This window comes from Xiphias gladius, chromosome 17, assembly GCF_016859285.1.
Source record: "Xiphias gladius isolate SHS-SW01 ecotype Sanya breed wild chromosome 17, ASM1685928v1, whole genome shotgun sequence".
Taxonomy (NCBI): Eukaryota; Metazoa; Chordata; class Actinopteri; order Istiophoriformes; family Xiphiidae; genus Xiphias; species Xiphias gladius.
The window spans coordinates 14,542,757-14,822,339 of record NC_053416.1 but is presented as its reverse complement, the minus strand read 5'-3'; the positions used below and the strand labels follow the sequence as shown (position 1 = coordinate 14,822,339).

Sequence of the window (279,583 nt, the reverse complement as noted above, 5' to 3'; positions counted from 1 at the left end):
TGTTGAGAATATTCACCTGGGTCTGCTGCCTTTGCCACTAACTCTTGTCTCACATCACCGTTTGACAAGCTCATTTTGGTCGGGCCGGGGAGTAGCTAAGTGCTTTTGCAGCACCTACAGAATATAGCAGTTTAAAGGTTTTTTTGTGTTGCGGTTGCAGTTTTTTATTTTGTTTTGTTTTGTTTTGTTTTTTTGATGTTGCTTGCTAGGGTAAAATTGATTAAGGCAATGAATCAAATTTGTAAAATATGTAATTGATTTGTTTTAGTAATTACAGGGACACAGGGCTGTAGTGGAGGGTAACGGCACGTAAATACCCTTTACTCACCTCTCAAATTCTGACATTGCATTTGCACTTAAATAAGGCTACCAGCATTATTTTAACCATATAGAGCTTGTTGCTGCTTCGCAGTAATGTAGCTTCATAGTTCAAGTTAGGAAACACCATAGTTTATTCCCACGGTACCGTGCCATTATGTTTTTAACAATTACTGTAACACTGCTTCATGCACTGTCAGATTTTTAAAAATGGATATTCCTGAGAGTGGTTGAAAGGATGATGTTTGAAATGAAGAAAGTAAAGGGCTATTTTTTTATCTATGAGTGAAGCTGCTATATTTTTTATGTTATGTGGCTTTAAGTTCGAACAAATTCCACAGATGTCTTTTTTATGAGATAGTGACTGATAGGGCCATCTTCCCATCCATAGAGCAATAGAGTAACTGAGGTCAGGGTTTACCTAACCTCTTCTTAACAACTACATTCCTGGGTACACACCGCTGAACACAGTTCACCTTTGTGCAGGCCACACTGTGTGCAAGACTCTCTTACTAAAAATGACTCAGTCCACAACTCACAGCATTAACAACCCTCCTCCTCTTTTTCCTCCATTTCCATCCCATAGCAAGATGATTATCTATCCTGAATAATGTGATGATGACAGAGAGAAACACTAGTATTTTAAAGGCTTTGTGTTTGTTTTCAGCCCCTCATCCTGGAAGGAATCTTTTTCTTCTGTGCTTTGTTTTCTCAATTTTTGTATGGTCACAGAGAAAGAAAGTATGACTGGATGCAACATTGTGCACAATACTCATCAAAAACTTTGAGTCATTTTCGAGAGCCACCCCTTCTTGGATAGGATGATTTTTCTCTCTCCTCACACACCCTTTCTTTTTATCATCTCTTCCTCATCCATCTTGTCTCCGGCTCTCAAGCTTCCTGTGGCCCACCAGCAGCAGCAGTTTGCATTGCCACAAACAGAGAGCAGGCAGGAGAAACCCAGTATGACAGATAGATAGGCAGATAACAATGCTGCAACACCACACTAATTGGCCTGGGGCTCACAGGGAGAGTCTAGTTTTCAGCCGCCTGGTATTTTGGGATGTGAGAGCAGAAGGTGGGTAGGTGGGAGAGGTAGGGGAGGCAAGGGAGGGGGGGGGGGGGGCAGAGGCAAGGAGTGTCAGTTTTGATTATGGATGAGTTGTGAGATAAGCTGAGTTAGGACATGTTTTTGTGGGATGTAATGAATCGTCTGTGTATATGAGTGAGTGTATGGTCATGTGCGTGTGTTTGTGTGTTTTTATGATTGTGGGTTGTGTCTGCAGACATGCCTTGCATGCATATCTGCTATACAAAGCTCTAATCAGAGGAGATGGATGATGTTTTAGTACATTTGTATTTTATGGGCGATCAAACAGGGTACTTATAAAGTATGCTAACGCAACAACATTTACCACTGAAAGCATTTCATTAACAGACACACAACTGTCTTTGATGATATTTCTATAAGCCCTTATGTTAAAACCAGGCTTGGATGTTTCATTAAGAACTGAGGAATTTACAAATTCTTTTGTCTTTGACACCTGCAAAAGCCTCAGAAAAAAGGGACTACACACCCACTCTCAGCATGAATAAGAAGTACTGTACATTCTGAAAACACCATACCATACGATATCTGTATCGGCTTATACTTACTTCACATAATGTAATCCAATACTTTTAAACTTTCTTGTTGGTCCTATTAGCTGTTCAGAAAACAAACTGCCTCATTAATCATAAGCTGAAGACAAGACTGACCTTTTTGACTTAAAGTGGTCCACTCGGCAGCTGTATCAGAAATTGTACATTTAATCATAATAAACAAGAGCTGGGACTTACGCCTGCGATCTCAAGACTGAAAGTGCACCAGTGGGCTGGGACTTGCACCAATAGACTGCTCTTTCTCACAAAGGAGCTTGTGGTTTTCACATTTCTCATTCAGAGATAAGTCTTTTATATATTACTCTATACCCTACTCGGGCCTTTTGTTTATGCTTGAGAGTCTGTCAGGGATCAGGGTGTGTGAGTGGACTTGACAGTGGGTTCTTAAAGTTCTGCTGCAAAAAGAAAAAGACGTAACTACAAAATTTGTATTTACTGTATGTCTGTCAGGGCATGCTGTAACAATGACATCACTTCCTACTTCTTAATTATCCCTGGAAATACTACTGTAGAAAACCTATTGATGCTATCGACACATTGCAACTTGAGTAGCTGCTATTCCCAGCCTCCTTTTTTGATTTACATTGAATGGCTTCCCTGTTTCTGTTTCCGCTGTCCAACTTTTCCATTGTTTTGCATGTACTACCAAATATTCCAAAGTAGTAAACACAACTGAATTTAAATTTACATCTTTGAAGAGTTCTTACTTCCTCTTTCTTGCTTGTCTGTTATTTTAATGTTAAAACCCCAAAAATTAACAATAATACAGGTGGAATACTTCCAGATTGAGATTGAGGAGGACAGAGCCTTCAGCAGGTGATCATTTCATTAAAAAAAACATGTAGGCTTCTTACAGGCTTCACATATTCACATTTTCTTATTAGTCTTTCATAAACTAGAAATTGAAAATGTTTTCAGTTTCACAATTTGATTCCTTCCATTTTCTAATTTCAAAATACATAAAAACACAAATGTTGAAATATACACACACACACACATCCACAATCATATTGTAGACAGATTAATTAAAAGATGCCAGAGGGAAAATGGATTTGTGTGAACTGAGTGCAGACTGCAGAAAAGTTAGTTTTAGAATTTTAATGGACTCACAGCATGTACAGTATGTGTATGTTTGTCCGCTTACACGCATGTTTTTTTTTTAAATATATGTTTAATGCATTTCAGCATCGAACACTTAAACAGAAGCAGAAGCCAGCTGTCTTAAGACTTTATTACAATGTTGTATTTTAACCTTTCCAACTAAACAATGTGCCACTGCACCGCAAGAATCTAAAGCATGTTGCCAACTGTTCATTTTTCCTACAGATGGCCTTGACCATATTAAGTCCTACCTGCCAAAACTGACCATATCTTGTGACAGTTTAGAATCTTCACTATTCTTCTTGGGGAAAAAACTGTCTTTTCAAAGGTGGCATTCTGAAAGGTCACTATTTTCACATCACGATATGGCTTTGAAATTATACTGAGATTTATCTTAATTTCAAGAGAGATGCAATTTACATGCAAGTTTTTTAATTCAAAGTTGGGGACCGTATCAAAAATTATTAGTGTAGAGAGGTACATAACATAGTAATAATTAAAACACAAAAGCTGCACTTTACCATTTACAAAGGACATCAGTTCTGTCTCTGTTTCTGATGGTTATTAATGCATGCATTGGTGGGGCAAGTCGGAAGTCCTACTAAGATATTAAGGTTTAAATTGAGATACACAGTTTTACAAGTTGTACCAGTCTAACACTATGATATTATTCTGACATGTCGTGTGGAGGATGTTGTAGTTTTTGTGTAAGTCAAGAGGGGGTTCAAAGAAAACATTAATAACCCTGTGGAGGGATTTGCTTTTCTACAAAGTGAAACATAAAGTTCAGCCCCCTTCACAGGCCCAATAAATTCTGTAGAGTCCCTAATTGGTCAGTGTTAAATAATGGTCTACAGACCATCCGTTGCTGCAAAGCCTTTGATTTTGTTAAAAGATGTTTTAGTGGAGAACTGTGTTGTCATATAGTGCCAGTTCTTTATTTGTGTTCATTCCATTGATCGACACATCTCTACGTATCTCAAATGCCATCAAGATTTCAAACAATGTCAAGGTTTGAGAGGAAAGATGGAAAAGACTAGAGGCGGAGTTCATTTGAGTGAGTAGTATCTATTTCTCCCTTTAGAAGTCTTCCAGGGTCCTTTTGTGAAGTTTGAGCCAATCAATAACCTGTCATGTAGAAGCCTTTTCACTTTTTGGTCAGTCCACCCACTGCTGCTCAACTCAGTCTAGCTCTGTCCTTGTTTTCAGCCTTTCTCTCAAATTTGTTTCATTACCTTGACTCTATTGAGTGGGCCTGCCAACTCAAAGAAACATTGTCCCCTCTTACGCTGCTCAGACTCTTAATAAAAGAAGGGTCATAGTATCAGAGATGCTCAGCAAATTGGGTGCTGGAAAAACCACACATTACAAAGTTTGAAGTTACTCCTGTAACCAAAGCAAACCTTTACTCTGCCTCTCTCAAGTTTGGCCCTTCCTAGTGACATTTGCTGCACTGCTGGCTTTTGTGTATGTGAACTGAAGATATTTTGTCACTTTAAAATTGATTGTCATAGCTGTAAAAGGACTGATTGTTTACAGCTAATCAAAATCTTAAAGGTCTTAATCTTAATCTTAAAGGTTTTTTGGGAAAACTGAGGTACTATCTGAAAATATGAGTTAATTTTAAGAATTTATGTTCATAGCATTTTTAGTAAAAAATTTTCAAAAATGTACTTATAGCCTCACATAAACATCAAAACTGAATTGTGGTTTTAATTAACACAAAAAAAGATTTTCGGTTTATGACTAAAACAAAAATAGTGCATAAGTTAAACAAAAGTCCATGTAAATTTAGCTACATTTTCACTTTTTTTCTATGTTCAAATAAGTTCTACTTTTAGGTCGTAGCTTTATAAGTTCTGCATTTATAATAATATTCATTCATGCTGGTTCAGGTAATATTGTGTGTAACTTAAGCTACAGAGTTAAAATGTAAAGAAAATCTTCTGTGAACATTGTGCAATGGCTGTCAGCTCTGACCAACTCATGTGTGCACACAACTTGAGGTGAATAGTAAGTAATATTAAAGCCTTGCTATTGCTTTTAATCCTTTTATAAGGCATTTGGCTTTTCAAAATGGGGAACTTTAAAATGATGCGGATATGCAGTGGTTCAGAATGGGTTTCTGACTTCTATTGTACATTTAGACATAAACTATTACATGCGTAACAGAGTTTATGGTTAATAACGTCAATTAATAAAAGCCACACTTGTTGTTGTTTCCAAATGCATCTAGTCAAGGGTCATAGAAATGATTGCCCTTTTTTAAAGCTGATTTTGATTTATTTAGTGTAAATTTATTTTCCTCCCACCTCCAGTCATCTCTCAATCTGAACCAACAAGGTAAAAGCCCCAGTTTACCCTCAGGACCGGAAACGCCCCTCTGCTCAGGTAATCATCGCTTGTCAATCATCCATCACTCAGAGCCTGTCAGTACATGCTCATGGCATCACATCATTTAGATGATTGATGACCAGTTGGGTTAAAAAAAAAATAGTGGTCTTACAATTTATTTCTAACAAATACTGCAGATTTCCACATGCACATTCATGCACACACGCACATACACACTCACGCATGAATATAAACTACAGTATATGTATCCTACTATTGCACACCACTGCAACACTTAGCCATTAATTAAACCTGTGTATCGACAGTTGTCTTATCCTTGACATGAGGACATAGAAGGATGGGAACAAGAATAGTGTTCGGATAAGAATATTCTGCTGAGAGGGTCTTGTCTCTAATCAGCAAACACAAGAAAATGTTCTCCCAAGCAGAACGACGGTCAGCAAAGGCACTCATCTTGAGCCCCACCCTCTCTTCATTTCATCAGAAGAACTGTGTGCCTAAAGATTCCTCTCTCTTTTCCCATTACTCTCCTAAACTCAAGTTTTCTTCTTTCTGTGGTTTCTCTTTAGAGTATCTGTTCGTTTGTCTCTTTACTTTTCTCAGTGAGTTCCTGTTTACCCTGTATGACTTTTAGTGTGCTCCCTAATGTTGTCCAGTACTCGGTTTGACAAGCACTCAAGCTCACTGTTAGACCCTACTTCACTACAGCCTGGACATCGGATAGAAAGTTTAAAAATAAAGGAGTACATGACATGTTGAATCACTCAGAGCAACACAGTACATTAGTGACAGCCACAGCAGAGACAGCAAATATACCAGTCCCAATCATAAAGGGCTCATTTATTATGTTCTATAAAAATTTTCAGTAGTATCCAGGTAATTAAATATCTGCAAAATCAAGGTAATCAATTACTTTTATGCATACAACTAATTTTAATACTATCATGGTATATATATTTATACCATGATCTATCAGTTTGCACCGGATATACCATGATAGAATTGAAATGAGTTGGATGCATAAAAGTATTTGATTACCTTGATTTTGCAGATATTTAATTCCCTGGCCCAAAAACATTATTTTAAACATTTAATCAAAAAAAAAGTTCAAGTTCAATTTTTCTTCCTTAAACCATTATTTTAATCATTGCAGTTATTATAGTTCAAACTAACTGAGCCATTGTTGTAGACTGACATCGGTGTAGGCTAACAGGTTACACAGATATTAGTACTGTGTGGTGTAGACAGTTTTTTATCACCCATTAATATGACACAGTTGAACGCCAAGCACAGTCGATGGGCAAAAGCCAACCATGCTGTTGGTTCTTGGGAGGCTGCCAATAGGAACAGTGCAGCATGGTAGCAAGGTCAACTAATTTTAAAAGAGCTCACTCCTCAGCACATGGCAGAGTCCGATGCCCAGTGGCTTCACTCTGGTGTGGTTGTAATGATACTTTACATTTATGTAATTGCTAAAGCATATATTCACTTACCGTACACTAATAGCTACACTTTCTACATGATACACATTTATGAAAGCCTGTCAATACGCACTGCATAAAAACATCCATTACCCAAATACACATGCACCTATCCCTATAAAAGGTGAGTGTTAAGCCAGGCACGTTCCTTCATCGACCCACGCAAAATGTCTGAAAGCACATTGACCGCGGTAGCCCAGTGGGACTGCACAGTCAATACAAACCAACAGGGGTGATGATTGATTGATCCCCTGCTACCATACTCTCCTCTGTCCCATCATGCTCACCTTCCGTGCTCCACCTTCCCTGTCCGTGCAGTCTCTGCGGATTTGTTCAGACCTAGTATCTTCTGTGCAAATGTATCCAAACTTGATCAAGATGCAGTAGACCAGCATTGCAGTTCACACGCCACATTGGAAAGCTTCTCAGAACACGACCACACTAAGCCAGCTAAATCTGAAAACTCACCTTTTTTCAAAGTCACTCTGTTTTGACTTTCAACCCACATTAAGCCAGCATTTTTCACATCCAAACCTTAAGTTTTTCAAAAACACTCTCCACACTGGATGAATACAGCCTCAAGCTTTAGTATGGACAGGAAAACTTTTTGGAAATGACCTAACAAAACAATGTGTTGTCACTAACTTTCTCTGTGATCACAATTTTACATGTCAGTTAGCCGGTTACACAATACAGGTTTTTTCATTAAACAGTGATCTGATCGTTGTGTTAGTATAGCAGTGCGAACAGAAAAATTATATATGTAAATGATAACAACTACCTTGTTAGTTAATCGATAGTAAAACATAGTATAGGCGATTATGGAGAGCAGGATGGGACGGAACAGAGGTGTGACTGGCTGAGACAGCTGAGCTAAGTAACAGGAAAAAGCAGAGACTTTGATTTTCTCCTGTTGTCTTGGCATGTCAGTGTGGATACAGATCTCTGCAAAAACAAACCTCAAAAAATTATAGTGGGGACAAAAATTTCCACACAGAACAGATTTAGCTGATTTAGAGCAGATATAATCCAACTTGTGAGACATCTTTAAGATTTTACTTCCCTGTTTGAATTTACGTTTAACTGTGCAAGCTGCTAAGCAGAAAAAAACGCACACAGTTGTATCTGACCATACTTTTATAGAAAAAGGTTGCAGTGGTTAATTGATACCTTTCCTCTGATACCAACCTCAAAAATTGTGAGATTTTTGAGCGATTTGGCATTTTTTTTAATACACACGGCAAATTTAGTAAGCTGTCTTTCAGTCAGATCAGGGATGCGTTTTTGCTTACACTGCATGAGTGGTCACACATGTCCCTGACTACCTTGAATTTTGATTGGGTGGTCCAATCCAAGTGTCCCCACAGTACAGTTTGCATTTACAGTCATTGGGCATCATCTAATTTTGCCAGGTGTCTACAGGGCAAATTTAAAATCCCTGATCTCATTGTCAACCTGGGAGCAACAGCTGCACATGGAGGATTCCGTCCTTATTTATAGTGTATTGATGAAATAATAAATTAGTGTAAGTGTAGATTATTCAACATCTCCCGTTCGAGTACCAACGACTCATGTGCAGTTTGCACCTGGTTATTTATTATTTTATCTTTGGGGGAGACAATGAGGTGTACGTCTTTGACTGGATCTGAGGTAGCAATTGTAGTTCATGGTGAACTACCATCTGGACCTTTTATCGGGGTACATATTTTAATGAGCCAAACACAGAACGAGAGACAGGAAGCGAGGTCAGCTTTAAACACAGTGATTAGCAGTTCAAAGAAAACAACTGGGGTTTCATCTACCTCTCCTCCTCTTGGCCGTCCCTCCCCTTTACACTCAGGTCCTCTCATCTTCAAACAATCCGGGTGGAGGGTGGAGGGTGAGGAATGGCCTCTCCTGGGTCAACCCACAGGGAGCATTGATGGCTGGCCCCTCGCTGGGCAGTGATTAAATCAAGGCCCTAGTGGGAGGCCTTCTGCTGGGGCAGCAGTGGGCTTCTACCCTCGGTGAGCTTGGATGTGTCCCTTAGAGGAGATGTTACAAAGTCAAAGCCTATTATTTGTTCTCACAGGACACTATTTTTTCCTAGCATGGGCCAAATACATCACTCAGAGATGCCACATACCCGCCCAGAATCTCAAGTTGTCATATTTAACCTGCTGGGTATCGAAAATAAGTTCTGGCTGGATTATTATGCTCTTGACTGATATACATCACATAGCCCTTGGCCTTCTAGAACAAAAGACACTGTGTAAAAGTGACAGGAATCACAAAAAGGCAATCTCAAGTTGAAGGGCTGGCATGAAAACTCTTCAGTTAATATTCACTTGTTGTACACACACAGACCATATCTGATTAAGAAATTTTAATCTCATTTTTACATACATTTTTAACGCAGAACCTTAGAAATTATGAGAAATCTTCAACCTTAAAGGTGTGATTTGAGCACCATACTTTGGGATTGAAACTGAGGAGCTGGTGAGAAAATCTGGGTCAGGTTTAAATGAGCTGTCCCTCTATAGCTCTTACTGAAGTACCTATGAGCAATCCCCAGCTGTTCCAATGGAGCCGCTCAGTGGCAAACAGCAGAATGCGGTGACCCCTTGGCAACTCCCTGGTGGGAATCTATGTATATAATTGTATGAATGTGACACAGTATGGTGTTGAAAAACAGCATGCATGCTCAACCAAAGGCCCTTGTATTCATAAAGACTCAAAAAGTTAAATGCTAAGAAAATTGTAACATGTAAACTTTTGAAAGATTGTATCTCCCTCCTGCAGAGCAAAAGCGAGTGATTGCTGTGCCCCAGCTCCTGCTCCTGTAAGCCTGAAAGAAAGAAGGGGGAATGCACTCAGGGAGAGTTATTCTTATGTAATTACTCTGAAATCAAGGGGGAAAAAAGTGTTTTTGTCTTTCGTATAAACTTTTGTGAGATTCAAACTCCCTTCTGCAGAGTAGTAGCGAGTGATTGCTGGGGCTGCCCTGTTCCTGATGGGTTGACAGAGAGAGGGGAGAAATGCATTCAGGGAGAGTCATCCTTTATCTTTATGTAATTACTCTGAAATCAAGGTGCTGAAATATCTTTACTCGGGCTGACCGAAGAGAAAAACCCCTGAAGGACTGTCTGAAACATACGCTGCCTAGAAAATGAAGATACGGAGAGGAGAGGCAAATGGGAGAAAGAAATATGAAATGAAGAGATGGGGAAGGGGGGGAGTCAATACAAGGTCAAGTAATTTTAAAAGAGATGGTCTAAAGAGCAGTCAGATACAATGATTAATCAGCAGACAGTGATGAAGAATGGAGTGGAAACGTATAGAGAAAGAGTGTGTGTACCTGTGTACATTGTGTGAGCTAAACTAAAGTCAAATAGTTATTCTAAACTGCATTGAAATCAGTCAGATTTTCTGTGTCAGAATGATTTGTGCTATTTCACGTACTGTAGAATGTCAATCACGGAACCAAACTGAATTGAAATATATTGTCTGTAATTACCAAAACTTTAGAGCACTGTTTGGCCAGGGCCGGGTGGGAACGTGAGCTGTTCAAAGTGTGTCTGTTTCTGAATGTTTGCAATTGTGTACAGTGACATACTTATTACTTTAAATTATACTAAAATGTTGTTGAAATTCCTCCTGGAATTAGCTCCCCTTTCATCTTCTAAACATCGGCATTGAAAATTCTCTCACACAAGAATCTTCTCACCCTCCCTTTCTGCCAAATGAGAAATTTAGTTAACACATCCAGCACTAATCTCAGGGCCATTATGAGCATTGCAGGGATGAAAGAAGAGCAAAGGAGCAGATGAAAAGCAGGGAGGGCTTTCGCTTCTTCTCTGCTGTGGTGTCTGCTGATGAGGGAGTTTTGAGTATGTTGGAGTTGATCATTAAGGAGAAATTATCTCCTCTTCCGCATGCACTTTAAGACAGCAGTTTGTGAGGAGCATCTCTTAGTGCACACATTTTTCTAATACAGTTTGCATCACTTTTATAAGCTATACGTGCACTCAGGCGTGTGTGACTATGGCTGGAAATGAATATTTAAGCAATGAGCCGCAGGTGTAGGAGCTGCAGCCATTTCTTGAGTCTTCTTGAGCACATCATTTATTTAACAGTTTGAGGCTTCAAAGTGGGATTAAACATCATAATTTTTTCTCTGTGTTCTCTCTAATCAGGCACATCATCTCCTTCATCCTCCTTCCTCAACTTTAGCCTCGATCTGCTTCGCTTACAGGTGCTGTGGGGAACTTCTCACTGCAGAGCTTCTGTTTCTCCCCTGTCAGGAGTTAGATCCAGATCAGGCTGTGCTAGTTTTGTTAAATCCTCAATACGAGTCCAATGCCTTCTCACAAACACACCCGGGAGGGGAGGAGCTGTCAGAAGAGGGACAGTCTTTGAGATACAGTACATGTATGCAAAGTTGTGTGTGTGTGTGTGTGTGTGTGTGTGTGTGTGTGTGTGTGTGTGTGTGTGTGTGTGTGTGTGTGTGTGTGTGTGTGTGTGTGTGTGTGTGTAAGCGTACATATGAGTGAAAGTCCTGAGAGAGTTTCCTTGCCTGGACAGGTTGCGTAACTATAGCTAAGTCTCCCGGTGATTAGGCTTTGATGTTACCTTGAGCGATAGAAGGAGGGCTGGAGGAGAGGAAAGGTGATGTTGCTGACACAGTAGTTTGAGACAACTTTCTTTCTCATACTTTTTTTTTTTTTTTTAAACTTTGCCACTTTTCTATCTGCGCTCCTAAAACTCGGCACAAAAATCAACTGCTTTGCTTGGAAGATGGGAAGAGTATAAACTGAAAACGGGGGAGGCAGCCGAAGGGAAGGGCGGAAGGGAGCTGAAAAGAGGCGTGAAACGGGTAATGTCAAATTTATTTCTAATGCATGACGGAGGTACATGGAGGTCACTGCAGTATTCACAAGCACAGGATAACACCTAAGACAAAAACACTTACCTGCATCATAATCAACTCAGATCATCAAAACACACAGTGAGCTCTGCTATGTGACAGAGAAGGCAGAAGCGGAATATACAGATACTCCCTCTGAAATTAACCATCTTGCACAAGCACAAAAAACACATAAACTAGTATAAAAGAATGGATGGTATTATTCATTGATCAAAACAACTATTCTTTGCCGTCTCACTAGAAATAACTGTGGAATCAGAAAGTCCACCCATGTGTTTCAAATGTGCGTTCTTGTTTGTCTGAGCTCTTGGGTCCATTTGTGTCCAAATAGCTGGTGTCCCTGGTAACAGAGGCAGTGAGTTACTTGATATCATCTTAGCAGTTGAGGGGTAAGGAAGTCCATTATGCCCTGGCGCATGCGTTCGTTATTCTTCTTCTCCTGGAGGAGATATAATGTACTCTGCTAGCACAAAGCACACAGAGTCTAAACAGAAATTACCTCAGTGAATCCTGATCCCCTGTTAGAGATAGATATAATTAGTTATCCACAGTAGTCATGTTTTGCAGGCTTGTACATGTGTGCTTGTATCACAACATTAATCTTCTGCCTTCAAAGGACGCTATTACCTGAGAGCACCGGGACATATCAAGAGCTCCAAAATTAGATAGCTAAATAAAACTGACTCCCTCTATTATGAAACATGATTGCATTTATTAAAGGAAAAGCACATGGTTTTATGATTCATGTAGAGATGTGTTTTAAGGGATGAAATGTTTGTTTTAAAAACTGATGAATTTTGACATTTTAATTTTATCTAAACTAATATACAGAGCCTTGCATTAATGGAAGTCGTCAATAAGAGGTGGAAGGTGTAGCTCCTCTTGTCCTTCCATTACTGAGCCTCTTTTTTATTCTCATTCCATCTTCATTACCTCTTGACACACACACACTGTGTATTTAATAGGCCAGGTTATTCAACCCTAATGTTTGTTCCATCAGTGCAAATGAAACCCTGGCTATTATAACTTTTGCTTCTACAGTTCAGGCTGAAGCAATTTAAAGGGGCATCACTTAAGGAAAAAAGACATACTCTGCTCCCTTTTACCACAAAGTCACAGAAACAGGATGACTCCATGCCTCCATCCACCGAGAACGAGAGGTCACTGAACGGTTTGGTGAGTATGAAAATGATGTGAATCATATGCTATGGACTTTGCAGATGCCAGATCTCAACCCAACAGCGCTCTCCGCCACCATCATCAAAACACCAAATAAAGGACTGTCTTCTGGCAGAAGGGTGTTCCTCCCTCCAGTAGAATTCCAGGGACTTGTAGAATCAATGCCAAGGCGCATTGAAGCTGTTCTGGCTCGTGGTGGCCCAACACCTTACTAAGACACTTTATGTTGGGTTTTTCCTTTCATTTCTCTCCCGTCTGTATGTCTCACACAAATCAGATTGTTTTTCTTTTACAAATAATCACCTGAAATGGTGACACAGCAGTAGCTTCCTCTTAGCAATGAGAGGGGTGATTTGATGAGCCTTATGAACCTTTGAGTAGCAGTATTGATGTCATCTATATTCATGCTGGCTTGTTTCAGATACATTCACTGGATCAGGAAATGTCATTGTATTTCATTAGCATTTATACATGAGTGAACTGTGAGAACACTTTGGCCACAAATAAGACACAGCTTTTCACTTACAAGGGGCTATAGTGCCCCCAAGTGATTCGTAGATGAATTTCAAGCTTCTTCTCGGTTGTAGCACTAAACAACAATCGATCCATGTTTTTGTGTCTCATTTTAATTCTGAGAAATCTCCTGTGGTGCCAAGACTAGAACACTCTTGACTCTACAGCCTAGTTTTAGCTGATGAGGTCACCATTCTTGACCATCCAGCACTTTAAACACCATCAGGTCAACAGAGCACAAGTACTAATGGATTCTGAATGTCCGAATTAGGAAATGGTGGCCATTTAGACTAAAGTACAAATCGGGACCTGGAACAACACATTCATACCCCTGTCACTGATACGTTGCTGGGTTTGCAGAATAAACATCCAAAGTTCCTGCTGCACATTGTACTGAAGTGAAAGTGTGCAATTTTAAATAAATGCTCTCGATTATCAAAAGTAAGCAACATCTTGACCTCATATTCAATGAGGTTATAAACAGCAATTGCTTTTCTGTTTTGGAGAAATTGTACTAGTTTATAGGTCAATGTACAGTAAGAAGACAGGCCATCTTTATGAAACATGAATTAATATACTCACAAGGATATACAGCTACATTTCCAAATGAGTTTTTTCTTTCACAAGAACATACAATACAGACTTTCCTTCTTCTTTCAATTGACACTAATGCTTCATTTCAAGCATGTGCATTTTGAAACAGGTATCTGAAGTAAAAAAGATTAAACAAAAACTTATTATTAATAAAATAAACTATATTAATATAGTAAACTATATTTATATAGTAAACTATATTTACTTGATTTATGTTACATGATTCTTTAAACAGAAAATTATCAAGTCAGTCATCCACACCACGACAGTTTTATCATTAGCAATTGATAGTTTGTAGGATAATTCTAACTGCATCACAATAGGATTAGAATAATTTTTCTGCTCTGCTAAGTCTGCTCCTCAATAATGAATGAGTATTGTTATGGGGAAAAATGGCTCTGGGACTTTAAAGCTGAAATGCTGCCATTAATGGGAAGATATTTATCTCCAATTATCATTTTAATGGCAAGGGGTCATCTTGACGTTAATTAATCACAACATATCACTCGAGCTTCATCTGTGGTGACACTTTAATTTCAGCAGTTATTATCACTACCACAGCGTCGACTACATTCTGTCAAGTAATGGCTCTGTAATGACCCTCACTAACTGCGGCTCACATGTCTGGCATTTATTAAAGGAACTGAGCACAGTAGAAGTCCAGAATACATATTATCTGTTCCTGTTAGGGGTGACATATGCTCCTCTCACCTCCTCCATTTTCCATCATGTGTATAACATGCAAACATACATGCTGTGGCAGTCAGGTGCAATTTAAGAGGTATGCATTTGGATCTTTAATCTTCGCCAGACTATTTTTCAAAAAGCTGCCGTCAGGTAAGATAGTAAGGGAAAGAAACGGCCCAGAGATAATGAGGGGTGAATTAAAGTTAGCTAAAATAAAAGGAGATCATTTGAGAGGAGAGAATTTCTGAGAAAAGAGTTGTGGGAAGGTATATGATTGTGTATCTGTATTTCAATTTGTCTACCTTTCAGCCTCTCTATACTCTGAAATGAACTTTAAGGTGAATAAGTACTAAAAATTCAAACTCAGTGGTCAACAAGCCACTAACTCCAAAACATACATCATGATTTGACTTGTGAGTTGTGCACAATAGGTCTTTTTGAGAGCTGACGTTTGGATTTTGACTCATAGTATGAAAAGCACAGATGTTAACATTAATTATGGCTCTGCTGTATTTCCAGTAAGCCATGAAAGTGTGAATGATACAAGGACCCAGAAATTTGCTCATTCACACCTGTGCTTTTCCTACCATGACATGTAAAAATGTCTGATGTCAAAATTTATGAGTGCAATCTTTGATTTCAGTTGTTAATACATCTGTTGCCAAACAGACAATCACTCTGTTGCTCTACAAACTACGAACAGGGCCAATCAGAAAAACTAGAAGGTCTAGTGTTACGCTACACCATATGCAAAAATGCTTAAGACTGTTGTATGGATATTTATGATAGATGTCAAGAGTCATTCAGTCCATAGTGTCACGTGCAGTGCAAAGTTGGCACAGCCCTGGAGATATCTGTCGTGGCAATCTGATGTTAAAAAATAGGACATGCTGTATAGCCTGTCATGGCAGGCGTCAATAACAAACACAAATACCCTGTGGTTGAATGCGTTGCAGTGCGACTGCATTACTGGAAACTGCCATATTTGGTTGATTTGAAAATGGCTGTCAAAGTCAACCCCAAATGTTCAGTAATTCGTTTGACCTTGTGTACAGTTATGAGGGTTCATAAAAATATAGTTATGGCAGTGTTATGAGTTGTCACAATGATTGCAATTGCTCTGACTCAAATGCAGACTCAGGACACAGCGGATAGGTTAAAGGCAATTTCAGTGGTCAGGCTTACATTTGGCAGCAAGCAGGTGAGAATAATCGGGCAAAGAAACCACAGAAGACTTGCAATGTGGGCAGGAAATGAATAATTTCCTCACTGTAATCTCCAATAAAGTACTTGTTAACAACATTAAGATATATTCAAGGCTTTATTAAGAAATAATGATGGTTAATTGCACTAGCCAATGTTACCATGAGCATAAAGTACTCTCTTTGGCCTCAAGTAGTGTGGTACATTTGTATGTAAATTTATAAATGAAACAAGAAACCAAATAATAAACACAAGCATACAGAAAACATGATTGTTATATTTATACTATACGCTTTGGAAAACACCTAATAAACAGAAATATCTGACAAACGAGCAGATTTTCCTAATAGGCTATATATGTATGTATATAGGCTATTCTATATACACAACAAATAATATAACAATTCACGTAGATAATTCTATATCTTTCTCTGGTTGTGTTTTTCTATTTTTTATTTATATATTTATTGTTTTAAAAAAACAATTGTTGTGTGCAAGACTAGTGCGCGTCTATTCTAGTACTGACCAGTAGAGGGCAGTAATATGCCGGTGAAGCATATACTCAGCTAGTGATTTTGAAGACGAAAAAGAAACGGAATCTCTGATAGAAAATGGCCGACTGGAAGTGTGAGGATAATTTCTTTTGGCCCCAACTACAGTTTTAAGGTGTCCTACGACTGAGCATGCACTATTGCATTTAACAGAGAAGCATAATGTTTAAAAAGGCGAAACGAGCTAATTTTCGACGGAGGAATGAGTCCGACGAGGACGAGCAGGAGGAGAGTCAGCAGCCCCCGCTGGCGCCGACATCGTTCGGGCCTATTGTGGAGGAAATCCCGTTTATGGAGACTTCCAACAACAGCACCACCGTAGTACCTAGCAGCACGGATAACTATCATAGCAACGGCTTTCAGGCTAACCTTAACAGTGTAAGACCTGTCAAGAGAGAAAAGAAAGGCAAGGATACAGCTACGGTGCCAGGGCCCACGAAAGCCAGCTTGCTGAGTTTCAACGATGAAGAAGGTAACATGGTAAACCAGTGCTAAGTCAGCTAGCTAGTTAACCTTAGCTGAAGAAAACGTGTTGTCCTGACAGGTTTAGGTATGTTTCCGCTGAGGATACGGAAATCGTATTTACAACTCCATAAACATTATAGATAAGTATTTTTCCCTAACCGGGAATCATTCCAATGACCACCAACTTAACCTGGACGATGTGCCTGGTTAACCCAACTTTCCGCTTTCATGACTTGTTTGTAAACAGAAGGATCCGAGGTGTTCAGAGTGAAGAAATCCAATCACAGTAAGAAGATTGTGAAACAGCTGAAGAAAGAATACAAGGAGGATTTGGAGAGGTCTGGATATGTCAAGCAGGAAATCAAATCAGGTGGGATAGCACACTGTTCATGCGATGTACACCACCTGTCATCTCTGCTGTCATATTGCTAACCAGTATGATAGTACCTTAGCCTGCCTAGCTGACTTTGCAGCCGCATCATTTTGGTTTTGCTAAAAAATTATTTAAACTGTGACAGTGTGCCCTATCAAAATACTCAGAACATTAAGGGTAAAATGTCATATGTTGTTGTACCACAAGATGGGGGTGGGTCTCTGAGGACAGGAGATCATCATTTTACATTTGTGTTAATGCTAATGTCACTGAGGAAAAAGGTTTTGGATTATACTTTTATAATCCTATTCCATTACCATCCATAGGAAAGATGGTATATCAGAAATACCAATCAGTATTTTTAGTTCCCAAAGTAAATCTACTTTATAAGATTCATTTTCAGAGGTTGGTGACATATGATAGAATTATCTGCATATATACTGGCAGTAATGTATGTTGAGGTCTGTGCATGGTATCAACACATGTTCACAGAGGCTTGCCATGTTTAATACTTACACACACTCCTTGAGCTCTGATTAAATAATGAAACTGGCAAAAATCTGATGTCACTCAAAGGCTTTACTTTTCAGTGCTCACTCCAGATGACCAAAATATGAACTACTTGAAATACCCATAAGATTCCATCTATACCAATGCTATTTGGGTATCTGAATGGGCTAGCGGTTTCAGAGACTGTCCTGTAGGAAGAAGCATAATATCAGTCACCACATAGTTAGTATCAGTTAGATGGCTATAATGTAAATGTAATGTAAGTCTGTTAGATCCGTTATCCTCTTGACTCATCTGTTTCTGCATCCTGTTTTCCTAGATGCACCACCTCAGCCTGCAGTTGCCATCAAAGAGGAAGTCACTAGCAGAGCAGGTAGTGAGCACGGGGAGGAAGAAATGGAGGTGGACAGTGCTGATGAGCAGGACGAAGAGGCGAGGAGTCAATGTGGCCAGGCAAATAGTCAAGTGTCCAAGAGCAACAACACCGGAGCAACTTTCAACACACTTTCTTCCCTCGGAAGCCTAAGACCAGGTATCATACACACTATCAAATTTAACTGCTTGTCCAGTGTTTCAACTATTATCACTGGCACTACTGGTCTAACACTCGTATGAGCACTTTTTTAAACAATGGTCCCACTCTTGGTCTTGTTGATAACTTTGTACTTTTCCAGTATGTTATATGGCAGGAAATACCTGTGAGTTTAACATTTTTTAAACTGTATTCTGCTACAAGTCTTAGAATTTCCTGAGTGACTTTTTGGTATTTATACACACAACTACAAAGCTACTTAGATCAAGACCTGTTTCTCTCTTACTCTAGGGGAGATCCCCGATGCGGCATTCATCCATGCTGCCAGAAAGCGGCGGCAACTGGCTAGAGAACTGGGGGGTGAAACTCCACTGGTAGAGACAGAGTCTCCTAAGAAACGTCTGGTACGAGAAGACCAAGATGCCAGCGATGATGAAGATGAGGAAGAGAAGAGGATCCGCTTCAGCGGAGTCAGGAACAAAAGCCAGAGACAAAAGATAGCCGAGGAAATAGGTACCGTACAACTATGGTGCTCTGACAATCCATTGATTATATAATACTGTTTTATATCAGTTGTCTCTAAGACATGAACATCACTTCACTCGTACAGGCATCGGGGGTAGTGATGACGAGGCACTGGATGCAGGTCAGGATGAAGAGGTGAGCCGCTGGGAGCAGGAGCAGATTAGGAAAGGAATCAGCATACCCCAGGTAAGATGTACTAAATCTTTTAACAGCTGTTAAATATTTTTGCTCTCATCTAAGAGTCCTGACAAACGATGCTGTGTGCTTTTTTTTTTTTTTTTTTCCCCCAAATTTTCTTAGTGTTTCATCCTGTGGTGCTGTTGTTATATTACTTTATAAAAAGCCGGCATTTAAATCTGGCAGATTTTTTAAAATTATTATTATTATGAGCTGTAGTTCTGAAACGGTTAGTCAGTCAAAGAGTCAGTTGACAGAAGGTCACCAACAATTTTGACAACTCGTTAAATGATTTCTCAAGCAAAAACAACAAACTTTTGCTGGTTCAAGCTTCTCAAAAGTGAAGATTAGCTGCCCCTTGAAGTTGTGATGGGCATTTTTCATAATTTTCCGAAATTTTATAGACTAAACAATTAATTTAAAAAAATTTGCTAGTATAATTGATAATGCAAATAACCAGTAGTCGCAGGCCTAATGAATTGGTTGTATACAGCAGCAGGTCTATGAGTTGTAGTAGTAAAAGCATTATTTGTTTGCCTTGTTCCTAATGACTAGGTCCAGAGCAACCAGCCAGAGGACAATACAGTGTACTACCAGAACAGCTACGAGAGCCAGCCCTATGGCTCTTCCTACAGCATGCCTTTCACCTACAGTACTGTGGCCCCACAGACTGGCAAGCCAACTGGCCGAGCAGACAATGGCTCTCTTCACTACGGGGCCTCTATTAGTGATCTAAACCCGGTATCCATTGATCTGGTAAAGAAACGCCTGCAGGATAGGTAGGTTCAGTGGAAATCTGCAGCAACATCTAATATCAGTCTTCAGCTCAGCTGCTGCCATCTCTGTGTGCTGTGGTCCTGAAGACCCAGCAAAGCTGTCCACAGATCTGAGGCCCAGAGGGAATGTGGGGGTCTAGAGGGGGGTTACATTAGTCCCCCTAATTACAACTCCTGTTCAGCTAGGAGCACATTATTTTGGCTCATTGTCTCCTGTTTATCAGTTTTCATGATGTGTTCATTTGATGGGTGTACTCTAAAGCAAATTTCTGCCTACTGTATGTAAAATTAGACTAGCTCTGTTTTTCCTCAACTTTGTCTAAGTCATTCTTTCTTACTGTCTTTTCCTGTATGTCATGTGTCTGTAGACTCAGCCAAATGCATGCAGGCCACAACGCAAACGCCAAGCACTACAAACAGATTGAAGAAGACTTAGCTGCCTCTGAGAGCACCATACAGCAGCTGGAGGGCTCATCCAGTGACAATGCAGATCAATATAAATTCTTGCAAGAAATGCGAGGGTATGTTGGAGACTTGCTTGAGTGTTTCAGTGAAAAGGTAAGGGAGAATTTATCTTCTGTCTGATTAGCTGTTTTCTGTTTTGTGTCTGTGTGATCTCTGACCACTTTATATGGAGTTTAAAGAGATTTAATCCAATAAAAATTCTGTATTGTGAAGCATTATTTGACATAAAAAGCCCTTTTACTATTGTTCTGATGTAGTAAATGAAATTTTTTTTAGGAACTATTATTGTCACTAGGTAACAGTGCTGACAAGCCAGTATGACTAGAAAAATTAGTTACTTGGAGCGCTCTCCGTGTATTTCCCAGCTGCTTCACAACTGCTCTCATTTTAGTCTAACTTTAGTATAACTTTGATCTATTATTTCAGTGGCAGACTTTTGTAAATGGCTTTTGTATAGAAAGAAAATACTCTTTGTTAATAATGAATCACATTATTTAACATTTTTCAGTTTCTTAAACAGAATTGATTTATACTCCTCTTTACGTCAGTAATATTATCGGAAGATGAACTGGTGCTTTAAGAGAACTCACTATAGTGGTGTAGCTAAGTATATACACAAGGGTCAGGTCTGTAAAAGAGGATGAGCCCGGTTTGTTGAAGCATTATTAAATGAATTCTCTGTCCATGTTTTTTTTTTTTTTTTACTCCTATAGCTACTTACTAAACGCATGTCTAAACAGAATAACTTAGTCTTGATCCCGCAGCAGCAGAGCAGCAACAACATGGAACAAAGAGAGGACCGGCCTGCTAGCTGCCAACATGTTTCCTCAACCATACTAATGTCCGTTTTAACCCTATTAGGTGACTCTGAGTGCACAGAACATTGTGATGGAAACGGGATATTAACCAACCATTATCAGCATGACTTAGTATGGAGTTCATTATTACAGCGTAAACACCGTGACTGGAACTGTATATTGTCAGAGTTGGGTAAAAACTTTTCAACTCCAATTTTGTGACTTTTAATGCATTAACGTGACAAGGTGTTTAATTAGGCCTTTAACTTGGGTTGTCAATATATTCAGCTGAGATCATTGGCTGCTCATAAGTCCATAGTGTTCAAGCTTTACTTCAAGGAAAAAGACATTTTAGAGATACCAGGTTTTCACCCAACACTAGTGATATTTTGGTTCCAGTATTTTATTGTCCATCATGCTCGAGCAAGACATCCCTGTGACTCGGAACCCCACTTTTGTTTGGGTCAGAGGTCACAGAAGGCATCATATCTTTCAGGTGCCTGCTGTCCTGGAGCTGGAGGCTGCCATGCACCAGTTACTAAGGCAACGGGCCTCACGACTTGTCCAGAGAAGACAGGATGATATTAAAGATGAATCGTCGGAGTTTGCAAGCCTTTCAAGTCAGTCCATCTTGAAGGTTTTTATGATTTATTTGAACGGCCTCGTTAATTTTCTGTGTGTGTGTGTGTGTGTGTGTGTACACGTGTGTATGTGCGCGCGCTGTTCACATTCTTGTTTCCCGCTACCCCCGTTATGTTTCACCCCATTAGTGTGATTAAGGCTAATTGAGGTGAGATTTTGAGTGAGTGAGCATGTATGTACATATGGGAGATGTTTTATTGGAGGAGCTGTTTTGGCTACTCTTTAATGGCTGAGTCTCACAGTCAGCTGGGTGCTTGTAACTCAGCGCAAGCAATGAGTCACTAAGTAAAGATGAAAAAAACATTAGTGACTTGTCATCTGTTACTTTCACTGTAACATGTAGGAAGTTGCATACAGGTAAGTGACTAGAAAATGAATGATACCAAAATTATTTGTAACAAATATGATGCCTTATCGGTTTGAACTTGTTTCATTTGTTTAAAACAGTCCTTTTGCCTATCACCTACCTATCGCATCTAATTTATTTTTGAGCCTTTGGAATTTTCCAAATTTGAATACTCTTAATGTTGAGTGTCCAGAGAGGTTTAGTGCCCAGAATAAGAAATAGGTTATGGCTTGTCTCTGTTCTTCATTACTGGTTCTAAAGTGGCCCCTGTCTCTTGCAGATAAAGCTGTCATGGCTCCTAATTTAGACTCATTCGGTCGAGACCGTGCAGCATACCAAGAGCACAGTCGTCAGAGGAGGATAGCAGAAAGAGAAGCACGACGGTATGAAGCTCATTTGTAATCAAAGACATGTTTCAAGGATTTGTAGGCTGAATTTTTTTTGGACATGTTTCCAAGCTAATGGTACAAGCTCGATGGTTCCTGTAGACTGTGGTTTTGTGCTTGCCTGAGACCAGGAAATGCCAAAAACTCACATCTGAGCTTAGCTTTCTGTGCTTTTATTCACAAAAATACAGCCCTGATTGTAGGTCAGATTGTAAAGAGTAGGTTTGCCATGCAAGAGCTGGATGCAGTCACTCACATATAAAATAATTTGTCCTTTGTTTATTTTTGTCTGCCTTCGTGCTTGTGGGTGGGTGCAGAACTCGGCGGCGACAAGCTAGAGAGCAGAATGGAAAGAGGGCAGAGCACAAAGAAGGCTTATCATCTGATGACGAGGAAACATCTACCGACATCACCAGCTTCAACATGGAGAGAGGTTCATCATAAAATTGCTGCCAAAATTACAGTATCGACCATATTGAGGAGAATTTGTACATGTGTAGATTAGAAGTGATTTTAACACAGACATAACACACATCAGACATTCTGTGGCTCTTGCCTAACTAAAGTCTTTCATCCCGTCTAGATCGTATCATCCGGGAATGTAAGAAAGTATTTGAGGACGTAGTGGAGGACTTTCATTCTCTTGACTGCATCAAATCCCATTTTGAAGTGTGGAGGAGAGAATATTCTGACTGCTACAGAGATGCTTACATTGGCCTCTGTCTGCCCAAACTCTTTAACCCTTTGGTCCGACTGCAGCTGATTACGTGGAACCCTCTCGAGGTACGACATGTATGTGCATTTTCAATGTAACATTTTCCTTTTTGAAACGGGAGGGGGAAATTCTGATATCTATTTTATCTTTTTTTATCTGTGCAGGCACAGTGTGCAAACTTCGAGTACATGCTCTGGTTTGAGTCGCTGTTGTTTTACGGCTTCGAGGAGCACTGCGCGTTGCAGAGGGGAGATGGGGATATCAGTTTGCTGCCTGCCATTGTGGAGAAGGTCATCCTCTCCAAACTGACAGGTTGTGAAACCCACACAGCAGCACCTAGCATACTAAAAAGATTGCCTTGGCATAACAATGCAGGCCAGTACAAGATATGTGTATTTATGTATTGGTTGCTGTGTGTGCCAGTGTTGACAGAGCAAGTGTGGGACCCACTTTCGAGCAGTCAAACATCCAGGCTGGTGGGCTTTATTCACAGACTAATGAAAGGTTACCCCACTGTGCTGCATGGGGACAACAGATACACACAGGTACTGTCCACTCTCTTATGACCTACCTACACATAATGTACTTCATCTGCAAAAATACGATACTATTTTGGATCTTGTGGTAGAATTATTTTCATCTTGACTTCCTTTTTTTTCTCTGTCAGGAGCTGTTAAAAACTATTGTCTTAAGGATCAGGCGGACTCTGGATGAAGATGTCTTCCTTCCACTCTACCCCAAAAAGTATGTAACAGAATTGTTAACATTGGAGGTAGTCCAGTTTTCTTTTTTTTTTTCTTCAGTCTGTATGATGACTTTTTGAACTGATTTGATGTGTGTGTTTTTGCTTCTATTTAGTGTGTTGGAGAACAAGAATAGCGGCCCATACTTATTCTACCAAAGGCAGTTTTGGTCATGTGTGAAGGTTTGTGCACACTCACAGTTCTCTTCTGTATCTAATCTGAATGATTAAAGGAGGAAACCAAGAAAATTCTTAGGGTTGCATATTGAGATGCAGTAACACACATCTGTTTGATGGAGGGGTATATGTTGAGATAAAAGAGATATAAACACTTCAGAAAACTCTCAGGATGGATTTACCTTGCCTATATTAACTCGCTTGCCACTCCTCAGTTGACCTGGGACAGGTACTCATAATCCATGACTGTACGTGTGTGCATGTACTTGATGTAGTTTGTGTAGTAAGCACTGATAGCAACATTTACAGCTAATACAACTACTTGGATATTGACAGTGCATGCTGTTGTTATGTTCTTGTTCCCTCTTGGCGTAGCTGCTCGGCAACATCCTGCAGTGGGAAGGTATCTTATCCAGTTCCTGTATGAGGGACCTGGCTTTGGACAGCACTCTCAATAGATACATCCTCTCTGCGCTTCAGACCACAGATACAGGGGAGGACAATGTTCAGAAGTGCCAGAAGGTAGGAGGTGCACGCCATTGTCTTCCAATTTCATGCTTCCTGTGTAAGCACACACAGAAGTGCTTACACGGGAGCTTGATCAGATTAACTGATTAGTTTTGAATTAAAGATATTAATCAGTTTATCTGTTGATGAACTTATTTTAAAATTAATGGGGGGAAAATCTAAGATTAGTTTGCTTGTTCTATCTTATAAATGAGTTCACAGTGCAAGGGTAGATCTCATGGAAATTAAGGCCAAAGGCAGAGGAGTCGTTCATTTTATTGTTAGCTCGGAAAGGAGTCAATGCATACAAGTTTCTTTTAATAAACTTCACATCTTTGGATATGAATGTAGTCAGTTTGTCATATTTCAGTCTATGTAGAGAGGGATGGGTTGACTTTCCACTTGGTGTGCATTTTCCTGTGTTAACAAAATATAACGGCAAAAGTGCACATCCTGTTACATACCATTCTCACATGACAACCCAGGTGACATGAGAGCAAGTCATGGGAAAAGAGATGAAGGAGCCACGACAAGCCCATTGTCATGTGTCCACCTCACGTTTACATCTTTACAACAATATGAATACCGTACATTTTGTTCAGAACACCCCGCTGAAAGAGAGCAACATTATTATGAGCAGGTACAGAGGAAACATTTAATTGGACAGAGGGGCCCCTCTTGTCAGCTGTTTTGACTCCATGGTCTGCTGCAGTACATAGTACTTAGAAAGTGACACTGTGCGTCCCCTTTTTTAGCAATTACTCAGTTTCTGTACTTATTCCCTTAACTAGGCCCCCGGCATGGAGAGTGGATATTGAGGGAGACTCTTGTTTAATTAAAATTTGAAATGGTCACGCATATTGTCAAGAGTGTGGGTTGCCCTAATAAAATGGCACTCAGGCACATTTCAGGTATTTGATACCTGATTCCATCCATTGAGTCAACAGTTTCATTTTTTTGGCTTTCATGAGAACCATTTTAACTCCAGATATTATGCTTTCTGGTATTTCAAGATATACACCATCAGTGCACTGAATGGTGCAATTCTATGTGGACTCTTCTTAAAAGGTTCACAGGTTTAGTCTGAGATAAGAGAAAATTCTGATTTGTACTCAAACTCCACTTTTCACAAACCCAAACTGCAATTACACATCTTTGTGTAGATTTCAAAATTATTCCAGAGACATCTTACTGTATTTACATGATGTGGCAGCCATGTTTAAAGATAGATATGGCTTCTTTTTTTTCTTTTTTTTAAGGCCACCTGAGCAATGGGAACTGGCTCTTCTCCTAGATATGAAAGATTGATGAGAGGTGTTGGTATTTTATAATAAAATCCTCTTAGCCCGGGTCAATGTGATCAACTGCTCTCCACTTCCTTGTGGCTTTTTACAGCTGGCAGCCTAAACTTGACCAACACACCTGCTCAGATTGTCAGCTTTGTCCATTCGTGACTCACTTAACAGGTTGACATGTGTTGACACTGTTATCCTTTAACTCTTCCTTGTACCTTTTTCAGGTGGTGGAGTGTTTGCCAGTGCAGTGGTTCTCTGGACTGAAGGGCCAGCAGACGTTGCCTCAGTTGGAGCCATTCTGTCGCTTCCTCACCCACCTGGCAAACTCACTGCACCGCGGCAGTGTGGGTGGGTCTGATGTGGAGCGGCGCACTGCCAAGTAAGAAGCTCTACTAGGTTCTACAGCTTTAGAGGGTTTGTCAGATTGGGGATTTTGAATTCATTTATAGATCAATGTGCTGGAATACCATTGAAGGTGCATTGAGTAGGATGAAAATTCTGTTAAAACAATTTACCGAGTAGTGTAATTTTTTTGCTATCGCTACATAGCCAACATTAGCATTAATAGCTGTTTACATACCAGTCTAGAAGAAACATTGTGAGTTCAGCATCAAACTTCATTCCTTTGCGCACTGTTTCTTCATCCTCTCATGTTGGACTGAGGGCAGACTGGACACTGCTGTGACTCACGATTGCAAAGTGTTATTACGAGACATGACAGGCCGAGATTAGCTGGTTAGTATGCTAATTTCAGTAGAACAAAAGAAGTGATAGAAATAGTAGAAAAACAAGAGTAAACATTGGCGTTGCTTTCCACCGCTGGAGACATCTCTTGGCAAGTAAAGGAATGACGTTTGATGCTGAACTCTCAATCTTTCGTCTAGACCGGTAAGTAAACAGCTGTTAATGCTAACATTGGCTATATAGCGATAGCAAAAACTTACAAATAGCACCTTTTTAAAAGACACGTTTGATCAGTACCTTCAAGCTGTGTTGCAATGCTTTTGGTAAGTGTTGATACTGCTTCTAATACAGCCCATATCTGCCAACAGGGAACAAGTCAAAGAGGTTGTGAGGATGTTGGGCCACATGAACGCCCTGGACCACATCATCACTGTGGCAGCAGAACATGGCATTAAAGACATCAAACCACTTTTGGAAGCCAAGTCATAGGAGACATGACAACAGCAACTTTTCATTTATCTTCTGTTGTATTCAACACATTCGAAGCCATTGGTTCACTGACTTGGATTCCTGGAGAAAGTGTGTGTAAATGGATTTAAAATAAAACTCAGCAGTTGTTACCATCTCTGAAAATAGAAGGTACAAAAATCTTGTAAATATTGTGAATAATGTATAGAATGGTGTGCTCATACCTATCAACACAAGACTGATGCTAAAATGAGGCCTTTTATCGTCAGCTCAAAGCAATTACTTGGCTATACTACATGCTGGCAATATTTTAAATGCATAATTTATTAGGAGTAAACATTTGACATGGATTATTGTTTGAAAAAAATCAAAATTTTCAGTTGACACTATATTAAACCTGGCAGTCTGTAAAAACCTCTTCACCCCCTGTATTTCTCACAAATACTTTTCTGTATGTACCAAAAGAACTTTGTAGTTGGCCAAAAGGTAGAAGCTGCAGACAGGCGAAGAGCGACAACCAACTTGCTGGTCGTCCTTTGATCCACTTGATCCTGCAGTACACCTGTCACCTACAGACTGCCCTGATGACCATACCAGAGCTGAGAGCTTTGTAATCACATTTGTAAGACTTTTGTTTTAGCATTCTGTTTGCCTGTGAATAAAATGTTCATTTGAAAGATTGATGTAAAGCTTTGTTTTACATTTCAGCTGACAAATGTGGCTAATGAGATTGTGATATCTCAATGGCACCGTCCACAATTATTTCCAATGTGCTCCAATTTAAAAATCCTTTTTTAAGTTTCCAATCACTCCTCCATAGACTAGAATAGAACCGCTATCCCTGATTTGAAAGCACGCTGTGAATCCACAGTCCTGAGTTCTTTTGTTATTGCTTTTTCAGCCTACAGCCACTTATGGCAGTTGATGACTAAGTGCAGTTGTAGGCTATTGGCCATTGCACAACTGTAACAGCGATGAGCAGGCGGGACCGCTCGTTTGCCTCTCGTGTCCCCTCCTCCATTTGAACGCGCTCAACACAGCAACCCGAAATCTCAAATTCTTCCTTACCACCTGTAAAGAGAGAGACATATCACTGTGCCGACCCCCCGTGTGTCGACGACGTTTGCTTTTTCATCAATTTTCAGTTCTTTTTTTTTATTTATTTTTTTGACCTCTCAAGGAAACCTACTGCCTCTGATCACTGCCTTATGCGCTCCCGCAGGGCTTACAAGGTAAAGAGCCACTAACACAACGTTGCATTATGCTACGTAGCCACATTCATGCAAATGGTTAAGCGTTGTGCGAGGACTAACTCTCTGATGTCAGTACCCCAGGTTAGGCGGTTTTCAGGTCACACGCCTCAGTTCCAATGCTGTAGGGAAAAAGCGTTTCCGTGCGTAAAGTTGAGCGGGTGCCTGGATACACGTAACTAAAAGGGACCCATGCTGAAAACCACATGCTCGTCTCGCATGGACCCCATTTTGACCGCTTTATAGTAAGCACTGCCGTTTCCTGCAAGCGCGCCTATGTGTGCGACTCCAGACGACTCAGAAACACCGCAACTGAATTGCACGATTTCCCTTTCCTGCAACTTGCCCCCTCAGTACTTCACAGTTGAGTTGGGCGAGTCTACATTCAGGGGCTACTTAGAATGCATTGTCTGTAACCGTGATCATGTAATACGAGAGGGGTGATTCCTGGAGTATGTTAAGGCTGGATTTGACTGTGCCAGGAGCAGCAGTGTAGCCTGTCCAAAGAGGCGCTGCGATGCATGTGAGGAGGGTGGCAGCTGTGAGATTTGGACTAGGGATGCGACTGACCCGGACTCTTAAAGTGGTCTGAACGTGGTGTTGGGGGAGGTATTTTGGAATGGAGTGAAAGCGGCAAGTGGCCCCACAGAGCACACACTCACAAGCAAGGCAAGCGGCAAATCAGAAGTGGTGGAATAAGTACACACACTTAGGCATGAAACCCTTGAGAAAATCGTCAGTTCAGGCAGGAGCGAGAGGCGCATCTGAAGAACCCCCTTCAGCGGTAAATTACTGATGTAAGGTCTAAGCATATGAGCAAGTCAACTTGGAAAGATCAAAAAATGTAGTCATTTGTTTCAGTGAAACACAGAATCAACATGAACAGAGTAAAACATAAAACTGATACACTGGATTTGGGTACGACCCAACCTGTCTCAGCCTAATGGATTCTCACTCTCTCTCAGAGTTTGGCATTTGAGAAAAACTGCTAGAACTTACAATGTAAGTGACATCCTATTAATATTGTTTTGCAAAAGCACGATTTTTTTTTTTAAAAAGTGTGACAAAAAGATTTAAAAACTGCAAAATGATTCAAGAGCTGCATTTTCATATTCTAAATTAAACCGTGTTTTACGAACGACTCAGTAGAAAGAGGTGACCTTTTAGATCTTGATGGCAACAGTTCAGACCTGTTCTAGTTGGTCTAACTTTAGCCAGTCTGAAAGTGGGTCACTCGCGGGCAAATTGCTGAGCACAGGGTTCGATGTAGCCTACGTATAAAAATGCCCAGAGGGCTGTGTGTGATTGGAAGCCTTCCAGGTTCACTGAGACTCTGGGGATGGCTTCAGCGTCCGAGGGCTTCATATTTCTTCCAGGCTAAATGTTCGGTTGCCTGTATGCTCAGTAACATAACCATAAACTTGTACTATCTCTGATCATTGTGTAGCTTTTGTTTATACTCAAAGTTAAGATGCAAAAAGTTGCAGTTGGTGGTTTTTGAGTTTGACGAGTCAAATCAGTGTGCAAAATGTAAGTGACTGTAGCTGCTGTAAAAGAAGCAGTGTGTACAAAACTTGGATCTTGGGCTTATTACAGATTTGGGTAATAGTAATACACACACACACACACACACACAATGCATATTCATGATTACAAAGGTGATTAGTTGCTGGAATAGAAACAGATTGATATCCTGAGAATGAACTTTTTCTTCAGTGGACAGTGATGCCCCGAACCAGCTTTTTAATTGTCAAACCTACAACTAACTAGAACTTTGAACTATCACGATAAAACACACACACATATCAGCATAACAATGAACACAAATATGGTGTGTTGAAATGCACAATTTTATTGGTGCTTGTAGTTCTCTTCTACTGCAAGAAAAATGGAAATATTCGGTTAGGGGTATAAGGTATGGCGAAAAACCCTGATCATAAAAAAACAATCATAAACCATAACCAAATCTATTTTTTTATTATAGGTTAAAAAGTTTGAAAACTGGATATCTAAAATACTCTGATTGACACAATGTCTTCTGAATATCCTGGATGTCTTAGATCTTCAGCGAATGCCGACCGTTAGTCCGCCCAAATTATCAACAAATAATCAGAAAAGGCACTCCAGTGTGAATAAGAGATATCAGTAAATTTGGCCTTCTTTCATACACTTGTAGGTCCCCAAACTGTTTGCTTGAAAATTAAAAGGACTCTAGTGTTTTAGCATCATTGTCCTATCTTTGTCTAAAAACAGTTTATACGGGCTGGGTCCTGACCTAAGAAAGCTAACCATCTCTAGTAGTTGAACTGGGTGGAGGCAAAGGGTCAATCTTTTGTTTCCTAAAATATGCGATTATTTCTTCTGGCTTGTGTCAGAGAGGAGGATGAGAGCAGGATTGTTGTCTGTCCAAACAGGTAGAGGGCACTAAGTCATTTGTCCCAAATCCTTAGTCTTGCTCTAGGTTTGACTACAAATAATTATGTTTTTATGGTCAAAACTTGACTGCCAGTATGATGATGATAATTATAATAATTATAATGCTTAGATGTTCTTTCTTTGATTGTGGATACTCTTCAATTAGGAAACATTATGACCGGGCCACGTTTGTTGAGTGTTACTACCACCGCATTACTCATGTTTGTTGTTGTTCCTCATCCACAGGGGGGGTGCAGCGAAATAACTTTGCCTGCTCCTGACGGACCGACTGACCGACTGACTAACAGACACACATTACTGAAATTATTATTGAAATCCGCGCAACAAGTAATCAGATAGCGGTAATGTTGACTGTTCATAGGATAAGAATGCTTTCGTGTCCACCTAGCAGAGTCGGATGGCATCATGTGCACACAAAGATGTGTGGGATGGAAACAAATGGGAAATGTCAACAAGCAGCAGCCAGCACTCCACTGTTGCATGCTGTTCTTTCTCCTTAGTTAACCCACCTGCTAACTCAATAAGCTAGCCAACCATAGTGTGTGTATGCATGTGGGCAGTTGTTGAGCTGAACGACTCCGACATAGTAAGTAGTCCATTGCTGTGGAGAAGAAAACATAGAAGAACATACACTATAATTTTCCATTCCCCGAACAGCGTGCAGTGCAATTCAGTGAAAAGGATTAAAAGTTGCTTGTGTGCATTATAATATATGTATATGTGCACCTGAAGATACTGTCCAGGCTTAGGGATCTAGGCTTGAGTTTGGGTTTGCATTTTTAATTTCTATATTCTCACTGACTATCATTCCTAAAGCAGCGTAAGGTACTGTTGTGTCAGTGAAGTAAAAACCATTGTGTCATCTTACCATTGTCCAATTTGCCTTTCCATGACCTTTGCTATCAGGTATGTCAAGAACAAATGCTGAAGAAAAAGAAACATCAGCACAGTCAAGAATAGTTTGACTGTGGCAACAAGAGTGTGTGTTTATTTAAGCTTTCCCATTTTACAGAGTGTCTTACAGGGCACCCGTCAAGGCAAGTCTCTGTTGACCTGCTGAAATACTCTATATCCCTGCTACTTTTGTATTTTGTTTTTAGGGAATGCACTCCATCAGATTGCTGCCATATAAATCCAGTAATTGTGTAGTAGTATTGAAAAGGACTCCCGGTGTAAATGTCAAGCACCGCATATTAATAGCCTACTCTCATTGGTTCTGAAGGATCACACCCCCTTTCCGGTTCATCCACTCCCTCTTCTTTCTTCACATCTCATCTACTGTACTCAATCATGTCATTTTTAAACTCACAGAAGGTCGTGTCTGCGTGTCAGTGTGCGTACACTGAGATAAGAAGAGAGCCTGCTTTTCTAAAGCTAGAAGGGTTTTGTAACTTTAACTGTTACACTTTTGAACCTTTGGTATATATTCCTCTGGTTTCCCTGTGTAAATAATCTCATTACGTTGAATTCAAGTTGAACATGCATGTATGAATGTATGTGCTTGTGTGCATGAGTGACACCAAACTAAAGGCTTATCTGGATGCAGCCACCAGTTACTGCCACTTGTAAGAGCTTACTATGGTACATTTCTGTTACAGAGAGCTTTTGTAGATAAACTGGGTTACTGTGACTGTTTGCATTTGTGCAACTGCAGCTCCGTGATTACATAAGAGTTCAAGAGCATCTAGAGTTATTACTGTAAAAATGCATTCATTAGGGTTTCCACGGCCATCCAGCTACTGCTACGATTTGGCCCAGCTTGTGTGTGCATGTGTGTGCCTCTTGGAATAGCCAAGCCATGTGATTCCTCCAGATTCTATTTCAGAACGGCGGCCGTCGAACACTCTGCACTCTTCACAGCAGCCTGAAGAATAGTTGACAAATTCGTCGTTCAGTCCCTGCGTCTGTCATCATTCGCTCAAGCTTTCTGCTCAGATCAACAGGTGAATTGATCTGTAGGTGGTTTCAAGTGAGTACTTCATTTATATTCTTAGTCCACCTTGTGGGAGCAGCTTATTGCCATTTTGACACTAACCTGCAGCATTGACATTGCATGCAACATTAACAGAGCTTCACCGAGGAGGTTATGTGATCACCTGTGTCTTTCGTTTGTTGGTTTGTTTGTTTGTTTGTTTGTTTGTCAGTCAGCAGGATTAGGCAAAAAGTACTGGACCGGTTTGCACTGAACTTGGTGGAGGGACGGGGCATGGGCCAGGGAGGAACCCATTAAATTTGAGGCAGATCTGCATCATTTACTATGAATTTCAGTTCATTTCCTCTGAAGTCTGGAGTATGTTGTTTGACATTGGCCTTGGCGGGGATCTGCACTCTACTGAATAATTTTCTAGCTTCATTATGCTTTCTGTTTCAAACACAGGAGGTTGTTTGGAATTATCAGATTTCCTTCCATTTAAGGTTTCATCATTTTTTCTGATTGACCGTATTAACAGAAGATGGTTTTGATTCAGCAATTACATAACCTGTGTACCCAGGGCAGGGTTCATATAGGCTACTTTCTTTTGTGTTTGTGTGTGTGTGTATGTCTTCACTCCTGGAAGCGCTTTATGATTACCTTTGGGTATTTGAATAGTATTTTCATTCTAAGCTTTTATTAAATAACTTCCCGGATATTACAATAATTTGGCAAACGAGTCGCTGTCATAATCGGCTATTTATTTATCTGTGTTGAATCATAATATGGGCATGGGCTCAGCAATCTTACTGCTGCTGGATAAGACCAGTAATTTAATGGATTATTTGAGGAGGAGGTGTTTTATTACAGTTTTTTGTTAACAGATGACTGAGAACTTTTCTTTAAATTTTCTCAGGCACTGGTTTCACTGTATGTCTGCACTTCTTTATCATGCATCTACATTTGCTTAGTTTGTTAAATGTAGTTTAGTAGTTTAGTTTGCAGTTTAATGTAGTTGTTTATGTAATGTTTAAATACAACGCAGATCAATTTTATTTGGAACTTTATTTGGTTGTGATAATCCCCTAGAGGCATCCGTACATCCATGAATTCCCTGGGCTAGGCAGCAATTTGACTTTCATGTCAGTATAATATACCATATACAGTATGTAATTAGACAACTAAAAAAAACTGCACTAACAAGTATAATCTTGTATGAGATCTGTATTAAGAGAAAAATGATAATGTTGTAGGCTCCTAAGGTGGGCAGTACCACAATGGTACACAATAAGGGAGCCCTACACCAAGGAAAAGTGAGGGGTGTGCCCCTCACTTTTCAGAATCATATTTCTGTCCCACCCACTTTTACAATGTGTATATATATTGTTTATGTAGTACAATATATTTTATGTGGTTTATTTGTTGTTCCAAAATTTTGTCCTGATTCAAAATTGCAAAGAAGCCAGACGAACAATGTCCTGATGTCCACTACGAAGGACATATCATAAAAAATATACAATGGACAATAGACTTGTTTTTTCTAAAAATTGCTAAAATACCCAAAATGTAATTTTTCCAGGTCTCAGGACGCCAAGGGATATCGAATGCTTTAAATGTACTTGATGGCTTTCAGGGACACTTCTCCCACTACAAATTTAAGCTTCATTAATATGAGTATATTAACTCGCCATCGTACAACATGTATAACTCAATTATACTTTTATCAAATGTGGTCTAATAGGCCAGGTTGGAAAGTTGAACTGTATTTGAGCCTGAATGTTCTCTGTAAAGAAAAAAAGCTTGTCACTTTAGCTTACCCTTATGTGGAAGTTTCCATGAGGTGTGACATGACTGTTGCACTCTCCACATGACCTTTCTAGGTGTATGTCCTCATGTCAATGGGTTTTGGAGAGATGCCATTATCTAGAAATGGGTCACGGTGTTATGCTGCTGCATGCCGTTCACTCAATTCCCAGTCTTTCTTCCATGGGACATACCACAGGACTTCTGCCAGACTGCCACAACTTAATTTACATTGTTTACACCCCCCCCTTTTTTTCCCCCTTTCCATTCCTCCATCTAACCTTCATATTTTTTTCTCCTTCCTAATATCAAGTATTACCTCTCAGTATGTGAGCTCACCACTGGGGCATGTGTATGAGATGTTGGACAGACTACTGACCCAGAGAATCTTCTCAGTAACCACTTAGGAAAGACGTCTTACAGCTGTTTTTTTTGTCTCCGGAGAGTTTGATTTGAAACGGCTCATTCCTTCCCATTTTTTTAAGTTTTCTATGACCACCTACGATCCCATTTTAATATGAGTCTGTGTATGAATGTAGTTAAGTCAAAAAGTAACGTGCTTCCAAAGAGAAATGTGTTCTGGCTGACTCTTTGACATTAAGGCTGACTTCACCAATTTTACACATGAAGTCCTGTGTACTCGGCACAAGGAGTACAACTTGGCCTGTGAAAACAGTTGTATCATGTCTTCTGTGGTTCTAAAGGAACTTTCTAAAGCTCTGGAAAATAAATATGATGACATCAGAGGGGGTTTTTTTTCAGATTCGGCTTGGGATTTAAAAATTTAACAGAAAGCCTGTGTTACAAACTGGAGGTGAGGGGTTTAAAAGAAGTTGGCATGTAGAAGCAGGGAGGATGTAATGAAAGATTGTCATGAGTTGCATTTTGGGAATTGTAGGATCCAACAGTTTTTGAGCTTGACCCATACGAGGGACGAAAGGTCAGGTAGTCCTAGCCTATGCTGCTTCAAAATTGACCATTCATTGTTATAATCTTTCACTAGTGAGCCCCCCCCTCAACTGTATGGAAGTGCAATAATACGCCCTTCAATTTCAGATTAAAGATTTAAATCCGATCCCATTTTTGATTATCAAAGAATAATAATAATAAGAGCGAGTGTTTGTCACAGTTCAGATTTTTCTTCCATCTATTTTCTTCCATAGGTATTTCATTTGCTGTCCATTAATTCTGTTTACTTTGAGCACAGAAAATAATGGTGGATTATCCTTGTTTGTTCTGTATGACTCCAAGCTAAGGTAAATAGTAGCAGTCTTGGTAGGTTTTCTTTCTTCTGCTATGTGTATGAGTAATCCAATCTGGTGAGGCTCCACGGCATGAATCAAGTGTTTCTGTGCCATGAATTTTGATTCTCTTTGTCTTGAACAGTCTGTTCAAGGGCTATACCTCCTCGCCTGTGAGTTGCATTGTGTTATGTAACGTGTCGGCAACGTATCCAGCAATAAGAGGGATTATCCCTATAGGCCCCAGGTTTTTTGGCAGTCACACATTTTGGATTTGGGTTGCATTATGTAACATCCCAGAAAACAGCGTTCTACTTACAACACGTTTGTCAAGCACAAGTGAACCCCTTTACCCGATCTGTAACACTTGACCACTGTATGGCCAGTGATTATTGATGTAACCGCAAATGTAGCTTCTATATACAGTACTTTCACAGAAACACCTGACGTGCTACTGTACCACTGGATTGAGCATCATACAGGTTTCTTTTAGTATATATTTTTGTTCAATTAATCTTTGGTTTTTTAGTAAACCAGTCAAAGACAGAGATGATAATGAAAAATAAATTTGCACAGATACTAAAGCTGTCCATTCAACTACAGGTGCGAGAAACTTACTTCTTTTAATTACTGTCTTATCTATTTTGTTTGCCTCCCATTAGGGTGTATGTGACCTCTCCCCCTCTCCCCTGTGACCTCTGAATCCCGGTCGACCTTCTCCCCCTCCCCTCCCTCACTTGAGGCCAGACTGTAATCCATGGCGCTCGGGACGCTTCTGCGTTTCGGGAAGCAGTTGCTGAGGGTGAAGGTGGTGAACTGTAACACGGAGGACTCCCGTCTGTCCCGATGTCTCAGCACGTTTGACCTGGTGGCCCTTGGCGTGGGCAGCACGCTGGGCGCTGGCGTCTACGTGCTAGCTGGGGCTGTTGCACGAGAGAATTCGGGTAAGTTAACATTACTGTTTAGATTAAAAGATGTCTTCTGAGACAATTCATCTAAACATGTGAACCCCCCCCTCCCCACACAGGTCCTGCTATTGTCTTGTCCTTCCTGATAGCAGCCTTAGCCTCAGTGTTGGCTGGTCTGTGCTACGCTGAGTTTGGAGCTCGTGTTCCCAAGACAGGCTCAGCTTATCTTTACTCCTATGTGACTGTAGGGGAGCTCTGGGCTTTCATCACTGGATGGAACCTCATCCTCTCCTATATCATTGGTAAACTATGCAGCATTCCTTCTATGTTGTCTCCTTTTTTGGCACATTCTAGTTATAAGTCCTAGATTAGATTTACAGGATATTTGAAGAACATCAAGTACCGTAGCTCAGTGACAAAACAGGGAAAGGACACCGAGAGATACCCTTCTGTTGCCCTCTCTCAATCGCAGGTACCTCCAGTGTGGCCCGTGCATGGAGCGCCACCTTCGACGAGCTGGTAGGGAAGCACATAGAGCAGTTTTGCAGGGAGTACATGTCTATGGATGCACCGGGTGTATTGGCAGAATACCCTGACATGTTCGCTGTTCTCATCATAATCACCCTCACAGGTAAGAAGACCTCTCTCTTTCTGCTTGTTTCTCTCGCTGGTGTTATCACTTTTGTTTCACATTTAGCATATTTTATCTTTGCTATTAAGCAGCGTCTCACCCTTGGATTTTTACCACTGTAACTGCTGACATTGCTGCTGGGGCAGATATTCACCATAGATACTCAGTTAGCCAATATGAGTGCAAAACTTGTGTAACGAGGTTAATTTATGGATGTGTCTTATACTTATGTGTCTCTTCCTCCAAATACATTGTCATTTTCTTTTTCCTTCCTTTGTCTTCTCTGTTTTCTAAGGTCTGTTGGCATTTGGGGTCAAAGAGTCAGCGACGGTGAACAAGGTTTTTACATGTGTCAACGTCCTAGTCCTGTTGTTCATGGTTGTCTCTGGGCTGGTCAAGGGTACTTTGAAGAACTGGCAGCTAGACCCTGAAAAGATCCTGCATGCCCATAATACCAGTAACTCCAGCCTCAAGTAAGAATGTAGACATACACACTCACTCCTTTCACATATCAAAGATGTTGTGAAACATCCTGTTATGTTGGATATTACATTTTTCAGCATAAAGGGTCTCAGTTACTCAGGATAATCCACAGACCTCACTGAAAACTACTTTCTTATTTTGTAATTTTTGTTAACTGACCCTTTAAAACAACAAATTCATCCAACACAGGTAGATTTTTTTGCTGGTTTTATTCATACCGTACTTCTCCCGTCCAGTCTGACAGACGTCCTGCCGACCAAAGAGAGTTTAGGAGTGGGCGGCTTCATGCCATTTGGACTCACAGGCGTCCTGTCAGGAGCTGCTACCTGTTTCTATGCCTTCGTCGGATTTGACTGCATCGCCACCACAGGTCAGTGCTGCATGAAACCAGAAAACACTCTGTTGGCCTTTTCTCCTCTTGTTCCACCACTCAAAACCTTTCCACTGCCTCGTGAGTATGTTTCAGTTCCAGGGGGGTGGTGTAACTGGATCTGGAGTTGGGACCATTTCAATCCTAAGCTTGTCTAAAAATCCAGGAGTATTACATAAGAGGGGCAGGGCAGACAGGAAAGATGCAGTTTAGTGCTTTTGGCCCAGTTTTGCTCTTGGCAGAATGCCAAGCACTGTGACGCAGGTTAGGGGCATAAATCAGGTTTGAGATTTGAGGAGAAGATGTTAACAAGTTTTGTTGTGCAGATCTACACCTGTTAATAGGTGTGTGTCTTTGTGCATGTAGTTCTATGTAAAGGCTTCAAGGTCCCTGGGTTGTAAAGCAAAAGGAAGAATTTACAAAATTTCTTCCAGCTTCCCTGCTCTCCGGCCCACCAGCTTTCCCCACCCCTCTTTTTCCTGAATTCTAATTCGCTAGCGCGAAGTTAACCCTGAATGATTGCTTGAGTTTGGCTTGTGGGGGCATGTCTGTCACACACAAACACTCACACAACCTTAAGCCATTATATCATCTGTGTGTGTGTGTGTGTGTGTGTGTGTGTGTGTGTGTGTGTGTGTGTGTGTGTGTGTGTGTGTGTGTGTGTGTGTGTGTGTGTGCGTGTGTGTGTGTGTGTGTTCTGGCTACTTAAAGTTAAGTTGTCATGAAGCCATTATCCCTTCCCCCACCCACAAACACATACGCAGCCACACATACATGCATACAACCGCTACCACTGTTATGCTTGTGACCACTGACCTTCCAATAATCTGGGCCAATCAGGAGCTGTCACCTGTCATGAATAGTGTTGAAGGAGAGGATCCAGAAGGTGTTATACACGCTCCATCACCACGATGTGATTTCACTGCAGAACAGGACCAGAGTGTTTGCTTTAGGAGTGCTGTTGCATAATCGCCCACAGCGGAATAGTTGGGTGTTTCAGTCTTGTGGGTGCTCAGGGAAAATGAGGTCCTTGTTCAATTTATTGCAAAATACCGTGCTGAATGTTTCTTAAATACATCGGTTTGCCAAGTGTTCAACATTTCCTGGAATTCTGTCAGTGCAGCCATAAAGGAGTGGATGCTGTGTACAATTCAGAATCCGCTCAATCCTTGCATTAAAATACGAATAGTATTTAGCTGAAGTAATAACAGTTGCACACATCACAGCTGAAGAAAGTTAAATTGAGTCTCCTCCAAAATAAATGAACTATCCCAGTCAAACTATTTATGGGGTCATTTGACAATTTAGTACACAGTTCAGTTTATTTTAAGATGTTATTCTCAATGCAACCAAATCAATTTTACTAATCTGTGATGCTGGAAACAGTTTATGATTGTGACCTAGCTGATCATGACAAATTGTCATTATACACATTTGATAGGGAGATGAAGTTCTAAATTATGTTACAGCTACCTGCTTTATTATAGTACCGTGCAGTGCAGTCATCTGTCTTGCAGTTCAAATAGGCAGGACCTTTATTCTTTCAAAAATTAAATACAAGCCAAAAAAGTTTTAAAGACAAATGTTAGCACCTGGAGAAGTAATCAATGAGTAAAATGGTACGTATTGATCCTATAACCGTGTCTTTCTACACCCTAGGTGAAGAGGTGAAGAACCCCCAGAGAGCCATCCCTATCGGCATCGTATCCTCGCTGCTCATCTGCTTCGTAGCATACTTTGGCGTTTCTGCCGCCCTCACCCTCATGATGCCCTACTACCTGCTGGATAGCAAGAGCCCTCTGCCCGTAGCGTTTAATTATGTGGGCTGGGGAGGAGCCAAATATGCTGTAGCTGTAGGCTCTCTTTGTGCTCTGTCCACTAGGTAAGCAGTTACAAACACCTGCACTGGTTTGCCGATAGTTTTAAATGCTCATGTACTCTAGTTCTCTCTCTCTCTCCGTGAGTGTATATTTAACTTCAGGGGGCATTTGATCCCTTAACTAAAAATAAGAGCACTGCTAGAATATATTGTACCATCAGTGTACGTATGTGATTATGTAACACTGACTAATGTCACCAAAAGACACCACAAGTTGCATTTTTACTAATAATTGGTTCTTAATGGTTATATAATGGTGGTATTATTGTACATACATACTTTATTTTTTCTACATGAGTATTGTTTTGATCTCTAATTATAATGCATGATTATGAATGACTGTATATACATTCTTAATTTTAAAATGTGTGCATAGTATATTAAACATGTTCCTGAATGTCACTACTATTCTTACCCTATATGTCATGCACAGTACATACGGTATTATGCTGTGTAAATGTAATATATGTATACTGTGTGGTCTTCTTTGTATATGTGAGCTGGTGTCTTTGTTCATGTATGTTTCACGGCATTCTCGTGGGTGTAAGTGTGGATACTATATATCCTGGTCTTCCCCCCTGGTAGCCTGCTGGGTGCTATGTTCCCTATGCCCCGTGTGATCTGGGCTATGGCCGACGATGGGCTGCTTTTCAAGTTCATGGCTGAGATCAGCCCCCGCACCAAAACCCCGCTAATCGCAACCCTCACCTCGGGCATAGGGGCAGGTGAGACACTAACACGCATGTTTTAAACAGCATCCATGTACACTGGGGCTTCTTTTCATGCTGCAGCGCTGAACCGCACTGGGTTGCAAATGTTCTGGCTTGCCAGTTGCGTACTCTGTCCTAAAAGTGTGTATTGAAGAAACCTGCCAGAAAGCAGCAGCTAAAGCATAAAAAGGGCATCACTAACTACTGTGTGTAATCCTGTCTTACATGACTAGGTCTTTTTTTTTGTTAGCTGAGACAGTCCAGGTTATTGTATCTCTACTTTGGCATTCATCTAACATGGGTCAGTGACTGTACTTTTTTTTTTCTAACGAACCTTAGGAGACTTGAGGAATAGTTTCTATTCGCATCCTAGTGGTGTAAGGATGAATATCAGCATCAAACTAAACTGCATGGTGAAGTGACCTAAGATTTTACATTGGAACGGAGAGTAACAGCATGTGAAGCACCACGTTTGCTATTTGAGGGATAGAAATTTTGCATGCTGGCATCAGAATATCCTTGGACCAACATCATGTCCCTGCTGCTCTACAGTGCAGCAGGTCTGGTATCCCGTTGCACATTCTCCTGCCCCAAATCCCTTAACTCCTATTTTACCAACTATGTTCGTCTCCTTTCACTAGTTCTTCCCCTCTCCCCCCTACTGACCTCTTTCAATTCTTCCTTTCCTCTTCTTCTACTACCCTACACCAACTGTCACCCCAATCTGATGTTTTTTTCCCCACACCACCCCAGTCTGTTGGGTTCCATGTTCCCCCTACCCCGTATCATCTTTGCCATGGCTCGGGATGGGCTGCTGTTCTCCTTCCTGGCCCGTGTCAGCGAGAGGAAAGCCCCCATAACGTCCACTGTGACCGCCGGGGTTATGTCTGGTAAGGTGAACAGGGAATATGGAATAAGGAGGGATAAGGAAAGCAGGGAGAGAAGGGTGCATACTTGAGAGGGAATGAGAGAGGGAGAGAGGGTGAGGGAGAGGAAGATGGTATGAGATGATGTGGAAGTTGAATAAAAGGAAGTCAGGAGTACAACTTGTATTCTGAGGTGAGGCCTCTGTTAGCAAACAGCCGTAGCTGCTAATTAGAGGGTCACCAACTTCCTGCTGCCACATATGTTTGTATCTTTAAAACATGATGGATTTTTTTTCTATTACTCAATTGTTTTTGTATCAGAGGTTCTTACGGTCAAACAGATACTTTCATCTCCCTCTCTCTCTCTCCTCTTTCTTGCTCTTTGTAGCAATCATGGCCTTTCTGTTCGACCTGAAGGACCTGGTGGACCTGATGTCAATAGGGACTCTGCTGGCCTACACATTAGTGGCTGCCTGTGTCTTGGTGCTCAGGTCAGTGGGGAGTCATAAGTATATAGAGACTAGCCCGGGGCACTTGGAGATTAATTTCCACGTCTGGTCACCAACTTCCTGCTGCCACATATGTTTGTATCTGTTTTTAGCAACCAGTGAAGCTGGTTATCACTGCATTACCACTGGGACTAGCAGCTAGTTTTAAGCAGTGTGAATACAGAGTGAAGTTGCAATGGTAAATCAGCTCAGTGCGTGTGTTTGATTGTGTCAGGTACCAGCCGGAGCAACCCAGTCTGGTGTATCAGATGGCCAGTACCCAGGAGGAAGTGGAACTGAGCGACGGCATCAGTGTCCCCAGCATGGGCATCCTGGCTGGTGTGGAGGAAAGGTTTAGCTTCAAGACCCTGCTGTTCCCAGACAACCCTGAGCCATCCACATTGTCAGGCTTCACCGTCAACATCTGCGCCTCTCTCATGGGTAGGTGATCCGGACTTACTGTCATATGATGATAAAATACAAAAAAACCTGAATAAAATTGGGAGAGTTTGTGTGTTAGAACTTCGGAGTCTTTATTTTCTTTGAATCCAGATGAAGATTTAATAGATTAATTTCTTGGGGGTGAAATTTCATGGCACTTGTGCGGAGTTAAGCATTAAATAATCTAAAAATGAATGTCCCTCTGCAGGAATGTTGATCCTGGCGTTCAGTGTACTGGCAGTGCAGGGAGGCGCTGCTGTGTGGAACGTCGCAGCCCTTAGCGTCATCTTCATCGTGTGTCTCCTCCTCACCTTTATCATCTGGAGACAGCCTGAGAGCAAGACCAAACTCTCTTTCAAGGTTTGATTCCAGAAACTCACTCTGTGTAGAATCGTATGGATTTAAAAGTGGTAGTTTTGAGCACTAGTGTTCCAACACTACCTCTGGTCCTTATGCTTAATGTTTTTTATGTCTCAACCCAAACCACCATGTTTCCTTTCTTTGATATTTGACTCGTTAGGTTCCAATGCTGCCCTTCATTCCAGTGATCAGCATGTTTGTCAATGTCTACCTGATGATGCAGTTGGACAGAGGCACTTGGATACGCTTTTCAGTCTGGATGGCTATAGGTAGTTATACTCTGTTACCGTCCATCATACCTTGTCTTCCCAGAGTTTATACTGACATACTCGTTGCAGAAATTGCACTCACGACTACAGGGGAAATATTTTTTTTGCCATGACACCTCTCACTTGAGCGTCTCTGGTTTAAGGATGGTTGGTTTCCCTGCTCACGCACTTCACTGCAGATGCTCTCAGACGTATTGCACAAAACTGGCACTTAACTTGCTTTAGTTGCTTGAAATAGGCAGTGCCACACGTGACCATTCTGTCTGGCCTATTGTGTCATCGGTTTGTAGTTGCAAGCAAGAACTGATGTGAAATATGGTTTTGGCGTGACATACAGCAAAGAATCTGACATGGAGTTTTGTGTGTAGCCTGCCAAAACGAAACATGGATGATGTTAAAAATTGTTATTTTTATGCTCTAAAATGTTGCCAGTAGTTTCTCACATTAAAAAGCTGACTCTCAATTTAAAAAAATAAAAAATAAAAGAGCTAAATAGATAGCTTATCTCAGGCTAACTTTGGTTGTCTGGGAGTTTATTTTCACTCTGCTGGCATGAGCATGAGCTGGCTAGACAACCGACTGGAAGTCTCAAAAACAACCTAAAAACATCATTCAATTTTACAGTGACTATATTACACAAACACTGATGCTATTCCTTACTCTGCTTTTTCAGGTTTTGTGATCTACTTCGCCTATGGTATTCATCACAGTGCTGAGGCCGCTACAGCCCGCTCATCTCCAGACACAGAGATGATCGGCTTCAAGCAAGACCACGAATCAGAAGCCATGTCACCAGAAAAGGAGGCCTTCATTCACAATGGAATCAGTGCCAGGGAAGAGGACGATGGAGATTTGTAGGACGCATTACAACGTGCTGCGTACACTTTAACCTGGCCTGACGCCAGTCTGTTTGTGTAAGAGCCTCTCTGACAGGACAACTCCCAGTCCCTCACTGGTAGTACCCCTTGTTGGGAAAAGTAATGATAAATACCTTTGACCTACAGTAAAATACAAAGACCTGCGATGTTCCCCTTCAACTGCTGGCTAGAACACAGACAACCGGTTATAATACTCATGCAAAAACAGAACTTCTATAGCCATAATTGACATATTCTGTTATTTCAGTATTGTGATATAAGCTTGTTACCCCTTGTTTTTGGCCGGGAGGTTTAACTGCTTGTTATCGCTTGGCTGTCTGAAGGAGGAGGTTCATGTTGGAGACATGAAACATGTCACTATTTCAGGGAGGTTCAAAGATATTGGGAAACCATAGCATGTGTTTCTCTTCATGTTCGGTCATAGTAACTTCTTTGGAGAGCGTCTGGGTTACATTGCTGGCAGCAGGACTATGTGCACATGTGGTTACAGCTATCGTCTAGGTGCCAGAAAGTCCTGCAGGGATACATTTTTTGCCCTTTTTTCGGTTAAAACAAAACAACTACTGTATATATCCACATAATTCTGAAAGTCAGATAACACACATCAGTATTAAATACAGATTGGTACTGATAGCTGCATCTTCTTAAACTTGATCAACTCTAATGTAACTGATGTTGAAAAGCTGCCCTAACAGTCCAGTCCTGTCAAGTGGGAGCTTTCACATTAAGCGCTGCAGCACACTTGGCTTGTCAATTATGTAATTACCCTTGCCCACCAGCCGAAAACGGTGGTCAGGCCAGTGGCTGCACATATAATTTAAACTTTCACAGTGTCCAAGTTTTAGTCTAAACCGTACCGTATTGTGATTATACGGTATGGTTTAGTGCTGGCATCTGTCCTAGCAAGAAGCAGTCATAAACAATCATACACCATGGATCTGGCTTCAAATTATGATGCAGAAATGGCTGTATAACCAACATATCCTGTTGGAAAGTTCCTTAATCTGAGATACAGAGATTCAGAGGATGTGATTCGGTCTTAAGCCTAACAGCCACATTATTAAATTAACTAGTAGTAGTTTGTTAAGCGATACCTGATTTTACATGCTCTTCACCATAATAATGACAGTTGTTAAAATACACTCTTTGATTTGGGATATTTAATACCCTGGGTTAAAAAATATGGAACCTGATTTGTACATCAGGTGCGGACATTTGCAGTTTCTAAATGCCAATTAATGTCATGTAACAATATAGAGTAGTGGATTTTCACAGTGCTGGCTGCTGTGTCTGTTTGCATCTGTAGCTTGCAACACTTAGTCTTTTCAAAAAAGAATACAGCCCAACTTTATTTTTTCTTAAAATGTTCAATTTGGATTCATGTATTTGTTCTCAATTTATTTTACACCTTTTCTCGTGTTAATTAATGTCTTTTTATTACCCCCTTCCTAAAAATGTTTTTTTCCAGTGTGTCTTTCAGATTATAAATCTGATTGAACATAATATTTACAATTACAATTACAAAGTAAAAGCCTATGAAGAATTTGATCAGGTGGAATTTCACCACACATGTAAATTTATTTACATCATTTTTTGTTGTTGCTGTGGCTGTCATTAAAATACCCCATGCTTTTAGGTATGTTTTCTCTTTTCACAAACTTAAAAGAGTACTCCACCGATTTAGCGTTGTTGGACTCATGATGGACATTTTTTTTAAAAAGGATCAAAATCACTGCAGCAGAACCATCTTTTTTTATCCCACTCACTCTTTTTCCTTTCCAAATCCGTGTGCTTACATTACCCACACTGCAAATCAACCACAAACAGTCCAATTGGAGATTCAGGTGTGTTATGCTAGTAGCGGAAAATGTAGTCTCAAGCCGCTTGCCTCAAGCAGAGAGGGATGAGGAGCAGGCTACAGAGGTGTGGTAAGCTCACTTCTTTCTAACTCCACACCCCCAGATATTTTCAACTTTCAAACTTGAAGTCTTCAGACCCAACCGACACTGACTCAAGTGACATCACTGGAGGACATTTAGACTACTCAGCTCAACACTTATCATATCATCAACACTTCAACAGCGTTCTCATCAGTTTTAACCCTACAGTGCATTCACTATGGTTTTGGGAGTCCTTTACAACAAAGTACGTGTGTAATCATGTGTGTGTGTATATATATATATATATATATATATATATACTCATTTATATATACATGTTTTGTATATTTCTTAGAGTAAATTATTTGTAGATACGAGAAAAGGCTTTTTGTTATTTTGAAAGCCTAATGATTTTTGTGCATACGTAGGATCATCTGTCTTCAGGTTGGTTGGCTGTTTTTTGTGTCTAACTTTGTGTTCCCTTTACTGTGTTTACATGATCAGTGCAACTGAAACTTCGTAAACCTTGTAAACTGTGGCTGACCTAAGCAATAATGCCTTATTAACAAAAAAGTGCAGTTATAAATCAAGAAATATAGGATATTGGCATGAATGTGGCAGAAACAAGTGCTTTGGGGTCATAGTGGGCTGCCTGTAATGCAGGACTTCATAGTAGAAGTATAATAATAATCTGTGGCACCACACTACTACGACAAGTATTACTTTAACCAACCATATATGACTAACTCTTTCAGGGGTTTTGGTCATTTGTGTACTCAACAAAATAATATACCTTGCTGAATTGATACACTAAGCATTACTCTTACTGAAATCCAGTTATATCTACTTATTTGGCAATTCTTTAATTTCAGAAACATGCAGTCTCACAAATAGTCAAATAAAGTTAAAATTCACTTTTCCTATAATTGTATTTGTTTCAAAGTAATTTAACTAACTTTTTTCTCTCCATGACATTAACATTTAATTTTCTTTTGAATCAATACAAAGGGATTCATGTGCCTCTTTTGGCAAAATCAGTACTTGTTCCTACATGTTATGCCAAACTTTTCAGAAATAAATACTATGTATATACACATACAGCATATAAACTGATAAAAGAGGAATCTTCTTTCCTTTTAACATGTGTCACATTATTATGCTTTTGATGTTTCAAATCCATTACCAGTGTTGATGAGCGGCAACTTCATGTTTATGTTTTTTTTGCTGTGATTACATCACTTCCTCAGACATTTTCTTTTTGTTCTTTTTGTTGCCCCGTTTTTTTGCTTGGTCATGGTTGGCTTCCAGTGTGTTTAAAATTGTGTACTTTTTGGTTTTTATTTGAAAAAGCACAAAAAACAGTCTACTTGTTGGGGTCACACCAAGGAGTCAGTCATCATCAGTCGTTTCTTATTTGTTTATTCATCGCTGTATTTCATGTCAACATGTCTGACATGATAAATGTGCCTTGCGGTGAGCATGGAAGTGTGTTCTTGGCCTTGCAAAAACTTTGGCTTTTTATTGAGCTTTCAACCGCATCCCACAGCAACCTCCTTCAGCAGTTGTCAGTGTATCATTTACAACATCTAGACTTACTGTAGGCTAGGTGATGAAAACTATGTGGATCTAGGTGGACCTTGATTTACATTTTGTTTTTGTTTTTTTTGTCAAGATGCATTCTGGTGTTGTGTATATTTTCAGTGACACACCCGTAGCCTATTAGTAGGTCAGCATGAAAAGGCGTCCAGGTCTCGGTTAAAATGTTAAACAACTGTCTGACATGTGACTGTTCCTAACGAAGCAGAAGAAGACATATATTGCGTCTTTACTATATACATTTCACACTGAAAGCCAGTGTGTGTGGGGGGGATCTGAAATGTCTTTATTTTGGCGCCATCTGCTGGTAGATTAAAGCACCCAGGGAGAGTGAGAAGCAACTCATGGATTATTTTATTTCTCTACAAACAAGAATTTATGCCCAATCACACAAAAAAACCCTACACACAGAAACTTTAATACCAGCTTCAGCATTCATGCTAAATAGTAGGCACTTACTCCTATAAGGTAAGATTTGCTATATTGTTTTTGCCTGTGTCCGTGTCTGTGTGCCTTTTTGTTAAAAGTCTGTATGTTTCATGCATAAATCCTGTAAATAAAACGACCTTTTCAAAATCCACCTGGTCGATATTAATGGTGAAATCCAGTGACTTCATGGCGTGGAGAGACTTCCCATCACCCTTCTCCCATAATCCAGCAGAGAGCGCAAATGTGTTGAAAGAGAAAAGGCCCGGCGCCTGAGCATACGTAGGATGCTCTGCGAGGTGTGAGTTGCAGCATCAGTACCACACCTCCTCCTCCTCCTCCTCCTCCTGTCCGCAGCATCTCTCTCTCTCTCTCTCTCTCTCACCCTGCACTGTTTCTGCCACTCGAAGAGGAGAGAGAGAGAGAGAGAGAGAGAGGATAGGCACGCTTGTGTTTTGTTTTGCAACTCCTGCATTTGACCGACATTCTCCAATGAATCAACACCAGAGAAACCTGAAGGTAAGTCACACAAGTGAAAACACACTGCGGGTATTTTATAATAATAATAATAATTATTATTATTATTATTATTATTATTATTATTATTATTGTTTTGGCCACGATGCTTCGGAGGCCATCGTCGGTTTCCTGAAGAAGTGTCGCACGTATTTTGCCTGTAGAATCCGGGTCTTGCTGCCGACTCGCTTCGCTCAGGGTTCTCGGCTAAAGATGGATCTGATCGTGTTGTGCTTTTGCAGGGCCACGCAGTGCGGTTTCGTGGGGGAATGCTTGAGATTTCACAGCTTGTTTCTGCGGACGAACGAATGACCGCGACGTGGAACTTGAGCCGCGCAGATCGGACCGTGAGTGGAGCAGCGGACTAAAGGTGAACCCCCGTGCAGCCTGGCTTGGAGGGAGCGCGGGGTCAGACAGGGAGGAGCAGGTTCCCGTGATGGATGGAGCAGGTCCAGTCTCAGCGGTTGATGCTAATGATCAGCTATAGATTATGTAGGCTTTAGACCTGACTTCTGCTGTGATCCACTGAACTGTTTGAAGGAATTCGTATTCATTCAGTAAAGAATGCCAGATTTTGTACTATATTCATTTCTGGCATCATGTGAAAAGAAACAAAAGTGGAAACAAATATTCCCCGTCCTTAACAATTGAAAAGAGGCCAATTGTTTTATAGTTGTGCTATAGTGCTTCTACACTGACTCAGACTTTAAACATTTAATAAAAGTGGTTTTTGAAAGAGTAGGAGCAGTAAACGAAGAATGTGAGGCTGAAATAAAGATACGCTTTGATCAAACCTTCGAGGGAACCTTTTCCAGGATTTACCACAGGTAGTGGTTTCATTTCGTAATATGCTTCACTTCTACTTCTGTCTCTTTCAAGGCATGAATGACGCTGTTGCCCCCATAAAGACCCCACGTCTTCTTTAACATGTTATAACTACATCTGTGCAAAGCCTGAGCAGCCTTAGTCAAACGCATATCAGTAATATTTGTCTGTGCTTAAGTTACTTTTGCAACAATATCCATGTCCTCACCCTCACCTTTTAGGCTACTTAGAGCAGTGAGGGGAGAAGAACGACAGGAAAGGACGGATCAAATAATGGAGAGCAGACGAGGGCATGTCTTTCACACTCAGCTGTCTCTTGTCCTGATTGATTGGTGTCTGACGATCGAGTTGTCCTTGAGACCTTGGTTGGCTCAGTTTTCCTGTCGCTCTTGGTGCGTACCAGTTCTTTTGTTTACTGATTAAATTATTGCATTTGTTTCCGGTATTTCCAGCTTTGCGACTCTGCCAGAGTTAACATGGCTTAACATGTGGCTGCGCTGCCCTAATATATGTGGATTATAGGATGCTACCCTGAGAAGTCGTAGCCTACATATTATGGGTGGGAAGTGTGGTTTTAAGTGTCTATTGGAATTGTCTGCTGCCATTATTGATCCAAATATCAGAGATTTCCCACATCTATGGATATTCCAGTACATTTTGCTATATCTTGCCAATCCCTTCTGATCATGTTAATGTGGAGGCTGACTTTGTATCAAAGCAGGGCAGCAGAGCCCGTGGCCTTGGCTTGTAACTGTACTCTGCTGTGGCTGCTGTTCTAGATGCTGATGCATGTGTGATTGATTCATTACATCTGACCTCTGCAATGTCTGAACTGCAATCAATTCAGCAAATCTCTGCCAGGAAAACCACTCTTAGCAGAGTGTGTGACTCTTTCTGTGTGTGTGTGTGTGTGTGTGTGTGTGTGTGTGTGTGTGTGTGTGTGTGTGTGTGTGTGTGTGTGTGTGTGTGTGTGTGTGTGTGTGTGTGCGTGTGTTTCTGCAGGTAAGACAGTTAGTCACAAAGCCCTTGAGTGTAGCGCACCGGTGCGACCTTCAAGGTCATTTTATAGGACAGAACAGAGGAGAAGACGGAGGAGGGAGGGAGAAAATAGAGATGATAAGAGTAGTGAAGGAGAGAGGGATGGAAAAGTGTGTCAGCATGCCTCTCAGTGATGTGCTTTATTTGCAAGTTTGTCTTATTCTTTAAACATGTTTTACATTTTTTCACTCTTGTTTGGACAAAAGTGTTTAGCTAATGGATATGGCAGTGGTTTTTATGTTATAGAATACGAATGTGTATGTGAACGTCGAAAAAGAGTGAATGTAAAAGGAGTTAAATAAAGAGAGTGTGACAGAAAGAGGAAGAGGCAACGGTTATTTTAATAATAGTTATATAATAATGATTGTTGTGATCACTCATCACTCATAATTAAACAATTAGGATGCTCCGCTCTGTTCAATATGAGGAGGTGAAAGCCTAAGTGTGTGCGAGTGCATGCATGCGTGTGTGTGTGTGTGTGTGTGTGTGTGTGTGTGTGTGTGTGTGTGTGTGTGTGTGTGTGTGTGTGTGTGTGTGTGTGTGTGTGTGAATTCAGTGTGAATGAAGTGTCAACACTCACGCAAAACGCGCACTCTTAAATTCACACTGCCTGCCTTTGTCTGGAAGGTGGCAATGAGCTTGTTGTAGCTCCTCCCTTGCAGTCACAGGCAGGACAGCAGAGGGTGAACGGAAAGGCACGCCTCCACCGATGATACACACAACGACGCACACACAAACTTCCCTGTCCCGGGGGGGGAGTCCACATGAGAGAGCCTTTTTCACTTGTGTGTGTGTGTGCGTTTTTCCATTTGCTTAATTTGTGCAGTCAGTTCAAGGGAAGAGCTACAGAATTATCTGGTTTTTTTAATGTATTTTGTGTGCTAGGTCATTTTAATCACATTAGTCAGCAAGCTACTGCCTTTATTAAGCAAATAAATGCAACTCTATGAATGAGCGTAAACCGTGCAAGTCTGAGCAGCAGTGTTTTTATGAGGACAGAACTGTAAGAGGTACAGTTCATTTGAATGTAAAAAGCCACAGAAACATTCAGTAAGTCGACATCGTTCATTTTTTATGATACATCTCCACACTGTATATCCACATTCTTTTTGAGGCTTGTTCGTGTTCTCAAAAATAAACTTAAATGTAGCAGTATATGTAAATCCTTAAACTGAGCTACATTCCTCCCTAATTTCCCTCCCCCATGCCCCTTCATCAAGTGTATGAAAACAGTCCTTCTTACAGCCAGTTCAAATCATTACCCTTTTTTTTTTTTTTTTTGTGCACCATCACCACCCCAAAACCCTCAGCTCACACTATTCTCTTCTCACCTTTCACTGATCCTTCACTAGTTCTCCCTCCCCCACACCCCTGGGGTTTGCCACTTGCACATTACACATGCAGACACACACACTTACACATTACAATACAAACTAGAGTTCCCCACATCCCCATTCCTATCCACCCCCTCTTCGCTCTCTGCAGCATCATTTGCGTCCATTATCATTATGTTCCTAAAATAAACAGAAGTGACTCAGTCGGTCTAAGTTGCACTCAGCCTTTCTTTGTCTGGCCTGTCTCATCTTGCCAGCTTTATGTCTGACTCTGTATGGTTGTGTTTGTTTGTGCGAGCATGTGGCAACTTCCTCGCGGTCCCGCCGAGAATTCCACTATCATTGCCTTCTTTGTCTGCCACAGCTTTGTATTTGAAGTGAACTGCTGTCATCTCCTCTCCTCTTTGTCCCCTCATACAGTTTCGCCCACCAGCCAAGCAAGAGTTAATATTTTTCTCTGCGACAGGAGCGAGGGTAGTGGGCGGAGGGGCTCTACTAATAACAATGCGGTGCTACCAGCAACCAGCGTGGACAGACACCCTTTTTTCGCCTCTCCTCCACGCCACCCCTGTCTGGATTTATGTTAGTCTGTGTTTTAGCTGCAGGTTACAGTTAAGCAATAAACACAAGTCTCACATCTTCTTCCTTCTCCTAATTCTCTCCTCCAGGCTGTAGTAGTCAGTTTATTTATAATCATGCTAATCTCCCTACCAGTTCCTCTTTGTTTTTTGTTCCCAAATTCTCTCATTCCAGTGTCCATTCAATATCTCTTCTCATTTCCTGCACATTCGTCTTCCCTTTCTCCACCTCAATTACAATCCATCCTCACAGGCTGCACAACACAGCATAACCAGACAGTGAAGCAGGACCATGTCTGATTTAGTGGAGATTCAGTCCCTATTCTGGCTAAAAAAAAAAAATAAATAAAAATAAAAATAGTTAAGGAAATGGTGAATTTCATCACTAAGTGTGTTTTTGTGCGACAGACCTCTATTTTGCAAGCCCTGTGAGGAGCTCTCTCTTTGTCTCTGCTCCTGCTGCAGTGATAGTCACTGCTTGAGTGTGTATAGTTGTGTGTGTAGGTGGTACTCATGTTTCTTCGCGTGCAACTTTGCATGCACTTGCGTATGTAAGTGCATGGTTGAAGCTCACGTTTAATTTGGAAGGTGACACTTTTAGTGGTTGTGAATGTTTTTGTGATCATCCATTTCCTTGTTTTAGTACAGCATGTCACCTTTTCAGCTGTGTGGGTAAACAAAGAGACAAACCTTGTGTGTGAAGGCGTTGATGGACGGATGTGCGTGTGTGAACCTGTACTTGTGTTTGGCCATTTTTCATTTTGCTTCGACTAATAAATCCTATTATTGGCATATTGCAGTTTTCCGAGGATTTCACCACAGGTAGCAAACACCGCCTGCCTGCGCAATAAGGAAATAAATCATCTTTTTATTGCAGATAATCTGATTTTCTCATTTTCCTTATTCAGTTAGGTATGACCACCCACTCTGACCCAAGATCCTGCAGAAATCCTGTTACAGTTCCCACTGCGACACGGAGTGACTCCCCATGGGGTACAAAAAGGCATCCGACTGTGTGTATGTGGGAGTGGAGTGGGAGAGAGGGGCCAAGGGTGAGAGAGATTTAGAGATTATTTGGGCAGATGTCGTTTGCTGATGTGCCATCTATAATGATGAAAATGGGATTGATCACCTCACCCAGCCCTCATTAACTCTGTATTATCAAGGTGCTGGAGGGAACGAAGGGAGGGAGAAGAGAGGAGGAAGAGATGGAGACAGATATGAAAAGATTCTTTTGAAAAGGGATGAAACAGATGGGAATCACTGAAGGGACAAAGTTTAACTGAATTAAAGTGTAAGCTATGTTGTGAGGCATTCAGAGAAGCAAAGACTGTTGATAAGGAGCTGGTCTGTTGTTGTTTTTTGATGCACAACTATACAGGAAATCAGACTGGAGGATACCATTTCTGGATATCTCCCTGTTCTCCTTCACTGTTCTGTGTGATGGTAACCTCTCTGCTGTGCATAGTGAGTTAGTGCTCGTTTCACGCATACAAACACTTAGCCACAGTTTAGTGAATCATCGCTTGTGAAATTCTGTCTACAGGGTGTCTATTGTGTCCTCTGTGAAAATGGGGCGTTTAGCTGATTTCACTGCTATTTCTGTCTGCGTTGTGTTGCTGACAGAGATGGGTGGAGAAGGGATGGATGACTAAAAGCTTAGCTTATTTCTGAATAGACTTTCTCACTAAGCTTTATCCTGCTGGATCATTGTATGTGAATGGAATAAAAAGTAAAAGGCAGGAGGAATACGTTTGAATTTTTTTCGAAATGGACAAGGGGGTGATTTTTTGTGTGTGCAGCATTTGCCAGTGTATTTTCAAAGGTTCAGAAGTCTTAAATGTATTCACATGTCTGTAGAGGGTGGATGTTCACAAGTTCACACTCAAACACTTGCATGAGACACACATTTCAACCACGGTCGCTTTGTCCATTTGCTCCCTCCATCTCTTTTGCTTCTACTTCAATGTGCTGGAATTCACATCTGTGCAGAAATAAGTGTGTATATATGGATGATAGAAAGAATGAGAGATTGGACGGGAGGTACAAGTGTGTGTGTGTGTGTGTGTGTGTGTGTGTGTGTGTGTGTGTGTGTGTGTGTGTGTGTGTGTGTGTGTGTGTGTGTGTGTGTGTGTGTGTGTGTGTGTGTGTTTGTGTGTGTGTCATTGAGGTTCCCCTGGGACCCCAGAGCTATAAAACCTGTCTGCTCTCCAGTTGGGGGAGGAGAGGAATAAAGCCAAAGTGCCAAAGACAAATGGCTTCTGTAATAGCCACGTGTGCTGCTGGACCAACAACAAAGACGCTGAGGGAAGGCGTGTGTGCATGTGTTGATGTGTGTGTCTGTGCAGGTGAGCGTCTTTGTGTTGTGACATGTGTACATATGTTTCTGAAAATGCAAACCAACACACCAACCCTTTCTACGGGGCTCTGAAAAGAAACATATCTAAGCCTCTGTGGCAGTTTCTTTTGAATTAGCAATTTTTTTTCTTCTGAAATAAAATTCTGTGCAGGACTTAATGTTAATCCACTGAATGAAAATAAGATTCACAATCCCCTCAGCGACAACTGTGAACCCCTCTCATATTTTGAGTCTCCATCGTGAAAATCTAAAGGACAGTACCAAATGTATTGGGATGGGGAGGGGGTTTGAATCTCTTCATATTATAAATACTTTCTTTGGACCTTCCCCTTGACTTAAAAAAAATGCATCTCAAAATACTATCCCCTTGGCAAACATAACAAAATGTCAAATGTCCTGCCACTCCAGTTGTGAATAAAGAGCTGCTAAATAAACAGTTATTACAGCCACAAAATGACTGAACCTGGCACTTTCAAAACAAAAGCCGTCTTTGCGTGGTGTAACTATTTGATTTTTAAAACATTTTTTAAACCAAATCTCAAAAGGAAGAACTTTTCTGGAATGCAAAAAACCTAAATGAGCCTCCTCTACTCTGCTTAAAAATTCAGACTACTATACAAACCCTTCCCCTTCTTTGATCCCATCTCCTCCCCTAATAATTTTCATTCAGTCCCTAAGAGAAAGAAACAAGGATATGACAGTCCACGTATACCTCTTAGATTCTAGACTAACTGCTTTCATGAGATTTACTACCTTCAGAAGAGAAATTTATATAATAGAAATATATGTTCCCAATTTCATCAATTGGAGCAATTCAGCACTCAATAGAATTATATATGGTACAGGGGTTATTACTAATTACTTAATTTGCTCTCTCAGGCTTATATCAGTAAGACACTTCAGAAACGGGCACTAAATTTTGTACTATAGAAGTTCAGATGATGTATTCCCTTCCATCAGCCTAATGAGAAAGCTTTAGCCCTCCTGCAACAACTCTCGTCCTTTCCGCATCCATCTGCATGTGTCATCTCTCCCACCTCATATGTGTGTCTCAGACTTTCACCCACACAGACTGATTCCTGCTCACATTAAGGGAAAAAAAAATGAGGATGATGAAGGCCTCTCTCTTTTCCAATTCTACTCCACTCAAGGTTTTTATTTATCCCTCCTTTTTCAGGAAGTCCGTCATCATGTCATGTTCTTAGCGCATAATTTCCCACCTTCTGCAAAGAGCTTTCTGTGGTTAAATGCAGCACCTGATAGGTTAAGAGCCCAGTGAAAAACTTAAATACAAGTCCTTGACTGAATTTGATCACTGCTGCGATATCATCTAATCCTGCCCCGTGCTCTCATCATTTCAGTGACTTGTCTATCTACCCACTTGCAGGGATGTGAGGGCTCCTGGATGAGTAGTCTGTAGCTGGTGGGAGAAAAACACTTGGCTTCCACTCAGCTATTTCTAGTACCGTGTGTATTCCGTGTGCATTGTGTGCACAGGTGGCCACATATATATTTATCCATGGTTGTGCATGGGTGCGATTCACGTGCGGAAGTGATGCCCAGCAGAATGTATGCATGAGCTGTAAATGTAAAAGCATAAGGCTGACCTTCAGAAATATGTTCTCTCCTTCTAACACTGACTTTTTTCGCTGATGGAAGATGCAGGGGTCAAGACGTACATTTTCCATTTCACAGGGATATGGCATTGCCATGACAACCGAAAACAGCTCCTGCTCTTTTTCCCAGAGGGGTTCAGACTGAGTGGTTACCTCAGCTAGTGGGTCTCACCATCAGCTGAAACAAGACCAGCTTCTTTACATATTCCAGCCCAGATCACCTCCACATGCATATATGCTGGAATATTATTGGTCTTGTCCTCTCTGGTATGCTCGCATCAAAAAAAGTCAAAATCAGTACCACTTTTGTATTACTATTGTATTTGCTTGGAGCACTATTGACAACAGCGCGTACCCAACCCATATCATAAAACCAAACATGATCCCTGTGTACTTATATGCAGTGTTTCCTCTCCATTGAAAATATTTTCCCACTTTTGTTACACTTGTATTAGCACAATTCATATTCCAGGCAAAAGGGAACATCAACTCAGCTCTTCACCAACACTTCTTCATCTCCTCATTCCCATGTTATCCTCTTTTCTTTTGACATCTGAGTAGTCGCCACCATAAGGCAGTGCAATGGAAGGGAGGGCCTGTCAAGGTTTTTTTTCTCAAACACGTCTCCCAAAGCGTCCCAAGATACACCTAATTTTTTATGCTTTTTATCATCACAAGTCTTTTTACTCACAGAATCAGACAGGCTCTTCCACTCTGCGTCTCATTATGTTTAGTGTCAGGTTCAAACATCCTAAAGCCGTACTACCAGCGTACTCTTTACCGTTTTTCTCTGAGACCCGCCTTCACGCGTTCTCTAACAGTCTACCACAGTGTTTTCCTTTCATTCCTTTTTAATGAAAATAACACTCACCAAACCGTAGTCCTCCTCTTGGATTCCCGTCAACCCTTAGACTCCAACTGGCAAGCTGAAGCCCAGTCCCGGAAAGGGTCTTTTTAGGCCGAGCTTCTAAGCACGGCCTGCCGTGGCCACGGTCTTAACTGGTGTTCCGCTCCGCCCGCAGGAGTCCTCGGGTGTGTTGGGATCCGGCTCGAAGGACCAAGTAAATGTCAGGTTCAAACAACCTAAAACAGATATAAACACAGTAATGAGGCAGGACACAGAGTGGTGAGGTTATATACTTGCAAGGAGAACGGACAGAGAGTGCTCAGTTACAGTCTCCAACCCGCTCTGAGTTTCTCAGCCGTCTACCTCGCTCTTTTATTTCCATAGGGTGGTTCTTTGTCACATAATCATATGTCGGCATAGCTGCACAATCTCATTTTAGAAGCAGGGTGCCTCCTGCTTGTCTCAGAGACAGAACAATCTATCTTGTCTTGATTTGGGGAGTAGCTGCTTCGCAGCTGCAGATACTCCCGTGCGCATAGCTTTCAAGGGTGCAGATAACAACAGATAATGAGCAAAGCATGGGATAATTTATGTACATTCTTCTAACATTTAGGGTTTTCCAGATTGGTTTTGTCTGTGTCACTGTGAGGTGATGTGCAGCTTATTCTGGTTCAGCCACTGTGACCAAGCTTAGCGCTCAGCCGCCCAAGACTGCTGCCATCAGCACAAGCTCCAGCGCTACATCAGTGCCGTAATCAATCTGCCACCACGTCCTCTCAGAGAATTCTCTCACTCTCTAATACACGCTCTCTGTCTCCCGCTCTCCCCCGCCTATCCCTCTCCTTCCATGCGTCTTTGAAATTCATCTGTGTGTTTTATAATTAGCTAATTATTTGATTGTGTACACCAGTTAAGGATAAATATTAGCAGTGCACACAAAGCTAGAGTGCAGCAGACAATGTGTGGATTATCGTACATGTTGTTTGTCTGCTTGTCTACCAAAATGGATTTTCCCTCTGTCTCTCAACAATCCCAAGCAGAATTTTACCAGTATAGTAAAGAAATGCTTATTTTGACCAGTATCTGAATATATGATAAAAGTTCTGATATTTGAAGTTTCATAATTGCAATGCTTAAATAAAATAACCTTTTTTAACCGTATTCAGCTCACATAGTTCTCAAAAGAGTATGTTCTTTTAAAAGACTCTTCAGGAAAGTGTGATAATATCTCCAAATTATTTTTGGGATGACCTTCAGGAATACAAATCATATCCTTGAATGTTTCCCATCCCAGTGCATTTGGACAAAATGTAGCTCTACACCAGCAATGGAGCAGCATCAGATGTGCCACAGGCAGTGGGAGCTGCCGTCTTCTCTGAGTTCACCGTTATCTCTGCCACGGGACACATGGAGAAGGCATCTGCTAATGAGAACGGACTCCCTCGCTGCACATACTGTATAATTAGAGGGTGGGAGTTCTATTTGAACTGTGGAAGCTACTCAAATATTCAGTGTGATGGTTTGAGGACACATATTTGACTACATAATTACCATCTCGGTCCAAATATACAATATTCACCACATTGACAGATACTACATTTGCCAGTTTTAATGCAATATGATTGAAATATAACTTCAGTCTAAATGAGCTTTGTGTAGGATGTTTACTTTCACAAAAAAGTAAACAAAAGATACTCTCCTTGCTGAGCAGACAAAAGTGAGTCCATTATTATTCTTTGGTTTTAATGCCTCTGGCTCAAGAGAGAAGCAGAATTTCCTCACAGAGCTCTCGCATAATTATGGAGAGACTGAAATGTAGAGAGACACCTGGAAGTCTTTCCTCTGAGGGCAAAAACATGACTTTTTTGTAGCCGTCTTGCATTGACGTGGTGTGACAAAACCTCTCCGACATTCTTCCTCCCTGCCATCTGCTCATCATTTGCCTGTGCATGTTTAAGTAGCACCGCATACAGTCGGTTACTTTGAAACTCAGAGTGGCATAACAGTTTTAATCTCAGTTTCCTGTACATCCTGCAGAATGTTGCTTTTAAATGAAGCAAGCTGTGCTGCTGTGCACAATCTAATCGTGGCATTGGCTTAACCAACCATATGGCATGTTGAGAGAAGAGTGTTAACTCTCCTGTAGTGATCAGACATACAGTAATGATATATCCCTCCAGACTGGTGTTTCTACTCTTCACCTACAACAACACCCGCATATAATTTCATGTTTTTCATATGAAGTACATGCATGGACTTGAGCATTTTAGAGACACTTTTTGCTTGTGTTGTATATAGATATAAAATTGTTGGAACATACGTATATTGCAGATTTTTTCACCCTGTTCTCATTCTACATTCTATTTTTCAATGTCTCTTGAGGAAAAAAGCTCATTACAAAACACTTCACACCCTTCCCTTTCTTCCTCCTGTCTTCCCTGTCTTCATCAGCCAATCCCATGGTGATTACTTTACTTAACATGCAAACAGTCTGTACTCTGAGCTGTCCTCTTCCTCTCTCTTCACTTACCTCTTTTCTTCCTGCCCTCCAGTGAACATCCGTCATCATTTGATAATTGCATTCCTATTTTCGATGTTTTACTTCTCTAGCTGGTTACAATATGAACAGTATTACTCCTGGAGTGTATTTAGCTACCAATCACAACACATGTTATGCTTAAATTAACATGACTTAATGTGAAATGTTTTGATTCAGCAGGTGTTTGTAAAAAAAAAAAAAAAAAAAAATGCGTTTAAAATAGAAACAAGGTAGTTCCAAGACTGACTGACACTTCCTGTCATGCCTCGAGTGTTTTTTTGTCTTATGGGTAGCTAGTTCTGATTCCTTTCAAATGACCACCCACTGATATGAGTCACACAATCATGTCAGGTACACACAGCTGATTTCAAAAACTGCTGCTACCCAGACCAGACTAATCATAGTCCCTAAAGTCGCTCTGTGGGGGAAAATACAGAATGGGTTCTACAAAAAAGTGGCTGTATTTCAGGCGTGTTTGTTGCTCTTTCTTACAGTATCCTTTGTTCTCTTTTTTTTCAGATTGAAAAGGCTACCATTTCCCTCAGGAGCTATCAAAGACAGCTTTGTTAACTCACAGTAAATATAAGATGAGTAGCGAGCTGAAGTGAAAAAGATTTCATGAGATGACATTTTGTCCCTGGAATACTCAGCTGAAGGGCCATCATCACACAGACCCTGAAGAGGAGAGACAGCGAGGGAAGAAACATTTGTAACTCCATAGATGGCCTCAGCACCCTGCAGGTGTCTTTGAGCGAATTAGTCAAAAGAATTGGTCCGCTATGAGCATCCCAACTAGTTTCCAAGGACTGAGGGTCAATGTTGACAGTGGAGACAAGATTGGAAACAAAACCCAGATACAGTTCCCGAAGTCTGGGGACGATAATGCCAATCCATTAGCTTCAATTGGTGATCGAGAAGGAAGAGGACTGATAGAGGACACAGGGTACAGCACAAGTTCCATTCCTCCGTTGGTCTCTCAGAGTGAATCCCCTGACAAGTTAGTGATCTGGGGCTCTCAGGAGCAATGCATGGAGCCTGAGCTCAGAGAGTTTGAGCTTCTGGAGTGTCCAGAGATACATACATTCTTGGGAAACAGGGATCAGGAGGAGGAGAATGAGGAAGAAGATGATGGAGGAAGTATGAGAGACGGAAAAGATGAGGGTCCCATGTCCATATCCTCCAGTTCAACTGCCAGCTCTGCTTCAATCGTAGTGGGGAGAAATGACAATGACGGAAACAAAATGGAGAGCAGAATGCAGGCGGGCAAAGAGGCCCAGAAAAGGATTGCCTGTCACAGCACTGAAGAGCTAGACACATGTGTGACAGGCTCAATAGAAAAAAGGGACATAAGGTCAGGCAGGGAAAGGCGGAAGGGAGGTCTGAAGGAGTCCAAGTCTGAGACAAATGTGTTTGTCTCCAGTTTGTCAGCTGTTTCACTCAGCAGGAGCTTGTCGAGTGCCCTGGAAAGTAGCGGACAAGTGCAGTCTCCCATCTCTCTGTCCAACTCCAAGATCCAACCTTACCCAAATGCCAACAACACTACCTCAGCCGGAACCAGGAGAAGGGAAGTCCCTGTAGATGCCAGCCAGAACTCCACATCAACGCATCCTCAGGAAAAACACGACCGTCTTCAATTCTGCAGCCAGGATCAGAGACAGAAGGAGGGAAGCCATCATAGAAATGGATTGTCCTCTGATGTCGGGCTGGGCCAAAGGAGGAAGGCTGGATTTGAGGAGAGGGTTCTGCCACCACGACGGCAACAGCTTGTCAGACCCCTCTGTCAGACAGAGATGGGAAGAGCAAGGAGCTTAGCAGAGCCCAATGCTCATCAAGCTGAAATAGGGCAGCCCACTTCCCCCAACCACACTCCAGATTCATACAGTAATGGGTCAAACATAAAGTTTACAAAATCATCTTTACGTGAACCATCCGATTTCTCCCACCTCTACAACACATCTTTAGTCTCCCAGCCCAGAGAGCCCAACCAGGCAGCCCAGAGGGAGGCTCCACCTGTGGAAAAACAGCCAGCTACAGCCCCAAGGCGTAGTTCCAGTCCCCCCAACCCTTCCACTCTAGAGAAGAGACCCCAGACTCAGCTAACGTACAGAAGGAATTGCTCCAGTCCCAACAGGACCGGGGTTGAATCCAGGTCATCTACCCCTCCCAACTCCCCTCTCAGGACACCCCAGGGCTCACCCTCCATGTACCTCGTTTCCAGGAATGTCTCTGGAGTGGTTAGACACATCCCGTCAGGATGCAACCCTGCTGTAACAACGTCGGCTCAGGGCTATGGCAACAGTTGCTTGAGAGCACCAGTCAAAACTAATATAAGCACAAGCGGAATCCCCAAAGCGCCTCTTAACAACCAGCAGAGCTCCCCACACTCTAGCCACAACTCCAGCCCTAAAGAGAGCTCCCCATCACCTAAACTCAAACCTAAAGGAGTTCGCCCTAAAATAATTACGTATGTCCGAAAGAATCCTCAGTTTAAGCCCCAGGCTGCTGACGGGCCTTATCAGGTGTCCTCTCTACCATCCAGGCTCTCAGCATACACACACGGACAAACACCCACTTCCTTCAAAGGCACCCCTAAAGACCCCTCCAAACCTGAGGCGGAAAGCAGAGGAGCCCCAGTACTCATTGCCTCCAATCTGCTCTATGACAAGTACCGCCAAGAGATGCAGACCAGCATCTTCCCTTCAGGTGTGCTGAGCAGGAGTATCAGGCCCCCTGGACACACAAACACTGTCCCCCCTGCACACACACACAGCCATACAGCACCACCGAAACTGGGCAGCAAAGCAGACAACTTCTACGGGGCACCATCAGAGGTGAGTATTTTATACCGTCTTTACTATGGGTATTTAAATTTCAATAGAGCTTCATTAGAGCAATGAAGCTTGCATTCTGATTTCTGTCGAAGTGTGGTAATGTGCTCGTTGTCATTCAACAATGGGTTTCTATTCACAATTGCAGTACATTCACACAGTGAAAAAGCAACAGAGATAGAATTGAATTATGATGGTTTATCAATTAGCAGCAGAGAATTACTGTATGATATATAGTATGTCATATACTGTACCTTAAGTACAAAGACAAAGTTCTTCTATTCATTTTTCTTGAGTCTGCATGTCAATTTCCCTAGCTGGTATCCAGGACTTCTCTCCTGCATTAAACCATGTATAATTGATCACAGATATTCTGCATTTTATCCCCACTCTCACGAGAGCTACTCATTACTGCTTTAAAACCATTCCTTATTGATTCTAATTAAATAGCTTCATTTGGCATTCATATTCATACGGGGTCCAGCGTCAGCATGTGGAAATAAATTGTTAATGCGTGCTGAAGTGCAAAGCCCAAGGGAACAAGACAGTCTTCAACGCCTCATATGACACTGCACGTACTGTATGTTAGCATTTTGCCCCATACACAGAGTAATGCCATTAAGAGATGACACTTACTCTTGAATTACGCTGCTGATGTTAAAATGTTTAACATTGCTATCATGGATCTCAGTCTCCCTGCAGGTCTGCGTTACATTTCCTGTTTATTACTTCTGCTCACAGCATTTAAAACAGTCATGCAAGCCAAATGTTTAAATTCTTGTTATTAGATACTATCTATTGCACATGAGCAGTCATATCATATCGTAATCCAGTGTTTTGTTCATACTGAATGTTTGATAACAAAGGGTTTTAAGTCTCAATGGAAACATTCAAAGATTTAGAATATACTTAGGTTGTTTACTATTGGATTGCAGGGTGCAGCAAATGTTTTGTTTCCCAGTGTGTGCTCAATTGCGCAGACAAAATAAACAAAAGTAAACATGTCCTGCAAGCGAGACTTTTATCAGTAAACACATTAGCATGTAAGTGAATACCAGCAGAAAATCCCGATAGGAGCACAAAGACTTTCTGCAGTATGACACACAATATTACATCGATGAAAGATTACAGGTGTTTTACAGATTATTTCAAAACACATGCATGTATCAAAACAGTAACAAAGGTTCAATTTGTTGAATGCTCACAGTACTATCATGATCCGCTTTCAAGTATGACCCTTCTCTTGAAACACTATAACTTAATGATTTCGATTTCTAGGTGGGAAGATCTGCCGGTTTTAAAGGGACTTCTGCCGAGGACGCGCTGCAGCCCCGGACGGCTGCTCAGGCTGGAGGCAGCGGCAGTCTCCTGCGCTCTGGCAGAGGTCTGCGTCTGGGCCTGGGAGCTGTCACACGGACAGCTGCAGGCACAGCCAAGGGCAGAGGATCTGGTCAAGGTCACAGGTCAATGCCGGTCTTCAGCCAGCCAGTCCAACCTGTCAGCCCAGCCACCAGTCAGAAAAACCAAGATAACACAGGTAAATAAAACATTTCCTCCCAGCACGTTTTTGAGCTGATTTATGTGTCCTCACACTAAACAGCTAGAATGCCAGATGCCAGACAGTCTCGTTTGAGCTACAGCATGTGTGAGATTTTATTTCAGCAACCAGGACTTTGAAACACTAGAGAGCTACCTTATCTTTCTTCTACTTTGCAGCAACGAGTATTTGTGGGACCGTTTCCCCCTAAAATTGGCCCAAGATGAAGGCAGCTCATTAAAATGCGTTCTCTGGGATTAATTTCAGCTGATGTGATTGGAGGGCTTTAAGAAATACCCCGAGGGGACTTCTTCTGCTCCAGAAGGCTACCATCTACAAAATAAAAACAAATGAATAAATAAATGAATAAAAGCTTGCTCACACTTCCCTCTTCGCAAACAGCAAATTTTCGAAGTCAGATAATTCACAAACCATCTCTGACTGCTGAAGTCAGATTTGCATTACAGCTCAACCGTCGCTGGAATATAGAAGTATGAAATTTGATTATCCCACCTGCAGTCTGCTGGAAGGCTATGCCACTTATCACCTCCATGCATATTTGATCTGCTCTCTCCCTGAGCACGATACAGCGGACACACAGGAAAAATACAGAGAGACATACGGGTGCATACGTACACTCACAGATACACACGCACATAACCCAAAACTGCACATGCAGAATTGATCAGCATTGTGTTATGATGTACCAGGCGTCCTCATCATAATCTCTATTAATACATACAGTATGCATGGTGTCTCAGTGCTGCTCAGCCCTCTGGGAACTACAGGCTTTGAAGTGAAAAGCAATCAACGCCTAAGTAACGTCAGTATCTTCCTGCTTGAATCATCTCTCATCCCTGCTGTACCCTTCCCTACACACTCTGCATGGATAAACAGCAGTTCCAATATACTGTATATTCAGTATGTAGCATTGCTCAGCGTTGTGTGTGTCAGTTTCTGTCCCTGTGTATATAGGCTATGCAACTGAGGGATTTCCTGTTGTTGTTGTTGTTGTTTTTGTTGTTTCATCTATATCTTGGAGAAATCTGATACACAACCTTTAACAATGTGCCAATAAGCACTTTATTTTTCCTTTGTTCTCTTCATCACTGTGAATTGCAACTATTTATTCTTTTGTGAAGGGAAATCTCTCCATCTTGCATTTGCACATTATAATAATTATTTTGTATAGCTATTGAATAGCTGTCCAATGACTGCAACTACTCACATAATTAATACGTAGGTTTTAAACTCTGTATTGTTATGATAATAAGGATCATCCACTTATACGACAGGCCATTTGAGTTGAAGCTACTGTAACTCCTGCATGTTGAGGCTCTCATCTTCCTTTCTTCACAGCAGTGCAGCCCTGTGCCTTGCTCTAGTAGTGCTGCAGAAATTGCAATGCACTCAGCTGTCACATTTAATAACCTGCAATTTAACGCTTTGTGGAGGAAATCCATGCAGGTTTTCTCACCTTGGGTTGTAATTAAAATCGGTAGGTCATTATAGTGCTTATTCCGGCTGCCTGTCGCATTGACTTTTCTGAGCCATATTTACATAATTCATCTCAAATTAGGATGGTCTTTCTTTCAGTTAAAGCCAATAGATGAATATATTTTATTTTCTAAGTGGTTGTTAAGAGACTGAAAGTAGTGTTTCAGACCTAGGACCAAAGTGAAATGGTTCTCTTTGAGTCTTTGATATGGCTGAAGGGAGAAACTGCAAGCCCAGGAAAACACCAAGGCCTTTATGATTTGAAGTGCATTCCCCAAGTTCACATTTTCATGAATTTAAGTCCTGTTTTTGTACTTTTTGAGAGCAACTGTATCAGGCAGAGTGCATTTTGCAGGGGGAATTTTTGGAGTAAGAAAGTGACAAATACAAGAGAAAGGCTGAAGAAAGAGATAAAAAACAAATAAAAGTTATTGCAGGGCTAAAAGAATAGAATCCAGTGAAAACATAGAAAGAGAGAAGGACAGTCAAGGTTATCTCATAAGTTTGACCTCTTTCCTGTTTCCTTTTAGGTTGTTAAGAATGATGTGGATTTTTTTTTTCATTTAGAGGGAGCCCTGGTCCATAACATACAGCCTAATGTGGATATTTGCCAGGCTCACTTCTCCCCCTCGTCTCTCAGAGGGGATGAATGGAGTGGGGGGCAGGATGGAAATGAAGACATTTATCTTTAATGATCCTGACCTTCTCACTCAAGAGGAGCAAGCTCCAATCTAATAGCAGATCACATGGCACACAGGCAGAAATTGAGGAGGGAGGAAAGAAGTGATAGGTATGAACAGCGGCACTGATGACACTGGAGGGGAGGTACACTGGAGACTTTTCTCCCTCTTTTTGTCCAATTTTATCTCTCTCTACCAACAGAGCTTGTATTCTCACTCTCAAAGTTTTTTTTTTTTGCTCTTGCTAGATGCGTTGGTTACCCTGTAGGATGCACTAGAGCACACAGCTGTGGCAAATGGAGAGGATAGGAGGGCTGCCTACCTTATCTCTGCAGCCAGCAGGGGATAATGCTCTTCTTCTGCCCAGGATCTAGGCCCTTTGCTGCAGTCTGGGGTAGCCAAAATAGGGCTTCTATCCAAGGCTTGGGGATTTTCCCCCTGCCCCAGCCTTGGTTGTTCATGCCTGCACATTTCGTCTGTTTTGCTGTTGGAAATGATAGATTAGCGAGAGGGAGGATTTCGCCCCATTGCTCACTTACAGAAGCTGCCACTATGGAGCTATTATTACTTTTTTTATCCTCCTTTTTCTCTTTTATTCCCTGTCTTTTCCTTCTCTTCCTCTATAAAGATGTTTTCTCTCTTCATTTTCTTCACTCTTATAATAATATAAACTTTCATTTTATCTTTCTTTTCTGGTTTAATGTCTGGAAACCTGCATGCTAGGGCCATGGCTTTCAGAACGACAGTAATACCTATAATAATGAGAAATTACCGATAATGTAATGAACCGTAAATACAAACCAACTAGAAACATGATGTATGTATTGGAAAGATATATCACCCATGTCCTAAATTGTGGGTGTCATGTCGAATTTCATAACAGCATTGGCATTAGAGAAACTGCTGGCCGCCAGCCCAGGCCGCTAGCCTGGCCAGAGCCAAAAGCAGCTGTTAGCAGGTTGTTGTGTATATGGTTATTATATTTGCTTGCTGTAGCAGTCGGAGACATAACACAGACAACTTCTCGGGGCCCACTGAGAGCTTAGTCAACACAGGATGAGGAATGATCCACAGGAGAAATAAAGATCATGGCTTAATCTCCTGCGTCTATTTTGCTGGTATGTGAGCGGTGGTTAATGAGTTTACAGTAGTCGCTCAAACACACACACACACGCACACACGCACACACAATCTTATTTCCCATACTTGTTGTATTGTCCATTCAGCACACACATGCTGCAGCTCAAACAAAAGGACCATAAATGCTGCTAATTACCAGATAAGATGAAATTCGGGGAATGATGAGTTTCTTTCCTTTTCCCATTATTTATCAGTTCAACTTAGGACACTCCATTAAGATTTGATGGTATAGATGCTACCCCTTCAACAACTTTCTGTAAAATATTATCAAATAATACATTTTTACAAAGAAAACAATTCTTCATTTTGTACTTTTCTAGCAGATGACCAGGTCTTCACCGAGCATCCTCCTGCTCCTCCTCCTACTTCAGCGACAGCAGCAGCCCAGCCCCAGGCCACGGCTTCCAGGTCTCTGCTCCCCAAAGCGAGCCAGTCAGGCCTGCGCCCCCCAGGTTTCAGCTCCAGCCGTCTGCCCGCAGGCCGCCTGGCAGCCTTTGGCTTCGTCAGGAGCTCCAGCGTGTCCTCCGTCTCCTCGTCTCACTCTGCTGACAGCACACAGAGTGACCCCAACAGGACAGCTCACCGTGAGTCCACTCATTACAAATCTGTTGACACCAGTGCTACCGTGTGTGAGGTCTGATTCCTACTGTTATGCCGTATTTCTTTTCGACAACATACTCTTATTTATCAGTTAACTTAAATGGTTCCTTCAAAAACACCTACTTCACCATATTGTTTTTACTGCCTTCTTCTATGTATCTCCCTCATGAATATAGTTTGCATAAACAGCCCCCGCCCACATTCATTATGTTTCAGTTTGCTTACTGAACTCCACCTCGCTTAAAATGTATTATTCAGTCTGTGTTTTCATACACGAGCTCCATGTGATCAACAAGGGTAGAGCTGAAGTTTTATAAAGCACGTGAGGACACAATATGAGGGCAATAGATATTGCTAGTACAATTGTCTAATTGTCAATTTTGTTGTTATTATGATTTGACAAGTTTCGATGCATTTCACTTTCACTGTGGGCTCAATCATTAATTTGTTTGTGCATTTGTCACACATGATTGACCCAATCAGGGGCACTAATATTAGTTAATTAAAATCATTATCATTAAGGCTAGAGGTCAGAACATTGTGACATTGTTACTAATTAATTTGCTCCAGGATGCTTCTTAAACTTCATGGGTGACGACATGGTGCGAAGCTGCTGTGATATTACAGACCAGTAGGCAGGATGACTGTCAATTTGGGAGTAGAAAATATCATATGAATTTCCACAGTTTACTGCAACAGTGATAATTCCTTCATTCACATACTGAATAGGGCACATTGTGTCAGGAAATGTCCCCATTTAACAGCTCAGCTTGTAACCCCTTTTTGTTTTTTAATCTTAAAATGCATTTAAAAATAATAGAGCACATGACGTCATTCCCCAGACTCATCAGTAATTTAACAGGATCGTAACTAGGTCTGTGCTGCAGATTCAGTCAGCATTAGCAGAGATAACAGTTTACGGACTGAACAATGCAGATAGTTTTCATTTTCACAGTCATGGCGTGCTGGATGTGTACTTACAGCTGTGATTTCAGCGCTGCTTGTCAGGCTGCTTGGTTAGTTGGCTGAATTTGTGGTGGCTGCGTGTTTTTTTAATGTGACCTACATAGGGAATGCCTGCTCTTCCTCTCCCAGTTACAGATGACGTATGCACCTGTACTCTCATGCACGTCAGGCCCCCTGTTATGTCATCATTCCTTTCCCTTGTTCCCCTCTTTTGTACTCGTACTTTTTTCGTCTCCAATTGGTTGAAAATGAGTACAAACTGTGTGGTAACATCGGGGAGGCACATTTTCAGCTACTGTGAAGCAGGGAGAAGAGGAATCCCTCGGGTCTCCCGAGCAGAACTTGTTTATTTGAAAAGTAAAATGTTCGTTGCAGTGATAGTGTGCAGCAACTGCGAGATGCAAAACTCCTATTCTTCTCATCTTTCTCGTGTTCTTATCCTTTTTCTTCTTTTTCAGGTTTTCTTTTTTCCCTTTGTTCTCATACATGAACGGAATCAGTTTCACATGGTGACAAGAGTTTCCACCACGCTGGATTTTCCAGCAACTTGTTCTGAACAAGTTTTGACCTTCTCCTCAATTTTAAACCCCTACGCCCTAACTTCAGTAAATCTTAAACTACAGCAGTCGATTGCTCAAAGTGATACTTCCCCCCAGCATCTACAGTCTGTGAAGTGAAAATGTAAAAAGACCAGGGTGTGGCAGAATAGCAATGAGCAAATAAACCTACTTTCCATGGCACTTGGGTGCTTGTATGCCTCCAACTGTCTCTTGCAGCTATATATTTTGATTTTACTATATTTTGGTTTGTTGTCAGAGACAAATGCAACGTAAACAAAAGTACTGAATTAACTGCTCCCTATCCTGCATTCAATACCTTCATTTGTACAGTACTTCCAAATAAATTACCTTGTAAATACCAATATCATAAATCAGTGAAATGAAATTCAAGCAAGAGAGAAGTCTCTGCTGCATCATTCAGGCCAAAGACTACAAGTTCATCTTCAGCAATGTACATCAGACTTAATGTGACTCCTTACGTTACAGTAACAAGTGCATCCACTATATCCCAAAGATAAATATACACAATATAACAGTGACCTAATCTCTTGCTTGTTAGCGTATTGTGTTATGCGGTATGTCTTTTTGACAACATACTCTTATTTATCAGTTAACTTAAATGGTTCCTTCAAAAACACCTACTTTATCACTACATCATGATTACACTATTATCATCACCATATTGTTTTTACTGCCTTTTTCTATGTATCTCCCTCATGAATATAGTTTGCATAAACAGCCCACATTCATTATGTTTCAGTTTGCTTACTGAACTCCACCTCTTGTCTGTTTAAGAGGCTACAAATATTAATGTGCAGATTTATGCCAGTAATCCTGTAGTTCAGAACTCCATAGGCATTTTGACCACTTTATAAATATTACATCTGTAAACACACACACACACACACACACTCACATACTCACAAAGCACAGGATAATCTGCCAGCAGAGCTAGAAGTTTTTAAAAGTATTGCCTGCAGCAGAATGTTCCTTTTCCTGCTGTTGAACTGCGGCTGCTGTTCAGAGCACGGTGTGACCAAAATCGAATCAAGGTTGATAGACATGAGAGGGAAAAGATTAAGGGCCTTTGATGTTCATTTCTCTCTCTTTCTCTCTCTCTCACTTTGTGTGCGTGTGCGTGTGTGTGTGTGCGTGTGTGCGTGCGTGTGTGTGTGTGTGCATGCGTGTGTGTGTGTGTGTGTGAGACACAGTGAGAAAGACAGGACTGGAGAGCAGGAACATTTACTTCCACTTTTGACTCTGTGTGGTGCTGGTGACCTTTAGATGTGATGCATCTGAACTCCCTACTCTGTTTGAACTTTCCAGACTAAAATGGGCTTGGCTGTAGGTCCTGCTCTGTCGCTCCCACTGTGTGAGCACTTGTTGAGCTTTAATCAGGGGGTCGTCTGACGTGTTTTTGTCTAACCTCTCTGTGGTACATTGGGGAAACTTTTGCAGTCATACTATTTCTTGCCTTTTCTTGATGGATTCGTTCGTCATATATACTGTATGCAAAATTGTTCCCTGCAAAACCATTCCTGTGTATGTAAAACAACAGATATGAAACACTAGTCAGAGCCTTAACCTGATATGACATGTTTTTGTCTTTCGGCTGCTCCCGTTAGTGGTCACTACAGGGGATCACTCTCCACATGTTTGATTTGGCAGTGGTTTTTAGGGCGGATGCCCTTCCTGATGCAACATGGTTTCAGGGGAGACGGGGATCGAACCGCCAACCCAGGGATCAAAGGGGTGAAATTCATTCAAAGTTAAGGCCTCCCCTGATTCGTCAATTTCACCCAAAAATAATTGCATTTTAAATCCTTATGTAGCCCAAAGCACTAGTGAAGTATTGGGGTATGATTCTGAGTGACTGCACAAACCCATTTGGAGACTGATGTTGTGGTTTGCAGCAAGATGGGAAAGAAAAGTTAAGTAGCAGAGAGTTGTAAACATCTTCAGTTTCTTTTTTGCCATGAGCTCTGTCTCAATTCAATCTATGTTTATTTGTGCATGTGTGCACATAGGTGTGCAAGTACAGGAAGTATGTTTGCAATACTTGATTTCCCTCTTCCACTCAGGGAACTTTGCCTCCTCTCAACGCTTTCCAACTCTGATCAAAGAACAGACAGATGAGTTCTCAAACATTCTTCAATCAAGGATATCGGGGGGGCAGCCGCAACCCAGGACCTCCCTCTGTAACAGAGAGAAGAAATGCCAGACTCAGTTGCTTCTTTTCCCCATTGATTAGCAAGTAAAACGAACTCCATTAGGGTTCTGGATGATACTAGTACGAGAAATCATTATGGATCAGAGAAAAGGAAAGGAAAAGGATTGCAGGGCTATAGTAAAAGTGGGTTAGAGGAAGATCAATGGAGTTTAAACTCCCCACTGTCGTAGCTTATCTACCTGCTCTGATCAATGGGTTATGTGTGGATGTGCATAAATATGTACATGTGCCTTGTTTGTCTGTAGAGAAGAGAGGGAAGAGGCGGAGGGGAAAAGATATACTTGGCTTGAGAAAATATGCCATAATTTGCAAATGCACTAGTTCATTTTCATGATGTTAAAGAACTGGTTCACCCAAATTACACACAAAAAAAAAAAAATCCCAGGTTTTGAAACCAGTTAAAAGGAGTTGGATAGAATGTAAAATTTGTTTTTTTAGTGATCAAAGCATCGAAAAATCAAAGTAAAAAATTCGGCAGCAGTGTCTTTTTTCCAGATACAATGTCCAAGTTACTCCATAAATATTCCATGGAACACACTGTCGACATTTTTACAAGGAAAACTGTTGACAGCTTGTTCTGTTGATTTCCATGCTGTGAACACCACAAACCTTTCATCTGCACTGTACTGGAATGGAGGTACATCAGAGATGTACTTTATATCTAAAAAACTGGTGAAAGAAAATCAAAACTGTCTGCATGGCTAGATGCCACGAAAGGTTAGTTAGAATAACAAACATTTTATTGTAACGTGAAAAATAACTAGCTTTCAAGACGTACTGTATATTATTTGGAATTAAACCAATCACAAATACAGGGGACAGTTAATAGGGAAACACAAATGCTTACACACACTAAGGACACCGAGGTGACATTGAGTCAATCTGGTATGGCCTTAATTGATTCTTATTGTTTGCATACAAGTATGCATTCAAGTATTTGTGTGTTTGACTAGCATCTGAGGGGCTATAGGCTACTCTATATAACATTGATTAGCCATTAACCCAATCCTCCCTTTAGCCCAGTCACTGACATCCCCTAAGGTGTTTCAGTGTGTGTATATGTCTGGGTTAGAGAGAGAGCATCCATGCATGAAAGATACATCGGGGATGTCTCGTTAATTCCACATTGATTGACAGACTCTATTACATAGTAAGACATAGAGAATCCAGCAGAAGGAAGCTGATGAAGCCTGTGCCTTTGAGCCATGACAACTTCTTGATGGAAACTCAATCGCCAAAAGAAACAGAGTAATATCACCTCTATCCATCTTTAGGTAATAATGAAATAATGGTGAAAATCAAATGAGGGAAAGAGAGAACTGAGCCGACAGCTGAGGGGAGAAGAGCTGAAGGGAGATGCAGTGATACAAGTAAATTCAATGAGTCAAAATGAGCAGAAGGGAGCGAAGGAGAATGCGAAAGAAAAATGAGCGGAAAGAGAAGCATGGAGATGGAGGAGAGTGGATGCCATACCCCAGATGCCATGGCTCAGATCTGTTCTGTGACTCATGCTACCTCACTGTGAACAGATGGTTTCTATGGTGCACGTGCGCACACAGATATACACAAACGTGTATACGCATACACACACAAGCACACACTGGTAGAGCAGCAAATTAGATGGGCCAATTAGATATGGCTGCCATTCTGTGGCTGAGGAGAGAAAAAACTAACATGGCGTGCCTTACTGATGCAGTGAGGATGGGCTCAATGGGCCTGTTCATTAACTGATAAACACCCAGCGTATTTCATCCAGCTCCTTGTAAATCACTCTTTATGAGCTAAACTGATGATTGCCACTTACAGGTAAAGACAGTGAAAGCTCTACAACTTTAACACTTGTGCAACCTGTGGGGAAGGAGTATTACAACAACATTTTCTTATATCTCAAATGGAATGGAAATGGAAATGCAGTTCAGCCTCTGGCTGTAAAACACCAAATACGAGCTTAAAATGAACATTTGTATTTATTTCATTTTCTAAACATCCACTGGCTATGTTTTGAATTAAATTGGCTGTTAAACATTACGGCAAAAGCTTTGGTGACCGTGCAGTCTGCTGTATTTGCTACAGTAACCTTCACAAGTTTTGCGAGGGTCATGTTTGTGTGAGAACGCCTCTGTCTCTAAAAGGCTGGTGCAGATTTGCAAAGGGGGGAAGACTGGTGGCAAGAACATCGAATTCACCCATGTTCTATAGAAATGTGGGTGATAGCTGACAAAGGCCAAGCACCACTAAAAGGAGAGCCTACGCTCACTCCTTGTGTACTCCTTTTGCTTCAGTAAGTGAGTTGATTATTTTACAGACTCTGAACACAATCTGCATTAAAGTCACAGCAAAAAGCTGACTTTCCATACTGTCCGTAAAAATGGCCTTCAGCGCTGTTCAAGGCCTTCAGCCGGGATGATTCTGGCTATCACTGGTTAAAAGGTATTGACCTAACTCCATAAGTCCCCCTGATGCCCTCAATGCCAGAGCTTCAAATAATTGTAATTTCCTCACTCTTGTTTAATTTCGCTTAATCTTTTCATAACTTTTCTTCTCGTCCTAAGCCTTTCCTGGGTAGGGATACTTTAGAGATTTAGAGTCTGACAGCACTATTGGATCTTTATCCAGAGAAAATATTTGTCTCCAGGCATGCTTTTGAGTTTGAACTTCATCTGTCAAATATTCAGGATGCCATCTTCATCTATTACCAGCTTCGGTAAAATTCTTGTTGTACAACAGAGGAGTGCCACTCCCTTGTTGACCATAAGAGGAGAAATACTTCACGTCTTTCTGATAGGACTGAACCTTTCATTCCCTGGCATCTGGGCCCTGACAGCGGACAGGAGGTGTGTGGCTGCTGCTGTCAGCTCCAGGGTTATCATCTAATCTAGTCATCCAGCCCAAAACCAGGGTCTTGTCTCTGCGGGGTCATCAGTTTCTGCTTTATGCGTGCAGCTTTAACCTTGACTGGCACACACACTGTGGCAGACGCACGCTTGAGTACTTTGCATTTGCAGACTTTTTGATTCAAAGCACACAGCCATGCACAGTTTGAAAGATGTTATGAGGTATTTTGAGTTGAGATGTAATGTAATAACACATCTTGTTACTCTCACACACACTGACACGTGATCAAAGTTCAAATTTTCATCGTGTAGAATATATGTTTCAGCAAAGCATGAATGTGTCATGCATTTTGGCACATGTTCTGACACTGAAGGAGTACAATACTTGACATGATCAAGGCTCTAAAGTTAAAGGTCACAGTTTCTGATTTTGAATGGCTCAGCCTCCTACGCCAAAACATTATTGGATCCAGGTTTGGCAAAATGTTAAGCAACATGTTGCCTGAGTGTTTAGACAGATTTTCGTATTTCTTCGGTGACATAATCAAACATGATGTAGAAAATATGACGTGAAAAGGAAAAAAGGAAGAGGAATAGGGATTCGTGGGGAATACAGTAGCCTGTACTTTATGACCGGTAGAGGAAGAGTGACAGCTTTAAACAAATGACAGGAAGCAACAATTAATAAGCTGAACAAATTGTAGACTCTGATGAATGCAATCTGCCGGCTTAATTACACACACTGTCTTCTGTAGTGAAAAGTGCTAAATGAAGCTGGCATCTGTGTGTGAGAGCATGCAGTCTAATTAAACAGGCAGAATTAAGATTAGACTTCAAAGTCAACCTAAATGATAAAATCCCAAAATTCTTCATGTGGCAGAAGTAATTTTAGTTGTTGCTGGCTGTCCAGTGGTGTGCATACTACTCTATCTTTAGTTGCTTTCTCACTTTCTAGTTGTATGTATACACACCTTGAGTAAACTTCCATATAATATAGAATAAAACATAAAGTATAATTTTCATTGACGGGACCTTGATTCAAGAAACATCTTAAAACACATAGGATAATTAAGGGCAAGTAAAACTGTGTCCTTCAGGTTCATCGGAACATTTTTTTAAAATGGTGCACTTTTTTGTTTATTTGTTGGGCTTTGCTTGTGTACCATGGTGCCATTTACAGTACAAACATACACAAATGCAGATGTTAAAGCAGCAATAGAAAGTAAGTAGCTCTTCTACTTTACTTGGGTATTTCTGTTATATTTTATGACTATTATACTTGTTTACATTACTACATTTATGTAAGAGCTATATTTACTTGTTCCTTTTTTCATTTACATATACAAACACACGTAGACTGTGGTTCACGTTAGCTCCACTTCAACTACCTACGAGATTAAAAGGCTGCTTACATGTTAATGCACCAATAATAATAATCAAATCATATTATGTATGTAGAATATTATGATTTTACAAGAGCCCATAATAATGCATGTTTTCACTTTTGATATGTAAAGTACATTTTGCTGATAATGCTTTTGTACTGTTACTTAGGTAAAATTTTGATTGCAGTATTTTTACATTGTGGGATGGTTACTTACTTAGGGATCTGAGTACCCCTTCCGCCACTGTATTAAAAATGGAAATGCTCATAAAACATTAATTAAATAATTCAGTTAGGAACTTTATAACTTCACTGTCCCTCCATATCAAAACCACCACCCAGCTTATCAACTATTCCCTAAATATCCTAATGATCCATTTGTGACAGATGCTGCTGTTGTTTCGGGATTTTGAATTGAATTTAAAGTATTCATTTATTTCCCAAGGGCGATATGTTTTCGAAGAATAAGAGCTATTTCTTTGGCATGTCAGCGCTACAAGCTGTGTAGTGGGTCCACTTATCAGTGGGTGTGTATGCATGCGTGCACCTGGATTTGTGCTGCTTGTGCTGTATACAGACCACTCCATGATCAGTTCTGCTACAGACAAATGATACAACCATTTTTGCTGTTTTGCTGTCAGATTAAAACGGGTACTCATGCAGGCAACATGGAGCTACATTGCCATTTTGCCAAGGGAAAACTCTAAGAAGGCACGTGGCTCAATTTTATCTTTTAGCTTTCGCCAGCATGATTCTACTGGCATTGGTTTTGCTTTGAGGGGCAAGCTGCTCCAATAACAAGGCCTCCCACTGAGCTGGGAAAAACTGCTGTCTGTTGTTCTCAGCTGTTTCCTCTAGCTCGTGGTCCCTTTTTAATATCTGTGGTATTTTCCATCCATCTTCATAATATGCAAAGCTTGCTGCCGGCTTCATTGCTGCGCTATCCACTTATTCCCTTCATAGTTCTTTTTGTATCCTTGTGTTTGCTTCTTCCTGATCCCATCAACCATCCTCTTCCTTCCTTCTTCCTTTCCTCTTCACACTCTGTTATCCATCACCAGCTGGCATTTTGCTAATCAGTGATGCATGTCAGCTTCCTTTTACCATTGATGAAATACATCTCTTTTTCCCTTTTTCTCTAAGCTCCCGAATTGCACTCTCTCTTTTAACATTCACATCTTTAATCATTATCATTTGCATTCCTCAGTTTCGTATCTCTGACCAGCCAACGTCATCATTTACTCATCCTATCTCCGCGTTGTGCTCTGGGAATTTGTTCATACATACTTGACCTATAACTAATGAGCGCATCTCCTTTCACATCACCCAGCCAATTGTTCTGAGTCAATCAGACCCCTGGGCACCAGCAGAAGCAGTTGAGGTTAATGACAAATATTTTTATTTTTTTCATTTAAAAAAAATATTTTAGTTATTATCTACAAATGTAGTTTTTCTCTTTAAGACTCTAACCTGTGGAAATCATCACTTATGTTGACAGCAGTAAATGCAGAGCTCATTAACAGCAGTGCAGTGCTCTGTGAGAGATCATACCTGTTTCACAGTGAGGAATATCTAAAGCAGTAACCCCCAAGCCATGGGTCAGGACCCCTACACTGGGTTTCACAGTGAATCCAAGATCCAAGATGGTAAAGAGAATAGGAAATCCAAAAATTCTTTTGGAACAGATTTTTTGGTTTGTTTGCTTGTTTGTTTTCCAGTCCTTTATAGGTGGCAATAATGTTTTTTTTCAGAACCTGTTAATATCAAGCATTGTTGTTACTGCAATGTGGTTGTGCACATTGGCTCGAGAGACAGACCAGATCATCCACTTGTCGCAGGGTTGGTGGTTCCATACCTGGCTCCCTCTGTCCACAAGCTTGAAGTATCCTTGGGCAAAACACTGAACCCCAGACTGCTCCTAATGGTCGGGCCAATGCCTTCCATCGTAGCTCACTGCCACTGGTGTGTAAGAGTGTGGGTGAATGAGAGGGAAATTATAATGCACTTTGGATAAAAGAGCTTAAATTAATGAAGTCCATCTACCAATATCGAAGAAAGTGCTGATATTGACTCACATTATATTACCATGACAGTAAGCTAGTACAAAAGGTCTTCACCCTTGTATCTGAATTAATTTATAGTACCAGTGATACAAAATAAGAACTAACATTAAAACACAATACCCACTATTACCTGATATGTCAGGTCTCTAAAGATCCAATAAACATTTTAGAGAAAAACAGTTGCTTTTGACAGCCTAGACTCTTTTGACACTAGCAAAATAAAAAAGAATGGAATAAACTTGAGAGCTTAACTAAAGAAAATGAATGAATTAGCCGCCATGTAGGCCTAATATGGTCCCAGATCTCTAAAGACTCAAGGTACGGGTTTATATGCATACATACAGTATATGTTTATGTGTTGCATGGAGAAAATTCAGTCTGTATTTTCAGAAGTAAATAAAGCTGGAAATGGATTGTATTGTACAGTAATGCATGGACCAGCCTGTGTGTGTGTGTGTGTGTGTGTGTGTGTGTGTGTGTGTGTGTGTGTGTGTGTGTGTGTGTGTGTGTGTGTGTGTGTGTGTGTGTGTGTGTGTGTGTACATGTGTGCATTTATCTTCACTGGTTTATACGTATATGCACAGGGAGGTGGAATCCTTTGGTCACACACCAAAGCTGACATAATGTAATATAACTAACATAATACAAAGCAGACCAAACAAAAGAGAGATGTAAGTTGTGCTACATGGCTTAATCACCATGTCATGGCTTCTTACAAACAGCTTTACATTCCAGTATTGTCACATGAGTGAGGTGGAGAAGTGCAGGCAATCTATCTCATTATTGATCGGTGATGGGGAGATGAGCAGGATGAACACGATCTGTGAGAGTGTGTAAACTATCCACCAGTCATTTGATGGATTATAGCAGCACTATTGGCCAGGATGAGCGACAAGCGGTGCACTTATGTGTGAGTGTGCATAGTATTTTCTTGTGTGTGTGTGCTCATGCGGAAGCATTGATGTGTCCCTGTATAAACGTGTGTCAGCCTGTGCATGTGTGTGTGTGTGTGTGTGTGTGTGTGTGTGTGTGTGTGTGTGTGTGTGTGTGTGTGTGTGTGTGTGTGTGTGTGTGTGTGTGTGTGTGTGTGTGTGTGTGTGTGTGTGTGTGTGTGTGTGTGTGTGTGTGTACATGTGTGCATTTATCTTCACTGGTTTATACGTATATGCACAGGGAGGTGGAATCCTTTGGTCACACACCAAAGCTGACATAATGTAATATAACTAACATAATACAAAGCAGACCAAACAAAAGAGAGATGTAAGTTGTGCTACATGGCTTAATCACCATGTCATGGCTTCTTACAAACAGCTTTACATTCCAGTATTGTCACATGAGTGAGGTGGAGAAGTGCAGGCAATCTATCTCATTATTGATCGGTGATGGGGAGATGAGCAGGATGAACACGATCTGTGAGAGTGTGTAAACTATCCACCAGTCATTTGATGGATTATAGCAGCACTATTGGCCATGTGTGAGTGTGCATAGTATTTTCTTGTGTGTGTGTGCTCATGCGGAAGCATTGATGTGTCCCTGTATAAACGTGTGTCAGCCTGTGCATGTGTGTGTGTGTGTGTGTGTGTGTGTGTGTGTGTGTGTGTGTGTGTGTGTGTGTGTGTGTGTGTGTGTGTGTGTGTGTGTGTGTGTGTGTGTGTGTGCAGGACAAGTGTGCTGCTCCAGGTTAACGAAAGGAAGATTGAGAGCAGCAGCAGCAAGACCCAGAGGTTACAAACCATTTCTCAGTCCAGTGAACGTAGATTCAGACATAACCCAGCCCAATCAGACTGTAGAAAAACCAATATGTGATTATAGGAGGAAGAAAAAAGTCGGCAAATGAGATATAGAAAATATGAGAGAAAACTCTGAAGATAATTCCTAACATATCTACTGTAAATGAAGATTTCTTCATGACAGCAAAAAAAACAGGTCAACAATATTAACTAAAATTACTTATCAAACTCTGTGTATTTCAGGTCTGAGTGTGAGTGAGGAGCCTCCTCTTCACAGGGTGACCACAAGCCCTCCGTCAACAGATCACCAGAGAGGGGCACCATGCCACAGCAATAGTCTTCAGCCGCCCTCCACCCCGGCTCTGCCCCGGCGCTATCTGCCTCCCCAGCCAAGAAGCTCCCCTGGAGGTCAGCAGAAGTTTATGTAGAAGGACAAAGAATGATTCATAGATTTTTGCCTCAACAACAGAACTTATTTGTTTGTTAGAAATATTCAGAATGTGTGTTTTATGTAATTTGGCTCATGATCATTTCTTTATGGAAGAAATTCAGTCAAAACCCTTTAACTGAAAGATTCAGAACTATCAAAAACTGTAAATTTGCATTTCAGTAAATGCGGGAGCAATACAATTTACATGCAAAATGTGTCATACATTGCGAGAGAGATATGCATTTGTCCACAAGCAACAGATTGCGCCATGTGCCATATTGTCACATGCTGTTGTCACATATGTGGTTGACAACAGGCTTTAATGGAGAAGTATTTTACACTAATGTTAAATATTCATATAGCGAGAAATCCATGGTAGAAGAGGCACACCGTGCACCCCTGCAACAATGCAGTGCAGTCATAAATTCCACCTCTTTCATTTTTCTACTATTCTCTGCCTCCTTTTGCAGCATAGCACCTAAGTAAGCACAAGCTCCTGCTCTCTGGGGTTGCTGAAAGTCATTTTGGGAAATGCTGGAAGCCACTAGCTGTAAACTTCAAGTCTCTTCCAAGATCACTTACAGAACGTACTGAACTGCGTTAGTGATATCCAAGGGTGGAATTTCCATTTTAAGTGTTTGTTTTGCCCGTTTATTCCAGTGTACTCCTGTTCAATATGATAGCAATAAGATCAAAGAGCTTAAAGTACAATTTTAGCTATATAGTCAAGTATCTACCTGTTATCTGGACTGTACATAAAATTTTCGTCTCTGTATCACAGTACAGTACAGACTCATACATTTTATTAAACGCACACACGTCAGTCGAAGGACACTTATGTCCTGCTGAGCCCCTGAAAGCTTCAGACAAAAATCATCTGTGTAGAGCCCACAGCAAGCTTTCATCTGAGACTCCCACACACATACAGTTCACACACTCACATTGCGGCATAATGCTCAAGCTCCATTACGGTGGAGACATGATGATATTCATACTAGTCATACAATCATAATAATTGTGTTCCTTTTTCATTCATTAAAGGCATAAGAAATTGACTCTGGCATGCACAGTAATGGCCAAAGAAGGAGAAAAATCTATGACTGTTTTATACCTTTCCACATAAAATGTACTGTACCTAAAAGGCACAATCCACGATCCAAATGTAAACAAATGAGTGGCCTCAAAATTCAGAACATATGATTTGAATTTGCTTTCACTCTCAGATCAAATGACAGGTCTGCAGAAATGCAGAGATATACACCAGAGAACAACACAATTCCAAAAATTGAATTTCTTAGTATTCAGCACTCTTTGGCTGCCAAGCTCTCATAAATGTGCCAATGCAAAATGATAAAGTGGAACGCACTATCCTAAACCGCTGCACAAATGAGAGCAATGTGCATTGATCGCATTTTCCACCAGCCCATAGTTCATCTTAGTTCAATTCTTGAACCCAAATATGCTGACCTTTCGGGACAGTGTCTAATGGCATTCTGGCAGACATGAGGTGGAATTTTATCAACGCCAGTTTTTAGCCATGCTGCTAGCACAGCCCCACAGATGGCAGTGTTGGCCTGTTGGCTGGTCGGTCAGAGCACCACTTTGGTCCAGTCTGAAATATCTCACTAATAGTGGATGACTTTTACTATTGATTTCCTGACTTTTTGGTGGTTTTTGGTGACAAGTCTTCACATCTACTGGATGAATTGCCATCGAGTTGTGTGCATGACATTCCCATCAGCCTCAGCTGTACTTTGTGTTTAGTGCTTATTAGCAAATGTTAGCATGCTAACAGGATAAAACTAAGATGCTGAACATTTCAAACATTATAGCATCATGTGCAGCTTAGCATGCTGACATTAGCCTTTAGCTCAAAGGACTGCTGTGCCTATACACCATCATAGATCAACTAGGATGGCTGTAGACTCATAGTCCTCATATATTACCCAGCAACTTAACTAGCTCTTTGTACTTGTTTAACTTATTTCACAAAATATATTTGGGAAAGTGTTCATTTAAATTAGACATTATACTCCAACTTCAGATGCAGGTTCAAAATAGTTAGCAGTACAGTTCTGCGGTGTGGCAGTGTGTGTGTGTGTGTGTGTCTGTGTGTATCTGTGTGTATCTGTGTATCTGTGTTGCAGTAATGAGTCACTCTGAGAGCCAAGTTTACATCACCAAACCAACACCTGCACAGTCAACACACACAGGCATACACACACACACACACACACACACACACACACACACACACACACACACACACACACACACACACACACAGAAAAACACACCCACAGTGTCTCTGCAGGCCTGATCTATCTCTCCCGGGTTATATGGGGATTTGTTCAGGATCAGAGGCTTCGCTCCCATTACAGGTCTAATTAGCCTCTTTTCAAGGTCTCTCTCCTCCTCTCTTCCCTGCTTCACAACAGATTTTCTGCTAACCTCCTGGAACCTACTTTCTTATTCACTACCATCTGTTTTTTTTTTCTCAGCACAGTTTGTGTCCTCCCCATTTTTCATTATTTCTTAGCTCCTGCTTAACACACCTCACATTTATTGTTTCAAATCCAGCTATTGTCTTGACACCGACACACCTCACCATGACCACCATCAGATTTAATGTGACGCGTGAGCTCAGAAACATTACTGAAAAATATTCTGAGATTCTTGTCTTTCTTGGCTTCAAAGCAAGTCACAGAGAGCAAGGATTTGATGGGCACATCTCCTCCATTATGCTGTGCTTCTCTTTGACCCAGTGTCCCATGGGACATACTACACAGCAGGGGGCAGATCGCTGAAGATGAAAGCAGTAGGGTAGCAGGAAGATTGAAAAAAGTTAGGAGAAGGGAAAATCAGCAAAGAATTGGAAAACAGGAAAATGGGAGAGAGTGAGGAGTCGACAGGGAAGGATTGTTAGTTGGATGCTTGGTTGAGGAAGCTTGATAGACATAATGTTATATAAAACTCTGATACATTTTTAAAATGTTACTGCCGTATTTGATCTGTCAATTGCGAGCAAAATATAATTGTATGTTGTTCCAATTATTATAATACACACACTGATTGGTTGTATCCTTATTGACTGACAGTTGGGAGGAAGGAGTTCCAGCGGAGTGCAGAGGTCACACGTTCCCTCCCGTCCTCCCCGAAGAGGCTGGCGGTGGTTCCACCTAAACCTCAGTCCCCAGGTGAGTCCTTTCCCTCCTTACCCAAACAAAGCACATAAAATGAGCATTTGTATGTTCACTTTATATGACTGTCAGTAACACACATAAAGTTACTGGGGAATCGATTGTATTAGTGTTGATACTGGATTTTATTTTGATGTAACTGCCACTGGTGCTGCATTCTGCCAGCAGTTTAATAAAATGTCCGTAGTTCTTTTCACCAAATGGGAGTCAGAGGCTGACGTGAACAGTTGCAAGTGACACCAGTCAAAGGAGTGTCTATTAAGTCTACTCCTCTCTTTGTGACTCTTATTTCTCCTTTTCCTGCCCACCTGAACATCTGCTTTCCTAAACCTTCCCAAAAAATATTCCTTATATTTATGACCTGTTCTCAATCTACACACACCCAGAAGTGGCTTGCATCCATTTCAGAAATATCCAGTTCCGGCCATACGCAGTTTCATTCCATAGATTCACGATGCTTAGCACTTTTTTCTGTGTTGTGATTTGAACTGTGCAATCTGAACTTTCCTTCCTCTAGGCTCTGCAGTGGTAAAATAATTTTTTGCAGAATTTCAGAGCGTCTCCCCATCTTTCATTGCGGAGTTTGCACACATCTCCTCAGGCTTTACTCACTGCTCTTACTGTTCACACTTCTCTTTATTGCATCCTACTTGCTCTTTGTGGGACCTTGTCTCCTCCCCCACGGTCACAAAAGAAAAAAATGGTTATTTTTTCTAAATCTCAGCATTGTAGCTTTTCTCCAGTTTACTGTGATTTACACATATTGACAGTATCTAGTGTTGTGCCTACTTGAAGCCGCTCTGGACAGTGTGTCAGCAAAATGTCTACTGCATTGAAATGAAACACCCACACTAATAAACCCCAGCCTGATGATACTTAACCACACTGTACAAAAAAAACACACATATATACACCTACTCTCTCTCATCACCTTTTCTTTTTCTCATTTTTTCATTCATCATTTCCTTTCATCAAGCTCTCGGCTATCATCTGCATGCTGCCCTCACACTCAGCCACATAAACTCATTGATTATTCACTATTATCTCTCTAACTTCTCAGGTAGAGCTTACTGATGTCTAAGTGTGTGTGTGTGTGTGTGTGTGTGTGTGTGTGTGTGTGTGTGTGTGTGTGTGTGTGTGTGTGTGTGTGTGTGTGTGTGCCTACAAAAGAGCAAGCCATCATTTACGTAAGATTTCTGGAAGTTGTTTTCAAAGACGGGAAATCCTAATGTGCCTTCAAGACAAAGACTCTGATGAAGATGTAATATTGAAACATTTGCAATTCTTGCAGTTTTGCATATATTTAGAGATGTGTCTTTTGCCTTTTGATGTTTAGTCCTTTCATTTTTCTCTTAGTACAGAGAGTACTTCCCCATGTTTCAGGTTTTATTTTGTATGTATGTGTTCAATTTATACCTTTAGCTCATCTCTTCTCTCTAAATTGCTCTTACACGTCTATCAGCATTACAGTCATCCAGCGCCTTCAGGTACCTCCCCCCCTTCTTACAGAATCTGTTGTCTCTCCGCTCTCTTCTCTCATTTACCAGTGGCCCAGACCACTCCCCTCATTTTATCCCCCCACCTCCCTCTAACCGATCTCTTACCCGTTACCTGGGGCCCTGCATCCCGAGCCCAGCCTCACGTTGTCATAGAAACCGTTCCCCATGCCTCAGTAAGCCTGAATGAGAAGGTTGAAGCAGGTGACGTGGAGCTGCAGTCATTTCTTTATTGCGCGTGAAGACAATCATGCTCTCACACGGGCTCGTTTGTCAGTCTGTGTGAACATAAAGACGATACAGTTTAAAGAATTTCATCCATCCGAATGATGCCGTGCATCGCCACAGGCTAGTACATGTTCACAGGACGTGACAAGATGACTCAAACAGAGGTTAATCGGCCTGCCTGTATGTCAACTGCAGCCCAATACATGCCCCCCCAACAAGGAAAAATGGCCTTCACATGTTCAGATGTTTGTCTGCCTTTTTAATTATCTCCATCATTTATGGATTAAGCCATTACTTAAATGTGCCTAATGTTTTTATAGAAACACGGTACAAATAATATACCCACACATATATTTTAACAGAGTCTATATATTATTTCATGTTGCAGCTCAGTCATTACTTGCTACTGATCACATCCATCAAGACGGTGGATGGTCCATCATGAGGAACACCCGACTGGGAATTACCCCAAGGCTTCCTCTGTAGAAAAGATTCAATTAACTTACTATCATTAATCATGTGAACACAGTCATTAGCAATAGGTCAGGTCAAATTTCCTCTGATTTAATACTCCTCAATTAGATTATTATAGATACATATGTCTTAGTTGGATTTCAGAATTAGTACACGACTAAATAATGACATATGGAAGATAACGTTTGAATATTTCCATATCATATGTATTTACAGGGTTTTTCCTGGTACAACACATGCTGATTCCAGACTCATTTTGTAAGCATTAATTTAATTTTCTGTGTTTTTGTGTTTCTCTCCCTACAGTGCAGTCTGGGCAGCGGCCCGCGGCGGCAGTGCGAGGGTCGGCTCCCCCAGGCTCCCCTCGCCGCGTGGCCCCCCTGAGGCCGCAGCAAGAACAGCAGGAAAGCCTGCAGAGAGAGAAAGAGGAGGCTCAACAGAAAGAGAGAGAAAGGCAAGCCGCAGAGAGAGAAAAAGAGGAGCAAAGGGAGGAGGTGAGTTGTGGGGGAAATCTGCGGCTTGACTTGGAGTTTGCTCTGTCCTATTCGTTTTATTCTATTCCCTTTTTTTAAATTCTTTTTCACATAGGTTCAGAGGTTGCAGGGACACTGTGAGCGGCAGGAGAGGCAGCTGAGAGGTCTAAGAGAAGAACTGAGGAAGACTTCCTTAGGTCTAGAGGCCTTCATTATCACCACGCAGCATTACTGCCTCAAGGTAGCCAGCTGGAATGATACAGTACAATCAATGGAGTTATTACGCCTTAATAGTAATCTATCTAGCTATCTTGCTCTACAGCATCTGTTCTACCTATGTACCAAGCGTTTCTTGACAGTAGATGATCTAAAGGTTCCTCTCTGAACCCATGTAGAATCAGAACAAAGTGCCCAAGCCTTTCCATTTACTCAGAGCTTTGGTTGTGTCTCAGAGCTGGTTTCTTCCAGCTCTCTGTGTCTGATGAATGATTTAGCCTCTGAGGCGCTATAGCTGTGATACTGCTCCAAGACAGACTGTCGAGAGACTGTCTGACTTCTTTATGGTCACTGTCTGATTGCTGCAATCACTGGCCCACAGAGCAGATATAGAAGAAGGAATGGTCGTGAAGGCCTGTTTGAGTAGGTTTGAGCTCCCTCTGCTGGCATCAGTCAGAAACAAATTGCTACAGTACAGCAACAACAACAGCCACTTTACACAGTACATGTATGTGGGTAAAATTCAGTTTAACCAGCATTTCAGGAGCTTGTCTACTTAATACATATCTATTTTTAATAATCCTCTGGTTTCTTATTTAGGTTTTCACAAAACTGTCTTATTACATTAAAACTAGCTGTTTCACCATTTACATCCATACTCCCAGATGAATTGTATAAATGGTACTTGGACCCTGCACTATGTCAAAATGCTGTTTAATTCCAATTTGCAGAAGAAAACTGCAGAGGAAAATCAAAGGAAATTGGCCATGGAAATGCAAACGATCAGAGAAGAAATGGGTGAGTGAGTACTTACATTTGATCAAACGAAACACTTAATCAAGTCAAATCAAGTAACAGATAGGCCTTTTTCACAACAGACACTTTGATTGTCATAGTAGTGAAAAAGGCCTGTTTATTTTCAAAGATTGAGAGAGCACCTTGTCATTATGCTTGGTTTACTTTAAAGATATTAAATCAATGATATCATCTAAATGGACTCCTAAATAGATTTTATTGAAAACTGTATGAAGCTAAAATGAAAGTGAATTAACCCTGATAACATCATAATATCATAAGACACACTCTACTTCCTGCACAGCATCTAACTCAGTGCGGTGGGAGAGACTCCAGCGGGAAAAGACATCGCTGGAGGTGGCGTTTGAGCGAGAGCTGCAGGAGCTGCAGCTGCAGCAGGAGGCAGAGCTGGCTGCTGTGGAAGAGGGCCTTAGAAAGTGTTACTCAACAGAGGCAGAACACCTGAAGGCGGAGCATCGGTCAGAGATGGAGGAGCTTAGGACTCAGCAGCAGGAACAGGTGAGAAGAAGGCAACATGGGAATTGCGTCTGTTTTATGGTATCTTTGATGAGATCTGATCTTTCACATGAACTCTGGTCAGTCATTTAATGTGTGTGTGTGTGTGTGTGTGTGTGTGTGTGTGTGTGTGTGTGTGTGTGTGTGTGTGTGTGTGTGTGTGTGTGTGTGTGTGTGTGTGTGGTTGTGTTAGGTGGAGGAGATGACAGTCAACCACCAGGCAGCCATTCAGGAGCTCAGAGACATGCATAACATCACCATGGCAACACTGCATGAGGAGCACGCCCGCACTATGAGAGGTATGATTTTAGATGTCATTTGAGTAACACAATATGACACCAGCACTGCTAGGAACAACGCCACCTCTCCTTTTTCATGCCTCTGAATCTGTGTGTAGACTTAAGGAAAGCTCATGAGCAACAGAAGATGCTTTTAGAGGAGGATTTTGAGAAACTCCGGCTTTCTCTACAGGTATGATTCCAGTAAAAAAGACACTTAATGTTTTATTTTTTTGGTTGATACACACTAATCTTTACTGTGTGTGTGTGTGTGTGTGTGTGTGTGCGTGCGTGCGTGCGTGCGTGCGTGCGTGTGTGTGTGTGTGTGTGTGCTTGCTCAGGATCAAGTGGATACCCTCACATTTCAAAATCAGAGTCTGAGGGACAGAGCCAAACGTTTTGAGGAGGCTTTGAGGAAGAGTACGGATGAACAGATAGTTGTGAGTTTGCATATAAGAGAAACACAGACAGTGTACAGTAGACCTACATGACTGAATTCATCTTTCAAATAAATAAGCATATAAGAAATGTGTCACAAAGTATAATGTAGATGTATGAATAAATATTTATTATAAATGGCCCAAATGGGTATTTAACCTACAATCCTGCCAGTGTAAGTGCTATCTTTCTCAATTCCAGTATTGCTCTCTGTAAGTCCTTTCCTTTTCTGTAACAGGATGCTTTAGCGCCGTACCAACACATTGAGCAAGATCTGAAGAGCTTGAAGGAAGTTGTAGAAATGAAGAACCTGCAGATACACGAGCAAGAGAAGAAGATCTCTGACCTGGAGAAAGTGGTAGGCTCAAATAAGCCATCTCAACCCCCGTCTCCGACTCCAGAGCCACTACAAAAACACAAGCATGCACACTCGTTTGGATACACATAATGGCCAGTGTGTCTGGTGAATGAAAGATTGCACTATGCTTGTGTTCTACTTTTGAGCAGGCCCAAAAGAACGTGTTCCTCGAAGAGAAGGTCCAGGTTCTGCAGCAGCAGAATGAAGCTCTGAAGATTCGTATTGAAACAAACCTAGCCATGTCCAGGTAAGACACGGGCAGTCATCATCATTATACTTAATGCTGTTATCTTCATCATCTTTAAGCGAACATTACCTTCCTCTGTTCTGTTTCCCCTGCAGGCAACTATCAGAAGAGAATGCCAACCTCCAGGAGTCTGTCGAGAAGGAGAGCACTGAGAAGAAGCGGCTGAGTCGGAACAACGAGGAGCTGCTGTGGCGTCTCCAGACCAGTCCCCTCATGTCCCCCGCCTCCTCCCCACTACATCGCTCCTTCTCCCCCTCCCCCGTCCCCTCATCCCCATTCTTCTCCTCCTCACCTGTAGCAGGGTGCGACTCCCCGACTCACTGCCACGGTTGTCCCCAGCAGGTTCAGTACTCCTCCCCCTCCCACAGGGCCACCACCAATCAAAATCTCTCCCCAGGACCAGCCACACCCACTCACAGGGCAGCAAGCAATCAAAATTACTCCCCTGGCCCGGCCACGCCCACACACAGAGCGTCGGCCCACCGCTGTAACTCAACTGCTAGTCTCAACTCTCTACAGAGATAAACTGACATCTTTCTCCCTTCATTTTCTTACCTGGCTCCTTCTCTTTCATTTCCTCTCATTCTCCTCTCTCTTCCTCCTTTTGTGAATGTGAACGCAATTGTGGGAGAAAAACAATGAATGTGTTCAGACAGTAAAGTGTCAAAGCACTGAGGTCACACAGCCTCTACGGCTGGTGGTGTCCATCATGCATCAACTTTATACACAGAGATATAATAGCACAGATAATACTGTAATGGGACATTTTACACCAGTGACTGCAGCTCAGTCCTTTGTCCCAACTTGTATTAATACAGAGTCTTGAAATGTAGACTGTAAATACTGTATGATAGTGACGACAAATCGCTAAACTTCCCCTGCATGGGTAGTCATGAGTCTCGCTTCTGTTTTTAAATGATGAATTGCAATTCTGGGTCATGAACTGAAGCAGCTTTCCGCTGAAGTGTTTTTATGTTTTGTTTTTCATCCGGAAAAATCCCCAAAAAAGCGCCTTATACTTGGTCCTGCCATCTCACCAGCAGAGAATGACCAACATTTTTTTTCATAAAGGACTTTGCATAAAGAATTGATTTGTAAATCAGAGTAAATCATGTTTCTCATCCTCCTCAAGGTGTATTTAACATTTTGTAATTAGTTCAGTGTTGATATTTTACTTGTGTGGGACACCCTCCCTGGAACCCCAGCCATTTTACCTGCATAATACAGAGGACTCGATGTTCAAAGTCTTTTAAAACCTTGCCCGGTCTTCCTACAGCGTCTCGCCATATGAGCTACTCTTCACTTTTGGGATCCCTCAGGTCAACTTGCAAAAACTACATCTGCCATTTTATATTTACCTCAGCGGGAATGTGCAGTCTGTTGTGTCTGTAGCTCAACAACAACAACAACAACAACAACAACAACAACAACAACAACAACAACAAACATCTACCAGGGAGCTCAAAGCTAAGGGGGAAACCTAGCACAGGAATCACTGTTTTAAAGATTGTTGTGGATTTCTTTATAATGTGCTGTTTATATCTAATTTGTTTGTTACATGTATTTTGCTACTAAAGCATGCATGTACTGTGAAAGTCTTCCAGTCTTAACGTGAAGCTTATTATTGCTGTGACCTGTCATTTTATTAAGCTTGAGGTGTGAAGGAAATGAATGGTGTTTGTAACTTTGAAGATATCATCACCTATGGGACACAAGTAGAATATGCAATGTACTCCAGGAGATACACTGCACAGTTTTTTCACTTGGTTTCATCACATTCATAGGTGATGTTCAGGGGACTGTGTTACGATATGATATGGTTCTATAAGCTATGTAGGTTTAAAAATATATATAGGTTAACCCTCTGTTTACCTCTTTGTGATGTACTAGATTAGTGTAGCCCTTTCTGAACCCGTGTCAGCCTCCTCATAACCTCTGGTTAACCCCTACTGGTTTGTTTATCTGAATGACAGTTTTTATTCTTTGATTATTATGTTCTGAACTTTTACAAACTACACTGACTTCTAAGTGTGCAAGAATATATTGTTCAGGGAATTATTTTCCGAATTTAGATTAGAAATGCTTTAAATTTTCTCTTGTATAGCTTCTCTACAGAACATTATACGCAAGATATTTGCCAAGATAAATTTCCACTTATATAAAATACAATATAGAAACCAACCTTTGCTGTATAAAAATGAGAATTATTTTATATCCTACAGTATGTCATAGCTGCCTCCTGTACTGTACTCTACTGACTAACTTACCCTCAGGGTCCTAATCTTTCATCTGGCTTTGACCAAGTCAAAACTGAAGAACAACAGCATTTTACAGTGTAATCTCAGTGATTTACGTGCACATTAACAAACTAAGCCAACGCGGTTTCCGACTATACATGAAAATCAGCTGAGGCCAGTGAGAAGGAATGAGGGTAAGTTTGCGTTGGCTGTAGGCAGTTATAGCAAAATTGCTAATGGGAGCATGGGTTAGGGTTAGCAACTAATGTAATATTGTTAAAAGTTAAATAGATGCAAGGGAGGGAGGGAGGGCAGTATCGAGGCCTGTCACCGGGCCTTGAGACTCCTTGCATCGTCCCTGGTCACTTTTTCTGTTAAGTTACAGGTTGAGTAAATGTAAACTTTTACCAGCATGTAAAGGAGGATGTTTCTGGGTTGCCAGTTTTTCAGTAATAGACTTTTAGGTGGATCTCTAATTGCAATACCAGCACTTTTGATGGTTGTGAAAAAGTGAAAAGGGATTCTTTTCATGGATCTTCAAGATTTTTTGTATGATACATAAGGGCATTTAACACAGGGTGAAATGCTCTTAAACAAAAGAATGTCAAGAACAGCATAGGATTTGAGAAATGTATCTCAATTCTCACCAATTTTATACCGACACTGATGATTTTGAGAATGTCTTTGCATAACAAGCAATTGTAAGAATATACCAGTCAGAAAGTCACTGTGTTTTCAAATGTTTAGGATTGCAGTTGACCTACTTCATTGAATGATTCTTCAGGGTCCTCCACAAGGTCACTTCAGGAGCAAAAAATACAGTCTACAAGGATGCAACAAAAACTATTGTTTACAAATGACAGCATAAAGTTACCGATTTCATTTCAAATTAATAATTCACCTTTGAATGGACTATGATTTCTAAACAATGAACTGGTATTGTAATGACCCCTCAATGTGTCCTGTGGACATCTGTGTCTCACTATGCGCTGAATGTCAAAAATGTAATGACTGCATTTTATAAGAGTCATTCATGTGATTTTGTTTCATATAGAAGGGCCTCTTGTCTGAACACTATGTAGCAGCCATTTAATATGTAGCACTTGTTTGAGCCTCCCCTCAAGAAACATGGGTAATTTAGTAGACATTCAAACATCCATGTTGATATTTAAATGCTGTTGTAGCAAATGTTTCCATGGCTTGCCAACTTAAAGCACTAGAATTTGATTCTGTCTAGGTAAGCTATACAATTACCCCTTGTGGATTTGCACCAGAGACAAAGTTTACTGAATTTGTTCTGGCACTGATTGTATGTTTGAATGTAAATACATTTACAACAGGAGTTGTGTCTTAGTGCATCAACAAAGTAATAGAAGCATGTTTTTTCCGTCTTTGCTGTTTCTCGCGCTCCCTTTCTCTTCTTTTACCTCTCTGCATTTGTGATGGTCAAAATGTAACTGTAGCATACTGTAGGAGGCCTAGAGGATGAGGAATGAGATAGTTCAACATGTAATGTATACACAGTATGTTGATGATTTTATTTGTACTTTTCGGGGAAAACACACTATTAAAAATATTGAAGGAAAACTCATGGGATGTTCATGTTTCATTCAAGGATAAGTCCTGCCCTCCATTCTCTTGTTCAGGTGTGTTTACCTGCAACATGTATTGTGGAAACGAGTGCTGGTCCTAGTTAACAGCATATGTAATACTGTATATTCAGGACTGGTCTCAAAGTATATTATCAGATATCCTTTTTTGTTTAACTTTCTCTGTTTTCACTTATATCCAGCAATAACATTCAGCCTCAAGACTCACTTCCCTCTTTTCATTTTTAAAATCTTAAGCAGCATTTAGCCACCGGACCAGCTTGCTTCAGAAATGTTACCTGAAGTTGAGGATTTTTAACAATACTGTTCAAAGTTAGAGTGCAGAGACAAAACCACCAACATCATTCTGTGCCAGTGAAATGACCAAAACATAAACAATATTTCAAGAATATGGAGATATTTGGGAGTCAAAAATCAAGACAGGAGGCTGTATGTCTGAGAATAAAACTTCAACACTTACTTTGAAACATTTTAATGTATAAAATATGCAAATGATCAATATTACATCAGACTGTATAATATCATAAATGTTACACTATTTACTATATCATTTATGAAACTGGTTTCATAGCAAAATTTAGGGACATGTAAACTATGTTGACTGCTCTCTGTTTAATCAAAATCACATTGGTTAGCAGGCCTGGCCTGGTCCCAGCTTAATTATATAAACCATCCATAACTGTCCGGATGCATGACCTTGCATCCTGACAGTTATTTTACACGGGGCTACAGTAATGTACCCCGATCCCAACCATGTTTTAGCTCACAGGGACCGGCATATTGAGGTATCACTGAGGAATCACTTCCGCATGAAGTGAGCCATGACATCCATGGGCAGAGGGAAGATGATGGTGGAGTTCTTCTCCGCTGCGATGGTGTTGAGAGTCTGCAGGTAGCGAAGCTGCAGGGCCGACGGAGACTCTGCAATCACGAGGGACGCCTCCTTAAGGGCGCGAGATGCATTCATCTCACCCTCGGCTGCAATCACCTGTACGTAGAGCAAGAAAGAGAGATTAGGATAGCACACTAGAACTACCCTAAAAGTGAACACCTGAAAATAATGCTTGTTTTCTCTCCTAATAACTGTTAAGTACTCGTGTGCGCACTACATGCTTGTGCAACACAGTAAACATGTACTGTATGTGTCATGTTTCATGTCCTGACCTTGGCTCTGGCCTCTCGTGCAGCCTCCGCTTCAGCAGCCATGGCTCTCTGCAGCTGAACTGGCAGCTTCACATCTTTTATCTCCACACGCTCCACCTTGATGCCCCAGTTGTCTGTGGCTTCATCCAGGTTGGTCTGGAAAAGAGAGAAAGAGCTTACACCTGTAGTTTACAATGTAATGTGCATTAATCCAGTAGGATCTACATGTCCCATGTGGAGAAAAATACTGAACTTATTCCATAAGAAACCACATAGGAAATTTACTTATAAGGCTGTTCACCAGAGATAAACAATCAAGCCAACCAAATGTCTGTGCGTATTTTTTAAATGTTTTTTTAAGATGTCCTCTCCTCCAACAAACAGCTATGAACAAGCTTCACTTTTGTTCAGCACAGATATGATAGCTGAAGCCAGAGATACCCACCTGAGAGTCTCCGCTTTGTAAATTCAAAGGTTCAAAAGAGAGTGATACTGAATCATCATGCCAAAACTGAGATGCGTCAGATTGTTCAGTAAATAGTAATTTTCTAAAAGGGAATTCTTGTGAAAAATCTATTGAAACCACATCACAACATTTTATCAGCATCGAATGTCAAACACTAATTTTACCCAACATTGTAATTCATTTTCCAGTTGTTCTCTGCTTCTAGTTTCAAAGGCTTTCTAGCTTTAAATGGGCTTTAGAATCTGTACCTGCATGCTGTGAGCGATGCCCTCACGGTCAGACAAGACCTCAGCCAAGTTCTTAGTCCCCAGAACGTTTCTGAGGGTGGTTTGTGCCAGCAGACGGGTGGCAAAGTCAGCATTAGACACGTTGGCCACAGAGGCGATGGGGTCGCTTACCCGGAAGTACACCACTCCATCCACACAAATTGTAACTGAGTCCTTGGTCAGGATCTAGAATAGAAATACATGACAGTTTGTGTGTGTGTCCACAGATTTGAACTGAAATCGTGTTCAAAATGCTGCAAAAGAGCATTTCCCTGGGAGAGTATAGTGTTGTTGTTGGGCCAACCCCTACCTCTTGTGGTGGGATGTCAAATGAAACTGTTCGCAGATCAACTTTCACAAAGGAATCAGTGCAGGGCAAAATAAAGAAAATGCCTGTGAACAAAAGAGGGAAAACAACATGAATTATCAGTAAATATTACTATCTTGCATCAGTCTGACATTACTTTGTAGTAAATCACCAATTGTACCCCCAATCCAGTATTTTTTAGTCACTGTTAGTTACAAAGTATAGAAATTGTTAGGGTCTCTACCTGGTCCTTTTGCCTTCCTGTCTGTGATGCGGCCCAGTCTGAAGATGACAGCACGCTCATACTCCTGAACAATCTGCAATACCGACAGGAAGGACACCAACACAAGGTCAGTTCACATTCAGATTTAAATAGTGGTTTCTTCTCTTCGGCCCATTGCAACGATTTATTGAGTTGACTCACCTTCAGACAAAACCAGATGGTGATGGGGAAGAGGAGAATTACGAAGATGCCGGACAATATGACTATCAACCAACCAATGCATCCCAAAGACCCAGTCCGTTCAGCTAGAGAGAGAGAGAGATGGAGAGCAAGAGAGAGTGAACGGTGTGTTTTTGAGTGTCCAGAATGTCAATGATCAGAAACCAGTTTAAAATGACTTTGGATCCCTTTGGAAGTAGAGGTGATGTATTTTAGCACTCTGTAAGTGCAACACAGGAGACATTAAGGAAAACTTTCGCCCCTTAACTGCTGAGAAGGCCGAAACTATACAATACACCGATTATTTGTCCAAAACTGCGTGGATACAAAGAAGAGCGTACCAGCCCAATTTAAATGCCTTTTATAAATAAAAGTCTTGTGCAAACAAGAGTAATTACTATTGTCTTTGAAATCATTATAGAACATTATGTATAACTAATGGATAAATTAGTTATCATTTGATTAATTAATGGATTTTACTTCTGGTTTTCATCTTAGATCAAACAGTGATACTAGCAGTTTACACGCAGAGAGCCTCTCACACACACAGGACAAAGAGAAAAATGTTTACTCATTCAACATGATCCCTGGAGGGCCACTTTAGAAATAAAAGAAGTCATTAAGTGAGGGAAGGGTCCACGTGTCACACTCTGTCATAGTTTCCAGCTCAAATAATTTCAGTCTTTATCTCTGCATGTTTTGCAACAAAGTCATTCCATTTCATACTGACACTTGACTTTATGGTTGATTCCTGAGCTCCCAGTTGTATTACACTGTCAGAAAATGATAGTTATATTTTCATTTGCAAAAAGCCTCAACTTCGTTGCATTGTACCGCTATGGTTACCATTTACTTTGTCCGATTGTTATAAACAACATTATTCCCTCTTTCTAGGTCAAGCCACCGGAACCATGTTTCCTGTTGTTGAGCTGATGAAATGCTGCTGTTGCATTCAACTGTAAAGGAGCATTATTGCACATCGCAAAACCGCGCATACGATTGCGTACGTTGGTTAAGAGTTTAACATGGTTGTTATCATATAATCCTAGCTTACATTGTTTCAGTCTTCATTATAGCTGTTTGTTTATTTTTTTTTTTCAATTAAATAAATTAAAAAAAAAAAAAAAGCACCAAAGCTTGTTTATTGGGCTGGAAAACTTTCACTGAGGCTTTCAAAGAATTTCAATCGGGACTACACACATATTGTGTCTGGTTTGTGCTCAGCCACAGAGACCTTGTTGAAAGAGAATTCGTGTAACTGATGTGTACACAGCTTTCGAAGTAACATGATCCTGTCCAACAGGTTGGCGATATTAAAGACATGGGAAAACCATTATGCTGAAAAAACTTATATGAAAACAAGCCTGTATCTGCAACCCAATGAAGGAACATCTATACACAAGCCAAAGCCAGCTGTGCAAAATGACAATTGTCCTTTTCTTTTTTGACTTCACAGAGCATGGATACAGACACACAAATTCAGAAAGACACATACAAACATTCACAGTCACATGCTTTTGGGACTCTTTATCTCTGTGACATGTGATTTCTGTCTCTATGACGATGGAGTTACACTATGCCCCGGCGTCTGCTTTCCACCTACACGGTGGCATACAGAATACACTCCTACCCACATAACGGATCACTTAAGGGCAATGTACATTCAACATGGAGCTCATGATAAAAAAAAATAAACATTTCATTTGATGATCTAAGCCTGTAACAACCAGTTGTGTAATATTAATGCTCAGAAGAAAAGACGGTCAAGGAAAATGTGGTTTAGCTTACATATTAAGTCTTCTTTGCTCATTCCTCTTCTCTTTTGGCTTTCCATTTGGTCCTCCATTTCCATGTATTGCTCAGAACTGACAGGGGAAATGTGTTGAGAGAGTTTGTTAAAGTGCACCTAATCAGGAGGGAGTCACCCAGCCTTTTAAAGCTATATTGCTGCAATATAATGTAGCTCAGGGAGGGTGTAGGTGTGGCTCTGCCTCTGAGTTGATCATCAACAAAGTAAATCATCATAATGCTAAAAGGTCACTGGATAATCTCAGAGCTTTTGACATTCTGTACAGTAAGTGTATAAAATGCATGTTTCATGTATGAATCATGGAAGATCCAAACAAGTCCTGCTTACCTGCCTATAAATGAAGGAATTGATCTAATATACTGTAATATACCATATATGATAACATGAAATTCATATATTATTAAATCTGACTCATATACTGGCAACTGTCACTAAGAGATCGCCCAATGGGAAGTTTGCATAGTGACCCTTACCAGTTCCAACCCACTTAAATACATTACAAAATAATGTCGTGATAGTATTTGTATGAGGTATAAATCCAGAATTTAGTGTTGTACTGGCCCATATTTCACTTCCTATTGGAATGAGGAACTATTTAAAAGCGTAACTTTAGAGGATATCGTAAAAGGAACTAATTTGACACGAGGAAACTGGATTTAGTTTTATTTATTTATTTGTTTGTTTTCTTTTTGTAGAGATCCTACCATGGTTAAAAATATTTTATGGTGTCTGCTGAAATGTAATTGAATATTTAAAAAGAAAATTTAAAGAACATAGAGAGAATGAAGGAAAAGAAAAAAAAAATAAGAAAAGAAAGGACTGGTAGGGGAAATTCTGCATTTTTTTAAATAGATAGACTTCAGAGAGACAATTATTAATCGAGCAAAATGCCTTATTTACTGTACACTTGCTATAGTACATTAGTGAACATGGTTGTTATATTAAGCTTTCACATGAAGTTGTTATATTAAAATAATCAAGTTTACTTTATAATAAATAGCAAGGTGAATGATCCAAAAGAGTAAAAATATTAATGTTACATACTGTAAAGCTAATTATAGAAATTAAATAAAGTTTAAGCATTTCGCAGACTTTGGGATCAAAATGTCGAACTCTACTACAGGAGAAACTGACAAATTCTTACAAAAAGCAAAACTATATGGACTCAGATCAGTTGTGCCTTGAAATTAAATTAATCACATTTTAAGCTTTTTAAAAAACTGCAATCACTTTTTTTTTCATGTGTATAATATTAAAACATGTGCTGATATCAATGGCTTTGGTTAATAAGATAATATAATTCAACAAATTACTAGAATGGAAAAAGTGGAAAAAAGAAATATGCAAATTGTTCCAGTGAGCTCTCATGACTAATTGACACGACTGATAGAACCATGAGTGTGTTTAGCAATATTACAGATGTTGAGGACAAGCAGCACATAAAGCACTTAGTGCACTGTGAGTAGGCTCTAAAACCAATAATACACAGGGCTGGATTTAATAACTACAAATATAAAATGAAATAAAATACAGTATACAACGAAACCGAGTACATCCCTGGTCAATATCACTAAAATCTTACGTAGTTACAAATCGTGTCCATTTCATTTTAATTTTATTTTTTTGGTTTTCAGCCAAAGAAGGTCTAATAATAGAAAGTCCAATTAAAGAACCAACTGCAAAAAAAAGTCTGTACACTCTTCATTAGTGAGATTTTTTTTTTTTTGGGGGGGGGGTATATTTTTTATATCCACCTTTATTTTTGATGACAGATTCGATCCTCCTGGACATGGATACCAGTCTTGCACAAACTTGTGCAGATATGTTCTGCCCATTCTTCACAGATGATTCTTTTCTGCTGGTCTTTGCTGGAATGGTTTTTTTGCTCTAACTTCTGCTTTAAAACAATCCAAAGGTTTTTCTAATGGATTCAATTCAGGGGACATGCTCGGCCAGTTTTCACCGTTTTGTTCTTTACATACTCATGTGATTTTCACAATGCGATGGAACCTTTGTCATATTGGAAAATTCCTGCCTTGCCAAGTTTCTTGAGACTGGAAGTCATCTTTCCATTCAGTATGTGGGTATACATACTTCCATTCATAATGTCATCTATATATGTCATCTCCCTTACACCGTTTGTACTCATGCAACCCAACATCAGCAGATCAACAGATTAAATTATTTGTTCCTTTTTGAAGATGCAATTTGTAATATATAGCAACTATTGTATTAGTTGAGTCTTTCACTGACCACAAACCTGGACCTTTTTACCTTTCCTTTGCTGATACGAAGTAGAGGTGTGACCATTATACCATGGGGATGTCCCTTTACGACATAAATGTTTTTTGTTTTTTTAAACCAAAGCACTTGCAATTTACCAGACTATTAAACTCTTTTTGATCTAGGCACATTTTGTGAAAAGTCACATAAATAGGTGAAAGTTGTTCCAGCTCTTTAAAAGCAAATAACAGCCTGGCCTCAACTCTACGATCTGCATGTCTCGCTGTCTTTGTAACTGTGACTAAAATACATTTAACCTCTTTTCTATCAGGCATTCTCATTATTTTGTCCAATTTCAGTAACAGATTTAAGAGGGCTGCCCAATAGCAATGGCACTGCATAGCACAGAGAGACAGAAACAGCTACAGCAACCGGCAGTTTACTGACAAAATAATAAAACAGCTGCAAATACAAAAAAAAAAAGGCAAAACAAACCAAAACAACACAGTGTAACAAACAAAATGTCTATTACTCTAAAAATAAAGTAACTGTCTCTGAGTGAATCCCTGGTGGGTAGAGTACTAATTGAGGTGTACAGTAAATGAAGGAAAATTACAGTTTTTACTATGTTGCAAAGCATTATTGAAGAATAAAGACGTTATACACCTCAAGTCCACATATCATTCGAAAAATGCTTAGCGTTGTTCTCAGAAACATCTGCATACAGTGTGTTTGGTCAAATACCCTAATGACATTACTAGCACTGTCAAAAGAACGTTGTAAACATACAAAATGTAAATCACAGTAAACTGCTGACAGCCACAAGTGAAAGTTCACTGAAAATAACACAAACATCAGCGGAGCTGCCAAATGCAAGTTTTGTAGACAACACCCCGAGCCTCCCAGACACAGAACAATGATTTAAAATATTCATGGTGTGCCCGCTTCAAAATGTGACTCAAAAAAGTTAATTTCATAATACAATATTCAATTCAGGATACTCAATGAGTATCATAAGCATGTTCTTTCTACTGAGATTGGACATAAAATACTACATGAGGATACCATCAGGTCATTACATGATATCATGTAAATTTTTCAAATTTTCTATAATTCATTATTCACTAATAAATGTTGATAATCTTCATTAAAAATAGTCCAGATAACATTAAAAACCAGTCACAGTCTATTTTTAAACCTAAAACAACTGATATTTACAACAGTTCACTATGAATAATATAACAAATATGTCTTCTCCCCCACACACTATTTCAAGTGTTTTTTATGGTAATGTTCCCCATTGTGGTAAGTCATTCTGGCTGTAACATACACAGTACTGAACACTCTATCTGTTGTCCTGTGCTCTGTAAGGTTCAAGGCCAAAACACGAAACAGGGCAGGGTTTAAGATAAGGGGTCAGCATTTGAGTCTACTCAATGTTTCAAAGTGAACTGTGGGTTTTACTGCCAACCCAACTGGGGGTGCAGGCCTGGTTGGAGGGGGAAGGGGTTTCCTGGACCTGGAGGGTAGTTGGTAAAGCTGTTGGGCTGAGGAGGAAAGCTTTCCAAAGCAGATGTGGGATGAGCCTTGAACAAGACAAAGAAAAGCAGCGCATTTGTAGCAGTGAGGCTTAATCAAACTGACATTCAAATACTTGTACTGTGTTAGAGTAGTGTGTGTGTGTGTGTGTGTGTGTGTGTGTGTGTGTGTGTGTGTGTGTGTGTGTGTGTGTGTGTGTGTGTGAGAGACTACCTGTAGCAGGGCAGACTGCATGGTTGGGTTGTGGAGGCCACCAAGGGTAGCGGGGGAGGCAGAGGAAGAGAAACCTGGTACACCAGGGAAGGACAGCAAGCTGGGGAACCCACTGCTTCCTGGGGGCTGGAGTCCACTGCTCAACCTGGAACACACACAATAATTACCGTCAGACTTTAAAACTCTTAATAACTGTCTTTTGTTTTTGTTATTCTTAAAAGAAATAGTTAACATTTTTGGGAAGTTTCTCGCAAGCATCTAGTTAGTTTAGCTTAGCACCCAGCACCTCTAAAGCTCAATAATTAACACGTTATATCTCGTTTGTTTAACATGTCCAAAGACTGATATGTACAAACGACAATTCACTGTTTTACAGAGGATAATATGCTGCACTACATCTGAGCAGTTACCAGGCAACCAGAGGAGACTCCAGGCAGTTACTGCTCTCATCTTACTCTCTGCTAGAAAGTGAATAAGCGCGTTTCCCCAAAATGTCAAACTATTCCTTTTAGTCTCTGTGCATGGTATGAGTATATAAAGTAATCTATCACTATTTGTGTTTATTTCATGAGAATATACAAATGTATGTATGAGAGTGAATCTTCTGTGTATGTGTTTATATTTTTTATTGACCAATTCTTTACTATTTTGCCACTCCCCATGTATTAACATTAAAAATTATCACTTGCTAGCTCATTTAATAACTTTTCCAGAAGGACACTGCCTGTCTCTTGAGTGCATGAAACTGTTAACAAAAGGTGAGGCTTGTGTTTGCAACACTTGTCCATTGACAAGATAACACGCTTAAATTATAGCTGACAGTAATCACCTAGTAGAACTGGCAAAAAACTCTTTAAGAAAACACAAACCAAAGTCTAACACTGCAGAATAGGAGTACAAGTGGACTTTGTACTTTGTAGGCGCAGTGTTTCCACTTATCACATACAACCCAGAGTGGAAAATCAGTTGACACAATTTATGATGCCCGTTTTTAGCCATTTTACGCTTAAATGGAAATCAATGTCACATGCTGTAATAAACTCAGAGCCTATTCTAACTATTAACTACTGTTATCTAACATAACTAGAGATGGAGTGGTATTATAGGCCTTCTGTAATGACAAGTGGCATACAAGGACCTCCATTCAAATTCTGCTGTTGCTATGATCTTAAAATTTAATTAGATATTAGCAGAAAATCAATATGAAATAATTAGGTTTATTTTAGATTATCCCTATGGTGTGGCTTCTGTATACTAGACAGTAAAAATGTTCAACACTCTTTGTAATTGCCCATCAAACTTGATTGACATACCCAGGCTGGAAATTGGAGCTGAAGGCAGATGCAAAGCCTGGTAAAACTGGTGATGATGATGGAACCCCAGCTGCTGCGGCTGCTGCGGCTGCAGCTGCCTGCAGTGGCGCCACTGATGCAACTGAAGTTGGAGTGGCACCTGGTAGTCCCATGAATGAAGACAATACAGGGCTCCCCGCACCGTGCCCCCCTGACACACCCAGTCCTGGGAAGGCAGCGGGGCTAGGGCCAGGCGGAAGGCCTGGGAATATAGAAGGAGCAGAAGTGAGGCCTAGACCAAAAGGGGAAGCTGCACTGGGCGCAGAGTTGGTAGCCAAGCCTGGGTAGATGGAGGTTGTTGGGTGGTTAGAAATGTTGGTAGTAGGAGGCATCGTGGGCATGGATGAAGGGATGGTGGAAGGAGGGAGAGAGGAAGAAAGGGAGGGGAAAGGGGACAAGCCAGGATAATGAGAAGGAGCTGGGCTGGAAGATAGAGCTTGGAGGCCAGTAATAGCAACAGGACTAGGGAGAGAGACTTGAGGGGAACCTGAGGGGTGTGACAGACCCAAGGAACGTGCCAGGGCGGCCTGCGCACAACCTGGGACCACCAGAGAGCTAACAGACGGAGTGCCAGAACGAGAGGTGCCCTTAAAAGCAGAGGGCACAGGGCTGTTACTGCCACTGCTGCAACCGCCAGTGTGTCTGTTCAGGGCTCCAGCCACAGCAATGGCAGCCTGAGCCTGTGCAGAATGAGCTGGAGAGGGTTTGGGACTGGGGCCTGGGGTGGAACAGTTTGAAATTACTGGAGTGGAAGATCCAGGAGTGAGAGATTGTGGTCCAGAGGGGGTGTAACTTCGTATCACTGACCCAGAGGGGTTACCTGCTTGTGGGTGTATGCCAGGGAAGGTGGGTCCTGACTGGTTGTCTGTGGACTGGGAAAAAACCCTCTGCTGAGTTGCGCCCATGGAGTTCATATGAGATAGGGGGTCTGGGCCACTGCGGGAGGTAGCAGGGGTGCCTGGTCGGGAAACAGCATGGAAGGGGGAGGGGGAGAAGCCCCCACTGCCAGGGACAGGAGTTCCACAAGGGGTGCCTGAAGGAGTGTGGGCTTTGATGACAGATGAGGGTGTAGGTGTAGCATGACCACTGGGGGTCTGTGGTCCTGCTTTGATGACAGATGGGGATGGAGCAGGAGAGGGAGAGGGGGCATTAGGGTTGTGAGAGGGCACCATGCCGGGGAAAACTGGTGTGATGGGAGTTGTGGGAGGCGGTTGCGCAGGAGAAGCCTGGGGTGGGACAGGGGTAGAGGGCGTGGATCCATGAGGAATGAGGAGGGGCCCGCTGTTGACTCCAGGAGTGGTGTTCTGTGGATTCCCTGGTTTGGCATAACCTGGAAGAGGAGGGAAAGCAGAGTAGGTAAGAAACGTAATCTAAAATAATGGATAAAATAAACTGCTATTATTTGACATGGTAATAGAATCAACTAAGGAAAAGAAAAAAATGAAAAACATTTAAAAAGTACAAATTAGTAGGGCTGTAGTCAACCAAAGAAAATCTTGGTCAACTAAAATCATACCTAGTCTTCAACCAAACGATTGGTTGCAGGGGGAAAAAGAATCTGCACTTTATCTCTGGATTTACTAAATCGGCCACAGTCATTTGATTTCCAAAAAAAGTACTATATCAACTGGTTATCCCTGGTTATATATTGAGGAGTATACACTAAAAGCCTCAAGCCTTAAACACGAAAGTTGATGGAGCATCCTAGTGCAGACAAGTTAGCCACAGTTTTTAGATGATATGCCATGTTGGCTGTCGAGCTGTGATATGCAAACTGCTGTTTGATAAGTTTACCCTCTGGTTTTGCAAAACGCAGCCACCCCGACGACTTCTTTGACATGGTATCAATTAGTGTGGAGCCGACTCCGCGTGAACATTCAGCAAAGGTTAAATAAGTTAGACCTACTAGTCTCCATGAGGTTAGACGAGTTCAAAGTTGTGAAAACGGGGTTTCTTCCCCCATAAACCCCCCCCCAATTTCACACGTTGCTGCCACAGTAAATAATGGATTATCCTGGAAAGCTATTGATGTAGCACTTCTTATTATGAAAGTAACGCAGCAGTTGTCCAACCCATGAGAATTTGGTCGGACAAGAGCATGTCAACCGGGAGAATACAGCCCTACAAATTAATTACATAAATGATTAATTTCGTTTTTTTTCTGTTTTTCTGATCAGTAATGTTATTGTTAAAAAAACAAACTTCATTCCAGGACATAGGCAGAATAGGTTAAAGCCCAACAAACTATTGTAGAGGAAGCAATCCACTCACATATTAAAACATAAGAGGCGAAACAGAGCAAAGAGGAATAGCCAGAAAGAATTCTTATGTGCAACTTATTACAAGGAAATTCCAACAATTTTCAAGATTGGAATATGTCTTCTTTTTACCTTTGGGGAAATGTTTAAATAATTTTTTTGGTTTGGTAACCTCAAATTAACTTTCATCACATCTTACACTGTTATCATCTGGACATCTGGCCTTGGACTTGTTCTCAGTTTAACTAAACTAGAGTCATCTTTGTGCTTATGACCAGATGTCTCCCCAAAGGCCCTTAAAGATGTATTTCAATTGTGAAAACTGATAAGACGCTGTCAAATAATACGTTATCCCAAGCAATGCATGTTAAATGTCAGCCCACAGCATGAGTCCAGAAAGAAAAAGATTGATGACATTAGTTTGAAGCTATTCCCAGTCCAGGCAACCAAAGACCCGTCCTCACAAGTCACCAAAACACACCTCTACACTGACTGACCAGAAAACAGAAATATCTGCAAGATGTACGGCAATACAATACAACAGCCTTGCAAAAAAAAAAAAACAAAACAAAAAAAAAAAAAACAGTTTTGTTTTTGTTAAGAATACTATTTTAGATGTTTGTGTGTTGACTCCATTCAATGGCACATTTTGAGGCTATAATTTGTGGTTGGACTATATTGGAAGGTATTTCAATATAACTTCCCATTGTCCCACCTGAACTATATATATGGAGGAAAAAGAATACAGTAAATATTAAATATCACAGATATGCAGGTGATTTGGATACAACATCTCTCCAAGAGCTCTAAATTAAAGCTTTCACTTCAATCCAATATACAACTGTTGTATTGGAATGCATTAAAATGTACAAGGGGTTGCATTTTTCTGGTCACTCAGTGTAGTCCAACAGAAGCGAGAAGCGCATTCTTCACCTGATAACGGCAGTAAACTGGAGAAGCGCAGGTAAGCAGCATGCCAGGAAGTTAGGCAGCAGGCCTCAGGAAGCGCCTATTTGCCGTCACACACACACGCACACACACTCTCTTCCATCAAATCATACCTGCTACTTTGTGGGTGGAGTTGTAGGGGGGAGGGGGCACGCTGGCTGTTATAACCCCTCCCACAGAAACAAGGCCTGCGTTGTTGTACGCACCTGAGTAGCAGTTGCAAATATTAAAACTGTCCACCACACACTCTTACAGACACACACACAAATGTAAGAATCACACACAACTCACCCCACTACCAACTATACCTCAAACCAATCCCAGATGGCAGCAAAAAAACATGCCTAACAATAACCTAAAGCCACTCAAAGAATTATTAATCCTCAGTTAGCTTATAGCTCAGAGTCTTTTATTTCTGTTTTTTTTTTATTATTGGTAGGTTGTATACAGTGATTAAAGTACAGAGCAGGGAAAAGGCAGGGATAAGTGTGTGTAAGTGGGTTTTTTCTTACTTGGTGCAATGGTAGCATGGGGCCGGCATGGCGGTATAGGGTAGGGCACAGGTCGATGAGGGTTGTAGGTTGAAGGAAACTAAAAAAGACATTAAAAAAAAAAAAGACACTTAATTCACCAAATAGCCAATTTTGTCTAATTAAATTATTTCATGTTTCTCAAAGTATATCACCAGCTAATCAATTTCCATACAGTAAATGCAGCAGTTTAGACATTTCTAACATTTGAAAGAGATTCACGTAAATAAACTCTTAAATTCTTGCGTGGGATCTTTGAAACTGAAAACTGAAAACACCATATCTGCAAGTATTTAAGATCTGTGACTTTCACCAATTGTATGTGCAAGGTGACATAAGGCAACTAACAAGTTGATTATATTGAGGATACTCTGAATGAAAACTAAAAAGAAAAATATACATTACATCATACATTACTTAATATTCAAACATTACTGATATATTTGTTTTTGTGTGTGTTTCCATTATTCTGCTTAAGATCTCTGTCGTACAGTTTTTTCTCAAGTAAGCAATTTCTCAGTAGTCTATCATTATCTTATATAACAAGGCTTTACATGTAGGTTGAAGTCTTTATCATGTCTAAGTAATGAAAGTCACATGAAACCTTGTCACTCAGTCACAAGATTTCTCTTGGGCAACCCGATACCAATACATCATCCCAGTCAGTGATTCCCTTTGTAGTGCTTACAGGCTTGAATGGTCCAATAATCCGGGAAGCAATTCCTTTCCCCTCCATATTGTTAGATGTATCATCTTTCTTCTCTCCTTCTTTTTTTATCGGAGGGTTTCCCTGTGATGGAAAACAAATACATTTTTGTAATAATTGGGCTGCACAAGTTATGTTAAAGAAAAAGAAAACAATGTTGTTTTTTTACATAACATTTCCAAATTTGTAAATAACCAAAAAACTAATAATTAGCATACAGTATTCAAAATAAAATATCAACACCCTTTTGAGTTCTTATTTGTACTTTGTCTACAGACAGTGCTGGAGGTCACATTGATTGTGAACTTTGTTCTGCTCACTAATATCTTGAGACGCAGAGGTAGAACAAGTTAAACTATAGGGACCTACATACCAAAGGCAGAATTAAATCTGGTGGTGGTTAGCTTGTGGCTAGCATTTATAAAATCCTATTGCTCAGGCATGCCTTCAGGGAAGAAGCACATAGAGCCCTTCACATACTTACGGGGAATGTGCCAGTGACCAGACTGGGTCTGCCTTTAGGGTAAGGATTCCCTGGTATCATACCACAGGAGGAGATCATGGCTACAGGAGCCTTGCAGCCAACCTTACAAACCTAATGAGACAGAGGTGGGATTATTTTATTGATCGTGTGTACAGCAATAAAAATATTATATTTATTAGGGAAGTCAATGATCATTCATACATGCAGAGACACTGCTCATTTAAGAGTCAACATTAGTCTGTATTATTGTTTTTTTGATGGGATCAATCGTTTGTCCCAGTACATTTCACTAGGCAACAGTTGTGTCTTTTGGGACTTTATGGCTACCAAAGGAACTCCACAAGGTATTTTGATACCAAGAAAATACACATGAGATTAGCAAATAGGCTTTCTATGCTAACGTACCTAGAACACAAAAAAAAAAATCATATAAATGAATTTGGAAAGGTGAACTTACTTGCTCCAGTATCCTGCGAGCTCGCTTCTTCTCAGACAAGTGTATGCGAAACAGATCCTCCACAGGACGGTAATTTTGAGCATCTGAAATGTTCCTGTATGGCATTGGAGACCCAACATTTCTCAATTAACCATTTAGTCTAATTCACTACTGAATGAACCAAACACGCTCATATTACAATACAAAATTTGACTTACAGTGTATAAAAAACAGTTCAGAATGCTTAGATTTTTGGGGGGTTTTGTTTTGTTTTTTTAAAGTTTACTCACAAAGCTATTAGTTCCAGAACAACCAATCTGTCCCTTGAGAACGTGAAGCAATTCAGGATATTTGCAACTTTGGTTGTAGGTATTGCAACCATTTTCTAAAGGCAAAAGAAGGACAAACATGTTCAACTAACACTCTGAAACATACCACTGACAGTGAGAGGTGCTAGTTCCACACACAATACTGTATTTTTTACAGTTTCACTTCTCTTATAGCACAATATAAATGGACAAAAAAATGTACTGATGCAAACCACTTTGGTGTCCCAATCACTTCAAACATGTGTTACTTACATGCTGCAGAGCTTTAACTGCTTTGACCTGAGGATCAGCCCATGAGAAGTACTTCAGTATCTCCATCACCTGCAAAATTTCAAGACAGTGTAAGTATAGAAGAGTGTTGATATCAATTAAAAAGATATTCTGACGTTATGAGTTTTCTTCTGTTAAGTTGTAACTAGCATGAAAACAACTGAAAATACATATTTATCCTCAGTGTACATTAGATCTAACAAAGTTTTTGTGATTATATTAATTTACACACACAGGCTCAAACATCGTAACTCATGTGATCCATTTACTTAAGCATTCAATTTTAAATTCTGCCAATATGCAGCATTGGTTATGAGGTAAGTCAGCAACTACTAATATAATAAGGTTCTAATTATGGGACTATATTTTTATTATATGTCCGTTTAGAAGCTTTATGACAGGCACAAACTGAATGATTTTACACGTTTTTGTGGGAACCTGTCTATTTAGTATGCTAAAATACAGGTAAACATGACATGACAGTGTTGCCGTTTGGACAGTTACCTGCTCACTGGAGAAATATCCATGCACCTGCTCTATCGCTTTGATGCGCTGATCGGTCAGGACGCACTGAAACACACGATGGAGAATTACCAAACCCTGGGGTTTAAACTATTTCACTTCTTAAATCAGAGAGATAATTTAGGCGTAGAGGATTTTTACCTTTCTTATCTCATCTAAGACAATGTCAAATGACTTTTTATCCATGTTTGTTGACTTAAACAAACGCTAGCCTCTTTGACAATGAACACCTTTTATATCACGCAATGGGTAAATGTACTTTTTACAAATCAGATGACGTTACTGATTCATTCATAATGCACGGAGAGCATAAGTTAAAACAATTAATATCCGCAGTATATAATTAGCTCCGTAATAAAGCTGCATGATCTTTCCACCCTTTTACGATAGAACTTTTCTGCCTATGAACAATGACTTCCAAAAATGAGGAGCTGTTTACAGCAAATCTGCCCGCAGGTAACAACAAGCTAACAACAAGCTACAGCTATCACATTGCAGAGCACAGCGCCAGAAAACCCAACTCGAAAATGCAAATGAAATATCTGCACATCTATTTGTTCAAGCTAAGTTTAAATCTAATGCTGACGATAAGTACAACAGAGACTGGAAAATGTAAAAATTCACTAAAAAATTAAAGAAAATCCCAAAATGACACGCTAAGAAAGATAGCACTCTTGCTAGCTTCCACTGACAGCTGGCGCTACTAACGTCAACACCAAAATGGACCCCTCCGAGGCAGCTTGTCAGAAATAACAGCGTGTAGCAATTTATGTAAAAATAACAAAACTACAATTTCTTTGGGTAATATTATCAGTACAAAGAGCTTATTTATAGTTGACATGATCATTAACTAAATGGACTTTAACTTATATTATTTTTTATATTCTATTTTGATGTTTCTCTGCAGGCAAGTGTAAGGCCAATTCTGGACGGTGTACCAGAAGTAAACATAAAATGAGTCTCGGCGGCGCAGTAAAATAGGGTATTGTATTGCTCGTACAATAGTAAAAAATGGACCGCTTTTCATGGTCAAATGGGCTGTTGGAAATAAACGAAACTCTGGTGATCCAGCAACGAGGTGTGAGACTGTATGACGGTGATGATAAGGTATAGTTTTGGTTTATGAAAGCTAAGTTTGTGGCATGCTGCAACTACACAGCAGCTAAAACTTAGACGCAACAATGTTGATAATAATGTCGGTGCACATAAGGCACTGATGAATTTCAGGCTGATCCTTGTGGTTCTCGGTGGTTAAATCTGTAGTTTGCGGTTATTATAATATAATAACCAAATAATAGCGTCATGTATTTTTCTGTCATTGTACCAGGCTAAGCTTGATGTTGGAGTTACCTTGTTGAGCACCCATCGGTTGATTTGGAGGGACGTTAAAAATCATGTAAGACAGCAGCCGACAGGACTACATACAGTACTGACGGCACTGATTGCCCGAGGAGTGGTGCTTTTCACATTTTGTGTACTGACTCTCATGATGACTTCCGTATTTGTCTAAGGACTGCTGCATAGCCATGCCCCTGTCACAGATCGTCTTCTTTGAGGAGCAGGCCGCAGGAATAGGAAAGAGGTCAGTGTCAGTAAATACATTTTGTGGTGTAAAAAAGAAAAGAAACGTAATCAAGGCCCACTTACTAGCTTTCTGGGGGGCTTTCAGTCCATCTCACTGGATTCGTCAGTGGTTGGTTTCCTCAAATTGTCATGGAGATGGTCCAGTTGTTGGCATGTTTTAAAAAATGTGTTGATATTTGAAGTGAAAAGAAGTAAAAATCCAACCCTTCAGCAAACTGGCATTACAGATGAGCCTTTTTTAAAATGTTAATGCACTGTTACTTTTTATGTCATGAATGTCAAAAATATATAAATAAATAAACTATTTGTGACATGTGCAAAAGTCTTGGCACCTTGCTAAGTCAGTACTTGGTGACAACCCCATCCCCCCACGTTTGGCAGAGATCACAGCTTGCAAACGCTTTTTCTAGCAGCAATAGTCTCTCTGTTCTTGATTTAGGAATTCTCTTCCTGCAGATTAATTCAAGTTCTGAGATATTTTTCAATTGTCTTACATACACAGCATTGATTTTCATGTCAGGGGACTGTGGGGGCCATTCTGAAGGTTTCCGCTTGTATTTCTTGAAGTAGTTCATGGTGGATTTTGAGGTCTGCTTTGGATCCTTGGCCTGTTGAAGAAACCAGCCTCTTTTCGGTTTCCCTTTCTTGACTGACTGCAGGACATTTGGATCCAGAAGTCGCTGATAGTTAGTAGAATCCATTCTTCCCACTATCTGTGCAACGTTTCCTGTTCTACTGGCTGTCACCCAACCCCAAATAAGATTATTTCCAACCCCAAGCTTAACAGTTGGCAAGGTGTTCTTTTCTGCAAATGCTTCCCTTAGTTTTCTCAAAACACACCGTTAGTAATTGTGGCCATAGAGCTCAACTTTAACTTCATCTGTCCACGGCACTTGTTTCCAAAATGGCTTATCCAGATGTTGTTTTGCAGACTTCAGATGCTGACTTTTGCAACATGGCTGCAAGCAAGGTTTCCTTCTGATGACTCTTCCATGTAGGCCCTGTTTGTGCATCAATGCTGCACAGAGGAAGGGTGCACCACCACTCCTGTGTCAGCTAAACCTACCTGCAGCTCCTTTGCAGTTATATGGGTGTTTTCTTTGCCTTGCTGCCCAGCAGATGTGCAGTTTTGGCCGAAAGTTTTTCTGCATTTTCCAGGTCTTGTTTTGACGTCCGCAGTTCCCCTTAACTGCCATTTTTTAATGACATATTGGACTGTGGCAATTTCAATGAGAAAGCACTTTGATATCTTTTTATAGCCTCCCATGCTTTGCAGGCATCAATTAGCTTCATTTTCAGATCCTCAGTCAGTAGCTGGGTTTGAAGAGTCAGAGAATTTATCAGCTCTAAAAATGTAATCAGCTGACAATACCTAATGGCAATTCTTCACCTGCTTTACAAGTCAAAACGAGTTAGTTAAGGCCTAACAATATAATGAAGTACTTTGTGTTCACAATTACTTTAATATTAGTTTAATTTTTTTCTATGTTTTAAGTTCATGAAATTAAAAGGAAAAGCGCATCAACAGTGGAAGTAAGAGCTGCATTTTTAATGTATGTTTGCTTCAGTGGTTGTATTTACTTCTTTTCACTTCAAAAACCAACAAAATATGTTAAAATATGCCCAAACTTTAGCATACAATTATTTATAAAGTATGGGAGTTTGGTCATACTTTTATGTGTGTGATAAATTCTGGTTGTATTTAGGGAGAGGAAATTGTAACCCTTAGACCATGAGATGCTGTGAAAAAGCTATTAACTAAAATCAACTGTGGGTATCTCTTATTCTGCAGTGCAAAAATTGTTATTCACCTGCATCCAGCGCTTGCTAACAAGGAGCCAGGTCCATACCAACACAGCAAGTTCTCCTACATCAAGCTCTCCTTCAAAGAACACGGGCAGATTGAGGTGGTCCTGCTTACACAAGTAGCAAAAACAGCTTTTCGTTTTCATTTTTGTACTCCTTCTTTAGCTAGACTAGGTGTTTGATACTTGATTACCTGGGACATGACAACATGGTGTCATTTGCTTGCAGTTTTATAGGAGGCTAACAGAAGAGATGACTCAGAAGAGATGGGAGAGTACGCCAGTCTCACAACCCATCCCCACAGGAACTGGCTGTCAGGTTAGACGCTGAACAGACATACCTCCTCATCTGACTACAATCTCTTCCTTTCCACCGTTTTATATTCCTGGGAGTTTTTAGATTCAGTTGCCAGGAGGTTATGGGAATTATTTTCACAGCACAGGACTGTAACTGTGCCAGCCAAACTGCCATTTGACCGTTTAATAGGTGATATACTGCACATGGGAATTACATTACCGTCATTTCAAATTATGTTCCACACGAGGGCAGTGTAGTCACTTTATTCTCGGGCCTCACAGTTAAAGTAGTCAGAACTTCTTCTGACCTTTAGGACTTTTCAAAAAGATTCAATATCAGTATGCATCCAATTAATGTCAAACTAGGTTTAGCATCCTGCAGCATTTGGACAGTTTGTTCCCTCCTCACTGTTTGTCTTTCCGTGTCCTTAGAGGCTTGTTATCAACTTTTCAATTCCTACGTGTGTTTTTCTTTCCTTCATGGTCATGCAGGCAGGAAAGACACGCGCAGTGGGGATTGTTGGCATCGAGAGGAAGATAGAGGAGAAGAGGAAAGAAACGGACAAAAACATTTCAGAGGTACTGTACAGCGAAAACACTAAAATGTTGATAAATGTGTCAGTATTGGGGTGGCGTTGCACTAATATAGAGTTGGAGATCTCAATAGAAACTAAGTTAAGTAAACTGCTTATGTGTCATGCCATCGCCCACCTCAAAGCTCCAAGCTGAAGTTTTGTATTTAGCCATATTTTGACTGTGAATATACTGAGAATGCAGAGTGGTTTGGTTTAAAGAATTTCTATTGGTTTTTGAATCTGTTTTTTTTTTTTCTTTGGAACGATATTTAAATTTTATAAGTAGCCAGTAAGTTTTGTGGTTTATGTAATTATGGACATTTTTGAGCATTATTACCCATTTAGGGTCTTTTTTTCTCAGGCCTTTGAGGACCTCAGTAAGCTGATGGTGAAGGTAAAGAATGCTTTCCTTTGCTGTCTAGTGACGCACTGTATGCTTGTTGAAACATCACAACGATAGATATCAAAACTTTGTAAAGCTCGCATACGGCTCTGCAGTGGGATTCGCTGAATGACTGTCTGCTTTAACTAACAGGCCAAAGAGATGGTGGAGCTGTCCAGATCTATAGCCAACAAGATCAAAGACAAGCAGGGAGACATAACAGAGGATGAGGTAAGAACTTGACCAGTATAATCAGGCCCAAAGCATGAGGACAATGGACATAGTTTCAAATTACTGTACATGCAGAAATAGCTACCTATAACCATAAAGGCCTCTAAGTAATAGTCTCCAACTTCAGTGGGCCACTACACACACACAGCTAGTCTCATCTGAGGCCTGATGCATATACATATATAACAAGAGTGCTATTGCATCATACTGTTACACCCTGCAGTCTTTACACTTAAAGGCCCACAATTTGGTTTGCAAGTAGTTTTCCTTTTATTAACAGTTATGTTCTGCTTTACAGACAATCCGGTTTAAGTCCTACCTACTCAGCATGGGTATTGCTAACCCTGTTACCCGGGAAACACATGGGTCAGGCACACATTACCACTTGCAGCTGGCGAAGCAACTGGGGGATATGCTACAGGCCCCTCTAGAGGTAGGTGTGAATTTTTTGTGTGTCATGCATTTTACGTCTACACAGGCTAAGATCACACACTACTGTGAATCATCTCCTTACTTTCTTTTCCTTCTTAATCTTTTTCTGACCCTTGTTTCCCTTCATCTCTTTCTACCACTCCCTACTCTCTCAGGAGCGTGGGGGTATGATGGCTCTCACTGAGGTGTACTGTCTCGTCAACCGTGCTAGAGGGATGGAGGTAATGCTCACACAACACCACACAACTGAAGATAGATATTATAGATCCTACTTGACTTGGCATGTCCCTGCATGTTCAATATAGCTGGATTCATAGTAGGACACAACTTTGCAATCCATACATTCATGCTATACACAAATTACTTTATTAGCCTGTCAGATACTGAGGTTATTTTTTTCCCCTTTCCATAGCTTTTATCTCCAGAAGATTTGGTAAACGCATGCAAGATGTTTGAGTCGTTGAAGCTCCCACTGAGGTGAGTTTGAGTTGTGTTAGTCTTTTTATCGTATTGTTTAAACTATGTATGCATACTTGCATCCGTTTTTTTTTTTTTTTTTTTCAGACAAGTCTATGTGTTTATTAAAGGAATATAGGGCAGGGTAGGCGCCGGCTTCACAGAGGCCAGGCTCTTCCTGCCTGGCTTCCTGTTGTTGGAAGGGGTGTCCAGCCCTCTGCAGCTGTCATTTCCTGTCACTTCCTGGGGTTTCAAAAGAAACACTGGCCTTTTTCCCTGCTATACTGGTCCTAGTACCCCCAAAGTGGTCGCATCTTGGCTAAATAAAAGATCACCTCCACTTAAAACTGTTGACCTGCTGTTGATCCCTCTCCCTGCCCCTCTCTCTCACACCCACCGCACACATCCCTTTCCTTCATCTGTCTTGTCTTCTCTGTAGGCTGCGTGTGTTTGACAGCGGTGTGATGGTGGTCCAGCTGCAGTCTCACAGCGAAGAGGAAATGATAGCGTCAGCACTGGACAATGTAAGCTTTTACTTTTACAAACATTATACTGACAATGATATGGTGATGCCCTAGATTGATCAAACAGCATATTCCACTAACTTGTATATATATCTTTGAAAAATATCGAGAGATAAATTACCATCAAAACCCCTTATGGTGTAAGTTTTTCTTCTCTCTCTTCCTCTTCTACAGGTGTCAGAGAAAGGGTCCTTGACAGCAGAGGAGTTTGCGAAGCTCCTCGGTCTCTCTGTTCTTCTGTCTAAAGAACGGTAAGTTGTCTCATTGGTTCATGATGTGAATCTCTCTGTTTTACCACACAGTTTGTCTGTGCTTCTCCTTTTATAGCTGTTTAGTGCTGCATTCTTGTAGCTTGTTTCTTCTTCTTCATTTTTTTGAGTCCTCTTCTCTATTCCTTCCTCACCCCCAGGTTGTTGCTGGCTGAGAAGATGGGCCACCTGTGTAGAGATGACTCTGTTGAGGGTTTGAGATTCTACCCAAACCTCTTTTGACCTGTCTACAGTCATTATTGTTGAGATAGAAAAAATAACTTAAACTTAAACTGGGCATTGTCTTTAGGGATAGACTGATGCATTGAAACAGTCTTCTGACCTCTACATGTATATACTGTTGTGCAGCAGTAAAGTGCCCGCTGTACTTTGTGCTATCCAGTGTAGTTATGATTATTGAATGGTTGGTGTTCCGGTAGTGGTACATCTTTGCAAATCCACTGTAGGTACCACCAGCAATTTTCCATCTAGGTCTAAGAGCTTGTCTTTAAAATTTTATCTGCAAACTGCAAATATTGTGCATGCAGCACAGTGTTCCCAGATTTGCTCTACTTGGTGTGTCTTTAGTAATAAATGGCTTTGGGAAAATTGGCTTATCAGATATACAGTGTAATTTTATTTTTCCACTGCTTTAATTTTGAATTTCACATTTAATTTTGATAACACATTCTTGTGTCGCACAGCTTATACGTTTTTACAAGTAGTCTTTCTGTCATGGAAAAGCCATAGTCCCCGATCACATTTTCCAAAGCAAAATATACATTTATGTAATAAAGGATTAAGGAATAAAGCTTGCCCTGCTGTCTCATTTTCTGAGGAAGGGGAGATGCATGACCTTTCATCTTGTTTTGGTCTCTCTCCATCAAAATGTGATTCTTGTCCCTTCTCGAGTCACACTGTCTTTGAATGTCATAGCCCTTCTTAAGGATACATTCAAGAAAAGACCAAGATAGAAATAAATTGCCTGATCTGCTATCAGTTTGGTTCACAGAGTATAAAATGTAGGGCACATTGCCAAATGTCATTCTTCAGGTAATTAATCCCTTCAGTGCAGAGTTTGTGTTATAGAAATTTCAGTTGTGACTGTTTTGAAGCCAAACTTACAGGTGAGCACCCTATTAGTGAAGCTTGCCAAACAAGTGCTTGTAATTCTATCACTTAACCATATCTATTAACAGTATATCGTATTAAAAGTAACTCCAGAGGTCGTATTGAAGGTGTGAAATATGAGCATATTGTGAGCAACTGGTCCAAGTAGCATCATGTCTAAATTTTAGACTCGCTGGGAGTGCTGCCACTGTGTTTTTATTTTTCATCTCCGTGCGTCCCTGTAGGGCCTTTTACACACAGGATAGAAATGCCCTTTGTTCCCATTGTGAACTGAGCTGAGCAGTAAACGATTTTTCATCTCCAGAGAAGCTTCCTGTTTTCTGCTGGCTCTCTCTAGAAGAAAAATAAAGGTCTACAGAGCTATACGGCTGATTAGATTACCATGCCATGTGGTTCACTTATTGATAGTGGATTAACTTAATTGGTTCAGGAAATCATGAGAGCTGAACTCAGGCAGGTCTGATCATAATCATTAGGGATTCGTGCTTGGCATTTGAACTTTTGGTGAAAATGTTTTTGTTTTGTTTTGTTTCATGCAAAATGGGTCCTGTTCCTGCATGCTTAGATGGATTTATTTACCCAGTGGTGCATATTAAATTAATCCATACCCTGAATGACTGAGTGTCATCTATTGAAATCTCAATAATGTTTGTTTTCAACAGTGGATTACAGGCGAATGACTTGTCAGTCACTGTATGTGGGAGGAAGGTAATCTTATGGAATAAGATGAGCAGTGCTGCAGTTTACTACCGGGACTGCATTACACAAAATGTGTTGTTCCGTTACCCTGCCTCCTCCTGTGGGCCAGTTAGGATAGACAGTGCTATTATGTCCAAATTCCCATATGAATATATCATGAATTTCTTTTTAAGTCTATTCCTTTTAGCCTTACGTAAAAAATGGATTCATGTGTGCCTGCCAGTTGAAGTATTGAATCATAGATCCATCCGTTGCATCTCACATGTTTCCGCATGTAGTCGCTTTCCTCAGGCACCTCTGCTGAAGTCTCGATGACCCAGGTGCCTGTTGTTTAAACTGAAAATCACCTCCAGGATTCGCTTCATATAATGCAAAGCTTAACCTGGCAGGGGGGGGAAAGGGCCTGTCATCCGTGCTTTAGTTTTCTGGAGTGTCCTTTACCTGCAGCCTAAGCAAACCTCATCTTGCACAAAATAAACGTGCCTGTGAAGACACACTGTACCTGAAAACCAGTGTTTTGGAAATTCATTTGGATGTAAGAACCACTTTCAAACCAGTGAGTAGTTTCGCTTCATTTTACATGTTAATGCTCCCAGGCAAGAATTTAAAGGGTAAACCCATAAAAACTCTTTTTATTTATTTATTTACTTATCTCATATATTTCCTTAATCTCTGCATGTTTCTGAAAGCAAGCAGCCTATTTGGTTTCTAGGCTACATTGTCTCTATTGTACCTCAACAGTGTGAGAGGGAAAAAAAAAAAAAACCTTGTGAGTTGCACACAATATCCAACGCGCCGCGCTGGTGACCGCGAGCCGGATCTCTCTCACGCGCTCCGAGCGACGGCGCGCGCCTCCGGGAGAGCCCGTCCCGTTGGCTGTCAGTGGAAAACTAATAGCAGGGAGTCAGTCAGAAGAAATGTGTCGCCAGCACATGGAGGGGCCGGCGCCGCGGGTTCCCCGTCGGAAGAGTGGACAGGAGGCCTAACGCTGTGCGGAGCCGGGGAGAGATGTGAGTAAAACGGCCTTGCTTCCCAGCTACACCAAAGAATTAAAGTTGCGACCACTGCGTCCCAGAGGCACCACAGACGCTAGCCGCAGGTTTAGAATCATCTCCCAGAGTCGGGGCGTCCAGGCTAATGTTCTGACAGGCTTCAAAAGAAGGGACAGATTCAGCCTTCATACACTTTCACTACTGATGGCTAAGCACAGATACATTTGAGTAAAAGTGGAAAAAAAACATTCAGACTAACTATTTGGTTGGGAGTTGACTCTGTGGGCGACCAAAGGGATGTCTCTATCTAATAACTACAAGTATGGGGCCAACTTCTTGATCCGGCTACGGTGTATTAGAGAGTGCATGTATTAAATTTAGTACTCCGAGCCCATATGTGATTGCCATGCATAGTAGTCTATTGTGTTTGTGGGGAAACAAAAGACAAACTCGCAAGAAAACGTTCAATCAGTGACAATCAGTGAAAACATTTGTAAGCAAACAAACAACAAGTAGCCTATTTGGGTATAACTCGTAAATATTTGTCATGGACAAAGCCCCCCTGTAGCTACCACACTTGTGTGGTGGCGGCAGCTCTCCATACCCATTGTGAAGATGGAAGGAAGAGGAAGACGCCACTGTAAATCCAGAAGACTCATGTTCACAGCTTTTTGCCCCAGCCTTCCTGTTTTTCATACCTCAGATGAGTGCACTACTCCTTCCATGTCTTCTCCTGTCTCACGACACCCAAAAGCAAAGCGCAGGTTGTTGCCTGCGGCCTTACTTGCGGATTACTTGTTTATTTTTTTGATTTGCCTCTGATTTGTAGAGGTCGGGGATGGTGGAAGAGGACGGTCATGTGGTGTAGGAGAAAACAGATGCACAGACTTCGGAATGCCACAGGCTGTCTCACTGCTGCCCTTCCTGCTGGTGCTCATGGGATACGGTGAGGGTCGCTATCTTAGTAACTTAGTAACATAACTTAATGTTTGAAAAGGCTGGCAGGATCACTGATTTTTTAATTCATCTGATCAAGCACACACATGTTAACTTATATGGCCTGTACCACCCTGTATTCTACTTTGGGCCCTCCTTCAAATGGGGGAGGGAAGTTGAGCCGAAGGAAAAGGCAGAGGAGTGAAGGGGGCAATGGATGTTAAGCCTCTTCCCTTTTGTTTTGTGAGGATGTGAATATTGCACAAGAGGATTTACAAAGGGCACAGCACAATAGCCCTTAAATAATATGCTACTACTTGCTACATTTTTACTTTTTCCCTGGGTACAGATAATGTATTAATATACTCAGAGGTACTGCTAGAAATCTGAAGCCTACAACTATTGATGCGTATCAATTGTTTATGGATCCAGTGTCTGTGCTGAAAACTGAGCTTATTAATTAGTCAGACTGAAAAAATTCCATCATTCTTGGCTGTGTGGTTATTAAAATTGATGTTACTTGGACACAGGAAATATATCAACAGACCTATACATAATTTATTGATATATAATTGTACGTGGGAATTTTTTTTTTATACCATGAATCATGATGCAATATTTATGTTGTCAAAATTTACACTACATTGCAATTAAGTCACTTTTCTCCCAGACTGATATCTAAAATTTGTGAAAATAACAACTAGAAAAGACAGTTGCGATTTGACTTCCACTTTCCATATAGTCCAAACATTAATTAGACAACTTAACCTATAACTGTCCACATCTAAACAGATATTGGGATATATCAGCTCTAGAAAATGTCGTGTTATTGAATCACCACAGTAAAATGAACCAGAAACACACCCTATGGGCACGGTACCAGCCAGCTTGAAAGAAAAAACTGAAAAAGCAGATATAAAAAAAGCAGCCATAAAACTACACAGAGAAAAAATAGCGATAAAATCTGAGACCACATTATACACATATTGGACATATTCAGAAATTTTTGTGCAACATGGATGAACAATATGTAAAATGTTCCTTCTCTTTGCCCTGTCGCACTTCTGTGCATCCTTTCCTGTAGCTTTTGCAGGGCTCAATATCTGGCCCTCCTTCCACGTTGCCCTTAGCAACGCCAGTGTATTTGTGGACTTCAGCACAAAATCCAACATCAGCACCATTCGCAACACAAGCGTCTCTCTGGTCAACACGGAAACCAACAACACCCTTCTGACCAGGACTCTGTCCAACAACCAACTGGCTGGCAAGGTGGAGTTCGACTGCTCCTGCTTCCTGTACGCAGGAACTTACAGGTTCCTGCTGAGACAGACCAGCACCACTGCCGTTTCTCCTGCAAGTGGCACAGATGTCAGTAGCGTGGAGAGCACCACCTGGTGGTGGAGTTCAGAACTGCAGGTGCAGTGGCCTACCTTTCACATCGCTGTGGAGAGGGCTGGTAACCACTCAGGATCTTTTCAGGTAAGGAAAACAAGATATCAGACTTTACGCACTATGTTGACTCATTTTGCCGCAGAATGGTTCTCATACTTCTCTTCTTCGGTCTCTCACCAGGTTGGTATATCCACCAATGAACACTTTCAGGCTTGTTCCAGCGGCCTTGACTCGGCTCTCTTCCTAGAGGTCAGCTACATGGAGTACAACCAGATTGGGCGGAACAGCATTGACAAGGTCCGAGCCCGCGTACAACACCCAATCAGACCCCTCCGCTCCCAGAGTGTCGAGCTGTCCTGTGCATTTCCGTTCACAGAAAGAGACTTCATACGAGTGGCTCTGCGGTCACCTCACACAGCACAGGAAGTGAAGAGCTCTGGTCCTCTCTACCTGTCCCGTATCTTCTCCTATAAACTACTGGTGGAAAACAGCAACACTTACAAGAGTGGTTGTGAAGGGACTATGACTGTTAAACTGATAACCCCACCATGTGCTCACATCAATGGGAAAGTACTGCTGTATAAGGATGCAAGTGTTGGAAGAGGGGCTGCTGTTTCCTCTGGGGTCGGAGCAGGTGGAACATCACTGATCGGTTTTGGTTCAGAGGAGCCCTCCTCTCCTCCGCTAGCCTTTAACTGGCTGACTCAGGGAGAGAATGAGACAGAATTCAACTGTTCTGTTTTTTACCCCGGAAGGAATAAGTACTGCTTTCGCTTTGTTTTCAACTTCAGTCGCTCCCCCAGTCCAGCACAGACCTGTTTGGTGGTTCACAGGAGCACAGGTGAGATCTGATGGATCAACACATTCACGTTTGGCAGCTGCAAAGAATACATTTACACTCTACTCCGACTTGTCATTCAGCAGTGTCATTGGAGCAGGGTTGCAGTGATTGCCAAAGACGACTTGAATTTTGAAGATAAAAACCTCTTCGCCTTTTTCATAGAAGACATTTTGTCTGCATGTAGCTGCTTCAGTTTCAGGGTCCTGGTGTCGTGCATGCTGGCTCACTGTCACACTGTCAGGTCTTACTGGGACACTTGAATAGAAAAGAGCCATTGTTAATGTGAATAGTAACCTGTGCTTTTCCTTCTATGAAAAATCAAAAAGTCTGCTGTTAAAAAGGCCCATCTTGTAACAAATAGACCACAATGTCCAAATAAATTAAATTTAGTTAATGTTTTTACCTCAGTAATTTGTAGGTTGCTGTTTTGACTAGCAACTGATTACTGATTTTATTTTTTTTTTTAAACCTCCTGACTATTATGTATTAACAGAATCAGCCATTTAGTATTTTAAACCAAATCAGTTTCGCCACATTTTAGTAATGATAAACCATGTTACTTGCTCTATTGCGGTTTTTTGTTTGTTTTTTTTTAGCAAATATGGAGTCACTTACAAACATTGCATCATGACAAAACAATGGCAGCACTATAAGGACAGATCTTTGTCCAAAGTGATATCAGTTCAGTTTGATGGTGCATTATTATGCATTAAAGTCAAACTTTAAGAAGAGAAAAGAAACATCACTAATCACTATTATGGCGTTGAGGACTGAAATAGTGATTTGAGTGAAATAGTGAACTGTAATGACCAAGATCACAGGTTATGCATGTGGTCAGGTCTAGAGCTACTACACTGAAAATGTTATAGTATGTTATAAGGATGCAGTGGGCAACTTAGCCTCATCAAATTAAACCATGAAATCAGTGCCAACAGATGCTTGGTACCACAATGCAGAAAATAGGCAGTGGAACCTGCAGTTGACACGCCATGCCACTATATTAACTCTCATACATTCCCTTACACATTCCAATGCAGCAAACTGTACAGTACGTACGTCAGCCCACAAGTAATTATTCTGTTATTTTATATACAAATACACAATCGAATTTTTCGTAAGCAATTACTAATTCGTTACACTCGCATTATTTCTCCTCTGACATTTTCTTTGAGTCAAGCAAAAAGTGCAAAATTTTCTTTTTATCTGCAGCATTGTTACTTTTCCGCTGGATTTTTATTTCTTCAAAATAATGTCAGCTTTACATAAACATATTACTGTAAAAACTTTTCTGGCTCTGATAATATTGGTGAGAACAGCATAGGGGGCTCAATATGTGTGATCATTTGTAATCAATGATTGTGAACGGATGCGTTCATCAGCCATTTTTCGATTATCCTTTCTCTGCAGAGTCATGGGGGCCCTGGCAGCCATGGAGTGTTTGCAGTGTGAGCTGTGGGGAGGGGGTGAGGGAACGAGTACGTGAGTGTTTGCTCCCCTCAAGTGTCGGAGGGATGCACTGCAATGGCATGCTGAAGGAACAGTCCCTCTGCTCTCTGGAGGACTGTGTCGGTCAGTCACTACACCACTTGTCTCCTTTTTTCTTGTGTCCTCACTCTATGCCCTAATCTTTTCTAGACTAGAAAATGAAAATAAAATCCTAGATGAACCGCAGAGCATGCATACTTGAGCATATTTACAATATCGTCTCCCTTTCCTCCCCAGTGTTGCCCAGTCCTCCTCCATCCCTCCCCCCTTTACCTGTCGAAGTCTCACCCCTAGGTGGTAACATGGTCATGGTGGCTGGCATTTCCCTTTGCCTGGCTGTGATTCTGGCTACTGTTGTGGTGACTGTGTGGAGAAAGCTTTGCCAGACCCCTCAGTGCAGCTCTGTCCGCAGAGGCTCCCTGCATTCCCCTGGGGGACGCAAGCTGTCCGATGAGGCCTCTATCTGCGGACACAGCCTTCAAAGACCCAGTCTGTCCGATGGCCATGGCCAACCAGGGAGCGTGGGTGTGGGTGTGGCCCAGAAAGACAGGCCTTCCCTGGGCAGTCAGCCTCTCTCACAGACCCTTGTGATGCCTCTCTCACAGGACCCAGAAAGGCTGTCTCCCACAGGTCAGAAGGTGTTGCCGCCAATATTTGGGTAAGTTTAGAATATTGTTCACTTTCATCAAACATACCACATTATTATCAAACTTATTCTGTCACTCCCCAGTTTCTGAAAATAAATTATCATTAACTATCTAGGTACCGACTGGCGCAGCAGCAGTTGAAAGAAATGAAAAAGAAGGGGTTAAAGGAGGCCACACAGCTGTACCATGTCTCTTCAAGCCCAGTCCATGACACCTTGGTGGAATCATCTGCTTCACCCACCAACTCCCCGATTCCTACACAAACTGGATTCGCTCATTCTCCCCTCCCTTTGGGCCTCCCGGACGACACCAACCACAACCATTTTCGTATTGCAGCTCCCTTTTCTGAGCCAGCATCCCAGACTTCGAGGGTCACGCTGGACAGACTGAGTCCCAGAGTGGAGCTGGTCTTAGGTCCTGTCTCTGCTAGTGGGGGCAGCTCAAAATGGCGTGACCACACTGCCGATTGGGTGGAGATGGTAGAGAGGAGTGGGTTAGCAGGTATAAGAGGCGGAGCGGATGCAGGAATGGGAAACTCCAATCACAAGAATCCAAATTTCCGCCGGACCTCCAGTTTCAATGACACCAAACCCCAGCCTCCATCCTCTGCACAGTCGAGACACTTCAGAGAACGGAGCATGACCCAGGTCACCTATCCAGCTTTAAATGTGTTTATCTATATATTGTAGGTCAGATTTGTGTAGGTCTGTTTAAACCTTTTTTCAAGTTTAACAAAGATTATACGTTGTCCTTTTCAGGTGGGATCTCGGACCCTTCCCGAAGGAAGTTGTTGGAACAAAGGAGTCTGGGAGAGACAGCCATACCTCTCTTACCCCATTCCAGAGCATGGGGCCTCAGAGTGGGCTAAATCCAGACATCAGAAAAATGACCGGAGGAAGCCCTGGATAGAGACAGCTGCTCCTTCTCACAACAGTGAACTCAAACACACAGGAACCAACACAAACAGCATTTCAGCATCTGAGAAACGTGCTAAAGGAGACGTCAGTTGCGCTGTGGAAAGGCAAAGGAGTGGTGAACCCGGAGGTGGAGGGAGAGAGGTGATCTCAGGGATTGGGGGTCCAGCCATGGGGCCTGTCAATACTCATGGATTGAACCGGCTGACTATGGATCGGGCAGAGCGGGCTGAGCAGAACTGGAACCGCCGTGGCCCATCGCCTATCCAGAGGAACATCCTGGCCCGGAAATTAAAGGAGGCTCAGTCCTGCTCTGGGGTCAAGGGGCGGCAGCGAAGCTCCACCTTTAGTGCATCGTCCTCTGAGCAGAGGAAAGGTCGCTGCCGCTCTCTGCCAATGTCCGGTGAATACAGCAGCAGTGCCGGCTCACCCTACAGGCTGAGTGAAGCAGAACAGAGGATGTTGGACCTAGATCTGTCCTCATCATGAGATGGGGAGGAGGAGTAGATCACTCAGGATTGTAGCACTATACCTGGGTGGAAACGCCATTGCCATTTACATTTATTCCTAACCTAAATCCTTTCTGCTACTCCTGTGACTTTAACCTAATATTAACACAGACACACATATCGGTGAAGATTGCACCGCATATAAGACATTTAGGGACTTTGCTTATCTATGAGAAGGAGAGCAAAAATAAGATATTTAAGTTTATTCTATTTGAAAATTTTTTACCAAAACGTATTTCTGTCATGACTGTAGAGAATTTCTCTCTATTCAGGACACTTTTGGAAGAGGTTTCTTTGTATATCAATTACTGGTACAGTGTTTGGCATAATAAGACAATTTAAAATGAAGTTGTACCTACAACTTTATGCACCATTAAACACAAGCTCCATCAATGACAGTATTCAAAACACTGGAGAAGACTGGTTTAGTCTTATTGTTCTGCTGAATGTGCTCTTTTTATTGTGCTGCGAAGTCATGCTGTTCTCTCACTATGATATGGTTTACTGTTCAGGGACATTTTGAATGTGTGATCTAAGCAAAGCATTTTTCATGTGTTTTCTGAAAAAGTTAGAGCAGTAGTATCCAGTTGTGACTCTGTTTGAGGACCCTCAAATATCAAACATCAGCACGGCAGGACTGAGATGCTACTTGTTTTATTGTTTGAGTAATATCATACACTTTATAGAAATGAAAAGCTTACTGGAAAACAGAAGATACTGTACTATCGACATTGGTAATAGTTTCAAATAATGAAGCAAAGCGAGAAATTAAAATATATAGACTTTAAACATGACATCAGTCTTTGTCCTTGTTTTTTAACATCATTGTGTATCACACAAGGGACTGGGAAGCCTGCTGTTTTTAAATTTCCCCTGCTCCACTGCCCATGTAGTCCAAGAAAACCAGAGGCCGCACCTTCATGGCGGTATGTCTAAGGGAATACCAGAGGCCTTTCCAGGTCCCCCACACCACACCATTGTCATACTGGCCCTTGTACTTCCCTTTGCGGTAGAACTTCCCATTTAAGTTGGCTGCATGACATCTGTAGATAGAAGGTTAATTCACAATTTTAAGGGTGTAACATTTTCCATAAGACAAATTGAAGTGATTCTGCTTTATCTATTTAAAGCTTTTGCATGTGCTCAGCTACACGTGAAGAAGTCTGTTTTAAACAAGAGCAATTTTTTAAAATAAATTGGAAAGAACTGTGTCCTTAGCTTCACCTGTACGGCTCTTTCCATGGTTCAGTAGGCAAAACAAAACCCAGGACAGAAACTCATACCTCATTTCCAGAAAAGACATCACAGTTCCAGTGGTAATGCTTTTGCAACAATCAAACAGAAGGAAGATATCTGACAGAGTATTGGTAACGCCGACTCGGCTTAATTTGAAAGGTCTTACCTGTTGAACCACCATCCCGCTTTATTCTCCTGGGCACAGCTGCCCTGAAGGTAGCGGTCATTGTCCTGTCAATCACCGTCATCAGCGTTATCACAGTCATCATCTCCACATTTTCAATAATCTGGCAGCTATTAGGACCATAAAAATTCCATCTTGAATCAGTAAAAAGGGATGGATGACCAACCTGATCCCTAGTACTGAACTGCATGCCGCTGAGGGAAGCAGACCACTGCTCCACCATCCCCCCGCCACCTTTCAGAGCATCTCCAGCTCGGCCACTGTACAGCCCATACTGGAGACGATACTTATCCTGGAATGGACGTTAAGAGCAAGTAATATTTCTTGGGAATTGTAGTTACTTCTGAGACCCAGAAAAAGAACTGTAAAATTGTTTTTCTTACAGCCTCATTGGTGATCCTGAAGTTCTCATAAAATGCATAACTTCTCTGTCCATCCCAGTCCATTAGATCTATCTTCACTAGGTTCTTACCTTTAGGACAAAGAAATCATTGAGAAATAAGTAGCCAATCAGGCAGAAGAGAAGACTGTTTCAAAATAAAATAAAACATGTGAAAGCATATGTGATACAGGAACTTATATTGCATTACATTTGGGTTTTAGAATTTCTTTGCGTGGATTTTAAAAATTGCTGACCTTCTGAGAGCAGAGAATAAATCTGCTCATTCCCCAACCAAAACTCATCATTCCACAGTTTAAAGTCCCCAAAGCCGTCTTTGTAGTCGACCCAGTCTCTAAAATGAGAATTAGGAAGATGGTTTATATGTAATGAAACAGCTGTGTAAACTCAATCAACACCTACATTGTAATCTGATGCTGGGCTTTGCAAGGTTTTGAGAGTTATAATTTTCCCACAAACGGTACACGGGATATATTCTCTGCTTAAATACCTGTTGAAGTCAACTTTTCCATGCCGGCGTCTCTGAAAAACTGTCCATCCTCCTCCATCCTCCATGTCACAGTAGACCAAAAATGGCTCCTGGTGTAATTTGGGTCTGATGCGGTAGAAACCACTCGATGGTCTCAGTCTGTCAAACAGCTCAGAACAATCTAAGACAGCATTTAAAAGGTCTTACCATTGTAACTGATGATATACTGTACTTCATGTTGCATGGTCAAGTAATTGTAAACTACATAACTATAATTTTACTTAAAATGAACACCCAACATTAGGATGACATAATGTCAGCTTTTCTCACCCTTGTCATGCACAATTAAACTGCCTGCTGGTGGAAGTGGTTTCATCAGTGTCATGGAAGAACTGTCTAATGTCCCACTGCCGTGGTGGTTTACAACAGCAGCTGTGTCGGTTTCAGGTTTAGTATTAGGTACAGCAGGTTGAAATGGACGGAAATATTTGTGCATCTGCAAGTGCTCCACCTGCCAAGTCGTCATGAAGAGTTTTTTCTCCAGTTTCCTTATGCTGAGCTTGAGAGCTGCAACCTCTGGCCCACATGAGTCTATAGCCTTAAATGAGGAGAACAAGTTTTAAGTTATTCATGACATTTCTACCCTTGTTTTTAATACTATCCTGGCATCCAGAGAGAGGACAGCAAAAGCATAAGTCTGCCCCTGCAGGGATCTATGAAACAGAGTTTAGCAATGGCCTTTCCAGGAATGACAGCTCTTTAGCAGCCAGCCTGTAATTAACACTTTTTTAAACAAAGATTCACATTTTTCGTTGTTGACATAAAAACAAAAAGAGAAACATATCCTGAAGCCCTTAAAGAGTCGGATCATTTACTTACCGACAACTGTGTAGAAAAGGCCATGGGACACACTAGAGCCAACAACAGCAACACTGGCATGACTTTTGAGAAGAAGTCCCCTGCTGCAATGTCAGTCCAAAATTATAAATCCGGTGTATATTAAAGATTGTAAGTAAACAGATACTTGTCAAGAATCTAAAATTCTTCGAACTTGAAATATCACTGCATCACAAGCCTACCTTAATTTCACAATGCCTTCCGTTGTTTTCCCCTGGTTCAGTGTTCTTTTCCTCTAAAATGTGTCAGTATTATTTATAGGCTGGGCCGGTTCTGCATGGTCTACATTACGGGATCCAGACTTGACCAACCTTGCCAGCCACTGAATTCAAGCCGATCTGCCCTTTTTCCCCTCCATCAATAATTCTTGTGTTCAGAAAGTGTAGCTGATCCCAGCGCTGATTCATTCCTTACATACCAGAGGATTTTTTTCTTTCTTTCTTTTTTGACATCTTATTGTTTTGAAAAGAAATATATCAAATGAATTCAAACAAAGCATTCTATTTTCATGTGTTAGTCATGACTGGAATCAATTTCATCCTTATATATAACAAAACAACAGAATATATGGGTGAACAATCCCGTAATAAGACTACACAATAAATTAAAAAACCCAAAACACAATACAAAACTCAACTTTGTTGATTGGTTCACAAGTACCAGCAACCTGGTAAGAAGGACAGGCTAAAATGAGGAACAGTTGTCAGCACCAAAAGAAACAGCAGATGGACAACAGGTGGGGCTGAGACAGATCATAAGAACTAGGCTCTAAAATACCAAAATGCTTTACAATTTGCCCGTCTCAACTTTCCAGAGCCTAAAAAGTTCTGGAAATTGTTTACCTTTTCTATCTAACTTAGATAAGAAAAGACCCAAAATCAGTCAATTCACAATCATATCAAACTGAGAAAAGCAGCATATTTAGAGGCCAGTGTGCGGTGTAGGGCTCCCTCCTGTGTTACTTGGTGGCTATTGCACTGTTGGCGATGAAAAAAAACAAATGCAGTACAACAATTTAGTTTTTTAAAAATTATTATTATTGACATGTTGACAATTTTTATGGTGTCCACGCTATATTTTTCTTTATTGTGTCATTTGCCAAACTAATTTTATGCTGGTTTTAAGTTTCTGTTGTTGTTTGTTTGTTTGTTTGTCGGTCGGTTTGTTTGTTTGTTGGTTGGTTGGTTGGTCAGTCGGTCGGTTTATTTGTACCAGTGCAGGCTTATGGCTTTGTTTGAAACTTTTGACCTGCCTCAGTTTGCAGTTTCTTAACTCCTTTAGCCTTGATCCATGATTTCCCTACAACTCTGACAAAAAACTCGACAAGGTGGTGTAGATTTAGCTGAAAAAAATACAGTTTCAACAAATATAATCACTTATGTAATAATAATGATCTACCAATTTCACAAAAAAAAGTCAAACTTGGGACTTTTCCCTCATACTTCGGATTATTTCGGCGTTTCGTAACGCGCTCTGAATCAAACCCAGATGTTAGAGACAGGGAGGGAGATGTGAGGGCTGTGGCAGCCTGCTGGCCTACTTTTTTAAGTTAGAGCTCGTTTGAGTAGCCCTGCACAGGAAGGTTATGGCCAGGCTCAGTCGGTGCTGGCGTGAAAGCGGCCCGAGGAGGAGAGTAAAGAGTAACGCGGGGGGAGCGCTTTCTGCTTGAGTCCAGGAAGTCCGAAACCGCTACGTTTGCAAAAAAAAAAAAAACGATGAGGAGCGGTGGATGGGGCAGGGAAAAAAAATCCACCCGGTTAACCTTTGAACCGTCTTCCTTCGCCTTCACAAGAAGTCACAAGACGAACTCCCGTATGGTTTCACGAATGACAGTCCTAACGGTAAGCGGGCGGTGCGGGCTTAGTAAGGTTGTTGGTTTTTTTTTTTGGGGGGGGGGGGGCAAATTTGGTGTCGGCGGGTAAACAAACAGTCCGGTCGGCGAGAGGAAAGGACTGAGGAAAGGCGCTGGGAACAGATGAGAGCTGAAAAGCGCGAGGTTTGTCCTGTTGAATCGTGCTGGTCGTTTACTTTTTTTTTTAACCAGAGGTTAAAATGAGTCCCGGATACTTGGCTTTTCTCGAACATTTAGCCCATGTCTTGCTAGCTGGTTTTGCATTCACGGCGAATCAAAACACCGGGCGTTTTGTAATTAGCTCTAGGAAGCATGAGCTCCTTAGTGCGCCTCAGAAGTTTTAATAACAAAAGTGTGTGTCTCGTACTTTTCAACAGTGACAGGATGTATGTTAAAGACAGACACCAGCAGATGCATATATTAGGACAGGACACAAAGCTTTTTCCGCTTGTCTTCCCTGTTTTGTTTTGTTTTTCTACATTGCAACCATGCAGCAATATGCAGAACAGGGCATTTTCAGCTTCTCGCACTTTTGACACACACAGAGACAACACGTTCAGAGCAAAGCCAGAAGGAAGACAGACACATCATGTCCTCTGTCCATTTCAGTCCGGGGTTGGATTCAGGTGTAAATGGGTGAGGAACATCGTTTTCCACGGGAATATTAACCTTTCATCTTTCACGTGAACGTCTACAGCACCATTTAATGATTGAACTGTAGCGGTTGCTCTATGTGTGGATGTGGTACCGTTGTTGTTGTTTTGCATGGTTTTGTTTGGTTTTTGGCTAAGATGTTAGTCTATGTTATCTGCCTACCTATTAGTGACATGGCAAAGATGGAGGATGCTAGAGTGGAGATTGATGATGGAAAGGAGGAGAGTGTGGTGCCAGACACAATGTACCAGTAAGTTTTGAACAGCTTAGACTGCAGACAACGTTGTATACAGCCCTTTGTTCAGAAGCACACTTGCCTGCACTGACGAGCATTACCCTTTTTCCTCCTTTGCAGCGGTATCCGAAAGAAGATCACGCCTTTTGTAATGTCCTTTGGATTTCGGTGAGTGTGTCTCGGGAACTCTTTTGGAGAGATATTGGGTAACCTGGAGTGATACTTGCTTATGATGGTTCTTTTCTTTGATGAAGATCATGTGGGTGGTGCTATCTGTCTTTTCCTCCAGTATATTTGGAGTGATACTGATCGTAGTGGACATTGTGCTGGTGATTGTGGACCTTTCACTGCCGGCCAGGAGCAGAGAGGTTGGAAATATCCTAGAGGCCGTGTCCCTCATCATCTCCTTCTTCTTCCTCGTCGACGTCCTCCTGCGGGTCTATGTGGAAGGGTGAGTTGAGAAAGGAAGGCCTTACATGCAGTAGTGTAGATAATTTAACCACTCGTTTTTCACGTGTGTTGATGGCAGTTAAGACTCTGTCATGATTTAAGAAGTCATGAATAATTTTGGTGATCTCAGCAACTCCTCCCCCAGTCTATGTAAATGTTTTTATTACAAATTAGGGGTGGATACAGTGTCAACACTTGTGCAATCTAATGCATCCTCTATATTCCCCACAGCCTTGCAATAAATCTTACGTTTGCGAAGCTCTTCGTGTTAATTATTTGCTGACACTGTGTTAGAATTGGTTTAATTAATGCCCTAGTTTGTGGTGTTGCTGTAACTTAATTGCAGCATCTTGTAAACTATACTGCCTGCATGCTAGAGGGGCTTGCTTGTGAATCTGAGAATATAAAATGTTTCCCAGAGTGATGCAAACATTTCCGGAACCCAGTGTCAGCAGAAACCAAGTGCGATTAGCTGTTAAACAGGAAGTCATGAGGAGGAAGCACGGCAGGAAATGTATGGCATGTATTCTGCTGGTCCTTGGGAAACGCAGAGTACTAGCACAGTGTCACTGCATAAATCCAGTCCATCCTCTAACCAAGTCAGTTGATACTGTGTGTTACTGTGTGATCTAGGCAGTTTTCTCAACAGCGTCTTAAGTTTCTCATGCCACCTTTTAGGTTCAAAGTGTACTTCAGCTCCAAGCTGAACATCGTAGATGCCTGTGTTGTGGTGGTCACCCTGGTGATCACCATGATCTACACCTTCACCGATCTGTCAGGCGCCAGCCTCATCCCCAGGTACCTGCCGTCCCCTGCACTCTCAGCCTACACACATGAAATCTTACTGGACATGAATCATACAGTTGACTTCTTCGTAGTGGATAAAGAATAATATCAGTACGTGGGAGCTCTGGAAGCTCCGGAGGAAGATTTGAATTTGCGTGTAAAATGATTAGGTTTAATTCTGCTTAACTGGAGATTCATTTATAATGATCCTCTGCTCAGGACTGTGTACAACTGTGCTTGATGGACATCTCCCTCACTCTCCTGTTGGGGTGGTACGGTTTACACCTCTGTCATTTCTTATTAGTCCATGATTTGGTGATATCACATAATTCCCAGCACAGCTCAGTCTAGCTTCTGTCTGACCATAGGTGCAATCAGTCAGAAGGATTAGAAACACATGTTTGGGGGTGCAGGGTATTTAAGACTGTTGTTTAATTAAAAAAAAAAAAAAAAAAAGCCCAGATGGAGAATCCTGGTGTAGGTCCCTTTAAAATACCACAAAACACGGCAAAACAATTCCCTTCTCTATGGGAGTTCTCCTTACTGTAAATGTGTTGCAAGGATCTAGGCAATAATAATGTATTGCTTTAGTAGATTTTATAATTCAATAATGATATTGTGATACACATTTCTCCTGTCTAAACTTTTTTTACAACGCAGACCAAAAATGTAAGGATAATTACATTAAAAATTCAGTTTTGTTTAACCTTAGACTGAATAATCATCAGTGCCGTCAACATAAAAAAACATGCAACATTTTGCATTCATAAGCCATATTGAGAATATACTGATAACTAAAAATACTTATCAGTAATTTTATATAAATACCTTTTATAATTATGTTGAGTTCATTGCACGTAATACGATTAAGAAGTTTAATGATTAGAATGAGTATATATTTTTTCATTCATTTTTCATCAGGGCGCTGACGTTTCTTCGTTTCATGAGAATAATAATCCTGGTGAGGGTTTTCAGACTGGCAGCTCAGAAGAAAGAGCTGGAGAAAGTCACCAGGAGGATGGTAAGGTCACACCATGGAGGCACAAAAAACTCTGACTATCTGATTTAGTAAAGTGCGTTGGAGTCTTCTGGAGAATTGCAGCTGTGTAGGAGTCGGGCTGGCAATAAGAGAGAAGATTTCTACCACTTCCTGATCCTTGACTTGTTATTTTTCTCAGGTTTCTGAGAACAAGCGACGTTATCAGAAGGATGGATTTGACCTTGACCTTACCTATGTCACAGGTAGGTGTTACATGCTGTATGAAGCGCCATGCATGCATGTCAGAAAATACATCAAAAAGAGATCACTAAAAATGACACCCTTTAAGAAGTGGAACATCTGTTTGTATCTTTAACTGAATCTCTAGACCGTGTCATCGCCATGTCTTTCCCCTCTTCTGGGAAGCAGTCCTTCTACAGGAATCCAATCGGGGTAAGTCTGGCCAGACTTGGGTGCACACACACATTAAAATCTGTCCCAACATGCATGAGTGCACCTCCTTCACTTTTTAGATATAATTGCACACACTAATATCAAAATAAATTTATTCATATGCACCATTAACTTAGCCTTCGAAGAATTCATACCACCCCCGCAGGTGCTTTAACCCATTCCTCCCCTCTGTCTGTGCAGGAGGTGGCCAGGTTCCTGGACGCTAAACATGATGGCCACTATAAAGTTTACAACCTGTGCAGTAAGTTGGCGATTCCTCTCCCCACATGTACTGTATTGCCTCTCTATAGAGTTACACAGTACATGTCGGCATCATCTTTTGTTCCCAGGTGAGAAAGGTTACGACCCCCAGTTCTTCCACTACAGAGTTGAGCGGGTGTTCATTGATGACCACAATGTCCCCTCCTTGGAGTAAGTAGCGTTTTCCTTTGTGATGTGTCCTTTTGGTTTCACCTCCCCCTTTTGCTCGTAATTACTGTATATTGAAGCACTTGAGCTCACACCTTGTTATTATAGTGCATTATGGAGCGTTATTGGTATGAAAAACATCTTCACCACATTTGCACAGTCGTTCTAGGCCTGTGTACTGACCACAAACACTTCTGTAAAGTATTCGGAACACATACAAAAACAGAAACAGGATAGCATTATATAAGGTATTATGAACACATACAGAAACAGGATGTATCACAGACGAGCATTACTTGTACAATATTTTGTCAGCTAATCTCAGTGTCTTTATCATTGTGTGTTCTACTGTCTGTCTCAGGGACATGCTGAAATACACAGCAAACGTGAGGGAGTGGATGTCTGCTGATCCCAAGAACATTATTGCAATTCACTGTAAAGGAGGGAAAGGTGATGCCAAAGATCCCTACATGTTTCATCATCATTTAATGAATTGTTTGAGTTGAACAAAGACACTATGTTGGTGTGTTGCCGTTGAAAGTGTGTAACTTTGACTCTTAATGTACCCTGTACTGGCTAGCTAAAAGCCTTATTTAATGTGATGATGATTGGGCTCTGTTTGACAGGACGCACAGGTACTATGGTGTGCACCTGGCTCATTGACAGTGACCAGTTTGAAAGTGCACAGGTACGTCTCTTTAGGTTTGAAACTTTTTCCGACAAGGGTAAATGAATTAGCAACTACAGACTACCTTCTTACATTAATTTCCACCAGGACAGTCTGGAGTATTTTGGCGAGAGGAGGACAGACAAGAGTCGGAGCTCCAAGTTTCAGGGAGTGGAGACTCCCTCTCAGGTAAGAGCAAGCCACTCGGGGGCCATACTTAGAAAGAATACATGCATGCATATATATATATATATATATATATATATATATATATATATATATATATATATAGAAGCATGTATATAGAAATTTTGCCATTTAAGGACTACACTCAAAGCTACTATGTGTAGAATCTTAATAATTCTGACTGCCACCTCCCTGTGGTAGTAATAAAAATTTAACGGTGGCAGACAGAAGGCGTAAAAGCAACACAGAGAGGACACATTTTCAATGGAATTGTCTTATTTTTCTACAGACATACATTTATGACATCAGAATAACATATGATTCAAACAAGTTGAATAAAGTATTTAATAAGTGACACTATTATTGCCTTTGTCATTTGTTTTTATCGTTGCACATCTTTTTCTTTTTTAATAATGAGAAAAAGATTAGTGAAAATCAGTTGCTATATTGCATGTTATGACCCAGCAGTATCATTGTATGAAACTTCCTCATAAAACCTTAGACATGGAATAATGGGTAAAGATGATTAATCTCTGTTGTGTCTGTGTGGACCACAGAGCCGGTATGTGGGTTACTACGAGATCATGAAAACCAAGTTCAACAGACAGCTGCCTCCACCTAAAAGCCTCAGGATCAAGAGCATCCGCATCCACTCCATAGCAGGTAAAACCCAGCAAACCAGCAATGCACTCAGGTACAAAACTTCATCCTTTAAATTTCTCTTTGTGCCCGTGTTAATATCTGCTGTATGATCTTACCCAGGTGTGGGTAAAGGTGATGGCAGCGATCTCAAGGTGAAGATAATTGCAAAGAAAGAGCTGGTTTTTCAATGTGTGTGCGCCAAACAGGAGAACTGCACAGTAAGACTCACACACTTGACACATGTACTCATCAGGTCATACCCAATCATTTGTTGAGTGGGTGATTAATGCGTTTCTGGTGTTTTGTAGGTATTTCCCGACGTGGGCAGTAATGCAGCAGTCATCAGCCTGCAAAATGGGCCTGTGGTTGAAGGCGATGTGAAGGTCATGTTTGAATCAAGTGCTGTGAGTACTTCCCGTATCACCTTTAAACGACAATTCTAAGGGGAAGCTCATGTTTAGCCTGATTCGGTTTCTTTTGTTTTTATCATTCCATTTAGGGTCTTCCAAAAGGATACGAAGATGTTCCGTTCTACTTCTGGTTCAATACCTCCTTCATAGAGGATAACAAGTATGTTTCTGTTGCTCTGATGCAGTTCTTTCCCTTGGTCTTGACTCAAAAGTGTCAGTTTCTGACTGTGAACTCTGCCTTCCCTCCAAACTCTCCACAGGCTGTTTCTACCCAGGGAGGAACTTGACAACCCACACAAACCCAAGACCTGGGACCTCTACAAGGAGGACTTTGGTGTAACGATGTTCTTCTCGGAACAATAATAAAAGCCCTCGAGAAAGATGAAGAGGAAAAAATGGCTTGTTACAGTTGTTTATTTCATGGTTGCTGAGCAGAAACTGGTAGATCTGACACTAACTCAAAAAATGAAAAGGCTCACTTAAAATTGAAGAGAGGCATAATATTACTTATGTTCAGACCTCATGATAGAGTGCCGTAGGGACCTCCACCGAGCCAAATCATTTAGACTGCAGTGTTGATCTGATGAGTTGTGGCTCTTAAACTGAAATGTATAATGTATATGTGAGGAAGTACCATCAAATATCTAGTAATGTCTTCCAGTGAATTAGTTGATATCTGTATGTGTGGTGACTCTTTTGGGTATCCTAAAACACTGAAAAGTCTGAAAAAGAATCAAAAAACATTTGCACCTGACGAAATTAAAATGCTTAATTCTAATACAATGAGAAGCAATTAAAAGTACATGCTGCTTTTACTTTTGAAAAATTTCACCAATGTATTGCTGCAGAATAAACCACTTTTTTAATTTGTAATCAATATGTAATCAATATTTTCCCCTCACAGCAAACAAGTATAAGATTTCACCTTTTATACATAATTTATACAATCTCTTTAAAGTATTGCTCATTTTACAAGTTACATTTCTTATCATGCTCATGTTACACCATCGGTCGCACTGATCACAATCCGAGAACCTCCTCAAGCTTGTCACACTTTGGGTCTATCAAATAAAACCTAGAAGTTTACAACAAAAGAATTAAAGTGCAGAGAGAAGTAAACCTCAGTGGGAAATACTGATCTTCATTTAGGTTTGAAGGCTTTGCTGAGGCAGACACTGCTGCGCATTAAGGTAGATACTTTTACTGACTTAAATCCCCAAAATTTAGCTGACTGTCAGGTTGTGGGACAGGTCAAAAAGGTCAGATAGTCATCAATTTTAAAGCAAATTTACCACTTTGTCCCAATTTACAAGAAAGCCTTTCAAGAAATTGCTTTGGAATTTTATGAAACCCATCCTCCTGATAATCCCCAAGGATATTAAAATTGAAAATAATTTTTTTACACATCACAGCAGCGTTTCAGAATTTTTAAAAATTCAAAGTTCTTTAAAAGATTGTTATGGATGGATATGTCTAAGATTATAATCCCTGACTCAAGGCACCCAGTAAAGTAGGACTGCCAAAATCATGACAACTTTGAACAAACCACTTAATCCCTGCCATTCTCTGCATTTCAAGTAAACAGAACATCGTTTCAAGACACTTTAAAGCAGTCTTTACACAACTGGCATTGCAAAACACTAACTGACAACCCCGAGCCCTGTTGCCAAACACAATCGGTTAAATGTCTATGTGAAAAAATTACTGACAACACAAGGCCTAACTCAAAACTCTTCACACTCATTGTCAGGTTTATGAAATGTACATGAACTGTTTGTTGTTACAAACAAACACAACAATCCTACTTGACCCACCAGCAACAGGAAAAATAAATTTTTTGGCTCAATGTCATATTTGGTCCGTTGTATTCAGTCCAACTTCCTCAGATCAACAAAGAGTTGTTCTGGCAGCCCGGGCCAACTCTCCTCCAAAACCATTATGGAGATCGCATTGCTCCAGCTGATCGTAGCGCCCACTTCGCAGAAAGCAGAGCACTGTGGTTTTGCAGGTCTCCTTGCAGGACTCCGACACGTGTCCTTTATATCTAAAGTGCCAGAACTTTTGGAAGACTTGGTCGTCCTTGATAAAGGTCTGTATCAGCCCATCGTAATCAGAAGGGAACAGACTGGAAAGACCATAGGCCTCAGTGGCGCGGTAGAGCAGTGTCCATTTGGGGTTTGATTCTGGGCTGAGGGGTGCCCCTGGACTGTGGTTTGCCTCTGTGAGGTTGAGAATGTAGGTTTCATGGTCAAGCACTAGCCGAGAGCTGCCTCGGTAATCCCCATCAACATAGTAGACACGGTATCCTGGAAAGAAAAACAAACATTTTTTTAGGTGAGTTGTTTTGTTCCTTGCGAAATGTTAGGAGATCACCCAACTAGTTTATGAACTCACCTGGGTTAAGATTAACATAAGTGGTGACACTGGGAGCAATGAATGCCACACCCAGTGGGCGGGTCATGGTTGCTGCGTCATAAAACATATGGAACTCATCCAGGTGCGTGTGGCCAAAAAACTGTCCAGCAATTGTACTTTCATATCTGGAAAAAAAAAAAAATACGGGATGTTAAACAAGATATAGGGAAAACTTTACAACCTGTGTCATCTCTGTTCTGATAGATTGAAAACAGTTGGGCTGTCGCAGCAACTTTAATTACAGTAGGACTCTGACCTTTAAATAAAAATAAAAAAACAATTTTCCATTTTGCTTACCAAAGCAGACACGGCAAAACGTTGTGGGTAATAAGTCAACCATGTTTAATTATCTACATATCTGCGAATTTTCCCAAGACTTCAAAAATACTGATCATCTGGATTGAATGCCATATACTGGTACTACACTTCAAGTAGATGGCAGTTACAACAAACAGGTAAGATTTATTGACACTGGGGAAATGTGTTTCCAAATGTGTGACCACATTACATTCTGTGGTCTGACACTTCACTGACAGTCACTGATTGTACATAAATAAACAAACAACCACCTGTTCAGTATAGCTACCTGTTGACAATTTGATAGTAGTTCCAGCTCCAGCTGCTAAGGCACAGGCCAGGTGGGATGTGACCAATAATATGTACCTAAATAAAGGAAGAAATGACACCATGTAGAGGAGGATTATGGTATAAATGAGAGGTATTTTATTGCAATCTCATCAATCTCAACTGGAGCTTAATTAAAAGTACAATGTTCTTAAAGTTTTACAATGTTAAAAGTGAACAAACAACACCAAAGTCCTCTTTTAATTTATTAACGTCAAACCGTCCTATACTCTGCTTTGGTAATGGTCTTTTTTTTTTTTTGCTGCTCTACTCACCTTCTCTCCCTTGTCCTCACTGGCCTGGAGTATATGGACTAGCCACTGCAGCTGGTTCCCAGGGTCACTAGATTTCACCATCAGCCAGAAGTTTTCTCGAGCACAAAAGTTCATGTTGAGAGAGACGACTCTTAGACCAGGTTGAATCTCCAATGTGTAGAATCCTCCATATCTGAAATTACACCCACAGACATAGCTGAAGGACTTACCCATTGGACACAAATTTTCCTAATGAGAAAGTCAGAACCAACTCTGGGGGAACCATCCAAAATTCAAAACCCTTTGCACAGGGAACAATATTCAGAGAGATGTGACCACTTCTGCTTGCAAACAGTGGGATGTGGGCTACAGCTAAAGTGAAACTGCAAGAACCAACATCTGACATAAACAAAGTTCCCACTAAATGATCTAAAACAAACCCTTTGCTTGACGTTGATTTTTATTTAGGTCTTGTCTACAGGGTGGCCTGACTGGCACAGCAATGTCAACACACAACAGAACAACACAAAATATTACATTTAGATAAAATAAAAACATGACTATCAAGAACCTTAAAGTCTTCAAAGCCTGCTCTGGTAACCATGCTGACCATTCCTCTGCCATTGTATCATAGAGCCAGGCGGAGGATCTGTTGCCATGAATGAAGGGTGGTGGGAAGCTGTTCACTGGCGTACTCTCATGGTTCCCTACAGCAGGGTAAACTGTCACATTAAGTCCTAGGTGCCTGCACATGAGATAGGAGGAAGAGGCAAGAGTCAATAGCTGTTTGGATCAGTTCCACGTAGCACATGAAAAACATCTGATCAAAGCAGCAGCAAAAGCGTACTGAATGCTATCAACAGTTTGTAAGTCAGAGTACACAATTAAATTAAATAAGAGCAACTCTGTTATCCAGACATTCCAACCGCAACATGGCTGAAAGGTCCAACACCATGTTTCATCAGTTATTCTATCAAAAACTACTCTGACAGCTAAGTTGGTGCTGGTATGTTATGCGTGAAAGGAGCAATTATGTTTATCTTACATCAAAAAAAAGTCAGTTGATGGTAAAGAAAAATTACTTGTGGATGAGCCTGGAGATAACTTTAAGCTCTGACAGCTGTTGTTTCCTGGTCTGAGACCAAACATTGTGTGCTGGTATATCTCCGGTCCAGTAGACCCAGTCCCAGGGTCCGGCTCTGGCGGCATTTTCCAGGAGGTTCTCCACTGTACGTAGAGGCAGGTCACACTTACTGTAGGTTCCCCAGTACCCAGCCTCTCTCCGCCTCCAGCTGGGAAAGCCTGAGTCTTTACGACAACACAGAGGGTACTTGCAGTCTGCGGTGCTGCCGGCTTCATACTCCTGTTAGCGGAGATGATTTTTTTTTTTTAAAGCAGGACTTGATTCAAAACAAAGTCAGGTGACCAAAATCATGCCACCATTTTCGGTTTAGTCATTTAAAGATTTCCTGGGAAAACTCCAACATTCTCTTAAGCAAATCAATAACTTCAACCTTTGGGAAGGCATGACCTTAATACAAAGATTTCAGTGACTTGACTTAATACTGTCCAACATCAATATGAAATTGCATTTAATGCACACACTTTCTGATAGACAAACTAAAGCGCAACAACAAATCTGGCATGTTATCACTCATCTAAACAGAGGTGGGTATAACCAAATTTGCAAGTAACAATGTGTAACAGGACTTGCTTTTATTATTTCAGTATAATTCTGCATTGGCTAATCTCTCAACAGCAAACGCTCACCTGGTCCCAGTGGATGTCAGTTAAAAACAGGACCCTGCTCTTTGGAGAACCAGGTTTTGGCGGAGAGGGTGGTGTAACAGGGGGCTTAGGGATCTTTGGCAAGGTGATGTTCCAGGGTGCGTAGAGGTCAAATTTGCCACAGGAAGGGCTCACGAGCAGGGCACACACTTCAGTGGGTCGCAGCAGAGACTCCTGCAGGGCCCGGATGAAGTCGTCCTTGAACAGCTCTGTTATATCTCGACACACCTGCTCATTAGCCAGATGGAGACGAATACATGCCTCACCCAAGGCATGTGCCACTCGCTCTTCATTTGCATCACTCTAAGGGAGGTGCCAAAAAAGCAGGAAACGTTCAGACAAGTGGTATGAAAAATAGTGCTTCACTGACTGATGACAAAACCTCAAAATTCCTGAAAATGCAGCCAAGCTGAAATCAGTTTGCATCATTTGAAATTTTGAACTTTTTAGACCACAATAGGCTGCTTGACATTACGCACAATTCACACTCTCCAATTGGTGCAGCATTTAAGTGCAATATTTACATTTTGGATTTCAAAATAAAAATTGATCTGACCAGTTCAGAAAGTGTGTATGTGTGAGATCAACAGCTGTAGGTATTGAATGACCTACATATGTTCCCTTTGTAATCATGGGTCCACAAAGAGACCATGTGATCAAGATGTCTAAAGTATATTTTTGTGCTAAGTCAGCTATGAAAACCGAAAACAATTTCAAGGGGCAGAACAAGAAGTGGGCCCTTAGTGTGGCATGCTGCATTTGCTTGGAAACTTGAGTAAGCTGTGTGATAGAAGTCATGATATAACTGGTGTTAACCTATAATAAATGTGGTCATTAAGTAAAATGTGTGCATTAAGCAATAGGATGTGAATTTCTCACATTACTGTCATACCAACCTAGCTGTACTTGTATCACAATTAAATAAATAAATGATCTTTATTTAGCCCACAGTTCAGCCTAGGACATCAGAAATCTTTGACTGGTTATGAACAGAACAAAGAGAAGTGGGCAAACAGAAGACAGGAACAATGCAGTGATGTATTGAAAAAGTTACCCTAACATTTATCATTATCAAGGTAGTTAACAGCGTGTCTAGATCTCAACTAGTTTTTGGACTTTGAACTGTTTTGCTTTATACTGAGAGGTGTATTCTACCATAATTGACATAAACTGAGATGGTCAAAATATTAGACATTATAAAAAAAAAAAAAACAACACCTCTAGATATGATGGAATAGCATCCTCTTTAGTAACCTGGGTAAGAAGCATTTTAAAACATTACCAGAAGGGCGATATCAACAATAGTGAAGACTGTTTTGCACAGGTAACAGGTGGCATTCCTCCAGCTAAATCGAATCCGTGGGCTGTTGAACTGGTCCATGAACACCAGGCTGGGCTGTCCCGAGGTGGGTGCCGGATGACAGGACCCGAGCAGCGGCAACACTAACACCAGAGTGCAGGTTGTCAGCCCGACGGAGGGCAGCGGTGTCGGGAGCCTCATTGTCCTGACAGCAGGCGTCCTCCGACAACGGTGTGTTCACAGCCTGTGTGTCGGACATGAACAGAACGCAGACATAAAGCGAGGGGCGTCAAGGAAGTAACACTCAACGGCGTAACTTAACACTTCAGTTTGAGAATAAACGACTCAGACACACCGCAAACAGAAACTATTCCACTACGTTTATGCTATAAAGGGTACGGTCTACACCTGCCCTTCATGGAAAGTGCCCGGAGATAACCTCTGTTGTGAATTGGCGCTATATAAATAAAACTGAATTGAACTGAATTGAACCGGCAAAAGCCTGGTAACTAGCTAGCCACCCCTTTCCCACTGTACCTCCAAAAAAAGAAGAAGTCCCGACCGGAGAGAGGGGTCGTCGTCGTCTCCCCGGCTTGAGGCCTGGTAGCGGTGAACACAGGCAGGTCAGGAGAGTCAAGGCAGTCCCGCTTCCACCGCCACAAAGAATACTGGCAACAAGGTCGATAGCCTCTTGTTGGCTGCGCTCGTCAGTCAGCAACACTGTTATGATCCGAGTCTCACTGCTCGGTCTCGTGAAAGGCACAGAAAGTCAGCTGACTCGTCACGTGTCGCGTGTCCAAGGTTGTTGTTGTTTTTTTTTTGTTTTGTTTGTTTTTGTTTTTTCTCCCCGAGGAAATTGATTGCTGACACAAACTGCAGGTGATTCAAAAAATCTAAATTGCACCAGCACGCTTATACTTTTTTTTTTTTTTTTTTTTTCCCCTTTTATGCTTTTCACAGTAGGAGCTACCTCAATGCTGCATCATTATGTCAGTCATTCAGTAGCTGGTACAAAAACAGTCATAAACCCCAAGTTACCTCTATTCCAATCTACCCCAAAATAAACATGATACTGCAACCATAGAAAATCCATCAGAGATTTCACTAGCTCTCATACATAGCTGACTCTTACCCTGCATCAAAAAGGGAAGATATATCCAACCATAGCATGTGAGCTGAGCTTAAAGGTTCACTATTGACTTTGGAAATATTGTTCAACAGTAAAATTCTCATCACAGCGTCCACTTACTGGAGCTTTCAGCTCTCTCTTGTGGCCTTCATCAATGGATAGAGTTTGCTCAGTTGCAAACTCCATCCACTGAAGGAAGCCACAAGATTTGGCAGAAATCCTTCAGGCAAGCCGACCTTGTGCCACGATTTTTTTTTTTTTTTTTTTGGAAACTAACATAAGCATTAAGGAAGATGATGTCTCAAAATAAAAGGACAAGGATTTGTCATAAATATAAAACATTTATTGCATTGGCATTTGTTTATGTGTATAAAAGCAGTGTTTCTATACACATTTCTTTGTATCAGTTTCTGAGCAATTGTGTCTGACACATGGCTGAATATAATTCACACTGGACCAAAAAGTTGGTCAGTATTTCAAGTTAAGCTATAACAGAAGAGCAACATAGACAGGCTAAAGAACATTTATACCTCAAATTTAAATTATACAAGAAAAGCAACATAATATTTTTTTTTTGAATTGTGTAGCTAAAGTGGTCTCTGACATTATTTACAGCAGCTTAGCAGATACATGATTGAAGTGAAGATAAGGAGTGGTTCGATGATAAAAACATAATAACGGTAGTGTACAAGTTGCTGCGGACGCATTCACTTGTCTTGCATCTTCTCCAGGATGGGGACGATCATGTCAAACTTTGGTCTCTTGGCTGGGTCTTCGTTCATGCAGAGCCTCATTAGCTTACAGATATGAGGTGAAATCCCCGGAGGAATGGTGGGCCGAAGACCCTCGAGAGCCACCTGAGAAATGGGAGGAGGTGGGAAGTGAAAATCAAAGTCACTGATAATATCCTAAAAACAACATTCAGAGTCTTTGGGACACTTTGGAGGTATGGTTTTTGATGCAGCATTTCCCAGAAATACGTAGACATGGATGTGAACATACAGTATAAGCCTCTGGGTAGATGCAGGCTGCACCCAGTTACCTTCATGCCTATCTCCATGTGTGAGAGGTCAGCAAAGGGGACCTCCCTGGTAACTAGCTCCCATAGTAATACCGCAAAGCTCCACATGTCGGTAGATCTCCTGTTGATGTCTTCAGGCCTCTTCTGCAGGGCTGAAAACAAAGAGGGACAAGGAAAACCCTAAATATAACGGGATAACTCACACGGGTTTGTTTTTACTCCGTAACACTGGAAACACACCAGATGAACAGCATGACTACCACTGAAGAATGACTAAATTATATAGTACAGTATGTTTTTAACTGAATGAGTCATAAAGTCTAAGCAGGCAATATGGGAGCAGGAAGTAGGAGGGAACGAGGAGAGCAAACAGGAAAAAAAGGAATAAATACCTTCAGGGGCCATCCATGCTGGAGAGTACATCCGACCGGGACACTGGAAGGAGAACTTTGCATCTGCCATGCTTATTCTGGCCGTCATGTCCTCATCAATCTGCAAATTCATCACATCAGCTTAATAGTGTGTTAGCATGGTGGCAGTAATAGACCATGATCTTTTAGTGGTCAAAGGCATTACTTACCATGACATGCTTACTGTTGAGGTAAAGCCGAGAGACCATTGGTTCTAAGGTGTGGAGGAAAGCCATGCCACTGGCAATGTCCAATGCAAACTTCACTGCTTGGTTTTGGTCGACCACCAGAGCTGAGGAAGAGGAAGAAGAGGACAAAGACAGAGGAGGACAAGAGAGAAAAGTATAAAGTACAGCGGGGTAAATATGGCTGTGCGATTCTTCCATCTACAGACAGAGTGCTTTGAGGCTTAAAATTTCATCCGCTTTCATTTCATACATGTACTTGAATTACTCACTAGTGCCCTGGTGGAGTATGTTGTAGAGGGATCCGTATGGCATGTAGTGGGTAATAATGATGGGTTGAGGGGATGGAGGCGACTGACAGGCCCCAAGAACAGGCAGAATGTTTGGATGAGAAAAGATCCTATGGAGACACGACAGACAGAAAGAGAGAGTGTGTGTGTGTGTGTGTGTGATGTTAAAAAAAAAAGAAGACAAAAGCAAGTATTTATATCATCTTTGAATATGAAGTCTTTCTCAGCTGATAAGGAATCAACCAGTTCACAGTTTGGAGAAAACCTCATTAAAAGAAAAAAAACATTAAGACAAGAATAGTCTTAGAAGCTTGTTCTGCCTGAAGGAATGTTTCATCTGCAGCATTTAAAAATTTTGCTGAGCAGTAGTTTTCCATTATCTGCAGCACTTTCATTTTTGCAATCCATGTCAAATTTGATGCTGCCTATGAATTGTGCAGTGTACTCATCCCAAGGTCTTTTATGCTGGCACCAATTCTAAAAAGAGGGCAAGAATTGAAGCCAACAAGGAATCACACTCAGCCTTCCTGGTGGGGGATCATTCTTTGACTTGGCCTGCTCAGAGGTTTCTCTCATTCCTGTCCTATTAAGGTTTCGTTTTCACGTTTTTCCTTTTTCACTTAATGAGGGTCATTTTGAGCTTGTATGAGTTGACTTTCAGCTCTCCAAAATCCTCTCTTACAACTGTCTGTACATGCGTTAACGTGAGAAAGGTGCAACTCTTTGCCTTTTGGGCAGTAATTTGGTGCAACAAACAGTATAAACATCATGCACAAACTGATAAAAGAACATCAACATGGGCCAAAGCAAATAATGACAAACAGGATTCAAAATAAGCCTCCATTTTAACTATGATGGATTTAATTTCATGTCATAATGGACATCATGCTTACTAACAGAGGGAGGTTTGTTGGATTTGTTTTTCACACTAGAGAGCAGAACACACAACATAATCAATAGAGCCAAGGAATACTTCACCACAATACCAACTAGGACCTTTGACGTCTAACAATAAAAACTCCCCTGCTCATTGCACAAGGTCCTAAGTTCTCTTTGACCACTTACCTCAATCCCCACCAATAAATCACATCCAACCTCACATTAGCACTGTGTTTACCCAGACATGAAGAGAGAGGAGACTCAAAAAAAGAGACACAGCAGAACCAAATGTATTACCCTCAGTTTATGTAAGCAAACAGATTGACAGCATGTGACCCCATGATGCCAATAGATGAACCCTGATATCTCTATTTTATATGCAGACGCCACAGAAAATAATGTTAAGGGCCAGAAACCTGAGTTTTGGGTGCTCCTCGTTGAAGTCTCTGCTCTTCCTGGTGGTCCAGTCTCTCACCTGTAGCACCTTCACAACAATCTCATCCCCTTGCCACCGACCCTGCCATAACTGCAGACAGAGCACACAGTCTAGCAAACAACAGGGGCGCTGAAAAAAATTAAAAGACTGACACAAAGCAGTAAACACAGAATGCAACTGACCTCTCCAGACTGGTTTTCATTGATCTTTGCCAGGAGTGAAAGCTGCTTATAATCAATACCAGCCTGCTTGTTGAGTGTACCATTACCTGAAAGAGCAAAAACATGAATAATTAAACAAATATCCTGATTTGATGTGTTGATATATTTCTTTTTTATGAAACAACTGTTACTCACGAGGTCGTGTTCGCATGGTGCCCTTCCAGAAAGTTTCCTTATAGGGGACTTTGGTCATACTCTGGCCCATTTTCTCTGCCTTTTCTAAAAACTCACACGAAAGTAACAACACAAAAATAAAGTGGTGAATTTTATTTTGCCAGCATAATGGGGTGTTTTTTTCAAAGGAATTTACCTGCTGATGTGTTATAATTCCAACAAATGCCCACTGACCTTGAAGCAGCTGTCTTAGGTGAGGCTTGGCCTTATCCAGTGGTGTCTGTCCATACCTATTACATACACACACCTGGGCACCGCTGGCCACCAGGTCCTAAAAAAGAGGGTTTCAACTACGTCATGCACAGATTAGATTACAAGCATAGGTTTTGGATTAAAAGCAAAAAGACTAAGAGCAATAGGAAATCCACTGACTAACAAAATAAAACTGTAGTGGCCTTTTCTCCTGAAAAAAGGCCCTTTTTTAGCCAACAGCTTGTGCAAAAAGAAGAGGAGCGTCTCTATATGTGTATTGCACTGTACCTCTGCCACTTCGTCTTGACCCCAGAAACAGGCGTAGTGGAGTGGTGTGTTTCCATGTTCGTTGACTGTATTGGGGTCTGCTTTGCACTGAATCAGCTGGCATTCACAGGTTATAAAGTTAGAGAACTGAACAACAAAGCAAGTTTTCTCCCCCCATACAGTGTAAAAACAACACATGCACAGTCCAGTTGTAACCACGCTATGTCTGACCGTGTGTACCTTAGCCACTATGTCTCTGTGTCCATGACTGGCGGCAAGATGTAATGGGGTATCATCTCCACGGTTCATCACGTTAATGCGAGCACCTCTCATGATGAGCATGTCAACAACACCACTCCTCCCTTCCCGGCATGCCCAGTGGAGGGGGCTGAAGCCATGGTCGTCACTAAAACACAAAGACGCACCGAGCGAATGAAGAGCAAGGAAGGGCAAATCCCAAAATAATTAGCTCATCAATCTTTAAGACGTGATTGACTTGCTTTATAACACTTTAAAGTCTAATTAGAATGTTTTCATAAGATGGCAACACTTAGAGGTGGAGACATACTTGTTGCTTTGAAGCGGGTGCTGCTGGGCTTTCTTAACAACTCTGAGCATTTATCCACTGGCACAATACTATCTGTGTGGTTCTCTCTTTGACACACGGCCACACAGGTTCACATATCCACTACCTACCACTTTTTATTTAGACTTATGCACATGCTTCCTTGCTATGCCTGCAGCCAATACCCATCTGACGACTGGCCTAGTGATAAATATGTCTGTGCAAGCTGGAATGCCTGCTAACCTACGCAAAGACGCAAACAGACAGACAGCGTACATAGCACTGCTGCCGTCTACAAGCAGCCAACTATCACCTAAGACTATCACCTACGTGTGACTTGCCCCTTCACCCAACCGAGTCCTTTATATTAGCTGACCCCGAGACAGCTGCTGCGGCTTCTCGCAACTCCCTGCAAAGTCGCAAACCCTACACTACATTTAACAATAAAACTTGTAGTCTGTAGGAAATAGCTGCAGTACTAGCTCACACTAAAGTGAAATGGCATTTAGTCACTTTCTCTGTCAATTCTGCCCCTGCACTGTGGCCAGGCAGTTCATAGTCTGTACAGGCCTGTGTGCTATAAAAAGTAGCAGGGGGAAAAAAAACTCAGGAATGACAGAACAGAAAATACGCAGTGGAATCCTCAGCTACACATTCTCTCTCTTTTTTTTTTTTCATGTGTCTTCCTGTGTCGCTCGATCCTGGGGGAGATCAAAAATTTCAGTTCCTAATAGGCAACATATTTTCCAATATGTAACACTCAGTGCATATTATTGGTTACTCTGAAGGAAAAAATGAGGCTGGTTCACACAGTTAAGCCTCCTCAGAGTAACAGCCAAAACAGGCCTCCAGCATAATGACTGGTCTCTCAGATGTTTATGTGGAACCGCAGCTAGCTGCCTGAGAAGCTCTGTCAGCGAAGGCCTGGCCCTGTATGGAGTTGAAGAGAGGAAATGGCCTTGGCTGTTGTGTGGTTGGCTAGCAGCTCTGCAGCCCTCAAAGTCAACGTCAACAAACTGCACATATATGGCCTGGCCCAAGAATGAGATAACCAAGGTCTTTAGCAGTGAAGTCTTCTAGCTTCTTTCTAGCAAGGAAATTATGTAAACAGTCATAAGTTCTCTGTATACCCTAAACAATTTAAAAAATCTAATAGGATTGCAGCTCATGACCATTATAAATTAATCTATCTCTTGTGTTTTAGATTAATTAATCCTTTTTTTAAATGTATAAAATATTACAAATTGTGAAAAAAGCCCACCACTTGTTCCCAGAAAACAGGGTGACATCTTCAAAGTGGTTGTTTTGTCTGACCGACAGTATAAATTACAGTCATTCAATTTAAAACAATTATCTGATTTATTAGATGTGCTATTGATTAATTTACTGTCAATCAACTAAATCGTTTCAGCACTATAATCTAAATTCTGTCTGTGCTTTTCAGTTTAGTATATTCTGTTGTCTGAGTTATTTATGTCACCGCACAACCTCCCCAAATCACCCACTGCTTTTACACACAAACACACACACACACACAGAGTTTTGGGGGGTGACATCATAGGTAGAAAAATCGAAGAAGAAAAGGGAAAATAGTACAAACGGGACTGGAATTACCAACACTGGGTGATGTTCAGCAGTATGTGGAGTTGCAGGGAGAGCACAATATGGAAACTGTTTGACCACCTCTAATGCAGCGAGGATCGCTTTGTATGCACACACTCTCACACACACACACACACACACACACACACACACACACACACACACACACACACACACACACACACACACATACACAGCAGAACATAATCACACACCTACCGTACCAAATGTGGCACGTTTGCTATAAAGTCTGCTCCAATCACGAGAGACCGTGCTCCATGTGTTATTGCACAGACATTATACACTACAGCTAGACTCCTACATCCTTGAGAAAATAAGGGCAGTCAGTCCCACGGCAGTCATCTTCAAAGCTTCGTGTATCTGAGTGAAGTGTGTGCAGATATATCCGCTTACCCCAAGTTGAGGTCATTCTCTGTGTTGTCCAACCACAGCCGAACTGCCACAGAGTTCCCTTCCCGACACTGTGTGAAGATGTCATCCATGGTTATACTGTAGGTTTCCTCTCTTGACTCTTTGCTCTTTCAATCTCGTTTGAGATCAGGGGCATCTAGCCTGCAAAAGGTGTTGAACAAAGACTGCTATCAAGGTTTGTACAGATTCTTTTGCCATGCACTGTGCATCTCACAGGACGGCTGATACAAGCAGGTAAACAGACATTACTCTGTCTTTTGAGCCTAGGTTGACTGGTATTGAGTTCATTTCCATTACGTGAAATGAATGTGCAATCAAAAGAACCCCATCCACTCATGTGTGAGCCTGCCTGAACATTATATTTTGTCTTTTATGGTATATTCCTAAACATTCATTTGAATCCAATCTTTAAATTTTATACTGATTGTGAGCCAGAGTCCAGCAAGAATGAAATTTCGATGTCAAGTACTTAAATAGCTGTACATTCCCACATTTCCTCCGAGGACTCGGATGGGCTGGCCTGTTGGATCACTTTGAAATCCATTGTTAAAAAGTCAAAGTGAAGTTGGACATCCACAACAAAACCTCCCAACCGCAAAGGAAAACAAAACTATTAAACAAGCAAGAACGTTCTCGAAACTCTTACCAGCTGCAAAACGATCGATTTCTTGTCAGTTTGTCTTTTTTTCTCCACCCTTCGAAAGTCGGCCGTCTCCTCAAATTTAAGCGCAGGGAATGGTCGCTCTGAGTCCACGCCCCGCTCCTCCGAGTTGATGTAGGCTACTGGTGAGAAGTCAGCGGCGCTCTGCTCCTGGCTCTGCCCCGTCCCGGGACACCCACCCAACGGCGCCCCCTGCTGGAGTCAATGCAATGATGCTACACGGAGGTGGGGGGGGGGGGGGGGGGGTAACTAAATGTAGACCTAGGTCAGGTGAGGTGGCTGCAGGGTGTTTTCAATATATTGATTGAGAATGCGATGACAGGTCAAATTATCTACTGTGAACCAGGCTTGTTCCTGTTGGTTTGGAGCCTGACCGATACTGTAGTTTTGAGCCTGAACAAAGTTTGAGGGAAAAAAAAAAAATCCAAGGAGGATATAGCTGCTTAGATTCAGTTTTTTAACATAAACACACAATATAAACATTTTTGTTGAAGGATCCTTTAAATGGGGTTATTAAAGAAATGTGGCCATGATTTCAAGCCTACTAATCAGGACCATTTACAGTTTAAAGTTAATATATAATATATATATCTATAATAATATCTATGTTGTATCAACAATATATGTTAATTACAATATAATTGGTTTTATACTATTTTACAACTGGTCATCCCTAGAATACATTGATTTTTTCCCAACTCATAACAGTAAGGTACCTCACAGCACTGATCATCAGTGATTCCAAATAAGACACTTGAAGTATTGAAAAATGTGTTTTTAGAAGTATGACATTTACAAAATGTGCCCCTGTGAAATCACCAAATCTGTCTTCTTGTACTAGCTGGTTCCTGACAGGGACTGCAAATCTCAATGGCTCTGACTCGAAGTTATCCAAACAATGGTTTGAACTAACCATGTTCATACTTAGTCTAAATAATACCAATTTCTTCTACAAACCCCAGCTGTCACAGCTGTTGGCCGGCAAAACATCACAAATTTTGCGGTCGAGGAATAAAGCCACAGGGAATGCTGTTTTACGATCGCTTATAATGGCTTTGCTGCTGCATCAGAGTACTGAATGTGTACGTTCCAAAAACAGGAAATGATGGGAGCAGAGAGAGGTGATGATACGTGACAAAGGTCATGAACTGGATTTCAGACCCACAGCAGTGAGAGCGTGTGGCATATGCCCCATCCCACCGCTGCGTTAAGAAATCCAGCAGCAGGATGTCTTTTAATGTTTGCAAACAACAAATACAACATTTTGTCACTGGGGCATTTAAAATGAAGAAAACATGACAAAAATAATGAATACTCTCATGTTTATTACTGATAATTATAATTTTTGCTGTTGCTGTGTCAACTTAAAAAAAAAAAAAAAAGTATTATCAGGACTAACTGTGTTTGGGGAATCATCAGACTGAGCCTTCCAGTCTTTTGAAAGTCCAGACTAAAGTCCAAAGTTGGTCAGGCCTTCACAATCCAGAGCTGCAGACTGATCACTGTGGAGCTCTGACTGGGAATATCACTGCCGCTGCACAAACACACTTACGTACACTGTTATAACTACTTCATTCCTGTTCCTGCTTCTCATCACAAAACAGTATACATGTGGGATTTTGCCCGTCACAAGTTACCAGATTCCAAAGTGAGGTCTTCAAGTTGCTAATTTGTCAAACAAATAGTGAAAAACCTCAAAGATTTTTAAATTACAACATGAAAACAGAGAAAAGCAGCAAACGCTCACCTTGGAGAGACTGTGGCCAGGAAAGGTTATATGACATGATGATATCATATAATAGTTGTTTTATAATTTATGTAAATCTACTAATCAACTATTCTTATCAGCAATAAAGAGAACAACTTTACATCTGGGACTGCCAGTGATGAGTTACTCGACCCGATTTGGGTTGTTTGTGGTGAGAGTCGGGTTCATATCGCTAAAAGTTTGACCACCTGAGACAGACCCAGACTGGGCATCATTACTGGCTTGACAGAGGGGGAACATCTGGGGCTCTCTCTTGGCCTGACAGGCTTTCTCTGGATTTTGACACTGTAGGTGCAGCAGCTGTTGACACAGGCACATCCTCTGATGAGGAGGTTGGTTTAGATGGCATAAACACAGGCAATGAGCTCCCAGACTCAGTCTGGGAACCAGCTATGGGCGGCTGTGGAAAGCCTGCTGTATAAGATGGTCCACTGCCAGTTTTATTAAGTACTGAAGGATTTACTGTTTCAGATACAGGTGTGAGTGGTGAGGCAGCTGATAATTTGACTTCGGTGGCTGATGCGGATTTGGATACAGCAGAATGCAGCTCAACTGGAATATCTAATCCTGCTGGCTTTAAGACTGAGCCATGGGCCTCTGGTCCAACATCAGTCACTAAAGGGGGTAACACTGCAGGTATTTGTTGGGGTGGAGATGAGGTGATGGGACTCTGAGATGCCAGTGAGGCCTCTGCTGCTGGCGGCCCCTTGGATGCAGAAGCAGCTGCCTCTGCTGCCTTGGCATTCTCCGCAGCCTTGCTCTCCATCTCCTCCATCCGGCGCTGCACCATCCGAGGCATCAGCTGCACATAGGTACCCATCAGGCGGTGGTTAGAGCGAATCAGCTTCCCTGCACAGCTGTCCACACAGCGCTCCTGGACAGACAACAGCAGTCAGAGGTGATGAGTCAATAATTATAGTATGTGTTCATCATACACTATTTGTCCAAATATGGTCTGAGGTTATTTTCTAGGGTTCGGGCCCTTACACCCCATGCACAAAGCAACGTCACCAGCCTGCACAGAGCCCTGACATTAACCACATCCAACACCTTTGTCAGACATCATCACCCCACATCACTAATGCTCTTTCAGCTAAATGGGGTCAAACCCCTGCTGACACGTTCCAAACTCTTTTGGGAAGCCTTCCCAGAAGAGCGGAGGCCGAGCAGCATATTCATGCCAATGGTTTCAGAATGAGACGTTCCGCAGTTCCATATTTGGATGTACTGCTCGGGTGTCTGTATACTTTTGGACACGCAACGTATGAGCGGAGAAACAGCAGGTAAAGAAAAGGTGATCAGACAAGCAGCGGGGCAAAACAATCAGAATCAAAGCTGCAGCTTGAATGCCAGCTGTATGCATGTGCAATGAGTCTACACGTATAGTCGACATGTTAATCCCACATCGTGTACCTCGTCCATGGTGAGGTTTCTGTAGTTGAAGTTGCTGGTGCATCGCTGGAAGCAGACTTCAGTCATGCGGTTGTAAACCAGAAGGAAATCCCGCAGCTGCAAGAGACACAGTCACTCAAACTCCCCATCAAACCCGTGTTCACTTGCAAAATAAACTCAATGTAGCTGCCGCTGTGTGCGAGATCTGACTTACATTTCTCAGCTGTTGGTCAGGATCCATCGCGATTCCGTCTGAAGCTGTCGACCGGTTAGCTAAAATGCTAACACGAGAGCTGGTCAGCTGACGAATCAACAAGGTTGGAGTCTTCCCGCTTCTTAGCTGTGTCAGGTGAATGAAGGCACAGTCCCGCAAGATGTAATTCACATGTCAGCTTTCGCGTATCACTAATCCCACTCAGACATGGACTCATTCAGGTGGCATGACATTCACATGCTCGCTGCCATGTTTGTAACGAAGATCGTCTACGCCGGTGAGAGGCTTCACTCAGTAACTATCCGGTTCCCCTTCCGGTTTGCAGTAGTAACTGACGATTTTGTTTTTCCAGAGAGTTACACAGAAATAATAATTCATGCAAGGTTTAGAAAAAACTTCAAGTTGTTTGCCAGATCGTACCACTGTTTTGAAGACATTTCAAGATACAGCTCAAATGAAAAATGTCGCCATATTTCATATCCCACACTCTAACAATTTTGTAAACCGTTTCCCAAGTTTGGACCCATGATTACAGCCAAACAAAGACAGTGGCAGTACTTCATTTGATTAACTTCATTGCTTATTGTCATTAATTATCTGTTTATACAGCAGTCTCCACATATGGGTGCCCACAGGAAGGATTTAAAGTTGTTTACAAATACATCAAACATTTTTGTCTTCTTACATCTACATTACAGCCTGCTATAAACTATTTATTACATGTTTATATACTGATTATAAATGATAAATGTGGGGACTTAAATTGGTATCAAATATCTCAACAGCTATGAGATGGATTGCCATGAAAGTTTGTACAGACATTCATGGTCTCCAGAGGATGAACCCTACCGGTGCCTTTTCCTCAATCGCCACTACCAGGTTGACATTTTTCGCTTTTAGTGAAATATCCCAACAAATACACGATGGATTGCCATGAAATTTGGCATAAATATTCATAGTGCCCATAAAATGTATCATACCAACTTAGGTGATCCCCTGACTTTTCATTTAGTGCCACCATGAGGTTGACATTTGTGGTTTGCACTTGTGCTTGTGGGTGATGCGATACACATTCCAGCCAATTGTTTCACATTGTTCTACTGATCCAAAGGGGGCAGTCATGCATCAAGAAATGCAGCAATGCATCAGAAAAAGGCAGGGTAAAAGATAGCTAGTAAGTAAAAATGGATATAGACAATGCACATTTCAAAATATTTTTTAAAAAATGACTTTGCTATTTTTTAAAAGTGAAATACATTCAATAAATTTGTTAGATGTCAAGAACACACATCCTGTGTTTGGCAACACTGAATGTAAGTAATATTTTTGTCCAGTTTTTGAAGTAGGAGAAGGCATACGCTTGCAATGCTAGCTACCTGGCTCACTATTTACTCCAAACAACAAGGAAAATGCATTGAATGGAAAGTTTTCATTAACTGCATCTAGGCATAATCACTTTAAGAGAATGCCACTAAAACTGCTAGGGGGGTCTAAGGATGGTCATGTTAGCTGGTTGGTCAGTTGGTTGGCCAGTAAGTCAGTGCATCTGCTTGTCCAACAGTTTTATTAAGAGCTAGATACTATACCTTGACAAATACGACCAAATTATCAACATGGACATTCACTGTTCCCAGAAGGATGACTTCTAATATTCTTGTCAATCCACCTTACCTTTCCACTACTAGCAGGACAAAATTTCACTTTGAGCAACCCTTAAGTCCATAACATCGTGTCCTAAAAACTAATGGCCAGTTTCTCGTGATTAGGTTTTGGTTATTCGTGGTCCCCAAACAATTATTCTACGTGTTTTAGTGAGCTCCTGACTTGTCCTCTAGCACCAATATTGGACCAAAATATCAGCTTGTACATGACAAATATCAAAGTCTAATGGCCTGATTGCCATGAGATTTACCAAGTACATTCCTGCTTCCCAGATGATAAACCTTCTTTTAATTACCCCACAGCCTTTCCTGTGGAGCAGCTGCAACTATACTTTACAAGTCTAGCTCCACCACTGGTAAAGCTGAAAAACAAGCAAACAAGCATGTTTGTTTAACCAACATTGATACACTCATATTGTGGGGTAATGGACGCTGAGGCAGCTTATGATTGTGTTAAAACTTTTGTTTTGTTTATGAATATATCACATATTGTTGCAATGAAAACATAACTCTAACTAAACATAAAAAAAGGGATATCCAGACACATAGACTTTTGTCCAGTGTCTGCAGCGGCTTTTGAGAACAGCATGTACTCAGTCCCTACAGACCCTGAATGACTGACTGTGTCCTCTGTCCTGCCCAGAGTCACAGATTATGTTGGTTGTCTGGGAGGAAAACAAAGCTTGAGACCCAAGATGAAGGCAGAGAAGGAGACTCCTTCAAAAGCCAAAATAATTTCCCAAATTTTATTGTTCATGTCTCTTGGTTTCTTCAATTCAGGTATGTCACGTTTTCCACTTCAGAATTTGCTATGAAATTGCATTAAAATTTGCTGATGTTATGCCCCATCTAGCTGATGTTATGCTAAGTTAGATCACATAGTTTTGCCTCAAAATGGTCTGATGTTTCACTTGCATGTTTACGAAGTTTAAGATCACACATAGTTTACAATGTAGGAAATAATTAACGACTGATTAATTAAGTCTTTTTACTGTTTTAATTTTTGTTTGTTTGTTTGTTTTAGTATGAGGGAATCAAAGAAATACAATTTGCAGATAGGATTTTGGAATTAACCCTTTGCTTCTTACTAACGCAGTGTTGCTCAACACTAACTACAAATTTTCAGCATAATTTGCAATTTTAGCGACAGTTCGTACTCTAAAATACTAGCTGAGGGTTGGAAGAAAATGCCAACAACATGAGCTAACTGGCCAGTAATTTTAAAGTTGTATATTTAGATAGACCATGTACAAGGTTTGAGACAATATGATATGACCAGATGTTTGTGGTAATTTATGAATTGTTTTGTATAATATTGTAACATGTTGAATGTCACCCTAAAGTATGACGTCAGAAAAAGAGGTAAATTGACAACTCTCTGAAACTGAACACTATAGATATCAAAAAGGTAGTATTTGTGGTTGGGGTATTGGATTGCATCAGACGGTGTGGGCTCTTCTACAGTCTTGTGCCCACCCTTTGTAAGTAATACAGTTGTATGAGAACTAGTGTTTTCAGATGTGTAGTTATTTTGAGCCCTGCCCCTGTCCTGCTATTGTTGTGACCAGCACCGGAGTCACTGAGCTGCTCTGTTTCTGAAAAGCTAGCATGGCATCTGGATTGCTCCCAGTGCTCTTTTCATGAACTGCCAAGAAGGAAATTTGAACAAACAATCCCCACTTTTGTTGGTTCATGCTCGCCCATCCCAAGGACTGGCAGCTGTTACCGTGGTAACGTGGATTTGCCATGCAAACTGGCTCCAGTATACAGCAGCGATGGGGCGTGATGCCCACACTAGCCTTCAGTTAACTACTGTGTCACTCACTGTAGTTTGAAAAAACAACAACACTGATATATACAACAAATAATGACTTGTTACATTTTGCCTGTGTATGAGAACTGTTAAAAATGATTGTTCATAGAGTTATTGCAATAGACCGCCTGGCATCACTAGCAGGCTGTTGAATTGTATTACATGATACTGATAGGTGTTTCTATAATTTGCCCACCCCATTTATATCAATAAGAGTAGGCTAAACAGAACACCTCTCTTTTTAATGCTATACAGTACCAACAGCACCACAAATTACATCCTCCAAAATGATCATAAAGTTGAATCCACCCTCAGATAGTTTCAACATAAACTGAACATTATAGTTGTGATTGAAGTAGGATTGGCAGGACTGTTACATTAGACTGCATTAGTTTAGCTAGGTGTACCTTATAAACTGGGAACTGAGTGAATATGTCATATGGTTTGCCAGCCAGCGTTAAAAACTTAAAACTCTTTTTTTCAACTTCATTGCTTCTATAGTTACTACTCTGCCTTTGTAGGAAAGAGTTCAGTAGAGATGCAGCAGATGTGATGTGTCATAGGATATCGGCATTCAACAAAAACGCCTATTGATCACTCACAATAAGAGGCTAAAACTCACTGTGATACCATTTAGCATGTAGAAGTTGAGCTATGTTGGAATTGTGTGGATGTGAAAAAAGAAAATCTAACACAGGATCCTCTCCTCCGTGCTTCTCTCCAGGTGAGGTGCTGGCAGTGAATATGACTATCCCCAACACTCTCATCAGAGGTACAGTAGGAGGGGAGGCCCTTCTGTCTGTCCGCTACAGTAGTGTCAGCCTTGACCTGCCGGTCATCAAGTGGCAGCTCCAGAGGGAAAAGTCTGTCACTGTTGTCCAGTCGATTGGAACTGACATCATTGGGACCCTGAGGCCTGAGTATCGTGACCGCATCCTGGTATTTGAGAATGGGACTCTGCTTCTCCACAACCTCAGATTCTCTGATGACGGAACCTATGACGTGGAGATATCCATCACAGATGATACCTTTACAGGAGAGGGCAGCATCACACTCACCGTGGATGGTAGGAGGACAAGTAATATTGTACGATTCTGTACGGGTAATTTCAGGGTATGATCTCATTCTCTTTAGTCTGCACCTGTGTTTTAGGAAACATACTGTACATCTGTCTGATGTGGACGCAGGTCCAACTTAAATCCCAAGTTTGAGGATTGTTGAATTGACTCCAGATTTGAAACACTTATTCATGACTAAAAGGCATTAAAATAACATAACATATGACTCCTTAGGCAGTATAATCCCTGACAGCCAATAACTATGTCGGCAGTGATGTGTTCGTGGTGATAAATTGAGCATTATTAACTCATCAACCTGGTAGACTGTGGAAATATACATTTTGGAGGGAATTTATTATATCTGTGTCATCTTGCTGCACCATGAGCCACAAGTTTCATCTCATGCTCTGAAAAAAAAGCTGCCAATCCTTTTGGATCTATAGGATCTTGCACTTCCCCACTCTAGGTTCAGGAGTCACATCTGGATGATGGCAGGTTTCAGAGATATTTCAGGCTGGACTGAAACCAGTTTGATGCACTACTCCTGAAAGTATGACCCCAGATTACCTATTTGGAAACTAACTAACAGTGAGCTATTTCTGCTGCTGACAGGCTGAGCCTTTCCCCTTTGTGAGTTGGAATACAGAGACGATCCAGGTCATGTCAAGCCTGCTCCAAGCTATTTCCCAAAATGCTGATATGTTTTGCTACCTTACTTGAAAGATTTAAAGGCCTTACACACATACCCACAACAGTGTTTTCATTTTGGCACCTACAACCTGAAGTCATGCTGGGAATTAAATGAGGGCACTGGACTTCATGTGTTCTGGCATGTTGGTTGTCACATAGCAGATAGGACAGGGAAACCAAGTTGAATGGAATGCAGGCAGCTCATGAGTCAACAGGTGTAGCGACGAATGTCTTATGGAGATGCAGTTGTAAACTTAAATTTTTTTTTCACAGCGTTTAAATGTTGGCAGAGATGCTACAGAACATTTCTTTCTCAGTCACAGCCACTACAAGCAATGTGAAATATGTGGGTTTTGATATGTTGTTTATGCTACTGGTACATGTGGTGTTTTGTTGACTTGCCACACAAAGCCATCTATTGAAGTTGGCATAAGCAGCATGTGCTGTTTTGCATGTAGAATTGAAACATAGGGCAAACTACACCCAACTGACATAAATCAGCGTGGTGCTAGTCAGGTTTGGGAAAGCACTCCTTGAGAATGATAAAGGTGTAATTTATCATTAAAACGCCATGTGTTAAGACTTTTTGTGGCCAATGTGCACTTCTAACCTCTCCAGCAGGGACAAATCTTCAGTTGCCTGCTTTCAAGGGTGTTTGTGGAAAATACCTCCTTATATGTTGCAGCTCAGTGGTGATAAATGTCAACCGCACCAGCAGGTGAGGAAGATGTCAGCTAAACATAGACTGTAAAAGCCCACACAGTCCTTAGTAGAGGTCTGATCAGCCAAAATAAGTGAAAACACCTGTGTAGGTGTTCCCTGGATTTCAAGTCCTCTGTATGTGAAAGAATCATTAAAATGTAGAATTTGTTTCCTTAGGTTATGAACATAAATAACATCTTTTTGTATTCTTCTGAAATGATCTTTTAGGTGTGTTTTTGTGTATGTTTATGGACTACACTACTAGATATTGTGTGTGGTTATGTTAATGACAGGCATGTGGTGACCCAAGCTTCTGTATATTCTGAATAATTTCTCTACAAATATAATGGGAAAATTTATATATTGTCAGCAGTTATAGTAGAAGCTGCAGTGCTGGCCCCATCGAAATGCCTGAAGACACCACAACCCATGTTAATGCTCCGTATATTAGGACTTCTTGTTGCCCATGCTCACTTCTAACCTCTCCAGCGGGGATAGATTTTCATTTGCCAGCTTTACAGGCAAGGAGGTTAGTGGAAAATACCTCCTGATATATTGCAGTTCAGGGATGTATGTACTAGTGGAAGAATGGCATCAGCCCTGCCCACACAGAAGCTTGAGTGATGGTCACCTGTATGCTAGAGAAGAGTAGGAGGGAGAAACAACGTTCCACAGGAGCCAGCCTGTGTCAAGGAGACCTTTTCTTCCTACCCCACTGCAGAGAATGCAATCCCCTGCCAACCGATGCCACAGTCGTTTTAAAAATGCTCTTAAGAGCCATCTACAATACATTAATATGCAATGTTTCCATTAGTGAATGTCATGAATTTTACAAATATCACATCCTCAATGTAATTATTCATAACATTATAATTTTCCTCAATTCCCACAACACTGTACAACAATTTTAGTTGTACTTTAACAGGACAAGACTTGAGACTTACGTTTGAATTGCAAAACAATTACTTGGTCCTTCTATTGTATTATACCCCAGAGTCCCAATATAGATTCATAGAACTCCAGTCTAGCGCCAAACCAATAAAACAAGCCAGGTCAATATTATTAGCTGATATTATCTTATCCCAAATTTACTGGTATTGGTTAATATGTTGGGCAATAAATAGCAAGAAACTGTAGGTCAGAGCCATGTCGCCATTACAGTTTGTCAGCCAGAGAGAATTGGCAAGTTTATTTTTATCAAATGGTGACTTTTAAAATTTTTAACTAGCTGCAGACAAGCTCAGGAATAATAATAAAAGGTAATAAAAGCCAGACAATCTCCAGATCTCCACAAGAGATAAAAGTTTTTTATTTTAGCTACTACTAATGACAAAACTTATTTAAAATCTCTGGCATTATATTTAAAATTTCTGGCATGTGTACTTACATTTAAAGACAGAGGCCCAAGAAATTTAGTTACACCACTAGTAAAATTTTCAGGGCTGATATTAAGGACTTCTTGTTGCCCATGCTCACTTCTAACCTCTCCAGCGGGGATAGATTTTCATTTGCCAGCTTTACAGGCAAGGAGGTTAGTGGAAAATACCTCCTGATATGTTGCAGTTCAGGGATGTATGTACTAGTGGAAGAATGGCATCAGCCCCGCCCACACAGAAGCTTGAGTGATGGTCACCTGTATGCTAGAGAAGAGTAGGAGGGAGAAACAACGTTCCACAGGAGCCAGCCTGTGTCAAGGAGACCTTTTCTTCCTACCCCACTGCAGAGAATGCAATCCCCTGCCAACCGATGCCACAGTCGTTTTAAAAATGCTCTTAAGAGCCATCTACAATACATTAATATGCAATGTTTCCATTAGTGAATGTCATGAATTTTACAAATATCACATCCTCAATGTAATTATTCATAACATTATAATTTTCCTCAATTCCCACAACACTGTACAACAATTTTAGTTGTACTTTAACAGGACAAGACTTGAGACTTACGTTTGAATTGCAAAACAATTACTTGGTCCTTCTATTGTATTATACCCCAGAGTCCCAATATAGATTCATAGAACTCCAGTCTAGCGCCAAACCAATAAAACAAGCCAGGTCAATATTATTAGCTGATATTATCTTATCACAAATTTACTGGTATTGGTTAATATGTTGGGCAATAAATAGCAAGAAACTGTAGGTCAGAGCCATGTCGCCATTACAGTTTGTCAGCCAGAGAGAATTGGCAAGTTTATTTTTATCAAATGGTGACTTTTAAAATTTTTAATTAGCTGCAGACAAGCTCAGGAATAATAATAAAAGGTAATGAAAGCCAGACAATCTCCAGATCTCCACAAGAGATAAAAGTTTTTTATTTTAGCTACTACTAATGACAAAACTTATTTAAAATCTCTGGCATTATATTTAAAATTTCTGGCATGTGTACTTACATTTAAAGACAGAGGCCCAAGAAATTTAGTTACACCACTAGTAAAATTTTCAGGGCTGATTTTAAGGACCTCTGTTTTAGTCTTATCAAGCTGGAGAAAAATTTGGCCATCCAGCATTTGATATCCTCAAGACAACTTAAAAGAGACGGCCATGTGGGTCACTCAGATTAAGTTGAAGTGTAACTGGTGTTTGGTCATCAATGGTGAGATGTTGTATTTTCTAAAAACAGACCCCCAGTGGAAGCATATATTGTATAATGCAAATAAAATAAGGCATAAGATGGAGCCCTGGGGTACAACACAGGAGACAGTCGGAAGGGAAGATGAGAAATGATCAATCTAACTTAAACTGATCTATGTTGCAGTAAAGAGTTAGACCACTCTAAGGCCAAAATTAAAATGTCATGGTTCCATGGTTCCATTCAACAGGTGGACAGAAACACCACTCCAAATTAGTGCAGATTTTGCTATGTATCTGCTGGATGTGTGAATTAGTCGTAGTAATCATTAGTATTAGTAAGCAATTAGTAAATAGTGTTGTGTTCCCAGCTTGTTTCTGCTGCCCCAAAGTAGCCAAAAATCTGTTAAAAATCAAGAATTAACAATAAGAACAATACTAGATACATATACTGTATCTTCTGGTTTGTGAAATGTTTTTTCCTGAAATTTTTGGGTTTCCTGTAATGATTTTTAGATCTCTGGGTCACCATACATATTGTATCAAACATGGAGAACAGCATGTTTACTGTGTCTTTTTGTCTATTTATATGTTAAAAACTATTGTATCTGCTGTCGCCTGTATCTAGAACCTATATCCAGGCCCTATATCCACATGGAGGCCTCATCAGTACTGGAGCTCAGCGAAAACGTCATCCTCAACTGCTCCCATGACAATGGAACTAGGACTACATACAGGTGGTTCAAAGGTGGAAAGCCACAGACCAATGAGACAAGATTTGTCTTGTCACCCGACCAGAAGCTCTTGACCATCACACGTGTGTTGAGGGCAGATGATGACATCTACAGTTGCACAGTGGAGAATCCTGTGGGCAATATGACAAGCCTGCCTATCAGACTGACTGTCTACAGTATGTGATACTGTCTACTTTTACGATTACAATGCCTACAAGAGTTAAACCCATCATGCTAGACATAGTGACACAGTGACATAGGCAGCATGAAGAGAGGTAGATCTGTTTACTACAGTATATACAGTTTATCAGGAGAACACAGAGGTGCTATCAAGGTAGGGTAACCTCAAACACATGACGCAAACAGTTGGAAGCACAGACCTTGCAAGCCAAAGTCTAACTATTTCATTCAAAATTGTGTTACAGTTTTCATATTCTATCAGCAATTCAAAATGAACTAAAAGTTAAAATGGTAATTAAATATTACTAGAAAAGGAAGTTTCTTCTATAAACATTTTGATAGCCCGTGGCTTAATTTAAATCTATCACATGGGCGTTACAATTGGTGTACTTTACTATGTACCTGTAAAACTGATACGCAAATACATTATATGTCCACAATATGTAATAAAGGGTAGTTAATTCTGAAATTCCAAAACTATTACCTTTCTTGCATGTTCCCATGTTATTCTGTTCAGTGTTTATATTCATTAAATGTAATCTTGAATATCCTACCAGGAAGAAGTTCCCTCTATATCATTCTTTCCACTGGAGGCATCTTCCTCCTCATCACCTTGGTAACAGTATGTGCCTGCTGGACACCTTCCAAAAAGTAAGAATTGCCATTACGCTTTCAAATCAAGCCTCAATAGTGTGAGACTGATTTTGGGAAGACTAGACTGAAGTGAAAATGAACAAAAATGATGGCAAAACATTAATGCATTGATAACATCTTGTCTTTGTTAGGCCAAGACATCCACCTAGAAAACCTCTCTCCAGGTTTTATGACCACTCTCATCGCTCACCAATAAATGACATAGGTATGGTATTGTTATATACTTAATTAATATTCCACTGTGATGACAGTTGATACAAAACGTGATCAGCTAATCTAAAATGAAGCTGGACTAATCCCTATCTAGAAATAAGGCGATGTGTATGAATGACTGTCCAATGTTTTTTGCTTTGCCGCAGATGATGTGCTTCCAAAAATGACGGAGCCTAATGGAATAAATGCAGTAACTTCACTTTACATCCTGCAGCAAAAGGTATCTCTCTCCTCACCCCACTGATTTTATTACATTCTGTGACTCACAAAAGGAAACAAGACTAAAAATCTGCAGCAACTCCAGTATTCCTTGGAAGGTGTGATGTTCATTACAGCACACAATACAAACAGCGTATTGACACGTTTTCTTTATGTATGTACAGTGTTATCAATTGTGGAACTAAAAATGCAAAGTTTGCCCTGAGGGTGGTAATACAGTAAAGACCAATGGCTCATTAAAATCAGAGGGGTTTATCCTTCTGTGAGTAGGAACGTGCTCAGTAAATTTCATGGCATGGCGATCTAATAATAATTTCATATTGTATCTGTTGTGTTACAGGTAAAACAATATGATCCTATAAGATCTTACTCCTGGTTGAATTTGCAACACCGGTGGTTACTGGTGATAACAGAAAGTCTCATACACATCTTACAGTTAAAAGATACACCACTGACTAAAAGATTCGTCTGTAAAGCACATTGCTCCTTGTGTTAAAGATGCAACTATAATATTATCTATCACAAAGTACTGTATATTTGTACCACTTACCCTCTGCAGAGTTTACCATCCATGTGGCACATGTCTCTCTGTAGTGGACAGTAAAAGGCTGTTTTATCCTAAGTACTTATAAAAAGGAACCAGTGGTAGTAGTTGTTACAATTTACAATATGAAGGTATGGAACTGTCATCAGGTGAAGCAAAGTGTTGCTGGAAGATAGAATACTTTTTCAATATATGATATAAAGTCTTAGGAAGGGACTGACTACATATTTTTTAAACTTTCTAGTTTAGTATGTTAAACCAAGCTACAGCTACAGACATCTTGCCAGGGATGAGGCATAAAATAGTTAAAGCATAAAAAGTAGTATATTTATATTTATTAAATGCTGTCACCAACCAGTCAACATACCACCAAACACAACCTTTTCAACACTTGTTGATTACTGTATGGTTTTAAATAGCAGAGACAAATTAGTCAAGCTATGAACCCATTTGTTAGATTAACATTATCAGTAGCAAATTAATTTACAACTTAAACTTGCACTATTACTTTACAGTATTCATCATCTTCAATCACTTACTCTTATTGGCAGCAATGGAGCACTAAATTTAACAAAAGCAGTATTATTTGAGCAATAAGGGCTCTGTACAAATCACTATACTCATACATTGCACTATGCTTAATATTAAAGAATATGCATGTTCACTGTTATATTCCCATACAGTTCATAAAACACATTAACAAATAGAAAAGTTAAAAACTCAGCAACTAACAGTCCAGCTCCTCTGCTCATGGAACACCTAGCTGGTTATGTTCACAGTTAGCTCAGCAAACTAAGACACCCTCCAACCTAATTGGCTGTTACTGATAGGTAATTATTAAGATTGGGAGAGGCCAGTGTGGGTTCATATCAGGGAATCTAGGAGCCCTTTCCACAATATAAATACTGTTATACCACATTAACTTTGTTTAGCAGAGAATGTATGTGGGCTGAAGTTTTCCTGTTTTGCAGGATCCCTCCATGGATGACTCATCCAGCAACAGTATTGGATCTCCTTCTGAACTTGACAACCCACCATGTTACACCAGTTATCCCAAGTACACCAGTTCTCTTACCAAGTCCCCTGGATGCCCTGCCCGTTCCTCCCATAGGTACACCTGAAAGCCTATCACTCTCTACGTCATAGCAACTGGGAGGTCAGACCATCCTACTGAATACTTCTCCTGATTGCAACTTCCTGAAAATCCACCCAGAGTTTGGGAAAGATCTCAAAATCATTTTCTGGGGTTTTACAATGTCATTACAGACTGTTGATATTATTAAAGTAAACCCTAACTTAAATAGCAGTTGCTTTTGAGGTTAGAAACACAGCCTGTAGGGAAATGTAAAGGCAGTGTACTATCAAACACATTTTTAAATGGCACTGAACTCTGTATCTGGGTTCACCACACACCACCATTGTCGTTGGTTACTATAAAATCCGAAATTTGGGAAATGGCATGGAGTCTTCATGAAGCTTAGGTGGGGTCGGTAAAATCAGCTGTCAAACTGTAGTGTAATGAAGAGAATGTTAATTAAGGCAAACACTCCTCCTACACACATACTTCTCTTTACAGTTTATTGTAATTTCAAAATCAGCACCATACAAAATGTGGGGATTTTTGTTTGTAAAGGTTAAATGTAAAAAAAAAATCAATACATTTTGTAAAAAAAAAAAAAAAAAAAAAAAAAAATCACCCTAAGAAATGCTACTCTGCTACAGTTTTATGTGTGATATTTTCCTGTAGTGTTCATTGAATTCCAGCAGTTACTTTGAAATATTTTGTGATCACAATTTTAGTTCTACTGGATGATTTACTAGCATTTTCAATGAGAGGAAAGACAACGTCATGTTGAAGGAGGTGCTGTGATATTTAAATTTTATATAAACTTGAATAAAATGTGAAATTCTAAAAAAAAAGAGTGAGAAGAATGTTTCTTAAGTTCCTTGTACCATTTTACTGTACTCCTTTGGTCTTTACACCTTTCAAGGTTTGCCTTATGGCTCAATATTTTCATAATTTTTTATTTACACAAGCTTAAAATCTAAGTGGAAACTCCTGCTTCTCGGCATCCACTCAACTGACCCTAAAACTCTAACTAATATTAAAGTTACTAGCAGAAAAACATGTTCTTAATAACCCAAATACTTGCACGCGCTTTTCTACCTGCATGACCATCTCAAAGACATCACCTTGAATAATATGAGTGGGTTTTCCTTTACTGTCTTTGCTATTGTTTGCAAAGAAAGCACAGTCCTTGATAATGTTTTTTAGGCTGCTTTAAGTATTAACTAACCTACCTAACTGAAACTTTTTTTTAAATTCAGTTATACAAAAAAAAAGGATTGAAAAATGCTGGCATTATACACTCATAAGAGTGTATAATAATAGGTAAATATGTATTTATATATGAACACAAACACATGTACAGTATATATATGTATACTCACAAACACACACACTCACACGCAAATTTAAATAAAATTATAATTCAACGTTATTTATGTTAAGTTAGGTACATTTGAAGCAAGTTTACATCAGACCTGTGGATTTTATTGCTAGATTTGTCAAAAGACAGCTTCTCCGTGTTCAGTTGTACATTAGTGGCCAAAATCAACATCGGAGCTGACACAAAATAATCAAGAGATTGTTGTTGTCATCGTGTGTAATTGTTAAACAAATATATAGAGCACGTTAAGTGGTCTGCTTCAATGTTCAAAAATTAACTTGGCTAATGGATGTAATGTTCAGTCTCTGGAAAATTTGTTTCTCTCCACATGCAAAATCTGAATTTAGCTTTGCATTTCCATTCAAAAGATCAGATTATAGCGCAGAGGACAGTAACCTCATTGTGGCTGCTATTATTAGTTTGCTGGTGTGACTCTAGCACAAATTAAGAGCTTTTCATTGGTGTCATGTGCATCATTTCAGATTGGGTGGATATAAAGACAATTCTTTCAGTGGCAAATGTGTGCCTTTCTCATGATCAACTCCCTGAAATGTTGAGTCTCTAAAGAGGGTCATTTGGTAAAGCGTCTATAACTCCATGCAAGAGCTGAACGTTTGAAAACCATGTTGTTCTTCTGATAGCTCAGTTGGTAGAGCAGAACAATGTTGGACTGTAGGTTATTAATGGCAGTTATCCTTAAATCGCTGATTCAATTCTGGCTCGAAGGATGTGCTTTTTGTGGGTGTCAAACATGCATTAAGGTACATTAAGTGGCCGACCTCAACGTTGGCGCGTAAACTTCGCAGTAGTGCAAAGGTTGTGGTCGTCATGTGGAAATGTCAAACAAACATGTAGAATAAGATGTGACACTCTCAACTCCCTACTTTGTTGAGTCTTTGATTCAATTCCGGCTCGAAGGATGTGCTTTTCGTTGGTGTAGTATGTGCATTAAGGTACAATAAGTGGCCGACCTCAACGTTGACGCATAAAGTACGTAGTAGAGCAAAGGGTGTGGTCGTCATGTGGAAATGTCAAACACACATGTAGAATAAGACGTGACACTCTCAACTCCCAACTTTGTTGAGTCTTTGATTCAAGTCCACCTCGAAGGATGTGCTTTTCGTTGGTGTCGTATGTGCATTAAGTGGCCAACCTCAACGTTAGACCGTGAACAGTGTAGTCAAGGGAAGGCTGTGGTCATTGTGTGGAGATGTTAAACAAACATTCAGAATAAGACGTGGCACAAAAGCAAAGTTTGGTTATTGCATGTAATGTTCAGTCTTTGCATTACAAGGTTTTCTGACGAGTTAGTTTGGTCAAGCGTCATTTTGTAATTCCATGGAAAAGCTGAACAATTAATTAAACTGCTGTTCCTTCGATAGCTCAGCTGGTAGAGCGGAGGACTGTAGGTTCATAATGGCAGTTATCCTTAGGTCGCTGGTTCAATTCCGGCTCGAAGGATGTGCTTTTCGTTGGTGTCAAACATGCATTAAGGTACATTAAGTGGCCCACCTCAACGTTGGCGCGTAAACTACGCAGTAGAGCAAAGGTTGTGGTCGTCATGTGGAAATGTCAAACAAACATGTAGAATAAGACGTGACACTCTCAACTCCCTACTTTGTTGAGTCTTTGATTCAATTCCGGCTCGAAGGATGTGCTTTTCGTTGGCGTCAAACATGCATTAAGGTACATTAAGTGGCCGACCTCAACGTTGGCGCGTAAACTACGCAGTAGAGCAAAGGGTGTGGTCGTCCTGTGGAAATGTCAAACACACATGTAGAATAAGACGTGACACTCTCAACTCCCAACTTTGTTGAGTCTTTGATTCAAGTCCACCTCGAAGGATGTGCTTTTCGTTGGTGTCGTATGTGCATTTAGTGGCCAACCTCAACGTTAAACCGTGAACAGTGTAGTCAAGGGAAGGCTGTGGTCATTGTGTGGAGATGTTAAACAAACATTCAGAATAAGATGTGGCACAAAAGCAAAGTTTGGTTATTGCATGTAATGTTCAGTCTTTGCATTACAAGGTTTTCTGACGAGTTAGTTTGGTCAAGCGTCATTTTGTAATTCCATGGAAAAGCTGAACAATTAATTAAACTGCTGTTCCTTCGATAGCTCAGCTGGTAGAGCGGAGGACTGTAGGTTCATAATGGCAGTTATCCTTAGGTCGCTGGTTCAATTCCGGCTCGAAGGATGTGCTTTTCGTTGGTGTCAAACATGCATTAAGGTACATTAAGTGGCCCACCTCAACGTTGGCGCGTAAACTACGCAGTAGAGTAAAGGTTGTGGTCGTCATGTGGAAATGTCAAACAAACATGTAGAATAAGACGTGACACTCTCAACTCCCTACTTTGTTGAGTCTTTGATTCAATTCCGGCTCGAAGTATGTGCTTTTCGTTGGCGTCAAACATGCATTAAGGTACATTAAGTGGCCCACCTCAACGTTGGCGCGTAAACTACGCAGTAGAGTAAAGGTTGTGGTCGTCATGTGGAAATGTCAAACAAACATGTAGAATAAGACGTGACACTCTCAACTCCCTACTTTGTTGAGTCTTTGATTCAATTCCGGCTCGAAGGATGTGCTTTTCGTTGGCGTCAAACATGCATTAAGGTACATTAAGTGGCCGACCTCAACGTTGGCGCGTAAACTACGCAGTAGAGCAAAGGGTGTGGTCGTCCTGTGGAAATGTCAAACACACATGTAGAATAAGACGTGACACTCTCAACTCCCAACTTTGTTGAGTCTTTGATTCAAGTCCACCTCGAAGGATGTGCTTTTCGTTGGTGTCGTATGTGCATTTAGTGGCCAACCTCAACGTTAAACCGTGAACAGTGTAGTCAAGGGAAGGCTGTGGTCATTGTGTGGAGATGTTAAACAAACATTCAGAATAAGACGTGGCACAAAAGCAAAGTTTGGTTATTGCATGTAATGTTCAGTCTTTGCATTACAAGGTTTTCTGACGAGTTAGTTTGGTCAAGCGTCATTTTGTAATTCCATGGAAAAGCTGAACAATTAATTAAACTGCTGTTCCTCGATAGCTCAGCTGGTAGAGCGGAGGACTGTAGGTTCATAATGGCAGTTATCCTTAGGTCGCTGGTTCAATTCGGCTCGAAGGATGTGCTTTTCGTTGGTGTCAAACATGCATTAAGGTACATTAAGTGGCCCACCTCAACGTTGCCAGCGTAAACTTCGCTGTAGAGTAAAGGTTGTGGTCTTCTTGTGGAAATGTCAAACAAACATGTAGAATAAGACGTGACACTCTCAACTCCCTACTTTGTTGAGTCTTTGATTCAATTCCGGCTCGAAGTATGTGCTTTTCGTTGGCGTCAAACATGCATTAAGGTACATTAAGTGGCCCACCTCAACGTTGGCGCGTAAACTACGCAGTAGAGCAAAGGTTGTGGTCGTCATGTGGAAATGTCAAACACACATGTAGAATAAGACGTGACACTCTCAACTCCCTACTTTGTTGAGTCTTTGATTCAATTCCGGCTCGAAGGATGTGCTTTTAGTTGGAGTCAAACATGCATTAAGGTACATTAAGTGGCCCACCTCAACGTTAAACCGTAAACTGTGGTCCCTGTGGAAATGTCAAACAAACATGTAGAATAAGACGACTTTGTTGAGTCTTTCATTCAATTCAGAAGGATGTGCTTGTTTTGGTGTCAAACATGCATTGCGTAAAAGTAGAGTAAAGATTGTGGTCGTCATGTGGAAATGTCAAACAAACATGTAGAATAAGGCGTGACACTCTCAACTCCTACTTTGTTGAGTCTTTGATTCAATTCATTTCGAAGGATGTGCTTTTCGTTGGCGTCAAACATGCATTAAGGTACATTAAGTGGCCGACCTCAACGTTGGCGCGTAAACTACGCAGTAGAGTAAAGGTTGTGGTCGTCATGTGGAAATGTCAAACAAACATGTAGAATAAGACGTGACACTCTCAACTCCCTACTTTGTTGAGTCTTTGATTCAATTCCGGCTCGAAGGATGTGCTTTTCGTTGGCGTCAAACATGCATTAAGGTACATTAAGTGGCCGACCTCAACGTTGGCGCGTAAACTACGCAGTAGAGCAAAGGGTGTGGTCGTCATGTGGAAATGTCAAACACACATGTAGAATAAGACGTGACACTCTCAACTCCCAACTTTGTTGAGTCTTTGATTCAAGTCCACCTCGAAGGATGTGCTTTTCGTTGGTGTCGTATGTGCATTTAGTGGCCAACCTCAACGTTAAACCGTGAACAGTGTAGTCAAGGGAAGGCTGTGGTCATTGTGTGGAGATGTTAAATAGACATTCAGAATAAGACGTGGCACCTTTAAAAAGCAAAGTTGGTTATTGCATGTAATGTTCAGTCTTTGCATTACAAGGTTTTCTGACGAGTTAGTTTGGTCAAGCGTCATTTTGTAATTCCATGGAAAAGCTGAACAATTAATTAAACTGCTGTTCCTTCGATAGCTCAGCTGGTAGAGCGGAGGACTGTAGGTTCATAATGGCAGTTATCCTTAGGTCGCTGGTTCAATTCCGCTCGAAGGATGTGCTTTTCGTTGGTGTCAAACATGCATTAAGGTACATTAAGTGGCCCACCTCAACGTTCGCGCGTAAACAACGCAGTAGAAAAAAGATTGTGGTCGTCATGTGCAAATGTCAAACAAACATGTAGAATAAGACGTGACACTCTCAACTCCCTACTTTGTAGAGTCTTTCATTCAATTCCGGCAAGAAGGATGTGCTTTTCGTTGGCGTCAAACATGCATTAAGGTACATTAAGTGGCCGACCTCAACGTCGGCGCGTAAACTACATGATAGAGCAAAGGGTGTGGTCGTCCTGTGGAAATGTCAAACACACATGTAGAATAAGACGTGACACTCTCAACTCCCAACTTTGTTGAGTCTTTGATTCAAGTCCACCTCGAAGGATGTGCTTTTCGTTGGTGTCGTATGTGCATTTAGTGGCCAACCTCAACGTTAAACCGTGAACAGTGTAGTCAAGGGAAGGCTGTGGTCATTGTGTGGAGATGTTAAATAGACATTCAGAATAAGACGTGGCACTCTATCAATATTGTTGAGTCTTTAAAAAGCAAAGTTGGTTATTGCATGTAATGTTCAGTCTTTGCATTACAAGGTTTTCTGACGAGTTAGTTTGGTCGAGCGTCATTTTGTAATTCCAGCGAAAAGCTGAACAATTAATTAAACTGCTGTTCCTTCGATAGCTCAGCTGGTAGAGCGGAGGACTGTAGGTTCATAATGGCAGTTATCCTTAGGTCGCTGGTTCAATTCCGGCTCGAAGGATGTGCTTTTCGTTGGTGTCAAACATGCATTAAGGTACATTAAGTGGCCGACCTCAACGTTGGCGCGTAAACTACGCAGTAGAGTAAAGGTTGTGGTCGTCATGTGGAAATGTCAAACAAACATGTAGAATAAGACGTGACACTCTCAACTCCCTACTTTGTTGAGTCTTTGATTCAATTCCGGCTCGAAGGATGTGCTTTTCGTTGGCGTCAAACATGCATTAAGGTACATTAAGTGGCCGACCTCAACGTTGGCGCGTAAACTACGCAGTAGAGCAAAGGGTGTGGTCGTCCTGTGGAAATGTCAAACACACATGTAGAATAAGACGTGACACTCTCAACTCCCAACTTTGTTGAGTCTTTGATTCAAGTCCACCTCGAAGGATGTGCTTTTCGTTGGTGTCGTATGTGCATTTAGTGGCCAACCTCAACGTTAAACCGTGAACAGTGTAGTCAAGGGAAGGCTGTGGTCATTGTGTGGAGATGTTAAATAGACATTCAGAATAAGACGTGGCACTCTATCAATATTGTTGAGTCTTTAAAAAGCAAAGTTGGTTATTGCATGTAATGTTCAGTCTTTGCATTACAAGGTTTTCTGACGAGTTAGTTTGGTCAAGCGTCATTTTGTAATTCCATGGAAAAGCTGAACAATTAATTAAACTGCTGTTCCTTCGATAGCTCAGCTGGTAGAGCGGAGGACTGTAGGTTCATAATGGCAGTTATCCTTAGGTCGCTGGTTCAATTCGGCTCGAAGGATGTGCTTTTCGTTGGTGTCAAACATGCATTAAGGTACATAAAGTGGCCCACCTCAACGTTGGCGCGTAAACAACGCAGTAGAACAAAGATTGTGGTCGTCACGTGCAAATGTCAAACAAACATGTAGAATAAGAGGTGCTACTCTCAGCTCCCTACTTTGTTGAGTCTTTGATTCAATTCCGGCTCGAAGGATGTGCTTTTCGTTGGTGTCAAACATGCATTAAGGTACATTAAGTGGCCGACCTCAACGTTGGCGCGTAAACTACGCAGTAGAGCAAAGGGTGTGGTCGTCATGTGGAAATGTCAAACACACATGTAGAATAAGACGTGACACTCTCAACTCTCAACTCCCAACTTTGTTGAGTCTTTGATTCAAGTCCACCTCGAAGGATGTGCTTTTCGTTGGTGTCGTATGTGCATTTAGTGGCCAACCTCAACGTTAAACCGTGAACAGTGTAGTCAAGGGAAGGCTGTGGTCATTGTGTGGAGATGTTAAATAGACATTCAGAATAAGACGTGGCACTCTATCAATATTGTTGAGTCTTTAAAAAGCAAAGTTGGTTATTGCATGTAATGTTCAGTCTTTGCATTACAAGGTTTTCTGACGAGTTAGTTTGGTCGAGCGTCATTTTGTAATTCCAGCGAAAAGCTGAACAATTAATTAAACTGCTGTTCCTTCGATAGCTCAGCTGGTAGAGCGGAGGACTGTAGGTTCATAATGGCAGTTATCCTTAGGTCGCTGGTTCAATTCCGGCTCGAAGGATGTGCTTTTCGTTGGTGTCAAACATGCATTAAGGTACATTAAGTGGCCGACCTCAACGTTGGCGCGTAAACTACGCAGTAGAGTAAAGGTTGTGGTCGTCATGTGGAAATGTCAAACAAACATGTAGAATAAGACGTGACACTCTCAACTCCCTACTTTGTTGAGTCTTTGATTCAATTCCGGCTCGAAGGATGTGCTTTTCGTTGGCGTCAAACATGCATTAAGGTACATTAAGTGGCCGACCTCAACGTTGGCGCGTAAACTACGCAGTAGAGCAAAGGGTGTGGTCGTCATGTGGAAATGTCAAACACACATGTAGAATAAGACGTGACACTCTCAACTCCCAACTTTGTTGAGTCTTTGATTCAAGTCCACCTCGAAGGATGTGCTTTTCGTTGGTGTCGTATGTGCATTTAGTGGCCAACCTCAACGTTAAACCGTGAACAGTGTAGTCAAGGGAAGGCTGTGGTCATTGTGTGGAGATGTTAAATAGACATTCAGAATAAGACGTGGCACTCTATCAATATTGTTGAGTCTTTAAAAAGCAAAGTTGGTTATTGCATGTAATGTTCAGTCTTTGCATTACAAGGTTTTCTGACGAGTTAGTTTGGTCGAGCGTCATTTTGTAATTCCAGCGAAAAGCTGAACAATTAATTAAACTGCTGTTCCTTCGATAGCTCAGCTGGTAGAGCGGAGGACTGTAGGTTCATAATGGCAGTTATCCTTAGGTCGCTGGTTCAATTCCGGCTCGAAGGATGTGCTTTTCGTTGGTGTCAAACATGCATTAAGGTACATTAAGTGGCCCACCTCAACGTTCGCGCGTAAACAACGCAGTAGAAAAAAGATTGTGGTCGTCATGTGCAAATGTCAAACAAACATGTAGAATAAGACGTGCTACTCTCAGCTCCCTACTTTGTAGAGTCTTTCATTCAATTCCGGCAAGAAGGATGTGCTTTTCGTTGGTGTCAAACATGCATTAAGGTACATTAAGTGGCCGACCTCAACGTTCGCGCGTAAACAATGCAGTAGAACAAAGATTGTGGTCGTCATGTTGAAATGTCAAACAAACATGTAGAATAAGACGTGACACTCTCAACTCCCTACTTTGTTGAGTCTTTGATTCAATTCCGGCTCGAAGGATGTGCTTTTCGTTGGTGTCAAACATGCATTAAGGTACATTAAGTGGCCGACCTCAACGTTGGCGCGTAAACTACGCAGTAGAGTAAAGGTTGTGGTCGTCATGTGGAAATGTCAAACAAACATGTAGAATAAGACGTGACACTCTCAACTCCCTACTTTGTTGAGTCTTTGATTCAATTCCGGCTCGAAGGATGTGCTTTTCGTTGGTGTCAAACATGCATTAAGGTACATTAAGTGGCCCACCTCAACGTTCGCGCGTAAACAACGCAGTAGAAAGAAGATTGTGGTCGTCATGTGGAAATGTCAAACAAACATGTAGAATAAGACGTGCTACTCTCAGCTCCCTACTTTGTAGAGTCTTTCATTCAATTCCGGCAAGAAGGATGTGCTTTTCGTTGGTGTCAAACATGCATTAAGGTACATTAAGTGGCCCACCTCAACGTTGGCGCGTAAACTACGCAGTAGAGTAAAGATTGTGGTCGTCATGTGGAAATGTCTCACAAACATGTAGAATAAGACGTGACACTCTCAACTGCCTACTTTGTTGAGTCTTTGATTCAATTCCGGCTCGAAGGATGTGCTTTTCGTTGGCGTCAAACATGCATTAAGGTACATTAAGTGGCCGACCTCAACGTTGGCGCGTAAACTACGCAGTAGAGTAAAGGTTGTGGTCGTCATGTGGAAATGTCAAACAAACATGTAGAATAAGACGTGACACTCTCAACTCCCTACTTTGTTGAGTCTTTGATTCAATTCCGGCTCGAAGGATGTGCTTTTGGCGTCAAACATGCATTAAGGTACATTAAGTGGCCGACCTCAACGTTGGCGCGTAAACTACGCAGTAGAGCAAAGGGTGTGGTCGTCATGTGGAAATGTCAAACACACATGTAGAATAAGACGTGACACTCTCAACTCCCAACTTTGTTGAGTCTTTGATTCAAGTCCACCTCGAAGGATGTGCTTTTCGTTGGTGTCGTATGTGCATTTAGTGGCCAACCTCAACGTTAAACCGTGAACAGTGTAGTCAAGGGAAGGCTGTGGTCATTGTGTGGAGATGTTAAATAGACATTCAGAATAAGACGTGGCACTCTATCAATATTGTTGAGTCTTTAAAAAGCAAAGTTGGTTATTGCATGTAATGTTCAGTCTTTGCATTACAAGGTTTTCTGACGAGTTAGTTTGGTCAAGCGTCATTTTGTAATTCCATGGAAAAGCTGAACAATTAATTAAACTGCTGTTCCTTCGATAGCTCAGCTGGTAGAGCGGAGGACTGTAGGTTCATAATGGCAGTTATCCTTAGGTCGCTGGTTCAATTCCGGCTCGAAGGATGTGCTTTTCGTTGGTGTCAAACATGCATTAAGGTACATTAAGTGGCCCACCTCAACGTTCGCGCGTAAACAACGCAGTAGAACAAAGATTGTGGTCGTCATGTGCAAATGTCAAACAAACATGTAGAATAAGACGTGACACTCTCAACTCCCTACTTTGTTGAGTCTTTGATTCAATTCCGGCTCGAAGGATGTGCTTTTCGTTGGTGTCAAACATGCATTAAGGTACATTAAGTGGCCGACCTCAACGTTGGCGCGTAAACTACGCAGTAGAGCAAAGGGTGTGGTCGTCATGTGGAAATGTCAAACACACATGTAGAATAAGACGTGACACTCTCAACTCCCAACTCCCAACTTTGTTGAGTCTTTGATTCAAGTCCACCTCGAAGGATGTGCTTTTCGTTGGTGTCGTATGTGCATTTAGTGGCCAACCTCAACGTTAAACCGTGAACAGTGTAGTCAAGGAAGGCTGTGGTCATTGTGTGGAGATGTTAAATAGACATTCAGAATAAGACGTGGCACTCTATCAATATTGTTGAGTCTTTAAAAAGCAAAGTTGGTTATTGCATGTAATGTTCAGTCTTTGCATTACAAGGTTTTCTGACGAGTTAGTTTGGTCAAGCGTCATTTTGTAATTCCATGGAAAAGCTGAACAATTAATTAAACTGCTGTTCCTTCGATAGCTCAGCTGGTAGAGCGGAGGACTGTAGGTTCATAATGGCAGTTATCCTTAGGTCGCTGGTTCAATTCCGGCTCGAAGGATGTGCTTTTCGTTGGTGTCAAACATGCATTAAGGTACATTAAGTGGCCGACCTCAACGTTGGCGCGTAAACTACGCAGTAGAGTAAAGGTTGTGGTCGTCATGTGGAAATGTCAAACAAACATGTAGAATAAGACGTGACACTCTCAACTCCCTACTTTGTTGAGTCTTTGATTCAATTCCGGCTCGAAGGATGTGCTTTTCGTTGGCGTCAAACATGCATTAAGGTACATTAAGTGGCCCACCTCAACGTTGGCGCGTAAACTACGCAGTAGAGCAAAGGGTGTGGTCGTCCTGTGGAAATGTCAAACACACATGTAGAATAAGACGTGACACTCTCAACTCCCAACTTTGTTGAGTCTTTGATTCAACTCCACCTCGAAGGATGTGCTTTTCGTTGGTGTCGTATGTGCATTTAGTGGCCAATCTCAACGTTAAACCGTGAACAGTGTAGTCAAGGGAAGGCTGTGGTCATTGTGTGGAGATGTTAAATAGACATTCAGAATAAGACGTGGCACAAAAGCAAAGTTTGGTTATTGCATGTAATGTTCAGTCTTTGCATTACAAGGTTTTCTGACGAGTTAGTTTGGTCAAGCGTCATTTTGTAATTCCATGCAAAAGCTGAACAATTAATTAAACTGCTGTTCCTTCGATAGCTCAGCTGGTAGAGCGGAGGACTGTAGGTTCATAATGGCAGTTATCCTTAGGTCGCTGGTTCAATTCCGGCTCGAAGGATGTGCTTTTCGTTGGTGTCAAACATGCATTAAGGTACATTAAGTGGCCCACCTCAACGTTCGCGCGTAAACAACGCAGTAGAAAAAAGATTGTGGTCGTCATGTGCAAATGTCAAACAAACATGTAGAATAAGACGTGACACTCTCAACTCCCTACTTTGTTGAGTCTTTGATTCAATTCCGGCTCGAAGGATGTGCTTTTCGTTGGTGTCAAACATGCATTAAGGTACATTAAGTGGCCGACCTCAACGTTGGCGCGTAAACTACGCAGTAGAGCAAAGGGTGTGGTCGTCATGTGGAAATGTCAAACACACATGTAGAATAAGACGTGACACTCTCAACTCCCAACTTTGTTGAGTCTTTGATTCAAGTCCACCTCGAAGGATGTGCTTTTCGTTGGTGTCGTATGTGCATTTAGTGGCCAACCTCAACGTTAAACCGTGAACAGTGTAGTCAAGGGAAGGCTGTGGTCATTGTGTGGAGATGTTAAATAGACATTCAGAATAAGACGTGGCACTCTATCAATATTGTTGAGTCTTTAAAAAGCAAAGTTGGTTATTGCATGTAATGTTCAGTCTTTGCATTACAAGGTTTTCTGACGAGTTAGTTTGGTCGAGCGTCATTTTGTAATTCCATGGAAAAGCTGAACAATTAATTAAACTGCTGTTCCTTCGATAGCTCAGCTGGTAGAGCGGAGGACTGTAGGTTCATAATGGCAGTTATCCTTAGGTCGCTGGTTCAATTCCGGCTCGAAGGATGTGCTTTTCGTTGGTGTCAAACATGCATTAAGGTACATTAAGTGGCCCACCTCAACGTTCGCGCGTAAACAACGCAGTAGAGTAAAGGTTGTGGTCGTCATGTGGAAATGTCAAACAAACATGTAGAATAAGACGTGACACTCTCAACTCCCTACTTTGTTGAGTCTTTGATTCAATTCCGGCTCGAAGGATGTGCTTTTCGTTGGCGTCAAACATGCATTAAGGTACATTAAGTGGCCGACCTCAACGTTGGTGCGTAAACTACGCAGTAGAGCAAAGGGTGTGGTCGTCATGTGGAAATGTCAAACACACATGTAGAATAAGACGTGACACTCTCAACTCCCAACTTTGTTGAGTCTTTGATTCAAGTCCACCTCGAAGGATGTGCTTTTCGTTGGTGTCGTATGTGCATTTAGTGGCCAACCTCAACGTTAAACCGTGAACAGTGTAGTCAAGGGAAGGCTGTGGTCATTGTGTGGAGATGTTAAATAGACATTCAGAATAAGACGTGGCACTCTATCAATATTGTTGAGTCTTTAAAAAGCAAAGTTGGTTATTGCATGTAATGTTCAGTCTTTGCATTACAAGGTTTTTTGACGAGTTAGTTTGGTCGAGCGTCATTTTGTAATTCCAGCGAAAAGCTGAACAATTAATCAAACTGCTGTTCCTTCGATAGCTCAGCTGGTAGAGCGGAGGACTGTAGGTTCACAATGGTAGTTATCCTTAGGTCGCTGGTTCAATTCCTTTCCGAAGGATGTGCTTTTCGTTGGTGTCAAACATGCATTAAGGTACATTAAGTGGCCGACCTCAACGTTCGCGCGTAAACAACGCAGTAGAAAAAAGATTGTGGTCGTCATGTGCAAATGTCAAACAAACATGTAGAATAAGACGTGACACTCTCAACTCCCTACTTTGTTGAGTCTTTGATTCAATTCCGGCAAGAAGGATGTGCTTTTCGTTGGCGTCAAACATGCATTAAGGTACATTAAGTGGCCGACCTCAACGTCGGTAGCGTAAACAACGCAGTAGATCAAAGTTTGTGGTCGTCATGTGGAAATGTCAAACACACATGTAGAATAAGACGTGACACTCTCAACTCCACACTTTGTTGAGTCTTTGATTCAAGTCCACCTCGAAGGATGTGCTTTTCGTTGGTGTCGTATGTGCATTTAGTGGCCAATCTCAACGTTAAACCGTGAAAAGTGTAGTCAAGGGAAGGCTGTGGTCATTGTGTGGAGATGTTAAATAGACATTCAGAATAAGACGTGGCACCTATCAATATTGTTGAAAAAGCAAAGTTGGTTATTGCATGTAATGTTCAGTCTTTGCATTACAAGGTTTTCTGACGAGTTAGTTTGGTCAGCGTCATTTTGTAATTCCAGCGAAAAGCTGAACAATTAATTAAACTGCTGTTCCTTCGATAGCTCAGCTGGTAGAGCGGAGGACTGTAGGTTCATAATGGCAGTTATCCTTAGGTCGCTGGTTCAATTCCGGCTCGAAGGATGTGCTTTTCGTTGGTGTCAAACATGCATTAAGGTACATTAAGTGGCCGACCTCAACGTTGGTAGCGTAAACAACGCAGTAGAGTAAAGGTTGTGGTCGTCATGTGGAAATGTCAAACACACATGTAGAATAAGACGTGACACTCTCAACTCCCAACTTTGTTGAGTCTTTGATTCAATTCCGGCTCGAAGGATGTGCTTTTCGTTGGTGTCAAACATGCATTAAGGTACATTAAGTGGCCGACCTCAACGTTATGCGTAAACTACGCAGTAGAGCAAAGGTGTGGTCGTCATGTGGAAATGTCAAACACACATGTAGAATAAGACGTGACACTCTCAACTCCCAACTTTGTTGAGTCTTTGATTCAAGTCCACCTCGAAGGATGTGCTTTTCGTTGGTGTCGTATGTGCATTTAGTGGCCAATCTCAACGTTAAACCGTGAACAGTGTAGTCAAGGGAAGGCTGTGGTCATTGTGTGGAGATGTTAAATAGACATTCAGAATAAGACGTGGCACTCTATCAATATTGTTGAGTCTTTAAAAAGCAAAGTTGGTTATTGCATGTAATGTTCAGTCTTTGCATTACAAGGTTTTCTGACGAGTTAGTTTGGTCAAGCGTCATTTTGTAATTCCATGGAAAAGCTGAACAATTAATTAAACTGCTGTTCCTTCGATAGCTCAGCTGGTAGAGCGGAGGACTGTAGGTTCATAATGGCAGTTATCCTTAGGTCGCTGGTTCAATTCAGCCTCGAAGGATGTGCTTTTCGTTGGTGTCAAACATGCATTAAGGTACATTAAGTGGCCCACCTCAACGTTGGCAGCGTAAACAACGCAGTAGAGTAAAAGATTGTGGTCGTCATGTGCAAATGTCAAACAAACATGTAGAATAAGACGTGACACTCTCAACTCCCTACTTTGTTGAGTCTTTGATTCAATTCCGGCTCGAAGGATGTGCTTTTCGTTGGCGTCAAACATGCATTAAGGTACATTAAGTGGCCGACCTCAACGTTGGCGCGTAAACTACGCAGTAGAGCAAAGGGTGTGGTCGTCATGTGGAAATGTCAAACACACATGTAGAATAAGACGTGACACTCTCAACTCCCAACTTTGTTGAGTCTTTGATTCAACTCCACCTCGAAGGATGTGCTTTTCGTTGGTGTCGTATGTGCATTTAGTGGCCAACCTCAACGTTAAACCGTGAACAGTGTAGTCAAGGGAAGGCTGTGGTCATTGTGTGGAGATGTTAAATAGACATTCAGAATAAGACGTGGCACAAAAGCAAAGTTTGGTTATTGCATGTAATGTTCAGTCTTTGCATTACAAGGTTTTCTGACGAGTTAGTTTGGTCAAGCGTCATTTTGTAATTCCATGCAAAAGCTGAACAATTAATTAAACTGCTGTTCCTTCGATAGCTCAGCTGGTAGAGCGGAGGACTGTAGGTTCATAATGGCAGTTATCCTTAGGTCGCTGGTTCAATTCCGGCTCGAAGGATGTGCTTTTCGTTGGTGTCAAACATGCATTAAGGTACATTAAGTGGCCGACCTCAACGTTGGTAGCGTAAACAACATGATAGAAAAAGATTGTGGTCGTCCTGTGGAAATGTCAAACACACATGTAGAATAAGACGTGACACTCTCAGCTCCCTACTTTGTTGAGTCTTTGATTCAATTCCGGCGCGAAGGATGTGCTTTTCGTTGGCGTCAAACATGCATTAAGGTACATTAAGTGGCCGACCTCAACGTTGGTAGCGTAAACTACGCAGTAGAGCAAAGGGTGTGGTCGTCATGTGGAAATGTCAAACACACATGTAGAATAAGACGTGACACTCTCAACTCCCAACTTTGTTGAGTCTTTGATTCAAGTCCACCTCGAAGGATGTGCTTTTCGTTGGTGTCGTATGTGCATTTAGTGGCCAATCTCAACGTTAAACCGTGAACAGTGTAGTCAAGGGAAGGCTGTGGTCATTGTGTGGAGATGTTAAATAGACATTCAGAATAAGACGTGGCACTCTATCAATATTGTTGAGTCTTTAAAAAGCAAAGTTGGTTATTGCATGTAATGTTCAGTCTTTGCATTACAAGGTTTTCTGACGAGTTAGTTTGGTCAAGCGTCATTTTGTAATTCCATGGAAAAGCTGAACAATTAATTAAACTGCTGTTCCTTCGATAGCTCAGCTGGTAGAGCGGAGGACTGTAGGTTCATAATGGCAGTTATCCTTAGGTCGCTGGTTCAATTCTGGCTCGAAGGATGTGCTTTTCGTTGGTGTCAAACATGCATTAAGGTACATTAAGTGGCCCACCTCAACATTCGCGCGTAAACAACGCAGTAGAACAAAGATTGTGGTCGTCATGTGGAAATGTCAAACAAACATGTAGAATAAGACGTGCTACTCTCAGCTCCCTACTTTGTTGAGTCTTTGATTCAATTCCGGCTAGAAGGATGTGCTTTTCGTTGGTGTCAAACATGCATTAAGGTACATTAAGTGGCCGACCTCAACGTTGGCGCGTAAACTACGCAGTAGAGCAAAGGTTGTGGTCTTCATGTGGAAATGTCAAACAAACATGTAGAATAAGACGTGACACTCTCAACTCCCTACTTTGTTGAGTCTTTGATTCAATTCCGGCTAAAGGGATGTGCTTTTCGTTGGTGTCAAACATGCATTAAGGTACATTAAGTGGCTGACCTCAACGTTAAACCGTGAACAGTGTAGTCAAGGGAAGGCTGTGGTCATTGAGTGGAGATGTTAAAGAAACATTCAGAATAAGACGTGGCACTCTATCAATATTGTTGAGTCTTTAAAAAGCAAAGTTTGGTTATTGCATGTAATGTTCAGTCTTAGGTTTCCTTATGAGTTAGTTTGGTCAAGCGTCATTTTGTAATTCCCTACTTTTTGTTGTTGTCATATGTGCAGTAAGTGGCAAACCTCAATGTTAACCCGTGAACAACTTATTCAAGGGATGATTGTGGTCATCATGTGGAGATGTTAAATAAACATTTAGAAATAGATGTGGTATTGTTAGGTTCAACTATTAATACTGTTGAGTGTTTGAAAAGCAAAGTTTGGTTATTGCATGTTATTGCATTGTAATTACTTTGAAAAGCTGAACAATTGAATGCAACTGTTCCTTCGATAGCTCAGCTGGTAGAGCCGAGGACTGTAGGTTCATAATGGCAGTTATCCTTAGGTCCCCGGTTCAGTTCCATAGTCATAGGTACATTAAGTGGCTGACCGCAACATAAATGCTGAAACAATGCAGTCAAGGGAAGGTCATGTCGTTATGGGAAATATTTAAACATTTATAGAATAAGATATGGATTTTGTCAGGCTCAACTCCACATACTGTTGAGTCTTTGAAAAGGACTCAACAAGGTTGCGTGTGATTTCCAGTCTTTGCATTACGTTTTCTTCAGAGTTCATTTCTAAACAATTGTGCCTCTCAATCTTGTGTTTTTCGTCGGTGTCATAGGTACCTGTTCAGATGACATGAATGTAAAGACAACTGTTTTCAGAGACATAGGTTTCAGTGTTTGATTTGTCTGGACCAAGAAAAAATCTTCTCCACTTTTGTATTAAGTAGCTGACCTAAACTTTGACGTGTATACAACATAGTCAAGGGGATCATGACGGAAGTCACAGTGACCGTGGTGAAAGCATCCGTCTGTAACTCCGTGCAATGGTTGAACAATTGAAAATAATGTTCTCCAAATAGGTCAGCTGGTAGAGCGGAGTACTGTGCTTTTCGTTGGTGTCATATATACCTGTTCAGATTACATGAATGTAAAAACAATACTTTAAAGAGAATTAGGTTTCAATGTTTGATTTTTTTTTTAAAATCTCAACGTGGTCTTGTATACAACTTAGTCGAGGCGAGGTTGTGGAGTCTGTGTGTAACTCCCTGCAAAAGCTGAACAATTGAATGACATGCTCTCCCTTCAATAGCTCAGCTGGTAAAGTGGAGGACTGTATTTTCAGAACAGTAATTATATTTAAATTGCTGGTTCAATTCAGGCTTGAAGGTTACGTTTTTCGTCTTTTTGGTTGCAATGATGTGCTTATGTTGGTGTCAGATGTCGCCCACCTCAACGTTGACGCGTACACAATGTAATCTAGGGAAGGTTGTGGTAGTCATGTGGAGATGTTAAACAAACATGTAGTTGTTAGGCTCAACTCTGTATAATGTTTAATATTTGAAAAGAATAGTTTGATTTATGCAGGTAATGTTCAGTCTTTGCATTACAAAGTTTTCCTCAATTGTTTTCTTTGACAGGTATACAACAGAGTCAAGGGGAGGTCATGGTCATCATGTTGAAATTATAAACTAAGGTGTAGATCAAGACACATAGCCCTTTGTCATGATCAACTCTCTATACTGTTAAAGGTTTTATAGAACATTTTTCCCCACCATAAGCTAAATCAATCTGTAGATCTGTAGGATCCGTTATTGTGCTTTCTATTAAAAATAGGAAATAAATTTGTCCAATTTTGTTTCACCCCCAATGTTTATATGTTCGCTTAAAAAAAAAGAAAAAATCTGTAAACATGTGGCTCTGTGCTTGTTGCTACTTGTCCTTTTATTGGAAAAGGATGATGATTACAATCAGCACTTCTTTTCTGGGACACTACCTGGTCCTAGGGTTGTGTGTGACAGTAGCAGTGATTATGCACAATTTTGTTCAGCAATATGCACCACGTGTGCAAGGTTTAAACTAATTTAAAGTAAAATAAATACATTTAAAAACAGATTTGGACACATGGTCCATTTACAAGACAGTAATAATGTGGAACCTGGTGTTACTTATTTGAAAAAAACAAAAAAAACAAAAAAAAACAGCAAGGAGTGAGCCTGGGGTTAAGGGGTTATGGGTTTCCAGCCTTAGTGGTACAGAATGGCATGCCATTATGTTCCATCTCAGTTAAAGGATAAGGCTGGCAATATTTTCTATTTTTGTTATTGTTGACAGATCCCAAAAGACTAAAACTTGACAAAAGACTAAAACTAACAGCGTTTCCCTCCCTACCCAGTCTGTGCCCCTCTGCCTCGTTTCACTATGTACCTCCTGAGAGCAGAAATATTTAATCATGGGCCATGAATACATACTTTCCTTTTAATAGTTCTCGGACAACAATGGAGCTTTATGGCACACAGGAATAATAAAAAGTTGAGTTAAGCTAAATTACAATAGCTGGCTAACCCAGTAATCGTGGATTGTGGTACGGGCCCCTGGTGACGTGCTTGTGTGGTGATAAATACTTCTGATCGCACAATGATGCATCATGAGTTTCACAATTTATTGACATAAGATGTGGTACTGTTTCAATAACAAATCATTTACAACAGGGTTACAGCAATGATGCTAGAAATATTCCATTTCATAAGATGGTATGGTAGCTCTCTCCATAAATTCTCTATTGCTGGCAACAGTTTTGGATAGACTTCTGTATGTGGGAGTCCTAGAGACAATGCTGCTTAAAAAACATGAGATCTACAATAGAGACATGAAGTTGGGAGATTAGTTTTTAAATGGAGCAAATCCACAGCCTAAATGAAAAAGAATAAAATGGACAGTGAGCTCATGCAGGCACATAAATGTATTTTTACAATATCATGTATGAAAATAGTGTCACCAACACAACTGATGCGCTGAAAAAAGCCTTTTCTGTTGAATAGATAGAGGAAAGGCTTCATTTCATTTTCAGGGCAATACCAAAACAATTTAATTTATTAGCTACACTAACTACCACCATCACTAGACTACAATGTACTAGGGCAACTCTGGGTCTTAGTGTGTATGCACTCTAATGTTCTATAGCACACACAACACCAACATTAGAAGGTTATATTGACACTAGGGTATTAAAACATGAACTTGGCATTTAATTTGTTTGAATTCTTGGTCCTGTGAGACTGGTTTGGCTGACTTGCCACAGGTTTAGACTGGCTTGACAACAAAAGCATGAAGATTACAAAAACAATACTGGCATCAAAAGAAAAGCTAAAAACATTTAAAGCACATTACAGGGTTGAAGCTACTGCAAAATTAACGCAGAGGTAGATGCATAATAAATAGGAATGACAATACGGGTGAATAAAGCCGTGTACAACTATGTGGTTGCAGTAAATGGGGCTATTGTAAAAAAAATACATTTGAAATCAATTAGCAAATATCATTCTTAAATTGGAGTGGCACTGGTGTGTGAACACATAAACAATAGCTGCTGTGGTTTGTGTAGTGGTTCCGAGCTAATAAGCGTAGACGTACAAGTTTAAAATAACGGCAACCTTGCAATTTTGTCCAGGAATTTAAACCCACAAATGTACTGTACGCTACTTGCCAGTCAGAAGCCTCCTAACTGTCTGTTCTACTGGAGGTTTGTATCCCTTCATTTACATAGCCTGCAGACATACTCACTACACTGAATGTATTCTACAGTCTTTAACACGACTTGACTATAACTATGTAAAAATTAGCTCTATTATGCCAGAGCAGTTCCACTGAAGTTGCTCCACATGGTGTAAGGTTTTGTTTGTTTTTTGAATTTAGAGATGTTTCTCAGTAGGTGGAGTGCCAATCAAGACAGCATGTGGTGAGGGCTGATGGAAAGAGATCTTTGTCATAAAGACCTCGGCAGGAACTGTTTTACCACCTGCAGAGCATTAGCACACTGTAGCCATCCAACGCTACATGCCTTCACTCTGCCAGATAGACCACAAATGGCACGAGTAAAAAACATCAGATTAATGAAAAACATTCATGTGGGTAAGATAATTTACAGGTGGGAAGCAGCAGTAAAATGCTATTACTTATGTAATCTCTGGTCTAAATTTTCTTTTTCCAACTTTTTGGAATTTCACCTAAAGCTTTCCAATTATTGTGCAATGTTTCATTCATGGTGGAACAAGTAACATTTCTGCCTAAAGTTATGTAAGTAATCCTATTACATACAACAAGCTGCGCTAAAGTCATGACAGGAAAAACAGCAATAAATCTGCTGATCAATGATGTATAATGTTTTTTTTTTTTGAGCATGTCTCTGGAAGTAATCGTAAACCATGACCTCCAGGAGTCTAACCTGCTGTAGAACAGAAAAACACATTACTGGTTTAACTCTTCATACATTAAAGACAAAAGGAACAAATTAACACTGGTATTATTATGTGGGTACAACTGAAGCTAAGCCAGTATCAAAGATGAACCCAAACCAAAAGAAGCCACACCGCATAAAATAAAATCAAAAAACAATGGCTTCATGGAAAGTGGGGAGATTTTTTTTCCACTCAGGACAGTTTCACCTCATCATCACATCTTAACAACATTAAGACACTAAGTTAAGGATGGAATGATAGACACGTTTTCACTGGGAAGTAAAAATCGAAATGGGGAGTCTAGTAAGAGAATTCAGTAATGCCTTCAACTGCCAAAATAAAGGAAACATCAACAGTATGTTTAACTTCAGTAAATTATACAGAACTACAGTATGGTGAGATTTGCCTCATTGATTCACTCAGAGGGAAAATATTCCAATATTCAAAACTTATGCCGTATCCATCATTTACTGTCTGGATTCCCTTGTTTTGGCAGTAAGCTGTGCAGGTGACAGAAAAAGACAAAACACTGCTGTTTGCTGTAAGGATGAAGCAGAGTGGTTAAGTGTTAGAGCAGGTCAGTTCTTCAGCACAGAGTCGTACATCTGGTAGACGTACTGAGAAACCTCAGGTGCCCGACACTTGAGAGACAGCTGTAAAATCAGAAAAATCAGAGTTACAACGGGAGCCACCTTCGCTCAAACATTCTCTGTCCGAAAGATGCTGTTTTAAGAGCCTAATCACATGTCTTATACTGCACAGTTCAGGACTAACAACCCATGGATCATTAGTTCTGTCACACAAGTTGAATTACAATTCGAATGTGGGAAAAATTTTAACCTTTGATCCAAAATGAACCCTCCAAATTCAAACTTTGCAGCAGGCTGTGCCTTTTACTCCAGTGAGAGCATTTGTAAAATGTGATTGATCTATTGAATGCTCTGTTGCACCGTTTGTAAACAAGGCAACTAATTTTTTCTTTGTCATAAAGAGGATTGAGAAAATTAGCAAGGTCTGCTGAACGGATAAGCATGACAACAAACTGTCTAAGGAATTAGGAGAGGACTCATTTTGGATTCGACACCACTCATGGAAATACCAAGGGTAAACAGCAGCGTTTTTAGGTAGATACTAAAACTAATAAAATTAGCCCTTGTTCTGGATGGTTAGCAACTGCTCAGTGTGGAAAAAATTATTACAGGGAGACAGCTGATGGAAGGTTTATGTGATGTGTAGTGGATACCATAGTTAGAAAAATAATATGCAACTATTTTGACAATCTATTAATCACAATTGCTATTTTTCAAGCAATAAAAGTGAAAAATGCTACTTATTCACTGGATCTCACTTCTTCAATGTGGAGATTTTCTGCTTCTCTCAGTTCTAGATCCCTGTAAACTGCATCTCTTTGGGTTTTGGACTGTTGGTCGGACAAAATAGGACATCAGAGGATGTCACCTTGGACTTTGGGAAACTAAGATGAGCATTTCTTTCACTACTTGCTGACATTCTATGAACTAACAGTTAATAAAATAAATAAATAAATAACGGGCAGATGAATCTATAATAGACATAAATGTTAGTTGCAGCCCTACATGGAATAAATCCTGGTTCTCAATGTGCCTTTTTTTTTGGTAACCATATTGAGATTTCTTTTTTTTGGACTGAGCCTGCTTGACAAAGGTCAAGACTACAAATTTTATTACAAGTAAACTCAACATACTTTACATTAAAAAGGTATAAGAACACACAATATCTAAATATCTATCTTATCGTTGAGACACACCTATAATGTACTACATACAAGTACTTCCCAACACACAACTAATCATAAGGTATTATGTATAGTTTTTGATTGATAATTATTGACAGTGGAGTAATACAGTGATTGGTTTGAATAAAATGCAGGAACTGGTTGGGTACTACTTTCCGATTCCTTATAATTATATATTACAACACACACACACACACACACACACACACACACACACACACACACACACACACACACACACACACACACACACAATGTCAGAAATGGCTAGGAAACAAGACCAAAAAAAGTAAATTCTGTTGTCTAGACTTTTGTACATTTATTGCAATTCCAAAGCATTTCAAGACCTTGAGATTCTGCTTTGTTTTTTTTCTAATCCACTGACCTGCATTAGAGTTGTACAGTAAACCCTCTAAATGTCACCATGGGAAATCATAGGACATTCAACAACCATAAAACATGGCTGAAAGCCAAATAGTAAAAACAGATTGCAAATTATTTTATACTCTACCGTGTAGTTGGGGTTGCCAGGCTGGATGCGGAGCTCAGCCAAGATCCAGATGCCATTGGTTAGCTTGAGGGACTGGTACAGCATGTCCTGTCCTTCTACGTTTCTCTTTGCAATGGTGTAGATGTTGTTATTCTGCAGCTTCCCTGATACTGTGTCTGCAGGACCAGAGTCAAGGTTACTTAAGGTAATGAAAACACCTCAATTGGTGCTAGCATCCAATTACTGAGCAAAAAGAAACCATATGAAACACAAACACACAAGAGGCTGTAATCACTACTGGAGGCGTAATCACTATGGGTACTCTCGCTACTGTATACATGAGCTATTGCAAACTCTACAACTGTCAAAAGGTTCATCAGGGAATTAGAGGTGAATGAGCTCTATGTCGATTTTAATTGAATCGTGACTGGCAACCTTCAGATTTCAGTAAACCTGACCAGGTATACTAAAAAACTGGGCCCTGCAAAGAAGAGCCAACATGGGTTGTTAGCCGTCCTGCTGCCAGGTTATAGTGGAACAATTATGGGCAGTTTATTAAAGGAAAGAAGTTGAAGGTGTCCTTTAGGTACAGAGAAGAGGAAATGTCGAAGCATCCCAAGATAGGCATGTGGGTGGAGAAAGAAAACACAAAAGAGAAGTATGAGGTCTTTGGATGAGTTCTCGCTGGCAAAACAGCTGGGAGGTTATCAGTCCAGACACAATTTTTGATGACATTTATGAAGTCTTTAAAGTGATACTGGGTGCAGTCCTGGAATGAGTGTACACCTTTTCAACGTAAAGCCTGGGGACTGCTGATGGATCAAAAGAGGACAACTTGTTTGCTTGAAAATTACTCTCCTAATTTTATGATCATCAATGCTGCATGAGGAAGAGCTCAAAATATGCTGCCCACTCACCCGCTTTAATAAGTAATTTCATGTTTTGCAAGCAAGGAAGTTTCAATCACTTCTTGCTGTCTCCTGTTGTCTTTAGCACCTCGTCTTTGTGCAGACTTGCTACCTTGGCAAACTACACTGATCAGCTGGTGTCATATTTCATTTTAGATGGTTTTGTTTCCAGAACAGAACAAGTGAAAACAGATCCGTTGGAGAAAATGCACTTAAGTCAGCACTAAGAGTTGTAAATATGATTCTGCTTGTATGGAGCTTCACTGCAGCAACAGAACGCCAGAATGACGACATAACTTCACACATACCATGTACCATGGTGGCCGAACATAAAAACTGCTACGTAACTGAGGGCAATTTATTAACAAACTTGCCTACCTGCATTTAGGTGGCACTCCTTTATCTGATACTGTAGCTCATTCTCATTGGGTATGTCTTTCCATGTAGCCAGGAACACCTGTCGCTCTGAAGTAGGAGAAAAACAAACAATTCTATCGACATTCGTGATGTGAAAGCCAAGGATCGATTTTTTCCGCACGGAAAAACACTACGTATTATTGGATGGTTGATACATGTGGAAGCAAATAAAAGCCAGTCTTTGAGCAAATCATGTGTGCAGACATCAAGTGCACATTTAGGACCCTGTTACAGAGTACTGAGTACAGAGTACTGTAAATTCAGTGGTATTTAAATTTAAAATTTTTGTAGTAATTCAATTTTGCAGTTTGGTTTTCAGCTGCTTATACGGTTCAAATCTTAAGGCAATTATTTGCTTCCATTGTTGCAGCTCAAACCTATTTTTAATAAGTTTAATTAACTTTATTCTGTATTTTTAAGAAATGTCACGGTGGTGTTTTCTATCTTAAACACTGGGATAAGTATATTTTATAAAGCATTTCACACCCAGAGTGAGAACCATATGAATAATCATTTTCCAATATAATATTATTTTATTCCTGCTTCAGTGGTTGTGGAAGATATTATTTACCATCGATCTAATAGTGTGATAGTGATGGTATGACCAGAGATGTGATGCTGTTTTATAAAGTAGTGAGTAACAATCATACCCATTTTTCCATCCTCAACAAAGAATACATTGAGAGGGATGAGTACGCTGAAGTAGAAGACATCAATGTTGTTCTTCACTGCCACCTATGTACAAGTAAACAAAAAAGACTGAGTTTCACATTATATAACTCTGGTCTAACAATCAACGTTTCTACACTTTTACTCGTCATACTTGAGCTGAGATGTGCTGCGGTTTAAATTATTATCATATTACTTAATGTGACAACAGAAATTAAATAAAATAACAAGAGAAATTGTTTAATTCCATATTAACTCCTTCTGTCCTATTTGCATAAACTGCTTTGCAAAAATTACTAATGAAAAGGTGAACTCAAAATCAATTTCCTCAATAAAACTTTCTGGTCAACGACTGCCAAGTGTAAATAGTTGCACATTTGGTATCACAAAGTAATTCAATGTGGAATAACCAGATTAGTAGGAAAGTAAGATCTAAGGTAGTGTCATTTGCTGTTTAAAGGTACTTGTCCCTGCTGGACAAGTGTCCTTGGACAGTATCTCTAGCAAAAAAAAAAAAACTGCTTTGGAGTTGTTTAAGGAATGGCTAGCTGCTTCCTTGATTAAAATAGTTAAAATGGCGCAGGACACACCACAAAAATTAAGAGTTAAAATCAGCTACAGATACTCAACAGGTAGCTGACTGACTGTCAGTAAGTTTCCAATGTTTTCCGCTGTTGCTCAAATGTATTTGTTGCTGATGAGTAGGGTTGGGCTGATGGAGTGTCAGTTATCGGCGATGGCTGACAGATATCACAATGTGGATCCCAGCATCATGCTAAATGTCTATGACTGTTGTGGATAATTCTTTTTTAAATTTCATTTCATTTTATTTGATTTTGATTTCTATACATTGCGTTGGGCTTTCAATCTGTTAAGAACACACCACCTAGATGATAATCACTCCCTCCTCCTAGGCCCGACAATGTCATCGTCCATCGCAATGTTTCACTACAGATATCGCCATATGCCAATTCGGTAGACATCGCCCAACCCTACTGGTAAGCGAGTCCTTCTGTACCTGCAGATTATTGAGTGGGTCCATCTTCATGACTGGCCCAATGGTGTTGAGAGGCAAAGAGATCTCAATACTCTGGCTGGGCATCAGAGGAGTGTGAATGGGCAGAGGACTGGTGGGGATCACCCCAAAACTACATTTAAGAAACAAACAAACCGACAAACAAAATTGGTGGCGTTCAGTACCTGTATTCAGCTACAGTATATACTGTACACTCAGCTGCCATTTTATGAGGTACACCAAGCTTAAAGTAAAATATCTGATATAACAGCTCTGCTGTTTTAGAGAGATGTTAATTCAGCTTGATCGTAGTGATATTGTAGTTGAACCAGACTTTTCCTGAGAGTCATCTCACTGACCTGTTCTTGTTGAACTGGATAGCGAAGTCGGTCATGTGTTGCAGGGCCTTGTTGGTGAAGGTCATGTCCATGTACATGTGACCCTGGCGGCGAGAAAAGGTTCCAGAAATCTCCAGTCCCTTGGCTTTCACTGCAGGCAGCCAGACCTGGTTAGAAAGGATCAGTGTAAACAATTCTAAGGATAGTTTATACTTTGTATTCTTTTAAACCACGAGTATGCGATCTCACAAAGGCCCATCAGCATTGACCTAAGTCTTATCTCATAGGATTATAAAACACAGTGCAGTGTTTTGGCTTTTAATAATCTTACAACTCATTGGATCCATTACTTAAACGGGCTTCCTGTATTGTATTTTATTGTCTCACCAGTACCTGAATACACCCACATCAATGCAGATGTGTTTTTAACATAGTGCCAAATTCAGTCTGAACACCAAGTGAGTCTCTTGCATTGGCAGCATTTTGATAAACAGAATAAAGTCTGATCCAAAATGTTCACTATGTGCTCAAGAGGTAACAGCCAACTAGTAAATGTGTTTTATTTAATTCTAGGAAAACTAACCTCATTGTAACGTACTGTGGACTCTGAAAAGAACCTTCTCTACAATCTTGGATAAAAATGACAGCTTGAAAATGAGTCCGAAATTATTGGGAATTTTTGAAAAGTATAAAATAAGCCTAACGATACTAGAAGCCAGGAAACTTAAAATTTTGAGTGAGATTAGGCTGACTGCCTCAATGGTTTACTGTAGCAACCTAGTTTGGACAACATGTAGGCTTACAAGCACCTGACCCTTTCTAACAGATTGGAAACCTCTCTAGCATGTGTGTGTGAGAAATCAATGCTCCCTCTGAAAAGGTTATCTTAATACTGCACAGTGTGTGATGCACTGTTACTTTCTTATATTGTAGGTTGTGATTAAATAAAAGAAAATCTGAACTTTCTGTTCATGTGTGCAAAGCGTTCATGTGTGCAATTTCAAAACTGTTTTAATTTTTCAAAAGCCCAACCTGAGCCTATTTAAAGGAAAATTTCAATATATTTCAACCTGACATATTTCCCTTCCCGTGCCCATTACCTTTGCACTCACCACCTCCACTGTTGAGATTTGCGCAAGCCTCCTATAGCTTTCCAAATAAACATGATTTTTACATGATCATTTCAAACTCTTGTCTCTGAGTATGACCAAAAGTAAACACAGAAAGTAGCCTGAAACAACCATTATTTCTGAAACATTCCTGCAGCTCTATGAATTTTCCTGGATTCCCTGAGTCACTAAATACTACTTTCATTTTCCTGCAATCCACTGAAATGTAATGTATGTAAACAACATAACGCTTTCAGTTTGGGCCAAGCTTAATTTTTCAGTTTACTATTGCTTTTAATGAATCTGTAATTGTCGGAATGTGTGCTACCCATTATCCAAGTGAATATTGTCCTACTTGCTTAGAATGAAGTTGTTTGAACTCACTGCTTTTGGGGCTATGTAGCCTCCAGTGGTGATGGCCATGCCTGTGGAGAGCTCAAACAAGTCGTTGAGGCCACTGCTGACAGCCGGAGGTGCTGGTGTAGGTGATGGAGCAAAAGTACTGGGGACAGATGAGGGGATGAAGTTCTGTCCCACCTAAAGCAATCACAACAAAAACACACATACAGAAAACATACAATCTGAGTAACCATAATTTTAGTAAGCATCAATGGCAAGTTTAGTGTTTACAAAGAGAATCACACTGAAAATCTTAAGTCATGCCAAAGGAAGAAACAATTAGTAAAACACTTCGGTGATTATGCGGAAAAACGAACATTTCAACCATATCAAGATGATGTCATTAGCCAGAACCCTTATGACAGAAAAAATGTGACCAAGATCATTGAAACTATGTGAGTGTAAGACAGAGAAGCCAGGTTTAAAAACTTGATGAAACTTGAAGAAGTTGGTTTGAGAGTGTGGTGGGTTAAATTCAGGAAGCATGCAGCATGCAAACAGGCAGGCTGCCAAACAGAAGGGCTTGACTTACTGCTGGACTTCCCCCAACACCTCCGCCCAGGTCTCCCCCCAGCTACAGGAGAGAAGAGAGGCCCCAAAAGACAGCATCCAAACATCACAGACAGACCAAACACACAAACAAAGACAGAGACAGAAACTTGCTTAGCAACCGCAACCCATCAAGAAGAGCCCTCACTTTCTGGGAAAATGGTAACTCCACAGAGTATTTTAGGCATTAAACTAAGGCTTTTAGATCTTATCCAGAAGTCCAGCAGCTTGGTGAAGTGGAAAAGTGACCATTAACAGAGTATAAATACAACAAGGCACAATGAAGCTCTATGTTGGAAAAATACTTACGTTCATTAAATTGATGCACCAAAATTATTCAGTATATTTCAAAACATTTAAAAAAATTTTAGTGACGCATTTCAAAATTTCAGGGCCAGAGTATTTGTCGGCTGTGTTAGAGATAATATTGGATACAGCAAAAAGTACGAAAAAGATTATTTAGCAATACAATGACAAGCATACTTATATGAACACTGTAACTCCTAGAGACACAATTTCGTTTACAAAGAATAAAAAATTTACTGTCATAAGATGGAGTGTCTTGAGCAAGCCCTTCATGCTGAAAGAGTGGGCTTTTTTTTTATCTTCAACAGTAAGAATCAGAGGAAGGAGCACAAATACACACAAATCAACATTTTGACATATACCACTTTCTTCTGGTTAAATTAGGAACTTTTTCCAAAATGCTGATTTATATACTCAGTACCACACTATAATAGTGTGCTCCCACATTATCAAACAATCCTGTCAGCTTGTGATGACCATGAAAAAGCCTCAAGTTAATCAGCTCCGATAAAGTATGTTCAAAAGTAAGAGTTTAAGTTTAGAAAAAAAAAAATTAAAAAATAGATAACAGGAGGCAAACAAGGGTTGATCCATTATAAAGATTTTAAGTATGAGACTGGTGTTATTCTAAAATTCTATTATTTTCGACAAATCCAATGAAAAGAGTAAAACCAACAATGTGTCTCAGTTCTTTTCTTTCTTTCCTACCCTATCTGTGGCACCCAACCCAATCGTTTTTGTTTTTTTTGTTAAAGCATTTTTTGACTTTAAAAAAATGCTGCATGGAGATTTGGAAATGCTGTGTCTACGTCAGAAGATATATCCTTATGTTTAATTACAGCTGTACAGTATATGTGTTGTGAGCACCTGTAACTTATTGTCCTTTGGACACGTTATGCCAAACCACTGTCCAAGATAGGCAAAAACAGAAAATAACAATGACAATACAGAAAGCTAATTGGGTTTTCAGTTACATTTATGCTTCCCCTCTACAGGAAAATTACTGTGCATCTGTGTGTGTGCGTGTGCGTGTGCGTGTGTGTGTGTGTGTGTGTGTGTGTGAGAGAGATCAGGCTCACCAAGCTGTCCAGGCCTCCTCCCAGAAGGTCCACTGCACCCATTTGCATGGAGGAGACCTGTGGCACATTGACTGGAGGGCCCAGGTCCAGGTTGAGCAGGTCACCCAGCAGGTCACCCTGGCTGGGGATAACATGTGGCTGGTCCATGGCAGCTGCTGGCCCACTGCTCACTGGGCTCTCACCTGTATCAATGCTGTCAGAAGAAAAAACAGTAGACTGGTAAAGGACAGGAATTTTAAAAAATGATCCATTATCAACAGAAATGTTCTGAAATTCAAAACTTCAATTTGAACTTCCACAAATCAAAATGATATCACGTCATTAGCTTAACAGAAACTTATGAATGGATGCAGAAGAGCAGAGCCATTGTCAAAGCTGAATGCACATACTCATTCTCAGCATGTCAAAGGTTTGACAGTATCATAATAGGCATAATAGGTATTTCAGCATGGGTAAAAATAGCTATGAATGCTATCAAAAACTTGGTTATTATGAAGATCTTGAAGGACATAACTTTAAAGTGTCCGTTTCATGGTGTCTTTAAATTACTGAATTTAAAGTCGTATTTAATCACATGCTTGCAACATCATCCTGCAAAACACTGCAGGTTGTTTTTATCTTGTTTGGGACATTTTCTCCCTTTGTGCTACACTGCTCTGCTGGGAGACCTAAACTGGAAAAGTGATAGAGGGATGACTGTCAATTATGATGTTCCGTGATCAAACTTCTACTTGTTGTGGACAGAGGTTTCTTACTGAACAAGACTAGAAAAGCCAAATTCAGTTTGACTTTGGACATGCAGTGACCAAATGACACCTTCCATCCACTAGTTTCTGTTCCTAAGCAGCTCTGTATCCTCTTTTACAAAAGATATTTCTTCCCTATTTAATATCATTGAGACATGGCGCAATATCTGCAGGGTGTTGAGCAATGTCCTGTTTTCCAGAACAGTTGGCACTGCTATGAAATATGGACTGGAGTGTTCTTAGTTAACATATACTGTATGTTGCTCTGTGTTATCCATCCCTATATTGATGCCGCATTTTACACCAAACCAACTGCTTTAAAGCCATACAACATTGCTTAATAGCCTACGAATGACACCCTGAGATCTAACTTGGTGGTTGACTTAGGCACATACACTGTATGTTTGTCTTTGTCTTACAAGCTGCCCATTCTTGTGTGTCACATGTATGATACATATTTCTTTCATGACAGATCTGCATGATGGTGCTCACAGAGATGAGAAAGCTGATGACATAGTAGAAATGGCTTTAAACTGTCAATGAGGAAAATCTGAAAATTTGATATGGGAAGAAAAAAAGAAACGTTTTTAAAAATGTAACTACTAACGATTTCAACATAACCTTTCATTTAAGCATATTGCTTACAAAGAGTGTGTGATATGTATTAAATCATCTATCACAATTTCTGTAAACTGTATAAATCATAAAAAAATCCAGTATTGCCATGAATCATTGATTTGCAATTTTCCCAAAATACTTACCATGGGGTACTTACCATGGTATAAATGGTATGTAAAATCTATGAAGGCTGACAGATGTATACTGTCTCACTGTATACTGTATTCTGTCATATTGCCCAGCACTATTGCTAGTCATTTCTACTTTTATATATATTTAATCTGATTCAAACTTTTAAATCCTTTAAATAAATACATGCTGATTGTTTCAAAGAGAGTGCAAAGAGGTCACACAGCAATGTGGCCAAAGGCAGCCAAAGCCATGTGAGTATAATAAAAGGTTGCACGACTCCCAGGTGAAAAGTTGAAATGTGGGTCCGTCATAATGTGCATATTGTTTGTGTGTCTGACCTGCTGTGCTGGACAGGGAGGTGTTTCCGGTGGATTCCGTGGCTGCCCTCCACAAAGGCACTGGGGGGTTTGTGATAGACAGAGGCCAGAGAGCCAATGTGGCAGATGAGCTCGTCCAGCAGGGTAGGCTCAATCAGGTCTGTCTCCTCTGAGATCAGGGGCTTTTCTGACAACACCACCTCCTTGGCAGTCACGGGGTCAGTTGACAAAAGGCGCCAATAAATGTAGCCCCTGTCACGAAGGTCAGGGTTGTCAGAGTCCTGCAGAAGAGGAGGGGAGGTCAACACACATGCTTTAAATTATGTGCTATGTGTGAATTAGATCATGAGGACCACAGTTGGACTAACTGTTACTATGGTGGTAGCTAAGAGGAATCCAACTTAAACAAAAAATAATCAAATGAAAAAAAGGGGAAAACAATTTGATATGCCTCTGAAAATTACAGTATGTTGCTAAGGGGATGTCTGTATGGGATGAGCAAAAAAACAAAAAAAACAACAGATATTTACAAGCCTTTTTAAGACTACATAAAAACAGGCAACATTATCCAGCAGTGAATAAATAAAACATCAAACAGTTGTAAACCTGCACTTCTTCACAATAAAAGACAAAACTAACCTGAGTGGCCAGGCTGAGGACTTGCTGCACCAACTCCTGAGTCTCTGATGGCTTCTTAAGGAACAGCTTCACAATGGCAGTCAGCAGAGTGAGCTGGACCTGTAAATCAAAGCACACAGTGTTGTACTATGGTCATTCTCAGTGTGCAATGCCTCCCAAACTGCGATCCCTTCTTCTTGCTGTGGGAGGTGGAAATAAGCGAAATATGGAAAGAGCCAAACAAGACGATGTTTGGTGATGTCCATGTAGTTATGGGTCCAAACAGAAATGTGTTGCCCAGCGGCATTCAACTGATAACAGTACAGCAACATCTACAATGCATAGAAGAAAAACCACTGTAGATGAAATGGATTAAATCACTGGTACTTCTTGTTTTTATTCTAGCTGTTTAAAAAGGTATGATTTAAAAAACAAGACACAGTTTTACAGACCAAGTTTCCTTTTTTAACTTTGACCTACCATGCTTTCTGTATACCTCAGTTTATTGCCAGTAAAATTCTTACATGTACTTTTATGATGAACCCACCTGAGTACTCTCATCATGGAAACCCTCAAGGAAGCTCTCTAGCAACTCGTCAGCATTGTCGATCCTCTCTGCATACTCGCCAACAATCCAGATCATGGCAGCCCGAGCATCGGGCTCATCCAGAGAGTCCAGATTTTCACACAGCGTGGCAATGATGCTTTCATACCTGAAGAGCACTAGTATTTCAATGGTCATAGGGAAACTTTACAAGCACTTTACAGCTTCAATGTACAATGTATAATACAAGTTTAAAGGTGAAAGAAAAAAAAAAATTTGTGTGAATTAGACTGCACTCAAATATTGTCTAGTTATCCAGCATATAATGACTGGAAACGTGCAAGCTGCAGTACTGGATGGACTATGTCTACTAACAGGTTTATGTCAAACACTTGTTAGTTAGTTGTTCTTTGTTAAGCATTTTTCTCAGGGGTCAGCGGGAAACATACTTGTTGGGGTACTTGCGGAAAATGTCCCTGATGACCACAATTGCCTCCTGAACCACATAGTTGACCTTGGTCTGGATCAGGTCCAGCAGGGTGCTGACACAGCGCTCAGCTGATTGCTGGAGATGAACAAGACAGAGGCACCCTATCACATTTACTTGGGAAAAAAGGTCATAATAACTCACAATATAACATACTTTCATTTTGTTTACACTGGCTAGAAGTTATGCTTCATTCATAGTAATTTTTTTAATCACAAAATTGGAGCAAGGTGGGAGATTGAAATGTCAAGAAGGAACCAAATACATAAATAAACAGATGCAGTCAGACTTCTGTTGCATGGATTAATACATATTGCAAAGGGCTGACAAAGCCAAGATGCTGATACTAGAGCAGATTTAAAGTGGATTTTAAAACTTGAAGCAGTTTCTGTGAGAGATCAGTGATGGTGGCATTTCTTACCTCCACTTTGATGGCACAACGTCCGATGGCTCGTACAGCCTTGCGCACAAAGTCAACATCCACCTCTGTGGCATACTCCTTCAGTTCAGCCAGGACCTAAAAGCGACGGCAGGGAAATATACTGTATGTATACGCAACACAACATACATATATTTAGCTTTTTTTTTTTAGTTGTGATTCAATTTCACTGTTTTTGTTCCAGTTTCATGCCTTTAATAACATTTTACATTTAATTTGACGTTGTCTTAACAACAAACAACATGATTTAAACAAAAAAAGGTTAATCTATTAATGTAGTTCATTTCAATGCAGTATACCATACATAGTGGTATACATACAAAAAGCAGTGAAATTACATATTGGTTCTTTTTAGACCCGAAAGGCCAAATACAATACTGAAAAATTCAATAAATGTCACTCCCTGCAATCATGCACACATGCAAGTATACACTCTATGGACATACGCTGATAGAATATTTGTTACTATAAACCATACTTGGTAAAGAGAACAAAACCCTTTGTAGCAAAATTATCCTCTATACAAAGTTACCACGTAGTTGTGTTTCATGTAGGGTACCTGGGCAATGTTGGCTTGAGAGGCCAAGCGGATCATGATGTCCAGTTTCTCCAGTTTCACATAGATAGGGTCGTTGTACTTGACAAAGAACACCTTGATCTCCTGCTTCAGGATCTCAGGCCTGCACACATTAACACATTACACACTAGACTGTGGCAAGACCTGATCCAAAAGAAACATGTCACTGAGGAATTTGGGTGTGATTGTACTCAAGAAGACATAATTATATTACTGACCTGAATATATGACAATGGTTTTTCTTTGTCAATATTACATTTGAAAAAGAGGGAGTCTAATTCTATTTAAGGACTAGACATTTACAACAGCCAATGTTCCTTCTGAATAGAGTGACTACCAGCTCTTACTGTAAGAGACTGCTGTATTATGGATTGTTTGTAGCCTTCATGCTGCTAGGCTAGCAAATTTCTACCTGTGTGTTTGATGAGTGTCTACTAAGCCCAGGTATACTAAAAGAATATCATGTTAGAAGGCGTTGAGCCAAAGACAACAGTCTGATTATTTTGAGACTAACACTGAACACTTTGTTTTCTTTACTGTATTTTATTGTTATTGTAAGGAACTGTTTAAAATGTGATTATTTTATGTTAGTTGGTTGTTAACTTACTGTAATTTAGTCTTAATTTAAGTCTTAATTCAAGAAAGGGTACTGCCAGGGGGGTGGGGGGTTCGACTTACTTTCAGGCCAATACAGTTTATCATAGGTAGTAGAAATATAAAGCCCACTGCAGTTGAAATTACAACCAAGTTTCTGGTGTTTGTGATCACACACCTTTTCTGGACAATGAGGTTGATGTTCCTCAGAGCCACATACTGGACCTCCGGCTCTCCGGAGAGCAAGGTGACCAGTGGTGGGGATAACTTCTTCAGCAAGGTGTTGTAGTAGTCGGATTCCTTGGGCAGCAGCTCTAAGAACTTCATCAGCACCTTGACAGCCGACAACACCACTGCTGAGTTGGCATGAGACAGCCGGGGAGTGACACGCTCACAGATGCTTTGAAAAGGAAACAGAGAAAGGTGATTCCCAGTAAAGAAAAATTAACTAGTTACATTAAAAAATATGTCATTTTGTTGACATGATTGCTACCTTTGGGCCTCGCGCTCATCCTTGGGGTTATAGTTGGACAGACAGTCCAGGATGAAGATCTGTCCCCACTCTGTGCACTCATTGAGGGCTGTCAGTAGCTTGTTGATGTTCTGGGGATTGAGGTCAAGCAGGTTGCTATTGGGGTGAGACTCACTGATCTCCGACAGGGCAGCAACCGCATTTGCCACAACCTAAAAGACAGAGACTGTCTGTGATGAGAAGTTTAAAGGATGGGAATTTTATCATCATCTTCATTGGTATAAATACATCTTTAAAGGTTACAAGAACGCACTGCTAACCACTATAATCCAAATTAAATTCAGGCAAATTCTAACAGCAGTCAAAACGTGTCATCAAACACAATTAATGCAGCTACAGAGTCGTTTCTTTAATCTGTAACTTGTAATCTGTTTACTTTTAAAAAATGGTGCAGTTGACTGAATTATGCTAAATGATATATTATTTAAATTATAGAGACAATAACATGACTGAGACATGAATGACTCATTCTATTGGAGGGGAAAAATTAGCGGTATATGAATTCTATGTAATGTTAGGTGCTGCATTACAAAGTAAAGGCCATGTAATCAGTGAGTGAGGCTAATCTTTACTTTGTCAGATAGTAACTAAATTGATCACCTGGTGATTCAGCTCAGCAGGTGACAATGATAGATTGATCAATCACACTGTGCATTTGCTTTTCAGTAATTAGGAAAAGCAGCACGTTGCAATGTTGAAAAATAAAACCTTTTGAATTCTGCAGTTCTGTCCATTCTGGATGACTGGCAGAGATGCAGGTGAAGGATATCAAGTTATTACACATTGTCAGTGGTGGTCAGGAGGAATGAAACAGATTCTAGCAGCACATGCAGACGAGTACAAGCTGGTAGTTTAGAACTAGAAATCCACCAGTTTTTTAAGCAATCCATTATTTTGATGTCAGTATGTATATTGACATGCATTTACGGACATTAAAATATGAGTTCAGTTGGTCAATATCTCGCTGCAAACTAACTTCAGCCTGGTACAGAGCATATTGGGTAATTCAGCTGGTGATATACAGTATGTAATGTGCAAGCTGTGTAAACCACCTCTGCTAACCAATTGCTGGGTTTTGTTGAAGAGCAGAAAATATACACATGCCAAAATTTTAGTCAAACTCAGGACTTTTTTGTGGCATGTAATGAAAACCTAAGAAAATAAGACCGAGGTTGAAAAAAACTGCCCATCAGTCTGACACGTACCATGGGATTTGAGTCAGCAATGAGATCTCTTAGAGAGTCGAGGAAGCCCTGGTCCTCCACCATCTGGGCATTGATGTCATGAAGTTTCGCCACACAAACAGCTGCCGTCTTCCTCACATACGGGTCTTCATCCTTCAGGCACTTCCTCAGAGGCTCACACAGGTACTCTGTGATCTTGTCCACCCGGATGCAGCCCATGGTGCGGACGGCCAGAGCCCGGATGAGAGGGTTGGGGTCCTCACAGTCCTGGTGAGCAGGACAAGCAAGGCATTTTTGGTTTTAAAAGCTGAAACTGATTAGATTTCATTGGGGGAAGTTCCCAGTGTGACCCAAAAGAGAAATTACATTTCTTTCCATAACTAAGTCAGCACAATTCTAAGGCCTTGTAAAATTCATTACTTTTCTTGTCTGGAAAACACATCTCAAAACTGCATGTGAATGTTAACTTTCCCTGGCCTGTGGGACTCACAGTCATGTCCACACTATGCCAGCTACATTTGAAAGTACATCTTTTCTCATTTGAGCATGGAAGGGGGGAAAAAAACAACAGCATTTTATTGTTAGATTTAGTGTAGCACTAGTGTAGATGTAGTCACAGTTTAGGAAACCCTGTCAGTATTATACACAGTTGAAAAAAGAAATCAAGTTCATTTAGGGCCTTGCCTTGACAAAGCTGTTGACGGCCATGATGGCCATGTCAGGTTGGCTCTTGGCATAGTTCATTAAGTAGAGGTAAACCAGCTTCTTCAGTTCCAAGTTGTCAGTCTGCATGCAGTTCACCACATCTGGAAACAAAGAACTGACAGCAGAGCAAAAGGACTTGGTCAAAATATTAGTGTGAGGCGTCAAGGCTGGTCTTATGTTTACATCATGAGCAATGTGACAAGTCACCCTAAGGGCCAATATACACTTTCAGAAGTATTGTTATATAGTCTGAAAGTGGTAAAAGGGTCAACATCCTGATCGTGGTCCTCATTTTTGTGACTTTATAAAATAATAATTTATAGAATTAATTTTTAGGACTTTCTGGTTTATCTCAGAGTTAAAATTTTATGTTGTACCTGACATCCTTGCCAACAGTCATGGCTGCAATGACCTTCTTCACTGCCTCTTTTCTCTTCTCCTTCTTCTCATTGTTCAGCTCTGCCTTCAGTTCAAAGATCTCCCCTGAAAGAGGAATCACAAAGGGAGTTGAGCGCAGCACAGTTTGAGTATACTGTCAGATAGTGTGAAATAAGATGTGTTTTCCAACCTTAAAGCTGCCTGAAGTGGAAATGAGAGAAAACTGATTGTTTAAGGGTTAAATGAATTCTTCCCTAGATAGATTGAAAATCACAAATAAAAACACAGTCTAATGAGCTAGTCCAATTTCTCAGCATCACTGCCTTCTTTACTCACCTTTTTTGTTTGTTGTGAAATATTTGGAGTCCGTCATGACTGTGGTCCTTTAAGTCTGTAAAGAAGAAATACACATTTATCCCATCAGCAAAATTTGCATTAATGATTACCTTTAACCCTTCCCAAGTTCCCTGTTTGCAAAAAATGAGAGTTCATTTCCTCATTCAATATCCATTGGTTTTCACTGTCCCTTCCTCCCTGATCTGGTGTGTCACAATGAGGCGTAATGATAATCACATCACACACTAGTTCCATGAGGCTCATTTAGTTCATCTGTGCTGCCTGCAACATTACCTAATTTGGCTGAAATGGCTTTTTCATTCACATTTCTATAATCTGCAATTAGTACATACAGATGCAAATTAGATTTTAATACTACATTCAAAAGTTTACAACAATATTGGTATTTTGGATTGCATTTTCCAGTATTAATTATCATTTTAATATAGATATAGATGCATAGCGTTTCTCCCTGTATAGCTGCTGGCATTTCTCTCTTTTCAAATTTTTCTATAGAATTTAAGATTACAGGCTCCTACTATGAAAAGTAAAACACACAACACCCTTTTGTTTCCTACTGACATGTTAGCTTCTTATTGAAACTCCAGCATAACTGCAAGGGAAATATACTATATAGTTAAAAGTATGTGGACAACCCGTTAATTAGTGGGCTCAGCTAATTTAGCCATTGCTAGCAGGTGCATAAAATAAAACATACAGCCCTGTAATCTCTGCTGGAGTAGGTTGTACTCAGTGTTTTTCAATGTGACACTGTCCAAGGTTGCCATCTTCCCATATGTCAGTTCATCAAATTTCTGCCCTGCTAGGTTTGCCCCAGTCACCTAAAAGTGCCATTATTTTGAAGTGGAAACATAAAGAGGAAACAGTTCTTCCTGTGAACCAAATACTCACAGAATGGGACCTTCAAGTGCTGACGTGCACTACAAATCATTTAAAATCCTCAGGTGCACTACTCACTAGCAAGTCCCAAACTGCCTAAGGAAGCAGTGTCAGCACTGTTCAACGGCAGCTTCATGACATGGGTTTCCATGGTGGAGTGGATGCACACAAGCCTAAGATCTTGATGTACATTGCCAAATGTTGGCTGAAATGGTGTATAGCACACCACTGTTCGACTGCTGGGTGGTGAAAATATGCTGTCTGATTTGATATGAAGATATGAATCAGGCTTCATGCTGGCAGTGTGATAAACCATTCTGGGTTTGGCAAACACCAGGAGAACCCAATTTAATTAAATGTACAGTGCCAACTGTGATATTTGGTGGAAGAGGAATAATGGTCTGGGGCTGTTTCTCATTGTTCGGGGTAGGTCTCTTAGCTCCAATAAAGGCAACTCTTAATGCTACAGCATACAGTGATATTTTAGACAAGATTGCAGCAGGGCTAAGCTCTGACTGTTGTCATAGCCACTGGCTGCAACCACAGGGTGAGTGGGCGTGCCCAGTGCTGTGGCTGCCTGTACCTGGCTGTAGGGAATGGTGCAGGCTAGGCGCTGAAAAATAGCTTAATTCATAGTTTGGCATGCATCACAGGTAACTTTTGTGACACTTTAGCAGTCATGTCAACTTCATGATAAATGCATTTTACTTAAACTAGACAGTAATTTGGCAGTGTTATTACTGCAAAGTTAATTAATGTTAGCTAATGTTAGCCAATGTTAGGTTGTTTTCCACTGTAGGTTGTGAATGATATATGCTCATAAATTGGTATTAACGGTAACTGAGTCATATCATTTATGATTATTATTATATTATAAGTCCAAAGTAACATAGACATAAGTATATCATGGTAATTGGAGGTAACTTCTCTACAAGTCTCTACTATTGCAATGTTATGATATCCAGCAGAAGCTAATTATTATGACTGGCTGCTGCTGATTGTGACTGCAGATGTAACTGTAGAAACAGTCCATCATTAGACTATGGATATAGCTATAGTTATGGGAACTGCTGTTGCTGTGATTATGGCTATGGATGTAGCTATTGGCTGTTTTGGTCAGGCTTTGTTTTGAATGAGTAACACTAATTAACCTACATGCTGGTGTGAATTGACATTGTTGGCCAAGCATTGAGATGAAGCTATTCCTGAACTCCAGGGGTGTACTGGCATCACACCTGTCATATCTGAAGGAAGCACTAGGTTTAAATCCTGGCAGGAGTGTCTGGCTTTACAACCATGCCTTGGCCAGTGTTACTATCATATATGTTGTAATAGTAGCTAACCAATCACAGTCACAGCTAATGTTAGTCACAGCAATAGCTGCAGCCTTAGCCTTAGCCAAAGCCATAAATGGCTATAACCACAGCAAAGGTCATGCCAACTCTTGCTGTGGTCACAGATAGTGGCTATGGCTACAGTCGGACCTCGTCTTCAGTCCAGGAGGTTTGCTTCCAACTTTAAGGCAACAGTTTGTGGATGGCCAATTCCTTTCTCCATATGACAGTGCCCCCTGTGACCAAGGATGTAAAAGAATGGTTTCACAGACAGAGTTCTGACCTCAACCCCATCCAACACCTTTGAGATGAGGCCGACTGAGAACCAGACCGTATCACCCATTATCAGTTCCCTACCTCGCTAATGCTCTTGTGGCTGAATGGGAGCAATTAATCCCTTGCAGTCAGGTTTCACAATATTGAGAAATGCTTCCTAGAAGAGTGGAGGCTGTTACACTCACATAAAAAGGATCATGGTTTTGGACTAAAGTATTCAACAATAACGTGTGGTTGAAATATTCATGTGTCCGCGTACTTTTGGCCACATAGTTTATGTCATCATCAGGTTATTTATATTTGACCAATCGTCCAAATAAACAAATACAACACAAACTGAAATCGCGAACACAGAAAAAAAGGTAACAGCCGACTATGGACTAATTTCATGAACAAGTTAGGGGTTTTTTTTCCGTATAACTAGGTCTCTGGTGTTTTGCACCGTTTACAGGATGCTACACAAACATATTCAATGTTAAATACAAAAACGAGCTCTTACAGTAAGACTTTTTTTTGCTTGAATATTTGGTTTTATGTTTTAAGGTTAACTTCATTACAAATGTTAGCTAGCTTGCGTTACATAGCTAACGTACCGGTTATGGATTTAATGTTAACTGTTAACCTTAGCAGTTGCATGTTAGTTATATATAATCTATTCCCTCGTTAAACTATCGCTTAACCTAAATTAGTCGGGACATTTAAGACAAAATGTTTCTGGCGGTGAGAACGTTTGACCTCTCATCAAGTTAGCTACAATTAACTATAACCATAACAGTTTAGCTTTGCTAACGTACGCTAGCCTGCGGGATGCTAAATGCATCAGTTAAATGATTGCAGCTAACGCTACCCCAAGACTAGCGATGCTAGCTGGCTAATAACGACAAACCACAGACCCTGCCAACTATGAGGTAACCAGCATCAGCAAGCTTTCAGTCTTTTCTGCTAGTCGGGTGTGACTTGTAACGTTACAGCCGTAATCTGTTATCAAAAAAGAAAAGTGACCAGCGGCCCATTTTCCATTGCTGCTGACAGGAGCTATGTTAACGTTAATGTAGGTGATGAGCTGCCCAACAAACACGGATCGACACAAATTCACACACAAATGGCAATGACGTTACAGAAACGACGAACTGGAAAATATTTCATATACCTGGTTTAGTGTATGTCAGCGGGAATATATTAAATTACAGTGGATGTAAAACGAAGGTTGGTCCCTTTGCCTGGCTGGAGGAAGATGGAGTGTCTGGATTGTGATAGTACGTTCACTGTCACCGGAAACTGGACAACTTCTCTTTTGAGTTGAGCTTCCAAGGAAGTCTTGCATATCGGGATATGTTGTGCCAAAGACGAATTCGACTGATCCAATGCTTTATAGACAGCTATTGTTAGATTTTATATGGTTTGGATCTGCGAACAGTAAAAAGGCACTATACTGTATATGTACGCAAAGGACAGGACACACCACACACAGCAAAGCAACCGAGGGCAGAGACACCACCCATAACCGACAGCAAGTAGTTGATGTGGATAGATCACTCTGTTCCACTGTCGTATAAGTTCACAAGTTACATCAATCAGTGCAAACGCTGTATCTAAATTGAGATTTAGATTTATATGCTATTCAATGGATCTCGGGCGTGACTGGTTATGGTGCCGCAATTTCCAATAGTTATGAATGTAGCACGAGAGGAAAGGTTTGGTTGGGATCTCAACGATGTCCTGACTGTCAGCGTGGAAACCAGGGATACACAAGTATTATGCATTTCATGAATTAAAAGTAAATGAACTCATTGTACAGAACTGTCGCTTTCGGGCTGTGATAATATTAAATTGTGTGGTTAATGCATTATATTATTAGACAATTATTATTGCTGCATTAACATGTAAGCAACATTTGAATGTAGTAGGTCGAGGTGGAGGTATTATTGACTACTTAACGTAGTGTTGGGCAGTTTAATCCATCATATTATATAAATTGACCTTACAGTATGGTTTGTATGTAAAATCCAAATCTACAAAATATCTATAGCTGCCAGATAATCTGGTAGAGTAAAAGTAAAACATTTCTCTCAGAAATGTCCTTAGCAGAACTTTCCTGGGTCCCCCAGGTTTAACTGGAGTGGAAGCTTCAGTAAAAGTCTTTGCATTTAGTGGCATATATCTAGGTGATCTACAGTGATGGAGTGATGGTCACAACATACAATACACACTAGCCCAAATAAATTTTATTCTCTGCATTCCATGGCATGTAATGTAATATTTAGTGCCACAAAGTGCATTTTGTGCACACAATGTCTTGTATCACAAAAACATCAGAAACTTAAACATGTGGCACTTTGCAGCTAGTACATCCTTTGTACTGTGCTGTGGGAAGCATCACTTCTAAGTGTCTATATCTGTCATGCTTTTCCATTTAGGTTTTAGCTTTTGTACTGAACGGTAGATTTATCCAAGATCCTGCTGACTGCTCTGGTAATATTTGACTCCAAACAGTGTATACCCTGCACTCCAGCAATTGACCAATGCTCCTCACAAAATGAAATATCTCTTGCTGTCACATTTACTGAGAACAGGATAGAAACCTTTTGACCCACAACATGCTTTACTCACTTCCAATGCCATTCGTAAACAAAACTTATATGGCACTTTACCACCTTATAAAAAACATATTGTCCATGTATAAGTTTGGACAAAATTTGAATAAGAGTGGCTGTAATTACAAGGGAAAAATACACAAAAATACTGGTTATAGTTCATATGAAAAAAAATATATTACAACAAATGTGATACTTGTTACATGTTTGAAGTAAACTATGGAAAATTACCATGTAAGTCCATATTATACCCCAATTATTACCCTGCCCAAAATGTTACCTGTCTTTACAAAGAATAAATAGAAATCAGACACTATTTTCTTTTCTCTGGCTCGTTAAAGTACATCATCATCCTATGTTATCAGCAAAAAACAGAAAATGTGAAATATTTGAAATGGCAGTTCGTAGTTTCTGCTAATTTCACCTCAATTCTAAACCTCAAAGTGGTATGTCGAAGCCATTTGGGCACTTAAATATAACTGGCAGAATGACAGTCCTACATTATTTTTCACAGCTATGCAGAGGATTCGATTTGGAGTTGGGAGGTAGCGGTGATGAGGTCTTTGGGAAGGCTTTCTCTGGCCTCTTGCATCTTTCTCCTCGCCCTCTGGAAGGCCTCTGACAGAGAAAAAAATTACTTAGTAAACAATACATACTCAATACAAGCTGACTTCCCACTCAATTTAGCCTTCAAACTAATTTTTAAATCTCCAGACCTTGAGCTACATGGAGTACCGAATAACTAATTCTGAGCGAATGTCTTTACCCAGGATGGCGGAGACAGCTCCTTGCTGACTAAATCCTCCCAACTGGTCAAAAACTTTCTGCCTCCTCTTCTTCAACTTGGTGGCATCAACAAAGGACCTGAAACATAAAAACATGCATATAATAAACCACACATTCAGCTACTGTAGTGGAAATGAAATTATTTAGTTGTATGATAAATGATGTTGATAAATAAGATATTTAGCTCAAATACTGTACACAAACAAATACAGACACCCATAGTGACATATTCAAGGTGTGTGGGTCACTTTTGTATTTCCATTTTTATAATACTGTTTAGAGAATTCCATTAGACTTTATATATAAAATGTTTATACCTCGAAAAAACATGGTAAGAAACTCTAACGGGACCCACAACTTTACCCGTAGATTTTGCTAGAGCCAATTTTTAACATTTTCCAGAGAATATTTCCTCACTAAATACAACTTGACGTAGGGGATAAGCATGGATGTGATTTGTAGCCACTCTGTAACACCAAAAACTCATTAAAAAAAATAAAATAAAACACTAGTGGTTTGGCTGCTGAACTGATCATTGCATCTCTGATAAACTGAATTACCTGAATTTGGCTTCTGATGTTTATATCTTGCACCATGGGAAAAGTTATAACAGTGTACAGTATATTGTTCTGGTCAGGTAATTTCCCTGAATCAGATGTAGCTGCTTTTCTAATAATTCACTGTGGTGCCAGAAATTTGTGGGATATTGTAGTTTAACCATTGTGGTGAAACTAATATAGGCATCAGGCTATAGGACACAATAATAAATCCTTAACATGCAGATCACCAGCTGCAGAAATTGTGTGGTTTTTTCCCTTCAGTGCTGGGTTAACTTGAACATGGTTTACCTGGCTTGCTGGATGCAGTGCAGACTAAAGGTGACACTTCCTGTGGTTTCAGTGCAAAAGCCAAAGCGACTCAGCCTCTCTCCCTACAGACATTTATGGAAGTATAAAAAAAACTAAAACATCATTCAGTATCATTAACATAACATGAATATGGTCATAAACAGTGAAGGCGCCAATATATTCACAATTGTACCAAGAGGGAAATGTATACCAAAACACAGCACTGTTTTTTGTGACAAAACATTAATGCAACCAGAACTGTGCTTATTTACAAGAAAAATCAACAGGTTACCTTTAAATATTGCAAAGAGAGGCTATGATAAGAAACTGTATTTTACAACAAAATTATGGATAGTACAATTCAAGTAACTTAGTGGTGATCTTACTTTGACTTTCCATTTAGCATTAATGTAAAGCAATAATGCAAACAGAAATGTTTGTATTATTGTGTGTGATTATTCAGAATCAGGAGCACCATTTACATAGGTGAAGATGTGCAGAGTATTCATATTGTACTTTAACATAATTATGCTTTTGGTTTATTGATGATGTTTTTTTATATGTAATCTTATTTACTTTGCATATTAAAAAAGAATGTCTGGGATTTTAAAAAGGCAAAATCAGATTATGAAAATACAATTTGAAGCACAAATATTCTGTATATTCACATTGGAAATACTTGCAGAATAATCAACTGCAGCAGAATCTGCAGCTTTTATTGTGTTCCCCAGAGAGCTTCCACAGAGGTTGGAGCCTACCTTGAAGGTCCCTGGTATTCGGACATAACTGTGGTCTTCAAGCTCCGGAGAACCTCCAATAAAGAAGCGTCGCAGTGCAGAGACTGTCCCCGTCTGAAGGGGTCTCCATGTATGGCATGTTATTATATGTTTACCTGGCACACATAAAAGTATACACACACATACAAAACATAAAATGTGGGCAAACAAGGCTAAGGACTTGATGAAATGTTCATTAATTTACAAAACATGTAAATGTTTCATTGGTGAATTAGTGATTACTTCAGTATCTACATTTCTAATCCCAACAGGTACCTTTACAGTTTTCTTCAATGAAACAAGTCTCTTCTGAAATTAAATAACCAATACCTAAATTTAGAAAGGGAAAAAAATCGTTTCTAAATGGTAATTTGAGCTGAAATGACTGGTTGATTAACTGAGTAGTTAATTAATTGATAGACAATTAACTGTAGCTGTAACTTAATTTAGCAAAAATGCCTTCTCTAACGCTGCTTTTCTTTGTTATACAGACTATGATAGTAAACTGAATATCTTTGGTTTTGAACTGTTGGTCGGACAAAACAAGTAATTTGAATACGTAACCCCGGGCTTTAGGAAGTTATTACGGGAGTTTTTCATTATTTTCTAGAAAAAAATATGAACCAATTAATTGGGAAACTCCTTAGCAAATTAATCGACAACGAAAATAATTGTTCGCTGCAGCCCCATTTTTATATCGCAGCTTTTCAATATACACTGCATACCAGGTATTGCAGGAAAAAGCAGATAGCCATAGCCTTCAGTTCGATAGCGCTGCCAGGAGTCCAGAGAAAGAACCTTGAAATAGAGCACTGGCCACTGAGGAACTGATTCTGAAATAGAAGAAAACTCATCATTCTAATCATTTAAATGCGGTAACATATCATTAAAATAAAACAAAATCACTAGCATTTTACATGCATAAAAAAAATAATTTAAACATAATACTCCATAGTAGATACTAACCCTCACTCTCTTTTTCACTCATGTAGAAAGCCTCAAAGCTGAAGGGGTAACTGAAGAATGCTACGTTTTCCTGTTGGCAGGATGAATGTGGATAGTTTGACAAATCTCAATAGACATGCTCTGAGGTTGTTCACCAGCTTCTTTTACAGCATACACACCTTCCCTAATGTTTTAGTTCGGCAGGTCTGGGTAACACCTGAGAGAGACTGGAATGGCAAACTGGACCAATCTTAAAAAAATTAAAACAATACAAGTTGAAGTGGTAAACTGAGTTTAGTTTAACTGATTTAAAAGGTCGTAACAACACCACAGTATCACTATGTAAATAGTGTCATATACTGTATGTAACTCACTGTTGGGCAGTTCCATGAAGAAGTGAATGTATAAATTATCATATTCAAAGCCTTTAGCTGAAACTGGGTAGAAAGAAGAAGAAGGAGATTTAATTGCCAAAGATTGTTAATTTAGAAAGGTGAACTGTGAGCACAGCCTTCCTACTCACTTATCTCTCCATTCATCAGGTAACGCAGAATACCTACAGGGGGCTAGAGGAGAGACATTTGGTAAGTGTAAAAGCCATGGCAAGCCAGTTATGGACCAACATCAAAAGTGTTAAGTAGCAAATATAACGTTTTGATTTTCCTTTAGTGTTAATACTTGATCAATCATTTCAGTCATTTTTCAAACAAAAATGCCAAACATTTGTTGGCTACAGCTTCTCAACTGTGAGCATTTGCTGCTCTTTGTTGTCATGTATAATAAACTGAATATCTTCGGGTTTTAGACAGAACAAGTAATTTGAATATGTAACCTTGGACTCTCGGAAACTATAATGGGCATTTTGCTTATTAAATTACTTACCATTTCAAAGTCCTGTCCAACAAGGCTATTGAGGTACTCCTTGTGCCTTACATACAGCTAGAAATAGAGAAAAGGGGAATGTATCAATATCTTAATACAAGTCCTTTGACTTCATAATCTCCCCATCATCTGAATATGATCATTAATAGCTCTACAATTCTTCAAAAAAGCTGATGAAGATGAACTCACATCTTTGTACATGTTCTGCTCCCTGTCCTTTTCCTCTGGTTTCATGGCTGTGGATACATTCTCCACAGTAAGACGCCAAACTTCTCTCTTTTCCCCCTCTGTTACAATCCTGCTCAACAGCACACACACCATATTGGTTTTCTTTTCCACACAATCCATCCAGTATTTGTTGATATATGTCCGCTTGGATCAAAGTCGCAGATTTTTAGCTTCTAGCGTGGCATAGTACAGCACTGATGTACAAAATTTCATGTTGGACATATACTTGTTATAAAACATGTTGATATGACAGCATATCAGTCAATGCTGGACATTCTATGATGTTTTGAACTTGCCTATAGGGCTCTTTGCCTTTGTTGAAGTCAGGTTTTACAACGACTGTTCCACTGCCATCTGTTTTTATAGTTACCAGCAAACATTCATTCTCTTTTTGGCCCAGCCTGAGAAAGCAAATACATAGCGAGAAAATCATAACTGAACCAAATCCACAGTTAGATTTTCATTTACGATGTCAATGAAATCTGCTAATATCAAAAGGTTCCTTGACGTGGTCACAAAACCTTTCAAAATGTATAATGCATCTTATACACCATTTTTGCCTGGTGTTAACATGAGGTCCGTATCTGGATATTTCATGTGAATATGTACAATTAATGCAGGTGCAAATTCACACACAACGCTTTGCAATTCGTATGTTATTGGATTGGCCAATCTAGAAGTTTTTGGCCTCTATTAGTGCTATGGAAAACCTTCTATGAGTTCGCCCCGTTTTTTGTCTGAGCTCACACACAAGGATGCATATGCACACGCACGTGGGTGACGTGAAACACATTCCTGCCAATGGTTTCACACTATTCCACTGATCTACAGTTGGTGGTAATGCACTGAGAAACACAGCAATGTAGCAAGAAAGGCAGGAAAAAAGAGGACTAATAGCAAGTAAACATAGATATAAATAATACAGGATTCAAAATATATAAAAGCTCCGTTTTGAAAATGTTTTATGAAAAAGTAAAAGCATTCAACACATTTGTTACAGCTAAAGGATAAGGTTTTGGTAAGGAACACAGAATGTGAACATCACTTTTGTTTGACTGGACAAATTCTGTTTGATTAGACTCAATGATAAACTTCCACAGGCCTTAACTCCCCTGCTTCCTACTATCTCAAGCTGCCTGTCAAAAGACGAGACCTTCCTCTGCAAAGGAAAAATAAGCAGAACCCATACAGCATCATGGCTACCTTTGACCTGAGATGCACCATGTTGACTGACAAGTCAACCAGCCTCACCTACCTAATTTAGATAGATAGACAAATCGATAGATAGACAGAAAGATAGATATGGAATTTAGCACCACTACAACAGAGGACACATATTGAGATTTGATCACAGTTAGGGGAAGGATCAAGTTAACAATAATATTTATTAATACCAGGTGTAAATCCAAAGGCTTGCGATATGATGTAATCATTACATATCCAAATACAGATCTCATGTTAATACCAGGTTGAAACTGATGAATGAGACTAATGAATGAGTCTGGTTTTGCCATGCTGCAGGCAAAATTTCCCATGTTGGAAAAAGAAGACTGAACTGAAGAGAAATTGGGTCTTCGTGGTTATGGCCTTACCTTCCAGGGGGGGCCAGGTCTCCCATGATGTGCATGGTCTGCATAGCATTATTAACCACATGACTGCTCTTCACAAAGTCCTCTGTCGGCTCCCAGTTGATGATTTTTGACTTAGGGATACTACAGTCCCTGCAAAATACACCAGACCATCCTATCTCATGACTGTTTAAAGCATTTAAGATTACAACTCCCATCTTTGAGCATTAAGAAACATCATTTGGACGAAAGTTTCTTAATGAAATTTGATCCTAACTGAATTGCATTTACACAATTTAATGCAAACCCTGTATGTTCCACAGACAGAGAGTTAGTTACAATACGGGAGGCTAATTAGCTGAATTCTGAGAGTTGGCAAACAGAATACAGAATTTCTAAATAGCAGACATCTGGGTTATCAGTCCATTTAAATAAGCGAGCTGGTGTTTCACCTACATGGTTCGTCTCTCCTGTCGTCTGTGTCTTACGCTGGCCATCCTTTCAGCCAGAAAGGTGGGGCTGGATTTGGTTGTGGTCATTAGGTCAGTGGAGTGCTGCTTTCAGAATCAAAAACAAAAAGCTACTCACAAACACAGCTACAGACAATAATTGTAGAATTTGTAGTTTCACATCTATTTTCACATAGAAAGAATAAGTGCAATACAAGAGGATAAAGCTGTTTCCTCTTGAAGTTACAGCACTTACACTGGAAGTGTGGAGAGACATCTGGTTCATGTTTAACACCAAGGTTTCAAAGAAGGTAAACTTACCATAAAAATATTATAGTCATCACAAATTCAAAGACACTGACTAAAATGACAAAACACCCAACAGAATAAAATCGAATCACTATGTTTGTCAGTGCCTTCAGGAAATGTCTTTTGTCTTTTCAGACACTAGGTTGAACTAGGTTGACACTCCAAGAAATCTGCTTATTCACCTTGTCTCTGATAGATCTTATTTGGTCTCAACTTTAATCTGTTGTGTATATAAAACTATAATGCTATAATGTGAATTATATGATGATGGTGTAATGTAAGATGCAGCACAACCTACCAGTTGGTGGAATGGAAGACAGTTGGTGTAGCGGTCATGATCAGTGTATGTGAAAATCCTGTGATTTCGTCGGCCCTTGGCCCTGTTCAGAGCCTTGACTTCTGTGTGGTACTGCCGGTCCAGTGGGGTCTGACATGCTGCCTCATTTTGGAACAGCTCCATCTCATACTGGAACCACAGACAGAGACATGATGGCAAGGAGGTAGAGGAGGTGGGGTTCATAAACAGAACACACAGAAATAAATCTAGATTTTTGCTTGTTAAAGTAAACTACAATTGACAAAAAATAGTTTGAACTCTTGACCTTTGAGTTGCTTTCTTTTTAATCTAAACCACTTTGAGCTACATGAAATAAGCCATTATAATTTGCTGTGTGATGAGGAAACTAAAGGCTCAAAGTTCTACCTGACTGAAGAGTTTTTCCTGCCAGCTCACCACCAGCTCCTCCTCATTATCACCTGGTGACACAGTAACAGATATGTCAAGTTATTAAAATATGTTTTGAAGGAAACATCCGCCCAAAACTTTTGTGCATGTATAAATACAAGTTATACACAGGGGCTGTTACATTCCTTTACCCATTGTTGTGTGATGGTATATTTTACTTTGTGTGGCTACCTGAGAAAATAAAGACAATGTAACATCACTCCATGTTAATTCATATTTAGAAGGAGAAAAATTTCAAGGTGCCATAAAAAGAGCTGACAATTTTTCCTCTCCCTGAGGACCCCAACGTGTATCTGATCTCAAATTCTGCACCAAAAGCAGCCAAAATAGCCAATAACTCACATATCTAAGACATACTGTGTTTTGAGTAAGGGCCGAAACTTCTTCTAACGTGAAAACTACTCGCTGTTAGTCGCCATTAATATCAGTGCCTATTGATTTTGTCATAGCTCTTTCGCCTGATATTGAAAAACCATCAAGTCCTGCCTGTTTGAAAGTCAAGCAGGGAAATGTAGTAAATTACAACATTTACTTAGGATGTTGTAAGTGAAAGAGGTAAGCTGGTGTAAGTGGTGCTACACATGAGTTCAGTACATTACAAAAGAATCTATGGATTATGAGCGAGTGAAAACTAAAGTTAAAGACTGTCCAACAGTGTTGTCTTACGGGAATCAACATTACCGTCCATCCATCTTCCTGCAATAGTAGTAATATTACCTGTCTGGCCTTGTGAAGTGAGGGTTTCTAGTTCAATCGCTCCTCTGTCTTGTTGGGACAGAACTTCTTCCTGGAGGTGCTGAGAAAGGGCTGCTGTTGAGGTCACTCTCTCTATACGCACCCTAAAGTGGGGAGACAAATAGATGACGTGTTAAGATAACGTGTTTTGAGCTGTGTGTAACACTGGAGTTTTGTAGCTAGGCTAATGTTAACGTTACCTTTAGTTACTTACTTTATTCGCAGGTTTTTGACAGCATCCCGGGATCGATACACAGCTTCCCCGGTATCAGTGTTCCAACAGTCTGCCATTAATATTTAGCACTAAAACATAAAAACGCTATTGGTTTGAGATTAGCTAGAGCTGGCACACAGCTAGTTTTACTAGTTCTAATCTTTTTACGTACTTTTTTGCAATTCACTAGCTAAACTGCTGACAGCGATTGCAAATGTAATTGGCAAGAATTTCAGCGAAAACTCAATGTTAATGTTGTAGGCTAAAGCTACAATGAGAAGCTAACAAGCGAAGAGTCAAGCAAAACGCACGGCAAATGGATAGTTGTCGTTGCCATAGAGATAATGGCAGTTCTTCTTCTTATCATTTTCTCAGCTGTTCGTAAACCAGCTTACAGGGGCATTACTGCCACCTACTGAGCTGGAGTATGGAGCAGCAGTTTGACGGGAAACCAGTGGGCACATCGCTTATTTCTCTCTGCTATATAGACACATCAAGGAATTCTGTCTTATAATATACAATGCGTTCACACTCCGAATGTGTGTTTACAGTTCTGGAAAGTACTTTAAAGTAGTAATAAGCACTGTACAATTTCGCTATTTGTACTTTACCTGAGTATTTCTATTTTATTCTATTCTATACTTCTACTCCAATACATAGGGAAAGTTGTACTTTTCACCCCACTCTATGTATCTGACAGCTGTAGATACACGTTACAATTCCAGTTAAGATTATACAGCAACAATGTGATAAGTCTGTGAAACACATTACATTGTTCAAAATTAAATCAGTGATTTCCAACCTTTTTAGCTTGTGACCTTGGGGCCCACTCATGTTGATGTTTATTAGTTGTTAGCTGTTCAACCAAAAATGCATCCCCCTCTAATCACCTAAACATTAGAGAATAGTCCAGAAAATTAAAACAGATTTGTCTATCAATTTCATTTTTCTTCATTCTTCTCAAAACAATTACCTCCCGAACACTGAAACTTTATTTTGTGACACTTTGGAGGGGCCAGACCCCTAGGTTGGAAACAGCACGATTAAACTACCCAGCTGTATACAAACTAGTTAAAAACCAGCTCCACCTTGACCATCTACAACAGACAAATGGCTGCTTTCACATATAATGAGAATATAGTTCCAGTTTTCTCGCCGCACACACAGCAGAATTCACCTTCTGATAAGCAGGTTATACACTCTCCGAACCTTTTGGGGGCGCTATTGGTACGATATGGTAGCAATTTGTCATCCAATATGAAACGAAACAGAAGGTGAGGGGCGAGATATAGTGGCCGACGTCTCGTAACCAATCACACCGCCTGGCGGGTCTTGAGTTGTTGTTGTGCTGACCTGTCACACTTCTGTAAAAGATTATAACGTTGCAACAGCATGGCGTCCTTTGTGACTGAAGTACTCGCCAGTTCTGGCAAACTGGAGAAAGAGGACCTGTCCAGTAAAATAAGCAAAATGTCGCGCAAAGTGGAAGATACTAAGGTAATCCATTAGCTGGCATAGCATTAGCTGCGCAGAATAAAGTTTGAACTAGTGTTAGCTGTTAGCGCTAACATTGATGGGTATGAAACTTCACTCTTCCTTTGACTAACGTCGGCTAGGTTCTCCCTGAAATAACACAGAACTGCAAACAAGCATTAGCGACACCATTGGTTAATGTAAACCGACTAGCCAGCCGTTTAAAGCGAGTTGAGTGCATTTTCGTTAGCAAGACAGTTAGCTAGCCAAATGAGGTACCACCTAACTAGCTACGTGGCTCCATTATTTTCAAACTAAACAACATTGGGGCACATTTGACACCTCAAGAAAATTACTTTACATTAGAAGTAGTAGCATGCATCCAATAGCAAAAGATAAACATCTTTTCTCTAAATGTATAAACGTCAAAGGCTACGTGAAAGCTAAAATATTTCTGCATTCGGGCATTTGATAGAAAAACACAGGCTTGACGCTAAAAAGCCCAGTAACCTTGATGAGACTTAAAACCAATTTAGTACATCAGAGCCGAATTAACAGTCAAATAAGTCGTAGATCAATTGCTAAAGTAGAGTTATAAGATGATTTAATGTTGTACGAATGTTTTGTGCGTGAACATCGTTAATAGTAGAAGAAATCATAGGGGTTTCTTTTGTTTATGGTCCAAATCAGCTTTTATCATGGACAGTAGTCGAATTGGTGAAATCACTGATCAGCTGACGGTTATATTAATCCATCAGTTGTCAGCCATCAAACAAAAGTGGCAAACATTCTCTGACCGCATCTACTAAAATGCGAGGATCTGTTGTAATGGGAATATCTGTGTTATTTTTGTTTCCTATGTAAACACTTCAATAAACTGAATTAGCCATAATCTGTCTTGCTTCAGTTGAGAGCATTGGACAGTAGTTGTTGGAAAGACATGCCTACCTAGAATGACTGATTGGCATATAACACCCACAGAGGTTTTCTGTACATAAGTAGTCAGTCATTTTTAAAGTGATCTTATGCACAAACCAGTGTAATTAACAGTATATAAACATGAACTACTGTTTTAACAAGTGGATCAGAATTATGATATACATACATAATTGTACACAAATTGCAAAAAGTTATGCCCTGGGCTTAATGCAAAATGACAAATTTTCTATTAAGTCTTTTTTCTTAATGTGTTTTTTTTTTCATAGGAAGAAGTATGTGACATGATAAATAAGAGGTATGGTGACTTCCTACCTAGTCTTCAAGGATCTGAGGAGCTAATGGTACAGGTTGATGAGGTCTCCAAAGAAATGGATGTCCTTAAAAATTGCATTGAGAATGAGGTATGTGTGAAACTTCACAAATTAAAAGAATACTAAACCTAGGTCCATTGAAAGAGCTGAACAGACTGGGTTCTGTTTATCTTCGGGCAGATTTACGGCAGTGCCATAGTTTTTTAACTGTTTGGTGTTTTTGTATGTTAACACAGGTGCAGCAGAATATTCACGTGGCTGTGGCTGAGTACGCAAAGCTGAAGCAGCAGCTGGAGAAAAATACTATGGTCATAACAATGCTAGGACACCTAAAAGAGGTACATCATACATGCAATTTATAAGTTCAAATATAATTTTATTAAAATTGATGTGTAAATAGTGTCAAAATGCCCAAATTATGAACCTAAAATATACAAGATAAAATAAAATGACATATTTAAAATAAGGATAAAAATGTCACTTTATTGACATAGAAAGATTTTAATTTTATACAGTCTTATATTAATTTCTTCCTGTAAGGAGCTCATATTAAAAGTTACTATCTGCATTCTCCTGAATAAGAAATAGGGGTTTGTATTAGCCGTACATTAAATGAAAGTCTTGCTCTCAGAATTGGATTAGCGGAGAAAAAGTGGTATTTTGAGCATCCATAATTTTCATGTTTAAATGTCTCTGTGGCTGTCATTTCCTCTGTGTGACTCAGTTTCACAATGCAATGGAGGAGTTCAGCAAAGCTTTACTGGAGAAGAAGTATGTCGAAGCCGCCAACCAGCTGGAAAAGGTAAACGCTGCTTACATCATGTCCACACAACCTTACTTCTACTCTGAACTAAGACTGGGCAACTAATCAAAAACTCATGAAAACTTAACTAATATAGATCCTTGTCTCTGTATGGTAAATTTCTTCAGACAGGTTGTCAACTACCCTGTAATACACCTGAAAGTACAACAACCTCACTTAGCAGTTGTTTTGGGACATAATTACTCACCAGGACCCGGTCTAAAGCCCATGTGAGCCTGGAAAGTGACGTTAACTTGTTGGAGAAATTACGTAAATGTCGGAAGAATAGCAGTAACAGGAAAATCAATCCATGTTGGCTTGCTAGTGGCATGATTTGGCTTCCGTGAACAGAACACAAAACAAAGCTAAGTGTAAATTCTGTCAGAAAAATAGGGCACTGTTAATCTGTTAAGATTTGTGTAGCCCCTTTGGGATCAATGTGTTTGAGGGTATCAAACGCTTGCATTGACCAGTCAAGTAACACCAGCAACGCAAATCCATTCAATCCTGTCTCGGTCACATTGAAAATCGTGGCTGAAATTCCTCCTGTGTAGACAAGCATTTATACAGTTAAAGTAGGCACTTAAAGTTCTACAATAAGGTCAGGGATAGGGGAGAAATCTGATTACTGACATGCAACATGTATGTGTATTTACAGTCGCCTAGTTTCATAAAGGGCATGTCAACATACTGATTGATGGGTAATATTTTTTCCAGGCAAGAGCCAGTGTGGATTCATTGAAGGGCTGGAAGACTTCCCAGCTGCTGCTGCTCAGTACTCTCAGTTCTGAGCTGACAGTGCAGAGAGAAAACTTAATTTACCACATGGGAGATGAATGGAAGCGCCTCGTCATCTGGAGATTACCATCCTCAAAGGGTAAGATTTCCTCAGAAAACTGGTGGAAAATTTTTGATATGTTTGTCAGATGTGGTACTAATACAACTATATGACATATACTCTGTACCATACGTTGCTGATTGCCAATTGTTTCCTCTAACAAAATAAGCCAAACTTGTCAAATGAAACAGTGTTGTCTTAAAGGTGCAGGAGACTTCACTTAAAACTCCCTACTTCTCCCATAAGGTATACATGTAGGTATACATGTCATACTCATCATACAGATGACTGCAAACCAATACTCACTGGCTCTCACCTTTAAAATAACGACTGCATTAATTCCAGTCATAATCTCAAAAAAATCACAGAACAATATCAGAGATCACTCCCAACCAGCTTGTACAAAATAGATGCATTTTTTAAGATGGTATTTTTACTTGGTAGTATTTCTTGTGTGGTATATTTCAAAAAGATGACAGCAAACCTACCTGAACGTGTTGCATTAGCGGTGATGTTGGATTTGTACCACCAGAGCCTGCAGGTCTGAAGTCCTTCCTGAAGGTGGAGCTGAACCTGAGCCATTCTTGCAGTAAGGACAGCGAACAAAAACCACCTGCTTTGCTGTGCTGCGTCCTGCAAGCTCTGGCCATCCAGGGAGGCCTTCAGCACAAGATCAAACTCTTCAGTAAGAACAAGCAGTCCTTTCATGATGCGGTTCTTTCATGATCTACTAAAAATGTATTTTCATACCTTCCAAACGCTTTATTTCAGTTAATTTGATATTTATATTACAGTTTTTAGAGGGTTGTGACGAACATACAGTATGTGCTGCGTGGTACACTATACAATTGGAAAAACAAACTAATCAGTGCTTTCTGTTGCACTATGTGATGGAGACACTACTTCTAAGCATATTTTTGGTATTTCTGCACTACAACTTCTTGTAACATACTAACCAATGTGTATATTGATACTGATGTATCTGCAGTAAGATAATATCGGATGAATTATGGGCCTGGTTAATCTATCGATTTAGCTCTAAAGTAAACTATTTCCAACCTGCTCAGTACTTGTGTCTGTTCTGCTGTTTCCGTTGTTCAGGTCAAGTACTGTTGAAGAACATGTTAAAGCCGTTGGTGGTGTACCCGTCACTGTCAGTGAGGGTAACAGAGCAGCAGGATGAGGGAACCATCCTGGCCTTACAGTGTTTGGAGGAGAGCCACGAGGAGCGATCCACACCTTCACAGGTCTACAGCAAACTGCTCCTGGTGCTCAAGACACTGCACTCACACCTGCTAGGTACAGTATGGCTGGGCCCATATAGAAATGATATAAGATGCTTTAAGTTTGCTCAGTGTCACTATGTTTTTCATCCTGAACACAACTTCATGGGTCATGAAGTGTATGCATAATTTAGGCTTAGGCCAGTCAAATTACAAAGTAGTGACAGCCTGAGTATGCAACGTAAATAGCATTCATCATATGTATTACCCATACTTACCTCAAACTTTCTATTCTCGAAATATTACATGATGAGGTTGAGAAAGGCAAGTCACATTTCTGTTATTTTTCAGATGTGTCCATTGGTGATAAAAAGCTCTCAGCCATCCTGGGGGAGCTGATTTGGGAGGAAATATCCCAGTGCATCATCCATGAGTGTCTGGTCTATTCCATCCCCACCAACAGCAGTCAGCTGGAGAAATATAACACTGTATGGACCTTACAGCAGTTTGTATAGTATAACAATATTGTAGCACATACAGAAAATATACAGGTGTTGGCTGTTCACTTTTATCAACAGTTATAGACAAAAATTGTGTCTTTGTCTTGCTGTTCTAAGAAATTATTCTATTCTGCGTAACAGCGGTATCTAGATAAGAATTACATTTATACTGAATGTATTTTTTCTTGTATATATATTTAAGGTGATCAAGGAAACTGAGGAGTTTGAGAAGTCTCTGAAGGAGATGGAGTATCTGCAGGGTGATTCCACAGACCTGCTCAAATATGCCAGGGATGTCAACTGTCACTTTGCCAGCAAGAAGTGCAAGGATGTTATTGTGGCAGCCCGCAAACTCATGACCTCCAAGATGCACAACACTGTCAAAGTATGTGTGAGCTACGGCTAAGTGTCTGGATGAATACACTGAAGGCTGGTGATTGATTCAGTTGACAAAATTTAAAATGGAAGATCGAAAATATTGTGCATGCATATGTTAAGCTGTTTTTCACTAAATAACTTTTAGAAACAAAGGTTTCCCAGATATACTCCTAGTTGAAGAAAAAGATGCCTTTTCACTCGTAAAAGGGAACCATTAAAATAGGCCTACTTCTATTAACGCAGAATGTAAACCCCACATTCGTGCAGCAAATTCTTCATGCTGTTTATCAGTCACACACTTGCACACTCCCCTACCAGGCCCTTGGAATCAATCAGAATTCAAGTGAACTGAATTGAAGATGCTTGCTAGCCCAGCAGCATTAGGGCTTCAAACAACCTATAATGTAACACCCTTTTAATGTAATTTGACACATGGTCTGGTACTCACACCAATACAATCCTTGCTTTTTCAAACATAATATATACAGAAAAAAATGTCTTATTTTGGTGTTACACATATGGTGTGATACAGGTGTTCATTAAATGGTTTGGCTGTCAGCCACAGCTACATGAATACTTCTTTAACTGCATCCACAGTAGACCTGAATCAGGCCAGGTTCAAGTATTACATTCATGATGTAGTACTTCACTTGTGTTTAAATATTTTATAAAATGGATGTACAGAGTTTAGATAAAAAAGCTTTAAAACGTGTATAATAGGATTATATATGAATAAATATATCCAGTACAACAGCAACATTAGACATGGCTGCAAAAAAATACCATGGAATTGAAATAAGTACCTGTCTGACTCTGACACTTAAAGAATGGCGCACTGTAAATTTGGCAATATTGTATTGGATTGCACTACACTATGTCCAGTTTTACATGATGTATCTTCAAAATTTCTTGTTTGTGTCCTTATTTAAAGGGGTTATTTATTTAATTATTTGGTTCTGTTCTCCCTCTGTTAGATTACACCAGACTCCAAGCTGTGTCTCCCCAAGCTGCCTGCTCCAAGTTCAGAGGTAAAGGTGAAGCAAGATACAACAAAGGAGGAGATGACAATGGAGAACGCAAAGCAGCTGTCTGCTTGGAGTCTGCGTCTACCACCGTGTCGCATCAGTGAGTCAGTGCAGCAGCTGATGGAGCTGACAGTCAACACCCTGTGTGAGGCCGTTGGAAGCTCCACACAATGGTATGTTACACTACTCAAAGACCGCACTGTCTCTTGTACTGACCTATATATCATTTTTTTGTGGCTGGCAGCACAATGTAATAGTTCAATAGAAAAAACCAAGACTCCCCCTGACAGTAAGGGTTTCTTTGTTGTTGGTCTTGCAGAGAGTCTTTGGCTCACAGCACTGTTTATCTACCATGATTACAAAACACTGTGAAGCTAGTCAAGTCAAAGCACTTGCAGCCTACTGTCAGGACAAGGGCAGTGACTTACAAATTGACAATAAAAGATTAAAAAAAACAATTCGCGATCAACTAAACTGCTTAATGTCAGAGAAACTGAATTATCAGAAACAATAAATAACTGGAAAAAATCTTATCAAACCTACGCTGAAAAACAATGCAAATTTTCAAAACAAAGGTCAAAATTGAAGCAGCAGAGGCCAAGATATTCTGACGTTTAGCCCTTAGACAGACTCAATGGATTCTGCAATTTCAATAATACATCTTGATAATGTTTTTATATTATAGACCACCAGGTTTCATCAGTAAAGAAGTGTTCTAAAATGTACTACATTTTTCTGTTCTTTTTAGTGCATTACAACTATTCTTCACCGTGAGAAACATTTTCCAACTGTTCTATGATGTTGTACCAACATATCACAAGTAAGGATGTTTCCATCATATAACGTATAGCAGACCAAACCAACACATTTCACGGGCATAAAAGGTTCTCATTTGTTTCTCTGTTACTCCATCCAGGGAGAACCTGCTCAAGTTCCCTCACCTAGCTGCCATTCAGCACAACAACTGCATGTACCTGGCCCACCACCTTCTCACCCTGGGCCACCATTTCAGAGCCCACTTGCCACAGCCCCTCAGCGAGGGTGTTGCAACATTTGTTGACATGGTGCCCGGATTCAGGAAACTGGGTAACAAACAGCTCTACAACTGTCGACCACATTGCTATGGAATGTGTACAGAAATTTGTGGTCGCCAGAAGCTGATTCCTAATAGTTCTGGTGACCAACACTTTTGTCTGTGACAAGGTTTCTCAAAAACTGGTCTGCACATTTTCCTTTAGGTTCCCAGTGCTTCTTAGCACAGCTGAATGTCCAGAGAGCTGAATTGTTGGAGAGACTTTCCACTGCTCACAACTTCTCCAACCTGGATGACGAAGATAATTACATTGCAGCTAGCAAAGCAGTAAGACAGGTGAGAGGAAAGGCTTTGAAAATAAAGTTTAAATGAGTTTTAACTATGAGAGTGTGTCAGAAAAATGGTGATTCAGCTGTAGATGTTTGTGTTGTAATGGATTGCACTCCAGCGTTGAGGAAATATCTATTATGAGTATCATAAGCCTCACTAAGGCTTTATTATTCCTTCTTTCCTGCATGCACTGCTTTTCATGCATACACTTTTCATCTGTTTGTTTTATTTCAGGTCATTCATCAGTTGAAACAATTGGGTACAGTATGGCAGGACGTCCTACCAGTCAGCATCTATTGTAAAGCCATGGGCAACCTCCTCAACATCGCCATCACAGAAATCATTGCCAAAATCATGATGCTGGAGGTTTGTCTTTTTTTCCATCACGGTGCCTCTATGTAAATGTAGGACTTTTCTTATGCCAATGCAGAGATGTTACTGTGATAAAATGAATATAACAAAAAAAAAACTGGCAATCCTTCAATTATTTTGCAAATGTTCCAAATGTATCTCCTTTTACAGTCATAAATGTGATGGCAGAGCCGTCAGACAGCACAAATAAATGCTGTTCAGTAATAAAGGCCTGGTGATAAAACATTGAGTAGGATGGAATTATATGTACTAGAATGTCCCAAATGACCAATTCAGCATAATGTACATTCGTAAGTCTGGGTTCTGATATCTGTATTTTTGGATGCGGTCCTTAGTTGATTAAAATACCAACATTTTTTAAATTCAAACATTAACAAATCTCTCTTTTAAAAAAAACAAAAACAAACAAAAAAAAAACACAAAAATAGAAAAGTGATATTATCTATGAAGATGATCTACTGTATACTCACAGTATAAATTATTACATTGCTGATGATCAATAAGGATTTTATTTCTCACTTAACTGTCTACAGGATATTTCCTCTGAGGATGGGGAGCACCTACACACTCTGTGCCAGACCATCATTGAGGAAGGTCCTCTGGTCTTCATCCCTATGGCTGAGGAAAACAAGAACAGGAAATATCAGGAGGAGGTGCCTCTTTTTGTGAAGAAGTGGAGTACCTTCAAGGAGCTGGTTATCGTGCTGCGGGCCAACCTGCAGGAGATTGTCGACAGGTAAGAAGGATACTTGACGATGAACAATCAATAGATAAAAATCAAAAATAAATAAAACATAGTATGGGGTATTTTCAGATCTTAAAATCTGAAATAATATTCAGTTTATCAAAAAAATTTCAATTTTGTAAGACATTATAAGGCTTCAGTGTAGTCTTTACATCCAGTAACTATAGTTAGTTACTTTTTCCTATTTGTTCTCCCTTCTGTTCAATCACCTCCATTTATCTAGACTAGAATTAATGATGGTTTGTTTAGTAAAAGATTAAGGACTATAACTGGGCATGTTAAATGAGAATAATATATGCTGGAAACTAGCATTAAAGTTATATTTATGTAACTTTACAGACAGATTCGTAGTCCCCAAGCCAAATAACCTAATAATGTAGCTTATTTTGTCAGACTTTACAAAGCCCGTCTAAAGCCACAGAAGACATTACATAACTGTTTTCACATGCTTAGTAGTACTCCTCATGAAGAGTAAACTGACCTTTCATGTGTCAAATTGGTGGAGTTTCAAGTCATAAGGCTTTTTCCATGGATGTGTTGGACTGGCTGATTTGCCCATAATTCCTCTCCACAGGTGGGCTGACGGTAAAGGTCCGTTGGCGTTGGAGCTCTCCAGTTCGGAGGTGAAGAATCTGATCCGAGCTTTGTTTCAGAACACAGAGAGGAGAGCTGTTGCTCTGACCAAAATCAAATAGATACTTGGAGCTAATGACCACCAAGAAGATATTACAGCACTTTTTCCTCTGAGTCATGTCTTTATTCATTTGCATTTTCGGTTATGTCCATTAAATATATACACTTATATGTATGTAGATTGAACAGTTTGTCACAGAGAAATGGTCGCCCTCTCTGGGTGTATAAACTGGTTGTAACCAATCTGTGGGATATGTTCCTTCTCAGTGTTCAGACTGCGATTAGTCCTTACAGAGATTACATGAAGGATTTTTAACATCAGGATCCCGCAGACTCAGTCGCATAGCTTTGGGGGTTTTCCATGAAGCCAACTGAGATTGTGTAACCAGTGGCTAGCCATCTGTTGACATGTGATGTCATATCCAGGGTTAACTTTAGTGTCACTTGTTGGTCCAGCTTCATTCGTGGTGTGTTTCAGAGGTCTCCGCTTTTCAGTACTGATGTCATCTCAGAAGAGAGTTTGTTGAGTTAAGTTTGTTCAAACCTCAATGCCTTTAAATGAACATTTAGTTCTGACAAAGACACCCTGGTCATTGCATCTTTTGTCAAAAACTTTCTTGTGCAAGCCATTAAACTGAACTCTTCTATAATGTATTTATTGTTTGTCCAAATAAACCAAAAGACTCAAATTTTTAGAACCTTTTCGGAACTGTTTGTTTTTAATGAATATGATGTTGATCTTGGTGTGAGTACATGATGCTTGTGGAGTGGTATTGACCTTCTAATCTAACACTTAAAAAGCAGAGTGATGTTTAAATTAAGCTGTAATAATTTGACCTGATATGATGACACTTGAGGTAGTGGTACACTGACAGAGTTGCCATACCCACATGCAGTGCTATGGGTTGAACATGGTCAGTATTTGCACTGTGAATGACGTGGGTGGAGGAGACAAGCAGCTGGGCAGTCGCACAGAAGCTCTTCTCTCACTCTGTGTGTCTTTCCTCATCAAACCTGTTGACTTCAGCATGGAAGTTCATTTCTGGCAGCAGCTGTATTTGTCTTAAGGTAGGATTTACAGAGGTATGTGATTATTTCACCTTTTCGTGATGACTTTTTGCAGCAGATTTATTTTAATCAGTGGTTGCAATCAGAAAAAACAGGTTATTTGACATTTTGTGTATTTGTTAACTTGACAGGATGATTTTTTGAATAATTTTAGATCTGCAATTAACCAATTTTTTTTTTCATCATCAATCTATCTGCTGATTATTTTCAAATTATTTGATTAATAGTTTGGTGAATAAAATCACAAACTTCATTTATCAAGTCACAGTTTCCCAGAGCCCAAGGAGACATCAAATGTCTTTGTTATGTCTGACAGATAGTACAAAATCCAAAAAATATTCCGTTTACTATGATCTATGACATGGGAAAAGCAGAAACCAGATAATATTTGGAAGTTTTGATCAGAAAATGATCTAAATGATTAATTAATTATAAAAATAGTTTGTGATTAATTTTCTGTCAACCAACTAATTGATTAATTGAATTGTTTCAGCTCAAAACAATTTGCAAGAAGTTTCCTGTAAATCACTAATTAGGTTCCAATTATGGGGAGAAGAGAGTGTGCAATTGGGACACTTCCACTTAAACTTACAATAGTAAAGCAACACTCATTCAGAATAGACTCAGAATAAATAGATGTTAACATTGTAACTAAATAGTTCTTTCTCGCCCTTGTAATAACTTGAGTTAGAAGATAAATTATGATTTTTTTTTTTTTTCTCTGCCTGTTTCAGAAGATAGATTCCCTCACAGTAAAATCCTGTCCATCTGATTGACTTTGCACAGTTAGGTCGTGGTCAGGATTCAGAAACATTTTTTGTGTGTGTTTTGATACAGTAAGCACAGCACAGTTTAAACATTTTTGCAAGAGAGAAGTGAATTTACCACTGTTCCTTTGGCCACATCTGGACAATACTAATTCTAAGCCCTCTAGCAAATACAGTCAGTAATCTTTTCAAATCCATCATGTTCCTTGGTGTTTCTCCGATTAATTTTGAGGATTAGCGACAATCCCTTCATGTGTAATAAATTGCAGCAGCGCTGAGACAGTGATCAGCCCACTTCAGATAGATGAAAGCTCATCTTATGTTGACGGGGAAGTAAAGCAACATTTGCTTTTGGAACATCACCTTACACCATTACAATTTGGGCTGAAACTTTTATCTTGGAAGAGAAACAATATAAAGAAGAGACTGAGTTGACAACAAAATGAAAATGGAAAATGTAATATACTTGTTGCATGGAATGAACTGCTCAAAGACCAATGGCACACACAACTCTTTATTTCCTTATTCACTTATTAATACTTAAGTATTGAAACTCTAACAGGAGTTAGACTGTTAACATTTAGTTGTTTTAATGATGTAACTGCAGCTGCTTTTGAAAACTTACATATTTGATCTAACTCAGTTTAATGTAATTGCCCAAACAGAAGCAAAACGTGAAGAGTAATCAACATCTTGAAGACCTCAGCAATGAGCTCCACTGTGTTGTGCAGCAGAGAGATGCTACAAAATGTTCAGTGCAACAGTCACGTCAGCCCCGTCAGGATTGAGCCTCGCAGGAACTCCATTCCCCCAACGCAGACTCTCACTGCTAAACATCTGCTGGCATACCTGCCCAGACCGCAGCCACAATCGATTCGTTACACTCCTTACAATTACAAGGTACAGCTTTCTATATTAATCACTGTAAGTCAGTACTAGTATCATATGGCAATGCAGCCTATGTTTTGGCAAAAATTGTATCCCATTTCAGATGTGACTCCCCGGGCATTGAGCCGTGCTTAATTTCATTCCACAGAGGAAAAAAAGATTGTGGCTCCCAGCCCCAAGTACATATGTTTTTACTAAAGGTGTAAATCTTTAAAAACGGGTTACATATTTATAGTTTTCTCTTTAAAAAAGGCTCACTGATTTCCTAAAACAGATGGGCACTGTGGATTTTAGCAAATGTTAATCAAATGAGAGTAAATAGTGCACTTGTTGAGGACTACTTTCAGCTGCAGATTACCACACATTTGGTGCTCTGGTGAGTATTCATGGTCATGTTCATTGTTGTGTTGATGGATGGGTTCATGGTAATGGCGGAACATGTCAGCCAGTGCAATGGTGTTGTGTAGTATAAAGTCTATGTACTCTATGGCACAGAGGAATAAGCTACAAAATATCAAGCTTTGGATCCACAGACAGCACTTAGAGGGATTGATACATTTTTGATTTTGTACTTTTAATTTGCTTTGTTGACTAAAAGAAAAATCTAGAATATCATGGTCATTTTTAATTGAGTTGAAGTAATAGGTTTTCGTGATTATTTTTTTCTCAAAACACAAACAAACATCTTGCAGACAACAGCTCATTTCAGGGGTGGCGTCATTTTCGGAGGTCTGAAGCCTGGTAGACTGAACCTGCACTTTAGAGGTTAAAATTAGGAATCTTCCTGATTTGAATTGTTTTGCTGAATAAAAATTGTACTCGTCTGACTCACATCTCAGGTCTGGTCTAAGTTACAAGGAACTGGACCTGTGAAGACCTCTACTAAAATCTACTGATTCTGTCAGCGCAGCGAGTAAGGCTCGGGGTTCAAGATTATTTTCTTCATGTGCTGAGCACTTCTAATGTGCACCTATCCAAAAAGAAACAGTTTCAGGACAGGGGGTGTCCCCTGGCCTGAAAGAAATCAAAACAAGTGATTGGCATGGAATTGATTTTTGGATACTGAAGACACAAAGGATACACTGGTCATGTCCTCCAGAATCTTTCAAAAGAGAAAGCCACGTCACCGATATCCATAGCCACATCTCTCTGTCACATTTTGGAAGAGGTTTGAGAATTGGAAAGCCTTCAATAGACCACAGGTTATGAATCTACTTGTCATTCATTTGGTGGTTTTGTACTTTAGCGTTTTGTGAATATAATGCATTGTTGTCTTTCATTTCAGGCTGCAGCTAAATCCACTGTTGCTTCCATGATGATTAAAAAAAGACCCTCTCTCATCCACAACTTGAACTATGCCAACTCTTCCTCACTCCCTCTATCCCAGGAGGCCTCTCCCTCCCAGACCCAGAGTCCCTGCAGTAAGTCCTCTCAGATCTCTCTGATTTTGGCTAAGCAAGAGCCCCCCCGACAGCACACTATCCAAGCAGCTCCTCTGGAACCAGTAGAGGAGACACAAAAGCCTCACCGTTTGCATCGCAGCAGACACCTCAAGCGTTTCAGCTCCCGGTGGCAATCAAGAGGCTCCACTGGCGGCAGCAACGTTCCGGTCTCTGCAATAGAGAAGCAGCATGGTGCAAAGACACACAAGAGGCATTGTAAGCTGCTGGGTGATGAGCACTCATTGCATGTCACTGCCAGCAATCGGCGCCAGCGTTACGTGACCAAGGATGGCAAGTGCAGGGTCAACCTGGGACCTATTGAAGACAAGAGTCGCTTTATCTCAGATATTTTCACCACATTAGTGGACCTCAAGTATCGCTGGTTCCTTCTCGTCTTCACTATGTGCTACATTCTTACATGGGTAGCCTTTGGCGGAATCTACTTTTTAGGTGCCTGGTTACATGATGACATTGTACATGTTAACGACCCACAATGGCAGGCATGCTTCGAAAACATAGACAGTTTCCTATCAGCCCTGCTGCTGTCATTAGAGAGCCAGAGGACTATTGGGTATGGCTCTAGGATGGTAACAGCTAACTGCCCTGAGGGTACGGTGCTCCTTATGGTCCAGTCCATCCTTGGCTCCATTATTGATGCTCTGATGGTGGGCTGCATGTTTGTTAAAATCTCCCGACCACAGCAGAGAGCCCAGACACTGATCTTCAGCAAGCACTGTGTCATATGTGAGCGTGATGAGAAGCTGTGCATGCTCTTCCGCATCGGTGATCTGAGAGAAAGCCACATGGTGGATGCCAAGATCCGGGCCAAACTAATCAAGTCCAGGCAGACCAAGGAGGGCGAGTTCATCCCGCTGGAGCAGTCAGAGATCAATCTGGGCTACGACACCGGGGGAGATAGGCTGCTCCTGGTGGAACCCCAGACCATAACCCACATCATCAATGAAAGCAGCCCCTTCTGGGAGGTGAGGGCTGAGCGTTTGAAGAGGGAAACCTTTGAAATCATTGTCATCCTGGAGGGCATCGTGGAGGCATCAGGTTTGTGCTGTCCTCCAACTAAGATCATGTCCATAGTACAGCAACTGCATTTAAAGACGTTGCATTTTCAGATCCTTTTCTGTCTTGAAAGAGGAGTTGTCAAAGAGTTTGTCAATTTTGTTTCATTTATTCGGAAGTGTGGATGGATGGGAAGACCTTGGCCTGCTGCTTGAGTTTCAGGATTTGTTCTGTTCTATCTGCTCTGACTGTCTCTCTGATCACTTATTTTGTGTTTCACCATCACCAAAGACGCAACAAAGGTGTTGTCCTTGACATATCTTTGTTTCCACACGACTTTAAAGCTGTGATTTGATTGCAGGTCTTCATGCTAACTGTATCTCATACAGAAAAAGAAGACAGCTTGGGTGTAGTGAGATTTGAACCTCGGTCATTTGCAATGCCCGTTTTGTACTGTGTATTCTAAGCAATCACGGGGAAGTTTCACAACAGCAGAAGGTGTCTAAACACTACTTCTAAGCAGAAGTGATGTAGCCATGTTTGAGTTCTGGACAAGCTAAAAACAACTGACGGGCTGTCATACAGTGGGCGGTTTTGGCCTCCAGTATTTCCAGAGTAAACATGTTAAAAGCATAGACTAATGTAAGGCCACATTTTTAGGCTATAACCCACCCTTTTTGGGTACGGGATGAGCTTAGACTTGGTGGATAGCAGCAATCTGTAGCATATGGTACAACTTGTGACCTGATATAACCAGTAGCTGTGATGGCAGCAGAGTTGCACCCTACTGTTACTGTTAAGATAAAGATCACCAGCAGTGCTGAGCAACAGACCCGGAAAGAAAGTTCCTTAAGTCAGTGTCTTTGAAAAGTTCAGTTTTTGTTATCATCTCTTCAAAACCTGACCACAGAGTGTTCTTGAAGAGGCTCTGTTCTTACTGGACGAAAATGCTGCCAAGTGTGGATGGAAGGCCAGAAATGGAGAGAAAAATATGTGTTTTCCAATATGTTAGCAAATTAGTCGATATAGGTTATTTAAAATGATACATAACAGTCCTGATGCGAATGCTGTTCAGAATTTATTCATGAGCTCTTTTTCCAATAAAGGGGCGTGTACCAGATCCCCTGATGACTTGTTGTGTTGCAGGTATGACATGCCAGGCGAGGACTTCCTACACAGAGGATGAGATCCTGTGGGGCCACCGATTTGAGTCATGCATTTCCTTGGAGAAAGGGGCCTTTCGTGTGGACTACAGTGCATTTGACAAAACCTTTGAGGTACAAATGTCCCTACTCAGCGCAAAAGACAGGAGCAGAGCAAAGGAACAACAAGAAGCATTGTTGTAGAAAATGTTGGTTAAACAAACAGTTGTTCATTCTGTACATTAATATTGTATGTATTGAGTGACTTAAAGTGATTGCGATATTCCCTGATAAAGTAAAACACTCACACATGATAATGATCTCAGGGTAGCCATAATTTCTGTTTTTCATTTGTGTGTATGTATTAAGGTTTGTTCTATATTTTTATTACAATATCAAATTTAATCTATGTTACATTATGAAATGTTTTATGTTGTGTTTAAGTAATTTTTCAAAAATAACAGTAAACATCCTGCTAAACCTAAGTGTCAGTGGTCTTCTCTGGGCAGTTGAAAAAGCGGTGTGGCAAAATAATCCCAACTCAAAGATCCACTTGCTAACTTTTTGTGGACCATTCAACTCCGGAAGGTTCAAGTCCATGGTCGTCTTTCAGCGAGTGGGACTGGCTCAGCTGTCCTCATGTAATAAGAGGATGGAACTAAGGTCCTGTGATAAAACGTGGTCATATCGGTAGTGCCATTAGCAAAATGTACTTAAAGTATCAACATTTGAAGTAGTCATTATACAACAGAACGGTCCCTGTCAGTGTTATATCATGACATAACTTTTTGAACTGTTGAACAGTTTAATGTTTGCTCATCACGCTTTATCAGATGAACAACCTGATCATATGTTTCGTATATAAAACCTTAATCTGCAAAGTAACTAACTACAGCTGTCAGATGAATGTAGTGGAGTAGAAGTATAAAGTAGCAACAAATGAAAAATCTCAAGTTAAGTACCAATACTTAAAAACTGTGGTTATGTAAAGTACATCCCACAACCCCTCAGATTTATCTTGTGATCCTTTGCATGGGCCAGACCTCTAGGTCGGACTGAACTATCTGAAGTAGTTCAAATTTGCTCATCACTGAGCAGCTCCATCAGTAACAAATGCAGCATGCTTAACTGACGCATCAGTATTAACAAGCCATTATGTCATATAAAACAATATCTCACTGAAGGGGGCTTTTGATATTTTAAGTATATTTTGCTGAGAAGAATTATGTTCTTTTCCTTAGGTGGGATTTTGAATGCAGCTCTTTTACCTGTAATAGACTAGTTTTACATTGCTGTACAGGTACTTTTACTTAAGCAAATGATCTTAGTACTTTCCCCACCACTGGTTACACTCTACTACTGTATTTTGTTTATGAAAAATTTAGTGGAAGAGGTTTTGATGAATTTCTCTTCGTTTTTACACAAACTCCAGCCCGGCAAGGGGCGCTGATGCAGCAACGCCCTAAGATCCAAAGATGAAGAAGAAGAAGTAATGTCAGAAGAGCAGCATGATGGGATATGAGAGTCCTCCGGCGGCGCGCTGCCGCCATGTCACCTAGAGAGAAACATTTAGCGCTTCTCTCTGCTTTAGGCGTAGTTAGTTTTGCTCTTTATTATATTCCTACTTTTCTTTACGCGACTTTAATTCTTGCAATTTGTTGTAGTGTGTGTTACTATCACAGCGGAGAACCGCTTCCCGCCAGGTTAGGCCTGAATCCGCGGGCTGGACTGAACGTCCCAACCGCGCTGAGGCGCTGGTTGTTCGGTTGGGGGGTGACCGGCGTGTCGGTGGCCGCACGGGGGAGAACGAAGAATAGCAGCAACAGAACCGAGCTGCGAGAATCAGAGGGACACTTCAGACAAAGGCTCGGCGAAACTGGGGTTTTTCGGAGGGAAGTCTTGGCAAGTGACTCGTTTCTTTTCAGCCCTCGGGATTTCCTCATGGGGAGTTATATCGTGAAACCCGAAAGTCCAGTCGCTGACCCTGGGAGGCCGAGGGCAGGGAGAAACCCCCGAGAACAGCTGCGGGAAAAGCTTTCCAGACCCAACCATGCTGTCTATACCCCAAACAGGAGGCTGTCATTTGCTGGGTATGTTTATAATCAAATCATGCTATAACAACGTGAGCCGGCAGAGTCCGTTAGGAGGCGGTAACGTCAGAGTCGGTGGCATCCAGAGGATAAAAGTCGAGCTTCTTGGCGGGTTTTAATTATTAACTCGTTAAACTTAGAGGTATTTTATCGGTACGCTCAAACAAGCAAAACTATAGTTGGTAGCTGGATACTGATGCATGTATTTGCAAATTCAAATAATTCACCATTATTGCAAAGTAATTCATAATACACCGTAGTAGAAGTATGATGTATCATACTTGTGGTTTTTTTTAAAAAAAACCCACTTACAGTAACTTTACTGTAATTTATGTAGAGATACATTAAAAAAAAAAACATTATTGTTAAATTGTGAACTTTTATAACTTGGCTTATAGTTTATATGACAGACCTAAGAATTGGAAAACATCAACATGCCTCATATATAATGTTTTGCTTTGGTTTACTGGCAACATTGTAACAGATAGATTGAATACATTGTTAATACCAAAGGGAAATTGCAGTGCTGCAGCAGCCACTTCGCGTAAATCGCCAAAACAATGCAATTAAAGGCTTGATTGTATACGATAACTAATTAGACTAAACAAAGAACAAAAGTGAAATAATAAATGATAGAAGAAACATGGACTAAAGATAGATTTATAGCTATACATGCACTGAATCTACACTGTACAATGGTGGTAATATTATATTCTATAATACACTGTACATTAGTGCAAGTTAGGTGGTTAGTAAGAGCTGCAAAAACCTTTATAAAGATCAGTATAAATTGGTAGATAACAGATTAAATACAAAAATCAGGGTGAGCAGTCTGTTCTGTTACGAGGAGAAACTGTTCTGTCAGAAGAGTCCCCTCTTCCAACACAAAGGACAATCATTGTATAACATAAGTAATATATTTATAAAATACAGCTTACCAGACTTTTACAGGGATAGAATGATAAAGCCATGGACTTATTTCCACGTTGTCCATGGTGTTTACATAGTGCAAATGTTTTTCAAGACAGAAGCAGTTATTCAGTGTTTGATATTAAAAAATTTTGGAAATTTGGGAACTAAAAAAAAGGAAAATTAAACACATGATCAACTTTTTCAGGAGGCAGACATTATAATAAAGTATCATAGACTACCAAAAAAAAGAAATCCATCATCACAAATATATACAACTAACTACAGTCAGTGATGTATATTTTCTGTTACCCAAAACAGGTAACACATATCTGCTGTCGCATCATATTGTTTTTTTTTTCCCCTGCAGGGAGCCACTGGGCACAGTGGGCAGGTTCACCATCACCCCCCAGCGTCACTACCCCCTGCAGCAGCCAGGTGTCTCATCAGTGGGAGTCCTACCTCCTGTCAAGTGGGATGGCTTCAGGAAGAAAAACATCCTCAGCCCCCGTAACTCCCCGGCTGCCCTCAGTCCTGTTACTGTGAAGATCGCCAGGCCCAACCACAGCACCCCCAGGTCTCTACATTCATGCAAACTCATAGTCTGCAATCAAAGCAGTGTTTTTATAATTTCGTCAATTATCTAGGAATAAACCACATACCATGTACATTACGTTATTGTGTACCATTCTCAAAGTTAGGTAATCAGTTTGAGTCAGATAATCCATCGTGGGAGTCATCATCCATCACTGAATTATTGTCAGAGTTGTATTATTGTTGTGAGGTAAGGCAGTGGAGACTTTCCGAAATCGACCTGCACATGTAACTGTTTCAGGTTTGCAACTGGAGCTGAAACAGAATCTTTGGAGTCATGTATTAAGCAAAAATACCAAATATTTCTTGTTCCAGGTTCTCAAATGTGAGGATTTGCTTCAATACCTTTGGGTTTCTGACTGTTGGTGGCACAGAGAGAGCAATTTGGTGTCTGGGAAATTGTGACGGGCATTTTCACAATTTTCTGACACTTTATTGACTAAAAGATTCATTGATTCATCAATAAAACAATTAATAAATTAGTCCATAATGAAAAAACGGATTATTTGCTGGCCTATTTGCAACAGTAAAATAAGTTTAACAACATTAAAGGGAGTCATGATGGTCACCGAAATGGATTACCTCCAAAACGACCATTCCTTATCAATTTAACACTACCCAAATGCAGAGTTTACCTTGACAAATGCAGAGTTTACCTTGTAAATTGTGATGTGAGTTTAAAAAAAAGTTTACAGATAACTTACAGAGAGTATAACATGTCCTAGACATAAAAAGGAGAAATATTTGTCATCTACATTTCCCACAGAAGTGTATCCTTGTCCACACTGTAGTCACCCATAATATCCTGTCTTTAAGCTGTTTATGTTGAGTATTGATGGTGTCATCCAAATTTTGATACAACCCTGTGATTGTTGATGCCTTGGATAGTGGCTGTGTCTTATTGGACTGCATTATAGTTCTGCGTTTCAAATATTTTATCATAAGTCCAGTTGTTAGTAAAACCCTGATTTGCTGCTTTGCTGTTTGAATGTTAACACTGACCAGAGCTACAATGTCTCCTGTTTTATTTTTAGTTTGGACCATCTGACCTGTGCAGGGCTCCCTAGGGCCCCTGCAGATCCCTGCTCCAGAGACAGTGTCCTCAGGGTGTTGAAGGAAAGCCGCAAGAGAGAAGTGGAGGATGAGGACAGGAGCTTCACAACTGAGCAGAAGAGCAAAAGAAGGTACCAGGCTGAAACGGTGTCTGAAAGGCAACACAAAAACACTTTACATTTGCCTTCGCTGTTCACTTGTAGAGGTCATACAGGTCTGATTGCTCCATTTATTCTTATTCAAAAGACATAATGTCACCTTGGACGTGTTGTGGCAAGAAGGTTTGGACAGGATTTAGATGGCCTCTCTTCATCCCTATTTCCACCTGTTGTTGGCATGCAACCTGTTTTTAGATGAGGACACATTAATGCAGAATTAAATGCGCACATAGCAATGTAGGCTCAGCCAGACCACATCTAGAGGTGGTCCACCAAAAAGTAGCCTATGGATGTCTTCAGTTGTCTCTGTCTGTCTAATGATGCTTGCCTTGAACATTGTGTCCTTGTCTCCCTCGGGATTATCACTCATGGCTTCCCTCGACCTGGGATAGCATAACCAGATGCGGATTGTCTGTTAATACAAGGTGGAACTGAGGTCTTAATGTGAAGCATGAACACAGTAGTGAAGCTCGAATGTAGTTTTCAGCTAACATCAATACTGAAAGTTAGGGAGAACATAACAAATAGTACTGAAAGACCATACACAGCAAACATCAAAAATAGACTGGGGTTTATACATTTACAGTGGGGTTTATAAATATGTATATTGATTCATATAAAAATGCTTGGATGTTGAAAGATTTGTTATTTTGTTTTTTTTAATTTCATGTTATTTCCCAAGGCGTAACGACAGCGGTGGAAGTGCACACTCTGCTTTTGAGCCTCTTTTGCCCAATGGGACACTGTCACAGTTGGTCCCTAAGTGAGTTCTATGTTCAGGTCTTGTCTTTCAGTTTAACTGACTGCTACTGAATAGCCCATAGCACTATATGAAGTATAGCGTGGCTCCCTAAATGTAGGTAGAAATGCTTTCCCTTCCTTCCTCCAGGCCAGGAAGCCTAAAAAGAGGGATGACGTCACTGGCAGAGGACTCCATCATGAAGAGATCTCGCACCTCATCCATCAGCTCTAGCAGTGGGGTCCATGCCCCTAGAGGAACCCCAGGCACCAGGAGAAACCCTATCCAAAGCTCCTACAGCTCTTCACTAGGCCTCAGCCAGGTAACACTTACCTGCTGCATTACAGTGCACATGGCCCTGCAGAGAGAGAGTCGAGTTGTTGAGCTTTATGTCAATGGTTGCCTTCACAGTGGAAGAAACCATCAGCACCCAGCTCCCCTCTGTCTAGCCCTGGATCGTCTCGCTCTCAGACTCCAGAGGGAGCCTCCAAAAGACCCAGGTACGTTTCTGCTGATTTCCTGCTGAGTCCAGTTGTCCTCATTTAATTTAATATTACATTTTTTAACTTGCGATTTCATCACCAGAGAGGACGACGGGCAGTCTCCCAGCTCAGCATCCTCGGTGAGATCAGACCAGACAGCCTCTGACAAGGCACCCGTTATATGTAAGTTGTGTATAGAAGTCATCGCAGAGATAAAGACACCACAAGTTGTTATTTAGTTGGATTAAAATTGAGGTTGAAGGATTTAGATTTATCGTTTTTTTTTTTTTTTTTGGTGATGATGTTGCAGCCAAAGTGACTCCAGTTCCCAAGGTTCCCGTCACTACTTCAGCAGACTCTACTGGTAGTGGTGGAAAGAGAAAAAGGAAGATCCAGCTGGTGTCCAGCCACCGGGACGATCACATTTCTCTGGTAAGGAGTCCTACATTCTAAGCAGCACGTTCCCAGAAACCCTTGTTTATATAGTCATGTGTTAGAGTGACCTAAATATCTCTGTTTCACTCTCTGTGCTCGTTGATTGGCAGCCCCCGCCTCCAGAGCTTGGCTACGCCATCACTGTGAAAGACCTAGATGAAGAGAAAAAGGCTGCCATCAGCAAGATCCAGAAAGTCTTGGAGACGCCTGGTGAGTAGAAGCAGCCACAGGAATAAAACATTTAGCTTTTTTTTGTTTTTTGTTTTTTGTTTAACTTCTGCATTTTTTTGGTTCATGCTGCACCGTTACCCTCCATTAACACATACAGACTCAAATGCTGGAGTAGTGACAGGGGTGCCATTCATTGTTAACTGAACCTTGAAATACTATCCTGCCAACGCTCCCTGCAACTATTAGGCCTGACCAGTCTTGCATGGCTGTTGACTGGATAATTCCCCAGCCTGACCTCTTACCCTCCTGTTAATTTGTGCTTGTTTAGCTCCAGAGCCAGAGAAGTCTATCTCTCCCCCAGCCACCACTTCCACCCAGCCTGCCTCCTCTATCAGCTCTACCACCACCACCACCCTGAGCAGCCTTCTGGCAGCTCCTCTGCCTACAGCCTCCAGCTCTGCCATTCCAGTCATCAACCTGGATCCCATCCCAGGCAGCAGTGTCAGCACGGCACCTGCAGCCTCCAACCCACTGCTAAAGGCTCTGAAGATGAAGACCAGCACTCCTGCTAGCTCCACATCCGCTGCCAGCACAACCACAGGTACAGTGATTGAACTGAAGGTGTTTCCAAGGGAAGTTCTGAAGTCATCTTTGCAAGGTTAACAACCTTTACAAAGTTGTCTTGTATTAGATGTGACCTTGTTTGTTTTTGTTTGTTTTTTTCTTTATCTAGCATTCATATACAGAAAATGTGCTGTAACAGATGTCGCGAATATAAGTATGAGATCAAATAAGCAGTAGGCTTATATTTTGCAGTACTTCAGAATAATGACTAAGATGATTAAGCCTTTTTCACAATCCACTGATATTAATTTTTGAAACTACGAGAATGTTAACTGCAGCTAACAGTGAACTGCGTCCTCTCTTGAAGTGAATAATTTATTTAAAAAAAGTGGTAATACTACAAAATGTACAGCCTGTAAATTGTATTTTAAAAAATAAAATCTCACATAAGTTTTTGTACGAAGCATCTCTCATGATCTGATATTCTCCTAGTTTTTGATTTAATAAAAATCATAAAAGAGAAGAATAATAAGGTTATTTTCATTTGTCCTTTTATTCTTTTTTCTTTTTTTTATTATTTTCAAGTTAGGGTTTACTTTTTAATTATCTTATATCCAGAGCATCTCATATCTCATGCTTTGTATGGATTATTCCCATATGTTTTTTCCCTCCATAATTGTTGTTGTTGTATCTGCAGTGTCTGCATCAACCACGCCAGTGCAACACAGTGGCTTTAACCTAAAGGCAGTGACTGCAGTGGATGTCCCACAGCTCCCCCCTGCCTCCCAGTCTCAGTCCTCAACTGCTGTTGTGGAGCAGCCATCTGCCTTTACTCAGGTCCTGGGTCAGGTCTTCAAGGCTTCCAGCAGCACCCCACCTGTGGCAGTAGCAGGCCTGTTTGGACCGGCCAGCCAGATCAGCACCCCCTCTGCTTCTACAGCCTCAAACCCAGTCACTGCTACTACTGCCCCACCCAGCAGCTCCGAGTCACTCAGTAACACAAACCCTCTGCTGGCTTCAGGGTTCAAGCCCATCTTTGCTGTCACCACCACCACCTCCTCAGCTACATCTGCTCCAGAGAGCAAACCTCCTGTCCAAAATTTCAAGCCCATCTTTGGCGGTGCTCCTACAGGTGTTGGCTTTGGACAGCCTCCATCCCTCACAACTAACAACCCAGCCTCTACAGTTTCTTCAAGTACTACATCCTCAATATTTGGTGGATCAGCGAGCAGCACCACAGCTGCTTCATCTGTTTTTCCTGGCATGACCAACACCCCCACCGGAACAGCCTTAACTGGCTCCATCAACACCACACAGCCTGTAGCCCAGCCAGTTGTGAAATCCCTTTTTGGAAACTTGTCCACACCATCCACAACAAGTACCAGCTCAGCCACAGCACAGGCCCCTATTACAGGGAGCACATTTAAGTTTGGAACTGTTACCACCACTACTGCAGCTGTAGCTGCCCCAGCTACTGCTAGCACAACCTCCAGCAATGGCACCTTTAAATTTGGTGTCACACAGCCGGACCCTCAAGCTGCCAACCAGAAGGTATTCGCCTTTGGCCAGCCAGCACCCAGCCAGAATGCAACCACTGCTTCATTTGGAGGTTTTGCCATGGCCAACACTGCCTCCACCACTGCTGCCTCCACCACCCAGTCCTCTTTCACCTTTGGAAAGTCATCATTTGAAGCACCAGCATTGCAATCAACCTTTGGCTCCTCAGCAGCACCGCCAAAACCGTTCACCTTTGGAAGTAGTGCAGCATCATCCACACCTGCTTCTAACCCCGCCCCGGCTCCTTTCACTTTTGGGGCAGCTACTGCTACCACAGCAACCACATTTGGGACCCCAGCTAAACCAGCATTTGGAGCCAGTTCCACTGGTTTTGCTTTTGGTGGCTCCACCGCTCCCCCAGCTGCACCCTCAGCTGCACCGAGCTTCGGTGCAGCAACCCAGACTCAGAGCTCCTCCTCAGCTACTTTCACATTTGGTAGTGGTGCTCCTCAGCCGGCTCCCTCCGGCCCTGCTCAGCCAACACCTGGAGGATTTAACTTTGGTGCTGGTATGTCATGCCCCCAGTTTGGAACACCAGTCTCCAATAATCCTGCACCGCATATGGGAAGCTTCAACTTTGGGGCTACTGCTACTGACAAACCAGCTTTTGGTAAGGAAAAAATAACAGCTTATGTTTTGCTTTTTTATATTTTAAATCCAGGTACAGAGGGGTTCTACAGTGAGATTTTTTTTTTTTTCTTTTCATAAACATCCTCTTGATTAGACAGATATTTTGATGGTGCTTCAAGAACTGGTCTACATTTGTTTCTGTCCCAGTATAATTCAGTGGTCTAGCCCTTGTTGTTTGTTTGGTTTAACTAAGTTATATGCTGCTTTCGCCACAGGGACGTCTACCCCATCCTTCGGCCAGAGTGCTGCTGCAGCTCCAGTTCCCTTTGGAAGTCCTGGAACTCCAGTCCAAGGGTTCAATACTGTTCCTTTTGGTAGGCCTTTAATGCTGTTTCTTGATCGGGGTGGCGATACTTGTGCCCAGCTGAGCCCTTAGCAACCACAACTGTTCAATCCGTTTTGCGAGTGTTTTTCCTCAGTACCGCAAAGCAAGATTAAAGATGTTGATGAGTATTAGTAGCAGTTAGATTAAGAGCTGCAGGCTCTTAACAAGTGCTATTTCTTCCTGCAATATTAAAAACTGATCCATTGACCGTATGGCTCAGAATGTATCAATATCTTATTATGTGGACCACTTTTTATTGAAGAAGAGCACCACTAACAAAGTTCTGCTAACAAACACATTACATTTCCTATAACGTCTTTACATTCAAAACTTCCCACTGGTTTCGCTGCTGGAAATGTGAAGCTGCAGCACCTGGACTGTTTGCATCAACAGTAACTTAACACAGCTCCAGTACAGCTGTAAACATTAATATGACAATGATGCCAAATAGGACGTAGGAGTGCAACTGAACTCCAAACCACAGAACTACTGAAGTACTGAGAGCTGAACAAGAAAAACTTTTTAAAAACAAAGCTTTCTATCTAGCTACCAGCAAGACCACATCTGCGTGTAATGCAAGACACAGCTTAGTGTTAGGGAATGACACTGTCACAGGTTTGCAGCGGTCAGCAGCATGGACCTCTCGCAGAGCCCTCAATATTTAGTCAAAACATGAAAGCCTGACAGTCTACAAAGTCTTAGCCTTATCTTCAAATTACCTTTCACTGCAGTCAAAATGGGGAGAAGAGTGATCTGTAGAAAGGAGAGCAGAGCAGAGTAGTGAGGTGCTCACCCTGTTATTTAACCCCTGTTTTTGCGAACTCTGATAGTCTGGTGTTACTGAACGCTAGAAGCGTTGGCTAAACCGCTACCAAAATAGACAAGACTGGTATCACTTACTGTTTTGTCATCCAGTATGATCACCACTGTGGTTTCAGGAGCCATGCGGTAGAGACAATCTGCAAAGACTCGTGCATCCCAAAATTTATGACCACATGGCCTGTACGAATAGAAATCAATTATGACTATTTTGGAGTCCAAAAAAATCCAAAATTTAACTAAATAAAAAGAGGAAAATCCCTTAGAAAATCCGGGTGCAGCTCTAGTTAAAGTAGTCAGCTAAAAACATTTATGTGAAAATGTCAGAAGTAGAGAGACTACAAAGAAATGTTAATGTTGCTGCTTAGAAATGACATGTCCTAACATGCCCCGTGTTTTTTTTTTTTTTTTTAAATCAGGGTCTCCAGCGACTCCTTCCTTCTCTATCGGAGCCGGATCAAAGCCATCGGGAGCACGCCAGAGGCTGCAGGCGCGGAGGCAACACAACAGGAAGAAGTAGCCTGCTAAATGTTTCCAACACCGCTTTCAGAGGACTTCGGCTGTTGCTGCTATGGCTAATCCGGCTAACATTGCTCTGTTCTAAGCCCAACATCCCCCAACCAGGCCGCCACCATGCCCTCTGCTTCCTTCCCCTCCTCCATTGGGTTGTGCTGGCCCAAAACATTGTTTGCAGAGGAGTTAAAAAGAGCACACCAGCTTGCTGAGTTCATGCTGCCTGGATGATGACATGACCCAGTGAGGGAACGTAGCAGTGAGGAGACAGAATCCAGAACAGTGTACAATACTTGAAGGGAGAGAAAAGACAATTGAATAGTTTGATTTTGAACAAAAGCATATCCAAAGTTCTTTTTCCTTTTACAAAATGTGGACACTCCCATTGGTTCGTCTTAAGGAGAAAGCTGAGTCAGACAAAGACATGGAGCCTTGGCTCAAACATTTATTTTTTTACGTGAAGCGCTCACTGGTTTGTATGTTACCGAATATTTGAGTACATTCTCTGAATGAGTCTGAGTAGGGTGAAATGCACAGTTGATTCAGATAAGGTACACAATGCTGCAGTGTAAATGTAAAGTTATGAGTCGTTTGCATTTTAAATTATTTTTTTAATTGGCTCTCTGACCCTGTAAATGAATGATGTGTTTCTGCACTTAAGGGCAATATAGTAAATGTCTTAATGTAGTTAGTGAAGACCCTTGTGTTCTTGTTTCATACTCTTTGTCATTGCAAGCATTCCCAGAGTCCTCCTGTGGACAGCCTTTTTTGATAGTGATTGCCAACACTGATGTGATTAGTCGGTCAGTATGTGATTAGGATGACTACTCTTGACTTGACTTGTGTCAAACCAAAGCCAATTCTTCAACTCCATGCCTGTGAAAGGAATCTGTGATCTTTATCTAATCTTTAAATCCTGAGACGTGTTTGTTTGTGCCAGACTACCTCTCTTTACTCCCAGGCACTGAATCCTTGTTAGTTCACTGAAAAATAACTAATCTGACAGTATCGACTAGATCAATAAGATTTTACTTTCAGCTAGTGTTAATACAGTTGAACCTTAATAAATACAGTGAGTTTTTGTTTAACATCTGCACAGCAACACAATCTCCCCACTTCTGAAATATGACTTATATCAGACCACACCACAATGTAACATCACATTTACTAAAAATACAATCTGTCGAATTGTAAACCCTTACCTGCCAGATACTCGCACTATGATGCAGGGATTTTTGTTGTCTCTAATGTCACTTGCGCCATGAGGTGAGGAATTTTTTCCGGTAAACACGAGTGTAAACCAATTGATGTCAACAGTCAAAGTTATTTTATCGAAATTATTTTTGTTCTGGGTAATAATCACCTCTTGTGAAAAGTGAGCAGTATCTGATGCAGTTTTTGATTGTAAATTTTGAATGAATAAAAACTGAATTTTTGACATGGATGTTCCAACAAGAACACATTTAACCATTCAAGGTCCCATTCTTTTGCTTTCTGACTATGAGACCCAGCCATTGTAGTGACCATTAGCTGAGTTCAAGCTTTTCAATACTTTTGAACGAAGGGTTACCAAATAAACTGTTACCACTGTCACCGAATAAGCAATAGGCGCACACAGCATATGTTTCTTCTGTAGCTGTTTTGATGTAACCACCATATCCAGTTTTTTTTTGTTTTGTTTTGTTTTTTTTACAGTATATCTCAAAAGAAAAGGGTGAAAAAAGTTCAAACAGGCATCTGTAGAATAGGACAATAATTCATTACAATACAACTGAGAACACGGTGTTCCACGATCTTTTCACCCTTTCATCACTGTGAAAGTAGTTAATGTGGTTACACTACAAGCGATGTTAGGTTGGTTGTACCCAATGGAACTGCAGGACCCTTCTATATGGTTATCACAAGCTTGCTGTGAAAATTAAAACTTTCTTAAATATCTTAAAAAGCAGCTTTAATTTTTGTTAACCTTAGTTTTAGTGTTCAAATGACAAATTTCTATTTTAACAGCAAAGTAAATGCCATATGTTTTGGCTTCATTTGTCCTTTAATCAGAATTTTTTAGTTGAGTTTATTTCTTTTTGCTCACAATATCTAAAAATCTGGATAGATTACTTTTTTAATGTACAAACTTTGATTTTCTATATTTTATCATGTGCAAGTATTGGCAATTGTGAAAATTACAGAAACAATGATTTCTCAATAACTCAAGCCTGTTCTCATCTAAAATCATAATTTTATCAACGTTCTTTAATATCTGAAAATGAGTTCATGCATGGGATTCACCTTAAATACTCCATGATCCAGCTAACTGTCACTGAGCTGCACTTTTACAGGTTTGGTCTGAAAGATTTGTTGCTCTGGACAACAGTCCCAGCTGAATTTTAAACCAGTTCGAAAAACCACCAAATCCATACTCATGCCCAGGTGTAGCAGCTCCCGTCCAGTCCAGTAGGGGGCGGTAATCTCAGTTTCCCATAATGACGCCAAGAAAAAAGACGACGAAGATTTTGACGCATGCGCCGTGCCTCAGTAGTGTGGTACCCAAGTAGTGGCCCTTTAGCTGTGAGAAATACGTGGCAGCAAGCTTTCGATATGGAAGCATCTGCTCTGGTTGCCTTGACTTTGCTACTGGGCGCACTGGTTATTCTGGTCGCATTAGCAGTGGGAAGACGGAAGGAAGAAATAAGAGAGGAAACGGAGCAGGCTGCGGAGTTTGCCGGTAAGAGCTATCTAACTAGCTAATGTAACTGTAGCTAGCCTCTGAGGCGGTGAGTCACCGACTCATTCACGGTGGCTGTCCGACTGTCCGAATGACATGTCTCTTCGGGTGCAGTAATTCACAACCAATGTGGATAGATGATAGTAGTAGAAGTGTATCAGTGATATTTGTTACTCGTTCACATAGCAACACACACAGACTCATGAGAGACTGAATCAACTTTTGAGCTACTGACACCCGTCGTTGGCCAATCAGCAGATGTTACACTGACGGACCAATGGGATGACTGGTTTATGTCCAACCATTACCTATTAATTGCGTGTCCGTGGACAAACATTTTTTTTTTCAATTCCAAAATGTACAAGAGAAGGTTAAAAGAGAAGATTAACATATCAGTGCACCGTTTTGCAGTTTTACTCTTCATGTTTGGTAGAAATTTGAGACTTAAATAAATTAAAGGAAGGACGTTTGTTAAATCATTTGCATATGTAATATTCTGTGTGAACAGCAACATAATAAAAATTAATAAGCTCCAACAAGTCAGAATCCTGTTGTTTTTTTTGTTTTTTGTTTTTTAAAGATTACATCAAGACATGTAAATGTCTTGATGTATCTTTCCAAAATGTGCTTGTGTGTTCAAACTGAAAAAAACAAATGATCAATAGTTTATGTGGCAGGGGAACATAAAATACAAGGGTTCATCTCAGACCCACATTTTTGATGTACCTACTGGGTAAGTATTACCTAAAATCTTATCTTTACAGATTAGATTGTAAATGCATCTCCTATCATTCAAGTCAGTGTGGCAGACCTAAAAAGAGGGCAGTGTTGTAAGAGGTTTTAATACAAGAAGAGACAATACAATTCTGAATAAGATTCAGTAAGGCCTATGGAACTTAGTAGCCTTCACGCTGTATTTATAGATAGTCATTTTATTTCAAAAACCTGCTGTCAATATCCAGTAAGCCAGTTAAAACAAATGATATCAGTCTTATACCATTCAGCCTTATACAGTGATTTCCTATTAAAAGTGATAATCCTGTTGTCACAAAGAACTGTATCATGGGGAGAAAAGTTGCAAGAATAAAACATTATCCAGAAAAGAAGGAAAATCAAGGGGACTATGGGAGTGATTGGCAGTTCATAGTTACACTACACCAGTAATTGTATACCACCTACTTTTTCAAAAGTTTTGTCAGGTAAATACCATGAAGTTTGAGGTTTAAACAGATATTCTCTTTACTATTTTATCCTTAACAGCCTAATCAGAGATTAAAATATCATGGCCATTAGGCATGGACATTTTTATTTTCATCGTTTTTGACTTCTCTTTAGCTTCACAACACATCTATCACTGTTCATAGGGACATTTCCCCTAATACTCCTACACTGTAGTTGAAACCTAACTATTATACAAAAAGACACACATAAATGCAGTTGTGTAAAAGACTTAAATACTTTTTTATTTCACGTACTTAAAAAATAGAAAAACAAACTTAACAGTAATTCTGGCATCTGCAAAAGTTTTGGCACCGTACCAAGTCAGCACTTAGTAACCAGAAGCATTGCAAGCTGTGATATCTGCCTAAGGGAGCTTGCTAAGTACTCGCTTAGGAGGGTGCCCAAGGTTTTGTACTTGCCAGAAATACTGTTAGTTTCCCCCCGATTTTTAAGTTGAAATAAAAAGCAACAGTGCATTAATATTTGAAAGGCTTTTAACAACATTTAAATGTCTGTTGCTGCAGGGGTTGTACTTACTTCATTCCACTTCAAAAATCAACAAAATATGCAGTTTGCCAAGGGGTTCCCCAAACGTTTGCGTGACAGTGACAAATGCAGAAACCTAGACATCTTCATTAGTTTGAGTGGGCATGATGTGGCTATGATGTAGTATCATGAATGAATATGTTCTTCAGTACCTTTTGTTTGTCTTTCAGCTGAAGGCAGTGTTGTGAAGGGCGCTGCTTCCAAGAAACAGAAACAGGACAAGCAGCGCAGCCGTAAGGATAAAGCTTCACAGCACAGTTTCAGCCACCCGCTGTTGGCAGCCTCATTGAAGGTAAACTGGAACACACACTGACACTGTAAAACGCACACACTGTTGGAGCCCCTGAGTACAATGAGCACTGTTGTCCAGCGACATACAGTATCTCTCAACACCTCAGAGATCTAAAAGGGTCCTGTTTCTATTTAGTCCACTCTCATTGATATTAAAGGGGTGGACAAAATATTACAGACATCTCTCTAAAGCAGTTTGAACTAAAACAACATAACTTTGATCAAAATAGGATTCTTTACAGAGCTGTTGTATTAGCGTGCATTAGTTTTACCTAGATGGACTTAATAAACTGGCAACTGAGTGTTTTTCTGATCTGTTTTTAAAGATTCGCATCTTCAAAAAGAACAAACCACACATTACTTTAGGCTCCTTATCCAAAGCCACTCTTTGAGCTTGTGTGTGTTTGTGTGTACTTTTCAGGGCCACAGTGGGAATGTGACGTGCCTTGATTTCAGCAGTAATGGGAAGTACCTGGCGTCCTGTGCTGACGACCGCACCGTCCGCATCTGGAGCACCAAAGACTTCCTGGAGCGGGAACACAAGTGTCTGAGAGCCAATGTGGAGCTGGATCATGCTACACTGGTCCGCTTCAGCCCAGACTCTAGGTCCCTCCTTCTGTCTTACTAAACGTAGTCATTTATATAAAGCATCTCCATATCTATCCCCAGACGAACCTTAATAATCTGAACTATAAGCCTAAATTTAACCAAGATCCAAGTCTAACTTAAATAAACCAGGGCCCACAGCTTTAAGCAGCATTGAGATATTAAGTGAAGAATTACCTCACATGACTAAATTTGTTAGCTACTGCACTTCCTCAGCAGCCATCTCAGCTAAAGCCACAGCTAACGTTGACTTTTGTTATTCATTATTCAGATGATTATTTCTCTCATCAGTCAATTGTTTTGTAGCTGTATGATGCTATGATGTGAGATTTTTGGTCCTGATTCCCAGTCAGTGTCAAGTCTGACTAGATCTTTACAGTCTTAGGTCTCAGGCAATTCAAAGCTTACATAGTGTAAACAATACTATTCAATGTAGCCAGTGAACGCATAGCAATTTCAATTGCAACCATTATTTCACCTTGTATTTTTGAAGGATAGCTAGAAAAAACTAGTGGGAAAGACAGTGGGTGTGAAAGTTGTCCGTCACAATTTCTTGGAGCCAAAGTAGACATCTTCAAATTTCTCTGTTTGACCAACAGTGCAAACCCCAAAATATTTATATACCATAGCTGATTAATTTTCTTTCAGTCTAGTAATTGGCTGATTGTTCCAGCTAATCAAGGCCAAGTAAAGATTAGAGGTTCTTTACTGAAGTAAATCGGGTCTGCTTCATTGAAAGGAATTTAAATGACTTTACTTTCACTTTTACTTAGTTTTACATTCACCAAAAGTAAAGTCATGTATTTAATATAATTGCTCTGCAAATCAGTTCACTTGAATTTCTGTAATTTTCAAATGCAGATTTTGTTTGAATATGCACACCACATACCAGTAATATAGATAAGCAGAGCAGAATTCTGTGTTCGTCTCGCAAACAGACATTTCATAGGTTCATCTGGAGATAATTTTTGGGTAAAGGCACATGAAAATCCCACCTCTTCGTACACTGACTCTAACCTTTTCACTGCAGGGCTTTTATCACCTGGTTGGCCAATGGAGATGCCATTCGAATCTTCAAAATGATCAAGAAGGATGACGGCACTTTAAGCTTCAAAGCTAACGCTGAGGACTTCCCACAGAAACACAAAGCACCCATCCTCAACATTGGCATTGCCGAGACAGGTACAGAACACATGAAATGTCTTAAAGTCCTGTTTGAAAATAGGAGTTTTTTTTTTTTTTTAGTGTGGGTACATGGTTTGCTTAGATGAATCATATAGCTGACAACATTTTTTTTAAACATCAGTAAAGATTACAAAAGTCCTTGTACAAGTATTGATAGTAGTGGAACCCGGAGTTGTTCACCGTGTGAATGAAGCTGTACACAAGTAGTAGTATTTTTTTTTTTTTTTTTTTTTTTGGCAAATTCTGCCCTGGAAGTTTCTGGGCCATCAGAAAGTGCTACTCCTAGAGCATAACTCCTAGAGGAATAATATTTTGATGCTTGTTCCTTCGGATGAAGCACAGGTAATGTTCCTTAGTTTGGTTTCTGTTGAAAAGTTCCTGCACTGGAAATATGACAAAAAAAATAATACCCTTTTGCATATTCTTGTTTGCGTTTCTGCTGTATCTGAATGTCTTTGAAGATTATTGAAATGTGACAGCTTTGTTTGAGAAGCAATAACAAAGCAGCAGCAAAGACTCTTGTTTTGTTTTTTGTGATTTACTGCAACGTGTTTGATGGTTTATCATTTCTACTGTAGAAACAGCACTGAATCCTGAATCAATTGGCAAATAAAGTTACGTTGGATTCCTGTCCCTGCTTGCTCCCTTCTCTGTTGCTTGCTAGTCGAGAACTTAAATTTTTTTTTTAATTATTAGTAAACATTAGAAGATTTGTCCATCCCTCATTCGAATATTCAGTTTGTTTATATACGCCCAAGAAATCGGCTTACTCAGAGAAGCCAGGTTACACAGGTAATCAGAGAACATGTTACTGGACCTTGTTCCTGTAAATCCACTTATACATGCAGCAGGCAAGTGATCAGATTTCTTTCCCAGCCCCGACTTTATCTTGGAAACATTACAAACTTACTTTAACAGATTTTTGACTGTGTGTTAGGGGACTGACAGTATAGTGAGAGCGCAGCTTTTGCTCACGGCACGAATTTGTCTGAATTTTACAAATAGTTAAATGTTCAGCTGTGGAAACAGACTTTTTGTTGGACTTTGAATGCAGTCATTATGTACATGAGGATACATGTAGTAATCTTTCCTTTCATCCTCCTTGTACCTTGTATACATGCCTTTAAGAAATCGGGTCACAGTAACCTGGTTACTTAAGGGCATGTAAACGCACTGCATGACACCACTGCACCCAGTGCTTCCTTACTGTGTGGATGAAGCTGTGCAGAAGTTGTAGCAGCCTTCAGGCTTGTATTTGATGAGTCTGCGACAAGCAACAAAATGCCCTTGACTGATATCCTGTCTGCCCAACGCCAAAGGTGACTGTAGTTTCACACGAGTAGAATTACTGCTAAGAAAGAAAATGTCTTTAAAATCAGTTTGTGTGAAGAAAGGTGCGTTCAGTCTCCTTAGATTAGATTTCACAGGTCTTGTAGTTTGTCACCAGTCTAAAATTCATGTAGTGCTAATCCCGTGTTTCCGCTCTGCAGGCAAGTTCATCATGAGCGCCTCCACCGACACCAGCATCCACATCTGGGATCTGAAAGGAGACATACTGGCCTCTATCAACACTAACCAGATGACCAATTCTTATGCTGCCATCTCTCCGTGTGGCAGGTCAGTCCCACCCCCTCCATCACTGCAAACCTTTCACTCGAAAGACCAAAAGGGAGCTCTCTCAGATTTATAGTACCTAGAAAACATACAGTATTCACCCCCCTTGTAAGTTATGTTTAATTGTCTTACAACATTGATTCAAAGTAGATTTAATGTGGCTTTTTTGACTCTGATCAACAGAAGAAGACTTTAAAAGTGAAAACAGATGTCTGCAAAGTGATACTTTGTGGAGCTGTAATTGTGTGTGCTCTTCGTCTCTGTGCTCAGGTTTGTGGCGTCATGTGGCTTCACCCCTGACGTGAAGGTGTGGGAGGTTTGCTTTGGGAAGGGAGGAGAATTCAGAGAGGTGACGCGAGCTTTTGACCTGAAGGGCCACTCTGCAGGAGTTCACTCATTCGCCTTTTCCAATAACTCTCACAGGTAACAAAGGCTTTTCTGACTACAAAGGAATTTAAAGGAATAGTTTGGCATTTTGGGAAATGCGTTTAATTTGCTTTCTTGATGAGAGTTAGATGAGAAGATTGATACCACTAAATAAAAAGAGAGATTCAGCAGCCGATGAACTTTGCTTAGCATTAAGTCTTGAAACAAGGAAACTGTTAGCCTGTCTCTGTCCAATGTAGAAAATTACATCTACCAGCACCTTAAGCCTCATAACTGACATACAAAAACCAAAGTGTAAAGACAATATGTTGTGGTTTTACCAGGGGTTAGGTGGAGTTCCTAGTGGTTTCCTGGCAACCTGAAGATAATCACAGGACTCTAGAAAGTTGCTACCCTCTGCCAAGAAATAGTCCAGCACCTAACTCCCGTAAAACCACGGAATTAAACAAATGAGCTATAACATATTAATTAGTGAGCTTCCGAAGTGCTGACAGACCTATTGTTTGATAGATTTGCTGTCCGGCATCTGTTGTTTATAATATGCAGCTATTACTGCTGTGTAATTGTTTTCTTTTCTTTGCTTTTTTTTTTTTTTTTTTTTTAATATCAGAATGGTGACCGTCTCCAAAGACGGTACATGGAAGCTGTGGAACACAGATGTGGAGTACAAAAAGCAGCAAGATCCCTACCTCCTGAAGACAGTCCCCTGTGCGTCATCTGAAGGTAGCCTGGTGACCTTGTCTCCTGACGGCCGGGTGGTGGCCATCAGTGACGGCTGTAACGTTGCTTTGTACAACGCTGCCAGCGGCCAGCTGGAGGAGGAAATGCACGGCGTCCACAGCGAGGAGATCAACGACCTCAGATTTGACATTAGCGGGCGCTTCTTGGTGTGCAGCGGCGACAAGGCCATCCGAGTGTTTCACAACGCCCCGGGCTACCGGGCAGCCATCAGAGACATGCAGGACATGCTGAAGAAAGCCCAGAATGAAGCCATGAAGCAGAGACTGCAGCAGCAGATAAAGGAGGCTCAGAGTGCCCTGGACACTGTGCTGGCTGGTCCTGTCGACTGAAGGAGCCCTAAGGAAACCACACTCTGATAGTGATCGTGTCAGACTCTTACTGCTGATCTTTTTTGCAACCTCAACTCTCCCTCTGCCATTAAATGATCCGGTCTGGGATAAATGGAATTTGCATGCAGTTTTAATAAAGAGTATCTTTTTATGGAAAAATAAATGGTACGAGTTCTGATCTTTTTCTTTACTGTTTAATGCACTGTAATGTTTTATGTATGATTTCTTATGTCTTCTGCAGCTTCAATTTAAAGTCCCCCTCCACTCAAAAATCTCACTTAAACCTCAGTCTGTGACATGCACGTACAAGATGATTTTGCGACATTACATTTAGTTTGACAGCCAGCCGTGGTCCAGTATGCACCTTATTATAGAAGCGTGCCGTGGAAACTTGAAGCCTCCAGTGCACAAACTGAGAATGGACTAGACATCTTGTGTCCGGCAGTTAAACTTTTGAAACAAAACAAATCTGCATATTCCTAGATTCTGGGGTTTTATAATAAGAGAATAGGATTAAATGTAATTTAAAAAAAATGTTTAATGAGATAATTAAACTTTTTTTTATGTGGAAAGACCATATAAGATGCAAATTGTTATTTAAGAGTTGTTTTTTTTCTTGTGTGTGTCTTAAATATTCCAAATTCAGTTAAGTTTTTCTCAGGTAGCTTAAAACATGAAAGTTAAAATATCCAGTGTGCGTTACTTAACATGCACGGATGAATTTTTCATGATATATAATTTTTGCAGGATGATTACTGGATGGAATGGACAACCGTGTGACTACTTTGCTATTCTCAGACCTATTGTTACCTGTAGGGGGGTTAAAAGGATGACGTTTACCCTGAGGGTGGCACTACCAAAAGAGGACATGTGGCCATTACAGTCAAAATTACTCATCTCGCTGTCGCAGCATGAATTTGCCAAGTAAATTTTATGGGAATCATCTCTTTTAAAGCTTTAATATTTCGTTTAAATGTGAAAATGGAGGTGGTGCTAAGGGAAAGCTAAAGGTACACAAAAATCCTCTTTGTTAACATTTCTTTATTAACTTTATTAGCTAGTTCAGTAAAAAAGAAATCTCTGAATGCATAGTGCTGGTTTTAGGTTTTTAGCAGCAACAGATGCTTCTGTGGGAAATAACATTCATGAATGGGAAAACTACAACTTCACCCGGTGACTTTGTTCAGTTGGTGTAAAACATCTGCATGCATCCTTTAACAACCACAGTAACAGAAAAACAAACAAAAAGCTGTCTTTCTACTGGAAGATTATAAAGAACTGATAAAATAAATTATTCATTGGATTATTATATTGCCTGAGCTTCCTGTTAAAAGACTAGAGCTGTCTGCTGATATCCTCCTGTTTTGGGATGTTCAATAAAGTTTCTGGTGGTTGTTAAAAAAAAAAAAAAACCCCGTTGACCCGGAAGCAGTGTCTGTGCAGTGCGGCACGTTTTCCTCCTGCGGCGGCAGCATGGGCATCTAGTTGTGGCTGTGTCGGGAGATGTCCGTAGAGATGGTGGAGCTCTCAGTAAAAGCCTCGGAGCCGGTCCGGCCGGCTGCCGGGATCCTGCAGCAGAACCGCGTCTTCCTCGACTTCTTCTGGGACCTGGCCAAACCGGACCAGGAGGTCAGGCTGAAGGCGGTGGAAAACCTCATCCAGTACCTGAAAGCCAACAACAAGGTGAGGCAGACCACTGTCACTGTAAAACCAGCATGGTTCTGCTGGACAGAGGCTGGGGCAGTAGTGTTATTACTACTAGTAGTAGTAGTGTCAGCAATGGTGGGAGAAGTATACAAATTATTATGTGAAAATAACAGTACTACACAAAAAAAAAACTTGTCCTAGTTCAAATTTTTACTTGAGTAACAGTCCATTAGAAGTAAAAGTACTCTATTAGTATTCTATTAATATTATGTACAATGGGCCCTGTGAGTGTTATATTGTTATATTATTGAACCATTATTATTAGTGTATAAACACGTAAACAGAACTTTAATGTCGTGCCTGGTTGAGATGGAGCTCATTTCCTACCGCTTCATGTTCTTTTGGCTTCTTTCATCTATAACACGTGTCATATTTTACAAGCCCACCATAAGGTTTCTATGTAAAATGATTTATACGAAGTAACTAGTAACTACAGCTGTGAAATAGATGTAGTGGAATATAAAGGACATTGTTTCTCTCTGACATTAACCTCCACCAGGGCCCATGTTGACCCCCACTGTTAGTGGCAGTTTGATTGTTTCCTCAGGCACCCAGAAACCAAACAGGACTCTAAAACTGAAATGATTTGTTGATTGACAGAAATTTAATGGCAACAATTTGGGTAACTGATTAATGGTTTAAGTCATTTATTAAGCAAAAATGCCAAACATTCACTGGTTCCAGCTTGTCAAATGTGAATATTTGCTATTTTCCCAGTTTTCTACAACTGTTGGTGGGATAATATGGATGAAGATGTGGGGCTTAAGGGAATAGTGATTGGCATTTTTCACTATTTTATAAACTGGACAATCAATCAATTATTAAAGAAAATAATTGCCAGACATATTAATAAGCCTCAGAGTTCTCCTATGATGGAATAATATAAGGTTTTCTGTGTATTAATTACTGAGCAAGTAACTGCGTAAACAATCTCACGTAACACAACTTTACAACAAATGAGCTCAATGGGGTCCCTTTATGTTGACATATGATACACAGCGTCCCTCTTCAAGACCAGGGCCACAAGATGGAGGATGGAGGACCCTCTACTTCAGTGGTGCAAATTTGTAACAAATTTGCAATGATTTAAACTACCTAGACTGAAATAGAGCAGAGTAAACCTGGGGCTTTTGGGGCCCTATAGAAAATTCTATGTTACAGAAAATACGCAGTATGTAAGTGTATAATAAGTGTGACCAAAAGAAAAGAGGCTTCACTGTACGCAGCAGCTGTGTATCATGGCCTGGTGCTCTCTGTGTACTACAGGCCGATGAGTTGGAATACACCTTTAAGAGGCTGGTGGATGGACTGGCGCACACACGAGAGACTGCGAGACCTGGATTCAGCCTGGCTCTGGGGCAGGTGAGTGGAGACGACCAAACCCGATTAACCTGTCTCTCCATAATTACAATCCTGGTTGACTTGGATTTGGAGATATCAGAAATGTATATGAGACAGTATAATCCCAAGGTCCGTTTACTATCTTTTTAAGAGCTTTCAAATACAACTCATTGCCAGTAAATAGAGCTAGCAGAGTTCTGTGTGCAGACTGTCAGCTACAGTGGGCTCAGGTGACCTAAGTGTGGAAGGTTGGTCATGTGTCAACACCTGACCAAGTTCCATTCGGCCGAAAGCCCTGAAATAAGATAGTAAGTGGACCTTTAATCGGGTTTATTTTATCTGAACCGAGTTGAATTTCCCGTAAGATTCCAGATACTTGTAGAATCAAAGCCAAGGCGTATTGAAGCTGGGGGGGCTTGTGGTGGCCCAACACCTCAGACAGTTTATGTTGGTTTTTCCTTTAATTTGTCACCTTTCTTTATATACAAATACAAGGCAGTGTTAACTGTGAGAATGAAAATTCAGTTCAGTCGGCTTAGCTTCGTATTTACCGTACAGACACGGGAGTGGTATTGGGTTTTCTCACCAAACCCTTGGCAAGAAAACGAATAAGCGTATTTCCCAAGATGTCAAATACTCCCACTTTTTAATAAATGTGTCAAATGTCTCAAGAATTCCTGTTGCTCACCATTAATGAATGATCAAGTCACTATGACTTTGTGTGCTTCGTTAACACTTAATAGATCATCAGTTAATGGATGTTAACTAACAGTTACTTTATACATTAATTGATATGCCACCAAATTAGCTGGAATCTAGTTACCTGAAATACGAAGTTTTGTTTTTTTTGTTTTTTTTAAATCATAGTGGTCATCCGTTGCAAACATCTAAATGTTACTGGGGGTACATTACTTAAGTATACTGTATGCCCTGAACCCTAATCGCCTGATAATTTATTATCAGATTTCTTTTAACTGCCTCGATAATCCAGTATTGGTCTTTCTGACTAGTACGAACAGTCACCTCAACAATCCTTGTAAGATATTTCACAGATATTGTCATTTGAGTTATCACACACACTGATTGGTGATTGACACTTCTGTAATTTAGTTTTAATAGCCGAAAATGTTTAGATGAGTTTTGAATTCTGAGCAGACAGGTGTGTTGCTCATGACTTGATTCGGATGCAAGGCTTTGCAGTGGAGGCTGAGCTGCAAACCACAAGTGATCAATTTAGGCAGCGACTGCTCTGTGAAAACTGAGCCAAGAAGGAAACAATCAACATGTGTTGGCTTTAGTATGACATAAGTATTTGTTTTTCAGGTGTTGAGCGCCTTTGAAGACATCTCTCTGCAGAGTATACTCGACAGAATCAAAGAAAAGCACAATTTGCAGACAGTGAAAAAGGTGAGGGTCTGGTTTTTGTCTTTCTCTGTCGGCTCCAACAGCTTTTGTGAATGAGATCCGTGCCTGTCAAGGTCTTCTTGTGTTTTTCAGAAACTCGTCAGGAATGCTATGTTTGGAAACTTGTTTGGCGTCCTCGCCCTTCATCAGTCCAGCCGCCTCTCTAAAGTAAGTAGTCTCACCACCATTCATAATTTTTAAAGGAAAGGTCCAGATTTGTGTGTTTGCTGGATAAACAGAGGGAGATGGAGCTTGAGCCAAAACATCCATGATTTGTGAACAGGCCTGTGAACATGCAGTCAGATTGTATGTTGTAATGGGAGACCCTGTGTCGCAACTTGAATTTCCGATGATGAGGTTACGCTTGGTAAATAGGTCTTTTTCACAGAGAACCTTGTTACGTGTCACAGTCGAAAAAGAGTCATGTGTAAATAGTGAAATAATGATGGCCAAGGTGAGTTGCATTGTGGGTAATGTAGGCACCAGGTTTGGAAAAGAAGGAAGAATCCGTGGAATAAAAAAAAAAAGGACCCATCCGTTCACACCGACTCGAAGCCTCCGTTGGTTCATCCCTCTCCTCAGAGGCAACGGTCCTGTCTTCTCCAGGACATTTAAGGGAAGAAAAAAGTCTTAAAGTCAGCTACATGAGGGATATACAGGAGTAAAACACTATTGTTTTTATTTATGGATTCATTGATTTTAAATATGCTGATAGTGTAACCGGAAAGCTCACTGTACAGCTAAACTGAGGCCTCGATCCATGATATAAATACTGTGAATAAGTTCACAACATATAGAAAGTGGAGATTTGTGTGATCTGAATGGCTTCCTGTAAAGATTACACTAGGTAAGATAACTTGCCCCCAGCACGTTAATACAGCTCTGGTCTGGAATCATAGTTTGGTTAAACAGCGATCTGTATAGACTATAGCTGCCGACTCTGCGTGTAAAGGTTGCTGTTGTGTGAGCTGCAGTGTAACACAGTGTTCTGGTCTCTGAGCTCTGTCTTGTGTCTCTGCAGGAGCCGCAGGTGGTGTTGGGATGTGTGCAGGTCCTCCAAAGCCTCAGCGAGCACAGACAACACCTGAAGGACCTGCCACAAAAGGCCATGATGGACATCCTCACTGAGGTGTCTGCTCAGACACACTCTTAAACACACAGTGGCCATATTGCTATAACCATAAGACATACACGTGCATAATGCACAAGGACGTTTTTAATTCCATTTTCTACTTAAATCCTGAATTTCACTTGTACTAGTTTGATAGATTCTTTTATATATCTACACCATCCATTTTTTTTCTAAAACTAACTTGTATCTGTCAGATCCCAGAGGTGGTGTTTGAGGAGGTCCTGCTGGGCGCTTTGCAAACTGACCTGGCATCAGCCTTCAGCACCCCAGAGCAGCTGCAGCTGCTGTTGGTGGCACTGCAGCACTTCCCACAAACCCTGAAGCCCAAGAAACTCAAGAAGTTGCTGGGCTCCTCGACCATCATCAACTCTGACAACATCCCAAAGTAAGAACACTGTCACTGACTCGCTTCGGTTTTTGTAGGTTTCATGTTCCCCCTCCCGCTATCGCACACATATCCATACACATGTTGGCTTTCTACGACTGTCTTTCTTTCCCTCTCGCGCTTTCATTCACTTAATCGTTTTCTCTGGAAGGTTGGCAGAGGTGTTAAAGATGGCAGCCCGCTCGGCGAAGAAGGAGTGCGTCCTCCCAGCAGTGGTCCTGGACCTCCTGAAGCTCTCACTGAAAGAAGACAGCTTCCAGCTCTTCTGGAATAAAGCCATCATCGACGGCATGTTGAAGGAGCAGCCGGGGCCAACTCAGTGAGTCCTCAGAGACAGAAAGAGGGAAAGCAACAAATGGCTAAGAAATGTCATTCAGAACTGATTTTCTGTCAGCAAAAAAAAAATCTAGTAATGCAGGTTCAACATGGAATCAGCAGGTCTTACTAATTCCTAAAAAGCACTGAAATTAGCTTGATGATGATGATGATGATGGCGATGAAGAACACCGTCCGACACATCACCTCATAATCCCCCCACATGAGCTCGACTGACTTTCATTGAAACATCCGCATTGGTTCCACAAATTTAATTATCTGTTTCCTTTAATTTGTCACTGACGATATTGTCCAGTCCTAGTTCCAGGCAACAACCTTCTGCTAACGTGTTCCGCTGGTGTCGTCCCGTTTGTGTCCAGTTACCTGAGCTTCCGGCTGCTGGGCAGTGCCCTGCCTCTTCTGTCTGTAGCCCAGCTGCAGGAAGTGTTGTCTGGAGAGGTGATGATGCACTACGGGGAGCATGTGGTGTCTGCTCAGGTCAGTGGCCCTCTCTAGTTGACTGTATAGTAGTTAACACTCTTCAAAACTTAACACAGTTTTAGCATATACTTACTATAATAACCAATTTATAATTTAAATAATAATAATTTTCGGGTGTCAATTATTTTATTTATAATTTATTTTACAAAATGTCTTTTTGTGTTATATACACTCGTACCTCTAGTGGTGAGGCTAGGTAACACTAGAGGTACATGGGGAAAAAAAAAAATTTGTAATTTGTAATTTTTTCCCCAAATTGAAACATTAAGTAGAGAAACAACAAGCTCTTCAAGAAAGGTCAATATCACCGTCTGATAAGTCACCCTTGTAACTAATTTCTTTATTAATTTTAATAGATAATTTACTGATTATTAATTATTAACAACTTTTTAGTTTAGCCATGTTGTGAAAAGTATCTTTGGCTGGTTCTTTCAACAATCCGTTGCATCTTTGATTTTTAATGCCAGGAAGTTGTTGAAAAGACTAATTTTGGTCCAGATGCTCTGCAGCTGTTTTCCAGGTGATCAGATTTCTTGATGTCCTGATGAATTAAAGGGCTAACGAGGCAAATCAAATATCTCGGTTAGGTTTGGAAATTGTCATTATTGTTAACCCTTATTCATAAAGGGTTGCTGTGGGTACAGTTATGTTAGTTATTGTCCCATCCCTGATCGGTCACTGTTTCTCCCACATCTCCACTCAAAATAGGTAAGGAGCAAATAGGTAAGGAGAGGTGACTGTGTACCTGCTTAAACTGGTGGTGATGCACATTAACAGCTGACTAATATGATTCTCATCCATCATTTTCCTCTCTCAGAGACCCAACCGCTTCAAGCTGGCTCCAGAGATGGACGCCTACGTGTCGGACTTCTTGCAGGGCTGTCAGGACTCAGACAAACAGCTGGCAGTGATGGTGGGCTTCTCCTCGTTGACCAACCGGGGTTACCCTGTGGTGCCGTCGGTGTGGAGGGTGGTGCAGCACCTGCAGCCTGCAGCTCTGCAGAACTACGTGGCGTGGCTGAAGAACATGTTCGTGCAACCTCAGCTGGACAAGCTGCTGGACTTCAGCACTCGCAAGCAGAAAGACAATCAGGAAAGACGGGAACAGTGAGTGTCCATGTCTGCTGTAAAATGTTAATCTGTCTGAGAATCCCAGCTCCGTACCTGTCTGGTCTGGTGACCCTGGACAGGAAGATGCAGGTAAAAAAACGGGATGTAACTGTTAATTTTTCCCTCCTCAGGAGGGAGAACTATATATTCCACCTGCGGAAGTGGATCGTTGCTCGGCTCACCTCAATCATTGACAACCACCAGGTGAAGAAGCAGGAGGATCTCATCATGGATGTGGCCAGGTGAGACTTGATTCTAGTTGAGCAATGGGAAGGTCTGTGTGTGTGTGTGTGTGTGTGTCTGTGTGTGTGTGTGTGTGTGTGTGTGTGTGTGTGTGTGTGTGTGTGTGTCTGTGATGAATACAAGGCCATCATTTGGCGTCGTGTTGTTTCTTTTCCAGGTTTGTCTTTTTCCACGCTTTCTTCAGTGCCAAGAAGGCCTCAGCCGACATCTCAGAGACCAAGGGGAAGCTTTCCGTCCCGCTGGATGATAAAACCAGAGGAGTGCTTGTCAGTTCTTTCTTTGGGTGAGACATAAAATCTTCTCTACTGTTCTTAGACAGCGGTCTCTTGAATATCTGCCACTGATCACAGCCAGTGTAGTTTATTCCTCTCAGCTTTAACGTAATTGAAATCACAATGGGTTCCAATTCTGGGGGGGGGGGGGGGGGTGCGGTTCCTCTTAAAGTGACTGTTTGTAAACAAACCAAGAGGTGTTAACATGAAATCACATAGACAGACATAGAGGCGTCTTGCACAACCTTATTACGAGGGGAATTACTTTGGAATCATTATGTCACACACTGTTTAATGGACTTAATGAGATTCCCCAGAACACATCACAGTTTTAACTGCTTTTGACTGTCTGATTGTTACAATGATGTTACAGTGGTTGCCTAATGAAAAATATGTACATTGCTTATGCAGATCGAATATAAGATCACTTCCTGAACAGTTCACAGTCAGCTGATGGATTTAATAGTAGTTTTGCTTTTGAATTCAGGCTAAAATAACAAATCTACTATCAAAAAATCCTGTGGTCGGTCCGTTTGCTTTCAAACCACAAAGGCACCGCACCAAAGTCTGAATAGTCAGAAAAATGTTACATCACAACCAGAGCCAAACCCCGTTTTGTCCGAAGACCACAAGGCTGTTCAGATGTCTCGTGACCTCTGTGCGTCGCTGTTTTCTGTGCGTCCACCATCCAGACTCCTCCTGTCCCTGCACCACCTGCCCCTCTCTGAGGACTCAGCCGAAGGCGCGGCTGTCAACCAAAAGCGGGCGCTGGGCGTGACGGCCGATGGCACCATGTGGATCTACCACCTGGTCCAGTACGCCCAAGTCCTGCTTAACCAGCCTAAATACGTGCAGAGCAGTCAGCCTTTCAGCCCTGAGCAGAGACAGGCCTGGGACAGGTAGGACCAGAAAATCTCCTCAAAGTACCATCTCTGTGACACTACAGCAGGACAAGATCAAGATAACATGATACAGCTTAATTCTTCCTTTTCTTCTAATTGAGTTACAATGTTAAAGCCACTCGCATGAATGTACTTGTACAGGTTTTCTGTAGTTTTTGCCATAATTTCTACATTACTGAACTCGCCAAAGTAATCTTTACATTTCTGTTCACCTAGGGGTTTAACAAATAAGATACATTGTGTTAGTAAGACAGTTTAAGAGATTTTAATGACCACATTTTTCCACACTGTTTAATGAATAATACCAAACTAGGAAGGGACCTGTTTGGTATCTCACTTTCTACACTTTTTTCCAGCATGATGGAGTCGGTGGCAAACCTGAAGAAGAAAGCAAAGAAAGGCCAAACAGAAGAGAGCAGCGCGTTCCAGCAGCTCTTCCTGTTGGTCGCCATGCACCTCTTTAAGGTACAACATACCACCAGAACCATGATACAGTCATATTGTTTTTTTTTTTTGTTTATGTTTTTTTAAGATTGGCACAGCCTTGATGTTGTTGTTGTTTTCTTAAAGAATACTGTAGGTCAATTTTCAATCTGATGACACAAAAACCAAATGTTGCTGTGGAAATTAGCGGAATAAGAGTAAAATAATCCCCTCGACTCTGAATACTCTCATAAATATATTTCCTCTGAAGGCCCCTGAGGAGCTGCTGGACATCATGAAAGACCTGCGGAGCTGTGTGGACAAAGCCCAGGAGAATAAATCGAAGAAGAAGAAAAAGAAACAGGGTGAGGCCTGATACATAGTGATCATATTGGTATTTCCACCATCATTTCAAGTCACACATTAAAGAAATAGTTCAGCATTCTGATAAATAACACTTTATTGCTTTTTTGCCAAGAATTACTTGAGACGATCTAATACCGCTCTCGTGTCTGAGTGAAAAGTATGTAGCCCGAGCCAGGAGGGGCTTTTGCTTATCTTGAAAAAAAAAAAAATGTGGCTACCAGCACCTACCAGCTCACTAACTGACACATCTGGTTTGTTTAATCCGTAAACAAACATCTGCTGCGTCTCGGAATAAACTGAGCTGTGGAATATCTACGTTTTTCTCTTCAGGTTTAATTCAGCTGTCAGTGTGGTCGCTGCGTAGAGGTTATTACCTGCACAAGACCAGAAAGAATAGAGAACCCAACATCAGCAGTGTCGTTCTGGTCTTTTGTTGACACTTTAAAAATGTTTCAGTATAGATAGTATATTTATTGTGCAGTTTCATTCTAACATTTTGCAGTTGTTAGGTGGTGTAAAAGCCCTTGATCACATCTGTATAAAAGTAATGAGCCCATTCCATTCATTGATGAAGACCATAAAATGCAGTTATAAACTACTAAATGAACCTTGAGTTTTGATAATTTTGTTGCATAAGTTGTTTCCTAGGGTTGAGCGTTACCTTGCATTGTAAAATTTCAGTTTTAGTTGTTAAGTTACTCATATTTGGATAGTATGTTTTAAAAAAAACAATTAGTTAAATGACAACATGTTGTATGTAAGTTGCTTGTAATGATAAACGCACAGAGAGTAATCACCCAGCTGCAGTTTCCCTCAGCGTTTTAGCATTTTTCAGCGCATTGTTTTGGTTTTATGGCCCACATTTAGCAGCTGAAGAGCCAGAGTTTTCAATCAGAAGTTGACGGAGACAAAAGCAGAGCTAAAAGTATAGTGAAGATACAATGTACATTTGTCAAATTACCAAAAATGTGACTGCAAATTAAAGCTAATGTTCCCCTGTGTCTGCTGGATATGTAAAGAAGAAATTGTTTGCTAACACGTTTTGCCATATCAACCTGATAGGGTGTTAATACGTGTGTTGTGCTCGAAGCTTGTTCCTATGCATGCAAGGGGTCAAAGAAATCAGTTTTTCTGCTTTAAAGTGTATGGATGTGTGGATTTTCCCTGATCCAGCCACAGACCAGGAGGAGGAACCCGATTGGGTGGAGGTAATGGTGGACATCTTGTTGTCCCTGCTGTCCCAGCCGAGCCGACATATCAGGCAGGTCTGCAAAACCGTCTTCTCCTCCATCTGCCCCCATGTTACGGCAGGAGCCCTCACCGCCATCTTAGATGTAAGTGACACATACAAGGTCATTCATCATCAAATGGTCAAGCAAAGTCACAACTGTATACATATGAAAATGTTTTTACAGGTAGACGTAATGAAATTAGGTCTATAGACCAGTGATTTTATTTTAAATAAACATAATTTTAATAAGATATAAGACACTGGTCCAGCCACAAGGTTCAATTAATTCAGTTTTCCGGAGATTTCAGCTATGAAATAATGTAATGTTGGAACTAGTAGGGATGTGCTGATTAGACACAGAGCAATGGCCCAATAAACTATCCCAAAACACTAGACTGGATTTCAGATAAAATATAAGGTACAATCTGACACGGACTTCTCCCAAATATAAGTGTGACCTCCAGTTTAACATGTTACTGACAGCAGCTGTGTGCCGTCAAAGCAAAAAATGGGAAAATGCAAAATGTGCAATAGCAGTGCTTGGAGAGGTTGAATCAGTGATTAAAGTTTCAGCACCACAGACATGATAACACCCTCACAAAAGAATCATACAGAGGAAAATGCCAAAGTTGTACATGAAACAAGTGTGAGCAACTCCAGACAGCGGCAAGACAAATCCATCTCTCAATGATTTCCAACTTCTCTACCCTGTCTATGGCACTGAGCCCCAAGCCCATTGGTTCCTAAATATATATTTTTTTATTTTGAAAAAAGGCTCATCAGCTTCTGGAAACAGCTGGTCACTGTAGTGTTTAGCAAATAGCACTCAGACAGGAGTAAACAGTGCATTTATTGTGGACTATGTTCAGCAGTTCCAGTGAGTATTTACAGCAGCAGAACAGTGTGTGTGGGACTGACTCAAAATAAACTACAGGAATGTATAACTCAGTGTGATTCACTGGTGTGTTTTTAATAGTTTTTGGACAACAATTGACCTCTATGGCACAGAGGAATAAGATGGATCAGACTTTGTTTTTTTTTTTTATTTTGGTCTGTATATAGGGTTTGTTGGCAATAAGATAAATATAGAAAATTGCCAGTCTTATTCTATAAGGGCACTAATTTACATTGTTTATATCTGGGCATTTAGTGTGGATCCATTTTTTTTTTTTTTTTTACTGTTGACATCTAAACAGAAAGATTGGTGGAGCAAGAGAGAATAGAAATTCAGACTTTATTTAGTGCCTGTTTTAGGTGATGTGTGATTTGTGGAGCAACGCTGGCAGTCTCAACAATGGCTGTATGTATGTAGAGAGTGTAGTGTGTGTCATACACAGGTCCTCTGTAAAAACGGGCCGTTATCCGGCCGCCACAACAACACTAACTAGATCAGCATCAGAAAATGTCTTGTTTGCCAACTGCCCAGATAATGCCCGGTCAATTTTAGTAAATAACTGATCTCTAATGGTATTCAGAGTCACGTGTGTTGCACTGGCAGCTTTGTAAGTGACTGTAATGATGGTGTTTTTGGGCTCCGTGCAGGTTTTGGACCCAGAGAAGGATGATGAGGAGGGCAGGGCTGTGGTCGTCACGGACGACAACAACACCAACAAATCCCAGCATCAAAAAACAAAGGAAGAGGATGATGAGGAACATGATGAGGAAATGGAGGTCGGTTCTTCCCCTACTTAGTCACAATTTAACTTCTTTTGTAATCTGATCAGTAACATAATTTTATCGTTTTATGTCCCCATACAACCCCATAATTTTTCTTACTACACTAAATATTAATATATAATTTAATAATAATTCTTATTACACTAAATAAATGCATGTGTCTTTACTGTTACTGTTTTGGATGCGCTTATGGCTCCTCCAGGATGACACGTCAGATGCAGAAGATGATGACTCTGACAAGGATGATGATGATGATGATGATGATGAAGCAATGGAAGAGGGGAAAGAGGAAGAAGAAGAAGAAGAGGAAGAAGAAGAAGAGGAGATGGAAGGAGAAGAGGTGGACCAAAATTTCCGTTTGAAGTTGATGAAGGTGTTGCAGCAGCAGAATGCTCTGGTGAGTGTTCGGGCTTTCAGCACGGCCTGGTGTCAATGGTTCATGTGTACTGGTTTTTAAAGTAATGATTGTTTAAACCTACATTAATTTGACTTGTTTTGGCCACTTGGGAGCAGTAAAACAATTTGTAAGCTCAAAGAAATCTTAGCACACCTAGATCCATTTAGTCATGTCCTTGCTCCTTATGCAGAGAGGTTTTAGATGAGGGTAACACTGATCAGGTCTCAACCGACTGTATAGGGGAATGCAGTGTCACGTTGTGTTAAAGACTTCTGGGTTATAACCACATGTCCTCTGTTGGCCTGTATGTTCAGGCCACAGAAGAGGACGGCAGCAGTGATGAAGATCTGGATGATGAAGCCATGATCGAGCTGGATAAGAGCCTGTCAGCGCTGTTCTCAGAGCAGAAGAAAAAGGCCCAGGCCAAGAAGGATGAGAAGACAAAACTACAGAAAGAGAAGACCCTGGTCCGAGACTTTAAGATCAAGGTACCTTATCTTCAGTCTGTGGTCTTGTAAGGGACTTGTAAACAGTTTGGAAAATATGCTTTACCAGAGTCAGATAATAGCCGAAAGTGAAAAAATACACCTTCCACCAACCCAAAGGCCTTGTCCCTCCTTTGTTTGGCTGTTGTAGGTGTTGGACCTCATTGAGGTGTTCGTGGCCCGGCAGGCCGGCAGTCCTCTCGTGTTGGGTTTGGTGGAGCCTCTGCTCACCATCATCGACAGAGGAATGAGCTCCGACAGCAACCAGCAAGAGCAGGACTTCCTCCGCCGAGCTGCAGATATCTTCAGGTAACGTGCTGTGTCTGTCGCTGATTCAGTGTTTGTGGTCTCCATCCCTGGTCTTATTGTTTATTTCTTCACGTGATTGGTGTCAAGCATGATTATGAATTGGGTTTGAGTGTTTTGTCTATCTTAAATTTTCAAATTACAAGCTGGTCTTCAATCACCATATTGTTTCGAGAGTAATTACAACAAACCAAGACTGAAAAAACTGTTCACTTCAGCCTCCGAGTTGTAACAATATCTCCCTCTTGATGAAAATAACTATAGAACTGTCGGCAAACCGCTGGCAAAATGGCAACAAAGCCTCCAGCACTAAATATAATCTAACTTTCTTAAAGTGAAGATCCGACATTTACACCCATTTCATGTTATGACTCGCCAGCTGTGCAGAGGTGGGACAGCACCTGTGCACAGCACGTCATGTGAACTAATTCTTTTCGAGCATAACCCAGCCGTTACCCTTCTAAGGTATAGGTGGAATGTTGTTTTAGGTCGTTTTAGTGCTCTGCATTGGCCTAAAATTAATATCTGAACCCATCCTGTGTCCAAAGGCCTATGTTGTACAAGCAGGGTCTGAACCTGGAAAAAATCAACGAGATCTGGTGCTGTCCGGCTCAGTGACGGTTTCAAAACTCTCGGTCTTTGGGTTGGAACGTGTTGCCATTTACTCATTCGTATTTTTAGTTAATGCATATGTTGCCTTGTTTTTTTTTTTTTTTTTTTTTTTTTTTTTTTTTTTCAGGAATCAGCTGTGTAGGTCCAAGGTTTACTGCAGGACTGTTGGTGACAGACAGGGGGAGCTCCATGACCTGCTGGACAAACTGATGACTAAAACCCAGAAAATGTCAGACTCCTCAGTCTGCCTCTACTACTTCAGGTACAACTTACTGTTTAATTACTGAGCTGGAAAGAAAGTTACGCTAAACTCTGACACATCACATGTGATATATATATGTATATATATACACAAAACTCAAGTACCACTTACTCCCCCGTTTTGAGCTTTTGACTGTATCACACAGTCTTTATAAGCAGTTTCCAAGGTCAGGAATGAAATATCAGCCCCTGCGCATAATTTGAGTCTGTTGTGAACAGTCCAAAAATTGTGCCTCGGATGTTCCACATTTTGCTGATGTTGAACTGTCCTTGCAGTGCGGCTCTGTATGTGGTGAAAGTGCTCCGAGGAGCTCCTCCTGCTGAGACAAAAGAGGAGCAGCCTGCCGAGAAAGCTGCATCAAACGACGTATGTTTACCATAAACTGATTCATGTTACACCTTTGTTTTCATCTGCCCTCAGAATTAGAAGAAAGTAAGATCAGCAAATCAGTCAGTTAGTAGCCTAATGCGACAGTGTGTGAGGCGTTTCTGGCACAACGTAGTTGAAACTACATCTAAGCTTTACCCAAAACAAATCACACAAAGGCCAGGTCAAGCTTTTCTTTTGCTTTTCGATCACAAGGTTCCTCAGTAAACAGATGGTAATTAAATATTTACATGGTATGCAATTGTTCCCGTTGCATTTTCATCTCTCATATTATGTCCAGCTTTGGACCAACTAAATTTCGGTCTGTTTCTGTACTTTCCTGGGTAAGGAAGTGGGTCAGTGCTGGATGACTTGGCCCCCTTGAGCCGGAGTTTCTTTTTCACACAGATTTTCTTTATCTTAAACAATTGGAGTTGAAATGATCAGTTGATTAGTAGATTAGTTGATCAACAGAAAATTAATCTGCAGGTGTTTTGATAATTGTAATTTTTTTTTAAAATCATCAAAAATGTGTGATTTTGCCTCCTTAAATGTGAATATTTTTTGGTTTTCTTTATCCTCTGTGATAGTAAACTGAATATCTTTAGGTTTTGGACTGTTGGTCAGACAAAACAGGGAATTCAAGGGCGTCACATTGGGCTCTGGGAAATTGAGACAGACATTTTTCTTACTTGAGAAAATAATCAAGAGATTAAATGTTAATGAAAATAATTGTTAGTTGCAGCCCTTTTACTATTTAACAAAGGAAGTGTCGCCGAAAGCAATAGGCCTTTTTCACAGCAGACATTTTTATTTGTCACCATAGGAAAAGCAACAGTGACTTGGATTAATGACAAGTCAGTCACAAGCTTCATGTACGTCATTATTAATTTGTTGAGTCTGATTCCGTTGTACTTTGTTGCATTTTGCTTTTGTCAATGCACCAACTTCTCCAACTCAGTCATATGTAAAATTTTATTTGCAGTATTTTGACTTCTTAAAGTCCAAGCGGAATTCACTCATCATTCATCTTATTATTTACACCTGTGCTTTTCCCACTGTGACATGTCAAAATGTCTTCTGTTCTTTTTCAGGACGTCATGCTCACAACCCCAGTCATTTACATTCATGCCTCTATTAACAGACAGTCTTATCCCTGATGGTGTGTGTCTTTTTATGGCGTTTGTGTTTGCAGCTGAGGTTCATGGGGAATGTGGATGTGGATCGGGTCTCTAACGTCTTCAGAGAGGCTCTGACCTCTTTCATGAGCAGGAGGAAGAGCCCTCTGACCGCTCAGATGTTCACAGACTTGTTCAACAGATTTCCCGTGAGTACGGCGGCACATCTCATTCAGAAAAGAGGAGTTAGTTCAGGACACCATGGAGACAGAGGACGCGTCTCCGCTGGCAGTAACTAATGCAGCTTGTGTGTTATTTTCCAGGTTTTGTGTGTGAATCTGTTGGATACAGCGGTGCAGCACATCACATCTGGGGTCAGAGAACACCAACAGGTAAAGGTTTCTACTGCAGTTATGTAGCTAGATTTCTGACTGGCAAACAAGAACGGGAAAATAAGGAGGAAATGAAACTAAAAGCTGACGTTATTGATGGTCTGTGATGATGCAGGCTGGTTAGGCAGAAACACAACCAGGAATAAAGACTTAAGATCAGTTTCTGATTTAATTCATAAGTTTGGATCCTGTTTCTCCTTAGTCACTGGACCATATGGCTGGATTTAAGTTGAACAGCTACTATTAATTTGTTAGAATTCTGTGTGGGAATGTTTCTAACATCCTCATGCTTTGGATGAGTCAAGTAATAAAGGTTAACGCTGGTGATTCATTATTTATCATATTGTCAATAAATCACATAAAAATACTAAAACCAACAATGTTTTAATCTGTCTCTAAAGAGACCAGTCCTTAAAAACAGGTCACAAATGTATCATAACATTTTTTAAAAAAGGCCCAGTCACGTCCTAAAACAGCTGGGCACTGTAGTGTTTAGCAAATGATGCGTAAAGAGGAGGAAAAAGTATGTTTGTTGGGGACTGTTTTCATCTGTGGATTAATACAGATTTGGTTCTCTAATATTCACAGTAGCAGGACGGTGTACGTGTGATTGATTCAGAATAAACTACAGTGTGTTCACGGTCAAGAGGGAAAGAGCGTGTGACCCAGTGTAACATGTAGCTCATTGATGTGTGTTTTTTACAGTTTTTGGACAATAGGGCTCTGTGGCAAAATTACCGCAGTTACAACCAACATCCAGCTCCACTTTAAACCCAATTGTCTGACGTTTGATCAAAATACAGAATCAGCCGCGTATTTGTCATCTTTTAAAGAGCTCCTGACAAACACGAAGCATGACCTCCTCCCTCCATCCTCACTGCTAGATATTCATTTATTACCAGCTACTTCCACTGTTAAGTCCACGTATATGTTAGACTTCCTGTTGATGGAAATTGTTTTGTGTGTGTGTGTGTGTGTGTGTTTTTAGGGCCAAGCATGTGTGTTGGTGTTGCGGGCGATGCAGAAAAAGGAGGTTCAGCAGCTGCTGAGCGGTGCTCCGTGGACGGAGCTCTGTGTGAAGATCACAGGTCAGCTGACAGCCGTAAGTCTACACAGCTCTACATCACAGTCCTGGGATACATCACAGGGTCAACACTGAGCATGAGCTGCATGCAGGAAGTCTGGAAGTATGATTAGTTGTTCAGGTGATTTCGGACAACAACTCAACAGCATGTGTATACAACTTGTAGCACACATATCAACTTTACAAGATCAAAATATGTCCCTGTTTTGTTTACAGATAGCTGCACTGCCCCCAAGTGGTCAAAAGGCATTTAATTCAGATTTAACAAGAAATCGTGTGTGTGCGTGCGTGGGTGCGTGCGTGCGTGTGCGTGCGTGCGTGTGCGTGCCTGTGTGTGAACACCAGAACATTACACTCATGATTGTTGGTGTGGATGCACCCGAGACCAGTGCTCTCTGTTTCCAAAATATATCTGTAAATATCTGCATGGAACTGATTAAAAGTCATATTTCTATGGATGAGATAGCATGAGGCTGTAACTACACATCAGTTCCTCACCAAAATTAGAGGCGTTCATACACCAACATCCTTTAGGCTTGTGGAGATTTTAATTATATTGTTCTCAAAGTTTATGAGATTGCGTCGTGCAGCGATTAACCATGATTACAGCCAATACTGCTCTCACTGTCCTCTGTGTGTCTTTGGGACAGCTGAGGGTGAAGACGGGCATAATTAGATGCTTCTGCAATTCTTCACCACAGCGCTTCACTTCTGTATGGCCCCATCTTTTCCCTCCTAGACAAAAATCAGACCTGCCTAACAGCGGGACTCCTCTGCAGTGCTTTTTTTTTTCCAGTTGCTACATGTTTGTTATCATAAGGAGTAATTTCAGTGTTTGGTTTCTGAGCTGCTCTCCTTATAGAGCTTTGTTAAACATGTAATAAAAACAGTTTCGTCCATGCAGTCTTTGAAAATGGCTTTGACAAAAAAAAACTGCACTTTACTTGAGTTGCCCTTTTTAAAATTTATAAGATTTAGGTGTTTATTAATGTATTTGTCAGCTGCTATATCTCCTCCTGTGGGCACCCATAGGTGGTGTATAAAAAAGATACTGAATGACAATATTGTAAAACAGAATTGTAATAATATCAAATATGCCCTGATATGAGAAGTTATAATTGATGAAAAATACAGTACAATTATAAACTCAAAAAATGTCCTTATAACAACATTGTATTGTCTTGGAGGATTTAAAGCATTACTAGCTGCAGAAATGTCTAAGTCTAGCTAGAAAGACTTTATCAAGTCCATTTGTGGTAATTCCTTGCTAACTAGGAATGTCACAACAGTTACGTTTCACAGTAAAGGCCAAACACTGCCTTTACATTAAAATGCTTTTTTATTGTGGGGGTCCCAGAGGCCTAAGGTGCTGACCATGTTATCACAACATCCCTGCTCTGAGTCCAGCTGGGGATTTTTGTCGCATGTCATCTCCTCTTTGTCTTTCTAGCCTCACCTCCTGTCAAATTTCTGCTATTTTCTATGCAATAAAGGCAAAAAGTGCCCAATAAATACTTTAAAATCAATTTATTGAGAAGCAGACATAGCAAGTGATGTTTTAGTACCAGCAGTAGTTTTGTCTGCCGTTATCTCACCATAGTAAATGAATGGAGTACAGCAGAAGCATAAACAAATTTGAAAACAAAAATACACCAACAATTCATGAAAGCACATTAAAAATAGTCTGGAAAGAGTTGAAATACACAAGGATCAATGGCATTGGCCAACAATACACCAAAGAAACCAAACGTCCCTCTATTTTTTTTTACATACTGGCAATCTAGTAATTACAATAATAATAATAGTGAGCTGTACTGCATTATATCTAACAAATCAGAGGTGGAACACAATGGCTATGTCAGCTGATGATAAGGCCAACAAGGATAGCAATCTAACCCCACTGTCGTCGTCTTCTCTCAGAGTCTTCAGCAGGTTGGTCAAACTGAGAGCAAGGTGGTGAAGGAGAAGGTGGTGAAAAACCTGGAGCTCTGTCAGTTCCTGGTCAAGCACGTTCACCAGCAGGTAGGTCGGGCTGTGAGTGTGAAATCATGAGGAGGAAACCAGTTGATGTGAATTCAGTCCAGACTTTCAGTCTCTGCCTCTGCTCCCCGCACTGTTTAGAAGCTGTCTGTGGACCTGGAGCCCCTTCAGATGGTCCTGCAGCCCCTGACCAGCGTCATCACTTTCAAGAAGACCGGCAAGCTGGAGGACACCTACTGGGCTGTGATGAAACACTTTGGAGTCATGTGAGTTATTGTCTGCCAGAACTTCAAAACAGTACATAAGACAAACTGCTTTTTTGTCTTTTTTTTTTTTTTTTGTCTGAGTTTGTGTGTTCGGAAACATTTTGAATACAAGAAAATATCACTACACACATTGATCTTTCTTTCATCCAGCTGCTGCGATGCTTTTCCTGCAATCTTTTGTCCTGCACACACTCGCTTGTAAAAAGCTGATTTAAAAAAAACCTCGCTACACGTATATATGGCCAAGAAATCAACATTCTCCAGGAGAAATCTAGCTGGGGAATCCAGGTTTCTCGAACCCCCAGGTTTCCCATTGACGTGACGTTGAAGAAATCAGATTACTGCGGACAGCTGACAGGAAACTGGTTATTTAAGAGCATGTAAAGAACCGCAGTGTTTCAGCTGATGATAAAACTCAACCAGGAACACTGGTGTATTCAGACCGTTGTGTTGCAGGGTCAGCCGACAACAAAGCTGAACCTGGCTCAGCCGGCAAGGGCTTCCCCATTCTGTGGCTGTGCTGTTCAGAGATTTCAAACCTTAAGGATGAGAACTGCAAAAGATCTGACACCCCACAGACAAAGAGAATAACTATTTCTATTTTGACTGTAGCACACTTCTCACCAGAAGCAGTCCCTCCCCAGCACTGACTGAAAGACACTTGGAAAGATATGATATTCTTTTTGACACCACAGACTGAAGTTCGGGGTAGTTAAGAGATTCAGCTAGATTCATGATTTTTTAATGATTCAATTCAGAAGCAACGTTTTTCTTTCCTTGTCCATTTCTATTTTTTAAATCACCATTCAGTTCAGTAACTGTTGGACAAAATAATATAACCAATAAAAAAAACATGACTCTATACAAAATGTTGAAGTGGTGTGATGGCTTTAGCACATGACATGTGTCCCTAAGTGACTGCTCAAACAAATGAGTTTGATTAAAAGCATTTTATACTGACTGTTGCTGAAACCAGACTAAATTTGAGACTAACACAAGAATGTAATGTTGATGCCCCTGATTGATAAGTTGAATCAATGCTTTCTTTACCTCAGGGCTCATGTAAAACAAGGTGTTTTCTTTTTTGTTTGTTTTTTTTTTTTGAGCATTTGTGTTGTCATGTTGACCTTGAATGTGTTCATGTTCACATTTGCAGGAAACCCAAAGTTGAAAAGACAAAGTCTGACAAGGAGGCCGAGCAACAGCCAGTTTCCAAGAAGAAGAAAGGCTTTTTACCAGAAACAAAAAAGCGTAAAAAGCGCATAAAGCCTGTTTTAGAGCCAGCAGCAAAGCCAGCAGCGGACCAGTCAACCCCCACAGACAAACCTGGAGCAGACAAAGGACAAGCCAAAAAGAAACATGACAAGAAAAAAAAGCAGAAACGACCGGCCGACGGCGTGACGGCTTCTCAGCCCAAACCAGCCAAGAAGAGCAAGACACAGTCTGAGAGCATGGCAGCGAAGAAGAAGAAGAAGAAGAAACCCAAACAGAAGAAAGAGGGAGGGGGGCAAATGTAAAGTGGACACTGCCATTTGAATGGACACAAAGTTTTTGTTAATTTCCTTTTAAAGAGGCTGTGTTTTCGTCTGTTAATTTTCCTACTGTGCTTGCAGTTTACTCGGCTGCCAGTTCAGTTCCGGCAATACGTTGGTATGTTTCAGGATGATAGTTCCATATTGAAAACTTCAGATGTGTGCGAAGTACATTAAGTAACATTATTTTTCTAATGTGAGACTATTGATTAAAAAAAAAAAATGTGTACAACAATAAATTCATTTCTCTTTCTGGAAATCCATCGCAACTCTGCTCCTATTTCATAATAGTTCAATCAGCTTTGTTATTCAGAATCAACAAGAAAAAATAACTAGATGAACATTACATTACTTGGTCAGATCTCACAGTAAGTTTCCCATTGGACTATCAAACTAACAGACAGAATATAAAACTCTAAGTGTTTGACAAGAAGGATCCAGCTCTGCCTTTCATATTCACTTCTTCAGACCATTTGATATTTTTGCCGTGAAAATGATGGGTCTCCATTTTTTAGGTTGATAACAACCTAAGCTTGATACCTGTCATGGCCTGGAGTTGAAAATCAAAATTTATATACAGCACTGTGCAAAAGTTTAAGGCACTAAAACTAAAGAGAGGATCATTTCAAAAAGAATTGCATGCTTGTGTGGAATTAATTGATAAATATAAAGTGCAGTTAACAGAAAAAGCCAAAATCAAATCAATATCTGTTGTGTCCACCCTTTGACTTTAAAGAAGCACCAGTTCTCCTTGGTACGCAGTTCTTCAAGGTACGTGGCAGGTAGCAAGCATCTGGAGAACTTTCCACAGCTCCCCTGTTGATTCAGGCTGCCTCAGCATCTTCCGTCTCGTCATGCGATCTCAGACTCAGTCTCAGACACGCTGCAGAATGACTTTTGGGAACAATCAGAACCTACACATCCAAAGTACCTAGAACTTTGGCACAGCCCTATACAATATGTCTAAAATGACCAGAATACGTCTATAAAGTATTCACCATGTGAGGTAGAATGTAAACATCCCCCAGGATGCGAAACCCCCCACGATTCCCAGGAAAAACACCAAGGACATGACCTCAGTGTTCAGTTTTTTATTTTTATTTTTTTTATTTATACAGTAGCTGCTTTCACTAGATATCAATCTACATAAAGGATAAACCTTGTTATATTATTCTATCTTTTTGTTAATGTCACAAATTCCATGTGTTATTCCAACTCTGTCCTTTCTGACTAACCCCTACTCTATGGCTCACAGCCCTACTGGTTCCTACTGAAAACAACAGTTTGTTTGTTGTTGTTTTTTTTTTGGTTTTTTAAAGGCTTAATAATTTCCTTAATAGCTGGTCAATGTAGTTTCCAGCAAACATAACTCAAACAGGAGTAAATAAAGCATTTGTTGGGGACTGTTTTCCACTGCAGATTAATAGACATTTGGTCTTGTGAGTATTTTTTTTTTTTTTTTTTTGCCAGCAGGACAGTGTCTGTAAGGTTGACTCAGACTACAGTGGTCACGTTGGTAATGAAGGAACTTGTCAGCCAGTGCAACTGTGTGGCTCACTGATGTGTTTTTAATAGTTTTTGCACAACAATGGAG

The 279,583-nt window shown here is 40.6% G+C and overlaps 20 protein-coding genes and 15 non-coding genes across 47 annotated transcripts; 27 read left to right on the top strand and 8 right to left on the bottom strand.

Moving 5' to 3' along the window:
* The first annotated feature begins 16,587 nt into the window (after window positions 1-16,587).
* Window positions 16,588-27,784, top strand: paxbp1 (PAX3 and PAX7 binding protein 1). 3 transcript variants are annotated; one of them, XR_005709262.1, is made up of 19 exons: window positions 16,588-17,022; window positions 17,263-17,385; window positions 18,218-18,430; window positions 18,722-18,943; window positions 19,041-19,141; window positions 19,688-19,911; window positions 20,277-20,466; window positions 21,667-21,790; window positions 22,439-22,541; window positions 22,862-22,977; window positions 23,128-23,336; window positions 23,424-23,571; window positions 23,683-23,804; window positions 23,927-24,003; window positions 24,118-24,184; window positions 24,554-24,700; window positions 26,205-26,359; window positions 27,033-27,303; window positions 27,598-27,784. XR_005709262.1 is itself a non-coding variant. In XM_040150863.1 (18 exons), exons 1-18 carry the CDS (start codon window positions 16,713-16,715, stop codon window positions 27,151-27,153), a joined length of 2,763 nt encoding a protein of 920 aa, XP_040006797.1. In that variant the 5' UTR covers window positions 16,588-16,712; the 3' UTR covers window positions 27,154-27,784. The 3 variants fall into 3 exon arrangements, 2 of the variants coding, with proteins under 2 accessions (XP_040006797.1, XP_040006796.1); XM_040150863.1 differs by having other exon boundaries at window positions 23,128-23,327; window positions 27,033-27,784; XM_040150862.1 differs by having other exon boundaries at window positions 27,033-27,784.
* Window positions 27,785-28,166: 382 nt separating this feature from the next.
* slc7a1a (solute carrier family 7 member 1a) lies at window positions 28,167-48,113 on the top strand. Of its 4 annotated transcripts, XM_040149938.1 has the most exons (14): window positions 28,167-28,364; window positions 32,644-32,787; window positions 36,437-36,718; window positions 36,802-36,984; window positions 37,155-37,313; window positions 37,609-37,786; window positions 38,033-38,166; window positions 39,826-40,048; window positions 40,631-40,770; window positions 42,010-42,112; window positions 42,345-42,550; window positions 42,759-42,910; window positions 43,071-43,179; window positions 43,853-48,113. In XM_040149938.1, the coding sequence occupies exons 3-14, from the start codon at window positions 36,532-36,534 to the stop codon at window positions 44,035-44,037; spliced, it is 1,959 nt and encodes a 652-aa protein (XP_040005872.1). In that variant the 5' UTR covers window positions 28,167-28,364; window positions 32,644-32,787; window positions 36,437-36,531; the 3' UTR covers window positions 44,038-48,113. The 4 variants fall into 4 exon arrangements, with proteins under 4 accessions (XP_040005872.1, XP_040005873.1, XP_040005871.1 ...); XM_040149939.1 differs by lacking the exon at window positions 32,644-32,787; XM_040149937.1 differs by lacking the exon at window positions 28,167-28,364 and having other exon boundaries at window positions 32,309-32,787.
* A 12,277-nt stretch (window positions 48,114-60,390) lies between these two features.
* On the top strand, window positions 60,391-89,334 carry mtus2a (microtubule associated tumor suppressor candidate 2a). The gene is made up of 15 exons (XM_040151055.1): window positions 60,391-62,442; window positions 63,718-63,976; window positions 67,614-67,860; window positions 79,893-80,068; window positions 83,189-83,287; window positions 85,795-85,982; window positions 86,077-86,202; window positions 86,909-86,975; window positions 87,277-87,491; window positions 87,682-87,787; window positions 87,886-87,959; window positions 88,108-88,206; window positions 88,443-88,562; window positions 88,709-88,809; window positions 88,905-89,334. Exons 1-15 carry the CDS (start codon window positions 60,391-60,393, stop codon window positions 89,332-89,334), a joined length of 4,359 nt encoding a protein of 1,452 aa, XP_040006989.1.
* Window positions 89,335-92,605: 3,271 nt separating this feature from the next.
* Window positions 92,606-97,195, bottom strand: stoml3b (stomatin (EPB72)-like 3b). The gene is made up of 7 exons (XM_040149742.1): window positions 97,069-97,195; window positions 95,263-95,366; window positions 95,083-95,155; window positions 94,842-94,924; window positions 94,514-94,717; window positions 93,821-93,955; window positions 92,606-93,644 (listed from the first exon to the last, which is right to left on the bottom strand). Exons 1-7 carry the CDS (start codon window positions 97,130-97,132, stop codon window positions 93,456-93,458), a joined length of 852 nt encoding a protein of 283 aa, XP_040005676.1. The 5' UTR covers window positions 97,133-97,195; the 3' UTR covers window positions 92,606-93,455.
* A 1,621-nt stretch (window positions 97,196-98,816) lies between these two features.
* On the bottom strand, window positions 98,817-109,582 carry proser1 (proline and serine rich 1). Of its 2 annotated transcripts, XM_040150726.1 has the most exons (12): window positions 109,042-109,582; window positions 108,883-108,948; window positions 108,361-108,429; window positions 108,070-108,164; window positions 107,801-107,894; window positions 107,344-107,454; window positions 106,842-106,943; window positions 106,136-106,214; window positions 105,737-105,829; window positions 102,379-103,747; window positions 101,066-101,210; window positions 98,817-100,899 (listed from the first exon to the last, which is right to left on the bottom strand). In XM_040150726.1, exons 1-12 carry the CDS (start codon window positions 109,084-109,086, stop codon window positions 100,774-100,776), a joined length of 2,394 nt encoding a protein of 797 aa, XP_040006660.1. In that variant the 5' UTR covers window positions 109,087-109,582; the 3' UTR covers window positions 98,817-100,773. The 2 variants fall into 2 exon arrangements, with proteins under 2 accessions (XP_040006660.1, XP_040006661.1); XM_040150727.1 differs by lacking the exon at window positions 105,737-105,829.
* Window positions 108,382-116,097, top strand: vps36 (vacuolar protein sorting 36 homolog). The gene is made up of 15 exons (XM_040150728.1): window positions 108,382-108,449; window positions 109,808-110,007; window positions 110,228-110,296; window positions 110,412-110,482; window positions 112,277-112,391; window positions 112,519-112,608; window positions 113,079-113,165; window positions 113,523-113,555; window positions 113,697-113,774; window positions 114,073-114,207; window positions 114,362-114,427; window positions 114,619-114,683; window positions 115,102-115,186; window positions 115,361-115,437; window positions 115,596-116,097. The coding sequence occupies exons 2-15, from the start codon at window positions 109,912-109,914 to the stop codon at window positions 115,675-115,677; spliced, it is 1,149 nt and encodes a 382-aa protein (XP_040006662.1). The 5' UTR covers window positions 108,382-108,449; window positions 109,808-109,911; the 3' UTR covers window positions 115,678-116,097.
* Window positions 116,098-118,137: 2,040 nt separating this feature from the next.
* LOC120803166 (thrombospondin type-1 domain-containing protein 1) lies at window positions 118,138-125,767 on the top strand. The gene is made up of 8 exons (XM_040151539.1): window positions 118,138-118,274; window positions 119,086-119,202; window positions 120,277-120,671; window positions 120,765-121,425; window positions 122,833-122,994; window positions 123,148-123,568; window positions 123,673-124,204; window positions 124,316-125,767. The coding sequence occupies exons 2-8, from the start codon at window positions 119,151-119,153 to the stop codon at window positions 124,958-124,960; spliced, it is 2,868 nt and encodes a 955-aa protein (XP_040007473.1). The 5' UTR covers window positions 118,138-118,274; window positions 119,086-119,150; the 3' UTR covers window positions 124,961-125,767.
* On the bottom strand, window positions 125,706-128,633 carry fgl1b (fibrinogen like 1B). Its single transcript, XM_040151540.1, has 9 exons — window positions 128,349-128,633; window positions 128,149-128,231; window positions 127,600-127,867; window positions 127,291-127,450; window positions 127,037-127,134; window positions 126,784-126,872; window positions 126,567-126,692; window positions 126,383-126,447; window positions 125,706-126,023 (listed from the first exon to the last, which is right to left on the bottom strand). Exons 2-9 carry the CDS (start codon window positions 128,206-128,208, stop codon window positions 125,843-125,845), a joined length of 1,047 nt encoding a protein of 348 aa, XP_040007474.1. The 5' UTR covers window positions 128,209-128,231; window positions 128,349-128,633; the 3' UTR covers window positions 125,706-125,842.
* A 1,112-nt stretch (window positions 128,634-129,745) lies between these two features.
* tpte (transmembrane phosphatase with tensin homology) lies at window positions 129,746-136,705 on the top strand. Of its 4 annotated transcripts, none has more exons than XM_040150187.1 (19): window positions 129,747-130,007; window positions 130,564-130,654; window positions 130,842-130,922; window positions 131,028-131,075; window positions 131,197-131,358; window positions 132,036-132,155; window positions 133,065-133,164; window positions 133,322-133,385; window positions 133,511-133,575; window positions 133,777-133,837; window positions 133,926-134,007; window positions 134,366-134,454; window positions 134,631-134,692; window positions 134,780-134,860; window positions 135,415-135,520; window positions 135,620-135,717; window positions 135,808-135,903; window positions 135,999-136,069; window positions 136,170-136,702. In XM_040150187.1, the coding sequence occupies exons 2-19, from the start codon at window positions 130,608-130,610 to the stop codon at window positions 136,270-136,272; spliced, it is 1,536 nt and encodes a 511-aa protein (XP_040006121.1). In that variant the 5' UTR covers window positions 129,747-130,007; window positions 130,564-130,607; the 3' UTR covers window positions 136,273-136,702. The 4 variants fall into 4 exon arrangements, with proteins under 4 accessions (XP_040006123.1, XP_040006121.1, XP_040006122.1 ...); XM_040150188.1 differs by lacking the exon at window positions 129,747-130,007 and adding an exon at window positions 130,067-130,162 and having other exon boundaries at window positions 136,170-136,704; XM_040150189.1 differs by lacking the exon at window positions 130,564-130,654 and having other exon boundaries at window positions 129,746-130,007; window positions 136,170-136,704.
* Window positions 136,706-136,746: 41 nt separating this feature from the next.
* On the bottom strand, window positions 136,747-143,044 carry smpd1 (sphingomyelin phosphodiesterase 1). The gene is made up of 9 exons (XM_040150186.1): window positions 142,828-143,044; window positions 142,273-142,534; window positions 140,973-141,293; window positions 140,285-140,565; window positions 139,774-139,947; window positions 139,224-139,395; window positions 138,911-138,987; window positions 138,304-138,449; window positions 136,747-138,215 (listed from the first exon to the last, which is right to left on the bottom strand). The coding sequence occupies exons 2-9, from the start codon at window positions 142,489-142,491 to the stop codon at window positions 137,797-137,799; spliced, it is 1,809 nt and encodes a 602-aa protein (XP_040006120.1). The 5' UTR covers window positions 142,492-142,534; window positions 142,828-143,044; the 3' UTR covers window positions 136,747-137,796.
* Window positions 143,045-143,753: 709 nt separating this feature from the next.
* Window positions 143,754-150,913, bottom strand: ilk (integrin-linked kinase). The gene is made up of 13 exons (XM_040151246.1): window positions 150,740-150,913; window positions 150,076-150,234; window positions 147,735-147,900; window positions 147,516-147,611; window positions 147,210-147,306; window positions 146,997-147,080; window positions 146,823-146,908; window positions 146,621-146,730; window positions 145,308-145,435; window positions 145,021-145,142; window positions 144,833-144,932; window positions 144,462-144,592; window positions 143,754-144,276 (listed from the first exon to the last, which is right to left on the bottom strand). Exons 2-13 carry the CDS (start codon window positions 150,162-150,164, stop codon window positions 144,127-144,129), a joined length of 1,359 nt encoding a protein of 452 aa, XP_040007180.1. The 5' UTR covers window positions 150,165-150,234; window positions 150,740-150,913; the 3' UTR covers window positions 143,754-144,126.
* A 1,146-nt stretch (window positions 150,914-152,059) lies between these two features.
* timm10b (translocase of inner mitochondrial membrane 10 homolog B (yeast)) lies at window positions 152,060-154,445 on the bottom strand. Its single transcript, XM_040149729.1, has 3 exons — window positions 154,129-154,445; window positions 153,936-154,031; window positions 152,060-153,396 (listed from the first exon to the last, which is right to left on the bottom strand). The coding sequence occupies exons 1-3, from the start codon at window positions 154,153-154,155 to the stop codon at window positions 152,737-152,739; spliced, it is 783 nt and encodes a 260-aa protein (XP_040005663.1). The 5' UTR covers window positions 154,156-154,445; the 3' UTR covers window positions 152,060-152,736.
* A 2,039-nt stretch (window positions 154,446-156,484) lies between these two features.
* On the top strand, window positions 156,485-166,312 carry LOC120802969 (hepatocyte cell adhesion molecule-like). The gene is made up of 7 exons (XM_040151185.1): window positions 156,485-156,569; window positions 158,327-158,668; window positions 163,248-163,529; window positions 164,091-164,184; window positions 164,319-164,392; window positions 164,547-164,620; window positions 166,135-166,312. The coding sequence occupies exons 1-7, from the start codon at window positions 156,485-156,487 to the stop codon at window positions 166,282-166,284; spliced, it is 1,101 nt and encodes a 366-aa protein (XP_040007119.1). The 3' UTR covers window positions 166,285-166,312.
* A 2,673-nt stretch (window positions 166,313-168,985) lies between these two features.
* On the top strand, window positions 168,986-169,074 carry trnay-gua. The gene is given in 2 exon segments: window positions 168,986-169,022; window positions 169,039-169,074. It is a non-coding gene; the product is annotated as a tRNA-Tyr (tRNA).
* Window positions 169,075-169,718: 644 nt separating this feature from the next.
* Window positions 169,719-169,807, top strand: trnay-gua. Its single transcript is given in 2 exon segments — window positions 169,719-169,755; window positions 169,772-169,807. It is a non-coding gene; the product is annotated as a tRNA-Tyr (tRNA).
* A 2,254-nt stretch (window positions 169,808-172,061) lies between these two features.
* Window positions 172,062-172,149, top strand: trnay-gua. The gene is given in 2 exon segments: window positions 172,062-172,098; window positions 172,115-172,149. It is a non-coding gene; the product is annotated as a tRNA-Tyr (tRNA).
* A 667-nt stretch (window positions 172,150-172,816) lies between these two features.
* On the top strand, window positions 172,817-172,905 carry trnay-gua. Its single transcript is given in 2 exon segments — window positions 172,817-172,853; window positions 172,870-172,905. It is a non-coding gene; the product is annotated as a tRNA-Tyr (tRNA).
* A 667-nt stretch (window positions 172,906-173,572) lies between these two features.
* Window positions 173,573-173,660, top strand: trnay-gua. Its single transcript is given in 2 exon segments — window positions 173,573-173,609; window positions 173,626-173,660. It is a non-coding gene; the product is annotated as a tRNA-Tyr (tRNA).
* A 674-nt stretch (window positions 173,661-174,334) lies between these two features.
* Window positions 174,335-174,423, top strand: trnay-gua. The gene is given in 2 exon segments: window positions 174,335-174,371; window positions 174,388-174,423. It is a non-coding gene; the product is annotated as a tRNA-Tyr (tRNA).
* A 667-nt stretch (window positions 174,424-175,090) lies between these two features.
* trnay-gua lies at window positions 175,091-175,179 on the top strand. Its single transcript is given in 2 exon segments — window positions 175,091-175,127; window positions 175,144-175,179. It is a non-coding gene; the product is annotated as a tRNA-Tyr (tRNA).
* Window positions 175,180-176,802: 1,623 nt separating this feature from the next.
* trnay-gua lies at window positions 176,803-176,891 on the top strand. Its single transcript is given in 2 exon segments — window positions 176,803-176,839; window positions 176,856-176,891. It is a non-coding gene; the product is annotated as a tRNA-Tyr (tRNA).
* Window positions 176,892-177,564: 673 nt separating this feature from the next.
* On the top strand, window positions 177,565-177,653 carry trnay-gua. The gene is given in 2 exon segments: window positions 177,565-177,601; window positions 177,618-177,653. It is a non-coding gene; the product is annotated as a tRNA-Tyr (tRNA).
* Window positions 177,654-178,297: 644 nt separating this feature from the next.
* Window positions 178,298-178,386, top strand: trnay-gua. Its single transcript is given in 2 exon segments — window positions 178,298-178,334; window positions 178,351-178,386. It is a non-coding gene; the product is annotated as a tRNA-Tyr (tRNA).
* Window positions 178,387-179,053: 667 nt separating this feature from the next.
* trnay-gua lies at window positions 179,054-179,142 on the top strand. Its single transcript is given in 2 exon segments — window positions 179,054-179,090; window positions 179,107-179,142. It is a non-coding gene; the product is annotated as a tRNA-Tyr (tRNA).
* Window positions 179,143-180,557: 1,415 nt separating this feature from the next.
* Window positions 180,558-180,646, top strand: trnay-gua. Its single transcript is given in 2 exon segments — window positions 180,558-180,594; window positions 180,611-180,646. It is a non-coding gene; the product is annotated as a tRNA-Tyr (tRNA).
* A 666-nt stretch (window positions 180,647-181,312) lies between these two features.
* Window positions 181,313-181,401, top strand: trnay-gua. The gene is given in 2 exon segments: window positions 181,313-181,349; window positions 181,366-181,401. It is a non-coding gene; the product is annotated as a tRNA-Tyr (tRNA).
* Window positions 181,402-182,047: 646 nt separating this feature from the next.
* trnay-gua lies at window positions 182,048-182,136 on the top strand. The gene is given in 2 exon segments: window positions 182,048-182,084; window positions 182,101-182,136. It is a non-coding gene; the product is annotated as a tRNA-Tyr (tRNA).
* Window positions 182,137-182,804: 668 nt separating this feature from the next.
* Window positions 182,805-182,893, top strand: trnay-gua. The gene is given in 2 exon segments: window positions 182,805-182,841; window positions 182,858-182,893. It is a non-coding gene; the product is annotated as a tRNA-Tyr (tRNA).
* Window positions 182,894-185,921: 3,028 nt separating this feature from the next.
* ap2b1 (adaptor related protein complex 2 subunit beta 1) lies at window positions 185,922-208,761 on the bottom strand. 2 transcript variants are annotated; one of them, XM_040150504.1, is made up of 22 exons: window positions 208,651-208,761; window positions 204,991-205,045; window positions 204,654-204,759; window positions 204,256-204,391; window positions 203,593-203,838; window positions 202,349-202,539; window positions 202,034-202,255; window positions 201,244-201,364; window positions 200,667-200,762; window positions 200,208-200,323; window positions 199,762-199,927; window positions 199,236-199,334; window positions 198,618-198,877; window positions 196,784-196,976; window positions 195,382-195,423; window positions 194,835-194,987; window positions 193,363-193,508; window positions 193,007-193,136; window positions 191,970-192,054; window positions 191,281-191,367; window positions 190,016-190,170; window positions 185,922-188,383 (listed from the first exon to the last, which is right to left on the bottom strand). In XM_040150504.1, exons 2-22 carry the CDS (start codon window positions 205,025-205,027, stop codon window positions 188,309-188,311), a joined length of 2,862 nt encoding a protein of 953 aa, XP_040006438.1. In that variant the 5' UTR covers window positions 205,028-205,045; window positions 208,651-208,761; the 3' UTR covers window positions 185,922-188,308. The 2 variants fall into 2 exon arrangements, with proteins under 2 accessions (XP_040006438.1, XP_040006439.1); XM_040150505.1 differs by lacking the exon at window positions 195,382-195,423 and having other exon boundaries at window positions 188,309-188,383.
* Window positions 208,762-210,246: 1,485 nt separating this feature from the next.
* mks1 (MKS transition zone complex subunit 1) lies at window positions 210,247-218,912 on the bottom strand. Of its 2 annotated transcripts, none has more exons than XM_040149638.1 (18): window positions 218,580-218,912; window positions 218,348-218,469; window positions 217,589-217,641; window positions 217,184-217,351; window positions 216,584-216,684; window positions 216,152-216,280; window positions 214,856-214,960; window positions 214,521-214,629; window positions 214,332-214,388; window positions 213,973-214,015; window positions 213,824-213,886; window positions 213,629-213,699; window positions 213,471-213,540; window positions 213,230-213,337; window positions 212,487-212,620; window positions 211,729-211,811; window positions 210,861-210,958; window positions 210,247-210,712 (listed from the first exon to the last, which is right to left on the bottom strand). In XM_040149638.1, exons 1-18 carry the CDS (start codon window positions 218,654-218,656, stop codon window positions 210,609-210,611), a joined length of 1,695 nt encoding a protein of 564 aa, XP_040005572.1. In that variant the 5' UTR covers window positions 218,657-218,912; the 3' UTR covers window positions 210,247-210,608. The 2 variants fall into 2 exon arrangements, with proteins under 2 accessions (XP_040005572.1, XP_040005573.1); XM_040149639.1 differs by having other exon boundaries at window positions 216,584-216,681.
* Window positions 218,913-219,853: 941 nt separating this feature from the next.
* zw10 (zw10 kinetochore protein) lies at window positions 219,854-229,876 on the top strand. Its single transcript, XM_040151534.1, has 16 exons — window positions 219,854-220,076; window positions 221,258-221,392; window positions 221,539-221,640; window positions 222,027-222,104; window positions 222,822-222,981; window positions 223,475-223,627; window positions 224,044-224,241; window positions 224,517-224,653; window positions 224,868-225,050; window positions 226,018-226,241; window positions 226,817-226,888; window positions 226,985-227,154; window positions 227,307-227,437; window positions 227,666-227,797; window positions 228,337-228,539; window positions 229,123-229,876. The coding sequence occupies exons 1-16, from the start codon at window positions 219,972-219,974 to the stop codon at window positions 229,241-229,243; spliced, it is 2,304 nt and encodes a 767-aa protein (XP_040007468.1). The 5' UTR covers window positions 219,854-219,971; the 3' UTR covers window positions 229,244-229,876.
* Window positions 229,877-231,724: 1,848 nt separating this feature from the next.
* Window positions 231,725-235,763, top strand: LOC120802876 (G protein-activated inward rectifier potassium channel 3-like). Its single transcript, XM_040151054.1, has 3 exons — window positions 231,725-231,916; window positions 233,190-234,402; window positions 235,507-235,763. Exons 1-3 carry the CDS (start codon window positions 231,725-231,727, stop codon window positions 235,704-235,706), a joined length of 1,605 nt encoding a protein of 534 aa, XP_040006988.1. The 3' UTR covers window positions 235,707-235,763.
* A 1,239-nt stretch (window positions 235,764-237,002) lies between these two features.
* Window positions 237,003-248,011, top strand: pom121 (POM121 transmembrane nucleoporin). Of its 2 annotated transcripts, none has more exons than XM_040150102.1 (13): window positions 237,003-237,592; window positions 238,872-239,078; window positions 240,130-240,279; window positions 240,989-241,069; window positions 241,196-241,367; window positions 241,457-241,545; window positions 241,631-241,710; window positions 241,838-241,959; window positions 242,073-242,172; window positions 242,462-242,734; window positions 243,395-244,864; window positions 245,100-245,198; window positions 246,448-248,011. In XM_040150102.1, the coding sequence occupies exons 1-13, from the start codon at window positions 237,021-237,023 to the stop codon at window positions 246,546-246,548; spliced, it is 3,516 nt and encodes a 1,171-aa protein (XP_040006036.1). In that variant the 5' UTR covers window positions 237,003-237,020; the 3' UTR covers window positions 246,549-248,011. The 2 variants fall into 2 exon arrangements, with proteins under 2 accessions (XP_040006036.1, XP_040006035.1); XM_040150101.1 differs by having other exon boundaries at window positions 241,829-241,959.
* A 1,005-nt stretch (window positions 248,012-249,016) lies between these two features.
* On the top strand, window positions 249,017-256,343 carry tbl2 (transducin beta like 2). Its single transcript, XM_040150103.1, has 7 exons — window positions 249,017-249,260; window positions 251,198-251,319; window positions 251,740-251,924; window positions 252,955-253,106; window positions 254,600-254,726; window positions 254,994-255,146; window positions 255,721-256,343. Exons 1-7 carry the CDS (start codon window positions 249,056-249,058, stop codon window positions 256,178-256,180), a joined length of 1,404 nt encoding a protein of 467 aa, XP_040006037.1. The 5' UTR covers window positions 249,017-249,055; the 3' UTR covers window positions 256,181-256,343.
* A 1,264-nt stretch (window positions 256,344-257,607) lies between these two features.
* mybbp1a (MYB binding protein (P160) 1a) lies at window positions 257,608-279,378 on the top strand. The gene is made up of 27 exons (XM_040150957.1): window positions 257,608-257,863; window positions 259,154-259,249; window positions 260,552-260,635; window positions 260,726-260,800; window positions 261,654-261,761; window positions 261,959-262,149; window positions 262,301-262,468; window positions 262,845-262,962; window positions 263,783-264,072; window positions 264,207-264,317; window positions 264,476-264,601; window positions 265,283-265,489; window positions 265,849-265,957; window positions 266,187-266,280; window positions 267,455-267,615; window positions 269,055-269,183; window positions 269,392-269,586; window positions 269,901-270,074; window positions 270,223-270,380; window positions 271,117-271,251; window positions 271,527-271,617; window positions 272,813-272,944; window positions 273,059-273,127; window positions 274,116-274,229; window positions 276,132-276,233; window positions 276,333-276,457; window positions 277,614-279,378. The coding sequence occupies exons 1-27, from the start codon at window positions 257,684-257,686 to the stop codon at window positions 277,972-277,974; spliced, it is 3,903 nt and encodes a 1,300-aa protein (XP_040006891.1). The 5' UTR covers window positions 257,608-257,683; the 3' UTR covers window positions 277,975-279,378.
* The last annotated feature ends 205 nt before the right edge of the window (window positions 279,379-279,583 follow it).

Excerpts from the sequence above, each read along its gene's own strand:
- tpte (XM_040150188.1), top strand. The coding sequence starts at position 130,608 with ATGTCCTCTGTCCATTTCAGTCCGGGGTTGGATTCAGGTGTAAATGG. Across the intron at positions 130,655-130,841 it reads TTGGATTCAGGTGTAAATGG|TGACATGGCAAAGATGGAGG; the intron begins GTGAGGAACATC and ends CCTACCTATTAG. Across the intron at positions 136,070-136,169 it reads TCCTTCATAGAGGATAACAA|GCTGTTTCTACCCAGGGAGG; the intron begins GTATGTTTCTGT and ends AACTCTCCACAG.
- mks1 (XM_040149638.1), bottom strand. The coding sequence starts at position 218,656 with ATGGCAGACTGTTGGAACACTGATACCGGGGAAGCTGTGTATCGATCC. Across the intron at positions 214,961-216,151 it reads GACCTGGCCCCCCCTGGAAG|GCTGGGCCAAAAAGAGAATG; the intron begins GTAAGGCCATAA and ends TTGCTTTCTCAG. Across the intron at positions 210,959-211,728 it reads CACTGCATCCAGCAAGCCAG|GTCCTTTGTTGATGCCACCA; the intron begins GTAAACCATGTT and ends TTTATGTTTCAG.
- LOC120802969 (XM_040151185.1), top strand. The coding sequence starts at position 156,485 with ATGAAGGCAGAGAAGGAGACTCCTTCAAAAGCCAAAATAATTTCCCAA. Across the intron at positions 164,393-164,546 it reads CTCACCAATAAATGACATAG|ATGATGTGCTTCCAAAAATG; the intron begins GTATGGTATTGT and ends GCTTTGCCGCAG. Across the intron at positions 164,621-166,134 it reads TTTACATCCTGCAGCAAAAG|GATCCCTCCATGGATGACTC; the intron begins GTATCTCTCTCC and ends CCTGTTTTGCAG.
- proser1 (XM_040150726.1), bottom strand. The coding sequence starts at position 109,086 with ATGGATAAAAAGTCATTTGACATTGTCTTAGATGAGATAAGAAAG. Across the intron at positions 108,165-108,360 it reads CAGTTAAAGCTCTGCAGCAT|AAAATGGTTGCAATACCTAC; the intron begins GTAAGTAACACA and ends TTTTGCCTTTAG. Across the intron at positions 107,455-107,800 it reads CTCGCAGGATACTGGAGCAA|GTTTGTAAGGTTGGCTGCAA; the intron begins GTAAGTTCACCT and ends CTGTCTCATTAG.
- fgl1b (XM_040151540.1), bottom strand. The coding sequence starts at position 128,208 with ATGCCAGTGTTGCTGTTGTTGGCTCTAGTGTGTCCCATGGCCTTTTCT. Across the intron at positions 127,868-128,148 it reads CCTTTTCTACACAGTTGTCG|GCTATAGACTCATGTGGGCC; the intron begins GTAAGTAAATGA and ends TCCTCATTTAAG. Across the intron at positions 126,024-126,382 it reads GCGGGATGGTGGTTCAACAG|ATGTCATGCAGCCAACTTAA; the intron begins GTAAGACCTTTC and ends TTCTATCTACAG.
- LOC120803166 (XM_040151539.1), top strand. The coding sequence starts at position 119,151 with ATGCCACAGGCTGTCTCACTGCTGCCCTTCCTGCTGGTGCTCATGGGA. Across the intron at positions 122,995-123,147 it reads CTCTCTGGAGGACTGTGTCG|TGTTGCCCAGTCCTCCTCCA; the intron begins GTCAGTCACTAC and ends TTTCCTCCCCAG. Across the intron at positions 124,205-124,315 it reads GAGAACGGAGCATGACCCAG|GTGGGATCTCGGACCCTTCC; the intron begins GTCACCTATCCA and ends TGTCCTTTTCAG.
- paxbp1 (XM_040150862.1), top strand. The coding sequence starts at position 16,713 with ATGTTTAAAAAGGCGAAACGAGCTAATTTTCGACGGAGGAATGAGTCC. Across the intron at positions 19,912-20,276 it reads AAGAAACGCCTGCAGGATAG|ACTCAGCCAAATGCATGCAG; the intron begins GTAGGTTCAGTG and ends ATGTGTCTGTAG. Across the intron at positions 22,978-23,127 it reads CAGCTTCAACATGGAGAGAG|ATCGTATCATCCGGGAATGT; the intron begins GTTCATCATAAA and ends CATCCCGTCTAG.
- mtus2a (XM_040151055.1), top strand. The coding sequence starts at position 60,391 with ATGAGCATCCCAACTAGTTTCCAAGGACTGAGGGTCAATGTTGACAGT. Across the intron at positions 62,443-63,717 it reads TCTACGGGGCACCATCAGAG|GTGGGAAGATCTGCCGGTTT; the intron begins GTGAGTATTTTA and ends TTCGATTTCTAG. Across the intron at positions 83,288-85,794 it reads ACCTAAACCTCAGTCCCCAG|TGCAGTCTGGGCAGCGGCCC; the intron begins GTGAGTCCTTTC and ends CTCTCCCTACAG.
- mybbp1a (XM_040150957.1), top strand. The coding sequence starts at position 257,684 with ATGTCCGTAGAGATGGTGGAGCTCTCAGTAAAAGCCTCGGAGCCGGTC. Across the intron at positions 257,864-259,153 it reads ACCTGAAAGCCAACAACAAG|GCCGATGAGTTGGAATACAC; the intron begins GTGAGGCAGACC and ends TGTGTACTACAG. Across the intron at positions 260,636-260,725 it reads ATTTGCAGACAGTGAAAAAG|AAACTCGTCAGGAATGCTAT; the intron begins GTGAGGGTCTGG and ends TGTGTTTTTCAG.
- smpd1 (XM_040150186.1), bottom strand. The coding sequence starts at position 142,491 with ATGAGGCTCCCGACACCGCTGCCCTCCGTCGGGCTGACAACCTGCACT. Across the intron at positions 139,396-139,773 it reads CAGGCTTTGAAGACTTTAAG|ATATGGAGGATTCTACACAT; the intron begins GTTCTTGATAGT and ends GTGTAATTTCAG. Across the intron at positions 138,216-138,303 it reads TTATGTTAATCTTAACCCAG|GATACCGTGTCTACTATGTT; the intron begins GTGAGTTCATAA and ends TTTTCTTTCCAG.
- stoml3b (XM_040149742.1), bottom strand. The coding sequence starts at position 97,132 with ATGGAAATGGAGGACCAAATGGAAAGCCAAAAGAGAAGAGGAATGAGC. Across the intron at positions 95,367-97,068 it reads GAGCAAAGAAGACTTAATAT|CTGAACGGACTGGGTCTTTG; the intron begins GTAAGCTAAACC and ends CTCTCTCTCTAG. Across the intron at positions 94,718-94,841 it reads TTGACATCCCACCACAAGAG|ATCCTGACCAAGGACTCAGT; the intron begins GTAGGGGTTGGC and ends TTTCTATTCTAG.
- ilk (XM_040151246.1), bottom strand. The coding sequence starts at position 150,164 with ATGGATGACATCTTCACACAGTGTCGGGAAGGGAACTCTGTGGCAGTT. Across the intron at positions 146,909-146,996 it reads CACCATGCGAACACGACCTC|GTAATGGTACACTCAACAAG; the intron begins GTGAGTAACAGT and ends TTGCTCTTTCAG. Across the intron at positions 144,593-144,832 it reads AGCATGGATGGCCCCTGAAG|CCCTGCAGAAGAGGCCTGAA; the intron begins GTATTTATTCCT and ends CTTTGTTTTCAG.
- ap2b1 (XM_040150504.1), bottom strand. The coding sequence starts at position 205,027 with ATGACGGACTCCAAATATTTCACAACAAACAAAAAAG. Across the intron at positions 204,392-204,653 it reads ACTGTTGGCAAGGATGTCAG|TTCTTTGTTTCCAGATGTGG; the intron begins GTACAACATAAA and ends CTCTGCTGTCAG. Across the intron at positions 199,928-200,207 it reads TTCCGCAAGTACCCCAACAA|GTATGAAAGCATCATTGCCA; the intron begins GTATGTTTCCCG and ends AGTGCTCTTCAG.
- pom121 (XM_040150101.1), top strand. The coding sequence starts at position 237,021 with ATGAGAGTCCTCCGGCGGCGCGCTGCCGCCATGTCACCTAGAGAGAAA. Across the intron at positions 241,960-242,072 it reads GGGACGATCACATTTCTCTG|CCCCCGCCTCCAGAGCTTGG; the intron begins GTAAGGAGTCCT and ends GTTGATTGGCAG. Across the intron at positions 245,199-246,447 it reads GTTCAATACTGTTCCTTTTG|GGTCTCCAGCGACTCCTTCC; the intron begins GTAGGCCTTTAA and ends TTTTTAAATCAG.
- slc7a1a (XM_040149939.1), top strand. The coding sequence starts at position 36,532 with ATGGCGCTCGGGACGCTTCTGCGTTTCGGGAAGCAGTTGCTGAGGGTG. Across the intron at positions 42,551-42,758 it reads CATCTGCGCCTCTCTCATGG|GAATGTTGATCCTGGCGTTC; the intron begins GTAGGTGATCCG and ends GTCCCTCTGCAG. Across the intron at positions 42,911-43,070 it reads AGACCAAACTCTCTTTCAAG|GTTCCAATGCTGCCCTTCAT; the intron begins GTTTGATTCCAG and ends TTGACTCGTTAG.
- tbl2 (XM_040150103.1), top strand. The coding sequence starts at position 249,056 with ATGCGCCGTGCCTCAGTAGTGTGGTACCCAAGTAGTGGCCCTTTAGCT. Across the intron at positions 249,261-251,197 it reads GCAGGCTGCGGAGTTTGCCG|CTGAAGGCAGTGTTGTGAAG; the intron begins GTAAGAGCTATC and ends TTTGTCTTTCAG. Across the intron at positions 255,147-255,720 it reads TTTTCCAATAACTCTCACAG|AATGGTGACCGTCTCCAAAG; the intron begins GTAACAAAGGCT and ends TTTTAATATCAG.
- timm10b (XM_040149729.1), bottom strand. The coding sequence starts at position 154,155 with ATGGATCCTGACCAACAGCTGAGAAAT. Across the intron at positions 154,032-154,128 it reads CTGACCAACAGCTGAGAAAT|CTGCGGGATTTCCTTCTGGT; the intron begins GTAAGTCAGATC and ends TGTCTCTTGCAG. Across the intron at positions 153,397-153,935 it reads GAAACCTCACCATGGACGAG|GAGCGCTGTGTGGACAGCTG; the intron begins GTACACGATGTG and ends TTGTCTGTCCAG.
- LOC120802876 (XM_040151054.1), top strand. The coding sequence starts at position 231,725 with ATGAGCTCCACTGTGTTGTGCAGCAGAGAGATGCTACAAAATGTTCAG. Across the intron at positions 231,917-233,189 it reads ACACTCCTTACAATTACAAG|GCTGCAGCTAAATCCACTGT; the intron begins GTACAGCTTTCT and ends CTTTCATTTCAG. Across the intron at positions 234,403-235,506 it reads GGGCATCGTGGAGGCATCAG|GTATGACATGCCAGGCGAGG; the intron begins GTTTGTGCTGTC and ends GTTGTGTTGCAG.
- vps36 (XM_040150728.1), top strand. The coding sequence starts at position 109,912 with ATGGACCGCTTTTCATGGTCAAATGGGCTGTTGGAAATAAACGAAACT. Across the intron at positions 110,297-110,411 it reads GGAGGGACGTTAAAAATCAT|GACTGCTGCATAGCCATGCC; the intron begins GTAAGACAGCAG and ends TATTTGTCTAAG. Across the intron at positions 113,166-113,522 it reads CGGACAAAAACATTTCAGAG|GCCTTTGAGGACCTCAGTAA; the intron begins GTACTGTACAGC and ends TTTTTTTCTCAG.
- zw10 (XM_040151534.1), top strand. The coding sequence starts at position 219,972 with ATGGCGTCCTTTGTGACTGAAGTACTCGCCAGTTCTGGCAAACTGGAG. Across the intron at positions 227,155-227,306 it reads GCCCGGATTCAGGAAACTGG|GTTCCCAGTGCTTCTTAGCA; the intron begins GTAACAAACAGC and ends ATTTTCCTTTAG. Across the intron at positions 227,438-227,665 it reads CTAGCAAAGCAGTAAGACAG|GTCATTCATCAGTTGAAACA; the intron begins GTGAGAGGAAAG and ends GTTTTATTTCAG.